The following is a 288358-nucleotide window of genomic DNA, read 5'->3' as shown; positions in this document are numbered from 1 at the left end:
AAAAATGCTTATAGGATTATTACTATGTTCTTTTCTTTCCTAGGTCAATTTTGATAGACTTTTTTTCTAGGGAATTATCCATTCTATCAAAATGTATCAATTTATTGTTATACGGGTATCCATAGTAACCAATTAACTATTGATCTCTGCAGCATCTGTAGTAATTTTTTATTCCTAATATCATTTGCATATTGTTTTTATTAATATTGACAATAATTTTCTGTTTATTAGTCTTTTTAAAGAACAACTCTTGAGCTTGTTGATCTTCACTGTTGTGTATTCATTTTCCATTTTATTAATTTTTGCTTTTATTTTTATTTTTGCTCTTTTTCTTATTTTCTAAGTTTTTTATCCTGATCTTTTCCTGCTTAAATCTGTCTGTTGAGTGCTAGTTCATTAAGTTGGAGACTTTCTTACTTTCTAATGGAGCATTAAAAATAAAATTCCCTGCAATACTATCTTGGATGCTTCCCACATGTATTTTCTGGTTTTCTTTATTTTTGACACATTAGTTGTTTGTTTTTTCTAATTTCCAAATATATATAGTTTTTAAAATTTATTCCACCCTCATACATTTTCTAATTTAAGTGAATGTTGGCCAGAGGATGGAGTGCAGATGACATCAAGTTTCTGAACTTCCAGAGGCCAGTTTTATGAGACAACATGTGCCCAGTTTTTGTGCTTGAAAGGAGTGTGTATTCTTCAACTGCTGGGCTCAATGTTCTATGTAACCTTTTAAATCAGGATTGTTCATTGTCTTTTTCAATTTTAATGATTTCTTGGTCTACTCATTCTGTCAATTATTGAGAGAGGTGTGTTAAAGACAATTTCTGTTATGTTGATGGATTTACCCAGTTCTTGCAGGTCTATTATTTTTTGTTTTTATATTTTTTAATCCAGCTCTGCCTGGCAGTATGTCTTTTGTCTGTAGACACTCACCCATTTATATTGACTTATATACATTTATTTTTCTATCTTGTTATGTACTTTTGGTTTATCTTACTTCTGATTCTTTCTTCTTCTCTTTTCCCTTCTTTTGGATTTTGTTTTCTTATTCCATTTTTCTCTGTTATTTTTTTGGTGGATATATGTTCCATGGTTATTCTTTTCATAGTTATACTAGCAGTTTTAATAAACATGTATAGCTTAACAAAATCTAAGTTTAATTAACATATTCCTATCTTTCTGAAAAATCCACAAAGTGTAAGATAATTTCACTCTCAGATTACCCTCCTTTTGATTATTATTACCCATTTTTTTTGTTTCAGCTGGAGTTCTTTTACTATAATAGGCCAGTATTTTTGTTTCAGCTATTATTTTTGCTTTGCCCCATTCAATTTGGTATATTGTTATTACTATTTTATACAATCATTGCGTCAGTTCACATATTTATTACTGCCATTACTTATCCTTTCTACTTACATCATATTTTCATATGGAATAATTTTCTTTTATCTAACACACTTTTTAGAATTTAAATTTTAAGGACAATTTATAGGTTACTATTTTGTAGATAAATACTCTATTTCTATTTTTCTTTATTTTATCATCATTATTAAAAGAGAGTTTCCCAGGATATGGATCTCTAGGCTAACAGTACTTTTCTCAGCCCACTGCAGGTTTTCCACTTTTCTGGGAACTCTTGTGGATGAAAAGTCAGCAGTGATCTAGTGGTTGTTTCTCTGTAGTCAATGTATGTTTAATCACTGTCTGCTTTTAATATTGTTTTATTTTCTTGGCTATTCCTGGCAATTTCACTGTGATACATCTATGGTAAATCCTAAGTCTGAAAGTTGGTAACATTACCTCTTTGATAGTACTTCTCCTCTATTTTGTCTTTTGAATTAGATTTGTGTTAAACCCTTTTCATCCCACTGATGCAGACACTGGCCCACAGTGTCCACGTCATTATGGATGAAATGAGACATTCACATGGACTATCGGGTCCTATGGAGGAAAAGGGACAGCATGGCTTTTCTCTCAAGGGGAGCAAAAGCCTTGGCCTCCACCATGAGAGGCCTTTATTTCTATCTCTCGGATCATTACATGATGGTCCTCATTTACTATGCACAGGTTCACTTTAGGTGATTACCTTTTACAGAAAACAAAGAAGCCAATCACATCACAGAAGAGGGATATTTGCAAATGAAAAGGCAAAAGTGGTTGAACCCGCTACACTCATCCTTGGAAGCTTTAGCATGGATTTTAGGAAGTTACTTTGCAGTAAATGACCTCAATTCAGGGTGAGGGAGTTTTTTAGCAAGAGCAAGACTCAAAGCAGCCTAGGCACATTGCAGGGCTGATTCCCCATGGGAGAACCTATCTGTGGGCGTGGGTCTTGTGCATCTCCGAGTGGGAGCTGGGCCCATGTCAAACGGAATGGTCTCCTACATCCCATCTTCTATGTCTCTTAATTTCATGTGCTTATCATTCACCTTTTTATCTTCGGGCTACATTTGGAATACTTTCCTGTCTTCCATTTTATTAATTCCCTCTTTGGCTCCAAGCTCTGGTTCAAATGCAGCCACATTTTGCCACCTTTAATTGTTGAGTAATGTGCCTCCATTGGTAGAAATCATAGGCTTTACTATAAAAAGCAAAGTCATTCTCTAGATGAAGATCAGGTCTGTCCAGTGTTAGATCTAGAGACAATAGGCTTACTGAGAGAAATACAGACTCTGCTTGGTAATACAATTAATTACCACCTCGATGGACCACATGCCACACCATTTTATGCTTATCCTACTTTCCCAATAGACACCCAAGTATTACTAGCCAACAACTCTTTGGTAGGTAAGGCCAACAGCCCAACTGAGTTACTACCAATATGTGTATCTGTAATTGGTCACATCAGAGGATGAAATCAATAATTACAGGCTTCATGCTTGCAACAAAGAATATAATTTTATCATAATATTGATAACAGTTCTATACTCCGCCCTATGACCACTAGAAAATGATTTTTCTCCCTGGGGAAAAGACAAGCCTGTCTGGCCCAGTAAGCATGTTAGTCTCTCTCCTGTCCATCTTTGTCCAGTGTTGGAGGACTTTTTCTTCAGGCTGCTCTCTTTGGCACAGTACTCTTTTGGTGTTAAAGGGCATTAATCTGAAACTACTCAAATGAGCAGTTTCTACTACCATGAAATTTGTAAACCAAGTAGATTATCTGAAGTGATTTGGTGGTTTGTTTTGTAACTTCCAGAAAGACATAAAACAGCAGTCCAGTTCTGTTGACCCTTGTCCCATTTTTGTTCTTTTGCTGTGTTTTGGTCTGTAATTGAAAAACTGTCTTGGAGTAGATGTTTGAAGCAATTGTTGAAGGCCTCCATAGGGGAACACATTCTGAGTTGCACAGAACTTTGGAGGTCTTTAGAGAGGACAGGTTCCCTGCCCAGGGTCACTCTACCAGTCAGAGCCAGGCTTATTTTATCACTCCCAGTGACAATTGCTGTTACATTTTTGATTCTTCAGGCTCAAGCCTTTGTTGAGTGAGCAACACTGATTTTACTCTTAAGAGGTCATTGTGGTTTTGGTTGGCATAATCCACCTTCCTTTGTTCATCACCCCCTCCAGCAGCAGTGATGAGCCCCTTGCCAGCATGTTTTCATACTCCTGTAGCCCAGTGATTAGAATGGCTTATGATTCATTCAGGAACACACTGAGACTTCTGTTGGGAATGTCAGAAAAGAGGCACATCTTCCTTCCCATTGAGCTAGAACCTACTGTGATGGCAGCAGAAGCTGTAGTGGCCATCTTGTTGCCATGGGGATAAAGTCTGTGTGACAGTGGAACCCCACAGAGGGAGTAGTGCAGATAAATTGAGAAATAACAGGTCCTAGTGATACTTTCTGAGCATTTGGAACCAGCCATGCCTGAACTCATCCCTCCTCTGGTCTTATCAATTTCTTAACTTAATCAAACCATGACTTAGAGAGTCCTGGTATATTTTAATCAAGCCATCCCTAGATTCTAATCAAGGGACCACATGAACCCAGTTATTAGGAATTTTGTTAAGGTTAATTATTGTGATGGTAAGTTTTATGTGTTGACCTGGCTGGGCTATGGGACAACCAGAGAGCTGGGAAAACATTATTTCTGGGGTGTCTGTGAGGGTGTTTCTGGAAGAGATTAGCATTGGAATGGGTAAATTAAATAAAGCTCACTCCTACCAAGATAGGTGGGCATCAAGAAATTCCCCGAGGGCTTGAATAGAACAAAAAGGTAGAGAAAAGGTAGGTTTGCTTTTTTAATTTGAGCCAAAACACCCATTTTCTCCTGCCCTTGGAGATCTGCGTTCCTTGTTTTCTGGCCTTCAGACTGAGACTGGGGCTTACACCATCAGCCCCTGGATTCTCAGGCCTTTGGTTTTGTACAGAATTATACCACTAGCTTTCCTGGGTCTCTAGCTGGCAGAAAGCAGAGCACTTAGCCTCCAGAATCACAATTCCTATAATAAATCTCCTCTTATCTATCTTTTCACTTGGGAGGGTGAAGTCAGCACCCTGACTTCTCAGTGGGAAGCCCTAAACAGCCACCTCTGGAAATAGGCTCCTGCAGGTGGCCCCACAACTTTGGCAAGGATTTGGGCTCTAGCCTCAAGGTGGACCTTGAACCTGTGGCAGTTGTGCCTCTCTGTTTCTGACTTTCCTCACAATAACTAATGACTGGTCCTTCTCTTCCAAATCCTTGAATTTATTTTATGTTTTCCTCAAAGTGTCTAGGGTAAGTGTGACACCAGCACATCAATCTTAAAGTCAGAGGGCCAGTGGGTGGACAGATCAGGGAGAAGGAAGCCCAGATACACACAGGAAAAGCTTCCCATTCGCATAAGCCCCTCTCTGGCGAGCCTACAAGGCTGTACCACCCCACCTCCTCCCCTCCTCGCCACCCCTCCCCACCATGGCCCCACCCCAGGTCCAGGACTTCCCTAGCCTGACAAAGGCAGCATCTCCAACTGCTGTTTTTTGCTTTTGTTTTTCTGTTTTTTGCTTTTAAAGAAAATTCCTGTCAGGTGTTGCTGAGACTCCTCATTTGTCAGAGTCCTTTAGCACTGACTCAGTTTCCTAGACATTTTAGTTTGAGGTGGACATGCATTTTCTCAGCAGAGAGATACACAGACAAACTGTGAGGTTGGCCTGTCTCCCACCAACACTACTCCTCGACTTCCTGCTGCCAAAATCTGACAGGCCTCCACTCTTCACCACACTAAACACTTTTAAAATAAACATAAAAATTAAAGAAATTTAGTTGAACTTGGTCTGTGTGTAGATATGGCCCCAAAGTATCCACAAATACTGAAGGTTGGAAGCAGAGGAACTAGTTCAAAAGTTCAAGAACTTGGGAACTCATTTTAATTAACTGGTCACAGGACCCCTAACGTTTGGCATGGGTCACTCCTTGCCTTCTTTGAATTAAGAGTTCAGTGTTCCATTGCCAGGTAGGCCCACCTTGACCACCCTGTGTATGATGGTAAAACTGAGCCCTTGATTGCCCTTAATCAGTTCTATTTTTTAATAAAAAAATAGTGAACACCTTCTAATGTTCCACATAATTTATTTTCATCAGGCTTATTTTTTATTGACTCTCTTCTCTTTTAGAGTATAAGCTCCATGAGTCAGGGGCTTTATCTGTTTTGTTCACACTGACACATGGAAACCATTGAAAAATATTTACTGACTGTACAAAGAAATGAATGAATGAACAAATAAGTGAGCCAACATTACTTGCTGAAGGGTGTGGATTAGAATATAGAGTTCAGGCTTAGCTCTCTGCTCTCTCCCAAAGGGTTTAGTACTGAAGAATTTTGAATAGTCAGAGGTAGCAGATTTGGAAATGACTTTTTTTGGAAGGTGGTAAGCATTCAGTGACTGGAGACATTCACATGGCAAGGAGGATGAAGAGAAAGTCCAGGCCCTTCAATGCTTAGGTGCTCCCTAGGTTCTTTAAAGCTCTATCAAATTCTGTGGTGCCAAGACTTTTGTTGCATTAGCTAGTGCGTTTCCCAGTTCTAGAGGACAAACTGCAGCCCTCAACCAGGTCAAGGTAATGTTGGCAAAGTGGCAAACCTGAAGAGTCTCTTCCCAAGATCCACTGCATTCAAGAGTTTGAGGAATGTGCCAGGATTTGTGTTGTATAAGTCATATTCTCTTGGTTGCTAGGAGCAGAACACTCAACTCCAGTTTAAACAAAAACAAAAAAGGAATTTTTACTGATAACCACTAAATCAAGGAGTATCTGACTTCAAGTACGCTTAGACCTAGGACCTTAAATGCTATTTTGGAGTTTTCTCCTTTCCATCTGTTTGCTCTGCCTACTGCAATACTGATTATGTTCTCGGTATCCTCATTGCTTGCTTCACTATTCTAAACTCCCATGATTACAACAAGTTGAAAGTGAGAGTCAGCTTTCCCACTAGCTCAACAATAATCCAGGAATCTTGGCCTGAGTGGCTTGACTTGTGCACCCCCTCAACCAGTCTCTGTGGTCAGGGAAATGGAGGGAGCCAACTGGTAATGTGCTCTACTCTGAATCTAGGTTTTGAGTCTGTCTCTGGCTGCCAATAAATTAGGAGTAGAAGAGAAGTAGGTCCTCAAATGAAAGTTAGAATGTTATAAGAAGGAAGAGTAGATGCTGGGGAGGAAAAAATAACAAATGACTATTACCATGATAGAAAAGGAAATCCATGTAGAGCAGAGAGACAGAATGGGTCTACCCTGAAGGCCAACTCAAGTTGATTCTCAGTGGCTCTCCAGAATACCATGTTGAGAAATAATCTGAGACAGCCATGGAGAAAAATAGGGGTTGATTGATTAGAAATATCTACTATGTGCTCAGAAAACAATTAGGTGTCAGATATTTGTTCTCCTTTATTTAGGCATTAGCCAGTGGAAATGGTTGCAAGTGAAAACATGCAGGGAGTGACAATTATTCTAGGCCATGGTCAATTTTGAGACTTATAGTGAGTTTACCTATTCAAGTCCATGTTGCTTTATTATTCACATATCCAGTCAGTACAAAGAGTAAGACCCTATTTAACAAGTTAAACTCATTGCCATCAATGTTAACCTGTGATGCTCAAGGAAGGCAACATTTAACCTTGCCCTTTTCACTGGTGGCATTGCCAAGTCTATCCATAATGTGTCCTTGACTGGACCTGCCAACTGTCATTCAGTCAGTAACTACTTGTATGTTCTTTTCCCCTCTCGCTCAACAAATCTCAATGCAGATCTATTTGTGATAGGCACACTTGTATTTCTGTAAGAACTTTGGTAAATATAACCAGACCAACAAAGTTCATTTTGCCATTTTCTGTTCTTTGCTTAAAGAATTCTCTGTGTATATGTGTGTGTATATATGCAAAAGCATGTCACTATATTTATGGTACACTTTTGGATTGAGCTAAGTAGTCTGCTAAACCTTGAGCTAAGTATTGAGCTAAATCAGAAAGTATTTTTTTTTCTAATTTCTTATGTAGGTGTCCTTCTGCAAGTACATCATTGTGGGTCTATGAAATTAAGGTGTGGTTATTTATTTACTGACTTTTATAATCCTTTCCCAGGGGTTCCAAGTACATCCAAGTACAACATCCATGGTTTTAACAGAGGCAGCAACTTTACCTGGAGGTGCCTAAGCTCTTAAGGATGGATCAGTGCTGCCCTTTAGGAATCAACCCAGTGTGTCTGCAGCACAGGCATTTAAGAATTTGGGGATGAAATTAAAATTTTGTAAGCATTACATTTCTGAACTGAAAGAATGTAAAAGCCCTGTAGGAAAGAAATTTGTAGGTTCCCTCCCTGACCAGGAATGTCTGGCAAAGTAGATTTTGTGATTTTGAAAGGGCCGCCTGTAAATGTTTTTTCATAGCAGAGTCATTATCCTGATACATAGTCATGAGTTCTGATACAGGGTAACCCTTTTCATCAGGATGAGTCCATATTTTTCATGCCTCTGAGGCCTTATTGTTATGAGACAAGAGACCATCTGATGGTGGAATTTCTTCGGAAGTGGGTCATCATGGGTCTAGATGCCAAGTGATCAATTTCCACCTGGCTTTGCAGAAAAGAAGAAGCAATGGCTGGGGAGGTGTCTAGGAAGGACTCTTTAGCAGGCTCCTGTTTCTGACACTCCTGCACCCCCACACACTGCATATAATGGAATAAAGTGATATGAGAGGTGATTTTAAGTGATAAAAATTCAATTCTAACTGAGCTAAACAAAATGGGTTTTACAACCTAGAGTTACAAAAGTAACTGAAAAGATCAAGTTTGAGGACAACATTGCCTTAAATAAACCTGGAATAACATGCTGAAACAAAGTAATTATTGATCTGTATCTCTCCACTACTCGGCTCTGCCCTTCTTTGTATTGTCTTTATCCCCAAGTAGAAGCTTCCCACATGAAAGTAAGATGGATATCAACCTTGCCGGGCCTCATTCTACCAATTCAGTAGCCCGAGTAATCCCCCCAAAATTTCAAGGCTCATTTTCTTTCACTTGACTTGGGTCTTTCTTTCTTTCTTTCTTTCTTTTAAAGATTATTTATTTTTAGAGAAAGGGGAAGGGAGAGAGTAAGAGAGGGAGAGAAACATCAATGTGTGGTTGCCCCTCATGTGGCTCCCACTGTGGACCTGGCCCTCAACACAGGCATGTGCCCTGACTAGAAATCGAACCAGTGACCCTTTGTTTTGCAGTCCATGCTCAATCTACTGGGCTACGCCAGCCAGGGCTTGGGTCTTCTTTTCAGTTGTGAAAGTGAGGGATAGAATCAGCCTTATTTAATCTACATGACCTGAGAAAATGAAAAGAACATTTCATAAATGGAAATTTAGGGTAAAGTGTTGAGAAGAAGAAACTGGTAGATTACATGTAATCAAATTACTGCCATCTTGGAGAAACAAGAAGCATGAAGATCTTTCAGATCCCCTCTGTTGTTTTAGTTATGTGCTTTCATGTATTGATTCATTCATAAACATTATTGAATGCCCACCATGTAGAAGCACTATGCTAAAAATACGATGGTGAGAAAGCAAAACATGGTCTTTGTCTTCTTGGATGTTCTAACCTGGCGGGGAAGACTGGAATACCATCCACTATGATCAGTGTGTAAAATATTAATGTAGACAGTACATGGTGCCGAGAAAGTACACGGGAAAGCATTCATCTCCATTTTAGAGGGAGCGATAATTTACTTAAGACCTGAAGGTTGAGCAGGAATTGTCAGATTTTATTTGGTCTGGGGTGTATGTGGGTCAGGAGGGAGAAGAGAATTTCTAACAGAGGGAAGAGAATGTGAAATGCCTGGACGCTAGAGAATGAGGAATATTGTATGTCTGGGGAACTGAAAGACAAAGTATGTTCTAATACTGAATATGTTCTGTTTTCTCAGGTGAGCATTGGGTCAGTGGTAGGTGAAAGAAGTAGGAAACAGGCTGAAGAAATTGGTTTAACTCCTTAATCCATCGGTCTGTCTTGCTACATTGTGAACTGAGATCTCTCCTTGGTATGGCAGAAACAAATAGTGTAGTTGTGAACTCAAATTCAGCACCATGTAACTAAATACATACAGATATACTATGGTATAGAAGAAGAATTTATTTTTGCTATATTTTATTGTGTAAAAATGTTCCTGATGAGAAAATTAAGGATATAAGATCGTACATGGAGTATAACCACAGCTATGTTAAAGTAATACAATAAAAGCAGTTTATGCCTTGAAAAAGACAGGAATGAAATACACTAATCTGCTAATAACTGTCAGTGGGTGATGGGATTCAGAGTTAATTTTTCATTTCATTTGTATTTACTATCTAAATTTTCCATGGGTAGACAAGTATCAAAGGGTGGAAAAAACAAGATAGAAACTCTACCAGTTAACCACCAAATATTTTTTTATCATGTTCCTTCTTGTATGTATCAAAACTCATACCAAACAATGAGGTCTGGGTTGCAAAAGAGGGTTTATTTTCTGCACCTGTATGTTGTCTTTGCCCACCAAATATTTTTATTCAGTCATGAGGGAAGAGCCTTAAAGAAGACAAGCACACAGCCCCTACTCCCAAGAACTTGTCATCTGGCCTCCCAGAGAGCACTTGTGATTTACAAATGCAGCATGAGGAAGGAGTGCTTATGCACTGATAGGAAGCCAGGCCAGTGACTGTCTTTTGAGTTTGTTATTATAGGGGATAAGGACATCCCCTCTGAGGCTGCAGGATAACAGGAATAAATAAGAGCATTCTCCAGAAGGAGACTTCTTGTTTTTATTCCCATGTATTTCTCCATGGGATTGTCTTTCTTACCAGGCAGGCATGATAAGCTTAGAGGTGATGGGACCAACCAGGAACAAAGGGTTCCAAATGCTCATCTTTTGTCTGGGAGACTTGACATACTGTCCTGAAAATGCACTGGGCAATGAACAAACACAAACTCAAAAAATAAAATGTAACACCTAAACAGAGGGACACAGAGAACAATCTATACATGCTTAAGTTACCTTTACCGAATGAAAAAAAAAGATCCACTGATTTATATGTACAAAATCTGAATGCTTTAAAATAGGATATCATGGTGAAAGTAGAATTTTAAGCAACCTCAATATTTGAAGATTAAAATTGGTAAAATATTATATTTGGGGTAACTGCATTACAGAGCAATAGAATTGCCTCTGACAGAACAATAAGTTGTCTGCTTAAAAATCAATAAACAAGGTTAAAGTTGATGAGGGTACAAAAAGTAAAGCTAAAACATTAGGAGATATTTAAATAACTCAAGTGTGAGAGAATAAAAGCTGTGCTTTAATAAACTAAGGTTAAGTTTACATGCATTTTAAAAAGTCCTCCCTTGAGACCTTAGCAATTTTTATAATTATAGTATGAAAACTAAATGTTTTAGTTGAGGGAAAAAATGAGTTGAGTCATTCAGCTGCATGTTTGCTCCTCTAGTGAGGGACAGTAGGAGAAGGGCTGATAAACGTACAAATTGGCAAAAGTGGTGTTACCTTTCAGGCCTGGGAAGCTACTGGTGTCTGGTTGGATGGTTACCTCTATGATGATCTATCTATAGTAGCAACAGAAAAGGGCAGATTGACAGCTTCCCTTCACCACTCCTTCCCTGGGACAGTATCATGTGAAAGGAACACCTCTCAAATCAGGCTCTGAACAACACTTGGGGATAAGATTGTTTCATTTCACTATCTTTGAAATTGTCACCAGAAATCCAAACATATGATACTGGAGATTTTTTTTTAAGCTGAAAGAATTAATTCCTGGATGTTGGCTAACTCTTCCTTCATGGGGCTGAGGTCACTAGCCAATGTAATGTAAGAGTGTGATTGATGGCAATGGTATCATATATTATAATAATAAAAGATGTTACTGATACCATAAGAGCTATTTTTATCTTGTTCTTCCCTTATTTTTCATCTGTATCAGTGTGGTTTATGTAAACCTGACACATTTGTGTATGTGAAACAGATGCAGAATAAAGTACAGTTGTGTCTATTCAAACCATCTTTTTTTAATCATAGACATGATTTATGAAAATGTTCTTTGTGTATGAATTTTTCCTTTCTCTCTCAAACAAAATAAAGTAATTATAAATCTAACATTCAATTTTTCTAGTACTTAGAGAGCTAGAAGAAGTAAAAAGAAAATTTTTAAGTTGCTTTGTCTAATCTGTCTTCATTAGGTATTATAAGAAAAACAGTATGTGGCTTTTCTGCAGATGAAAATTAGGTTTTTAGAAATGAACTTCTACTCAAACACATGATATGGAAATGGCCCTTTCAATCACACAGAGCTGCATCCTCTGAAACTCTCTCCTTCCGAGGTCCTGGCTGCTGCTTCCTCTGAAGTCTCATTGCGAATGGCACAAACAAATGTAGGGTCTTTATCAACCTCCATTCCCAGTGGAGAAACTATCAAAGTGAGTTTCTATCAGAGAGATTACTGAATCCAAGTGCTCTTACAACTGCAAATGGCCCATTGTTCATCAGATTTCTTAGACTGCCCACCTAGGAGTTTTCTCCATCACCCTCAAGTTCACTCTACAACCATGTACTGCATACAGTTTATCTCCTCAATATTTTCAAAATCTATCTACTTCTCTACACTGTACACCCTGGACCAAATCACCACACTCTCCCTCCTGGGCACAGAATAGTCCTCACCTAATCTGAAATCTACTCTCACTATCCTTAAGCCTTTTCTTCTTCAGCCAGTAGGATATGAAGGGGCAAGTAGAAGAATCAATTGCCAGACCCTGGCAAGACCAGTGGTTGTAGGAAAGAGCTACCTGCTAGGAATTGTGGCCTCCTGTAGGATAAATACATGAATAAAGAATGAATAACTCCATTTCTCCCTCTTCTGTTTCGCTAACCTGCTGATACTTCCCATTGACTGAACCCAACTCAAATGTAGACAGCAAGAGGGCCCATTGGATAAACTGTGTGGAGGTCACTTCCTGGGGTGCAGAGCATGGTGGAGAAGGGCAGAAGCTGCATCTGGAGAAACGCAGAGAATATCCCACACAGCTCCTCTGCTTATGACCCTTCCGGTGGCACCCCATTGCACTTCGGCTTGATGCCTCCTATCCTGTCTCACATAGTGAGAAGTCAAAGTGTTAGAATTAAAGAAAAAAAAACCCCAAAACTGTAGTTTTCTTACTTTTCCTAGCTATAGTCAGAAGTTGATGCTAAGACCTGCTGTTATGAGTTATCTGTGCCAGGCCCATTGTTCAAATGGATGCTGTGAAATTAACGTTAAAGAGCTTGCAGGTGGTCTCGGCAATCCTGTTTATGTAGATACTTTCAACTTCCCCACATCTCCTTCATTACAGCCTATGCAAAATACAAATGTCACGTGAATCCCGCCTGGATAGTCCTGATTTTGAGTTCCTTTCCATCAATAGAGCTGGCCTGTCACTGGATTTACGCAAAGGTGAATCAGTCTGTTCACCCAACCTTGGTTAATAGTTGATGTTTGCAGTACTAGTTCTAAATTAATTTACCATGCAAAAGTGGGCATTGCTTTAAAATCATACATTTAAAGAAAACAACAATCTCTGTCTCTGTTTTCTTTGTCCTTTCCCCCCTTCTATTTTCCTTTCCAGGTCTCTCTTCTTGCTCCTCTCCTCCCTTCTTTCTTCTTTGTTTTTCATATTTTCTCCCCTTTTCTGGAATTTTTCATCTTTTACTAATAATATCTTACATTCCTTTTTTAAAAGTGCAACAAAAGTTAAGCATAGTTCTAGCCCTTGCAATTAACTACTATTAATATATAGCATATCTGCTTCTAGTATTTTGCTCCTATCTAGTATTTTTCTACTGTCTACTTTTCTAGAAAAATGTCTAGCCTACAAAGTAGTCTTGTAAGAGTTTTTCTGGGCCAAACTAATGACAATTGCCAGGATGCAAAATCTCAATAGATTGAGAAAATGCTCTGGAGAATGGCAGTTTTGCAGCTTATTTTATACATCAGAATCAGAGGAGACTTTAGGAGTGGTTACATAAAATTCATTGGTGACAGAGTAGGGAGGTGTGAGAAAGAAAAGTGGGGAAATTTCTGGGGTTGGATAAAAAGTAAAATGAAGAGATATATCCTTCTATGTTGGTGAGTACTGGATAGTTAACGATGAACATTCAAAGCTCATGGAGATGGCATTTGGGGACAAGGTAATAGTGAGGGGTTCTGTGGTCTCATGCTCTGGTGGGAGGTTGTGCCCTGGAGGGTCTGGAAAAAAATTACTCTGATATTCCAAAGGTTTGTTATCTTAGATGCAAAAAAAGCAATAGACAGGCTCACTTAAGGTAAAGATTGGCCCTTGTCCAGGAAGTTACAGGCCTAGGATGAGTTACAGGCCATGGTGAGTACCGCCATGACTTGCTTTTAGTTAGGAGTTTTTATGTTCAGATGATCGCATGTGGTTACTTCATGTCTGAGTTTGTAAAGCTGCGATGCAGGCCTCCCCTGAGCTTGTCATGTTTGGTATGCAGCCCTTTTTCATCTATACTACCACAGGATATTATAAGAAAACCCTTTTTGTCTGGTGTAGCAAAGAACCCACTATTATTTAATGCCTGTTGTCTTGGGGTCAGTGCTTTTTTTACATCATATAACATTAAAAAATCTTACTAGGCCATCTATGTGGGACTAGGTAAGGGAGAATGGGATTTTCAACATTTGACTTCTTCATTGGAGGGTATAAAAGGGTTACAATAGAAAAACAGAGAGGTAGAAATAGGGAGGAAAGTCCTTTGGAGAGTTGTGAGCAGACTGTGATTGTCACCTTATCCTCAATTGCCATTCCCTGTAGGTGGGTGGTGCTTCTGCTGAATCCCATGGCACATGAGGGAATTTTCAAGCTCACCCCCCACAAGGGTTTGCATAGATCACCTGCAGACTTTTGGGACATGGGGGCCTGGGCGAAACATGGCTGTGGTAGACTCTGCTCTGAGCATAGCCTGAACTCCCAGAATTGGTTTCCTTTGGACCAGATGTAGGCCATAGAAAAAGGCTTCCAATCCACCAGAGTTGTTGGGGCTTCACCAAGGAAACAGGGAAAAGTGTGAGGACACCTTGGCCTTCATGAAAGAACTGGAGAGGAGAGATCTTCAGTGATGGAGGAAACACCAAACAAACTCACCCTCCCATCATGAAAGGGCTGGCTTTAAACATCCGCCATGGCCAGAGAAAACCGTTGTCAGGTTAAACTCATGTTGATCCAGAAGGACCTTTCCTGCCTTTTATCTTTTCTTACTGCCACCAAGGCTTGGGAGAGTCAGAAATCCAGTGACTGGGGGCAGCAAGATATGAACAAGACAGGAAATAAAGAACGATCAGCATGTGCCTTCCCCTCTCTGTCAGTGGTTCCAACCTGAGGTAGCCTGAGCTGGGGGAGCTAAAGTTCTGACTTTAAGTGGAATTTTGACAATTATATGGAACTATACATTACTTATCAAAATGACACACTTTTTGAAACTGTAAGTGACAAAGAATATTTTGTGGTCTCAGATAGACCAGAAAATATATGGAATTATCTCTAGAATTTTTCCAAGAGATGGGAAAGAATTGGTCCCACAAAGTGGATTTGAGTTAGCAAATGGGGAAATAATACACTTGGGTGTTGGCATCTAACTGAACTGCAACTTTTTATAAGTATACTGATTTGTATATCCAAGGGGAGACCCCCTAAAAATGGAATTATCTTCTGGAGGGTGGGCCTCTTGTAGTACAGACTTTCCCTGCTAGGTGAGTGTTCTAGGAATCCATCTATCTCAGTGTACCAGCTGGCATTGTGAGAGGCTGCATTCTGCTTCAGTGAATTTATTTGAAGACTCAATGAATTTGCCCATTTCATAATGGGTGATTTATGAATTTGCCTGCCCACAACATGCTAAGCGTTCAGCAGTTTTTGACCAAAAAACTGGCATGACCCCCATGCCCTGCCCTCCCTTTTCACTTGATTTTGCCCCAAGCCACTTTCTTTTTGTTTCTCCACATGAAAAACGTCCTCAAAGGGAAATATTTTGCTGATGTGAAAGAGGAGAAACAAACAAAAAAAATAGCAGAAGCACTAAAAGGCATCAAAATCAGTGAATTCAAACACTGTTTTGAATAGCGGAAAAAAGTCTCGATAGGTGGATTGTATCAAATAGTACTTTGAAGATGGCTGAAGTTTAAATATGTAAGATAAATACACAATTTTTTATAAATAAATTATGTTTCTTTTGGATATCCCCTATTATATGACATGTGTATGTCTTTAAAAATACAGAAATTATAATTCATTACCCTCAAACAACATTAAAGCATTGTACTTAAGCCAAATCCCCCTTTAATTCCTTCCCCCATCTTTAATCCCACCCCCCACCACACACACACCTGTGCTATGAAATTACATCTTAGATTCCTTTAGAGTATTTAACTATGTAAAGGCTTTTGTATTTGTTTTTGTTTTTGCCTTTTCTCCTGTCTCTTGTCATTTCATCCTTATGAAAATTCCTGGTAGTTACTAGGAGCAAAGTAGAGTGTGAACCCCACTTTATAGAGCGGAAGGCTGAGGCTCATGGATATTATAGATGTGTCCATGTGCTCACATCTGCTTAGTGGCATCAAGTGCTCTCACCTCAGACCACATTGCAATCTTGAGAATGGATTTTTTTAAGTAGACCATTTACCAAGGACATCAAGATTAGCCTTCTCCTCTTTCCTCCCCTCATCCTTATAGTCATCTTCTAGAGAGGAATCTTTGTTTGTGCCTGGTATGCTGACCCTCTCTGCTGCCCCCGCATGCCTTTCCTGTTAATGGAAGGGCTGGCATCCCTGCACCTTAGCCATGGCCAATTCATCTTAGTGAACCAGGTCAGCCAAGCCAACATTTACTCAGGCCCAAAGCCATTGAGCAGAGTCTTTTACAACATAAACAATAGCAGCCAATGAGGAAGCTAGTTTAGTTCAAGTTCATTGCCTTTTGGCATTGGTGCCCGAGGACTTTGGGATGGGTCCATGGCATTCCTTTTTAAGGTACAATGACCACCTCTTGGGCAGTTTGGGAGTCCTAGAATTCAAATGAGTCCACTTGATGTCATTTCATTTGGCACTTAAGCCTGGAAGCCACCTCTGGGTTTCTCTCAGGATTTGGAATCTTCACTTTGTAGCTCAGAGTGGGAAATTCCTCATTAAACAGCCAACTCCACATGGTTCTTTAAAGCAGAGAGGCTATAAAATGCACACTTGGGAGTATTCAGGGGAAATTTGTTTTACCTTCCTTCCTCGCCTTTTAAAATACAACTCAAAATTTTAACCAATTGATCAAAAATAGAATTTATAGTTAGGGTCACCACAAAACATGTCATCTAAACCAAATGTAACACCTGGGACTGTCTATGGGAAATCAGGACAGGGGTCACCCCTGCTCCAATGTACCAGCAGGCCACCCTTTGGATTCATTTGCTTCTTCCATATAGTCAATTTATTTAAAAATACCCCAAATGTGAATTTCTTCTTCACTGATAACCAAGCTATTTAATTGATGGATTTGTGATGGATTTGTGGTTAGGGTACCCTGGGAATGTCAGAATGCTGCTGTCTTTAATAGATAATTTTTAAAAAGATTGTATTTATTTATTTTTAGAGAGGGAAGGGAAGGAGAAAGAGAGAGAAACATCAATGTGCGGTTGCTGGGGGTCATGGCCTGCAACCTAGGCACGTATCCTGACTGAGAATCGAACCTGTGATACATTGGTTCGCAGCCTGCGCTCAAACCACTGAGTTATGCCAGCCAGGGCTAGAATGCTGCTGTCTTTACCAGCAAAGTTTTAGAGTCAGACCTGAGTCTGAATTCTGAATTCACCACATTCTACAAGTGATATTTTGGACAGATATTATTTTTTCAGGATAGGCAATTGAGAGTATGGTGAAAACAAGGGACTCCAGAAGCAGAACGACTGAATTATAACCTCAGTTTCCTCACTTACTAAATAAGTGATTTAGGCAAACTACTTAAATTCTCTGTGCTACAGTTTTCCTGTTTGTACAATGGGATAACATAGCACTTAACTTCAGCAAGTTGCAGTATACAAAAACCGACACCCAATAATCAGTTTCATTTTTATACATTAACAATAAACAATCTGAAAACTGAGAAAACAATCCATTTACAATATATATAGAAATACTCAAGAATAAACTTAATCAAAGAAGTCAAAGACTTATATACTAAAAACTATAAAACATTGCTGAAAGAAATTAAAGAAAACACAAATTACTAGAAAGACACACTCTATCATGGATTAGATAACTTAATATCTTTATATGTTAATTGTACCCAAAATGATCCAGAGATTCAATGCAATCCCTATCAAAATTCCAATGATAATTTTTTTTGCAAAAAATAGAAAAATCCATCCTAAAATTTATATGGTATCTCAAGAAATCCCCAAATAACCAAAATAGTCTTGAAGAACAAAGCCAAAGTTCTCACACTTCCTGATTCTAAAACTTATTACAAAGTTATAGTAATTAGCACAGTGTGTTACTAGTTAAATGCAGACATAGAGAGCAATTTAATAATAGAATAGAGATCCCCCCCAAAATCCTTGCATATATGGTCAAGTGATTTTCAACAAAGTTCCCAAGATCATTTAATGGGGAAAGGACAGTTTTTTCAAAAAGAAAATGTGGTGAAAACTGGATATTTACATGCAAGAGTGCGCAGTTAGACCCTTACATTACACAATGTACAAAAATTGATCAAAATGGATCAAAGACCCAAATGTGGAATATAAAACTATAAAACTCTGAGAAGGAAACATAGAAGAAACACCTCATGACATTGATTTGATAATAGCTTCTTGGATATGACACCAAAAACACAAGCAACAACCATAATAAAAATAGATAAACTCACAATAGCTAAAGGTGAAAATAACCCAACTGTTCATCAACAAATGAATAGATAAATTAAATGTGTACATACATATAAAATATTATTCATCTTAAAAGGGAATGAAATTACGATATATGCTACAAAATGAATGAACTCTGAAGACATTATACCAAGTAAAAAAAGCCAGACACGAAAGGAAAGTACTGTATGATTACAGCTATATGAAGTACCTAGAGTGCTCAGATTTACATGGACAGAGAGCAGAATGGTGCATGTACTGGGCTTGCAGGTCTGTAGGGCACTATTAATTAATGAGTGCGGAATTTCAATTTGGGAAGATGGAAATAGTTCTGGACATAGATGGTAGTGATCTTTGCTCATCAGGGCGAATGTACTTAACAACACTGAACTGTATACTTAAAAGGGTTAAAATGGTATATTTTGTGTATTTTCTACAATAAAAGAAATAGCACTTACATGTGGTACTATTATGAGGATTAAGTTAATAGATTCAAAGCAGATCTAAAGTAAACTTTTCCTATAAAGAGCCAGAGATCAAATATTGCAGATTTTGTGAGATATATGGTCTCTGTTACAACTATTCAATTCTACCATAAGCAAGGAAGCAGTCACAGACAATACTTAGAATATGTGCACAGCTGTGTTTTAGTAAAACTTTTTTTTACTAGTCCAGGTAATGGACTAGATTTGGTTTGTGGGCAGTAGTTTTCTTACCCCTGATTTAAAGGAATTAGAAGAGTTCCTGTCTGAGAACCTGTACTGTTTAAATATTACATATTACTACTACACAGTCTTGCTGTAATTGATAAAATAATGCATTAAAGTGACTGGCACAGAGTCTGTGCTATTTAATTTATGGCTTTTAAATCAAGACCTACTGGGGATATTTTATGCCAGGTTTGAAACCTAGATGCAAATTAGCACCCAGATATGGTCTAACAAAAGTAATTAGGCAGGGCACAAGTGTTCTGAACGAAGTGTGCACTTTCCTTAGATGGAGTAGATGTTCCACAGCTTTGATGGACTGGTTTTGAATCTGTGATGCTCTTTACATTGACTGCTGCTCACCTCCTCTATTAGTGATACATTGGACCCTTCACTGGCTGCTGATGGACCTTAATCTTTTATCTGTATAGTGGTTCTCATGTGATCCTTAGATCACCAGCTTCAATATCTCTGGGAAATTTGTTATAAATGTATATTTTCAGCACCTCCACTCCATAGCTACAATGAATTAAGAACTCCAGGTGTTCTTTTTTTTTAAAAGATTTTATTTATTCATTTTTAGAGAGGGAAGGGAGGGAGATATATATATGGAGAGAGGAACATCAATGTGCGGTTGCTGGGGGTTATGGCCTGCAACCCATGCATATACCCTGGCTGGGAATCGAACCTGGGACACTTTGGTTCCCAGCCCACGCTCAATCCACTGAGCTACGCCAGCCAGGGCTCAGGTGTTCTTAATTCACCTGGCCAGCATGTCAGAACATCCCTCCCACTCCCCAGGCAATCCTGATCCTGCCCAAGTTTAACACACATTGTTCTGTATAATAGAGTGGTGGTCTCTCCTCTAGCTTTGATTGGATTGATGTTCATGACTTGAGGGGATGAGCTGCTTATTACTACTCTGCCCTGGCACTTTGCCCCCATCCTGCCCAGCACAAGGCTCAATGCACAGGACATGTTAGAAAGCTGTCAAAGGGTGAATACATCAAAGTAAAGTGTGCTTTATCCACATCTTTAGTGTTATATCATTGGCATCTGTATGAGTGACAGAAATAGTTTCTCTGGTCCCACGGGAGTTCTTATGGCAAAAGGCAGCCATTGAAGGGTGCTCAGTGAACATGGAAAGGTGCTCAGCAAGATGGGGTCTCTCAAAGAAGGTACACAGGCAAGCACTGAAGCAAACCTTCAAATTTATATTCAAGTCCTAAAATAAACCTGACCATGTTGTGAATGAGGCTGAAGACTTCAGGACCCTCACACACTGCTCATCTTGCCAGCATCTGGGGAAAACATCTTGCTGTCTCTGAACTTGGTTTGGTGATGGTGTTGGCAGGGTCTTCCCTTTAGGAGAATGTTAGTATGGAGAATTCTCCAGTTGGCCACAATTCTCGATGTGTGTCAAACACACCAAGAGACATTTCCCTTCTCTGCCACCTAAGACCACTCCGGGCCATACGCACATAGTTTCTGCATGACTACAACCCTCCCCAACAGCAGATGACCCATCCAGTCGTCTGCAGCACAGGCTTTTTGGATCCTGTGCAGGGGCACATCTCTAGGAGGGCAGAGGAGCCTGGAAACATCTGCTAAAATTAATGACACCTCATCTTGATGGGGCTGGAGTCGGGACCCTCAGGCAGCCGTGGAGTCCACGGCCTCCCAGGTAAACTGTGAGAGCATGGAGGTACGAGCACATCAGGCCATGCTGACAGGACAGAATGTCAGTCTTCCCTGGATGTCTGCAACTCAACCCAGCCTTTGTGATTAGAGGCAGCTTCCTGGCTAGCCTGTGGTAAACATCAGATCTCTGCTCCACTCCAGGATCAAAAACAAGTCGTGAGGAGCAGTGCCTTTCCACTGGAGTCATCTTCTGCCTCGTCCAAAACACTTTGCATTCGGAAAAAGAAAACATACTTTGAAGACCTTCCCTTGACCCCCATCAAGATCCAAAAAGCAGAGCGAGGAAAGAAAGGGGAGCATTTGGACACTGACATTAGAATAGATTTCCCTTTAGGAGAGCTAAAAATTGCTGAGGGCGACAGCAGATACAAACACATTTACACACACATTACACAGTGATAAAATCAGGGGACATCACTTATTTCTCTTCATGTTGTTTCTTAAACTTCAGGCTCACATGGGTTCCTGACAAATCTTCCAGATATCTATGTATTGGGATTCAGTTGTGATTGGTTTGTTTTCATATATATATTATTGATAGTTTTTATTTTTCTCCATTATTATCAATATTTTGGAGGAGTTAATAATGATGTTTCCCTTTAAAAGAAAATTCGCAAAGGAGGTATTGATTTTTTAGGACCCAACTGATGCAATCTCTATTTCACTTTGCAGAACCTGGAAGGCAGCAGCAGGAGTTAGAGAGAGATAGGTCAAGTTAAAAGAAAATTGGATCCAAACAGAATGAGCCCCGCATTTCTCACATATGGGCAAGAAGGGGGTGCTCAGCACTCCATGTTGCTCAGTGCCAGCCACTTGTTCCACTGTGGTGAACGCAAAGAAGGTGATGGCAGTGGTGGTGGGAGGCAACATGTTAGCTCAAAATGAAGTTCACTAATGGAGCTAATGCTAGCCTGAAAGGAATAAAGGGTCCTCTGTGTTGCATGCAAGGAACTCCCCATTGCCCAAATCTCCCTGTCTCTTGCTGGTTTGTGCTCGCAAGGGGGGGCATGGTGTCTTTCATTTTTCTGTTGGAAAGTAATAAATAGGACAAAGTTTAACTACAAATGGGACAACATGACTAAGAGCAATTAATGCATATTTGACTAATAGAGTATCTTCCCCACAGTGACTCTGACTAATGAAGAACAAACACAGACCTGAAGGCAAAAGGAAGGGCATCCAAGTGTTCAGGATTTTATCATCACATCTCAGACATTACTGATTTATCACAATCTCTGGTACTGGTATTAAATGCTCATCTCTGTGCTGAGTGTTCTGAAAAATTCTGACTCAGATACACTGTGATCACTGTTCTCTGTTGGTCATCTTGGAAGAAGACTTTCACAATTAACTCGCATAAAGTCTGGACTCTTGGAAGCATGGTGGGTGTGCACACAAAGCACAGGAAGATGTGTAGGACTTGGGCCTCAGGATGGGAGGAAAAGGCCCTCCAGGTAGAGGGCTCAGCTCAAGCAAAGGTTTGGAGGTGGGAGTGGACAGGAGGTGCTTGGCATGTGGAGATGAGTCTGGTGCGGTTGGAGTGAAGGATGTTAGGAGGTATGCAGTGGGGCAAACATGACAAGTTGGGGAGGTGGGATTTTATAGCCTTTGAAATGGGGAGCCTTAGAAGATTCCTGAACATTAGAATAATAAGATTAGATCTGCATTTTGGGAGAAAATGTGAAGGATGAACCAAGAGAGGGAGGGGCTGTCAGTGTGCTGGCATTTGTAGTGCCTGGATTATTTTAAGCAAAAGTTTACAGACAGCATTGGAGGCAATAGTGGGTTGCACAGCTGATGTGGGGGTCATTGAGGGGCAGGAGTTTTGGGTGGTGGATTGGGGACCAGGGACTGAGGGCCTTGCCACAGTTGAAACCCTCTCATTGTCCATATCAGCCTGTGACTGGGGGTAATAGCTCCTGAGGGCATCTGGAGCCCTACCAGGCCTTCCCCAATCCTCCCCCTGGAGGATGTGGGTGGATGAAACATCTGAGGAATGAGGCAGGATTGCACAACTGGATTTTTCACTTGGTACCTTCTGTGGGAGCGTGGTGCTGAAAACTTCAGAGGTCTAGCTCCTAACTCCATCAAGGAGGAGATTTCTGAGCTGTTCTGGCTCATCCTTGGAGTCCTGGCTCTTCCTCAAGGAGAACAGATGGCTTTGGGAGCTATGTCCAAACCAAGGGGGTTTTGATCAGTAATTGGAGAAGCTCCCCTTTTGTTGCATTACTGAACACTTCCTATATTGCATGCACCTTCATAAACATAATTAGCTTTCATCTAAACTGTTAACATTTTACAACAATTTATTGATACTGAACCTGGGGCTTAGAGAGTCTCTGAAACTTCTTTTTCCTGATTTTACTTGCTAGTTTTAGTAAAAAATAATCCTATTAGTATTCTACCCTATTAGCATTTGTCATTGTTTGCTTCTCTTTGTAAATGAGCTATTTTTTTTTCTCTTGCTTTGACAGCTTTTAAGGCATTCTCTTTATCTTAGTGTGAACCTTTTTCTTCAGTCATTGTTTTGGGTATTTGGTGGACCCTTTCAGTTTGGAAACTCATGTCATTCAATTCCATTGACCTCTTGTTTACCTTAGTCAAGTACCTTATCCTCATGGCCCTGCAGGTTTATGGCTCCTTCTAGCCTTGATTGCCATTTTGGGAGGGTTTAATTTGGAGGGAGGATGTGGACATAAAGGTATGTGGGCTCAGACCCTCATGTTTAACAGGAATTCCTTTTAGTTATTTTCAGTATTTTTGCAAAACTCCAGCAGAAACTGTTGGTTGTCTAAACTAATGTCAAATAGGATCATAAGAAAAATAGACTAACTAGAAAATATCATCCAGTGCCTCAAATAACACCTGGAAACTAGTAAGTGATGAATTAACATTTGGGAATATATATTATACAAACTCAATGCTGCTGTTTCATTGCTCTAATGATGTGTGTGTGTGTGTGTGTGTGTCAGTGAATATGGTGAGAAAGCATGGGTCTAAAATACAAAAAGATCTGGGTTCCAATCTTGTCCCTACCATAAATAAAACAGGTCCTGTGACCTCCCTAAGGCTCAACATTCTCTTCTGAAAGTGAGAATAATAACACCACCTACCTGCACAATTGCTGTGAAGATTAGTCCTGATAATAATTAGAATTTTAATACTAATTAACACCTACTAGTTCTCCCATAGTGTCAAGTGCTTCACATGTATTTTGTTAATTATTTCATACAGCAGCCTTTTTACAGGTCAGGAGAAGAAGCTTAGAGAGGTGAGGTTACTTGCCCGAAGTCACCCACAACAGAGGCAGGCAAGTTTCACATCTAAGTCTACAGTATTTAGCACAGAGGTAAATGACGTCATTGTGTTAAACAAAACTGGAAAATGATTACCTTATTTATTAACAATATAGGGTTTTTTAAGGTAGTCATAACCTACAAAAGCAAAGAACACATAGAGAAGGATTAATTAAAAAGATCCATTGGTAGTAAAAAGTGAACTGGCCTCTTGAAGAGGTTATGCATACAATGTCTACTAGCAAATAACATTCTGTGATTCAGAGATCCTTGCAGCCCCTAGCAGTTTCCAAACTGTGTAGAAACCCAACTCATACTGGTTCAGGCCAAAAAGGAGAATTTATTGGTCCATATAACTTAAAAGTACAGGATTCTCTAACATCAGGATTTCAGTCATAGCTGTATCCAGGTGCTCAAAAGTTGTCTTTAGGACTTGGACTTCCTCTCAGCTCCATTTTGTTTCATATTGATTTTATTCTCAGGCAAGAAGTGTGCCCACAGCTTTGGGCTTACATCACCTCTTCTCGCAACTCTTGTAGAAATAATGCCTCCTCTCAACAATTCTCACAAAATGTTGGAGTTGAACCTCTTATTGACTCTGATGATCTCTCACTCCTAGACCCCCCAGTTGGAAGTCTATCCACATTAAACCCCATAAAATTGAAAGAGAAAACAAGGTGTTTTCCCTAAAAACAGTCAAAGTGCTAAATCTGGCAGGTGGGAAAATGGATCCTAAATAGTCAAAAACAAAAGATGTTCCTATGTATAAGTCTGGGGAATCCCTCAGAGGGCTCTGAGAGGTGGAGAGGGGGGTGGAGGGTGGATTGAAGCAGGATGGATAGGATTCATTGAGACCCAGGCCCCCTAGTTAAGAACAAATGGCTCACACAACTCCAGGAGGACACTATTCATTTTGTAGAGTGTGTGTGAATTTGTCCAAGCCCCATTTCAACTAAAGCAAGTCAGTCCTTACTAGTTTTATGTGGGCCACCATGGGAGGTTTTAGTTAACTAAAGGCTGTAAAACACTGTATTAACCTAAAGGGATTTAATAGTGGGGAGGCAGGAATCCTGGGAAGTTGGCAGTGTGAGATCTGTGAGTAATAGAAGAGAACATTCACTTTACATTCTAAGTAGCAGACAGAGGGCTTATAAAAGAAAAAAATAGAGGAGCAGGGAAGGGAGAGGACTGGTGGTAGAAACTGAGATAAGGTGGAGAGCTAGGTGTGGACTGTCCTGGGGTACTAATTCTGGGTGTCACCAGCTGGCTTAGGTGGGAGTCCCTGCCCAGGTGTGAATTTCTTGGATAGCTATGCCAACAATCCAGGGTCAATAATGTCAACATCAAATTAGGAGAGCCCTGTTTGAGAACCAGAGAGGAGTTATGTGTCTCTTCATCATCCCAGGAAAAATAAAGATGAATAAAAGGATCTTGCAAGAGAAACATCAAGCATGGTTTGAAGCCACCAGAAAGAATCTAAAATGTATTGTGTCCTGTCTTACCTTTTTCCTGCCCCTTAGTTCTGGAGCATCTGCTGTGTTCCTATCTCTGTGCTTGGCACTAACTAAAGGTGAAGATATGAAATCTACATGTATGTTTCAACAGCTGTGACAAAGACATCCTCCCCAGAACTTGCTCTTGGTCCAGTAGTGTGCCAGTAAATGTTTAACAACCAACTCTCTGGAGGGGTGTGTGTGGGAGGTGAGGGAAGAGTCCTGATTTGTAGCATTTGATAATTTCTGCAGTGTAAATACTCCCACCATGACTGGTTTTTCAGGCTACCAACATGAAGTCATTGAACACGGAATTGGGAAGAGATGCTCAGTTGCATATCATTAAATGTATTTTCACTGTACAGATTCTAAAGGTGTAAATAACCTCAAGGGTATAGATAGCAGCAAGAGGTAATAATTAGGAAGGGATGGATCTTGAGTAGATATTATCTTTGTTTTTAATGTAAGTTAAGTATAAGTGTATATAATTTAATTTTTAATAACAATTGAATATAACAATTGGTTCATAGGATTCCAGAAACATTAACATTTGGTTCTTGGTGAGTCATTTTGTCCCAGTTCAAGCACACGCCTGATTTGTCCTAGTCATTCTCATAGGGTCAGGCTATTTCTCTCTCTTTTTTGAGAAGCTTCTTCACTCCAGGGCAAATACATTGCCTGGACTTATTATTGGTCAGTTTCTTGGATGTGTTTTCTGTAACTGAGACAGGAGGCCTGACTGCTCATCTGTATTTATGTAGGGTAGTCCAGAAAGGCAGAGGAAACACTTGATGAGTATGTGTGGGTGTGAGTGAATGACTGAATAGGTATGGGACAGAAGGTGGTTGTGGAGACTATAGAGGTGAATCCTAGGTTCCCTGCTCCACATTTTCATTGATTATGATGCCTCTTGTTTTTGGCACCATCACACATGTGATCATCTGTTTAGTGGTTGTTTATATGGCTGGGCCATCCCTCCAGTAGAACAGGACTACATCTGGCTTTTCACTGTTGCAATCATAATACCTGGCACATAGTAAGTCTTCAATCATTACTTGCTGATCTTGGCTGACTTTACAAAATTGATAATATTTTATAAAATTATACAAAAATACATAAATGCTTATCAGTGAGAAAAACATTTTAACATTACAGATAAGGCTAAATGCCTTCTGACCAACCCTTTCTCCCAAATACTCCCCTTCTGGCAAAGTGACCATAGCAACCACTATGGTATATATCTTTTTAGCTTTTGTTTGTTTTCATTTACTTACAAATATGTCTATGGAAATACATGGTACTGTTTTGAGACTTGTAACTTTCACCTAGTTTCCTCCAGCAGTTACATCTTATATAACTCTTCTATAACATCAACTTCAGGAAATGACAGTGGTAGAAAGCAGGCGTGTAGCTCTGTGCCATTTTACCACCTGTAGGTTCATATAACCACTATTGCAATCAAGACAGAAAATTATTCCATATATAAATTAATCATTCTATCTCCCACCCCTTTTTTTGTCACACCTCTGTCCCTCCACTGTCCCCTCACCCCTGGCAACCACTAGTCTTTTCTCTATCTCTATAATTCTGCTATTTGGGGAATGTTATATAAATAAAATCATATAGTATTTAACTCTTTGAGGCTGTATTTTTCATTCAGTATAGTGCCTTTAAAATTGAGGAATATTTTTTAACATAAATGACATAGTGTTGCAATATGCTTCTTAACTGGGTTATATGTCCTAGACCTTTCTTTTTCAAGATCTTCAGATGTATCTGATTCATTCTGTCATATAATATTCTGTAGAATAGTTTCATCATACTTTCATAATTTTCCTATTGATTGTTGACTGTGAGTTTCTTTCCCTACTCTCAGGAGGCCAAAATCTGGAAAGTAGAAGTAATGATATTGGAGAGAGGGTACCCCCAAATGTCACTCTATAGGGGAGTCTCAAATCTTTAAGAAAGGCACATGAACAAGTTCTCATGGTTCTTGAATCTCTTTTGCTTAATTCTTTTGCTAGAAGGTAACTTATCTTCCTACCACGCAGACACATGAAAGACCAGAGGCTGGGGGAAAGGGGAGAAAAATGAATGTCTTTCCAATTGCTCATTGTTGTCAGTGGGCAAATCCCATGGCAGTGATTTCTACCCCCAGTGCTTCTAAAAGATCCCTAAACACATAAACACATCAAGAGACATAGAAATGGGTGACAGAATGTTATTCAGCCTTCTTTCCCCCTCTTTGTAGGGAATAAGCCCATTTCCTGTGTGCTGAATGGGAAGGTGCCCACAAACACATCATGTGATGCTAACTCTGCGGGGCTTGGGGTGTAAGGGAACAGGGTGGGGGTGAGACTCAGAACCCTGCTATGATCCTCATGGAGCCAATGTGAGTTACTCTCTCAACTCTGTCCTGAGGGAACCCTATCATGGTTTCCATGCCAGAAGCCTTTGGCAAGCCCCAAACCCCAAACTCCAGTACCCAGGCAAGCCTGATCCATGAACACTGCAGGCCTGGGCCTCCCACAAATTCCTTCTCTGCCTCCCCACCCTTTTCTTGCCACGCTTTGAGGCTTTTGCAAAAATTCTGGGCCTGTTACCCATGTCTGGGAGGCTCAGAACATTATTTAGAGTTTTCTTATTCTTTGGGAGAATAAAACAGGACTCATTTTAATAGACTAAACCAGGAATCTAAACTGAAAGCAGAGGCCATGTAAACAAAACCCTTTTATGTGGTGCCTCCAAATGAGTTTACTTTAACAAAAACAGGACAAGTAAATAAGTGAGGTTTACAAATATAAACTGCAAAGTTGCTGAAGTGTGAGATAAATTGTCTAAGGACCTTCTGTTTAAATTCTATGGCCTGGCATTTCTCCTTTTGAGTTTCTATCAGAGGGAATCTGTGGAGTAGAGAATGTTCTGTACAAGAGAAAAGAATGTCCCATAGTGGGGCCAACCAATGATCTGATTAGGGGACCTCCTGCGGAAGCCTGCCAGAGTTGGCTCTTCCTTCCTCCCAGGGCACAAGGAGATACCTGGCTGGTGACATCACCTGAATGTCCCCACCCCCTGGAAAGAGCCCTTAGAAATAGCCTGTTCTGCCATCATGACCCATGAGAACAATGCAGTGATGGAGGGAGTAGGGAGTGGACCTTTATGGGGATAATGAGAAAAATTCCAGTACATGTCATTGCTACTTGAGGGCAAATCTCCCTCCTTTATCCACTCAGAAGCATGGGGTGTGCCCAACAGGTGGAATTCATTATGAAGATGACCATCCTTGCCAGTGGTATTGGTGACCTGGCATTCAACCATTCTCCCTGGGGAAAAAAGTCTAAACATGACATGAGATTTCATCTGGGTGTTTCTGAGACAGTCAGTTGGATCTGGAAGTGGGGGTAGGGGTCAAACCAGTACAAGTACTGTGGGAAGAAGGCAAAGAACAGAGCAAGGGCAGTGAGAGGAGCTGTGTGCCATGGTGGGCTAGTAATGTGTAACAACCAGCTCTTGGAGTTGGGGGAGAACCCTGATTTGTGGAGTTTCTGGATTTCCATGATGTAAACACTACTAGCAAGGGAAATTTCAAGTTATCGACTGGAAGTCACTGGGCTCACAAAACTCTTGAATATTTAACAATGAGCTCTTTCTGACTGGTATGGGTTGGTTCTAGCATGCCACAGTCTACATAGTCCAGGAAGTGTCTTTAAAGGTTGGGGCAGGAAGTGATGGGTGGAGAGTAATGTCTAAACCGTTTTCCCAATGATTTAGAGTGACTTATGCTTATTTTTTTAAATAATCATTAGAATATTTGTTCAATGCTTATTTGCCCTTCTAGACTTGATGGAAGGTATCTTTCTGGATTATTGATGTGTTTTAAGAGTTAACACAGTGCTTAGCACATAAGAGGGACCAAAACGTTTTTTGAATGGCCCCAAGATCTGTTCTAACTAATATAGAATGCTAAAACTAATAGTAAGAGCCCTTACTATGTGCCAGGTACTAGACTAAGCTCTTGACAGGATGTAACTAATTTTATCTTCATAGTAGGCTTATTGAATTATGATGGGCACATCACATGGAGGGTTGATTACAAATAAAGTTATTTATGCTCTATCCTAGATCTTGTCCTAACTTTTCATTTAAACAAGCTTTCTAGACAGATGTTATACAAACTTAAATTTTAGAATGACTTCCTGAGGGAGAGATCTTGTTATTCCTATTTTATAGGTGAGGAAACTGAGGCTGATGAGTTTCAGTAACTTCCCCAAAGTTGTACATTGCATAACAGATGGGTTCAGGACACCAAGCTAGGTCTGCCATATACCAAAACTCACCACTAGGCTAGAGGGGCTCCCATAGAACAAAACTGAGTGAGGAAAGAAGAAAAGAAGGAAGGGCAGATGTCCCCATTGGGTGTTCACTGTGGGAATCAAGAGGTGAGAGTAGAGATGGGGAAGCCAATAGGAGTCAATTACACCAGTTTTGGGATAAAGTATGAATCAGGCTTAGAGTAGAGATAGTGAACATACAAAGTAAGAAAATGTGATAATGATTCAGTGTTTTGCTACATACTATGTGAATTTTGCTTCATAACCTCATTTAATATGTATACCAATTCAACAGGAGGAAAACTGTCAATCGTGTTTTACATAGTTCAGAAAGAATAACTCATTAAGTTCACCATTGGGAAGCAGAACAGCTGAGGTTGTAACTTTAGTGTCTATGACTCTATGCTTCTTGGCCCCTGATAAATAGGGTTTCAAGGGGATGGTAAAAGCCAACCTGGGGGAGGGTGAAGGCCAGGCATGGACAGTGAACTAGTTCCAGTGAGTAGAGCTTTGGCAATGGCTGGAAAAACACAGTGGAGCATAAACCATTGCCACAACCACTGGAAAACACGAGTCTGTGTCTGTCTGGTTCCTGGAAAATGTCACTGTGGCTGGGCATCCTCAGTACTTGTGTGGACACATGCTATCTGCTGGTGAAATGATTTTCTTATGGCTCTTCAGTAGCCTAGATCCTGCATTTTGTCTTATCTCATGGCCATATGCAGGCCAGTTGAAGCTGTGAGCATCTCTTCTCAGAATTGAGGTAGTTTCCTTGGAGATAAAAGAAATCAGTGGTGATGAAAACTGCAAAATAAAAAGTAACTTTTGAAGAATGTTCTCTGCATCATCTTTTCCTCCCTCTTCTTCTTCATCTTCCCTACTCATAGTTTTTCCCAGAGCTAATGACAAAGCTATGAAAATAAAAATATTGTTGGTTAGAAGAGGCGCATTTTTGTGTGGCAGGGAGTATGGTGTTGGAGAGTCTGCATTCTTCCAGGAAGTCAGCCTTCTTTGGAATCCTTGAATCCAAGGGTTTGGAAAAAACATGACACAATATAATCAACAAGCAGATCCATGTCTGTACAGAGGCTTTCTATAAAGAATGTCTGGGATTCTTCGGAGGAAAGAAGATAGGACAAGAAGCTGAGGGTAAAAGAGAAGGGCCATCACCCTAAGGACTCTGTCAAGGCCATACTTTTTATTGACCTGCTCTTGTGCTGTTCTTTCCTAAAATGTAGGGATGTGGGGGAAATGGCCAGTTTTGCTATATTACCACTGGGATTATAAATTAGTATAATCTCTCTGGAGAACAAGTTGGTCAATGTCCCAATCTTTGGTGGTTGCCTACTATTGACTATTATATACCACTAGGGTCTTGGAGTTCATTGTTACTGCAGCATAATTTAGCCCCATCCTGGCTAGATAATGATATTACATTTTGGCAAAATGTATTTTCATCCTACAATAGAACCCTATGAAGCTCTAAAATAAGAAGATAGCTTCACATTTATAGATATGTAAGACCCTCCAAAATATATTTTCAAGTGTAAAAGGCATGACGCCAAATAGCAGATGTGGCATGACACACTTTGGTAAAGCTAGTCATGTAAACCATGGGTGGCCATCAGCATCAAAACGCTGGATAGGCATTGTCTCCTTTTGTTCCCAGGTACCTGATTCTTAGGTGGACTACTTCATGATTTCAGTTTCCCAGCAGCTCTCATTTGTACAACACCATAATCACTCAGAAAGCCAAAGCCTATAAAAGTTCAGTCTTTACTTTTGCCTTATGTCATGCATCATATGTGGAGTTCCCAGTGTCATAAGAATCTTACCAGGTGCTGAGAGGTATGGAAAGTGCTTTATGTTCTTGATGTATTTGGGAAAACAACTTCCTTCAGCTTCCCTGTGTGACTTCTTTTTATTCTGCTATTCATCACCAAGTGTGGTTACCCAGGATTTGTGAAAAGAAATATTCCATGTTTTAGCACTTCACACAATTCTCTCCATGTCACATTGTACCATTTGGATCATAAATTAGTTTAATACCACTACTGCCAATTACAAAGTAGAAACTCAACTTAGTCTTTGGCACCCCTGCTCCTTCCTAATGATATTGTTTGCTGAAGTGACTGGCATGTGGCTTTCCAGTGGCTTTTCCAGCTCCTTTGGCATCATGTAGACAGTGTGTAGTGGTTGACATTAGCATTTGCTTATGAAGCCAAGCATCGATTTATTACTAAACGTGGGTCTTTCTAATATTGGGAAGACTAATTTAGTACTAAAACTGCTACTACTAAAACAGTAATCACTGTAGTTATTTATCACTTGTTGAGTGTTGACTGTACTGGGTCCCACACTAAGCTCTTCATGTGCATTATCGAATTCAACCCTCACCATGTATATTTCCTTCAAGGAATATAATGCTCATTTGAATTTCACAGATGTGTATGCTGGCCATTAGAATGTGCAGTAGATGAGCCAAAGTCACTTAGATTAGAAGGGGTAATGCTGAGATTGCAATCCAGATACCTTGGGACCCAGATTTTGAGCTAGAATTTCTCATTCTTGATCCATGCCTTATTAATGATGGGGCACATGTTTGAGGCAGCCTTCATTCCCTACCATGATCTCTTACTCAGTGAATAAGGCCTGCATATGAATCCAAAGAAGGAATGCTGAGGAGGGATGAAGAAATCTACCATCAAAGCATACACATATCTCAGCATTGATCCCTCTTGGTACTTCACAAAGTGAGATTGAACAGAACCTGTCTGACTGCTCGTGAGCCACCAATCCAATCCAATCAGTCAAAAAATCAATCAATCAAACAAATATCTCCAACCCATGCCTACCAGGTATTATACATTACTGTATAAGACAGCTTTCAAATGGAATGCCCGGGGGCCCATTCTTCTCCTCCAGCATAAGTCCTTTTATTCTCTCACTTGCTATTGAAAGCGAAATGGGGGAACTGTGCCAGTAACCTTATAACCTTGCAGGTAGTTGATCTGTTTCTCTTTAGCCTGAAGTTTCTATCAAGAGTCAGTATGGAAAGAGTAAAGGAGACCATGATTTAGATAATTTCACCTTCCTGCTAGTTTTGCAGCCTCCTCTAGAAGGCCACTCATGCAGCCCAGTTGGAACACCCCCAGTCTCTGTCCTACCACTGCAAAGTAGGATACCAGAAAAGTAGTTTCCTTCTCTTAGGACCAGGTCCAAACACCTTAGGATGGTTGTCAGACCTTTATCACCTGGCCCGTGTTCAGCTCTCACCATTGCCACTAATTCATAACTATTCTCCTCTCTGTTGAATGTCTTTCAATTCTGTTAACAAACCATATTCTTCCTAAACTTTGAGCCTTTGGCTGTATAATTTCCTCTCCACCTAGGACAGTTTCTTTGCATGGCAAAACTGTATCCCTCACCCTTTTACTAAGTAAAACACCCTCTCAAACACCCTTGCTTGGAACAAATGCACCTTCATCCCTCCCATCTTCCTGATTCCTCTACACTTTTTAACTAAAATTATAGGGCTTATCATACTTCTTGACTTTTCAACTCTTTTTTGATGTCCTTTGGTCTTTTATTCTGACAAATATATTTATATATACTTGTTTGTTAAAAAAGTCTCTACCAGGGAGAAATTCATTCTTATAATACCACTGACTAGTTAATTACCTGGACTTTCCTATAAGGTCCCTGGATTGAGGACAAACTGGTGGATTCTATGAGTAGGTGTGAATCCATTGGAGAAATATTTTAAAGTAAAGGTTTATTTAATGAAGATTGATAATGCTATGAAAGGCATAACTTGGGATCCTGGGCTATAAATTCTTTTTTTTTTGTCCACTCCCTGAAATATATGTGTGTTTCAATAGAGTTTTTTCAGTCAGAAAGAAGGAAAGAGAGAAAGAGAGGAAGGAAGGAAGGAAGGAAGGAAGGAAGGAAGGAAGGAAGGAAGGAAGGAAGGAAGGAAGGAAGAGAAAGTTACAGATTCCTGGTCTACCTTATTCAGAGTGTATCCCAGCACCTTCAGTCACTAGTTGGTGATAGACAGTGTGTGCAGAAGGGATGAGGTAACTTAGCCATCTTCAACATCATAGATAGGCATTTCATTCTGTGGTCTTATTCTGACACTTCCCTCCTCTTCAGGGTATATTTCTACCCCTACCAGCCATGGCAGAAACTCACAAGAGTGTTATCTCTAGGCTTGTATGTTTCAATGCTAGGTTTTCCCCTTCATTCCTGCTGGTGGAAACTTTTGCTTTTCTCCTGTCTCTCTACTTCTACACCAACTCTACCCAGCGCACACCCACACCCCGCACAGCCTCCCTCCTGGCTGCCTTTCCTGTTTCTATTTAAGTGCATCACTTTTGGCAAAAGTAATGCTCCTTCTGGCCCTCCTCACATTTCCATCACTCTGAAGCTTGCCTTGCATATGTTACAGACACAATGTCATCAAACACACCCTGTCCCTTGCCCCAGACTTTCACACACACAGTCCACTGATGAACTGGTGGACCACCCCAGAACCCTCTTGGATGATCTTGTTGTCGCTGTTCCTTTGGGAAGGATGACACAAAGAAGGCATTATGCCAATCTTTGTCTGAGTAGGTCCCTCCCACCATATTGCTGCTGTTGCCATAAGGAACAGCTAAGAAATGTTTATATTAATTCAAATACTCATTGGGGGTGGGGGTGCAAAACCAAACAACACAGGCTGTGGAAAAGTTGCAGGTGTGCTGAAGAGGAGGATTAACTTTGCTGTGTACAGCCTTGTTTCCATGGCAACCATATGTGCTGTTCTCCTTGGAAACGCCTGGATTTGGTTTGATTTGCTGTACTGAGTTTGTCAGAGTAAGGGCCACTTCTGGAAAAGGTCAATGTGGTCAGTGACCACCCTCTTCTGTCTTTAGCCTCTGTTTCTCTCTCTCCTCTCTCTCTCTCCCCTTTCCTCTACTCTCCCTCTCCCTCTCTCTCTCACACACACAGATACTCAAAACACTCTTATTTTTAAGGACAGTTCCTGCCTCTTAAGGGAGACACAAAGCACCCAGTAAACCAACAAGGCTGCATCAGAGAATTAATTGAGTCTCAGTGGACAAATATTTGAGCTCAATTATGGGCTGAGACATTTTGGCAGAGTACTTTGGAGAGCTCACAGGATTCTCCTCAGTTGGTGCCTGACAACTGGAGTGCGGTCGTCCAGGAATGGGGACCATCTTTGGGAAAATCTGCTCAGTCCCAGGTTGTTCCACTGAGTGCCCACACCAAGAGCTGGTCCCTGCTGAGTGAACCTGCATTCACTTCATTGCCCACATCAGCATCAAGCTCATTTATGAAACCTTGTTTATCCTGTTTGCTTGCCTGGGGCAGAGGTGGTCTGGGTCAGGCAGTCGGCCCCTTGCGAGCACAGTGTGGAGTGTGTCTGCTGTGTGCATGTCCACATGTCAGTGTGTAACTGAGGTGCTCTGGCTCAAACAGCTCTGTGGTGTGGCAAGTTTTAATGGAGACAAGTGTGAACAATTATCCCGGGCCATGCCTGAAAAAAGTTTCTTCTTTAAACGGGGATGTTCCCTCCCAACTTGGGAAGAATTGAAGAGCCCCAATGTTCCAAGATCAGGGGTGAGGGTCTGCAGGACCTGCTTCCTTATTCTCCAGAAAGGGACCTTGCTCTGCCATCTTCAACCCTTCACTTCTTGTTGGGGGGGGACTTCAAAGTGTTACCACTTGGGTGGCCTCTTCATTGGTCTTGAAGTGTCCATGTGCTGAAACTTAACAGTCTTGGCCTCTGGGGGCTGGGTGGTGGTGGATGCTCCCCCACAATGGCCCACTATTCCACGGCAAGCCCCCAGAAAGATAAGTGGGAGCAGAGCTCTGTAGGAAGATGAAAGTCCACTCCCTGTCACCCCGACTGCAACTCCCGTCTTCCCACAACTGTTGAATGGTGGAGGCTCAGTGCTTTGATGAAGCCAGTGGCACAAAAGACATTTTACAGGGCTTGCAGAGGCAGGTTTAGGGCCAAGACCCCTCTAACATGAGAGCCTGGGAATAAGAAAGTGCCAGAAACCAGGAAGGCCTTTTCAGTGGCTCCCCTTTCTAAGAATGCATCCTGAGGACCACAGAAAATATCTGGGCCCCCCTCCCAAGAAAGAAAGCTGTGTTATTTCATCCACACCACGATGGATTGAGCCCTCAGTGGTCATAAAGGAATATAAGGTGAGCAGGGTTAACTTTCAGAATGACTCTGCTGGGTCCCTGGCCTGGTCTCAATTCCTCTATCTCCAGCTCCCAGAAGCTAAACTCTGTTGTTTGAGATTTTAGTTCTGAGAAGTCTGAGTCGCTGCCTTCATCTGTACACACCTTCTTTCTAAACTCCCTCCTGACTTCCACTATGGAAGCCAGGTCTCTGGAGAGGCAGGAGGAGACAGCCTTTGTTTACCCTAGTCACCTCCAGATGAACAGCCATGAGCGTTGTATAAAAAGGGTCTTTTCAGCACTCTCCAAAGGCAGTGCTCCTCCCTCATCATTTTTGGAAGGGCTGATTTTTTAAAATGATCTTGTTGACCTCAATCTCCTGGATTTTTAGGAGCCACTCACCTCCCTCTGTTCCATCCAACCCAATCTACTCACTGCTGATTCTTGGTCCAGAGTGCATTTAAAAATCACCCAAGGAGCTTTTTAAATGCATATCTCCAGGTTCCACACATAGATTTGGATTCCACATGTCTTGGGTGGCTTGGGAATCTGCATTCTATTAGGCCCTTCAGTGATTCCTGTGTTCGTGGTCACCAGATCCCACTGTGAGGGGCACTGCTCTGCTGTAACTCCAGAGCCAGGTGGTCAGGGTCTGGATATGTCTGTGCTGCTTAGTAGCTGTGTAATCTTGGAAATGTTAAAATTATCTGGAAGTCAGTTTCAGTTCCAGAAGAATAATGAAAATCATACTACCTCTCTCTTTAATGACACGAGCATTAAATGATTTAATGTGTACCTAGTATCTCGTACCTAGTAAATGCTAAACAAATGTTACAGGTTGCCATTATTAATATTACTACAACTATATCGATGAGTACATACTTTGATTATGGCCTCCCAGCCCTAGATCACCCTCATTTGAAAACCCTTTCCCTCCTGTTTTTAGCATTGGTCATTTTTTTCTTTTTTTCTGTGTCTATGAGGTTTTGTTTTTTGTGTTTGCTTAATCCCTTTACCTTTTCCACTCAGCCTCACAACCCCCTTCCCTCTGACAGCTGTCAGTCTATTCTGTCTATTTATGAGTCTATTTCTATTTTTTTAGTTTATTTTGTTCATTAGGATAGGTACCTCAATGCCTGCCCCTTACTAAAATAGCCCATTACTTGTCATTTTCAGTAGGTTCCTTGTAAATCTTTCGGCTGCATGTCTAAAATGTTGATCACAGCTGTATCTTCATTGAACCTTTTTTTAAAATGCAGGCTGCCTTTTGGGACAAAATTTTCATTAGGAGGAAAGACTTGTGCAATACACACAGTGGTATAAGCCTAACAACCTTTCAGCCTCCATCATCGAGGCCAGACCAATGTTCTTGACTCAAGCCAGAAATTCCTTTTCATATTTCCCAGGCATCCCCTGCCAAGTATGACTGTCTTTAGTCACCTTAATTAAGATGCAAATTGGAACAGCTTAGAAGCTTGATAACAGCCCCAAATTCCAAAGCTTACCATATAAAAGCACCCTCTTGTGGGTTCTGCCTATCTGTTGGCTTCTAAGGGGAGCTAGCAGTCTCTCCCTCTTAGCAAGGTGCCAGGCAGCTGCTGTGGGTGGTCCACCACTCAGACCTGCAGCTCCTTGGGAAGGGCACTCTCATTCCTTTCTGCAGCTTCCACGTGTGGGAGACCAGTTGATGCAGGCATTTATACCCCAACTCACTTAGTTCCTCTCTCCTTTGTTACTGGCACTTAGGTTCTCTCTATCCTCACACTGAAATGCCGACATCAATATCTGGCGTCAGTTTTCCTAGCAGAATGTCATTTGCCCATTCTGACTGGTCCTTTTTAGGGAAAGTGGTTTTCCTCAGAGCTAAGACTTACTCTCCAGGAATCTGTACTGGGTTTGGAGACTAGAGATGCCAAAGAGTAGGGTTGATTGTCCTTGCTCTGCTCTCTGTGATTATAAGTAAACCTCATCTATTGATGGACACTTGGGCTGCTTCCAGATGCTGGCTATTGTAAATAAAGCTGCAATGAAAATAGGGGCACATATATTTTTTGAATTAGTGTTTTATGTTTCTTCATATATATTCCCAGAAATAGAATTGCTAGGTCATTAGGCATTTCCGTTTTTAATTCTTTGAGGAAATGCCATACTGTTTTCCACAGTGGCAGCCCCAATCTGCATTCTTACCAACAGTGCACAAGGGTTCCCTTTTCTTCACATCCTTGCCATAATGGAATATTACTCAGTCATTAACAAAGAAGGAACTCATACCCTTTGCAATAGAATGGATGGACCTGGAGAGCATTATGTTAAGTGAAATAAGACAGTCCAAGACAGAAACTTACCACATGATTTCACTCATATGTGGAACCTAATGAACAAAATAAACAAAACAGAAATAAACTTATAGATAGAGAATAGACTGACAGCTGTCAAAAGGGAGGGGGTTTGCAGTGCTGGGTAAAAAAGGTGAAGGGATTAAGCAAAAACAAAAACAAAAACTCATAGACACAGACAATTGTATGTAGTTACCAAAAGGAAAGGGGGTTGAGGGGAAGTTGAAGAGAGTATAGGGGGGATAAATAGTGATGAAAGGAGACAACTTGTGCTGGTGAACAGACAATACAATATACAGATGATGTATTATAGAATTGTACACCTGAATCCTATATAATTTTTTAACCAATGTCACTCTAATACATTCAATAAAAAGAAAAAAGTAAACCTCATCCACTTATCCTCTATCTCTGCTTTTCACTCTGGATTCCACTATTGTCTTCATTATCTTCTATATTAATGATCATGTTAACTCATTTGTGTATTTGTTTACTGTAGTTTATTTTTACTTTTCCCCTCACTATGTTGGAACTCCATTAGAATGTTACCACATCTGTCTTTTTATTTTTGCTGTTCTTTTATTATACAGAACTGGGCATGGCACATGGCAGGCATTCATTAATGTTGAATGAATAAATGAATGAAACAAGAAAGCAAGCAGAATTAGAAATCTATGAATTCCTGGCCAAATGCTATGTATAATAACTTCACTGATATCCATTTCCTACAGAGATTTTGTTCAAACAACATCCCAGAATAAGCTGCAAGTACACCAGAGTCTTTTTCAATAGACAAACCAACTTCACCCTAACATAAGAAAATACAGTGTGTTCAGGGACAGGACAAGTGTGATTGATATACCTGACCCTCAGAAAAACTTCCCGACCTTTATGAAAAGGGGGAAACCTTTCAACTCAGAGTGAGAGAAAACCTTATCAGGAGGAAACATCAACTTGAATTTCCACTGAGGGACAAGAAATGGAGAGCAGGGTTCAGAGTGGGATGTTTTGGAGAGCCAGATTTTCAGAGCTCCCAAAAGGAAGAAGAGAAGGCCATACATTATAAGGCAGAAGCTGAAAAGGTGCCTCCAGTGAGGATGTCTCCCAGCACTTGCTGTGCAGTCTATACAATAGAAATACATCTTGCATTAGTTTGCTGACTAAAGTCTGAATTCACATTCCAGGCAAGCAAGAGGCCCAGAATCAGGCCCTGGCTTGAGTCCAGAAGCTAGTTGGGCACAGACTCTGAGTATGGGAAATGGGGCAAAGGGGAATCTCGGCCATTGGCCTGGAGACCCCGAGGGATGCGGCTGGCATAAGTTCCAAGGATGGGTGAGGGCACAGGAACCAGGAACCACCTAGACACAGAAGGGTCAGCTGTGGAGGTGTGGGCTCCATCTGTCAAGCGTGGGGAGGCAGGGAGAGGGTGTTCTCTGGGGCCTTGGATGGAGGGGTCAGTTTATGGGGCGCCTGTGGCTTTGCTTGTGGGCAGAGAGGGAGCTGTTAAAGGCACTGGCCTGATTTAGACAAAGATTTCTTTCTGAGGCTCCTTGTGTGTTCTTCATCCCCAGCAAGACCACCTCCCTGGTGTACCTCCTCCTCCCCCATGGTGACCAGAGCATAGTTCTGGGTACACAAAGAACTTGGTGTAGAGGTGGATACTCCACAGACTCTGGGGTTCTTTCCAAATTTCTCCTCGGCCCCAGGGTCTACCCTGGGTCACTTTTCCAGGTGTGAGATAAGTCACCTGAAAGAATTTAGCTGAGCACAATGATCGTGAGGAACTCAGAGGCAGTTTGAGCATTCAGAGGGAGATAGGTTTTCCAGTGTGTGCAGCCCCGAATTCCATGTTTTAACAAGACAGTTGGGCAGTGCTGAGAGGGGCCTTCGTGTTTTTCACATTTTGCCTCTCCCACACTCTCGGCCTGGTGGGCGGCTCTCACTTTAAAGTTAGAAAACATTCCAGCCCTTGCCCATTAGTGTGACTCCTGATACGCCTCATAAACTATTCATAAAACAAAATGATTCCATCCCAAGCTGCTTCCCCGTCTTCCTCCTCCTCAAGGTTTATTTTCCCCAGTTGCTTCTGCCCCCTCCACCTTCCTGGTTAACCCTTATGGCCTCATTTAATGAGGCATTACAGCCTGGACATAGCTCTACACACCCTCCTGCGAAAGCCCAGACCTCCTCTCCATCTCAGCCCCCTCTTCCTGTGTGACATTTGTCCTTCCGTACAACCTCTAGCTGTTCCCTTCCCTTCTGTCCTTCATCATCAAGGGCTTTTCAGCCAGGTTTCTCCTCTGCTGTGTCCATTGTCCCAAAGGTGTAGAGCCTGAAAAGACAGTTGGTTATGTTACCACAGGGTGTTCTAAGTCCTCCCTCTGGCACAGACATAAGGTGTAACTTAGAGGAAGAACAGTGGTAGTGACTTGTGGGACTAGAAATGAAGATTGAAGTTGGTGTTCCCTTTACCCAACCGTAAGTCCCCTGAATGGGAGGTTTTGCTGCAGACCTTGGGTTCAAAACCTGGCTTGACCCCTTCCTTGCTGGATGGGCTTCCTAAGCCTTCACTTTTCATCCATTCAGTCAGCCAATAATTAATGAGTAGCTACTATGTGCCAGGCCCTGTTTCAGGCACTAAGGACTTAGAGGTGATTAAGTTGATGCATTTCTGTCCTCATGGAGCTGACATCCTAAATGAACTAGGAATAACAGGATAACCTGTTTCACAGACAGTAAGTTTAAAGTATCCACTAGGTAGAGCTTTATGAAACTGCCACTTTTGTCAGTCAAAGCTGTTTGGGTAGCATTCATTTCATGTGAATTGAGCCAACCATAAAGTGCCCAGCACACAGTGGGTCGGTCCTCAATGAAGACGCAGGAAATGAACATCTTATGCCATAAGGGTTTATGTACTACTCAACAAGAAACTGTCTTCTAAATGTTTAGTTCCTTTAATTAAAACTGCAGTTGAAATCAAGTATTATTTGCAGTTCATGTTTTTTTATTAAGTGTTATAAGCCTATGGAGTCTTGAGAAGCAGCTGACAGGAAGTAGCTTGTTGAGTTTTACCCCGCATTTCAATGTTCCCGTCTGCCAGACTGTATGACCAATATTTCAAAATACGCTGATCCTTTTCTTGAGTAAATCAGAAGGGCTTAAGACAGACTTTGCATTAGTCAAAGCATCCATAGGGGAAGGGTGGGTGAGGAGGAAGACCCTGTGTTAAACATTTACGTCTCACTGCCGAGTCACAAACGTAAGCCACCTTTACTAAAATCTCTCCAAATGGTTGAAATAAATTTCATACAATGAGTCTATTTTTCTCCTCCAGAAAATATACAAAAGCAGGTGTCTAGACTTCCTGGTGTGTGAAAAAAAAAGTGCAACTTAGTTTTTAGTGTTTACTTGTTTTCAGGTGCAGTTAGGGTTGTTAAGAAAACATTGACTCAGCTTCCCAGGGATTGTCATTGCAGAAGTATTTGGCTTTCCAGGACTTGAAGACACACACCAACTGCTAACCTATGACTTAAGAGTTTGAGAGCACAGGCCCTACACCCAGAGGACATGGCTTTGAAACTCTGAATCTTGACTTTCATATTTTCTAGGAGTGCAATTGTGGTCAAGCTCTTTTTATCTGAACCCCACTCTCTTCATTTGTAAATTGTGCATAATGTGGGTATCTACTCCTGGAGAAGATTTGAAGAATAAGAGGTAAAGAGGTTGTAAAGTAGTTATTAAAGGGCGGGCATACATTGATCAATCAATTACTGTTATTGCTAATAATAATAACACGATCAGTGATACCAATGTTGTTATTCGGGGGACATTTTCAGCATCCATACTTGTCACCAAGACTCAAAAGTGGTATGATTCCTTTGTGATGGTTATTTTTCTTCTGTTTTGCCAAGGTTCATTTTATGCCCCTCTCTGTTCAGCTGAACCTCATCAGACTGTGTTACCCAAAGTTCCCTCCCTTCTGGACTCCAAATAACTTAAGTCAATAAGTTACACCATGGTATGAAACGCAAGTCCATAGGACTGGGCTTCTGTTACATTGCTAAAAAGACTTTTGATGTAAACATGGAAAGACTTTCTTTCAGTCTTTCCTTGTATATAGAAGACAAAATGAAGGAAAATCACTTAATATAAAAAAGTTAAACCTTCTTCTTGCTTTATTGAGAGATGGAGACTGCTTACTAAGGGTCTTGCAAACAACAGTAATTATTTTGAAAGCAATTATTTAAATATATATTGGGCACCTATTTCAGGTTAGCCATTTTTTTTTTTTAAACCAACACTTTGGACTCATATCTTAGGAACAAGAGAAATGGAAAGGTTTTTCTAAAAAAACAGTAACATTTTTTTTGTCAGGAAAAATGTGTTCTACATATGTCAGAACACTTCAGAATCTCCTTTTTTTGGTTGGCACAAACTAGGAGTTGGGTTGCTTATGTGGCCCTTTGGCCACCTGTGACATTGAGATATCCATCCTAGAAATTTGACTCTCTTCTCTCCTTTCACTCTCCTCCACTACACCCTTGAACTTGATTGCTGCTGTACTCCCCAGAGGCATGTGCTTTAGCATTCTCGTCACTGAACAGGATCAGGCAGGTGCCTTTATGACAGTCTAAGTTTCTGTAGGTATCTGATATGCACTTAAGAACTTGCTGTGCTGGTTCCCTGTCTTGCCTGGACCTCCCAAGTCCAACTAACAGTAGGAAGCATTTAGGGCTTCTTTGTCAATGAAGAGAAACTCAATGTGGTGGAATGACTGGATTTCTGTGTCTGTCTGGGATGTTTCCACAAGGTTCTTTTGTTACAGGGTGCAGCCTAGAGGGGGGGACCCCAAATGGGCATTTGAAATGGGGTCCAGAACTCAAGGTGTCCAGGAGATTTTAAGGTGTCTTTACCCCTTCCCCCACAGGTGTGAGTTGGGGGAAGGGGCACACAGAGCAAGAACACGCAGGGTAGCTTTGCAGCTAATCCATGGCGTGGTCATTTAACATACCTATAGCCTTTGGCTGGTCACTTAGATATGCTAAATAGCTATGGTCATGCTCAAGGCCAGGGGGATGGAAAGGGACCTCCCCCGCCAAGATGTGACTGGGGGCAGGTCCCCTGAGTTACAGCACCTGTGTGGGAGCTCGGAGAAGATTGGCTCCATGACATGTGGTCACACCTGCCCAGTCCCACGATGGCAACCAGAAAAGCTGGAGAAGACAGCAGATTGAGGGCAAGTGTGCCCGAGTGTAGGAGGAGTGGGAAATGGGGCTGCAGAGGAAGATTGGAGTGGGGATTTAAACCCAGACATGGCAGCCCTGAGAGGGAGAGAACCACGCGGCCTTGACAGAGTGGAGACTCTCCCTTCCCACAGCATTGAAGAGAGAACCATGCGGTTTTGGCTGAGTGGGGACTCCTGTGGCCCTGGGAGAGAGGACCACATGCCTTTGCCAGAGTGGGGACCCCTGCAGCTTTAGAAGGGAGAACCACCACCTGGTTTTAGCAGAGATCCCGGCAACTCAGCTGAGGGTGCTGGGAACCCAGGGAGGTCTCCCAGTCAAGATGGAGTACTAACTGGGAATAACCAGAGGACTGTCTGAGCTATGGACTTCTATTTCCTTTCCTGAGATACAGTACTCTGGACTGGGCAAAGGGGGAAGGAAGGAAGGACTGTGTCTGTTTGTGGGTATTTTAAGGAACTTTGGGATTTTGGTGAAGACATTAGGTCACTACTTTAAGTTTGTATAGCATTAAATAAACATTTCCTTTCCTTTTCACGAATCTCTGGCATTGAGAGAGGTCTTTCCTCTGGCGGCGGACATGACGGACCTGGGGGCTTTTTTTCAATAATAGTATATCATCCCAGGCCCCCCTTGTTTGTTCTGTAACACTTTTTGCTCATTGGCCAGTAGAATTACTGACTCTTGGGGAGCTCAGGGTATTGTGACCAGAAAAATTTTGTTCTCCAGACAGGATGCTTCTGGGTTATGGTGTATGGTGTTTGTGAAAATTGGTGATATCTGAGATCATTCACCCATTAGATGTAATGAGTATGCTTATCAAGCAGTGAGAAATTCCTAAAGGAGTCAAAAGAATTTATTCCTTTATTATAAAAATATATTAATCACCTTCTCTTGCATTGACTTACATGATAATGAGCAAAATGAACTCAAGTTTTACTTCTAAAACATTAGAGCTATACTATCCAATATAGTAGCCACCAACCATAGGTAAACTATTTAAATTCAAACTAATACAAATTAAATAAAATTTAAAATTCTGTTCATTAGTCACACTAACCCCACTTCAAGAACTCAATAACTACATGTATTAGTGGCTACCACATGGACAGTGCAGAGATAGAACATTTTCATCATTGTGAAAGTTCTGTTGAACAGTGCTGGTGTAAATGAATATATAGCTCAGTAAAAATCAATTACTAAAAAGCATGTTAAATGATACAATGAGAAAAATTCAGGCAGCTATGGGAGCCCATGAGGACAGTATTATTTTTAGACTCCTTGGTTATAAATGATGGAAAACTAATGATCAGTGATTTATTGACACAATAATGTTGTATAACAAACTACCCCAAAATTCAATGAATTAAAACAATAGCACTTCTTTAGCTCACAAGTCTTATGAGTCAAAAATTTATCCTGGGCTTAACTAGGTAGTTCTTGTGGTCTTAACTGACTCACTTGTGTTGTGATCAGGCGGCTATTGGTTAGGGCCACATTGATGACTGGGACATGGGTACCTCACCCTGCAGCAGGCTAGCTCAGGGCCATTCTCATAGCAATAACAGAAGTGCAAGAGTGAGCAAGTTTTATTATGTGAGCACATTTTAAACCTCCATTTGTGCCTGCTAATATCCCAATGGCTAAGTCAAGTCACAAATTCTGCCCAGATTCATGGGGTAGAAAACTGGACCCTGCCCCTTTAGTTAGAGAAATTGCAAATTCACCTGGCAAAGTCATACATATAGGAAGAATTAAATTAGAGGTAGTGATGGATTAATGTACTATGTCACTTTAACCTGGATTAATTTTAGAAGGTCATTTATCGGTTTATAAAATTCAGATGACTAAGAGTAGTATAACTTCAGTCATGATTGGATGCAGGTGCTCAAAGTGGTTAATAATCTATCATAATGCCTCAGTTCTGATTACCACTGTGTTGATTTCTTTCTCAAGTGACCTGCTCCTCAGTGATAGCAAAGATGATCCCAAACAGGTCTAGACTTGTCCACCAGCTTTACAACCAGCATAAAAAATTATGTCATTGATCTCATTGGCTTGGCTTGGGTCATGTGCCCATCTATGAACCAATCACTGTATCCTGGGGAAATAAATGCTCTTACTAGCCAGATATGTGCAGATCTGTGGAGACTGAGAAGGGAAGAGATAGATAAAGACCAGAGGAAAGAGGGTTTCCTCAAGCAAAACTAGCATGCTCTTCCCAGAGAGGGGATAATAAATGTCAGGAATGGAAATGATGATTTTCTACTACAGGCAGACATTGGGAGGAAGTAATGTGTGTGTTCCATGCCAAGATGCAAGTGAGGAAATGCAGAACTGAGAGCTAGCACAGAACTCTGGAAGATATGAAAAAAATTTCAGTCTATAGTATAGTCGCTGATTCATGGCAAACTAGAGTGAAGAACTAGTAGAATGAAGAAAAAGGGAGAAAAAGATAAATAGCAAGTGAGATGAGAGAATGGGGTGAAGAGAAAAATGGTAAAGAGAGAAAGCAGGGGAGAGAAAACAGAGACATGGAGAGAGAGAGTGAGAGAGAGAGAACAAGCTGTAAGTTGCTTGTAATGATATTTTGGTTCTGATGTCCTGGTTTCTGTAATTCAGGACTGTTCCTAGGCTTTCTGTCCCAAAATTTCCCAGAAAGTCTTTCTGTCAGTTTCCTCAACTACGAAGTGAACACTAAAACACATGTACAGGCTGTCACAAAGGACTGCCATTTCAAATGATCTAACAGATACAAATGCCCTGTAAAACATACAAGGGTGAGATGCCTGATTGTTAGTGAGAGAAAGAAGGATTTCAAATAAGACCCTACAGACAACACTGAACCACCAACCCATGAGAGTTTATCCCTGCTTATAAAGAGGTTGGCTCAGGGAAGACATTTAAAATAGGCTTTAAAATATCATTACTCCTAATTTTTCCCCAGTCATGGGGCTCCAGTCACGTGCCTGGAGGATAGCTCCATGGATCTTTACTTATGTGTACATATGAATTGTTTATACCCACAGGTTACCATTGAGATCAAGAGACAGAACATTTCCAGCACCCATTCCCAGTCAATATTCTTCCTAGTAACCAGTCTTCTAGCTTCTATTACCTTTGATTAGCTTTGCTTGATCTTGAACTTCATACAGAATCATACAGTATGTACTCTTTTGTGTCTGGTTTTTACTCAACATAATGTGTTTGAGATTTACCCATGTTGTGTATATCAGCAATTTAAATTTTTTAATTGCTGTGTAGTGTCCTATTCTATAAATACATGACAATTTATCAATCCTTTGCTGTTTATGGTCATTTAAGCTGTTACCAGTTTGAGCAATTTTAAACGAAGCAGCTATGAACATCTTGTACAGGTCCTTTAGTGGACATATGTTTTTATTTCTCTGGATAAATACTAGGAGTAGAATTATTGAGTCCTAGCTTAGATTTAGATTTAGTAGGAATTACTAAATATTTTTTTCATAGATAGTTGTATCAATTTACACTTTCATCAATATTGTGTGAATTTTGTTTCATACCATCATTAACACTTAATATTGTCAGAGTTTTATTTTTAGCCATTCTGGTAGACTTGTAACAATCTCACATGGGTTTTATTTTGCATTTTACTGAAGAGTAATAATGTTGAACTCCTTTTCATATGCTTATTGACCATTTAAACATCCTTTTTTTTTTTTGGAAATTCCTGTTCAACTCTTGTCCATCTTTTTGTATTGTGTTTTCTGACTTATTTCTCATTGATTTGAAGGAGTTATTTTTATATTCTGGATATAAGTCTTTTGCTAGATTTCTACATTTTTTACATATTTTTTCCATTTTCATCAACTTAATGGTGTCTTTGGTAAATAAATGTTCTTAATTTCAATGAAATCCAGTTTATCGAAGTTTTTATTTTATGGTTAGTGATTTTTGTGACTAGCTTAATAAATCTTCGTTTATTGCAACAATTTAATTTTTCACAAGTTTCTGTCTTGTTGTCTTCCAATTTTAATAGATTTATTTTATTTATGTATTTATTTTAATTGTTGTTCAAGTATAGTTTTCTGACTTTTCCCCCCAGCCCTTCCACCTCCCTTCCATTTCTACCCCCCGTTATTGTCCATGTGTCCTTTATGCTTGTTCCTGTAAGCCCTTCACCCTTTTCTGCTGAAATTCCTTCCCCTCTCCCCTCTGGTCACTGTCAGCCTGTTCTCAATTTCAGTGTCTTTGGTTATATTTTGCTTGTTTGTTTGTTTTGTTCATTAGGTTCCTGTTAAAGGTGAGATCATATGGTATTTGTCTTTCACCACCTGGCCTATTTTGCTTAGCATAATGCTTTCCAGTTCCCTCCATGTTGTTGAAAATGGTAGGAGCTCCTTCTTTCTTTCTGCTGCATCGAATTCCATTGTGTAAATGTACCATAATTTCTTGATCAATCATTCATTTACTGATGGGTACCTAGGTTGCTTCATGGATCAGAAGAATTAACATCATCAAAATGTCCATACTACCCAAAGAAATTTACACATTCAATGCAATACCTATTAAAGTACCAATGGTATATTTCACAGACACAGAAGAAACACTTCAAAAATTTATATGGAACTGTAAACAACCCTGAGTAACTGTTGCACTTTTGAGAAACAAGAGTAAAGTAGGAGGAATCACAATACCTGGTACGAAACTGTATTACAAGGCCACTGTAATCAAAACAGCCTGGTACTGGCGTAAAAACAGGCACATAGACCAATGGAATAGAACAGAGAGCCCAGAAATAAGCCCAAGTCTCTATGGTCAATTAATATTTGACAAAGGGGGCAGCAGCATACATTGGAGTAAAAATAGCCTCTTCAACAAATGGTGTTGGGAGACCTGGACCTACATGCAAAAAAAAAAGAAAAGAAAAAAAAAGAAAAAGAAACTTGAGCTCCAACTTACACCATACACAAAAATAAATTCAAGGTGGATAAAAGATTTAAATATAAACTGTGACACCATTAAAGTCATAGAGGAGCACATAGGCAGGAAAATCTCAGATATTTCACGCAACAGTATTTTCACTGATATGTCCCCTTAGAGCAAGGGACATAAAGGAAAGAATAAACAAATGGGATCCCATCAAAATAAAAAGCTTCTGCATGGCTAAAGAAAACAGTATTAAAATAAAAAGAGAACCAATTGTATGGGAAAACATATTTGCCAATGATACCACAGACAAGGGTTTAATCTTCAAAATATATAAAGAACTCACACAACTCCACTCTAAGAAGACAAGCAACCCAATTAAAAAATGGGCAAAGGACTTAAACAGACACTTCTCCAAGGAGAACATGCAGGGGATCCATAGACATATGAAAAGATGCTCAGTATTGCTAGCTATCAGTGAGATGCAAATTAAAACCACAATGAGATACCACTTCACACCAGTCAGAATGGCCATCATAAAGAAAGCAACAAACAAGTGTTGGAGAGGTTGTGGGGAAAAGGGCACCTTAGTGCACTGTTGGTGGGACTGCAGACTAGTGCAACCACTGTTGGAAACAATATGCAATTTCCTCAGAAAACTAAAATCGCTCTGCCTTTTGACCCAGCAATTCCACTGCTAGGATTATATCCTAAGAACACTGAAACACCAATCCAAAAGAACCTATGCACCCCAATGTCTTCCACTTTTATCATGACTAGATTAAAAGAAACTTTAAAAAAAACTATGGATTTTAATATAGGCCCAGACCTTTTGGAGGCCCCCATGGCTAATGATTAGAAAGAATTACACTGAAAAAAGCTGAGAGATAGGAATGCCCACAGGCAGAATGAAATGAAAGTATTAGCCCAGATTCTGTTAGTTGTATGTGGTGAAATTTACATACAACTTTTTAAACAAAGATGGAATTGGCTCAGGTGACCATACTGTACTAGGGGCAAGAGTGGAGTTCTTGAGCCTAAGAGACTGCTGAAGCCTAGGATTCAGATGACCTAGAATTGTGTAATCTTTTTTCTTCACTCTGCATGTTGACCTCCTTCAGGCAATTTGTAAGAAGGAGGGATGGAAAGATATGGTGTTTATTTTCCTGTATTAACATGCTATGAGCTCTATAAACAGGGAGAAAGTCCTGGGTAATAACTGTAGACTGTCTTGGGTTATATGGTCATTGAAAAGCAATCATTGTGGTTGGAGTGATGGTGAAATATGATTGGCTCAGCTTGAGTCATGACCTTACCTCTTTAGCCAAGGAGCTACATTCTGTTCCCAGAGGCACAGGCACTGGTCAGACTAAAGGAATAGCCATTGGTGGAGCTTCCAAGAAAGTGAAGCCTAGTTTAGCCACTGAAATGCTGAGCTATCCCACTTTATTTTTAATTGACCAATGACTTAGGATTCTGAGTACACTCTTAGATTTCACTTAGATGACTCATTCTGTAGCTCCGTTTATCCATCTATACATTCAGTTATACCCTATTTGGTTTTTAAATAATGTATGGCTTACAACACAAACATACACAAGGTAATAAAAAAAGGAAGCACTGTTGGTGGGAATGCAGATTGGGGTAACCACTATGGAAAGCAGTATGGAGATACCTAAAGAAATTAAAAATGAATCTGTTTTATGACCCAGCAATTCCACTTCTGGGAATTTATCCAAAGAAACTCAAAACACTAATTACAAAGAACATAAGCACCCCGTGTTGATTGCAGCATTATTTACAATGACCAAGATCTGGAAGCAGCCCAAGTGTCCATCAGTAGATGAGTTGATAAAACCACTTTGGAACATTTACATAATGTAATACTACTTGGCCGTAAAAAAGAAAATTTGACCCTTTTTGACAGCATGGATGGACCTGGAGAACACTATGCTAAGTGAAATAAGCCAATCAGAGAAAGACAAATACCATATGATTTCACTCATATGTGGAATTTAATGAACAAACTGAACTAACAAGCGAAGTAGACAGACTCATAGATAGAGAGCAGGCTGACAGCCCTTGGGGGTGGTTTAAGAGGTCAAGGGATATGCAGAAAGGAAAATGACTCACGGACAATAGTGTGGTTGTGGGGGCAGGGAGGAGGTATAAAAGAGATATATGGTAATGGAAAAATACAATATAAAACATAGAAGCAAAAATAGGGAATAGGGCAGAAGAGTAATATGAGGAGACATATAGTGGTGATGGTTAGTTGTATAGGACACTGTGAACTCCTCAAGGACAGGGAGATAGTGTTTATCTTAATTCCTAGGCAGAGCTTGGTGATATGTGGGAATTGAGAATTTATTTCTAAATAAAATTTTAAAATAACTACAGTCTTTCAAATGATTCCTTTATCCTAAGCATTTTACAAATATTATCTTTCTTAATATTGTTTCCAATATTTTATTAAGGGAAATTTTCAAATGTGCAGGAATATTGAAAACATAATATAGTGATCATTATATACTCATGCCTAGAATAAATAACTGGTGAGAGTGGCCATGTTTAACTTTGTGTTGTATATGTCAATTTAAATCATTGCAACAATTCCTTGTGAAGTAGAGACTATTATTTCCATTTTACATATGAGGATATAGAAACTCAGTGAGAAATTCATGCTGCTGTAAATTGCATAAGGGAGAATTGAACCCAGGTTTCTTCAATGCCTACCCTATATATTCTCCATATGCAATATTTCCTCTCACTGAATGGGAAAACATGGATTCCAACACTGGCCAATGGTCCTTTTGCACATCTGTCATCTGCTTTTAAGCCTGACATCCTTTTCCCTCTCAGAAGGGAGATCTGGGTCTTGGCATGTTCTGGAATATGCAAAAGTCCACTGTGCCAACTCTTTATCAGCAGCATCATAATGCAAAAGGACCACAAGCTGGTTTGAACCTAAACACAATTTCTCTCTCCCCTAGTACCTATCACACAGCAGGTTCTTTTAAATGACTGTATGGTGAAACAAACAAATCTGGCCAAAGACTGGATTGCTGGTGTATCTCTGCTAAGTGTCTGTTGACTTTCTATAGGGTCTCAGGCACCACAGTATGTGCCCTATCCCCTGCATCTTCATTCAGAACTTACCTTAAATGTTATGTCCTTGAATAGCCCTCACTCACCCTAATTACTGTTATTTCACCTCCCCTTATTTTATGTCACAACTTGAAGTATTATATATACATAATACATATAATATATATATAAATGCTTGCTTATTTTATGATCCTCCCCACATACACTACAAAGTAATTACTAGGTCAGAAATTTCATTGGTCTATTCCAAACGCTTGGAATATCATCCTGAATAATAGATGCTCAATATATATTTGTTGAATGATCAATTGGATTGTTTAGATGTTTTGTAAACCTGTACAGTCTGGAACCCAGAGTCTTTTACTCAGCATTTATTATACACTAGGTACGATGCATTTGCTATATACCATGTACTAAGCCAATTAAGATAAATTTGGTTATCTGATTTGTATCTCATAATAGGTGTATAAAGGTAAGAATTATCATTAATTACATTTTATAGTTGAGTAAAATGAGGCACAAGGAGAATAAGTAATGTGGTCAGGGTCACAAAGTTAGTAAGTCTCAGGGGTGGAACTTAAATCTGGGCCTGTTCACCCACATCCATATGGACTTTGGTCTCTTGCAAGCTCTTGGCCTCTCCAGCCACATATGGCCAGTTGGATACCAAGGGAGGTTCCCATTGTCTGGTTTGTGGGCCTCTACCTTTCCTGATATGTGGGGAGTATGGTGTTAAAGAGGGGTTTCCATTTGTGATCATTCTAAGATTCCCCTGTGAGAGGTCAAAACCACAGGAACAGAATGTGAAAAATAGCAAAGGCAAGGAAAGGACACTGAGTAAGCTGAATGAAGGACTTGGGGGATCTTTCCGAGTAGCACTTAAAGAAACAACCCAGGGAGGAGCTGAATAGCTTGGGCTGGACTTTGCCATTTTTTCCTGTGTCCTTGGGCCAGATCGCCCACACATCTACACTTCACTTTGCTCATTTTTATAAAGTGGTGCAATAATCCCTAGTACATAATAATCACTCTGTAGTGGTCCTTTTTTCTATGTTAATACCTTATTTTACTTATTAGTACTAATATTATAGCTACCAATACTAATAAGGTAGTTTGGATAAGAGACACATTTAAATTCTCATCTTGACTCTAGGAGTCTCTACCAAAGCTTAACTTCCCCAAGCCTTAGTGGCTTCATCTGAAATCTGGGTTAATTGGTACCTGCTGTGTGTGGCAACCTTCATGGAATCAGTGTTAGAAGGAGTTGAAGGTGTTGAGATAAGGGTACTATACATGGAAAAGTTTGTCATTGTAATTATAGTTGATGTGTGAGGAGGGACAAAGCAAGGGAAGGCAGGGCTTGGAAGCTCTTTGCCACAGCAGATATGCACCTGCTGCTTTGAGACCTCATGAGATCTGTCGTGATTGGAAGGGTGTGAGTAGTGGTTCTGTGTGTCAGGGACTACGATGTGAGAGGAGTGGCTTTAACTTTGTGATGCCAGTAGAACCAACTGGTTCTGCTGACCTTAGATTATTTTTATTCTGGCAGGCCCAGACTGGTTTGATAAGGTAATGGCAGATGTGCCTTTGGGCAAATTCCCAAAGAGCTTCTTTTTGGGAAGATGCCTTGGAGAACAGCCGGCACTGACAGTGCAGAAAGAAATTTTCTTTAATGTCCAGTGTACCTCATGTTCAAAATAATAATTGAAATGCATGCTGTTTATTACACTTGCATATGTTTGTAATCAAGGTACAACTCTAGTGGATGAGAAGCGAAAAGCTATAATTTGCTGCTCAGCATCATAGCTGTTGTACATTCATTTCAATAGCTTTATTTATCTTCTTCTTCATAAAGAACCATCCATATTGCAAATTTATTGAATGGTTAATGGCCTAAAAGTATGGGGTTCATTATAGAGTGATGTATTTATTGCAGTGTTGATTAAATAAAAGCATTGTAATCTTTCCAAATTGAACAATTATGTTCATTTAAAAATTTTAAACAGAAAAATCTTTTATACACTAATTGAGTTGCATAATGAAAAGCATGTGTAATGGAAATTTAAACAAAACAAATACTGAAATAATTTGAACAATTTTTTTAACAATATAAAATGTCTACCTCGATCTTTATTAGAGATACTCTAACGGCCAGTGTACTTTCAGAACTGGTGACCTGGGAGCAGAGTGTATGGTTGCAGAGCCCATTGGCCACCCTCACACACCATCTGGCCAACCCTTCAACATCAAAGTTCTGGTTGGCTACCAGCCGCAGCCCTGACACTCTGGCCATTAGCCTGGATCCTGACAGGCTGGCTGGAGGCCTGGAGGCCAAGCTGACAGCCTTTTCTGCAGAGTCTGATGAATGGTTTCTGGCACCAGGCGGCTGTGTTCTGACTGCCTGTGAGAGCAGTACCCCATCTAGAACATGTGCACTGTCTCCCAGCTTGCCTGGGGTCGGGCCTTCAGAAGTACCTTCTGTTGCTGACTTTTTACACCCAACAGGGGTCTTTATTTGCTCTTGGAATTCCCACTCCCTCCCCATCTCTGTCAGGCTGTGAGGGGTTGGTGATAAAAATGGTGCCATTGTCAGCATTAAAGGGATCAGTTTTATTGGTGCACTCCAGTCAAGATTTTTCGCTGCCTGTATTTTGTGGCTCTATCCCATGCTTCAATTATTTAGGGCTAAATCTTAATGTTACATTGAGATGGTAGGAAAGGGTGTGGAGAGAGAAAAACAGGCACATTTTTCAACTAGATGCTCATTTCCTGGTTCCAAAGAGGATTTATGTGGGATCCTTGGTTTGCCCACGTCTCATTCTCCAGTTTTGAAATGGTTTTTAGTTTTCAGCTGGACTCCATGAACACTATATCTTGGGCACATGGCAGAATATAGGACGGCTGTTTTCCAGTTTCTGACACCTAGAGTTTTCTGGGATTATCAAGAGGCTTAAAGGATAAATTGCTGTACTAAAACCTTCAATTATTTAAAGGTAGCAACAGTAATTTGCTTTGGAAGCAAATTTCTGCTGGTCTTATCCTTAGGATGAAGTTTTAGAAACACGAATATCTAATGATAATCCTCATAGTGACTAAATAAATTAATAAAAAAGGCTTGTGGCAGCATAAATGAAAAAAATATATGCTCTGATTAGACATGTGATTCAGGCCATTTTCCTCTGACCCATTCATGAAAACTTGCCCAAAGAGACACTTTACCTGAAGGGATTTAAGTGGATCCCAAAAGAATGGAGAGAAATTCATAATGTCAATTCACAATAACCAAGGTTATAGTAGTGAGGTTGATTGAGGACAGGTGAATACTTAACATGGATCATATGTCTCTGGCTCAATGAAAATGTGGATAAGAGAGTCTTAAGGCTAGATTCCATTCTTTAAGAGGATCTAGTCATTGGCTTTGACTTTACAGGTGAAAGGACAGAGGCCATCAAAGAAGAGCTATGTTTGCATCCTTCCTCATGTTCCCTTCCCAAGAAAGGCTCAGCCAGGTCCCAACTTCTAGTAAAATCTTAGGAGATGGAGTGGGGTCTGTGCCATTGATCGGTGAGGACATGGGCACTTTAATAATAGGTGCTACCCCTTGTCTACTCTCTCTATGCCTTTCAAAGACCAATTGCTAAGGCTTCAAACTCATTTTACACTTAGCTTCTTTTCATATATTTTAGTCATAGTTCTAACAATTATTGAAAAGTGCCATTTTGCAGAAAGTGATAGAGAATCAGCTCCAGGTTGGTATGGTTTAGGGAGAAGGTCCTGAGATATTGACTTGGGGTCTGACCCATAGTTTATTCCCAATAGCATCCCCATTTCAGCTATGAGGTTATGTATGAAATTTGCAGAGGATTTTCTCAGGGTCCTCAGAAATTTTTGAGGAGTAAAACTATTAATGATAATAACAACTTACCTAAGATCAGATAGCTTGTAAATGGCAGTACTGGGGTTTACACTTTAGTTTAGCTCCAGAATTTACACTTGTAAATGTAAATTCTTCTAGTACAGAAGGATGTATACTCCTCTATACTAGTTTTATATCATACTAGTTCTTTGAACCCTAACTATGTTCTGAAGTTATTATTATTAATACTGCTGATGATGATATGAACAGTTCCTTATGGACCTACACAGTGTACCATACTCGACCAATTCTGACACACATTATCTCCAAACAATTCAAGAAAGGTTGATATTTGTGTAACTATTTAATGAATGGACATACTGAGGCTTGGGGGAGTTACTGAATTTATTCCCAGGCCATATAGCCAATAAATAGCAGATTCAAGACTCGGCCTGAGAGTTATAATATTTGTAACTCTTTCCCCTACCATGCCTACTTCCTCTTCTTACCATTAACAGGGGAAAATTGATTTAGTAAAAATGAAATCCCCACTGGGAAAGTTTATTGGACATAGCTACACAAGGGGAAGTCTTTTTTATTCAAGCAGAATGAGTGCCTGGACCATTTGTATTCAGGATTTTCAGAGCCAGTGTACTCCTCTACTGACATAAAAAACTGGAATGTGACAATATATTTTTGAGAAACACTATGTAGGCTGGTTCCTTGTGATTGTAGTCATGTTCAGTGTGCAGCATACTGTTCATCCAGCTCTGAAGCAGAGTCAGAAATACCACCCTCTAAGGCTAACAATACCTATTTACTTATTTCCTCAAGTGACTCAGTATGTTTACTGAGCACTTATTAAGTGCCAGGCCCTATTTGAGGTGCTGCTGATACCATGGTAAACAAGACAAGGAAAGATGGCAGCTGGCCTCTTGGAGCTCACATTCCAGTTGGAGGGACAGATTCTAAACTAACCAATATAGATACGGGCTATAAAGAAAACTAAAGCAAGAGGAATAATAGCCCTAGTCCAAAGAAGCCGCTCCAACCCAAATACATTTCCTCTTATTCACACTCAACATTTCCATCTTAAAAACATGAACAGTAATTCCCTGTTTAGTTTTAGCATTGTGTGCAGACTTTGTGTCAGGCAATGTGCTGGATATCGGGGATAAAATAGAAAGGATTCTACATACCTAGACATACAGCTTTGATTGGAAATAATTATAAATGGGTAGAGAGAAAATTATAATAGAAGGTGTTTAATATATGGAATAGGGGTCAGCAAACTTCTTCTGTAATGAGCCAGGTAGTAAGTATTTTTGGCTTTGCAGGCCATACGGTATCTGTCACAATTACTCAGCTCTACTATTATAGCACAAAAGCAGCCACAGAAAAAGTGTAAATGAACAGCCATGGCTGTGTTCCAACAAAACCTTATTTACAAAAGCTGGTGGTCTGCCAGGTTTGACCTGTAGGCCATATTTTGATGACTTTGTTCCAGAAGATAACAAGATGGAAACTACTCAAGAGTTTCCAGGGAAGTGTTCCTTGTGGGGGTTGACTTTTTTAAATCTTTTTTTAAGTTATTTTTTAAAAGATTTTATTTATTTATTTTTAGAGAGGGAAGGGAGGGAGAAAGAGAGAGAGAAACATCAATGTGCGGTTGTTGGGGGTCATGGCCTGCAACCCAGGCACGTGCCCTGACTGGGAATTGAACCTGCGATGCTTTGGTTTGCAGCCCGTGCTCAATCCACTGAGCTACGCCAGGGTGGGGGTTGACTTTTAAATGTAGAGCTAAGAGTCATTGGTTATGGGAGAGTGCATTCCAGACAGAGAAACAGCAAACACAAGACAAGGAGGGTAAAGAGAGTAAGGTCTTGGAAGTGGGTGAAGGCTGAGTGACAGGCACACCAAAGGTGAGAGAAGGATAGGTGTTAAGTAGGTTGAAGACACACTCAAGGAACCAAGCACAAGGAAACTTTCAGGTCCTCCATCAAAGACAGATGTCTCCCATCAGTTTACTTAGATTGGGAGATAAGATATGAGCCTCTCCTTTGTGAATACGGACCCAACTTGACCCAAAGAAGTCAATCTGTTTGCTGGTAGTTGGAGGGAACATCCTTTGTCTCTGTCTCTCTATCTCTCTGTCTCTCTATCTCTTTCTCTCTCGATGGCAATCATGGGGGAGAATGTGCCCAGGGTCAACTGCATAGAGCTGATTTCACACACAAATCCTTGCAAACCCCCAGTCAGTATTTTGGCACAGGTTACTTTCAATAGTGGTTGATATTTAGAGTTGACAATTGTGCACAGTTATTATTACCTAGGATGGGGAACCTCAGCAATTCACAAGTACCTCAGATAATCACTTTAATATTTGGTCACTTAACCTTCCTCACGAGCCAGCATGATACTTCTACCTTCCCATCTTCATTAGAGGTCAAGTCCCAAGCTGCAGATCCTCCAGCCTTTAGACCTTTGACCTTTCTGTGGCCAGTTTAGTTCCACTGCATAACTGCAGGTGTTTTCCAAGGCATTGCTCACCTTAAGTGTTTCTCTAAGACCCACATGGTTTGGTCCTCCCCCTGCCACCTTCACACACCCCTCCCTCTGAGTTTACTCTTCTGCAGATTGCTTCCTACCATGGGGAATTCTTTCTAATTGTTGGATACCTGGGATGGAAGTTGTCAGAGCCACACAAAATGTTTCAGAGCCTCTGATAACTCTACCTCCCCCTGGGCACCACCAAGATCCTGCTTTTTTGCCCTGAAGGGGATTTCAGGGGATACTGAAGATGTACTCGGCAAACATTTTTCAACTTCACATGTCCCATGTTCATGACATCTGTCTTCTGTTGCCTGGGTATATTTTTTCTGGATTGAGTGAAATTTTGAATAAAGATTCCTACTTTTGTTTCCAGAAATTTTGTGCATGATTGTAAATCATATACAATTATGTGTATAAGAACCAAAAAAAGAAATATTTGGGTTGGAACCTTGAAGCTTTGATTTGGCTACTTTAACCAGTTAGATCCAATTGAATGGAGTAATTTTTAATATTCCCTTAAAGGTAGTTAGGTCATAGTACTGAGGGTCTACCAAGGGCATTGAGTGAGAAAGTTAGGTTCATTAAGGAAACAAACTAGTTATCTTGAGTGAATAAATTGGTTGATGACAACATGGTACAAAAAATCCTCATCTTTGATAAAACAGCAGAAGTAGCTTCTGCTGTTGCTGGTGTGTGTGTGTAGGATATTTTCATTTGATTCAGCTTTTAAACTATTTCCAAGGAGATACCCCACAGTATAGGCAGGTGACATTGAAGGACAGCTAAATTCAAGCTGGTAGGAGGAGATGTTTCCCCAGAAGGCACAACCTCTCACCTGCAAAAGTTGTTCTTTTATGACTGACAAATCTAGTTATTAGTTCAGTGCTCTTGGCTGTAGTGTTTGCAGCTATCTTAGTGGATATGCAGTCAGAGTATGTAAAGAAACATTGCTTTCTGAAGCACTTTTTGGACAACAGTATTCAGTTGCTAGTTACATGAAATGATTTTGCTAATGGAAGCCTTACAGAATGTATTAGAAGCTGTTAGGGAGCTCACAGAGAGGAAGGAGAAGGGGGAAATGTGGGCAGGTACTGTTGGGAATGCCGGGAAGATGGGAGCAGGTAGGGAAGCAAAGGTACGCAGGTTAGTCTGATCAAACAGGGTTGCTGCCCTGGGACTGATCTCTTGCCATTGAGCTCTGAAATCAAGGTTCACAGTCCCAGGTGAGAACTTGGCCTGTCTATGCTGAATCTGGGAAAGGTGGGTCTTGCTCTGGCCCTTTGACTCCCATGGAGAAGGTACTGGAATTACACTCTCTCCAAGGACCACATTAGGGCCATGGGGAGAAGTTACTTCTGTTTAGGATATTAGGGTAATTAGGTATTAAAAAATCAGGGGAAGAAAATAGATGGTGAACAAGTGGCAGGGGTGGGGGAAGACATTTTGTATAGTCTTTTAAGAGGAAAAACTCATTGGTAGATGCTGTCTTGACTCAACACCTCCCATCTTTACCAGGATAGATTCTAAATCCCAAGTTTCATAATTCCTTTGCCATTTAGTGGTTTTCTATCTTACTGTTTTGATAGTGGTAGTTTGGATTAGAAATTTAGGGGAGACTGAGGGACACAGACAAGAATGATTTGGTCACATTGAACCATCAGAAGGCAAAGCATTTCATGCTAATATGTTTTCACACTTAATTCATTATTTTTTCTTATGGGTCTCTCTGTTTCACAAACAAAAATGAAATTGCTTACTCATCCATCCACTTGCTATTTTATTTTCTATAAAAAATTATTGAACATTGACTTTATAAAAGGTAACCCTTTAGTATTCTTGAAAAGGGGTCACTTAGGATCCATGAGCTCCCTTCCTATGCAAGACATCAGATCTCCAATCACCTATGATAACAGGCAGAGTGGAACAGACAGCAAGGACAGAAGAAAAAGGAGGAGATATCATGCCCAGAGAAGAAAGGAAGGTTGTCTGGAGGTAGCAGCATTTGAGCCAGGCTATGAGTATAAAAAATGCACCCTTAAGATAGGGGGCCCCAGACATAATGCCTGTGTTGCAGTGTTGGAGATATAAGCATCTATGTGTGCATGCAGGTCTGCATGTACAGAATCACATGTACATTAGAAAGGATGACTGTCAAAACTTTAAACTGGTAGAGCAAGGTACTTTGGCACTGACCAATTAATTAGAACTTTCACTGGCCAGTCCAGCACACCAATGTGTAATTAAACACCAGCCTTGCCTACGTGGGAATCAGTGGAATCCCTCTTGTACATGCTTAACTCAGTCAAATGAAACTATGCCCACTCAATTTTGTGTATCAGTCCCTTCAGTTAGATCATTCCCAGGGTGGGTGTGAGTTTGGAGATAGGAATCTGATGTTTCCTTTTTCTATCTTGGTTCCTAGTGTACCTCCTAGTGTAGGCATCTGCCTATGTTGAGGGCAATTATGCTATTTAAAAACCTACATTGTTTGAACATGACCCTTAAAATTAAGCCAACTACATTCTGGGGTACACCACTGAAGGAACAAAGTCTCTTTCCATACTGGTGGACAGACTGGCCTCATTGTATTCTACTTCACCCAGAGCTCCAGGGACATACAGGGAAAGGTTAACTCTTGTGAAGTCTTACCTTGCTGTCTTTAGAACCAAGCTCTCTATTGTAAGTTTTACTGTACACAGTCTGATACAGACATGCAGGTAGCATAACAACAGGTCATGAGATTTGATACAGTAACAGTCCCCAACTTATGCCCCCCAGTGGACAATGGCCATTGGTTGTGAGCCATTCCAGACTTCTGGCTGTATGTGGTATTTTTGTTTTTTCTCTAAACTGCTTACCCTCTGGGATCATCTGTTCACCTCTACTTAGGATCTCCTCCTAAGAGCCTCCACAGTCCCTTGCTGTTGGTGGTGAACAAAGAGAAGTTGACCTTCTGCAACTTTTCTTCATGGCTAAGTCCACAGCAGCCTCTTGCTTTCCTCACCTCTACTTTTTATAGCTTTCTTCTCAAACTCTGTGCCCCATCAACTGAACAGGGTATTCCCAATATGCTTGATTGCATATTCACATTGGTAAAAGAAATAAAAATGTTGGTCAAGTATGTCTGTTTATTCATAAGTGTGTGTATTTTCTTTTGTCATTGCTAAGTGGAGTCAAGTGGTCAGATTTTTGACTCAGAGCTGGGATTTGAGTCCTGATCTATCCTTTACTGGCTGTGATCATGAGTAAAAAGAAAGAAAAGGAAAGAAAAGGAAAGAAAAGAAAAGAAAAGAAAAGAAAAGAAAAGAAAAGAAAAGAAAAGAAAAGAAAAGGAAAGAGAAAAGAAGGGAAGGGAAGGGAAGAAGAGAAGAGAAGAGAAAAAGAAGAGAAACAAGAAAAAGAAGAGAAAAGAAAAGAAAAGAAAAGAAAAGAAAAGAGCCCTGGCTGGTTTGGCTCAGAGGACTGAGTGCCAGCCTGTGAATCAAAAGGTCATTGGTTCAGTTCCTGGTCAGGGCTCATGTCTGGGTTGTGGGCCAGGTCCCCAGATGGACGCAGGCAAGAGGCAACTGATTGATGTTTCTGATACATTGATGACTTTCTTTCTCTCTCTCTCTTTTTCCCTCTCTTCCCTTCTCTTTAAAAATAAATTTTAAAAAATAATAAAACCTTTAAAAAAAAGAAAAGAGAAAAAAAAACACACCCTTGTGTCCCAGGTTCCTCAATAGTGGAAAGTATGAAATAATACCACCTATTTAGAAAGATTGTTGTGAGGATTAAATACATCAATACACATAAAGTGCCTATTATAAAGCCAGTGCTAATCATTAGCTCTTGTTTTTATTAAGTCATGATGGGGTTCATTGCCAATGATAGGGAGAGGTTTGGGGCAGCTTGTTGGTGGTATTACCATGGCAAGGACATATTTACCCCCAAGAAGCCACAGTAAATTTTCTCATGGAGACCTTGTGATTGAGGAGGGAAGTGCTAGCACTATTTCCACCAGGCATTGTGGAAATATAGACTGGGAACCTAAGTAAATTTGGTCTTATCCTCCTGGAAAAACTTACATTATGTTACATTCTGAACATTCAGCCTACCAAGCAAGATATAGTATAACCTTAAATACGATCTTACCTGGGAAGGTGATGCTAGGCTCCCAGAGTCAGGCTGGTTGGAGTAGAGAAATTAAGATCATCTGGACTAGCTGGCAGTGGTCATCTCTTTGTTCTCAGGCCCAGCCTGAGAGGTGAGCATGGTCTTAACCTGGGGAAGAAGGTTGTCAGAGGACTGTTATTTGGATCAAGTCAGAAAGTGTAGATGAAAGTGCAAAGTGCAGAGCTGGAGGTGGTAACCTGACTCTATAACACTGCATGCTAGTAATGGGCATTACTGCAGCCTGTGTATCCACTGTAGTGCAAGCAGTTATAAAGGGCAGAACTGAGGATGGTAACCTGACTCCATAAGCTTGTAAGTCACCTGAGAATGGGCATTAGATGATCCATGGATTCACTGACATTATAAGCAGTTATTTGTATGTTTGGGTTGTATATCTCAAAAATAGTTAAGATCCACTGTTATAAAGAGCTATGCAAATTTAAGGAAGGGCTCTCTTTCAAGGCATGCTTTTTAAACCATGAAGAATAGATGTTCTATTTTTAAATTATAAAATAACCTTGGTCAATTCTCATTAGTGTAATTTTAATTAACACTTGAGCTAAAGAGTAATACATGCAAGAAATATACACATTCCAGAAATTAAATAGACATCATCCCGGTATTGTTCATATACCACTCTCCAATCTGGAGGCAAGATTGTGTGTTTTTCTGGTGTACAAAAAAAATATGTTGTGTCAGCTCCTGTGTTGCAATTCCTTCTGGATACTATTTTAAGAGACAAGCATTTATCTTCTTGAACTATTAACACCATTTATCTTCGATTTATAAAATGTCTTCCTTTATCTACCACCCTTCAACAGCCATAGTTATCACTCCCACAAACACATACATATCACAAGCTGAACTGTTAAATAAACTTATACAAAAATGTCTAGGAGTTGTAAGGTATTTATCTTAAAGCTTTTCCCATTGCTTGTTGAGCGTTTCTTACTATCTGGTTATTATATTTAGTGGTCATTTTAAAAGACAGACAGATCACTAGAATTGTAGTAATTGCCTACACAAGAAACAAATCAGAAGTCATTAGGAGATTTCAAAATTCATTTGTATCCAGGTATTTGAGTGAAGTTGTACGAAAGTAGGGACTAATGGTCTATCCTTGGCCTCTCAGTGTGAACATAGCTCTGGTTTCCATATAGGAAATTCTTGGTTCAGAAATAAGTCAATGGTTTGATAAATATTTGGTTCAGAAGCTCAATTTGAACCTCAAGGGATCAAATGTACAGAATAATTTTGACTTATCCCATCTGCTTCCAGGTCATTCCAGGGACAAGAGGTATGTCACTCCCAGGGGAGGCTGACCACCAGCTTTTGCAAGTGCAACTCTCATTTCTCTTTGTGAAAAATCTGGCTTGACTGTGTTTTCCAAATAGTATTCCCTTTCTGAAATGCAAATTCACACTCTTATTTCAAATCCAGGTGAAGACTCAGCACATCAAATTGCTTGTTTCAAGACCAGGCATAGAGTAGCGACCTATCAAGTGATGACATTTTTTAGATGTATTGGGTCCTGAAAAGGTGTTTGAAACAAGAATCAAATTAAAAAATGAGTGGTTACATATGTGTAACCGACTCTGTTGCAAGCCATTAAAATGGAATGTGTCGAGGCCGCCATTTGCTTCATTTCCAGAGACCCTTTCTCTGCAAGCTTGAATGGAGGCCCGGCTCTTTTCTTGGCTCTTTGGATGTGGTACTGCCTGTTCTGTTTGAACTGGGGGCAGGACTCACCTTGGGCTCCCAGTTCAGGGTTCCCACTTGTGAGAAACATGATTGCAGACGTAATTGTTTGACTGCTGAAATATTGCTTTTCAAACACGAACTCTCCTTCTCTCTCACTCTCTCTCTTAAACAAGGTCTGTATCTATTTTATCTGAACCAATAGTAGTCATAACAGCCATCTCTCTTTTAAGGGAAAAATGAGCTATCAGTTTTTCTCAGGCTTGAGCATTCTCCCACCTGTCCTCAATTTAATGCACAAATGAAAGCACATAAATCTTTGTGACATTTTGGCATAAAGCACCTACTTCAGATGACTCCTTTAGGAAACTCTGAACCCAGGTGTTTGGTTTTTGCATAAACTTCGCAAAATGAGAATTGTAACGCGACTGTGTACACACACATACATACACATGCACCTCCCCCCAAAGGTGGTTGCATATGAAATGTGGAGAGCTGAAGGGATGTGGGTGGGTGTAGGGGAATAACATGTGTGCAAACTTAATATATCTTTTCCTCACCTGAAGTTGGACCCAGACAGTTAAATTATAATTACAGCCCCATCTGGAGGGGGAGAAAGTACAGTACTCCGGTGCTCTGAGCTTTCAGCATGGGTACTTTGTCAGGTAAAATAAACATATCCCATTTTCAGTCTGTGGTCAAACTCAACAAAAGCCATGAAAGATGGGACACTCATCAAGAACCACATTGTGACATGGTGAGAATGACAGCAACAACAGGAAGAAAGAATGAAATGGTTAGTGACTTCTCTCAAGCCAGATGGTTCAGGAAGGCTGCCTAAGGCTTACCTCAAAGTGGCATAAATCCTTAGCAAAACTCATGGCTGATTGGTGCTGCTGTGAAGTTTGGTGTGTAGAATGTGAAGAAGTCCTTTCCTGGCCAGAGAAATTGGTACTGAGAAGTGCAGTGACCCAGGCTGGTCCATGGCCATCCTTGGAGTATTTTAATCAGATTATCTTTTCTGGTCACAAAACGTTGAGGCTGTAAAACCAGGAATGCTTGGTGACCATATTCCCAGCCCTGTGAAAGAAGCCAGTCTTTTGCTCTAAGAGAATGAAGGTGATGCAGAGAGAAGCAGAGAGGAGAGGGCCCTGGGTGTACCTGAGAGGGTCCCGGAAGTTCTCTCAGGGCCTGTGAGTTCTCTCTCTCACAGCCCAGGAATGATGCGTGGGTCACCAGCCAGCAGTGATCACGGAACGCTGCAGATGGCTCCTCGAAATGCTAGAAAAAACATGCACAGAGACAGACTAGTTTCTGTGGAGAAGTAGTGACGGAATAGCCACCCCCTCTAGTGGGAAGTGCGCCAATCTACCTTCCAAATCTGCTTTTATTGGGCTCATTTTGCATAATAATTCAGGTAAAGTGCATTACTCATTATGAGGAAGTAAGGAACAATAGATAACAAGGAACTCTGCGGGTCTATTTTGAGTCAGGGTCAAAGAGCTGTAAGACTTTGAGGAACAAACTAACTTCCTCCTTGGACCCTTCTCATTCAACTGAGAGCATTCTAAACAAAGAAGGTTTCACAGTAATTTACATGTTCTTTCTTAGGCCTGATCACCGGGGGAATCCGCCCTTTTCAGCACAGAGCTGCACCACCCTGTGATTGTTTCAGGCTTAGGTGGAGCAAGGGAACTAAGGCAACCAAGAGATAAGAAGATTTTCTCCCAGACGGTGAGAACTCAGGCTATGTCAAAGCAGAGGAGCGAGGGTCCATCACCCCCTTTTGCTGTAGCCCCCAAAGTCCTTCTTTTGGGGGCCTCCCATGTGATTGTGCCTGTCTTAGGTTGCCCCCCCTTGGGGAATCTTACCCTTCTTTGGCTAACTGACCAAGCTTTGGGGTTCAGTTATGAATGAAGCAGCAGAAGCAGCGCTCCTGCCAGGAAGATAAGCTTTTGTCTCCTTGCTGGCTTACAGTTCCAAGGGCGTTCCCTTAGCCTTAGCCTAGGTGGGGGTTACAGCTTCTGATACCAGGCAGGGCGGTTCCCAACACAGGAAGCTCTCTCTTTTTGTTTAATCTATCTTTCAGTTTCTGTCACTTGTTATCAACAGGGCTCAGTCTGATATATTGATCATAAAGTAAAACTTATGAAAAGATTACATTTGTTCAATCTAATAGTATCAATGTTAGTAATAATAATTGCTAACATTTTTTGAGGACTATGTACCAACTCTTCTCCAAGAATGTTATATATTTATTTTCTTTCACTTAATTCACAACCCTATAAGACAGGAGCAATTATTGTTCCTGTTTAACAAGTAAGGAAATTGAGGCACACAAAGGTTAAGAGACTTGCCCAAGGTCTCACTGCTTATCAGAGGAGGAGGTGAACTTCAAACCCAGGCCTCGGAGCCCAGTCTTCTAACCATCCGCTATTCACCTGTAGGTAAGTCGAGATGGTGGACAGCACCATCACTCCCCCAACTTGCAATTCTAAATGTTCCTGAGTAGGTAAAGAATGGGGTTAAAGCCAGTGTGTCCAAAGACCACACCCAAGCCTTAAACAATTTTATCTATGCCACAGCCACAACGGAGTGACAAATACTGATCTCCTATCAATAGTTAGAGAGACTTCAAATTATTGTAGCCTTGTATTTCCCCATCATTTTTCTCTTTTGTTTCCCCTGAGAACTGTGTTTTAGGGGAAGATGTATATGTGAGCATCAAATGGCATATGTGTTGTATGAAGAGAATAAATGGATGAATTTGATAACCTTGGGATACTCAGTGGTTCTCTCAGTGGTCCTCAGACTTGAAGGGGGCTCAGAACCACCTGAAGAGGCTTGCAGAAACCCAAGTTGCTATGTTTCTGATTGGGTTTCTGATGTAATGGCTCTGAGTTAGAGAATTTACATTTCTAACAAATTTCCTAGGCATGCTCAAGTTGCTGGTTTGGGGACCACACTTGAGAACCATTGCCCTATGGCAACTACAGCTGACTGTTCCTAAGCATGTATGAAACATTAGGCCAATTCAGTAAAATAAGTCAGCCAGTTTGATTATTTAGGTGCATTGCTGTTTGTTTAGCCTAGCTGGTCCCTCTTCCCAAATGGCCAAATCAAAGTGAACATATTTCAGGGTTCCAAGATTAATAAAATGGCACACAAAGATATTTGAACATTTTATAAGCAAGAAAATATTATACTACTATCTTTTTATTACAGTAGTAATTACAGATTATTATATAAAAATAACTTGAGGCAGTGTATTGCTATTTGTTGTTGAACAAAATCACATTTTTGTATCACTATGATTGGTGCCGAGTAGCTACTAGTCTTTTATAGTATTTGAGTATTTCCCAGTATAGTTGTGTGCCTGCTTTCACCTGCAACTCATCACAAGAATACAGTGGGGAATGATCTCAGTTACCATAGTTTCTTTTAGCAGATATTTGTTATGCAAATAAGTTTGAGTGAGCTTAGCTGATGTCATTTTACCCTCTTAATTTAAATTGTTTTCTTTACATGGACCAAAAATTAGTTTGATTCAGAGAGAGGAATGATTAATTTTGTCCTTGGGACACAATTATATTCTTTGGGGATATCAGGCAAACTGCAGACACCTACTTTTTAATGCAAGATTCCAGTTAAAAATGTCCACTCCTGAAATCTTTGAGCCTCAAAGGTGTCTCAACTGTACTTACAAGTTAGTCAGACTGAATAAAATAGGCATGATACAAAGAAATATCTTCAGGGAAAATTGTTTTTCAAGAAATAATTTTTTATTCAGGTTTCTTATTTCTTTTTGTGTTAGTTTTAACAAGTTGTGTTTTACAAGAGGTTTATCCATTTCATCAAAATTAGTTCATTAGCATAAAGTTATTCAACATAACCCATTATTGTTACAGAACAAACAAGGGGGGTCTGGGATGATATACTATTATTGAAAAAAGCCCCTGGGTCCGTCATGTCTGCCACCAGAGGAAAGACATCTCTCAATGCCAGAGATTCATGAAAAGGAAAGGAAATGTTTATTTAATGCTATACAAACTTAAAGTAGTAACCTAGTGTCTTTATCAAAAATCCCAAAGTCCCTTAAAACACCCACAAACAGACACAGTCCTTCCTTCCTTCCCCCTTTGCCCAGTCCAGAGTACCGTATCTCAGGAAAGGAAATAGAAGTCCATGGCTCAGGCAGTCCTCTGGTTATTCCCAGTTAGTACTCCATCTTGACTGGGAGACCTCCCTGGGTTCCCAGCACCCTCAGCTGAGTTGCCAGGACCTCTGCTAAAACCAGGTGGTGGTTCTCCCTTCTAAAGCTGCGGGGGTCCCCACTCTGGCAAAGGCATGTGGTCCTCTCTCCCAGGGCCACAGGATTCCCCATTCAGCCAAAACCACGTGCTTCTCCCCCTGTGCAATGGTTGCAAGGCAGGGGGGTCAGCACTCTGCCAAAGCCGAGTGGCAGTTCCCTGCTAAAGCTGCATGGTGATTCTCTCTTGCAGGGCTGCGGGAGTCTCCACTCTGTCAAGGCCATGTGGTTCTCTCCCTCAGGGCTGCGGGAGTTTTCACTCTGCTAAAGCAGTGTGGTTCTCTCTCCATTGGCCGCTGCATCTGGGTTTAAATCCTCGCACCAATCTTCCTCTGCAGCCCCATTTCCGACTCCTCCCACACTTGACTTCACATGCCAGAACTCATACCCTTCCAGCTTTACTGGACTGCCATCATGAGTCTGGGCAGGTGTGGCCCCAAGTCCTGGAACCAATCATCTCCAAGCTCCCACACAGGCACTGTAACTCGGAGGACCTGCCCCCCCAGTTACGTCTTGGTGGGGAAGTTACTTCCATTCCCTTGTCTCTGAGCACGGACACAGCTATTTAACATATCTAAGCGACCAGCCAAAGGCTATAGATATGTTAAATAACCACGCCAGAGGTTAGCTGCAAGGCTATTGCTTTGAGAAACAGCTTTCAAAGGCCCTGCTCCATGTATCCCTTCCCCCAGCCCACACCTGGGGGAGTGGGAGTGAGGACATCCAAAAATCCCCTGGACACCTTGAGTTCTGGACTCCATTTTAAATGCCCATTTGGGGTCCCCCCTCTTGGCTGCACCCTGTAACATTATGATCCTTGTAATGCCTATGATGTGACCTTCTAAATTTTGACATTAGTAATTTGTGTTCTCTCTTTTTTCTAGAGTAGTTTTGCTCTGGGTTTATTTATCAGTTTATTTACCTTTTCAAAGAATCAGCTTTTGGCTTTGTTAGGTTTCCTCATTGTACATTGGTTGTCTATTTATTTGCTTTTTGTTCTAATATGTATAATTTTAAAAAAATTTGGGTTTAATTTGCTAATATGTTTATTGGATGGTAGCTTATATAATTTGTTTTCACTCCTTCTTTTTCTAATATGAGCATTTAAAGCTAAAACATTGCCTCTAAGCACTCCTTGAACTATATCCCACAAATTTTGATATACCATATTTTATTATTGTTTAGTTCAAAATAATTTTAAATTTCCATTTTAAATAGTTTTATTTTAATTTATAGATTATGTAGAGTGGGTTGCTTAATTTCCAAGCATTTGAAGCTTTTCTAGTTATCTTCCTATTACTGATTTCTAGTTTAATTATACTGAGATGAAAAACATACTCCTTTGAAATTTGTTTAGATTTGATTCTTGCTTCAGGATATGGTCTATTTTAGTAAAAGTTCCATAAATACTTAAAAAAGAATTTATGTTAGGTAATTATGAGGTATAGATTTCTAGATAAATTCAATTAATCGAGTTGGTAAAAAGTTACTTCCTGGCAGAAAAAAAATGAAGTATTTCCCAAAGTTTAAGGGGTAACAGAACACAATGACTGAATGCTTGGTCTCAGAACATTAAGGGTCCTTGCCTCACTTCCGTCTGCCTGCTCAGCATCTCTATCTGGATGTGTAAGGAGCATTTCAAATTAATACCCAAAGGCACTCCTGATTTCCCCTTTTCCTGTCTCATATCTCAGTTAATGCACCCAGTGCTCAGGCAGAGAATATTAGTTGTCCCTGATTTCTCCCTTTTCCTCACACCCACATCTCCACTGGCCGGTTAAGTTCCCTCTACTTTAAAATCTGATTGTTTCTCACTATGTACCTGCAACTTCCCTGGTTGAAGTCCCTGACAGTTCTTTCAAGGGTACTATTATAGTGACTTCCTAATGTGTCTCTCTGCTTTTTAAGAAAATGTTCTCATTGTCCTTCTCCATCTCTAGACCCTGCCACATCTTGCAAGAGGGCATGCAGATTTTTTTTTCTCCCATAACAATCAGAGGTTTTTTTAGGCTTAAATTAATTGATTTTTATTACTAGACTTATCATCTCATCCAAGTTCTTTTTTAAAAGGAAATCAGATCAAATCACTTCCTTACTAGAAAACAAACAAATATAAAGAATGCCAAGTCTTTCCTTCACACTTAGAATAAATTATAAGGGCCTATGAGGCCCTCACCAATCTGGCCCTGACTCCTTCTCCTCTTTGTCCACATCTCCAGCCACAGTGGCCCTCTGGCTCTGCTTGGAAAAGCCCAGATCATTTTCTCCTCAGAGCCCTGGCACTTGCTTTCCCCTCTGCCTGATTGTTCTTCCCCAGGTCTTCACACACTCACTCTTCCATTTCATCTAGGTCTTGACTTGCCTGTCACCACCTGTTTAAAACCTCATCCTACCTCCACTGTGCTAGCATTAGTCTCTATTTCTTCTGGATAAAATTTCTTCATACAACTTGTCCAGAGTGGTTCAGTTGGTTTGAGCATTATCTTATAAAAGAAAAGGCTGAGGGCTTGCTTCCAAGTCAGGACACATGCCTAGGTTTCAGGCTCAGTCCTGGATGGAGCACCTACGGGAGGTGACCCATTGACATTTCTCTCTCTCTCTCTCCCCCTCCCCCTTCTTTCTTTGGAATAAAAAAATGTCTTCATAGTACTTATCAATACCTCATATTATTCACAAAGTCATTTTTAATAGTGTGTATTTGTCTTCTGCACTGGAAGATACATTCCATGAGATCAGCAACAAATTGGTATGGTTTATCACTGAAACCTTACCCAGTCAACCAGTGCCTGGCATATAGTGAACACTCAGTAGATATCTCTTGGTTGAATGAATGTATAGCTGGATGCCTGAAGGGTGAATGTTTAACTGAAAAAATGATTGCTTTATGTTCATTTATATGTAACAATTAGGTTCATCTTCCTTTAGGTAACACTGTCAGGTTGATTTATACACTATAAAAGGTTAAACTTCTTAAAATAACCTGTGGCTTTTAATGTTATTAATTCAGGTTAGAGTTGACACCAATTAGTTTGAGTTGGTTTCTTTGAGATTGAACAAACTCCACAGTTTCAAAAGATTGTATACGCATTCATTTCTGAAACAGAAGTATACTGTGTGTGCATGTGTGTGAGTATAGTTTTGTGTGTGTGTGTCTAAAGGCTATATACCTAACCCACCAGTGGACTGGACTGTGGGCATTGTTGCTGATGGATTAGAATTTAAAGATAGGGAGAGGGTGGAGGAAATTTTTCCTTAGGTGATATTTTTGGCTTTTAGGGGAAGTACTTTTTCTTTCTGATTTTCTTTATAATGTGGTAAACATTGCTATCTGACCACCACCATCAGCAGGATAGGCTAATCCTTTAAAAACATTACCATTAACAATTCTCCTACAACCCTACAAACCAGGCATGGTTATTTCCATTTTCCAAATGTGGAAACTGACTCACAGAGACAACATATTTAAGATGACATGGCTGAAAAGTTATAAAACCAAGACTCTGCCTATTCAACTCTCTGTCTCCAAAGTTGGTGTTCTTTCTGATAAAATACATATTGCCTCATTTTTTATGTTGTGTATGGATAATAATTTAAAAATAACATTTAAGGGTTAAGAGTAAAGACTTTTTGCAAATATATATGTACCTGGGTCTCCTGTAGTGACTTATCTATAGCTTTTTATTGTGACTAGGCAAACATAGATGTTTTAGTATATTCCTTACTTATATGTCCTTATATCATCTCTTTTTTCTGTGTACCTCACTAAATTTCTGCCAGCCTAGTGGAAGAAACAAGATGTTCCCAATGATTTTCAGCATTCAGATATGGCTGTGCCATGAACTGTTCTCACCTGATTGTTTTTATGTTGTTGTGTGATGTTGCTTCAGACCAAAAAGCCCTTTGGGGTCTTCTCAGATGCCAGTGGCCTGTATATTCATATAGTGTGTGCTTTTACCTAATTCAAGTGCTTGTTCCCTCCCCAGAGAAGCCTTCCCAAATGTACTATCATCAGCACCTTCTCCTCCATTTACTTTTCTTCATAGCTCCCATCACTAACTGACCTTCAGGTTGCCATTATTCAGTCAACCTGAGTATCAGGTGTCCTAGTCTGAGCTGATTTCAAACATAGGTTCTCAGCAATGACAGGATAGGTTAGCCTATTGATTCTCAAACTTTGCTTCTATAGTTATTAGTGTCCAGTAGAGGTGGGCCTAAGAAATGCCTAAGAAGTTACCACCACTAAAATGTTATAATGGTGATTTCCCAGTGCAGAGAATGAAACAATATTGCTGAATAGACTTTTTTTCAACTGCTGAGCATTCTCCTCTTCCATAATTTCCTTTTAAAATCTATGGTGCTTTCTCTCTCTAGCCAGTGTAGCTCACTTGGTTGGAGTATTTTCTTGTGAACCAAAAGGCTGGGGTTTGATTCCCAGTTAGGGCACATACCTAGGTTTCTGGTTCGATCCCCAGTAGGGGCACATATAGTGGAATTTGTCACACATTTAGTGGGAGGCAACCAACTGATCTTTCTCTCACACATTGATGTTTCTCTCTCATTCTTCCCCTTTCTCTCTCTCTGAAAAAATCAGTAAATATATATTTTTTAAAATTATTTAAAATATTTGGTGCTACTTATCTCTTTAATAGATTCAACAGTAACAAATGAATTTTCTAGGAGAATTCTGGGACCAGGCACATACATTTTGACCATACATTGCTTCTGAGGGTGCTTTTTCAGGCTCTGAGAAGGCAGCAGTGGAGGAAATTAAGTCCCTGCCATCACAGAGATTGTTTCAATCCTGTTGGAGAAAAGGATGATTAAATTAAAAGTACAACATTTAAGGCTGAATTGTTAAATTGCATATCAATAACATAGCCATAGTTTTAGCTAGAGAAATTGTTCCTATGTCATGTACTGGAAAAAATGGTATCAGTGTTTCCTGGGGTTCTTCAGAGAGAACGTAACTTCCAGATGTTCTTTCCCTGAGTGTGTTAGGGAATGCTCATGTTGGTAAAGGGGTCCCTCAGCCCTGGGCTCTGGGCTGAGTCTGGTTGTTGGCATCCATGATATTGAGCCTGGGATGTGTATTTTAGTGACAAATTCCACCAACCCCTGGTGCTGATATTGTTTACTTAGCTCATAATAAATAGCTTCAGATATAGTGATTCCATGTGAATACAAACAATCTCAGCCTTTAGAAAACTCTCTAGCAAAGCTCTGGGAGTACATGTGTGTTTAGGGGTAATCATCTCCAGGAAACACTGTCATCCTACAAATTGTCATTGCTGTCACCTTCCTGTGAAATTTCTCATCCTTTTGAATGCTCATAAATGAGCATTTTCATGCAGAATACATCATTTTGAATTGAATTTCAATAACTCCTCTGGTGGCCGCCTGCCAGCCTGACAATGTCTGTCCTTGTGAAATGAGCCTTGGTGAGTCTGTTTGGAAGCATGCTGGCTTTGGTTTTAGCAACAGACTAGGCTGAGTCCAGAAAATATTTTGCGATATTTATTTTCATAGCATGAATAAGCAAAACACTCAAGAAAGTGCTGATGGGTCTCTAATTCTCAAACTCCAGCTTAGAAAATAGAAATTCAGATTTTCTGTTCTACCTCCCAGCCTCACCTTGTTCTTCCTCTTTTCCAATGGGGGCTGATATTGCTGGCTTTGGCAGAAGCGGGATGTGTTGAAATGCTGTAAATTACAGTTAATGTGATATGGTTCTGTTTATCCTAGTCCAACGCTGTTGAACCTACCAATTTTTCCCTTCTTGGCTTCCCATGAATTAAGGCAAACAGAGGATAGCCAGTTGGAAGCTGAACCATTTTCCTTTTCAGTTAGAGTAAAAGACAGACATAACTGATGAATGCTGGCCCTAAAGAAAAAGGTTTTTTGCCTTGAAAAGATATTCAGGAAAATCCCAAGACATAGCCCTATTTACTTCAGAAGAAAGGGATTATGTTCAGAGATATACAGAATCGAAAGCATGATTCAATTTTCTAGGGGAGATTCACACTAGTAAAGTTAAAGTGGAAAATGTCGATGACTTCATAACTATGAACTGAGTTCTAAAGAGACAGCTGCCATCTTTGAGTTTCTCATTCACAACTGAAAAGATCACCACAAGCAGATGGTCACTAATAGGGCCTCATTGCCTCACACACCTGACTCATTCAAGAATGGTGTACCTTCACGTGCAAGACTCTTAGATGCAAGTGACCCAGGCACTCTGGCTGTCATTGTGCAAAATGACCACTGTGAATAAATTGTTCAACTGCCAGTCACTAGGTTTGTTGGGAAGATATGCATTCATCAGATTTTTATTAGAAGTCAGAGAAATGACAGAGCTTTGCTTTTATAAAAATTGAGGTTTTGAGAAGGGGCTACGTTAGGACCATGGGGTTCTTTGGAGGGAAAGTAAGAGCAATTCACATATGTGGTCAAAACTAATAATCATAAATAATTGGGGAAAAAGCATCAAATTGGGCATTTACAGATCTGGTGTGCCTTGAATATTGTACAATCCAATTTCTGTTTGCTTAAATAAACAAGGCTGAATAGCAGTGACTTTAAAGAACAGTGGAGAGAAATATAAGAAAAAATTCATTCTATCCCACTGTTAATAATTGGTTTTAAAAACGTGTGAAGGGTGGTTAGAAAAATATGTTGTAAGCTTTGGAGGTTGATAATAAACACTTCAGAGTTTTCTTAAACAGAGGCAAATGATGTCTTGTGTGCATGAAGAGAGAAATCAGCCCTCTACAAACTCCCCTCTACCCTCCATGCAACTTTTCTGTGATGGGCTTGCCAACTCAAATTCATTACATTCGCTACATTGTTGCATATATATATATATTCATTTAACAAACAGAAGACTTATGATTTGCCAGATACTGTTTTAAGAATTTGCAAAAGCATCTAAAACCTCATGACTAGTCCATGAGTTAGGTGCTTATATTTTCTTCTTTTCACTTGGGAAAACAGAAGTATCAGGAGGTCAATAACTTCATTCATTAACTCACTAGGCATTTACAGAGCTCTTTCTAAGCACAGACATTAGGTCCCACGCTACAGCAGGACTCTAATTTGGTCTCCACCATCAGGTATTTTTGGAATGGTAGAGACATCAAAGTGAGAACTCATGATAGAAAATGGCACATAGGGTGATAAAAAAACTATGTATAAAAATCCCTCCCTTACACTGCAACACCTTAATGAGCCACTAGCATTGAGTACTGATTGTATGTGTCTTACTTGTATGTGCTTGGATATACCATGAGTTATCTCACTTCACTCTGACACCAACCCTGTGGCATAGTCATTCTTTCAACTAGTACCCACTAAGTATTAGACCCAGGAGAGGCACAGTGCCCACTGTCATGAGATTAAAGTTTAGTCAGGGAGACTGACATTCATCAAAAATATCACAAAATATAAATGAGATAATACAGCTATGGTACGTGCTACCAAAAAAGTGACAAAGAACTAAAGGAGTACACAGTGGGAGGATTTGAGCTCACTGGGGAAGTCTGAAGAGGTCTCTCTAAGGATGCAGTCATGTGAAGGATAAAGAGAAATTCAGCAGGTGAGATGGGAAAAGTATTCCAGCAAAAGGGAACAGAACCATGTACAGAGAACTGGATGAACTCATTAAAAGCAAGTCAGGAGAACTCAGTGTGGTATGAGCAAGGAGAGGTCAGATCCAGAAGGTCTTTGCAAACCATGAGGGAAGGAAGCCAATCACCACAGCGCTGGGAAGCCACCAGAATGTGTAGCACTTGGAGAATAATGATGCTGATTGGCATTTCTAAAGACAACTTTGGCCATGTTGTAGAGAATGCATTAGACTGGGCCCAAAGCTAGAATTTGAGAGGTTCAGTCTCCAGGAGAAAAACACTAGAGTGGTGGCTGTGGAGATATATAGAAGCACCAAAGTTTGAGAGATTCTTTGGGAGTTAAATTGCATGTGGTGAATATGCAAATGGTTCAAGGGTGAACCATTTTACAGATGATAAAAACAATGGATGCACAGAGAAGTTGATTAACTGTCCTGTGGGCACACAGCTAGGAAGAGAGTCCATCTTCACTAGAGTGCTTTGTCTGCTAAGTAAGCACTGTTACTCTGTTCTATGAGAACAAAGAAAAGGAAACCAGGAACCATGGTCGAGGAGGCTGAACAAAATTCTAACAAAATAATATTTGGTCTTAGTTTTGCAGAATGAGTAGGAGACAGAAAATAAGGGCATTCTGGACAGAGGGAATTGTATAAAAGCAAGCAAGATAAGGGAACTTTGAAGGGTGAAGAAAACTATGCCTTGATTATGGTGGCAATTGCAAAAATCCATAGATTTGTCAGAACTCACCAAACTCACTTAAATGGTCCATTTTAATAAGCACACTTGGTGCCCAGGTCTTGGTCTCTAATACCTTTGTGCTCTAAAAGGGACCAGTGGTTCTCAAAGAAATGGCTGATTCTGGGGCTGGAGCAGGTTTTTACAAGATGAACCTAGAACATTTTGTGCCAGAAAGTAGTGATTTTTTTAATGACAGGCATATAACAAGGAAGTAATAGCCAACTTGAAAGGGTTCCACTGGCAAAATCTGGGAAAATTTGGTCACCAAAATAATTAAGAATAGCAATAAATTATAAAATATGAGAAAAACAGGAAACTGTGAGTTTGTACTACTAATAAATACATATGTGAGTAGGAGGGGAGATATTATCTATGAAAGACAACTGAATGTGGACTGGTAAGTGTGGAGGCAGTGCTGGAGTTGGGAAATAATCTTCTTGCACCCACTGAAATATGTTTTGTTCATGCAAGAATCATCAAAGGACACAAAATCCATGGGAATATTTTATTTAATTTTATTCATGTATTTATTTTAATTTTTTACTTTATTCTTATTGTTGACACTATTGCCGATGTGTCCCCTTTTCCTTGCCTTTGCCCCTCTCCACCTGCCCTCTCCCCCCTTCCTCTGGCTATTACCACACTGTTGTTTGTGTTTATGAGTTTTACATATATGTTTTTGGCTAATCCCTTCACTTTCTTTTATCATGGGGATATTTTAATGAGGAGCAGGATGTTTAAGTATTGCAAGGAATCTTCCCATAAATTGCTTATTAGTTGCAAGGGACAAAGTAGTAACCACACAGTGGAGAAACTGGATAACACTTTGGGTGATTAACATCAGCATCACCACTGGGGCAGATAGCCAATCTGTGCCTCCAGATGCAATATTCATATCCATAGCTCCAGCTGTTGAATTGAAATAGGACTAGAGTAAAGGATATCAAGAGGTAAGTCTCAGACCAAGAAGAAGAAAATAATGGTCAATGGCTTTATAAAAAAGATACTCACCCTGACTAGTAATCAGTAAAATGCAATCAAAGCAATCCAGTACTGATTTTCTAAGACTGATTCCTGGCAAGGGCACAAGGGAGATAGGAATGTTCATATTATTTGCATAAGTGTAACTTGCTAATATTTTTAGAGGTTAATTTACTAGTATTTAACAATATTAAATGTCCTTACCCTTAGACTGAGCATCTCAGGTCTAGGACTTGTTCCTAGAATCTACCACTAATTATATGCAGAAGAACATTTGGTCCAGGGCTGTTTGTGGTAGAAAGCAATTAGCAACTGTACCAGTTATCTATTGCTGCATATCAAATTACCGCAAATTTAGCAGCTTAAAACAACACACATTTAGTGTCTCAGTTTCTGTGGATCTGGAATCCAGGCACAGCCCAGCTAGGCCCTCTGCTTTAGTCTCTCACAGGCTGCAATTAAGGTGCTGGCCAGAACTGGAGACTCATCTGGGACTCCAATGGGAAAGGATTGGCTTCCAAACTGACATGGTTGTTGGCAGGATTCTGTTCCTTGTGGGCTGTTGGCCAGAGGCTGCCCTTGGTTCCCTGCTATGTGGGCCCTTCTGTAAGCCAGAGAGAGTGTCTGCTAGCAAGAGGCAAGTTACAATCTCTTGTCTTCTAATCACAAAAGTGTTATCTCCTTCACTTTATTCTGTTGATTCACTAGCCAGCACACACTCAAGGGGAGGCAGTTACACAGGGGCACAAATATCAAGAGGTAGTGATAACTGGGGACCATCTTAGACTCTACCCACCAGATGACCTGAGTGACCATCAAGAACGTCAAGGTTTTATAATGTATGGTAGCACCACACCTTGGGAAACATTTCAGTAGTTAATAAAGGATAATGTTAATATGTGTATGCACAGACTTGGAGAGATTTCCCAAACCTGTTGTTAAATGAATAAAGCAAACAGTTATTTTTGAAAATAAGTGTGATACCATTTGTTTAGAAACAAAATATTTTTTCCAAAATAAAACATGTTTATGTTCTCAAATATATACATGCATGCATTCAAATACAAAGGAAGAAGCTTGGGAGGAGACACATCCATCCACTGATGGTGGTTACCACATACCCAAGAGATGTGGGTTCAGGGTGGAGAGGGGAATAATGAGAAACTTTCTCATTGTATTCATCATATTTATTGTTTGGGTCTTTTTTTTACAGTGGGAATCTATTTGTGTATTATATATTTGTTTCCAAAAAAATACTTAAACTAGGAAACTGGGGCTTATGTCCAAGAGTGTTAACTTTTGAAAACGTAGCATGCTATACATAAATGTGTCCCAACAGTGCCTTTCTTTTCATTGTGCACATTTTAAAGGTTTGCTTGGTTTTTCATTCCAACTTTTTCTCAGATGTTTGTGACTATGCTTGGAACAAGGAGGCTAATAAGGGCTCTGTTGTCCCAGACTCAGGAGCAGCTTTGGAAATAACATGAGTAGGGCTGCAGTGAGCTGGCAGCTGGATCCTATCGAACACTCTTCTTTCTCAGACACAAAGGAAGACCACAGTAGCCACCCAGAGTGGAGCCTGGTGCTGCGGGGCACTTCTGGGAGGCCACAGGAAGGGAAGTGAAACAAATAGTCCCTTTTGTGGTATGTCTTTTTGTCAGTTCCATGACCCACTTTATCATCAAAAGATGAGCCCAGGCTCTCATGGGGAAGATGCAGTTCAAGAGCCACAGCTCACTGGTGAACTTGGGCCTGCTGCCTCATACCTCTGTACCCAGTGGCTTCATCTGTAAAATGACGATGATGATCTTATTGCTATCATAGGTTTTCCATGGGGAGTAAATGAGCTGATACATCTGAGGCACTTGGCTTAGTGCCCAGGCATATTAAGCATTCCAGGAAGGCTAGCATCTGTGACTGTTGTTGATGTTATTTATTGTTATCAACAAAAGTTGGCACTTACTAAACCCTTTCCAGATTCCTGATCCCAGTTCCATGATAAGGTTCCCACATGTTTTATCTCATTAAATTTCCCAGGCTTCCAGAGTGGAAGCTACTCTGAGGCTCAGAGAAGGAAGTTGTAACATTTCATTTTAATGAGTAATGGATAGACCACCTTCATTTTACCTGAGAGCCACAGAATGATTGGGGAACAATCTAGCTGGGGTGCACCATTTACAAACCCTGGTGCTAAGGAGGTGGCTACAAGGGGTTCCTTCCAGGCACAGCAGCTTCTCTCTCCCAACAAGCTTTGCCTGCTCAAGGGTCAGAGGATTAGTGTGAGCTTTGTGGCAAAGCATTTCTTGAGTTGAGTTTTCTGGATACCCTTCTTTTTCTAAAACTTGTTTTCTGCCCTGGCTGGTGTGGCTTAGTGGACTGAGCGCTGGCCTGCGAACCAAAGGGCTGCTGGTTCAGTTCCCAGTCAGGGCACATGCCTGGGTTGCAGGCCAGATTCCCAGTAGGGCACACATGAGATGCAACCACGCATTGATGTTTCTCTCCCTCTCTTTCTCCCTCCCTTCCTTTCCCTCTGTCTAAAAATAAATAAATAAACAAATAAAATCTTTTTTAAAAGCCTTGTTTTCTGAAATAGACCTTCAGACTAAAGCTATAAGACTGACAATCAAACAACAGAAAATGACAAGTGTTGGTGAGAATATGCAGAAATTGAAGCCCTTTTATATTGCTGATGGGCATGTAAAATGGTTCAACTACTTTGAAAAACAGTTGGCGGTTCCTGAAATTTTAAACATAAAGTTTAGAATATGACCCCAAAATTTCACCCGTTGGTATCTACCCAAGAGAAATGAACATATATTCACACAAAATCTTGTACACCAATGTTCATAGCAGTGTTATTCTTAATAGCCAAAAAGTGGAAACAAGCCAGGTGTTTTTCAACTGATAGATGGATAAACAAAAGGAGGTATATCCATGTGGTGGATAAAAAGGGATGTTACAAAATGGATGGACTTGAAAATGCAATACTAAGTAAAAGAAGCCAGTAATAAAAGGCCACCTACTATACAATTATATTTATATGAAATGTCCAGAATAAGCAAATCTACAGAGATTGAAAGTAAATTTGTGGTCATCTAGGGCTTGTGTATGGGAGGGACGGGCATGACTGCTTATGTGTACTGTACATGGGTTTTCTTTGCAGGGGAATGGGAATCTTCTAAAATTAGATTATGATGATGGTTAGAAAGCTGTGACTGCACTAAAAACTACTGAATTGTTCATTTTAAAAGAGCTGATTTTATGGTATGTGAATTACATCTCAATAGAACCAGTTTAAAAAATCAACCTGACTTGCCAGGATGCCAAGCTTTCGAAAACTGAATGAATCGACACATGCAGTGTGCTGTTTCTTATTTGAAAATGTGCAGAACTGGGGAGATGACTTCCTGTAGATAGGTCAGGATAAACCAGAAAGACATTTGAATCCTAAAGCTTGTGAACCTTTAAATGTGCTGGAGAAAATGAAGTAGGTTTGGGCATATGTAGGAAGGATATTCTAAATGAAAGGGACAGTATGAGTCACAGTCCTGAAGTGAAAAGGCAGGGATGAAAAAACTGACCAACACTGTTGGAATTAAACAAAGAAGACATACTGCATTTCAAACCATACTTACAAATACTCACATCTATGAACAGATTTTGGATAACTTTTATATTGGAAATCAAAGAGAAAAATATAAAAGACCTAATTGAAGTTCACCTTGTAAGAAGTATCTGTAGGCCACGTTTATTCTTCCAAGCAAATACATCAATAATGGCTTTGTTGAGAAATTAAATATTGATCTGAAGTTGCTAGGGACACTTTTTAAAACATTAACTGTGAAAAACAATTTAATCTTAGTAAATCCACTTTCAGTTATCATCAGGTCTTGCTCTGTGGTTGGATACCTGATTTGGGGTGGTCTCATGCAAGCCGAACTCTTACTGATAAAATGGCATGTGGCATTACTCACAGCAGACATTTGTCCTCTCAGAGAAGAACCTTCCCAGAGCAGACAGCCAGGGTGATGACTGTCTCAGAGCCTCCAGTGGGGCTGATTCATGACAAACTCAGGGCAGACCAGATGGCCTCTATTTATAAGAAGTGTATTAAACAGCTTTCTACATCCTCTCCCCTCCATAGACATGTTACAGCAAGCTTATGATCCATTACATTTTCTGCTTTTGGTTCTCTGCTCAAAAGTCCTATGATTCTCCACATTCACCCACTACAGGCAGCAATGAGGAATGAAGTATCTCAAGTTCTCATTAAATTCCCATGTCCAGAAAGAACTGGAATAAAGCTCATTGAGAAGGATGAGTCCTGCTCTTGCAGAAACTGAATCCAGAGGGAGAACACAGATACAGCCCCCAGTTAAAAAGAAATTAGTAGGGGACTAAGGGATTATGGGTGATGATAAAGCTATAACTTGCTCCAGGTGTATAGGCAAAAGTGGGGGGAGGGTGGTAGGCTAAGGAGACTGAGGCTGAGAACAAAAAATATGGTCTCATGATGTCTTTGTGGGAGCCAAGTTCAGTTTCTCTTACCAGCAGAGAGAGAAGTGATCTTTGCTGATTTGAAGGCAGGAAGTAGGAAGGTGTTTCAGGAAGATGGCCTGGTGCAGAATTTGAGAATAGGGAGTAAGATGTGCTATCTGGTAGGACAAGATGATCCACTAGGCAGCTCAAGCTTTGCTTCGGGCACCAGCCAAGGAGGGACCAGCCCCCTGTTCTCTTTCCTCCAAAAAAGAGAAAGATGGACAGACAGAGAAAAAGAGAAAGATGGACAGACAGAGAAAAAGAGAAAGATGGACAGACAGAGATGAGGTCAGTTTTTATATATTTATCCAGAATTTTGAAATCAGAAAATGGTGTTTACATTTTAGCATAACATAGATTTGGGGACTATAAATCTGCTTTGTGTGATGAACATGTATACTCATGTGTATGTGGATGTCTGTGACCACGGGTGGGAGGACAGTATAGGTGTGTTACACATGTGGACTGTGTGTGCACATGTATGGGTGGATGGGTGTGGTTGCCCTGGTATATGTGAGATTTGTATGTACTTGTATGTGTGGCTTCTCTGCATACAAGGGTGGGCAAGAGTAGGTTTATAGTTGTAAGTACCTGAAATACAGTTTATTCTTACATTCTACTTATTGTAAGCCTACTTTTTCCCACCCCTTATATGCATCTGTGTGTGCCTCTGTGTAGGTGACAACAAAGCACCATAGACTTTTTATCGCCAAGGTTTTGAAGGTCAGGATCTGGCCTGAGATTCTGCCACTGATACTGTATCTGTGACCAACATTACAACTGTGCCACTAACAGATAAATTCCATCATAGGGACCTACCTTAGCCAGGTGCTTTCCACACAAGAGGCGACATTTGCTGTAAAAATCCAATTCAAAGCAAAGGAACATGAGAATCCATGGTCCCCCAAAGCCGTGGGCTGGAATTCACACCCAGTGTTTCCAGACACCAAGCCCTGCTCCAGCCAAGGCCCCAAAACACAATGACAAGTGGGTTTGCTGAGTTCTTTGATGGGGGAGAAGTGAAGAGGACCTTCAGTGGGGGAATGGTTGAAGGGGGAATACTGAATTGGGAGACCGGTGATAAAGCAATTTCATCTGATTAATTGGTGCTTGAGTTCCATAGTTGGGCCAGGCAGTTTGAGAGTTTCTTCCATAACAGTAGCTGAACTGCCCGGAGTGCAGGGTAGGAAACGTGAAAAGGGGGAGGCAAGCACTCTTCAACATCTCAAAAGAGAGAAATATGGTTTTCCGGACTTACACAGGCAGGTTCCCGGGGCTATCTAAGGATGAGGCCTCCAGGCAGGCTGATTTGAAATGCTTCCAAACGGATATCATGCATCAAAGAGTAAGTCCCTGTGGGCCAGAAGCTGAACCTGAGTGTGAGAAGGGGACAAGAGAGCTGGAATTCAGGCTGCCTCCCCTCCGCCAGGCCCTGGAGGGTTTGTTTAACCCCTCAGGGGTGTTGTGTGCCTTCCTTGTTGAGGTGGTTTGTGGCTTAGTGAAGCAATATTTATAGAGTGCTCTGTGATTCTTGGGTGAACATTCGTTTTATAAATGAATGATCAAATTTATTAGCAATGAGTAACTAACCCGTCTACATTTATTGTGTTGATAATACAAATTTACAAGGTTTTAATTGCCAGTTTTAAAACCCCAAAAACCCACACATAAATACATGGGTAATAAAATATCTTCTCACTGTGCCCTTGACTTCTGTAGTTACATTAGGGCTTATGAGGAGGGTCTGAAGGAGGTTTCAGATGTAATCACAAAACCTGCCTAAAAGGATTAGGGCCAGAAACAGTCTAATTCAAACCTGGCTAGCAGTAATTTCATGTGTTTCAACCAAAATGTTCCTACTGATAAGTATTAATAATTTGCTTTATAATGCTTATTAATGTTAATAATAGTTTATTTCTATTATTATCTCATATAATGCCTTATGACCTGGCTACCCTGTGTGTGGTCCCTGGACAGCAGCATTGGTATCACTTGGCAGCTTGTTAGAAATGCAGGATCTCAGGCCTCCTCCCAGACTTACTCAGTCCCCCAGCAATTTCTACGCATATCAACATTTGCAATCTGCTGCATTCTGAGGTGGTAATAATCTCTCCTGTCTCACTGTAAAAGACAAACAAAACAAAACAAAAACCCCCTGAGCTTTAAAGAAGTTTAATACACTGCCTGCAGTCCCAAGGTCAAGCTGGATTTGAATCCCGTCAGTTATAGTCAAAGCTCTCAGCCACAAGGCAGATGCCGCAGGTGTGCGGAGTCCATAAGCATGGAGTTGCAAGGACAGTGATGACAGTCCTGGGCCCTCAAAGTAGTGACTTCACTGGGCTCTGGTCCATGCGTTGTATACTCAGCTGTTTATACCTTCCTCCTTTAGACTAATGTGGGGGATGCTTGTGATGTCCAATCTCTGCACACGATCCATCTCAAAGACAACAAGGGACATCTTGACATTATGACCAAGGATGGCCTCATGTAAAATTTCTTCAATGTTAGAAATGACAGTTAGTTAACTTATTGCTCAAGAAAAAATAGCCTATTTTAGAACAGTGATATTAATCTCAGGAAGACAGAGAATGCCTGAGGCTCAAGTGAAGTGGTAAAATGATCATATTCATTAATAGCAATTTAAAAATATTTAATGAACCTTAAGGCAATATTCTGAATGTTGAGAATAGAGAAGGGGATATAAAACTAAGTCCCTGGCCACAAAGAGGGAGGAAGTTTAACAAGTAAGATGATCAGAGTCATTTCTGTATCTCTTCACCAGACTTAAAAGGAAGTCAAATAATTTCTCTACCTTAAATATTGAAGTGAATTGATTGATGCATATGTCAAAACAAGATTCATGGAAATTACCCATAGTACTTGAGCTCCTCATGTCCCTCTATTATGGTGGCTTTAACTTAATCTGCTCTCATCCTGAATGCATCTACTTTATGTACCACAAGAAGTCCCTATTTGTTGCACTGAGCACTTTTGATGTCAGGGTCAGATTCTAATCATGAGGAGAAAGAAGGGATATTGGGAGTTACATGGAGCCCACCCTACTGGGCATCTCCTGTCCAAGGTATTCTTTAAGATTATACTCAGCAAACCTCAGGCTCAGTTTGCCTACTTGTCAAGTTGGTAAGTAAATATCCCCTTTACTGATGCAAAAAAAAAAAAGCTGTGTAACTTCAGTGACCAGAAAATACACAGATGTTCTAAGAAGAATGTTGGCCTGTATTCCTGTACAGAACTCTCCTTTCTCAATCCTCTGGTAAAATGGTTTTGAAATAATGCTCTCCTCTGCACTGTATTGAAATAATTCAGAGTGTCTCCTGAGACAAGGACCTTCTAAATTTATGACCTGTCCTCTGGAACTCTTCCCTGAGGGCAAAGTTCCTCTATAAGAAACACCTTCCACTGAGTGACACTTTCAAAGAATTCTTGGGGCTAGGGAAAGAAACACTCTTCCAACAGAACCATAAACAAAGGGACCTACGTGGGCCAAACCTCATCTAACCGTCTGAAAACTACCCCAGAGGCTATCTGAGGAGAGGGACAGACAAAGATCCTTTACAATTGCACTTTGTTTCTAATTTTATTATAAATTATTTTAAGATTATTGAATGAATAGGCATTTAGGGATCTAGTTTCATCTTTCTGGGTGTCCCCTTATTAGATTCCTGTAGCCTAAACAAAGCACAGTCCACTCAAAACCCAAAACTCAGACGCCTGGATCACTAGCACAATAGGTGAGAGAAGTGGCATAAAAAAACAAAACAAAACTAGATAGCTATAGCTATAGCTATAGATATAGATAGATATGGATATATAGATAGATATAGATAGATTTGGAGATAAAACATTGTGAAATGTAGTGATTTAGTGATCACTAGGAAAAGACCATTGTACTGTTTTCATAGAGGTTTCCTTTTTTATTGAAAGTTGTAACTTCTATGTATATTAAACTCACAATAAGTCCAAGTCTTCAGAGAAAGTGTAAGGTCGGAGAATAGGGGCATCTGTTTGACAGAGAAGGTGGCTAAAGAAGACCTGTCTGAGCAGGCAGGAGTTTGGCTATGACCTGAAGAGTCAGATCTTAGTCATGAGGATCATGCACAGCAGATTTACAGGTAAACAACGAAGCATTTCATCATGTGGAGGCCTTAAGTGGGGCCAAGAGCTGGCAGTTTTCTAAGAACTGAAAGAAGGTCAATCAGGCTGCAATTGCATTACAGTGATGGAGGGAAATGTGAACTGAGCTGATGTTAGAAAGGATGGGAAGAGCCAGATCACACAGGTTATGTGATCCATCAGTGAGCCATTGACATGATCTGTTTTTAGTATGAGTAGCAGCTCTCTAGCAGCTGTTTGGGTAACAGAGCTTAGATTGTTGGCATGGAAGTATGGGAGCACTTAAAAAACTGTTAAAATAGTTGAGACCAAAGATGACAAGGGTCCATTGTGATGGAGCTGAAGAGAAGCAGTTCAGAATTTATTTTGGGCATCAGTGCTCATAGGATTTGTTGAGGGATTAGATATTGATGGATTTTTTAAGGATGCTACCAGGGTTTTAATTTGAGCACTTGGGAAGATATGTGGATCAGTTTACTAAGATTGCAGGAGGACCTGGAATCTTAGGAGATTCCAGGGAGAGAGGCAAAGTGCTAACAGAGGGAGAATCATCCTGAAGGTGCAGAAATTCAGAAAAGCTGCCCTGACCAAGGTGTTACTGGTGTTCTGTTATGGTTCATCAATAAAAAGCAATTGTGGGTAGTCATTGATGCTGGATGTGAGTTATGGCACAGTTGTTGGATATTTATTATTTCTGCCTCATCAGATAGAGGACAATGCCCAGCTCATAGGGCTTGACCTCTTGGCAAATCTGTGTTGAGCCTTTGTCTGTCCAGACACTGTTCTAGACACAGTTAGGACGTGTTGAAGGAAGTGGACAATAACCAATTACAATGTTTTTCTTCAAGTTTTAATGCAGGCATCATTGATGAAGCTTAAAGCATTTTGTTTCTTTTAAAGTGGTAAATGTGCACTATTCTTAGATGGTACACAAATGTCCAGGATGGGAAAACCCAGGCTTACTCTGGAGTCTAGAGCTTTATACTCAAGGCTACCTCCAGTTGAATGGACAACCATGAAAATTTGTAATAATGTGATAAATATTCTAGCCACCAATCTTTTTTTGCTACTTTAATACTTGACTAAAAGGAGGATTTCTTTGTTTGGAGGGGGTTTCTTTTTTTGACACTTTGAAGGTCTTAGCTGTGGACTGCTAAGGGTAATACTCTTTTAATGGGAATATGACCTTAACTCCAGAGCTCATTCCAAACAACATTGGTTCTAAGGCCAAGTGCCTGTGTCATTGGCCGGTCAAACCATGCCGAGAATGCCCATTACAAAAAGATCTTTATTGCATTTTATCTCTATAAAGCAGCAACCCTTTTTGGCAGCTGGATCTGCCTTCTCTGGATTCAGTTAGTGGCTGTAAAGGAGGCTCAGGTTTCTGGCAGTCAATCAGAACACAGGTGGAGCTGGCCTATGGACCCAGCAGCCTCCTGGTCTAGGCTAAATGGGGCTTTAGTGGACCTCCTTGGGATTTGTCAAGGGGGAAAAAAATCACATTTCAAGTGGGAAGAGAGTAAATCTAGAATTCAGGAAGGGAGAGGCAGCTTATAATAACAGTCTTTTACCTCTGTACTGAGCTTTACATTTCACAAAATATATACATTATTCTATTTGGTTCCCCCTCCAAAAAAATTCTATGAGTTATATATCCTTATTCTCATTTTACACAAGACTCACAAAGAGATTTGGAGATCAAGGCTCACAAAGAGAAAGTGACCTAACCAAAGCCACAGACTAAGAAATGGGACTTTAATTCAGGTCTGAAATTCAATTCTAAACTTTAAGGGCAAACTTTAAGGAAGGAGAAAATAACTAAAATTTATTGCATTTTACCTTGTGCCAGGCACAATGCAGTACTGGGGAGAGAAGAATTAAATATTGTTTATAGCTTCATTTATCATAGCTGATACCACTCAAGGCATGATGTTTCAAACAAACAAACAAACAAACAAATAAATAAATATAAGCCAAAGTATCAGGGATCAGAACTGATACTGTAATTTACATGTGGCCTCCATCATATTTAGTGAAAATGTGAGAATGATTTAGAGCAGGGTCAGCAAACTGCAGCCCAGGGGCCAGATCTGGCTGTTGTTGTAAATCTCGGCTAGTTGGAATGCAGCCATGCCCATTCATTTGTGTGTGGTCCATGGCTGCTTCTGTGCAGCAATGACAGGACTGAGGAGTTGGGACAGAGATCCACGCAGCCTAAAATGTTTACTCTCTGGCCCTTTACAGGAGAAAAAATTGCTGACTCCTGATTTAGAAAACTTTTCTCATCTTGACTTGAATCATGGGCTCATACACAAAGGCCTTTTAAAATAGGAATTTTATTAAAGGGTAGATTACAAACTGGCTAAAAATGTAAATTTAGTATTTAAGTATTTGGATAGGAGCTCTAGAGTGTCCTCTGAATGTGAAGTTAGTGATGCCTGAGACAAGGCTTAAGTGTTTGAGAATGGTATAAAAGAGAATTTATCCACAAGGTATCCTTATGTAACCTGCTATGGGCGAAACAATGGTGCAAAGGGGTTGTTACAAACTCTTTGTGTCCTCCTCAAATTTGTATGTTGAGCCCTTATTCCCAATGTTATGGTATTTGGAGGTGGGGTCTTTGGGGTCACAAAAACAGAATCCCCATAACTGTGATCAGTGCCCTTACAAAAAGACCCAGATATCTCCCTCACCTCCTTCACCATGCAAGGACACAGATAGAAGACAGCTACTGATGAACCAGTCAGTAAGTGGGCTCTCACCACACACCAAATCTGCCAGCACCTTGATCTTGGACTTCCTAGACTCCAGAACTGTGAGAAATAAATATTTGTTGTTTGAGCCACCTAGTCTATGGTGTCTTCTTACAGCAGCCCCAAAGGATTAAGATAGGGGTATTGTTTAGGGCTAATTAACTGCATAGAACAACCTGCATATCTTGGTGTCTTACCTTTCTTTTGTGTGTCACAGTTCAATGGGGGAGGGTGGGCATTTTGCTCCAGGCAGTCACTCAGGGACCCAGGTGCCTTCACTGTGTGGCTCTACCATCTTCTAAGGTCTCAGGAACCTCCATCAGACCCTTTGCATGTAGCCAGCAGGAGAGAGAGGAGCAAAAGAACAGAGCAGAAGATTTTAGAGACCATTCCTGGAAGTGACACATATCCTTCCTGCCCACATTTTGTGGGGACTTTTTCACATTATACCTGCACAAACTGAAAACTACAGTTCAGAAACATGCTAAAGATGAAGGAAGCAGGGATATTGGTGAAGAAGTAATAAGATTTTGTCTCAATTACATTTACATTGCCCTTTGACTAAAATGTCTCCCCTCCCTCCCTCCACCCCTCCGTTCCTCCTTTCCTTCCTTCCTCCCTTCTTCCCTCCCCATCCCTTCCTTATTGGTCTATAGTCTGACTTGTTTTACCTGTCATGATAACTACAAAAGAAATGTTAAGAACTGGACCCTGTCCTATAATCTAAGTATCTAATTTCACCTGAATTGACAGAGGAAAAATATAGAAGAAAATAAAGGCAAGAATCCTGTCTCCATCACAGCAACAGTGGTGGAAGCGGGAACTTGGACACCAGGCTCTCTGGCTTATGCATGTATGAGTTTAAAGTGGCATTTAATTAAAAAGTTGCAAACTTGTGAAACAAAAGGTTTTGTTTGGTTCTCCCTTGTGGAATCCCAGTTTCTAGGAAACAATAACTTATGATTTATGGGTTCTCTTTTCACAAAAGTATGGAAGTTATACGTAGCTCATGTTCAAATGGGAAAAACGTCCTGGTGGTAACTCATTATCTGTCTGGCTAACAAAGGACAAAGGGCAAACCTTGGAACATCTTTCTTTGTCATTTCATATTTATGACACATCCTGTTGGTAAAATTTATTCTCAAGGCAAGCTCTGGAGTTTATTATTTTTTTGTCTTCTCAATCTTTATGACTGCATCACTTATTTATTTATATTTTAAATGCCAGGCCAGATGGAAGTCTTCTTCTTTTTGAGTCAGAAGTGAAAAAGAGACTGTATGAAACCATGGGTGATAAATCCTATAGCATGTGACCTGCTCTTAAGAGAAAGATGGTCATGTCTCTTCACAATTCATGGGCTTTGATTGTCTTATTGGGGTTTATTCTAAGGAATCTTCTGGTCCAGGTATAAATTGTTGTAGAGGTACTCTGAGCTCATCTTAGGGTCACTTTTTACATTTCCTGGAAATTTTACTGGCTCAAATTACTTTTAGTGATGTTCATCAGTGTGTATTATCTGTCTGTCTCCTTCAGAGAACCTGTGGACTCTGAGAGGGTAGGAGCCTTTTAAGGCTTATCCAGTGCTGTCTCCCCAGTACCTAGAATAGCATGTATGCTCTCTATAATATTGAGAAACAGAAGGAATGAATGAGTGAGTGAGTGAATGCATAGTGGTAGGGAGTAGATGATAGGCTCTCTTATCTCCTCACCTGCTGTGTGTTGAAGATAGGAGATGTGCACCCTGAGACTTTGTGTCTCCCTTGCTTGAGACCAATCACCTCCCATTGGTTGGGGTCCATGGATTTGTCTTCATTAATCACTCTTAATAATTCCCATCAGAATGTTAGTGACAAAATTGTGCTCCATTGACTGAAGTACCAATGAGGGGAAATGTCAACAAATCCTAATTTATCCCTTAGGGAGAAAGTGCAGTGATTGTTGAGTAGCCTTAGTTACTACAATTCAATTCTAGTCTAAGGAAATTGTGTCTCTTTCTTGGAGTGCTGTGGGAAGGAAATATTTCAAGAAAAATAATTGCCCAGTCAGGGCACATGCCTGGGTTGCAGGCCATGACCCCCAGCAACCGCACATTGATGTCCCTCTCTCTCTCTCTCTCTCTCCCTCCCTTCCATCTCTAAAAATAAATAAATAAAATCTTTAAAAAAAAGGAAAAAGGAAAAAAATGGAATTTTCAGGCTTATTAGATTCTCTTCTTAATAGGAATCAAACCAATAAGATGCCTGAGAATGACTATTTCACTACCCTCCCAGATGCTTCTAAAAATATTAATCCACACCGGCACTGATTGGGTCCCCAGGAAAGACTCAGGCACAGAATGAATATTTTTTCCTAGTCCCATGAATTATTGAGTTTCTGCTTGGCCTCCCTGAGCTCATTCCTAGAGGTAGTGAGATGTGGGTTACCAGCACAGGTCATGGCTGGAGGCTTCCTGGAGGGAATCACAGCTTCAACAATCAGCAGTAGGACCTTGGGCAGTATTATTAACCCATGATATCAACTTTCTCATCTAGATAATGAAGATGATGGTAGCATGAACCTTGTAGGTTGCTAAGAGAATTAGAGAAGGTGGCACTCTCTGAAGGGTTCAGTATAACATGCAGCATGAGTAGCCCATGTTATTTAATGCTGCCTTACTTATTATGATTTCATCTCCATGAGGAATCCCAAGGGTGGCTGGTATTTGTATAGAATGTTATACAAGTTGAAGAATCACAGTATAGGTTGAACTAGGTAAACTAAGATATCTTCATAGGGGCTATGTCTCTTTGATTTTCTGTTCCACATTAAAAAAGATTTTACTAAAAACATGTAACATTAAAATGTCTTTTCTTAGCCAGTCAGAACAGTCATGGCCTATGACATCTATTATGTCTAATAGCTTTGCCGTAAATCTCAGCAATTCGTGTCATAAGGGTCTAAGAAGGACAACATATCTGCATGACACCTGACACCCAAGACCAAAGCACAGAGCAGACATTGCTAATCAATCAGGGTACTCTTTCTGCCAAGTGCAGCCTCAGCCGTGCATTTGAGCACGTCATTATCTGATATGTGTCATCAGGTAATGTCACATATTTCCTTCCTAAATGAAGGGGGTCATGCATGACACACATGAGCTCTGGTTCTGGTTGAAACACTAACTAGCTGAGTGGCATTTAACTTTGTTTTTCTGCATTATGAGGCTTATGTTTTGTTAAAGTTCAAATAAACATTTCTTCATTCTCTTCACACATATGTTGGGAGATTGATATAAAAGTCCAAGTTTTATAGCAGCTTAACCCAAATGGAAGTGCCTTGTATGTTCTAGAAGAAATTAGCTCAAAATTCCACTTTATAACACATTGTATGCGTGCTCCTCAGAGCCCTTCCAAGTGGGTTTCTTGATTTCTTAGTCACATTTGCCTAACGCTTCCTCTTCTTAATGCTGCTGCTACTTAATATCATCTCATGTACATTATCCTGTGTGGGATATACTGATCTGGTTAAGGTTCTTCCTAGTCTTTTTGCTAGAGTGAACACTCCTCCCACAACACACACTCTCTACAGGGGTTTCATGAATGCAGTTAAGTCTGGGCAAATGGAGGTGGGTTTGCATATTGGCCATCCCTTACCCTTTTTTCTTCTTTTTCTTTTTAAGAACTCATTTCACCACCTGTCAGAGTTCTCTGTCCCCTTCACGTACTCTTGGTGCCTTATCTTCTCTCCACTTCTCTCCACTTCTTTTTTGGACACACAACAAATGTCAGAATCTTTGCATTTGAAATGCAGCCGTACTTAACAGCTGCCCCCTTTCTGCAGCTCATAACTTAGACCTTATCTTCTCATCCCCATGTGGTACCTTATGGTGCCTTCATAGTGACAGTCCCTTTCCTAAGAAGAGTTTTGGTAACAGTTATTAAAATTATGTATGTGAGTGTTAGCGTGTACTTACATTTTTGCATCCTAATAAACAATCCATTCTCCCATTCTACTTCATTAATAAGAATGCTGATTTTTAGGTGGCTCATTGCTAGCTGCTTAAAACAAAAAACTGCTTCCTCTAGCTTACCTTGTATCTAAGGCAGCCAAGTAACTAAACTAGGACCTAGAAGGAAGTATTGTGTGGGATTTGTGGGAAGTCTCTGAAAAAAGGAAGAGAAGGTTTCCTGTCTGCAATCTGCTGTCTGGAATGCTAGAATGATGCCCCAGATGCCAGCAGCCATCTTGTACCAAGAGGATAAGGGCCCACCCTAAGGGTGAAGGAACATAGTGTCCAAAGGCTTTGCCAAACTGCCTAGATTCTAACTTCCAATTTGTTCTCTTTGAAAATAAAACTTCTATATTGCTTAAGCTCCTTTTATTCAGGTTTAACTATTACATCAGAACATATTTCATTATTTTCAAGCTTCATAATCATGCCTCTGTCAATAGGTGCTTTTTACTCCAAAGCACCTATGAGGCACACACCCTGCTCCCAACAACACACACTCTTTTTAATTTCTAAGGTAGAATGAGGAAGCTCTATGTTAAACAGACAGATGGATTGAATGTGAGCCCTTTGCTAGCAAAGGGTAGAACAGAGGTGCTCTGATGCAATGTGTGGACATGGGTGCTGTTGAGAATCTTATGCCCTGAGCTAAACCTCTGACCTAGGCCAAGAAGAGTCAGATGACTTCCAGAAGACAGTAGTAGGCAGGGCATTCCAACAATAATGTTAGCCTTATAAAGAAGACAAATGAATGTGGTAATGAGGAAGGCAATGAACCCCGTTATTCCTGTGATGGGTTCCTAGGGAAGCCACAGACAATTTTGCGGTTCAAACAACAGACGTCACCCAGAAGTTGAGGAGTTTGTGTCAACTGAAGTGCACATTTAAGAATAGTCAAAACATAAAACAGATGTCATTATCAAAATACTCAGTGTGTAGTCCCAAAATTAGGGTCAAACATGAAATATAAGTTGAACCAAAACATGCATTTTTTGCTTTTTCAAATATTTTATTGCGTTTCCAAATAGGAAGAGGTTAGGAAAATCTAAGAAATTGCCAGTATTGTGGTGGACTTACCACCACCTGGGGCTACACAGGAGTTTGCTGCCTGCCCTTTCATTCCAACTGGGGAGACTGACCATTTAATGCCTCACCAGAGCTGTAGTTTAATGAATGTTTTATTCATCTTCAGATAATGGAAATTCACAAGACTTCGGATTTGCTAAATCTAGACATGAACTTTTGTGTCAGAGTCATTACATGTTTTTATGGAAAGGCATGCTGTTCTCATTTTAAATTTGATAAACAATAATAATATATGGATCATACTAAGAAATACCCACTGCAATCTGAATAGATTGTACCCTTATTTTGTGTTATGGCTCAAGTGCCAATCACCATGCCCTTAACCATAAAAGATTTGTACACCTCTCAGAAAATAATGTTTCCTGATTAAAATAATCATATATATGGAACAGTCTGACAGTGACCAGAGGGGTAGGAGGAGGGAATTAATGGTGGGAAGAAGGGGAAGGTATTAGTCAAAAAACATGCATGAATGACCCATGGACATGGACAACAGGGTGGGGACTGACTGTGGAAGTAAGGGGTAGAGGAGGGCAAAGGGGGAAAAATTGGAACAACTGTACTAGAACAACAATAAAATATTTTTAAAAATAAAAACTTTCAAACAGTACCAAAAGGAGTGAAGAAGAAAGTAGAACTTGCCCCAAATCCTATTAAATACCAATAACTATTGTTCATATGTGACAATCATTTTCCTCAGACATGTTACTTTTTAGTGTTGGCTCATGTTTTTGTTCTAATCTCTGTGAGGGCAAGAACTTCTATCTTGTTCACTGTACTTCCCAACAATGCCTAGATGTGAGTCTGGCACATAGTAGGTGTTCAAAATATTTTTAATTTATAATGGCACATTTACATGCTTATATTTTTTGCTTAATGTATTAGATGTGTGTATCATTATCATTTAGAATGTAGAGATTTTGTCAAGCCAATAAATGTAAACCTACAACATAACTTTTTAAAAAGTATATTTTATTGATTATGTTATTACAGTTGTCTCATTATCTTCCCTTTATTCCCCTCTGCCCTGTACCTCCCCACCCGCTCCCCCCACCTTAGTTCATGTCCATGGGTCATACATGTAAGTTCTTGGCTTCTACATTTCCTATACTATTCTTAGCCTCCCCCTGTCTATTTTGTACCTACCATTTATGCTTCTTATTCCCTGTACCTTTTCCTCCATTTTCCCCCCTCATCTCCCTGCTGAAAACCCTCCATGTGATGTCCATTTGTCTGATTCTGTTCCTTTTCTAGTTGTTTGCTTAGTTTGTTTTGTTTTTCTTTTTTTTAGGTTTGGTTGTTGATAGTTCTGAGTTTGTTCTTATTTTACTATTCATAGTTTTTATCATATTCTTTTTTCTTAGATAAGTCCCTTTAACATTTTGTATAATAAGGGCTTGATGATGATGAACTCCTTTAACTTGACCTGACTTGGGAAGCTGTATTTGCCCTTCCATTCTAAATGATAGCTTTGCTGGATAGAGTAATCTTGGATGTAGGTCCCTGATTTTCATGACTTCAAATATTTCTCTCCAGCCCCATCTTGCCTGCAAGGTTTCTTTTGAGAAATCAGCTGATAATCTGATGGGCACTCCTTTGTAGGTAACTATCTCCTTTCCTCTTGTTGCTTTTAAGATTCTCTCCTTATCTTTAATCTTGGGTAATTTAACTATGATGTGCCTTGGTGTGTGCTTCCTTGGGTCCAACTTCTTTGAGACTCTCTCAGCTTCCTGGACTTCCTGGAAGTTTATTTCCTTTGCCAGATTGGGGAAGTTCTCCTTCATTATGTTTTCAAATAAATTTTCAATTTCTTGCTCTTGCTCTGCTTCTTCTGGCACCCCTATGATTTGTATGTTGGAACATTTGAAGTTGTCCTGAAGGTTCCTGAGTCTCTCTTCTTTTTTTTTTAGATTTTATTTTTATTTATTTTTAAAGAGGGAAGGTGGGGAAAGAGAGAGAGAGAGAGGGAGGGAGAGAGAGAGAGAGAAACATCAATGTGCGGTTGCTGGGGGCCATGGCCTGCAACCTAGGCATGTGCCCTGACTGGGAATCGAACCTGGGATGCCTGGTTCGCAGCCTGTGCTCAATCCACTGAGCTACGCCAACCAGGGCATCTTTTTTTTTTTTGAATTCTTGTTTCTTCATTCTGTTTTGGTTGAATGTTTATTTCTTCCTTCTGCTCCAAACCATTGATTTGAGTCCCGGTTTCCTTTTCATCACTGTTTGTTCCCTGTGCATTTTCCTTTAATTCACTTTTCAAGTCCTTCAATTTTTCCTCTATTTTGCAACCATACTCAACCATTTCTGTGAGTATCCTGATCACCAGTGTTTTGAAATGTGCATCTGATATGTTGGCTATCTCTTCATCACTTAGTTGTATTTTTTCTGGATCTTTGATCTGTTCTTTTGTTTGGGCCATTTTTTTTCTCAGCTCATCTGTTATGTAGTAATAGTGGAGCCTTCAGTATTTGCCAGGGTGGGGCAACCCACATTGTGTAAGTTCTATGTGCATTGTGGCAATTTATGTGGGGGAAGGGTCTGAGAGGGAACAGTGCTGCTTGCTCAGCTTTCTGCTGGCTTTCAGTCACTTCCTCTGCTACCCACAATCAAATTGGGCCCTTCTGGTGCTGATTCCCAGGTGAATGGGTTTGTGTAAGTTCTAAAACTCTGTGGGTCTCTCCAACAAACTCTCCTATGAGGCTGGAAGTTTCTTCGGCCGGCCACTTCAATCTCCACAGGATTTTTCAGTCAGAGGTTTTGAGGCTTTATTTCCGTGAGCTGGCACCCTGGGTTGCAGGGTCTATCTTGCCCCCCAGCTGTTCCTTTCAGTTTATCTACATGCAAATGGGAGATTGCCTGCTCTGCCAGCCACCACCCATCTGGGTCTTTCAGCCACCACCTTGCCAGGAGTCCTCTCCACCCCGGCTGCTCGTCTCCACCCCTCCTACCAGTCTGGATGAATGTTTCTCCTTTAACTCCTTTGTTGTCAGACTTCCATACAGTTTGATTTTTCTGGCAGTTCTGGTTGTTTTTTGTTCTTAAATTTATTGTCGTCCTTCATTTGGTTGTGTAAGGAGGCAGAGTGTATCTACCTACTCCTCCATCTTGGCTAGAAGTCCTCTACATCATATCTTTTAAATGGAATGTATTTTATTGGATGTATTTAGTATTTGCTGCTTGTGACACACATGTGCATATGTGTGTATCATTATTGTTTAGAATATATCCCTGTGAGTGAAGTTGTTTGTTCAAAGGCTATACACATTCAAAAGCCTAGCAACTATTACCAACATGCTCCACAGGAAGTATATATGAATTTTCATTCCCATCAAATTGAAAAGAATGTACATTTCACTCCCGACCCCATCCTCTAACCTGAATAGTGACATATCTTTACCAATCTCATGATTAAAATGTATCCAATGATGGCTTGATTTATATTAATGTAATTATTTATAAGCATACACATATTATTATATACATATTGGTTCTTAATAGTCTAAATTTGTGTTTAGTTTATCTATTCATCATAATATTGGGTAGTGAGCTATTTCTCTTTTGGTCATTGATTAGACTAGCAACTGGTTTATCTGTTTTACTGGGTTTTCCAGTAATTACTTCTTGGATTTAGCACATTCCTCATTTTTTTCTGTTTTCTACTATATCTATTTCTATTTTACCATTATAAATTCCTCTCTTCTATTCTCTCATTTATTTTTAGTTTTCTCTACATTTTTGATGAAATGCTTATGTTACTATTTCTACACTTTAATTTTAATAACAAATATGTGTGAGTATGAATCTTTATCTTATTAGTTTTTGCTATAATCTAAATAATTTTGGGTGAAATATTCTTGTTTTTTTCCCCATATGTTCTGCACTTGTCAATTCACTGTTCTTTTAAACATAGAGATACAGATTAAAAAATTTTTTTTCATTTGTTGGTCAGGAAGCTTATTGGTATTTTGTGTTGTTGTATGTGATTAAAGAATGCAATTTGTACTATTTTTACTTTTTGTAATTTTTTCAGAAGTAATTTAGAACATTTTTGATAACACTTCAATCTGACTGATTATACAATTTAAAGCCACTTTTGCCTATCATTTTTTTTTTCTGCTGGACCTGACAAAGACTAGAGATGTGCATAAAGTCACCCTCCCAATTAAGTTCCTCAATGTTTCTCCTAGTATCACCAGCAGTTTTTATTTTGTATGTTTTGATGTGTTGGTGGTGGTTTCTTTGGCTTCTATATTTTGATAGATGATCATCTTGTTCCTCTCCATGACCTCTCTAAAGTAAGGAAAGTATGCAGTGGCTAATTTTATGACAGGGTTATCCTTTTATGTAAATAAGGGAACTGAGAGAACCAGAAGTTCAAGAAACTTGTACTAGTGCAATGTCACCAAGCAAGTGAGTGGACAAAAGCCCAAGGCCCTATCCTATGGCTATCATTATTTTCTGGTATCTAATTCTATGAGGAATCTACCTGGTCTCTTTCCTTTCATTAACTGAATTGCCTGCTCCACATAGATGCTTGTAAAATTCTCTCTTGATACTTTTGGTAAATAATTTGACTGATTTTTTCCCTCAGCATGGTTGATGTTTATCAGTTTTTCCAGGATCTGTGAGTCCTTTCAGGGTGTAGCTCCAGGTCTTTCCCATCTGCATATTGTTTTATTATTATAAAAATCTTAATTTTCTTTATGATTACCAATTATTCACTATCAGATATAAAAGCATATATTAAAATTATCATATATGCTTAATGTACAGAATATATTTTCATATTTACATAATCTTTCCCTCCAATCTACAATTCTTCTATTTAATATTTTGAATTTGTCATTGTATGCTACATTTTTAAAGTATATTTTATTGATTATGCTATTACAGTTTTTCTCATTTTTCCCCCTTTATCCACCCTCTGCCCTGTACCCTCCAACCCTCCAGCATTCCCCCTCTTAGTTCATGTCCAGGGGTTGTACACATAAATTCTTTAAATTTTCTGTTTCCTATACCATTCCTAACTTCTCCCCATCCACTTTATGCCTATCAATTATGCTTCTTATTCACTGTATCTTTTCCCCTTCTCTTCCTTTCCCCCTCCCCACTGAAAATCTTCTATGTGATGTCCATTTCCCTGATTCTGTTCCTGTTCTAGTTGTTCGCTTAGTTTTTGCTTTCATTGTTTTTCTTTTCTTTTAGGTTCTGTTGTTGATAGTTGTGAGTTTGTTGTCATTTTACCGTTCATAGTTTTTTATCTTCAATTTCTTAGATAAGTTCCTCTCACATTTCATATAATAAAGGCTTGGTAATGCTGAACTCCTTTAACTTGACCTTATCTGGGAAGCACTTTATCTGTCCTTCCATTCTAACTGATAGCTTTGCTGGGTAGAGTAATCTTGGATGTAGGTCCTTGACTTTCATGACTTCAAACACTTCTTTCCAGCCCCTTCTTGCCTGCAAGTTTTCTTTTGAGAAATCAGCTGATGGTCTTATGGGCACTCCCTTGTAAATAACTCTCTCCTTTCCTCTCGCTGCTTTTAAGATTCTGTCTGTATCTTTAATCTTGGATAACTTAATGATGATGTGCCTTGGTGTGTTCCTCTTTGGATCCATCTTCTTTGGGACTCTCTGAGCTTCCTGGACATCCTAGAAGTCTATTTCTTTTGCCAGACTGGGGAAGGTTTCCTTCATTATTTGTTCAAACAAGCTGTGTATTTCTTGCTGTTGTTCTTCTCCTTCTGGCACCCCTGTAATTCAGATATTGGAACACTTAAAGTTGTCCCAAAGGTTCCTAAGCCTCTCTTCATTTGAAGAGAGTCAAGGCAATGGACTGCACCCTCTTTTTTTGAATTTTTGTTTCTACATTCTGTTCCCTTTGGATGTTTATTTCTTTTTTTGTTCCAAATTGTTGATTTGAATCTTGGTTTCCTTCCTGTCACTGTTGATTCCCTGAATATTTTGCTTTATTTCACTTTGGGTAGGCTTCATTTGTTCTTTCATTTTGTGACCAAGCTCAATCAGTTCTGTGAGCATGTTGATTACCAGGGTTTTGAACTCTCCATCAGATAGGTTGGCTATCTCCTTCTTGCTTAGCTCTTTCTCTGGTGCTTTGATCTATTCTTTCATTTGGGCCATATTTCTTTGTCTTGGCACATGTATTAAGTTGTAAGGTGGTGGGGCCTTAGATATTCACCAGAGCAGGGCAACCCAGTTTGCTGCATTGTGACATTGTCTGTGGGGGTGGGGTCAGAGAGGGAACAATGCAGCTCGCTTGCTGGGCTCTAGCCCTACTTTCCAACAAACTGTAGTGTGAGACTGGGACTTTCTTCCACAGTGGCAACCCCCACTGTAGTTTTCAGTCAGCTCTAAGTCTCAGTTTCCAATTTAGCCAGGCCTTCCCTCATGGTCCACTGCCTCACCATGGGCTCCCTCAGTCAGCCCCCGCCTCACAATGTGGTCTCGTCCACTGGCTCACCCTGGGTCCTTTGAGTCAGCTCCACCCGCGCAGTCCATTACCTTGCCTTGGGTTCTCTCTGTCACCCATCTGTACCCCATCTCGCTCTTTACCAGTCTGGTTGTTCTGGTTGACTGTTTCTTTAATTCCTTGGTTGTCTGAGTTTTATGCAGTTTGATTTTTCTGGCACTTCTGGTTGTTTACTGATTTTAGATTGGTTGTTATCCTCCTATTGGTTCTTCGAGGAAGTGAAGGGTTTCTACCTATGCCTCCATCTTGACCAGAACTCATGTATACTACATTTCATGTATTTTCCAAAAGCTGTTTCCTGTGACTATGATTCTGCTTCTTGTTTGATGTATGCACTTTTATTTTCTATAAAAACATTCATTTTCTCCTCAGTTTCTTTCCTAAACTCTGCTAGACCCTTATTCATCATGTCATTATATTTTCTTACCATATTTTGACCATTTATTTCATCCATGTGCTTCCAAATTTATTTGAGAATTCAGTATAGTTGTCATTTCTTTTTTTTCTCAGTTAAATTTTTTCTAAAGTGAACACTTCCCTCTCCTTCTTTCCCCTCTCTGCCTACCCCTGTCTCTTCATTCTAGATCCTATTCCCCTGGGGGGAAGGAGTGATTGGGGAACCAAATTGTCATATAGAGACATGCCTTTTTTTCCTTTTTCTTTCTCATGTTGTCCTTTCTTTCTTTTTCTTGTTTATTTTGTAAAAACTGGGTAGTTTGTCTTCCTGTTTGCCAGAACAATAATGTTTACCTCAAATATGTGATTTTTTTTCTTTATAACATGAGATTTTGGGTAAGATATTGATAATCCTCAATTTGATGTATGTAATGTTGCCTCTGATTAATATTTGGGGTTTTGTTAAAACTCCTACACCAGAAATCAGCTCACTGAAGAGGGAGGAGATTCCATCTCAAAGGGAGCATTTCTTTCAGGTTTCAAGGTTTCCATCTTTGGTGTGAGCAGACTCCTTTACAGAGTGAGAGTTTCAGAGAAGCCCTGTAGCTAGCAAGTATTTGAATATTTTGCTGTGACTACAGACATTTCCCTCCTGTCAATTGACCTCTTTTGCTACCAGGCTTTGGTTGCAACAATTTCTGCTAGGATATAATTACTTACTTGGCTCTGCCATCTGCTAGGCTAGAGAAACTAATACCAAGTTTTTCTACTCCTCCAACTCCAGCTGTGTGGCCTCAGAATGTTACATATGGGGTAGAGAGAGGTGGTTCTCAAAGGTCCATTGAGGGACATACTCTGGGATCTTCCCGTCCTTCCCTAATTTGAGACATTGGTGGGTATTTTTTGATAATTTCCTTGCTTATTTCTAACCACTCTGTTTATTATTCTAGAAAAAAAGTCTGTTTTGATTTCCAGAATCTTCTTTATATTTGGCTCAAAAGTTTCATATCTTAATAATATTTTTGGATATTTAAACTGCCACCTTGGGACCATGTCTACTATTAGTGTTGATAATTTTTACTTCTTTTGACTGATTTTTACTGTGAATTCTTTGTTTTATTTTATTTATTAAATTTTATTTTAATTGTTGTTCAAGTATAGTTTTCTGTCCTTTACTCCCATCCCAGCCCACCCACCTATCCGTCCCCACCTCCCTCCCATTTCTAACCCCCTAGTTTTTGTCCATGTGACCTTTATATATGTTCCTGTAAACCTTTCCCATTTTCCCTTGAAATTCCCCTGAAATTCCCTCCCTTCTCTCTGGTCACTGTCAGGCTGTTCTCTATTTCAGTGTCTTTGGCTATATTTTGCTCACTTATTTGTTTTGTTGATTAGGTTCCTGTTAAAGGTGAGATCATATGGCATTTGTCTTTCAATGCCTGGCTTGTTTCGCTAGCATAATGGTTTCCGGCTCCATCCATGCTGTTGCAAAGGGTAGGAGCTCCTTCTTTCTTTCTTCTGCATAGAATTCCATTGTGTAAATGTACCATAGTTTTTTGATCCATTCATTTACTGATGGGCACCTAGGTTGCTTCCAGCACTTGGCTATTATAAATTGTGCTGCTATGAACATTGGAGTGCATAGGTTCTTTTGGATTGGTGTTTCAGTGTTCTTAGGATATAGTCCCAGCAGTGGAATTGCAGGGTCAAAAGGCAGATCCATTTTTAGTTTTCTGAGGGAGTTCCATACTGCTTTCCATAGTGCTTGTACCAGTCCACAGTCCCACCAACAGTGCACCAGGGTCCCCTTTTCTCCACAACCTCTCCAACACTTGTTGTGTGTTGCTTTGTTTATGATGGCCATTCTGACTGGTGTGAAGTGGTATCTCACTGTGGTTTTAATTTGCATCTCTCTGATAGCTAATGATATTGAGCATCTTTTCATGTGTCTCTGGATCCTCTGTATGTCCACCTTGGAGAAGTGTCTGTTTAAGTCCCTTGCCCATTTTTTAATTAGGTTGCTTGTCTTCTTAGAGTGCAATCATGTAAATTCTTTATATATTTTGGAGATTGAACCCTTGTCTGAGGTATCATTGACAAATACGTTTTCCCATACAGTTGGTTCTCTTTTTATTTTAATACTGTTTCCTTTAGCCATGCAGAAGCTTTTTATTTTGATGAGATCCCATTTGTTTATTCTTTCCTTTATGTCCCTTGCTCTAGGGGACATGTCAGTAAAAATGTTTCTGCATAAAATATCTGGGATTTTCCTACCCACGTTCTCCTCTAGGACTTTAATGGTGTCACAGTTTATATTTAAGTCTTTTATCCACCTTGAATTTATTTTTGTGTAAGGTGTAAGTTGGTGCTCGAGTTTCATTTTTTTGCACGTAACTGTCCAGTTCTCCCAACACCATTTGTTGAAGAGGCTATTTTTACTCCATTTTATGTTGCTGCCCCCTTTGTCAAATAATAATTGACCATAGACACTTGGGTTTATTTCTGGGCTCTCCGTTCTATTCCATTGGTTTTCCATGTGCCTGTTTTTATGCCAGTACCAGGATGTTTTGATTACAGTAGCCTTGTAATACAGTTTGGTATCAGGCATTATGCTTCTCCCTACTTTACTCTTCTTTCTCAAAATTGCAGTAGCTATTCAGGGTTGTTTATGGTTCCATATAAATTTTTGAAGTGTTTCTTCTATGTCTGTGAAATGTGCCTTTGGTTCTTTAATAGGTATTGCATTGAGTGTGCAAATTGCTTTGGGTAGTATGGATATTTTGATGATGTTAATTCTTCCAACCCATGAATATGGTATATGTTTCCATTCATTTGTGTCTTCTTTGATTTCTTTCCTCAGTGTTATGTAGTTTTCTGAATACAGGTCTTTTACTTCTTTGGTTAGGTTTATTCCTAGGCATTTTATTTTTCTTTTTGCTATACCAAATGGGATATTTTCTTGATTTCTGCTTATGCTGTTTCATTGTTGGTGTACAGAAATGCCTTTGATTTCTGGATATTGACTTTGTATCCCGCTGTTTTGCCAAATTCATTTATTAGGTCAAGCAGTTTTTTGGTGGAGTCTATAGGATTTTCTATGTACACTATCATGTCATCTGCAAACAGTGACAGTTTTGTTTCCTCCTTTCTGATTTGGATGCTTTTTATTTCCTTTTCTTGTCTGATCGCTGTGGCTAATACTTCCAATACTGTACAGAATAGAAATGGTGAAAGTGGACAGCCTTGTCTTTTCCTGATCTTAGTGGAATAGATTTTAGTTGTTGCCCATTGAGTATGATGTTGGCTGTAGGTCTCTCATATATGGCCTTTATTATGTTGAGGAATGCTCCCTCTACTTCCACTTTGCTGAGTGTTTTTATCACAAATGGGTGCTGTGCCTTATCAAATGCTTTTTCTGCACCTATTGATATGATCATGTGATTTTTGTCTTTGCTTTTGTTTATGTGATGTATTACACTTATTGATTTGCAAATATTGTACCATCCTTGCATCCCTGGGATGAATCCCACTTGGTCATGGTGTATGATCTTTTTAATGCATTGCTGGATGTGGTTTGCCAATATTTTGTTGAGGATTTTAGCATCTATGTTCATCAGCGATACTGGCCTGAAGTTTTCTTTCTTTGTTGTGTCTGTATGTGGTCTGGGGACTAGGATGATCCTGGCCTCATGAAAAGAGCTTGTGAGTCCTCCATAATTTTTGATTTTTTCAATAGTCTGTGAAGGATAGAGATTAGCTCTTCCTTAAATGCTTTGTAGAATTCTCCTGTGAAACCATCTGGTCCAGGGCTTTTGTGTGTCAGGATTTTTTTGATGACTGCTTCTATTTCATCTGCTGTTATTGATCTGTTCAGGCTTTCTGCTTCTTCTTCACTGAGATTTAGAATATTGTATTTTTCTAGAAATTTGTCCATTTCACCTAGGTTTTCACATTTTTTGGCATACAGTTCTTTTTAGTAATTTCTTATAATCCTTTGTATTTCTGTGGCATCAGTTGTAATCTCTCACCTTTCATTTCTGATTGTATTTATTTGGGTCCTCTCTCTTTTTTTCTTGATGAGCCTGCTTAAAGGCTTGTCAATGTTGTTTATGTTTTCAAAGAACCAGCTCCTGGATTCATTGATCCTTAGAATTATGCTTTTAGTCTCTACGTCATTTCCTTCTGCTCTGATCTTGGTTATTTCTTTCCTTCTACTTGCTCTGCACTGTCTTTGTTGCTGTTCCTTGAGTTCTTGTAGATGTAGGGTTAGGTTGTTTGTTTGAAATGTTTCTATCTTCTTTAGGTAGGCCTGTATCGCTATGAATTTTCCTCTCAGGACTGCCTTCACTGTGTCCCATAAGTTTTGGATTGTTGTGAATTTGTTTTCATTTGTTTCCAGAAACTTTTTGATTTCTTTCCTAATTTCATTCTTGACCCATTCATTGTTTAATAGCATGCTATTTAATCTCCACGATTTTGAGTGTTTTAGGTTTTTTTCCTTGAGGTTGGGTTCTAGTTTCAGTCCCTTGTGATATGAGAAAATGCTTCGTATGGTTTCAATTTTCTTGAATTTGTTGAGGCTTGTTTTGTGTCCTCTCATATGGTCTATTTTTGAATATGTTCCATGTACATTTGAAAAGAACATGTATTTTGCTTCTTAGGGATGAAGGGCTCTCTATATATCAGTTAAGTCCATTTCATCTAGGGTATTGTTCAATGCCACCATATCTTTGTTGATATTTTGTTTGGAAGGTCTGTCCATTTTTGACAGTGGGGTGTTAAAATCCCCCACTATAATTGTGTTACTGTCAATATATTTCTTAAAGTCCTATAATATTTTCTTTATGTATTTGGGTGCTTCTATGTTGGGTGCATATATATTTACAATGTTTCTGTCGTCTTGGTGGATTCTTCCCTTGAGTATTATGAAGTGACCTTCTGGGTCTCTCTTTATGGCCCTTTTTTGGAAGTCTATTTTGTCTGATATGAGTATTGCTACCCCTACTTTTTTTTTCCTGTCCATTTGCTTGGAAAGCTTGCTTCCAGCCCTTCACTTTCAGCCTGCATAGGTCTTTTATCCTGAGGTGGGTGTCTTGTGGGCAATATATGCATGGGTCATGTTTTCTTATACATTCAGCTATTCTATGTCTTTTGATTAGAGCATTTAATCCATTTATGTTTGAGGTTATTATTGATAGGTATTTATTAATTGCCAGTTATGTACCTATTTTCCTCTCTCTCTCTTTTCCTTTCTTTCCTTAAAGCAGTCCCTTTAGCATCTCTTGCAGAGCTGGTTTGGTGGAGTTGTATTTTTTTAGACTTCTTTTGTCTGGGAAGCTTCTTATTTGGCCTTCTATCTTGATTGAGAGCCTTGCTGGGTAAAGTAGCCTTGGTTGCAGACCTCTGGCTCTCATCACTTGGAATATTTCTTGCCATTCTCTTCTGGCTTGGAGCATTTCCATTGAGAAGTTGGCTGCTAGCCTTATGGGGGCTCCTTTGTATGTTACTTCCTGTTTCTCCCTTGCTGCCTTTATGATTCTCTCTTTGTCTTGAAATTTTGCTATTTTAATTATGATGTGTCTTGAGGTGGGCCTCTTTGGGTTCCTCTTGATTGGGACTCTCTGTGTTTCCTGAATTTGTGTGACTTTTTCTCTCATCATATTAGGGAAGTTTTCCATCATTACTTTTTCAAATAGGTTTTCTATCCCTTGTTCTTCTTTTTCTCCTTCTGGTATCCCTATTACATGGATATTATTACGTTTCATAATGTCTTGCATTTCTCTTAATCCTTCTACATTGTTTCTGAGCCTCTTTTCCTTTTCTTGCTCTTTCTGGGTGTTTTTTTCCCTACTTTGTTCTACAGTTTGCTGATCCAATCTTCTGCTTCATCAATCCTGCTTTTGATTCCTTCTACTGTCTTTAGTTCATAAATTGTATTCATTCCCTCTTGGCCCTTGTTGATAGCTTCTGTTTCCTTTTTCATGTTGATATAGTTTGCAGTGAGTTCGTTTTGGTTTCCCTATAGTTTCTGGTAGCTCATTGAGCTTCCTGATAGTCATTTCTTTCAACTCAATATCTGATAGTTGAGTTGCCTCTATTTCATTTAGCATTCTTTCTTAGGTTTCCTCTTTTCCTTTCATTTGGGGGTTGTTTCTATGTCTTCCCATTGTTTGTGAGATTCTTCTTGTTAGCCTCTGCTTCTTAAATTGATCTGTTCTGGCTCCCTGGATTTATGGTGTTAACTTTTGTGGTAGAATACCTGTGAGATTCAGTGGTGCAGTCTCCTTTGGGTATCCTGGTGTTCACAGCTTCCCCCTACTTTTTTTTGTGGTCAGTTGGAGGGGTAAGGCAAAATGGTTTAAGGCAGCAAGAGAGTATTCTATGATATTTACAGTAGCAGCCAGTAGAGAAGAGATCCTTTGGCTATGTATAGTGTTAACCGTGATCTTCCACCCAACTAGCCTCTTTTTAGAAAGGATGGAAAGAAGATAAGACTCTTGTTGGGGAGGGAAGGGTTATGAGTTGGATCTAGGAAGCAGTGAGGTTGTGGGAGGTCAGATTCTGAGGTAAGGTGAGAGTAAAGTATAGTAAGTAGGTGTACTGTGTTAGAAAATAGAATAAACCACTACAGTAATAGAGTTCAGGAAACCATGAAGTGGGCTAAGATTTGGGAGGGGTGTTGTGTAGTATTTACAAGTGTGTTGAATAGCTATTATTTACAGTAATATTACAGCAACAATCATATGACAGAATCTATGAGATCTAGATAACAAGAATAGGGAGTATAGAACCTTGAGTGGTGTACTAATGGAACACAAATGAAGGAAGTAAATTAGCAATACACTATGAATGAGATAACAGGGGAAACCTGTCAAACAATACAATATAACCAGCCAAACAAAGAAGGAAGAGGAATACTAAAATACTGTTGAAATAAAAAATGTAAGAATAATGAAAAAATGATTATACAAATATTCAAGAAATTTCAGGTTCAAAAAAAAAGATGGAAAAAGCGAAGATGGAAGGATGAAGAGATAAAATTAGATAGAAAGGAAGAAGCAATAACACTAGAAAGAAGGAAAGAGAAGCAAAAGGAATTGAGAGGTAAATAAATAATAAGAATTTAAAAATAAAAATTACTTTAAAAAATTAAACAATGAAACAAAAAAACCTCATGTTGGTTTCAAACTGGCCAAATCAGTTTTTCTGGTCTTGCTGGCTTCAGCAGGTTGAGGGGTGATTTATATCACTTTTCTTCCTTCTGGCTCAACACTCAGCCTCATGTGTACTCTCCCCAGAGCCAGTCTGGTGCCTCTCCGCAGGGCTCTTGGTGTGGGATCTGGGTCCTCTTAAGCACGCTCTCCCGAGTTCATGGCTGTGGGCTCCCGGGATCCCGCAGAGCACCAGAGCCTTCCCCAGTTCACAGCTGTGGGCTCCAGGTCTTCCACAAAACCCATTCTTCCCAGGTTGCAGGCATGGATGCGTGGTCAGGCTGCTCTTGGTTGCACAGGCTCAGGTGCACACTATTCCCAGGGCTATACATGGGTGCTCACAGGCCCTGTATGATTGCCACTCCCCTCTCTGTGCTTTCAAGCAACCAGGCCACCCCCGGTGTTGCTCAATTCTTGTTTGGCCGGGGAGGGAGCAGTTGACCTAGTCCTCTCCTGAGTGCCCTGAGGCAGACCTGGGAGTGCTGGGCCTGGGGCTGCAACCTCCCTGGTCCCCGAGCTGATCCCTGGGCCCTTATTATCCTGAAGCACTTTCCTTACCATCTGGTTTTCCAATGTCCCCTACAATTTTTGATCTCTTATTTTCATATATACTGTGATACTGTTGGTTGTTTGCTCTGTTCCTCCCTAGATTGGCTAGGAAGCCCGTGTGTAGGAAGAAGTGGAATCTGCTCCCTCCTTCCACACTGCCATCTTCCCTCTCTTTTGATTGATTTTTGTTCAGCTTGGAAAGAGGAAGTTTTACAATTTCCCAGGCTTCCTGTGCCTTTGCACCCATGTTTTCTGGAATGTTCCTCCCCTTCTGTAACACTGAGCTATTTTAGCTTTTTAAGACATTTATTCTTATCCGCCTTGTATTTGAGTCATGTATGTATGTGAACAGTGCTGCTCAAATTGTCAATAGTTAAGGACCGTTTTTTAAGCTTCCAATCCATTATAGACCCTTAACCTTTATAAAATATAATAAGCATTTAATTTGTAGAAAAAATGAAAAATAAGACAAAAAATGCAAATTTGAGTTTTTCTTACTAGCTTCAACACACATGACATTACTTGCTGTCTAAGTTTCTAAATGCTTACTTTCAATTTTTCCACTTATTCATTGTGATAGGTCACAAACAATCCACAGGTGAGGCACAGTCCATGAGTCCCCTTCAAGTCATCGCTGGAAGCACCTCAAGGGCAGGGCAAAATGTCCTGTTAACCTGTGTCTCCTCTTCAGTGCCTACCTAGCACTATGCCTCAAAAATAGCATCTAAAAATAACTGTTGAATATATGAGTAACACAATGATACTACAAGTAGCAAGTGCCTCTTGAAGTCAAAACTCAAGGCTTATTCATGACCTTTATTACTTCCTTTTGCATTGAAAAGATGCAGGTGCTATTATTTGAATTTACAGCCACAGCCCAGAGAAGAATGGGTCTACACACAGGAGGCCTTTTTATCCATGCTGTTTTATTTGACCCAAGATAGTTTCCCTCATATGCTATTTCATGTCTCTATAGGGAGTACAAAGCATGGTGTGAAAGACAAGGCAGGATATTAACCGGACCAGGGCCTAGGCCAGGTGTGAGCATTCTGTCTTCTGTCTGTCACTTTATTTATCATCCTTCTCTTGAGGACTTTGTGAGGACCCTCCAATTCCCAGTGACACAAACAGACTCTATGATTATAATGATGAAATGCTTATTGGTGATAATACTGTCCCTGAACTAGGAAATAATGATCAAACCCATATATTTTGCTGTATTTTTCTGCAGGGCACTGGTTTACCAATTTGGTAGCTGAGCTGAGAGTCAAACATCATCAGTAGGGAAGTGACACTGAATAGAACAGGTCAAAATGGCCTCACTAACTGGTCAAATGGAGCCCAGCTCTAGAACCTAGTATCAGTGTTGTGAAGAGAACTGAATTGCCCCTGGGGACATGCAGAGATGGGTAAGCAAGGGCCTGCTTTTTACTGACAGTGAAGAAAACACAAAGAAAGCTCCTGAGAAGGTAAGGCAGCATGTGTAAAGGCCTGGCAAACCCATACCTAAAGTGCTAGGGTGACACAGAAGAAGGAAAGTAATTTTTAGGGACAAAGAGTAACTTCTCAGATTGTTGAAATACACTATCACCCTAAACTGTAGGTGTGTACTTTTAATATTTTATTTATTGACCTCCCTTGGCTATTGAGTATTCTTGCTTTGCCATTGCTGGTGGCAATCTCATTTTGCTTGTACTTTTCTTATATTTCACATGTTTACACTTACAGTTTCTTCCTGTATAAAGTTGTCTAATGCCAACTTTTGATCAGAATAGTTGCTAGTGTGTGCAGTCAATAATTTATCTTATTTCTGGCCCTCTGGACTCTGCTTTCTGGGGAAACATTGTCAATTATGACAACTGCAAAGCATTGTGTTGAGCTCCTGTAATACAGAGTTGAAAAGTAAAGCCTTAAACAGCAGAAGGATGATTGAGTCCAAAGATAAAAAGTGACCAAATTGTCCAGAAGTAGAATAGAAGAGCTGATTTATTGACAGTTTCAAAATATTGTTATGGTTTTCTTCCCTTTGAGACAGGGAAGGGACTTTATTTCATGAGAAGCTTCAGAGGGATCTTTCTAAAACTCTATAACCTGTGATATTGCTTAATAAATATTTGTTGATTTAATGGATGAAACTGAAGAAGCCATTCTCATGTATGTCAGCATTGTCCCCAGGGGACATTGGGTCTTTTGGACTCAATGAATTTGCATAGTTTAGAATGATTTGGTGAGCGGGCACTAGGCTTACAGAAAACTGTAATCAACTGGGAGTCTTCTGAAAGCGCAAATGAATTGAGAGTCATCAGGGTAGCTTGCATTGTATTTTGGGTGTTGTTTCAACACTAGGTTTCATTTCATAGCTGAACAAGAGTTATCACTGTCTAGACCAGTGGTTCTCATCCAGGGAGAATTTTGTTCCTCAGGGAACATGTGGCCATATGTGGAGACATTTGTGTCATCACCACTGGGAGGGGAAGGTGATGCTACTGGTATCTAGTGCATAAAAGCCAGGGTGCTGCCAAACATCCTGCAAGACACAGAACAGCCCAGTGACAAACCATTATCTGGCAGTTTGAGAAACCCTGCTCTATACAGGTTTGCTAGCTTAAAAGGCAACTTTAGGGTAGTCATTCCTAAAGGATTTCCTCTGAAAGAAGACAACTATCATTTCAAAGGCCCTATGGACTCAGTTCTCTAGGCAGTCTGATGATCCCTGGTTCAGTAAGTTTTCAAAATACTTTTTAGTTGCCATGCTTGCAGATTTGCCAGCCCAGGCCATAGGTTCCTCCTTCACATATAAAACAGGCTCAGGCCCAGTCCTTCATGTCCCCTGCCCTAAGGGTGTTAACTGCTTAGATGGTGCCAAGCCCCAGGAATTGTCACAATGTAAAGTACTTGAGATCAGCCCAATGATGAGGGCTGTGATGTGATTGGAGGTAAGGCAGACAGAGTATGAGGAGCATGTTAGCTTCACCAACACACAATGCTTGACTCCTCTCCCTACTCTCTTTGCTGCTTATTGACATGTGATTCCTGCAAAGGGATTCTATTGCACTACTGCTGTGGTTTCTCTCTTGCCAACTTGCAGAGAGAGTTCTGGGCCCAGGAAACCAATTGGACAAGGACCCTTGGAGCTAGAAGATAATTTTCATAAGGTGCCTGGATGCTCTCTACAACTATTTCTGGTGTGTGCTTCAATTCTGCTCTGACTAAACCAATTCACAACACAGCTGGCAAAAGAAGGCTTTTAACACTCACTTGTAGCTACTCTGAGCAACAACAAAGATGCCACAAAGACAAGTTTGCTTGTGTGTCAGTAGCATAGCACTTGGATGATGCGAGGTCATCCCAGGAGGGAAACGCTCTTCAGTTTACAACCTGGATCTGTGAGAGGTACAGAGCCTTTTTGCAGTCCAGTTTAGTAAGTACTGATGGACTTGGCAGGAATTCACACATTCAGGCCAGCTGGCAGAACAAAACATGGCAGAATGCAGAGCACAGGAAGGGAACTCGGCTCAGCCTGAGGCAGCAGGAGCAGGTGGGAGGAGAATTACCTGCAAAGAGCCTAGGAAAGTTCAAGGGATGAAAGGGAGTGGGGAAGCCTCCAATGGTAATAAAGCCCAGGAACCACTAGATGAGAAGGCATTTTGCCATTGACAGTGAATAGTGAAAATCCCCCATTCACTCTCTCCTTTCTTTTGCCCCTTTTGTCCCTTTCCTATTTCCTTTCCTCTTTCCCCTTAGTTTTACCTTCTCATCTTTCTTCTTGTTGGCTATTGTTTCTCAGATTTATAAGAGATATCTGCCATTAGCAAGCTCCATGCCTCCTCTTTTCAAATTCCTAGTAATGAAAATGCTGTGGATTTAAATTATAGGTCACTAAGCTTAAAGTATCTGTAAAATAAAAACTCAATCCAGTGAAATAATTATCCACTAAACAAAACAGCTTCTGCTTCTCCATTGGGGACTTTAGAACTGAGTAGAGGAGAAAGACACTTACATTAATACTATTATAAAAATTAAGAGTTCCAGCTAAGATGGAGGTGTAGGTAGGAACAACCAAAAGAAGGACGACAACCAATCTAAAAATAATAAACAACCAGAAGTGCCAGAAAATCAGACTACATGGAACTTCTACAACCAAGGAATTAAAAAACATTCATGCAGACCCATAGGAGAAGGGCAGCCAAGCACAGAGGACAGGTGGCAAGGTGACAAACCACACGGGTAAGGTGGGACTGGCTGAGAGGACCTGCACAAAGGCAGTGGACTATGTGGACAAGGCATGGCTGGCTGAATGGGAAACTTAAGACTCAAAGCTAGCTGTAAATGATTGTGAGGATTTCCATCACAGGAGAAACTCCCAGATTCACATGAGAAAGTTCACTGGAAGTGGGGCTAGAGATGAGCAAGTGAGTCTCATTGTTCTTTCTCTGACCCTTCCCCCACAGACAGTTACAATGAAACAAACAGGGTTGCATCCACCAAGTGAATACCTAAGGCCCCTCCCCCTTACAACTTAACAGGTGTGCTGAGACAAAGAGATATGGCCCAAATGAGAGAACAGATCAAAATTCCAGAAAAAGAGCTAAGCAACAAAGAGATAGCCAACCTATCTGATACAGAGGTCAAAACACTGGCAATGAGGATGCTCACAGAACTGATTGAGCTTGGTTGCAAAATGAAGGAACAAATGAAGGCTACCCAAAGTGAAATAAAGCAAAATATACAGGGAACCAACAGTGAATGGAAGGAAACCGTAACTCAGATCAATGGTTTGGAGCAGAAGAAAGAAATAAACATTCAACCAGAACAGAATGAAGAAACAAGAATTCAAAAAAATGAAGAGCCCTGGCTGGCGTAGCTCAGTGGATTGAGCGCAGGCTGGGAACTAAAGTGTCCCAGGTTCGATTCCCAGCCAGGGTACATTCCTGGGTTGCAGGCCATAGCCCCCAGCAACCGCACATTGATGTTTCTCTCTCTCTCTCTCTCTCTCTCTCTCCCCCCCTCCCTTCCCTCCCTAAAAATGGATGAATAAAATCTTTAAAAAAAAAAATGAAGAGAGGTTTAGGAACCTCCAGGATAACTTTAAATGTTCCAACATCTGAATTATATGAGTGCCAGAAGGAGATGAAGAAGAGCAAGAAATTGAAAACTTATTTAAAAACATAATGAAGGTGAACTCTCCCAATTTGGTGAAGGAAATAGACTTCCAAGAAGCCTAGAGAGTACCAAAGAAATTGGACCCAAGGAAGCAAACACCAAGGCACATCACTGTTAAGTTACCCAAAATTAAAGATAAAGAGAGAATCTTAAAAACAACAAGAGGAAAGGAGAGAGTTATTTACAAAGGAGTGCCCCGAAGACCATCAGCTGATTTCTCAAAAGAAACCTTGCAGGCAGGAAGGGGATGGAAAGAAGTATTTGAAGTCATGGAAGTCAAGGACCTACATCCAAGATTACTCTATCCAGCAAAGCTATCAGTTAGAATGGAAGGGCAGATAAAGTGCTTCCCAGATAAGGTCAAGTTAAAGGAGTTCATCATTACCAAGACCTTATTATATGAAATGTGAAAGGGACTTATCTAAGAAATTGAAGAAGATCAAAAATATGAACAGTAAAGTGACAACAAACTCAAAACTATCAACAACTGAACCTAAAAAAATGAAAACAAAAACTAAGCAAACAACTAGAACAGGAACAGAATCAGAGAAATGGACATCATATGGAGGGTTTTCAGTGGGGAGAGGAAAGGGAACAATGGGGGGAAGGTACAAAGAATAAGAAGCACAATTGGTAGGCATAAAATAGGGAGAGGTTAAGAATGGTATAGGAACAGAGAGATTAAAGAACTTATAGGTACAACCTATGGACATGAGCTAAGGGGGAGGAATGCTGAAGGGCTGGAGGGTACAGGGTGAAGAGGAGATAAAGGGGAAAAACTGGGAAAACTGTAATAGTATAATTGATAAAATATACTTAAAATACTATTATTAACATTATGACATGAATGAAGTGCTTATCATGGACTAGGCCCTAAAGGAGATGTTTTATAGGCATTACCTTTAATTTTCACACCACTCTTTAAGAAGAGCTTTATTATTTCTGTTTTAATAATGAGTTACTGAGGCTAAGAGATTAAGGGTAAGAAAGAACAAAAGAAACATTAGCCCTAAAATGGAATGGAATGGAATATTTGATTGGTAATAGAAATCGTTTTTAAGATAAACATTTTAATACACTTATTTAAAACTTTAAGAGTGATTGTCATGAAGAGAAAAACTTGATAATAATTAAGATATACTTACAACCCCATAAATCAGATATTTTGCATGTAAAAGCTTGGTATATCTTATCCATCTCATTTCTTTAAAAACTACATTATAGTCTATAAGAGGAAAGGAGACAGGAGATAAGACTTGTAAAACAAAAGTTCCAAAGATTACACCAGCCATGGTGGATGAATTTCTTCCTGTGGAATTTTCCAATATAACCAAGTGATCTTGATTCCCATAGCCAGTGTTTGCCCTTGAAATCAGAATTGGAGGAGTCGGAAACTTCCTATATAGTCTCCATCAGCTATTCCTATTGTTATTAATTTCTATTATTGTTATTTACTGTATGATCTGAGGAATATTACTTAATTCTGAGTCTTGTTTCCCTTTCTAACATATAGATTTTTAAATATGATTTTATGAAATTCTCCCCAGTTTGTGAGAACAGAATTCATCCCTTTTGTGTGTTTGTTCATTTTTGCCTCCCTCATATTTTTCTATATCCTTCAAATTCCCATCTTGCCTGGGGCAGTGTCTTGCACAGAATAGATAGGGGAAATGCTCACTGAATCAAAATTCTGTGTTGATCAAGTCTTGGGTCAGCTGCCTGCATTTTTCCCTTGGCATTGTTACATTAGCACTCCTTGCAAAGTCAAACCAGGGAAGGACCGTTTCCAAAGAAAAGACCAATCTTTTCATTTCTAATTTCCTTCCCTTTGGGTGTCAAATGAAAATTGAGTAAGATATAATCATTCAATTTACTTCAGCAACAGCCTTATTTTTCATCTTCATCCTTCAGCTGTAGCCTGTAAAATTTCTTCTTTGAGTGAAATAATTTTCATTTTGGTTCTCAGTGATTATAATGAACTATTGACTATCTGTTTTTTCCTTGAAAGTCAAGCTAGCTGGTTTTGGGTAACCCTTATCTAATCATGATCCAGAAGATTTGTTTAAACATGGTATTTCCCATGGAAATACTTTATTTTGGCTATTTCAGCACCTCTTGTCTGAGTGATTGCAGAACTGTCCTGATCAAGGGCAGTGCTCACAGAAACTATTTTAGTGGGAAAATTATATCTATAAACACTTACTGAGGAATATATTGAATAAAATGTGTAGTATTAAGACAAATACAAAGATAAATACCACATTCTAATGAGGGAGACATAACCCTTGTCTTCAAGTAGCTAATCTAGTACAAAGCAAGAAATGCTGGCATTTGACTAACTAGAAACATTCTTTTGTTGTTTATATACAGCTTTGGGTTAAGAATTTATGGCATCTTACAAAGAAACATACAATACTGGGAGTGAGGGAGAAAACATGAGTAAAAAATCAGGGAAATGGAAAACAAGGTCAACCAGAGCCAACACTGAGGCCAGTTCATAAAATATACCCCTCCCTGGAAACTATAGGAAAGCAAGATCCATCTCTGATGTGTGCACAAAGATACTCTCAGTGAATAGCACAGAACCTGGCACAAATACAAATACCATATGATCGCACCTATAAGTGGAACCTAATCAACAAAACAAACAAGCAAGCAAAATATAACCAGAACCATTGAAATAAGGAACAAACTTATAGTAAACAGAGAGGAGGGGGGAGAAGGATAATGGGGGGGAAATAAGGGAAGGTCCATCAAGGAATATGTATAAAGGACACATAGACAAAGCCAAAGGGGATAGGTTTGAGGGTAGGAGGCAGGGATGGGTGGGGTGGCAGACCACAGTGGGGTAAAAATGTAGACAACTGTTCTTGAACAACAATAAGAAAAAGAAATACCAATATCAAATGATGCAATGGGCACACCTTCCATTGTAGGCTTTTGTAGCACCTCTACTAACTAGGAGAATCTAAGTCTTGAGGCCACCTTTTCTAGACCAGGCTGGCTGTGGTTGAAAAGCTGGGAAGCTGGAAACCTTGCTGCCATATCTTTCCATCTGGAATGATTGTGTTCTCTTTGAAGAAAGAGGATGAGGGGATATATATTACAGTTTTATTTCTCTAGTCTGGAGGCTAAGACTTTTCTAAAGCATTTCTCTTGAATTGCATCATTGTTACATTTATTTTGATAGGTAGGGGTTTTCTTCCCATGTTTATGGTTTTCATCTTTCTAGCTGAAGTCACGTAGAGAACAGGAAATAGATATTCTTCATCTTCACAAATTTTCCTGTTTATTGAGCACAATAACACAATAACTTGAATGTAGCACAATAACTTGAATGTAGTCGGCACATACTAATTATTCCAATAATTTTTAAATTTTTATTTTATTAGACATTAGTAAATGCTACTCAGTTTGAGATGGGGCTCTGTCATGCAAGCACTGAAGACATGCTACAAAGCCTTATTTCTGTATTGACAGCTAATAAGGTTCAGAAAACCGGAGTGAAGAAAAGATATGTCAATATGCTTATGTGTGTCTGATCATTTCATTAACCAGAGTTCATTCTTTGGCGAAATGATTCTAGGCATGTGTGATACCAAATTTGGAGTGTGGTTGGAGGAAATTAAGACAGAGGTTCAGAAGGAAAGGGAGTGTGATGTAAATGCAAGGATTAAGAGCTATGGAATTTTGGATGTAGTTTTTGATGGAGAATGTGAATAGAAAGAGAGAAGATTTCAAGCAGCCATTGAATAAAAATGATTAGAAGAAGAAAGGTAATTTTAAAACTAATAGCATATATATTAAAGTAGATCTTTAAAAATGTTCTTTAAGAGAGACACGGAAAGTTAGACATATGTTTTAAAAATTGTTATTAATTTTGGTGTCTGTAGTAGGTTTGATCGAACAAGACATCACACTAAAACTGGACTACATGTTACTGGGAATGGTCTTTGTTATGGTCTTTGTTACACCAATCATAGTTACTTACTTAGTGAGTTAAGAAATTATGTAACCAGGAAGGAGTAGAACAGAGTAAAACTCTTCACACATTAGTTCAATTTTTTTTAAAGTAACTTAAAAGCCTAAAAAGTAATAAATTTTATTAGTCAATTCAAGGAGCTATAAGGTAGTATTTTTGTATTTTTAGTATTTTGCTAAGGTTAGCAAATATCAAAACATATGAAGTGAAGTTTAAGTTTTTAACAGCCAACCCCTGCAAAATTTAAAAATTCATACATTACTGATAGGATTGCAAGTTGAACCCAAGTACCTGGAAAAGCATATGGCTATGCCTATCAAGAGACTTAAAACCATTTCTACCCTTTGGTGAAATAATTACCCTAAGGCAGTAATCAAAATGAAGTCAGAATAAGGAATATTATATATCCATTAAAATAAAGTTTTAATGGATATGCAAAAAAGTAAGTATATATATACATGTGTGTGTGTGTGTGTGTGTGTGTGTGTGTATAATGACTTCAATTTTGTAAAAATACAGGAGGATGGGCAAAAGTAGGTTTATAGCAGTGAATACACAAAACAGATTCTTCTTGCATTATTTACTTATTCATTATTGTAGTATTTATTTGTACTTTTCTTCTTATTATTGCTATTATTTCATATCCACACTTATGATTTATCTTTTAGGTAATGACAGCTGGTAATTACTTACTTTTGCCCACCCCTGAATACACAATTGACCCTGAACAACAGAGGTTTGAACTGTGTGGGTTAACTTATATGTGGGGCTTTTTCAGTCAGTGCCTGTACTGTTTTTGATCTGCAGTTGGGAATCTCAGGATGCAGAGGGTCACCTGTATGCATTGATCTATGCCATTTTACATAAGAGATCTGACCATCTGTGATTTTGGTATTCATAGCATGCTGGTCCTGAAACCAACCCCCTGCAGATACTGAGGGACAACTAACTTTGGGGCAATCAAAAGTTAAACATGGACTTTCAAGTGTGTGAGGTGTGAGTACCTAACCCCCACATTATTCAATGGTCAACTGTATACTCATATACTCACTTAGACAAAAGGCTGGATGAAAATGCTTCAAATGTCAGGTTTTATTGAACTGTTAGAATTATGGGGGAGAATTTTCCCTGCTTTTGAAGATAAAATTTATATGGGTGGGTATGGCTTTAATAATAACAAAAATAAACATTTTAGGGAGAGAAATCTAGTTCATAACCTAAGCCAGTCTCATTCACTTTGCTTAACAAAGGATTCTGCTGAATTATCTACCAAAAACACTTCACATGAAGACCAATCAAATAGATTTGTCACTAATTATTCAAAGAAGAAAATTCTGTTTCAAATTCATCCTTAGAACAAAGCACCTAATTTGATTTTTATCAGTCATCATTAAAGCCCTTACATTAAACAATTTATGCATTTTTTAGCTCCATCCCTATAGGGCAAGAATCGGTACTTAATGGAAACCATCACACCATAGACTGCTAGAGAGCTCATCTAACATGTTAGCTTTGAGACACCTCAAGCTTGAAGTATTAAATGGTCACCTAGGGCATGTTCACCTGATCTGACAGTACTGGAGAGGAACACAGAGGTGACACCAAGACAAGAAATCATGATGTGACTGGGAGATAAGGCCCAAAGAAAAAAGGCAAGGACTTGAGTGGCAAATGCAGGTACAAAAATGATTCTTCAATGGATGTCCATGGATGGAATATTTCAAAAAATATTAACTAATTGTCAGCACCAAAGTACCTTTCATTGCTGCAAGACATTCTCAGATCAGCCTCCTTCTCCCTGGCATCTGTTGTCTGGAAAAACCCTAGCAGATCTGTTTCTCATTACCAGTCAAACTGAGCTCCCTCCTTATCTAAAATCATACCTATGCTTACTCTTCTGCACCTCTTCACTCTTTCTTTCTGTTGCTGGCACTCAAACTGAATTGAATTTGTTAAAGACCTTTTCATCACTAGATTTCTCAGGAGGTTCTGATGCTTGGTGTTTATTCCCCTGACAAGTAGGTTGTGAGGATGAATCGGATGTGGCTTGTCAGGCGCTTTGAAACAAATCTCCTGACAATGAGGAAGTTGCTGTGAATGGTGTTCCCAGCTTTGCTTCAGAACCCAGTGTGATTCTGAGACAGGTAGTGAAACGAGGACCCATGTTCTTTTTCAGGTCTACTGGCAGAGTAATAACAGTAAACATACTGCGGGAATGCCTTTAGAAATACAGGACTTCAGGGAGTTAAGCAATGGTCTGTATTAAGAGAGATTTGTGAGATGCTGAGATAAAATACAGATGCTGGAATAAAGCCTTTTTACAGAAATGGTAGAGGAAAAGGTTTGTTAGATTCCTTTATGAGTTGTTTCTTAGGTTCTTTGACAGTTGGTTTTTCATCCTTTTACCAGGAAGTGTGAAATGATGGGTGAGGATACAAATGTCCAGTTAGAAGAATAAGTTCTGAGGACATAATGAACAGCATCCTGATTATAGTTAACAATAATGTATTATATATCCTTGAAAGTTGTTGAAAGAGTAAACCTGAAATGTTTTTTTTAATTAAATTTTTTTTATTTTTTCAATTACAGTTTACAGTCATTATTTTGTACTGGTTTCACGTACACAGTATAGTGGTTAAACAATCATATACTTTATAAAATATTCCCCCTGATATTTCTAGTACCCACCTGGTACTGTACATAGTTATTAGAGTATTATTGACATATTTCTAATGCTGTACTTTACATCCCCATTACTATTTTGTTACTGTCAATATGTACTTCTTTTTTTTCAGTTTTTTTAAATTTAGTCATTGTTCAAGTACAGTTTTCTGCCTTTAATTCCCATTCCAGCCCCCCACCCATCCCTCCCCACCTGCCTCCCATTTCCACCCCCCTCACCTCCCAGTTTTTGTCCATGTGTCCTTTATATTTGTTCCTGTAAGCCCTTCCCATTCTCCTTGAAAATCCCTCTTCTCTCCCCTCTGGTCACTGTCAGTCTGTCCTCTATTTCAGTGTCTTTGACTATATTTGCTTGTTTGTTTGTTGGTTTGTTTGTTTGTTTTGTTGTTTAGGTTCCTGTTAAAGGTGAGATCATATGGTATTTGTCTTTCACTGCCTGGCTTATTTCACTCAGCATAATGCTTTCCAGCTCCATCCATGCTGTTGCAAACGGTAGGAGCTCCTTCTTTCTTTCTGTTGCATAGAATTCCATTGTGTAAATGTACCATAGTTTTTTGATCCATTCATTTACTGATGAGCACCTAGGTTGCTTCCAGCACTTGGCTATTGTAAATTGTGCTGCTATGAACATTGGAGTGCATAGGTTCTTTTGGATTGGTGTTTCAGTGTTCTTAGGATATAGTCCCAGCAGTGGAATTGCAGGGTCAAAAGGCAGATCCATTTTTAGTTTTCTGAGGGAGTTCCATACTGCTTTCCATAGTGCTTATACCAGTCCACAGTCCCACTAACAGTGCACCAGGGTCCCCTTTTCTCCACAACCTCTCCAACACTTGTTGTGTGTTGCTTTGTTTATGATGGCCATTCTGACTGGTGTGAAGTGGTATCTCACTGTGGTTTTAATTTGCATCTCTCTGATAGCTAATGATATTGAGCATCTTTTCATGTGTCTCTGGATCCTCTGTATGTCCACCTTGGAGAAGTGTCTGTTTAAGTCCCTTGCCCATTTTTTAATTAGGTTGCTTGTCTTCTTAGAGTGCAATCATGTAAATTCTTTATATATTTTGGAGATTGAACCCTTGTCTGAGGTATCATTGACAAATACATTTTCCCATACAGTTGGTTCTCTTTTTATTTTAATACTGTTTCCTTTAGCCATGCAGAAGCTTTTTATTTTGATGAGATCCCATTTGTTTATTCTTTCCTTTATGTCCCTTGCTCTAGGGGACATGTCAGTAAAAATGTTTCTGCATAAAATATCTGGGATTTTCCTACCCACGTTCTCCTCTAGGACTTTAATGGTGTCACGGTTTATATTTAAGTCTTTTATCCACCTTGAATTTATTTTTGTGTAAGGTGTAAGTTGGTGCTCGAGTTTCATTTTTTTGCACGTAACTGTCCAGTTCTCCCAACACCATTTGTTGAAGAGGCTATTTTTACTCCATTTTATGTTGCTGCCCCCTTTGTCAAATAATAATTGACCATAGACACTTGGGTTTATTTCTGGGCTCTCCGTTCTATTCCATTGGTTTTCCATGTGCCTGTTTTTATGCCAGTACCAGGATGTTTTGATTACAGTAGCCTTGTAATACAGTTTGGTATCAGGCATTATGCTTCTCCCTACTTTACTCTTCTTTCTCAAAATTGCAGTAGCTATTCAGGGTTGTTTATGGTTCCATATAAATTTTTGAAGTGTTTCTTCTATGTCTGTGAAATGTGCCTTTGGTTCTTTAATAGGTATTGCATTGAGTGTGCAAATTGCTTTGGGTAGTATGGATATTTTGATGATGTTAATTCTTCCAACCCATGAATATGGTATATGTTTCCATTCATTTGTGTCTTCTTTGATTTCTTTCCTCAGTGTTATGTAGTTTTCTGAACACAGGTCTTTTACTTCTTTGGTTAGGTTTATTCCTAGGCATTTTATTTTTCTTTTTGCTATACCAAATGGGATATTTTCTTGATTTCTGCTTATGCTGTTTCATTGTTGGTGTACAGAAATGCCTTTGATTTCTGGATATTGACTTTGTATCCCGCTGTTTTGCCAAATTCATTTATTAGGTCAAGCAGTTTTTTGGTGGAGTCTATAGGATTTTCTATGTACACTATCATGTCATCTGCAAACAGTGACAGTTTTGTTTCCTCCTTTCTGATTTGGATGCTTTTTATTTCCTTTTCTTGTCTGATCGCTGTGGCTAACACTTCCAATACTGTACAGAATAGAAATGGTGAAAGTGGACAGCCTTGTCTTTTCCTGATCTTAGTGGAATAGATTTTAGTTGTTGCCCATTGAGTATGATGTTGGCTGTAGGTCTCTCATATATGGCCTTTATTATGTTGAGGAATGCTCCCTCTACTTCCACTTTGCTGAGTGTTTTTATCACAAATGGGTGCTGTGCCTTATCAAATGCTTTTTCTGCACCTATTGATATGATCATGTGATTTTTGTCTTTGCTTTTGTTTATGTGATGTATTACACTTATTGATTTGCAAATATTGTACCATCCTTGCATCCCTGGGATGAATCCCACTTGGTCATGGTGTATGATCTTTTTAATGCATTGCTGGATGTGGTTTGCCAATATTTTGTTGAGGATTTTAGCATCTATGTTCATCAGTGATACTGGCCTGAAGTTTTCTTTCTTTGTTGTGTCTTTATCTGTAAACCTGAAATGTTCTTACCATGGAAAAGAAATGGTAATTATGTGACATGATGACTGTGTTAGCTAACATTGTGGTGGTAATCATTTTAAGATATATATACCACAATGTTATATATTATATTATATATCATGTTATATTATATATTATATATATAATAAAGGGCCATCAAATTAGCATGTTCTAGGTATTAAACTTACTCAATATTATAGGTCAATTATATCTCAACAAAGCTGGAAACAAATTTAAAAGTGAAGAAATGAAATCCAGTGTTCTACGGCCTTTAGCTAGCTTAGAGAGACAGAGAGGGCAGGCCACAACCTCATGAACAGCCCACTCCATCTCTGATACCTGTTTTAAGAGTCATGCTATATGCAAAATAATATGAATAAAAACATGCCCAATATAGAATGATAAAAAATATTGGATCTTTTTTATAATGGAAATTCTAAAATTTTTCTGGTGTTTCTCAAATTGACAGTCCCTCCTGGTTCCTTTCATCTTGGCCACCGGTGAACATGGGCCAGTGCCTGTATTTGTGGTCCAGGAACATTGGTCTGTGCTCAGTCCACTCACTACAGCTTCATCCAGGGAGGCAGCCCAAGGCACACATTGTCAGCAAACCATGTCTTATTCATTCATTCATCATTCATCCATTTGCTTGTTTGTTTGGGTAGGAGTCACAGGATGAGAGGTATCACCTTATTCATCACTATTTTTAAAACTTTGGCCATGCCATGGATTTGGGCCAGGTACATATGTGGCTTGGGTTCTCTGGTGAGTTAACCTTCTTGTCTGTGTTACTCCGCTGTAGTTCTGGGGCCACTACCATGAATGAGTGCTTTCCCTGACTTACATACCATTGCAGACCCTTTCTCTAGCTTTAGAGTACATCTCAGTCGGTGGTGGCTTTCTGAACACAGTCTATAGTGGGGCCCAGGGATCTAGACGTTACATTTGCAGGTGATTCTGCTTCAGGCAGTCTCTTTAATTAACTTTAACATTGGCATGATGGTTAGGAAAGTGGTTTTAAAGTCAAAGAACAGGGGATTCAAGTTTTCCACTAACCTTACCATTCTATTCTGAGAGCATTTCTCACACTTGTGTCTTTGGTGCCATTGCCCTACTCATTCCTCAGGGGCATTTTTCTGCAATCACCATGTTCCTCAGCCCCTAGGAATAACTCACAGTCATTCTTCTCATCTGCACATGAGCATTTCTTAACACAGACTGTGCCCCACTCTCCCTTTCTATGATCAGTGTAGCACTTGAGGTTTCTTACATTAAATGTGAGGTATGGGATCACAAAAACCTGAATTCAAAACCAAGCTCTTCCACTTTCTAGCATGAGATGCAGGCAAGTTTCATAATCTCTTTCAGCCTCCTTATCAGCAAAATGAAGATTACAGCATCATTTATTTCATAAAGTTGTGATAAAATATAAAAAAGTGCATGCTAATATTTGTTGAATGAATAAAAGTTTGGCACAATGAAGACTCAATATGCTAACTAACCGCTGTCAACATTCTAGTTTAATTCAATAGGTGCATATTCAACTTTTACTATGCTTATTATTGCTTCTGAATCCCCCATTAGGGGAATTTTTCATTTTCTTCCCAGACAGAAGTGTTTTTAGCCTACATTAACATTTCCTTTTTGCCTTAATGTCTCCCTTTTGGATCATTGTAAGTTGTTTCCATCTTCTCTTACAGCTTTTCCTTTAAACTATTTTGCTAGTATTTTTTTTTGTTCCAATTCAGCATATTCCAATTCTTGCCACAGGTGCTGGAAAGAGAACAGCACCATTTAGTGAGCAAACAACTGTGACACGTACAAGGTCCATACTTTGCTTTCAATTAAAAGGCACTCAGCTAGGGCCCCTTTCCAATCGGGAGGTAAATCAGCCACGTTTCTGGGTGAGAAACAATTAGCTCCACTTACATTTTAGTTGAATTTTTACTCCCTCAGTTTCCTGTGTTGTCTGCCACTTTCTTTTTTGTTATCTGTGCTTATGTCATTTTTTCCCCTTTACCTTCTCTATTGATTTAAATTAAGCTTGGTTGGTATTTCTTTGAAAAGAAAACACAAGCTTGCAGGGTTGGGAGGTTTTTCCAAGGCCTCGCTGCTCTAGTAAAATCCTATATATGTAGGTCCTGCAAACCAACATTATTTGTGCTGTACAAACACCATGTGCATGTTCTAAGACATGAGCCCTCTGTATAAGATCCATTCACACATGCAAAACCAGCTGACATGTCAGCACTTCCATAGAGTGAAAACAAAAAGATCCTGGTTCAGAAAGGTCAGGGCTGTTGGACTGGGGCTGGTGCATCACTTACCCTGAACTTCATCCCCAGCATGAGCAATATGATGGTGGGTATTCCAATTTTATACTCTGTTATATATAGTCTACTCCCAGGGATGTGCTTCCGGTTTTGAATTCCCTCAGTGGAACAAGTGTTAGTTTTCTACTGTTATGGGATGATATTACCACACATTTAACAGCCTAATAAAATAATATATTTATTATCTTACAGTTTCTGTATGCCAGGAGTTTGGGTATGGTTTAGTTAGATCCTTTACTTGGAGTCTAACAAGACCTCAAAGTTTTGGCTGGGTGGTAGTCTCATCTGGGACTTGACTCAGTACAGACTTAGCTTAGGCTCACTTAAGTTGTTGGCAGAATTCAGATCTGTGCAATTGTAGGTCTGAGGGCTTCTTACTGGCTGTCAGCCAAGAATATCATAAGCTTCTAGAGGCTACCCATAGTTCCTTACCACACGGGGTTCCTCAACATGGCCTCTTAACTCTTCACAAATGGCCAGAGAGAGAGAGAGAGAGAGAGAGAAGGAGAGAAAGAGAGAAGGAATGAGCTGTGTGGTAACAGAGCAGGGAAAGTGTCTTAGGGAAGGAAGGCAGGGTCATTTTCTCCAATATCAGACTGTGAGCCAGGAGGACCTTTGAAGATTTAACCCACACTGCCCAGTGTGTATTTGCTTTACAGATAAAAAAGATAACAATGCCTGGCATACAAGGCTTTTTTAATAACTAAATCAATAAGGGGGATGTAAAGTATGTAATATGTCTTAAGAATATGATGTAAGTTATTTCCCAAGGGAACAAAATTTATCTGAGTTTTAAGACTTCTATGTGAAAAAAGAAATATTTTGTTTCATAAGAATATAGTAATTCAACTCCCTTTTTTTTTTTGTAATAGAATCAGGTATCTAGAGAAAGTTACAGTTCTCTTGACCATCTCCAATCCTAGCCCTTCTGCAGAAGTGAACATTGTGGTCAGTAAGTTATGTGTTTTTTTTTAACCTTTTAACATTTTGTACCTTTATTTACAGATTACTATAAATGTACTTAAAAAATATTTATAAACCAAGTTTGGAAAAGTAAACTAGATCAATATCTAGATATGTTTTCCCATGCTTTGAAGTCTGAGTTAATTAATTTAACTAATTAACCTTTAAATTGACCTTAGGTTTCTTGTGCTAAAATAGCATATTTTGTCCACTAATAAAATATTAATTTAAGAATCATTATGAATTTTGGGTGGGGTCCATCCTAAGGAAATGGGTGAAGGATATCAAAATGTATAAATTTATATTCATAAAACAAGTCACAGGGATATAATAACGCATGGTGAGTATAATACTGTTATTAATACTGGTTAATAATACTGTATTGCATTTTTGAAAGTTGCTAAGGACTTTTAAAAATCCCTATAAGAAAAAATATTTTTTTGTATCATGGGGTTGGATGCTAACCAGATTTATTATGGTGATCATTTTACAATGTATACAAATATCAAATTATTTTGTTTTACATCCAAAATTAGTATTTGTCAATTATACCTCAAAAAAAAAAGAAATAGATTTTTATAAATTGAAAAAAAGTACTAATTTAAGAATCCCTGTGGATTTCTAGGGGTCTATCACTAAGGGTAGCATTTTCATAAACACACAAGAGTTACCTATGTTAAAACTATGAGAAGTGGTGGATATGTTCACTATCTTAATCTTGGTAATTATTCTGCAGTGTACATGTATATTAAATCATCATTTGATATACTTTCACATTTGTCCAATTGAAAAGTGTACATTTTCATTATATAAACTTATATTTGTCAATTATTTCTCAATAAGGTTAAAATAATCATATAATTCTGTTCCTTTATTTTTTCCAGTTTTAGACATTATTGATTGAGTTTGTAGAATAGATGAAGATTTAGTTCTCCATCCCTATTTACCCCATACTATGCATGTGTGTCTCTTCTTTACAACTTCTCAATACACTAATATATGTATATTTAAATATATTTTATTGTCGTTGTAAAGTGCTGTCCATTGATAAGATATACAATGTACTATATAATGCTTTCTTCTATAGAATTCTTTGTTTTCCTTGGAAGTCATCACTGCCTCACTTTTTCCTATCATTTGTTTTCTATCTACCTAGTAATCATTCATCTACAAACTCTCCAAGAAAACTATTTACCTTCTCTTACCATTGTCATGCACATCAATAATGATAAATTGATATTTGACCCTCCAGAGCTGCTTTGAGAAAACCAATGCTATTCTGACCCCTGATCCTTTATACAAGACTCATTTTTCTGACCACAGGATTTAAGATTTTTTATTGTGGTGTTCTCAAAATTCACGATAAAGTTCCCAGTTGTGAATCATTTTTGTAGTCATTTTTCTGGACACTACATCCCTCTCAATCTGAACACTTATGAGACAAATCTAAGAAATTTGTCTTCTTGCTTTGAAAAATTTCTCCTTTATTTCTCTCATCAACCTCAACATCTGTTCAGGGTTTTTTATTTAGGTGGTTGTTTTGATTTAGCTTTGTTTTTACTCTTATAAAAATGCTACAAAAAACATTCTTTGAGATACGTTCTTGTGCTCATTTGTAAATTCTTCTGTAAGGTAAATACTATACAATAAATACTAAAATGCAAAGTTTAATTTCTACATATAGGATATACATGCTTCCAATATTGAAAAGTCTGTAACCTCCTTGGATAATTTTGTTCAGTGCTTACTCACAATACTTCCATATCCCAGTGTGTCACATTTGCTTTTTATAATGCCCACAACTTCATGATTGACACCCTCTCTAAGTCAGTTTCTGGCTATCTCCTAGGGAGGAAGGAGTAGGCAGAGCCAGGTCATAATCCCAGCTCCACCTCTCCCTAGTTACAAGTCTCTCAGTGAGATCCTCTCTGAACCTCAGTTTTACCATGTGTTAATGGGAATAATAGCTAAGACCAAACCATTGATTTAACAAGAGATTACTTCCCAGTACTATTAAAGGACCTAATGAGATACATTTAACACAGTGCCTAGCACACACAAGATATTAAGAAATATTAACTTCTTTTCCTTTATTATCAATTTTGTGCATTTAATGAAATTAGTATATGGGTCAGAGATGCAATTTAAATCCACACCATAACTATAACTGGGATGTTCCATGATCCTGACCAGATGCAAGTCTACATGTCAAAATCCAGCTTTCCTTGAAGGTCATCTAGGACCCACTCCAAGCCCCATTCCAACAAATAGAGCCTGGACCAGACCCTTTAGAATGAATATCCCACTTTGTATGTCCTAGCACTTTCCTATCTCTTGATTGGGTCTGGGATTACTCCTCTTCTAGCCTGATGGAGCTCTGTATATTTTGGACCCATAACAGGGGCCCATGGTAAGGGAGAAAATTTCTATCTCATAAATTCCTTTTTCTGTTTCCTTATCCAATCCATTTTTATTAAGATTCATGGTAGAAAGGGTCAGTAAGCTAAATGATGATTGTTTATTTGATTATGTCAAAACTCAGATACAATTATTTCTTGAGAACATGTTATTTTGAGCCTGGCTTTGTAAAGGTAAGTGCCCCTTGCTTCCCCTTCCCATTCCTTTCTTTCTTCATTTCCCTCATTATCATAGTGAAGGGAGGGCATGCAGTCCTTGCTTTGCCTCTAGCTTTGTGTGACACACCACTGGCAAGGGACAAAGTGAAGCAAGTATGGTGGCATCTTGCCTGTTTACTACTCACATCTCTATATCTTTCCCTTGACCTTGCCACTCAGGAATGTTCACCTGGAGTCTGGCAAAGGAACCAGAGCCCCATGTTACAACTGCAGTTAGTGGCCACTAGTTGGCCTCATGCTGAGGGGGTCCTCTTTGATGTAGACAAGTCAAACAAGAGCAATTCTTGTAGGAGTTCTAGGCGAAGTCACCAGTCAGGGTACATGGTGAAGATGATGCAGAGGACAACCTAGAATTGACTCAATCATATTCTGTATTCCAAAATGTGTTTATCTCTGTTTCTTTGCCTAACAATCCCAGTGGGGTAACATTATTTCTGCTGGGTACTTCAGAAAACAGTTGATAAACAACTTTTTAAGTGAAGCTGACTCTCAGTCTAATGTGCTGAAAGATGTGGAATGCATGATTCATTATTTGGAAAAAAACTTATTGAGTATCTACTGTGTGTCAGGCATTGCATGTGAGGTTGGGAACAGCTTGTCCATGGTACATGCTCTTCCCTGACAGTCTTTGTCAAACCCCACAGTCATGCCTACTGTTACTGCAATGATAAAGACTTAAATTCTAGTTTATAAAAGTTATTATTTGTTGTGCATTTATAATATTCTAGACACTATGCAATTACTTAACATACATTACTTCATTTAATCCTCATTTAAACTCCTTGAGATAGGTATTTTCATTATCTTCACTTTAACAGATGCAGACACTGAGGTGTAGAGAGATTAAATAACTTGCCCACAAACAGGTAGGAGGTGATGATACCAGGTTGATCTCTATGAAATCTGCCTTCATTTTATGCCTGTAGTGACTATATGACTCTCCAGCCTCATAAACACCCAGCATTAAGAATCTCATTTCTCTTCAATACTGAAATTATAAGAATCCTAGTTAATCTTAAGCATTCTAATCTTTTTTCAGCTTCACTCAGAATCCCTATTTACCTCTTTTACATAGGAGCCAGCTTTGCCCACATGGCCTTTCCTCCCATCTTGCCTACTGCCTGCACCCAAATGTGAATTCAGTCTTACCGCACATTTCCCTGACATGCAGCTCAGACCAGACCATTGATTTAGTAAGGGATTACTAAAGCCTTTGGAAAACAGAAGGGGATTAACGTGCATACAACAGAACCCCTCCACAGACTTCCCACAGCACCTCCCTTTCTGACCTCCTACAAGCCACCCTGTTGAAGGGGCCAGCTTGACTCAACTGTTTGGAGACCCTTAGCAGGCACCTCTGTCCTGGGACCCCATTCTGCTAAAACCTATAGAAAACAAACCAACCACAAAATCTTCCCCTAAAAGGAAGCATAATCTGCATCTATGTCTCCATTCCCAAAGGTTTTACACTATTATGCAGAACCCTGTGGTCTGCAAACATCCCACATCACAAAAGAGTCTCAGTTTCTTTTTGCAGAACCCAAGTGCCCTTTCAACAATTGTTCATGCCCCCCTTCACCTCAGCAGCTGCCCACAAACTTAAATAAATTTAAGCCTGCTATGTCCAGATTAACAAGGATCCAGCAGGAAGCTTTAAAAAGCCCATTTTCCCATTTCTAGCCATAATGTGCAAAAAAAATCAGGGCTGTTTTAGTCAGGATGGCCAATTTTACATTCATGAAGTGTTTCTCAGTTGTAAAAATAATTTCCTATCTGTTACCTCCTTGTACCTGAGGTATTAGTTCCCACTTGGGGACAGCATTCTGAATCTTCTATGTCCATATACCACAAAGATACTAAGTTCAGAGTAAGACCCGGGCCTGACTGTGAGCTTGTTTTCCTAGTTTTTTTTTTCCCCTCTGGATCCTTCTCCCATCCTTGAGTTATTTCTCACCCCAACCTTCTCTTCACTGAGGCAGGATATTTTACTGAATTTTACTGAGTAACTCAAAGGGAATCTTATTCTTAAAAACCACGATGCCTTTCTATAGGATTTCTAGGAACTGGTGAACATTCTTTTGCTAATAAGCTTTTTGACTACAACTAGTTCCATGCAGGTGTGCAGTTTCAAACAATGAACAAACTGGCGGTTCAAGATGGGCTTAAACCAAATATCACACAAGCAAGCATAGTTTTATTCTATTGTTTGTCCTTTCTGCTTTGAGTAGAGCAAAAAGACACTCAGAACCTCAAGCCTGAGGCTGCTCCATATATCAACCTCACCCAATAAGATAAGATAGGATTGGACCTAAAAATCTCTCTGATTTCTCTTCAACCTTTACCTTGCTTTCAAAGAAGAAGAGGGGAGATAAATCATTATTGATTCATTGATTTGTTTCAAGGCATGTAGTCAGAAAGTCCAGGCTCATCTCATTGCCATGCATGAGACAGAATTTAATCTGAAGCGTAATATTATATCTGATAAAAGGGCACTTGTGTACTGTATTTAATATCATCATTATGAATGCAGCCTTAATGCACCTGTCCGTTACCATGGAGCCTGTCATTTTGTCTAACAGCCTTTGATAATCCCAGGTCATAGGGCACCTTATTTCCAATTTTTACATTATTCTCCCATGTCATAGGAAAGATATCTATAGTCTTTAGTAATTAGCAGCCTAATAGAAAGAGTCTCCAAAGTATGTGTGTATGTGTGTGTGTGAATGAAAATGGTTTTCTCCATCCAACAGCATAACATCTTGGTGTAATGTTACTCATGTAGGGGAAACAGGAAAGAAATTAATGGATGAATTTATTATCACAGTTATTATCAAGTAACCACAGGCCCAGGTCTGGTTTCACAAGCAGCACTAAATCTATACTTGGCAGGGTTTCATCACCAATGGGAAATCTGACAAACAGGCAGAGAAACCAATAGGATTTTAAAATGTTTTTTGAATTACCCTTTCAACATTCAAAAACCAGTTTACCCTAAAACATGGCAAATCTTCTGTGAAAACTAGTACTCATGACTTATTCCCCATACACATGGTCACTTAACAAAGTATGCTCTAAATTTGCTGACTTTTAATAAAGATAACTCTTTAGAGGGATAGGAATGAGCTTCCCTTCATAAATCCATTCCTGGGTTTCTGCTGGCCTGGAATCAACTGGGTGGTTCTCACATTTACATGTGATTGTATGTGAGGGCCTCTAATCAAGGAAACAAATCAAAGAAGGAAGTCTTATATGTATATAGAGAGACTTGAATTAGCATAAAGCAATATTGGTTATAAAAGAAAAGTGCATTTTTCCTAATTTTCTTTTTCTGTATATATATGTATATTTCCCCCAGTGAAGTTTGTCTGAAAGATCTCCTTATACATTAAGTGAATCCGGTGGGGATTTAGTCTGGCTGGAATGCTTGATGGAGTTTTGATAATGCAACCATTGCTTATGGTTGCATTTTGTGAGCTTCATGTTGAGTCTTCAAACTTACAGCAAGTTAAGGCACCTGAAGAGATAACTGCTATGCTGGTAAAATTCAATGACCAATAGGTCTCTCAAAGGACTCAAGGCTTGAAGTTTGCAGGATGCATTTGCATTAGTTATTTATTTGTGTTTCATGTGAATTCTCTGGTGTAGATGCCACAGAATTGTTCTCTGTGTGTTACAAGGGCAGAAACTAGCTGACAGGGTGAGTGGCTTGCTCCAGACAACTCTACTGCTGGTGACAGAATCACAGTTGGAACCATGGTCTCTCATCACAGATATTTCAAACACACAGCAGAAGCCTTTGCAATCCAGCAAGAAGGAACAACCATCTGTCCAATTCACCTTGTCATCCTCAGCTTTTATTATGGGATAGGTGCTCAGAAAACAGTTGCTAAATAAATGAAAGCCCCAGCAAACTGCAGAGGACAGTAAGGCGATTAGGGTCATGGCGTGCCACATCCTCGGGCCTCTCCTTCATCTACTTCAGTCTCAGCCATCACCACTCTCATGGCTGGTTTAAGGCAAGCACAAGCAGCCTGATATTTTGCGGGTTTTGTTGTGAGACACAGGCCTGCTTTTTCTAAACATTTTCTAGAGTCCAATCCTCAGGCTCCAGGTATCTGCTTACTCTGTACTATATGTGAACCAACAGTAACTGGACCAAGCGAGAAGCTGTAATACTCATTAACAGTTACTTCCAAAGCATTTGCATTCAGCCAAACAGAAGTGCTAAAACACATTTGCACCCAAGTGACTGTAGGTCCATCAGTTAAATGTCAACAGGAAGTATCAGACAGGGATTAAACATATTACAAACTCTAAGCAAAAAAACACTCAGATTCCATGAGACCTCAAGATGGGAGAGACAATAGCTATGTCCTATTCTTATTTATTTTTCAACAAAATGTAACATGTAATCCCATTTCTTGAAAGGGCCATAGGTCAAATACTCTAGAAACTGAACTGTGTGCAGTGGATACTGCATTTGGCTGGAATTTTCATTAATGATGTATTTTATGTGGCAGAATGGATGTTACCTTAGCTGGTTCAATTTTCATTAGTATATTGCTAACCCCATTACCTCAGGGTAACATTATTAGGTAATGAACTGTAAGATAAAATTGGGCTTTACAAATAAAAGTATTCTGGGATGAACCATTTCTACATTTAAACATGGACTGAAATAATCCATACCTTTTTAAACATGTAGACTGTAGTCAAATGTTTCTTTTTAAAAAGTGACTTGCAGATTATTTTAAATAAGCTTGTCCTTGTTCAATAGTCTAAAGCTTTGGCTGTACCACCCATGTATGTTCATGCCCCAAATTCTGGCATGAGCTAAGAATATTATATTATAACTCACATAAACCTCTCCCTCGCCTACCATTAGAATTTTAAGTCCCAGGCTAAGACTAGTTCTCTAGTCAAGTACAAATTTCAGTGGGATTTGGAAAAATCCTTTAAATAGATTTTTATTAGTTTTTAAGAACAGGGTTATTTTGTGCTAATAATGGGCATACATTAGGCTTTAGATAATTGCTTTATGTAACTTAGAGTTTTGGCTTTCAGCTAAATAAACACGCTGTGTGTTCACAGGTGTATTGTCCTCAAGGGCACCCGCTTTTAAGGGTGGCAGCTGTTGCCAAGGTGTTGCTGATACAGTTCTGCATATAATTTATTGGAAACAGGTGCTGGCTCATGATGAAGATAGACAGGAAACTAAAGCAGACAACATGTTTAACCACCATTAAAAAAGTTCAGGTTCAGAGAGACAATGTGTCTGAGATGTTTGGGGGATGTTGCCAGCATCCCTGTGCAAGTTTAAAAGCTCCTGCAGATCAGCATAAGGAAGAAATTGTACATGAATTTCAAGCAGCCCAGCCTAATGAGTGCCTGATGCTATGCTGCCAGATTTAATTGATTGCATAAAAAAATTTAGTTTGTATAGGGCTAGCAAAAAGTTATAAAATACTTTCCTAAGCTAATTGTTAAAAATTACTTTCAAATGAGGTAATAACTGTTAGTTTTTGATTATCTGGACAGTGGATTAGGCTTATAATGTGTTTTCTCTATGCTCAGAGTATTTTCTTTGGACCTGTCTGTGGATCCTTCAGTGTCAGGAAGAGCCCAGGATGAGGGTCCTGATGCAGTACAGGGTTCTGGTGCAGGTTTGAGCAGGGAGGCAGGAGACAGGATCTGGAGACAGGAGGACTGGATGCTCACCTTCTCCCTTTGAATACTGCTCTGCTGTGGAGCTGGTCATCAGGCTCCTGAGAAACTATCATGTACAATGCCTTTTAGCTCCATGGATGAGTGGACATGGCCTAGAGACTTGGCACTCCAGGAGTGAGCCCTCAGGACCAGGGTTTGCCCCAGTAAGACTGAGGAGACAGCAACTCATGACAGCAAGACATTCCCTCCAACCCCTGTGAAGAGGCGTTTGTATATTTTCCCAACCAATATCCAGTCTAATCAGTGTGCCACATAATACACATGTGCAATAAATATGCATAATAAATATGGCCGAAAAAGGAGTTGTTAAGGGTGTGTGCACAGATTTTCAACCCCCAAAACCTAAATATCTTGGCCACTTACATGTTTAAAAAATACCCACAGGCACTAGACCACATTACGGACTAATGGCCTGCCAAATTTCATTTTTGGGAAAAAGAATCTGTGTTTGAGTTACAACACATGAGGGTAAAAAAAAGCAACTGAAACAAGAAAATTTGGTTAAAAACGATTTTGACCCCCAGGATCAGACTGTGTAAGCCAGAAATGTTGACAAAACAACATACCAACACCAGCAGGCATGCACAGTTTAATATCTGCTTTAAATGAAAAATCATTGACAATTTAATGCTTGCATTAATTTGAAAGAATTTTATGCAGTAGGTAGAAACTTTTACATTACCATTCCTAATCTCTACCAGCCGTCCTGTTCCCTTCTCAGAGGGAAAGTGACTGACAGGCTGAAAAAAACGAATCTGCTGAAGGGTCCTCGCAGCTGCTTTATCGCCCTTCCAGCAGCCCCATCCCAGCCCCAAACACAGGAATTTGCTTTGCACGCTGCTCAGAGCCTTCATCGGAGGTTTAGCATAGGAAAGCAAATAGCTGATGTAAAAATAAACCTTTTATTTAAAAAAAAATTTATAAGGCCCCTTTATTTAGAAGGAGAGTCACTCAAATACACCGTTAACAAACTTATATAATGAATAATAATATATACTATAGCAAGTGATGAAATGGAATCCCACAAAACAAGTGCTGAAATCCGATGATGGATTATCAAACCTATAGGATAAATAAATCTTCTCCAATTAATAGCTAGTCTTGGGGATGAATTTCTCTAGAAATGCCCCACAAGGAAAAGCACCGGGCGCAGAGGTCCAGAACGAGTCAAATTCTCAAGTTAGCAGGACTGGGCTTAAACACGGCACCTTTCCCAGTGTAGTTATGAGCTCGGAGGTCGTACTGGGATGAGTTCAACCCACTGATGGAGAAATACACTTTCTCCATCTGAGCTGATGAATTATCCAGGCCATTTGGGACCCACGTGTCTGAGTATCAGAAAAAGCTATTTTTAATTTATTAAAAAAGGGAATTGAGAACCAACCTGGTTTCCTTGAATGTGCTTCTTGCCAACAAATGAATGAAAGCACCCATTCAGAGGTTTTTATTCTCTAGCTTTGGTTTTTTAACTTTGCATCCTTATTCTCTCTGAATCATTTCGGATAGCCGGTCAAAAAATCTTCTTACTGATTTTGGAAGGGAGCTGACTTCATGTTTGTAATCAACCATGTTCTGATGTGTCAGCTGCAGAGTTATGGGGAATAACAATTAATGTGAAATCCCAGATGTCCAGCTGCACGCCTCCAGTGCTCCTCCACATCATTTAGCAGGATCTTCATTCTGAAGCAATAGAAGAGATGTGTCTCCAAGGGTCCCATAAATGCCACTTTGTGATTGTGATTTGTTTATCCCTGATCTTGAAATAGAGAAGTTTCCATTGAAATAGCCATACATGTTAGACTAGTTCTATGGACATCAAGGAGAATAAACCTTATACATCTGTTGATCCTTCTGACTACCTAACTATCCACCCATCCTTCCATCAATCATAGTTGTGTCCTGCCTTCTCAGTTTCTTCTTATAAGGATTCCCCTAAGTCTATTCTCTTCCAGGGTGGTGTATTAAGTATGTCTTTTTATTTTGGTGCTTTGACATTTGGGGCCTTGTTGACACTGGAAGGGACTGCCATCCCAGGGTTAGCTAATTCTTAGTTACAACAAATAACTCACCAGGAAGCATGCCTTAATGCTCCAGAGCCCTCCAACATTGTTTAAACTAGCCAATCTGAAGCTTGTTTAGCTTGTTTACTCTGCACTTCCTTATGTGGTCCTGCAAGATGTGGCATGAACTCTCCTTGAAAATTGTAAGTAATAAGCTATATTTTCAAGGAGAGTTGTCTCCTGATCTGTTGATCTCATCATACCTGAATATTGATAAAACCTACATTTTCAAACAGTTGGGATAAATAAATATATCTTCCTTTAGAGCTTCAAAGCAGTTCTGATAGAGTGGAAGTAGCCTTGGGATTGGAGTTCAAGGAACCTAGTCCTGGCTGTACCACCTGTGTAACTGAGTAGTTTTGGCTAAGTTGCTTGACCTTGTTAAGGTTCAGTTTCCACATCCATCAGCATGAACAATTTCCATTTTGCTTGATTATTATAGAGATCACATAGGTTTGCGTAAATGAAAGCCTAAGCATGTAATAGGACAGCACTGAAACTGATATTCCTTTAAACATCTTGTCCTTCCTTGCTCAAGAGTTTTAAACCCCACCTTAGGATATTCTTCCTATGCAAGATGCTCATTTTGAAGGTGCGGACCATAGGGAAGCCCATTTCTGTGCTCTGTAGGAGTAAAAGAGTGAAGGGTAGCAGTTGAGAGCAAGAAAATGGGGTCAGATTTCTTGGGGTAGCTGACACATTCAGTTTATGACTGGGTGGTTGTAGGAAAGTTACTAGTCTTCTCTGTGCCTTGGATTACTGATCCATCAAAAGGGATAATTTCCTACTTCATAGGATTGTTTTGAAAAAGTGAGTAACACACTTAAAAATAGTGGGTGTTCTGTGACTGCAAGCAAGGAGAAATAGGACTAAGTAAGGGGTAGTAACAGAATTATAGGTTCAAGTACTGGCAGACTGCTCACGACTATAAATATTGAAGCACCATCATAATACCCTCCTCCTCTTCCCAAGATGCCATTTCTCTATTCAATTGCCTTCTAAAGAGTGAAATGGCTGGTTCAACCCAGGTACTTTTAACCCAGACATGACATGCCTCTTAGGTAAACTTCAAACAAGAACTTGCATATTATATGTCAATAGAACTGCAAACCTAAACAATTTCACTGCTATGAGTGAGATTTTTTAAAGCACTACCAAGTCCTGCAGGTTTATAAAATGACTACACTGGTACATCTGGATGGGATGTAAACAACATGATATGCCAGCTGATTTCAATCGAGGCCACTTTGGGCCACCAGACTTATGTCCTTCCATTCAGTCACAGACATGCAATTATGAGAGCTGGGTTTCTTCTGGTTTGCTCACTGCTTAATTTTTCCCTCTCTCAAGGAACTTTTTCCTGGTGGACATTTTTAAAGTATGTGGGCAGCAATGATAAATAATTCTCATAAATTTTGAGCTAATAACTAACAGATAAATGATTGAAACGTGTAAATGCTGATGTAGCAGAAGTACGTGGAATTCAGAGTCATTCTGACCTGCATTTGAATTTAAACTCTAGTACTTGAGCATGACATTTGCCTTCTCTGAGCCTTGTTTACTCATCAAGAATGAAAATTACAAATTGAGCCTGGTTATGTGACAGTTAATACTTAGGGAGCACTTATCACTAGCCAAACACTATACTAATTCATTTGACTGCAAGCAACAACCTTACAAGGTGGTTATTACTATTATCACAGTTTATAGATGAAGGCACTGAGGCACAGAGAGAAAAGGTGATAGTTGGAACCAGGGTTTGAACCCAGGAGGCCTGGTCTGGAGCCTGCATCCTTAACTTTTCAGATATGGGGTCTCCCAGGAATATCTATCTCCTCAGAGTGGTCAATGCATGTTTTCTCGATTTCAGGTTGTTCTGGGGCATCTGGGACAAGGAGTCATCAAGACCTCTCCCATCTCATTTCATCACTTTTTTCTCACAGCTCCACTGCCCACCCACTCTCACTGCCAAGCCCCTTCTGTCACCAGCTCATATCTTTGAAAAAGCAACACTCTCTGTACTTCCAAATTCAGGCTTCAGGAGCTGGTAGAAATGGGGAGTTCGAAAGGCTGGGCTGCCTAGAAAAGGGGCCCAGGGAAACTTGGAAGCAAGGCCGGAATGAGTCAATCAGTCAGCAAGTATTTATTTAGTGCTAGGCAGCTTGAGGGATACAGGGAAATTATAAGACGCCATCCGGTCCATGGCTGGATTTCTGGCTGGGTTCCCCATGTAAGAACCAGGCTCAGAACTGGGGCCTGCCCAGCCTGTGGAAGGCTGCCATGGCTTGGGGGATCTGCTGTCATGTGGAACAGCAGTAGGGTATGGATAAGAACAGGACCTGGGAATCGACAGGCTGAGTCCCTGCCCCAGCAATGCTGTACCACGAGCAAGTCATGTCTCTACTTTGAACCTCAGTTTCTACACATGTCAAATGGGATAATACCAGTCTTTGCCCAGTCAGGTTGTGGCAAAGTATTGGTAAGCTGGTGCCTGGAAAGTGTTTAGCCCAGGGCCAGGCATATAGTATGCTCAACAAATATGGGTTCTTATTAGCAGGCACTAATTGCACTGTGCAGTATAAGGGGGTGTTTTCTGGGAGATCTCTGTGCCCTGCTTCTGATCCTTGCAACCACCCTATATTCCAGTCATTGCTGTGGCAGCCACTCAGCCCAGTGTCCCTGAGAGTGCTCCTCTCAGGTTCTTTCCTGGGGCTCCTCTGACAAGGTTTGGCTAGGAGGAAAGCTCCTGAAATCACCCTTTGTGTCTCTAGGAGTGGGAAAGAGTTAACACCTTTGGGGGCCTTGAACAGTATAGGACAGAGATGGTGGAGAAATACACCCCCTTCTGTCCTTCAGGTGGACAATTCTGAGCTGATTCTACACATCTCCTCCAAAGGTCTGGCTGGAGGAGATGGAGCCCCATTGTAGGGACCAGCCTGAACGTGCCCTCAAAACTGCATTCCCTCCATCCTTGTTGCATTCACCCCACTCCTCCTACCTGTCTCCAGGGACCACTCTCTGGAATAAACCACCTTGTCTCAGATTCCGCTTTCATTGGGGAAAAGAGGAGGGGTGGGGTACACAGACATAATGGAGCGTAATGGCCAGGAGTTGAGTCAGACTGGGGGTAGAACCCTGGCTCTTTCTGGCACTGACTGTGTGAAGGAAAACAGTGCTTAGCCTGTGCCTAATGCAGAAATCTGGGTTCTCCAGAAGCAGAACCTGAGTCCAGGATTTGTGGGAAAGGATTTATTGGGAGGCGATACCTGGAAAAACCAGATCAAAGAAGGAGTGGCAGGAGAAGGAAGCTAAGCAAGGTTATCAAGCCAAGTTAACACCAAGGGCAATTTTGGCTGAATCCCTTGGGAGGCCTCTGGAGACAATGGGGCTACCCCTCAGAGGGAAGTGGCATCTTAGTGTGATCAGGCACACAGACTCCAGGAAGCTGAGGGCAGCCGCTGGCAAAGACACTCGGGCGCAGGCTGTTGGGCATGAACACATATGAAGAGCTGTGTGCAAGACAATGATAAAGGGAGGAAATGCTAATGGGATGCAAGAACATACAGCAGGCACTGACCATGTTAGCCACAGTAAATTAATGGTGTTATTGTAATTATCATACTAAAAATATATCTCTGAAATAATAGAAAAGCCAGGATTTTGAGCACAAAAAGTACCAGTTTCCCCAGCATTCTAGAGCCTTTCTTTCCTGGACCTCATCTTCACTGAAGTTCACACAGTGATAGCCACTCCTCTGAAGTACCAGCTACCTGACATGGGCCTCCTGCCATTTGTCAGCAGTGGCTCAAGGATTTCTCAGTTTCCCAGGGTCATCAGGAAGACATCCTTGACATTTCCTGAGGGTGATAACTGTTATGGTTTCTCTCTCTCTGAAGCACCACACACTCAAGATTTTCTCCTCATTTCTGGTGGACACGGGATCAGGGTGAGGGTGGGGAGTGGCAAGAGGTGCAGTGGGGAAACTAAGTTGAAGTTGGAGGTGGATGTAGTCTTCCCAGTAAGAGGTGACAGTGGTTTCAACACAGCAGAGATGTGAGGAAGAGAGTCAAGTGGACGGATTTAAAAGTTTTTCATCACTGAGTTGGATATGGGGAGTTGAAACAGATAGGAGGCATTGGCCATGTTTTCACTTGAGCAAATTAATGGACAGTGGTGACCTTCACTCGGATGGGAACCAGAGGAGAAGCAGGGTTAGTGATGAAAGACAAGACCAGTTTGGGGTCCTTTTTATTTCAAATGTGTGGAGGGCACATTAATAAAACTGCAGTTCGAGAAAGGCAAGTTGGGAAGCTATAGATTGGAGTTTTATTAAAAACTCTTAACGGTAAAATGACAACAAACTCACAACTATCAACAACTGAACCTAAAACAAAACAAAAGCAAACTGAGCAAACAACTAGAACAGGAACAAAAGAATCACAGAAATGGAGATCACATGGGGGGTTATCAGCAGGGAGGGTGTGGGAGATGGGGGAGAATGGAGAAAAAGTTACAGGGAATAAGGAGCATAAATGGTCAGTACAAAATAGGGGAAGGCTAAGAATAGTTTAGGAAATAGAGAAGCCAAAGAACTTATATGTACAACCCATGAATACGAACTGAGGGGAGGGGGTATGTGGGAGGGGGAGTGCAGGGAGGAGGGAAATAAAGGGGGGTGAATGGGGCAACTGTAATAGCATAATCAATAAAATATATTTTTTGAAGAAGGAGCCTGAGCTAGGACCTAGCAGCATGGAGGAGCAAGCCTGGGTGTGGCCTACCCACTGTGGGACTTGGGGGCTGAGCACATCTACAAGACACCATTGACTGGCCTCCCTGATGTGGAGAGCATGGGCTTACTCTCACTTACTCTCTCCCATGTCCTTCCCCCATCTTAATGTTCCTGGCAATGGAATATTTAAAATATATTGTTCACAAGGCATCCCTCTGAGAGTATATGCTCCGGGCAGGAGGAGCTATTGCTCTCCCTGCTCCCCAACTTTTCCCACCCCAGCTTTTCCCAGACACTGCTGGGGAGAATGGACCTTCTTGTGTTTCTCTGGCAGAGAACTTAGGTCCTGCTTCTTTCCAAGAGCTTCACATAATACTGAGCTCTTTCAGATTCCTTAGTTCTCCCTCACTTTCAACACCTGGTTGACTACTTTTGGTACTCTCATAGAGTTCTATTTTCTTAAAAAAAAATCCTCACCAGAGGACATTTTTAAAATTGCTTTTAGAAAGAGAGAGGAGTGAAGAGAGAGGGAAAAAGAGAGAAATATTGATGTGAGAGAGAAACATTGATCGGTTGCTTCTTGCATACACCCCTACCAGGGATTGAATCTGCAACCTGTGTGTGTCCTGACCAGAAATCAAACATGCAACCTTAAAATCTATGGATGGTGCTCCAACCAACTTATTCACACCAGCCAGAGCTCTATTACTTTTCTTAATATCACTGATATCAGCTCATAATTATAATCTTCATTTCATTATTTGGTTATCTTATCCACAATATTTGAATCTTCATTTTTGCTCACCATCGTATTCCCCAGGGCCTTTCATGGTGCTTTCTGACATAGTAGAAATTTAATTAATGTTTATTGAATAAATGAGTCCCCTTCTGGTTTCTTCCTTACTCTTGATAATGTGAGTCCTGAACTGAGAATAAGGATTCTTAACAATATAAACCATTTTACTTCCTTGTTTTTCTAATTTAAATTACACCGAAACAACTACAGCTTCTCTCCCCAGTTTCTCTATTCAGTTGTATGTGCTACAGCCTTCTTGGTTTCCAGTGGGTTCTGAGTTTACTGTTGAGTAGGTCTACCTCTCTCAGGTAGCCTGAAGAAGTCTATAGGCTTTCTCAGTAGCTTTGGGCATGGATTACTAAAGCCAATCCACTCCTCAGCTGTCAGAACCTCAGGAAACTTTAATCACAGAAAACATGGACATCACAAAGATGTTTCTAAGCCTTTCAAACTATATGTCCCATGTGGGAAATTTCAAAAAAGGTTGGCCATGTGCTGTATTCTGCATTACATAACTCATGCCCAACACTCCTGATCATGTTCCCAGGCACTCTACAAAACATTTTTGAAAAAATGTCCAGGGCATTTTTACTCCTAAGTATCCAGAGTCCTTATGGAAAACCTCAAAATGTTCATGTTTATGTCCAAATTCAACATGCAAATCTTTTTGTTTGCTTTCCTCTTTGAACACTTGTGTGGGAATAAGATCTTATGCTGCCTGAAGATTCCTTTAGTCCTTAGCTTGCCCCATGTCAAGTGGTAATCACCACTTTAAAACACTGAGATTAGTGCAGTAAAAAAGATTTATTAATATTAATTCATTTTATTGCAGGTTCTAATGTGAGCTGGGTATGGTTTAAATGGGTATGGTTTCATTCCAATGCTTTACTGCAGACAAGAATGGGGTTGTGTGTTGTGGAAAAAATTAGTTAGAGATGCTGGTTTGAAAACCATTTTGTTTAGAAAGCTTTGGCCATAACTTGCCAGACACACTAAATTTGTGGAGAGTCTGTTCTGGAGAGTAAGGATCATGAGTTTTATCACTGTCATGTTTTTCATAATTGGCAGCATTATCTAAAGAATTTTTTAAAATATATTCTTAAAATGCAAACCACAAAACACTAAAGTAGCTGGTATTAAGAAGGATGAGTCATTCTCAGACTTTCCTGAGCTAGCTGTGACTTAAAGGTTGAATTGTCTTGCTGGCTGGTCACTTCTTTACAAGCCCAATGTGGTCTCCATGTTCACCCCTTCCCTGAAACAGCACTTTTGGAAGTCACTGATGTGTCAGATTCAATAGCTGAATGGCTGTGTAACCATAATTAAGGGGAAAGACTCTGGATTTTGGCCAGGTTATCAGGGTTCAAATCCCAGTGCTACCCTTTCCAAGCTGTGTGACTTTAGACAAATTACTTAACCTCAGTGTTTTCATCTGTGAAATGGAGGTAACAATACTACTCAAGAAGAGTGAATGATTCAATATATATATACTTGGAATATTGCTTGAAAAATAGTAACTGCTTAATTAACATACTCATTGTTTAATTAATAACATTATGACATTAACCCATTTGATAACTTTTCAATAGTGTTTTTTTAAGGGAAAATCTTTCATTTTGATACCCGAGCCATCAATTTATTTCTTAGGGTTTATGTTATGGAGTCTTGCTTAATAAATCTTCTCTTATACCAAGGTCATAAAGATATTAGACACATTTTCTTCATTAATTGTAAAGCTTTAATTTTCACATTTAGTTCTCATTCCATGTAAGGGTTATTTTTTATTTCATGTGAGGTAGCAATTTAATTTTAATTTTCCCATAGAGTGAGTCTATTTACCAAATAATCAGTACTTTCTTCCACTGACTTTTTATAAAGTATAGTTGACATACAATATATTAGTTTCAGGTGTACACATAGTGACTCAACATTTATATCCCTTATGATGTGATCACCACAATAAGTCTGGTAACCATCTGTCACCATACAAAGAAAGTTATTACAATAATAATGACTATTTTTCTTATGCTGTACATTATATCATTGTGGAAAATATATACATATATATAAATATGGAGTTTTGTACCTCTTATTTCCCTTTACCTTTGTCACCAATCCTCCCATGCTCTTCCCCTCTTCAACCATCCATTTGTTTTTTATATCTATGAGCTTGTTTTAGTTTTGTTTTATTTATTCATTTGTTTTTAATTTTTAGATTCCACATATAAATGAAATCATATGGTATTGTCTTTTTCTTTCTGACTTATTTCACTTGGCATAATATCTCCTAGGTTCACCCATGTAATGAATTCAAGAAGATATATACAGCTTCCTGTGTTCATTGTAACATTATTTACAATAGCCAAGGTATGGAAGCAACCTAAGTGCTTGCCGATAGATAAATAAAGAAGAAGTGGTATATCTATATGATGGAATATTACTCAGCCATAAAAAAGAATGAAATCTCTCCAGATGATTTGTGATGCCATCTCTACAACGTGCCAAGTTCCCAGAGGCACCAAAAGTAGATGAAGCTGCTTTAACCTGTTACTTTGGTCTTCTGGCTTGCTACTATCCTATTGTCATATTCTTTTTTCTTTTTGATGTTTTATATTTTTTAATTCAGACTTCAATAAGAAAACTTTTACTAACATTGAAACATTTTAAATGTTAACACTTTTATTAACTGTAGCAAAATACATATTGGATATGAGAAATTTGTATTCCTTTAATATACTTTGGGTATAAGTAATTCTGGGACCCAACTCTTTGGTCATTTAGTCTTTTTTTTCTCCCCTGATGAGAATACACTTTTTTATTAATTATTTTAACTATAAAAGAAATACAGATTTCTTTTGTTTTTGTTTCTGTTTTTTATTATTATTCTCAATATGTCTTAGTACCTGGCAAAAAGAATCTCCCTACTCTTTCTTTTAAAATATTCTTTCCATCCATGAACCTTCATGCATTCACATGTAGTTTAGAATATATTTCAAAAAATGCTTAAATGTTTTTATTGGAATTTTATTAATTTTCAACTTGATTCAAGGTGTTTTGATTGGTGTAACTTCAATGTGTAATTACCCGAAACTTAGGTGGAATATTTGTGCAGGTCTTCTCTCATGTCCTATAATAAAATTTAAAAATTTTTCCTGTAAAGATCCTGTGCAGTCATTATTAAACTAGCTAATAGATAATTCACAGTTTTAGTCACCATTGCAATTTTTCTTTCTAATCATACTTTGTAATAAAATTTGTTTTAGTAAGAGCACAATGTTGGTTTTTTATAACTTAAATCTTGTTTCTGGCAAACTTGCTGAACTCCCTTACAAATCCTAATGTGTCTTTCCTGATTTTCATGGATTTCTGTGTAATGGAAATTTTGTCTTTCTGTTCCAATCCAATATTTTCCTATTTATTTTTTATCATCTTACTCCTTTTCCAAATATAAGGAACAGCAATTGATATATTGGTGAGTTTTGTCTTGCTGCTGAAATGATTATAAAATGTCTTTATGAAAATGATTTTCAATGGATTTTGGTAGAAAAAACATTATCAGTTTATTCTCAGTTTTCTAAGAGTTTTTTATAAGTGAAAAATATTCTTATGTCTAGTTTTCTAAGAAATTTTTTCAGAATGAATGTTTAAATGATAAATGAACATTATCATCTGTCTTCTTTATTTCTATTGTGACCCTGTAGTCTTTTAGTCTATCTTAAAGGTAAATTTTATTGTTAATCTTTCTTATATGGAATTATTCTTGAATTATTTCAATATAAATTTAAGAATAATAGGTAATATTTTATTTAAGTTTTTAAAATATAAGTTTAGAAGTTAAACTGACTTATAACATTATTTTTTGTCTCAGACTATTTTTATTTCATTTAGCCTCAAACTTCCCTCATTTTCAAGTTTACAGGACAATATATAAGATAGAAATTGGGTATTCCTTAACTCTTCTATAAAATCTTTTGTGTCTGTCATTTATCTTTACATTGCTATCTTTCTTGTTGCTTTGGATTTGCTGCAAATCCAAATCCAAATTCGCTCTACATTTTTTCCATCTTTAGATGACCACTTAGATCATTTATTTTTCAATCTTTATTTTCAGAATGTATTCATAGCTATAAATTGTATTCTAGAAACTGTGTACCTACATCCAGCAAATGCTGACATGTAGTACTTTTATTGTTGTTAAGCTATAAATTTTCCTTCTTGTTTTCTCTTTTACCAAAGTTTTTCTGATAGACTTTTTGTTTATTTTTTCTTAGTTTATGGACACATGGATTTTTATTTTTAACTAACTCAATTTATTAATTTTAAATTTTATTACACTGAAATTAGAGAGCATTGTCTTATATTGAACCTTAGATATATATTATATGTATTTTTGTCTCTAGTGTATGGTTTATTTTTATTACTGATCCATTTGTTCTAGGAAAAATGTGTGTATACTATGTCTGGATGAACATTTTTATATAAATTAGTATGCATAAGTTATTATTTATTTTATTAATGTTGTCTATATTCTAGTTTATTTTTATAGTATTTAGTATATCAGTTTCTGAAAGCAGTGACTTTAAATACTGAATGGTTTCTACTTTTCTCTCTCATGTGATCTGTTGCTTCATTTATTTGGTGTTATAATTGCTTCTGGATTTTTATATATAGTTTTAAATCCAAATGCAACATTTCTCTTTAACCAAAAAAAAGCTTACATATATTAAATTTTCCTTTGATTCTTATTGTGTGGCATTTTTTGTACCATTTATTGTATTTGATTCTTTGCCCTTTTATCTGAAGTGCATTTTTTTCAAACATTGTATAGCTAGTTCTTATTTTCATTTTATTTTTGTTTTAATTCAATTTGAGAGACTCTGCCTTTTGATCAGTGTGTTAAACTTACTCATTTATATTTATTGTATGTTAAATACATTAAGACATTTTTTGCCATTTAACATAATTTTTATTGAACATTTTTATTTTTACTTTTAAGGTATATTCTTAGTTTTCATTAGATAGTTTTTTAAGTTACTATTTTCATTTTTATTTTTCTACTAGTTAATTTGAATCTTCTTAGGACACATACTTTATTTTTTAAACAATGTTTGAAGCTTATAAATATTTACATATTCTCCTTTTACAAATAGCTGGTTGCCATCACCTGTGATGGTCTTTCTCAATCTCCATTTTTATATCACTCTTGTAGAAAACTGCAACCAAAGAATTTTATTAATTTTGAACTTATAGGGCACAATGCTTTCTTTTAAATTCATCTAAGTCCACAGAAGAGAATATCTTCTCTTTACTCTTCCTTTACAGTTTAATAACAAATTATAAATTGTGAATAAAATTTGTTATGAGAATAAGAAAATTTATATAAATTCTTTTTAACTACTCCTGGATTCCAGTAAGTGTTCTCATAACTGTTTATTAGTATCAAGCACTTTGTGTGGTATTTAAAATAATATAATGACAGTATTCAAAGGTCCCTTAGACAACAAATAGTAAATATGTTTCTAACCTGATGCTCTTCTCTGATCCTACAAAATTATATGTAAAATTGAGTGTGTGAGTATATGTTGTGCTCTTGGGTATACATGTACATTTTCTAAGGAGCATGGCTTTCATAATATTCTTTATGGGTTTCATAACACAGAGAAAGATTTTAGTTTAACCTACCCATTCTCATCTTAAAAATCTCAAACTGAGAACAAAAGAGAGAAAGTGATTTGTCTAAGATGTCACAGTGAGTTGAAAGACCTTGGAAGTGCTCATTGCTAGATGTTTGGTTCAGAAGAACAGTCATTGTCTGACCATTTCAAAGTTAGATCTAAAGAATCTAGCATATGGTTGGCACAAAATAGATGCTCAGTGTATACTGGTTGAAGGAAAGAAGATTGAAAGAAAGAATAGACCAGAATGAGGATTTGGCTGAGTTACTTATATCCCAACATGCAATTTACATTTGAGCACTGAAAACTACCTCTTTCAATTTGATATCAATAGTTGCCAATAAGAAGATTACAAAGATGCTAACATTACCTGACAAAGATTTTTAAGCAGCCATGTTAAAATCCTTCAAAGAACAATTATAAACATTTTGAAACAAATTATTTTTAAGATTTTGTTTATTTTTAGAAAGAGGGGAAGGTAGAGAGAAATAGAAGTAGAGAAACATCAATATGAAAGTAAAACATTGATCAGTTAGTTGCCTCTTGCATGTGCTCCAACCAGGGACCAAATTTGCAACCCAGGCATGTGCCCTGACCAAGAATCAAACAGACAAACTTTTACTTTGTGGGACAACATCCAACCAACTGAGCCACCAGTTAGGGCTCTTGAAACAAATTTTAAGAACAAAGTCTCAGAAAAGAAGTGAAAGATATAAAGAAGAAATGAAAAGATACAATACTGAAATGGAAAAAAAAGACCCCCCCCCCAAAACAACCCACCCCTAAATGGATGGTTTCAATAGGGGAATGAAAGGAACAGAGGAAAGAAACAGCAAACTTGAGGATAAAAAATAGAAAATATCCAATTTGGGCAATGGAGGAAAAATAGACTTGAAACAAATAAACAGGTCCTTGGGAACCTGAAGGATAAGATTATCCAACATTTGTGACATCAGAGTCCTACATAGAGAGAAGAGAATGGACTAAAAAGTACTCAAAGAAATAATGATTGATAAATTCCTAGATTTGAAAGAAGACATAAACCTACAGATTAAAGAAATCAAGAGAATACAAACAGAATAAATCAAGAAAATCCACCGCAAAACACATCAAACTTCTGAAAGCTAAGATACAGAAAAAGCTGTGAATGCAGCAAGAAAGAAACAACATGTTACCTATAGGATGAAAATGATACAAACAAGAGTAAATTTCTCAGCAGAAACAATGGAGGATATAAGGAAGTGGCAAAACATTTTTCAAGTGCTAAAAGAAAAAAATGTCAACCTTGAGTTCTATATCCAGCAAAATACTTTTCCAGGGATGAAAGGGAAACTATGCTCTCTTCATATAAAGAACAAGAAAGAATTTGTGACTAGAAGTTCTACTCTAAAGAATGATGAAAGGAAATTTTGTAAACACAAAGGAAATGATAAAAGAAGGAATCTTGGAAGAACAAGAGAGAAGAAAAAACTACAGAATAAGTAAAAATGTGGATGAATACAATTCATTTTTCTTCTCCTCTTTGATTTATGGATTATGCTTGACAGTAAAAGCAAAAATTGTAACACTATTTAACGTGGCTCTAAATGTATATAAGAAGTACGTAAAAACTGTATTATATTAAGCCAATTATATTGCCAACAGGGGAGGTAAAAATAAATAATGTTTGTACATTTCACTAGAACTAGAAATGTAAGCACTAGCAGATTATTTTATGTACATATAGTTTAAAATTTCGAGGAACCACTCAAATGCTATACCAAAAATACACTCGAAACACTATAGATAAACCAAAATGTGATACTAAATAAAGTTCAAGTAACTGATAAGAAGGCATAAAAAGAAAAACAGAGAAATGAAAGGCAAAGGGAGTAAACAGAAAAAAATAAAATAGAAGATTTAAGCTCTGAAATAGCAATAATCACATTAATTGTAAGTGCCACTTGCACAGTGATTAAACAACAGAAATAGGCAGAGTGGATTAAAAATCATGACCAACTATATGCTGGCTACAAGAAACTCACTTTAAAGATAATAATATAGGTAGACTGAAATTAAAAAGATGAAAATAAGAATATTAATATTGTTATTAATATATTGGATAAAATATTGGATAATGACATATTAATATTGGATAAAGGAACATAGCATAATGATAAAAGGATTGATCCACCAAGAATACATAGGAATCCTGAATGTTCATGCACCAAAACACAGAGCTTTAATCTGTGAGTAAAACATGATAAAACTGAAAGGAGAAATAGAGAAGTCAATAATTACAATTGGAAAGTTCAGCATCCATCCCTCAGCATGTAATAGGACACTAGTCCAAAAATTAGCAAGGGTATAAAAGGATTTAGCAACACCATGAACTTATAAATAATTACATAGTTCTATATTTGTCCCAGAGAAGTCAAAATTTATGTTGATACAAAAACCTGCGTATAGACGTTCATAGTGCCTTTACTCATAATAGCCGAAACCCAGAAATGACCCAGACATCCCCATGGATTAAACAAATTGTGGTGTATTCAACTGGGGAATACAACTCAGCAATAAGATAACTGTTCTAATGGCACACTTTACAACTTGAATGAACCTCTAGAGAAATATGCCATGCAAAAAAAAGCCAACCAATCTCAAAAATGGGTGTGGCTAGAAAAGGGCAATATGAATGAGCCTTGTAGTATGTAAGTGTTCTACATCTTGACTATCATTGTCCATAACCTAGTTGTAATATTGCATTATAATGTTTGCAAGATGTTATCATTGGGGGAAACTGGACAAAGGATATGAGGAATCTCTTTGTATTATTTTTCATAACTACATGTGAATCTACAATTGTTTCAAAATTGAAACTTAAAAACAAATGTAACAATAGCTATTTCTCATCAAATAGAATTTAACTAAATTTTCTTTGGCTTTGTCTTACTAGATAATTTACCTGAACTGAATTGGTTAGTTAAGACCTCTAGTTCCATCCAGACTTGCTATAGTTCCCTCCCCAGGCACCTTGACCCTCCCCTGCCCAGTAGGCCTGGTTAGACTTCCTGACTCAGTTTTCAGAGTCTTATTCCATTAGTCATCTAACTCTAGGGGGCATTCTGGATGACAGCACCTCCATGTAAGGTTCAGTTTTCCCCACTTAAATTAAGAGAATTAAAGAAACAGACACAATTCATCAATTTGAAATGATGAAGCAACCATACCAACCTCAATAGAGATGAAATACAAGAAATAGAGAAGAAATAGTAGTTTAAGTAGGGAAATGAAAGACCAGTAAAATTAAGAAAAGTTCAAAAATAGTAATGATTCACTAAAAAGTGTTGTTTGGTGAAGTACTGCTCTCTGAGGCTCACCATTTGAGGGAAGAACCTTCAGGAACATTTATGTAGAACAGCTATTTGTGAGTATAAGTAGTAGGCTGCATAAAACACACTGCATCTTCCTTATGTCCATACCTCCTGAAGTTAACCTTGTCATAGAGCCATAGACTTCATATCACTTCTTGGTTGTTTTAAACTCATTTTGTTATAAGACTCATTTCATACAGTTTTTTTTAGTTGAAATTGTTCTCCTAGGCAACTGGCCATTTATGGGTCACTGGCATCCTTGAGTTTCCTGCCTTTACACATATGATCATGTAGCTCCTCTGGCATGAAAACAATGGGCTCTGAGGTCTGGTGGGCAGATTTTCCTCAGCCACAGCATGACACTTTGGGTACATGCAAGTAAATGTTAGCTTGAAGGGTTAGGAAGATCAATACAGGAGTTTCAATATACTCATATATTGTTATTTATAATCAACATTTTGTTTATAAAAACTAAATAGTTTTTCTAAAGCACCTATCTTTGACCCCAATCCATTAATAAATATTTTATTATTTAAATTTGTCTAAAATTTGACATTTAATTACAAAATATATATACTACATACATTGGCCCAATACCTATATGTTCTCATAAAGCCAAACTGAGATACAACATAATAAATGCTGTACCTTGACCTTGTTATCAGCATAATTAGTCTTTATTGTTAGTAAAACCTATATGTCACATGGCATATGTAAGAAAGGGAGGGGGAGAAGAAGTTGATTTATATGCTCTTGAACAAATCATACCCACATCTTTTCTTGAATGGATCTTGGAGGTCCTTTGACATCTGCAAACCCATATGTTATGTGTCCCCTGGCTTTGAAGCATGTGGTCACTAGCTGTGTGCAGGGTCTATACTTGGGGTGGGTGTTGATTAATGAAGAATTGACTCCAATTCCATATGTGACCTGGCAGAGGCTGAACCCTTGGTCTCTGAAACTGTGGAGTTGCAATGGGGGCATTGGTGGGTGTGGAGATAAGTGGTCATCAGTTCCAAGAAGTTTTCTGTCTCTGTCGTTGGAGTTATCAATTCACATTTGACAGATGGTGTTTATGAAGGGTATAAATTCATGGAGATGGGATTATTGCTAAATGCTGCTGATTCTTTGGAGTTTGATTAATTGTTTTAGGAAATAAGGAATGAATCTGAGGCCCAGATAGCTGCGGAGAGTCTGTTCTCCATGCTTCCTCCAGAAATCAGCACTACTGGGCATCCCAGGGAGTGATGGAAGAGTGAATATTCAAGGTGGCCCCTCTGGCTTGGAGCCTGGTGACCTAGTAATAAAGGCACACTTGGCAGTGACAATAAAGGACAGGAGCCCCGGCTGATGTGGCTCAGTGGATTGGGTGCTGGCCTGCAAACCAAAGGGTCGCTGATTTGATTCCCAGTCAGGGCAGGGGCCTGGGTTGTGGGCCAGGTTAGATCCCCAGTGTGGGGCACGTGAGAGGCAACCACACACTGGTGTCTCTCTCCCTCTCTTTCTCCCTCCCTTCCCCCCTCTAAATATAAATAAATAAAATCTTTTTTAAAATGCAACATTAAAAGGAAAAGAGACAGGAAAACATGATAGACACTGCCTGACAGAGGATGCCTCCTGGAGACAATCTCACTTAGATAGTTTTGTGAACACATGGAAGATAGCAATTGGGAAAACTTAAGGTAACAAATGGGGGAAGCTTAAGGTATTTTAGAGGGGCAGAACTGACACCCAGAGATCATACCATTTGGAATAAGGATCACAGTCATTGAGACTCAAACACAAATATGAGGTCATTTTATCATTGTTGGCTGAAGACTTATAATTTGATATATGACTACATGCATTTTTATTATTTTTAGTAGCTATGATATTCCAGAACTTTGGAAATAATAACTCCAGCCCTTACAAAAGCCTTGCAGGGTAGATATTGTCCCATTTTTGCATATCACTGTTGAGGCTCAGAGTGTTTCAATGGTTTGCATGAGGTCAGTCAGTTGGTTCAATAGTAAGTCTGTCTGTTTTCAAAGGCTGGGCTGCATTTCTTCACTAGCTCTATACCAGAATTTATTTTTGGGCTTATTTCCAAAGAACACAGGAATCTTGCAAATTGATGAGTATGCCACATCTTGAATCCCACTGAGTTCACCTGAGGAATGGCTCTTGACCCAGGCTGCCAGTCTTTATACGTCATCCTGTAGGGATAAGGGAGGAGCATGAGTATGGAGTAGATAGGAGGAGTTTCCTAAGGGTGGTGATGTTCTTGTTGAACAAACCCATACCGGTCCACTATATCTTCTGATGTGAGGAGAAGTGGTACGTAATTTGGGAGTGGGGTTCATATGGATGAAGATTGTATTGTGCCCAATCAAAAGCTTCTGGAGGTTTGCCTTGCAAATGATTCATCACAATTGTCTCCAGAGTGAGCCCCTGAGATGGAAGTCATCATGTCCTTGACAGGAACAGATAACAAACTTGTTTCTCCCCAGACCTGACACCTGAGGCCAATCTCAACTGACCACCCCTCCTTCCCCTGACCTGGAAAACAGTCCTCATTCAGGGATAATGGAATTGCCAATTCCAAGGGCAGAGATTCTAATTTGTCTTGTCAGGTCAACCCAAATCGACTTCTTTGTAAAAGAGCTGCTCAGAAAATTAATTTCTTCAAACAATTATACAGCAAGCACTGGTCATTCCCTTCGAAGAATGACGCAATAACAGAAAGGAAGTTAGAAGATGGGAATCTATGTAAGTTTTACTCCCCTACTGCAGGCAGTAAGAGATAGACATTAAGCTGGGGTGATATGCAATGTGTATCACCAACATAGAAGTGGCAAAATTCATTTAGCTTGAAATAAATGGTTACCATTTATAATTAAACTTTCAAAGGGTTGTCCGTTGATTGAAAAACATTATCCCCTGCTCTTGTTTCCAGCTGTATTTAGAGCTGATTGACTAATTTAGGGGCAATAATGCCTTTGATATTTGAGTCCATGGTTCACTTTAACTTGAAACAGACATGCTGGGAAGAGGAAGTTGGGCTGGTGATGTGCTAATTCTTGTTTGCGATTTACCCCTGAGGAACTCTAAGAAACCTGCAACTTATTGTACATTAAGAGCTGAAACTGGAGACAGCCACATCTGGTTTGTTGGCTGGCCCCCTCCCCTTTTGAAAATAAAGCAACCAATAATGTTTAGGCTAAATAGTTTGATTATAATGGTTAATTTTCAGGGATAAAAGGCTGGATGCCAAAGTGACCCAGAGAGAGGCTGAGATTTGCAAGAGGGGCTACAAGCAATAATAAGTAAATGGAAATTGATATATTCACTGATATATATATATATGAATACATATATATACATATATACATACGTATACACACACATATATATCTATACGTATCTATATGTATACATATATATGTATACATATACATATATATATATACACACACACACATATAATCACCCAGGGAAACTATGCACTGAGATAAAGCTTTTCAGGTGCATTCATGTTTTGCAGTTGAAGGGACAAGTGACTCTGAGCTGTTGTCAGACATATACTGTGGTACAATTTTGGTCTCTCTTGGGGCCCCAGGGTCCTGTGGGAGATGCAGAGTTGGTGGGTAGGAAGTAATGAGCTTTATAAGAGCCATGTTATAATATTTGTGGGCCCCTTTCTCCATTTAATATTAAACATTATATTTTTACTATGTTGGTATAAAGACAAATATATTAGTATTATATACGAAAATGTTTTAATAAACTCAGTAATCACAATATATATTTTAATGAAACATTTTCTTTTTTATAAAGATTTTATTTATTTGTTTTTAGAAAGAGGCGAAGGGTGGGAGAAAGAGAAGGAAAGAAATATTAATGTGTGGTTGTCTTCTCACACTCCCTCTATTGCGGACCTGGCCCACAACCCAGGTATGTACCCTGACAGGGAATTGAACTGGCAACCGTTTGGTTCACAGGCCAGTACTCAATCAACTGAGCCACTGCAGCCAGGGCAAATGCAATATTTTCAAAGAATCAAGATGAATACAAAAACATTTATGATGAACAAAATATCAACATTTTAAATAAAGATAGGATCAAGCTGTATGTTGAAGGTTTTTGAAACTCAGCTGCATACTTGGGATTCTTGGGAACACAGATGAGGCAGAGAAGCTGGTGGTGCAGAAGGAAAAGTCTAGAATGAGAGCCCTGAGCTCTAGATCCTGGTCCTGATTCTTTCTTCCCCACTCAGAAGTGCTGGGTATGATCCAACCTTTCCCTACCTCATTAATGGGGGTATTTCTGAGTGTTGACAGAAGAAAATATTCTTACCACTGGCAGAGTGTAAAACTTGGTTGTAGGTGGTCTCCCTATTAATATTTCTACTTTTGATTTTATTTTATCATTTTTCATTTATTTTAATGAGTTTAGTTTCATGTATATTGGAAAATCTGAAACTGGCACATTAAAACTGTGGTTTCACAGATATTTTTGTTGAGGGCAAAAGTGTAAAGAGAAAACAAAGGGTGGATTAAAATAATTTACAAGTCAATATCTGTTAAGAAATCACTGTCAAAACCCCTCAAAGTGTTCTTCTAATGACCTCTGGGTAGAACCTCCTGAGATGGAGCAATGACTGAGGCTCGTTTGGGCTTCCTCTCCACAGTTGGCCTCCTCTCCAGGCTCTTCCCTCTCAAACTGAGACTGGCACATGTTACTTAGCCCGGGTGAGCCTCAGTGTCCTACTGCATAAAAAAAAGGTCCCAAATGATTATACATACTCCATGGAGCTGTAAAGATGAAATGAGATAACTCCCTAAGGCCTGTGGCCTGGCACAAAGTAAGAACACAATCCACGTGAGCTCAATTACTACTATTGCACCAATGTATGTATTATTTTTGCTCCAGGGAAAGTGCCTTGTCCTTAAAGGGGGAAATAGCAATAAAGCTATTTTTAACTCCTTCTTAACCACTAAACATTGAAATATGTAAATAATAAGCCAAGGTGGAGGATTGATTAGAAAGAACATGGGCTTTGGAATCACAAATTGTTTGGTCTTGGTTCTGCCATTTGTCAGTGTGTGTCCTTAGATAAGAACACTAACCTAGTTTCTATGACCCCTGTGGAAATTTAGAACAGTACCAGTGCCTGAAGGAGAGCTGTGAGTATTGCTCATGGAAAACAAGTTCACTTCATCTGGTTTGGGTAGGCAAATCCAATTCTGTCCCCATTCTCTGCCCTTCCTCCCCCACCTAACACTGCTGCCTCCCCATCCCTGTCCTTCCTGCCTTCCTCTTCCTCTCCCCTCCCATCTTCTTTTCTTTTTTTGCTTTTGGTTTTGTCTTTCCATCACATTCTACATGGTTTCTTTTCCTAGCCATCTCAATGTTTTTCCTGCTTTTCTTTTTCACTTGCTTTTGAGATATTTCTTTGACTTTAATTAAACTCAAGAGCCTGGAAAATGTATTCAGTACTCTCTTAAAAAATAAAAATAGACAAGTGTAATTTCTAGGCCATTTTTTCAGCTCCTACAATCTTTTTAAGCTTTCACTGACTATTACCTCTTATTTCATATACTTTTTCCCCCTGTAGTCAACCAACTTGGCCTCAAGTCAGTTAAGCTTTTTTTTTTTTTAATGCTAGAGATAGGCTGAGCAGAATGAAAAGGATACAGTGGCAATCAAGATAAATGGCCCTACAATTTTAACCTGTTCAGAAATGATTTCTCATTTAAGAGATGCTTTTGACTCTAGTCCAGATGAAAACAAAGCAAGGTCAATTTTTTTTTTTAGGATCACAGTGTAGCAAAGCCTGGGATTTATCAGGAAAATCTTTGATGATGAGATTTCCAGTTCATATTTCCAGGTGTGGAAAGTGTTTTCCCAGAAGTTTAATGACAGAGCCAACAGGGTAGGTGCTTTCTTGATTCAAACAGGTAAATAGATTTGTGGTCTCCCATCACACGTGGGTTTTATTGATTCTACTGTGGTTAGTGACGTGGGATTAAGAAGATGTTGAAATGAACTCACCATGCTCGGGTCCTAGAGAGAAAAAATCCATGACTCACATAGATGAGTCAATGAGTGAGCTTGGTTACAGGATTGTGTATCTCCTGGGAACATTAAAATTTGGAAAAGAAGCTATTCCTAAAGAAGGGGAGCAAAACCATATATGAAAAACTCCAGCCATGATTTAGGAGCATAGGAAAAGATTGTGAGGAAATAATGAGAAATTAAATGGAATTGCAAAGGAAAGAAGTTAACATTTTTTGAGTTCCCACTGTGTGCTGAGAACATCACAAACAGCCTCTCATTTCATCGTCTCAAGAGGTTTACCAGGAAGGCATTCTCTCTGAACAACCCCTACAATGACTAGTACTTACTTCACAAAGAGGAAACTAAGATGGAAAGCCTAAGCAACTTGCCCAAGCTATGCACAGTTGGTAGGTAGCAATGGTTGGGTTTGAGATCAGGGTCTGAAACTTAATAACATGTGCCTTTCTATGACCTCTTCCTATAAATATTGAAGAAAATATTTTTTTAATTATTGGAGATGTTTTAATGGCCATGAGAAATAAAAACAAAAATAGGAACTTATAGTTTCATAAAACACTTTAAATGTTATTTGGGTAGAAGTATGTCATAACAGTCAAAAAAGGATGCTGTAGTCTAACACAGACCTTGGTTCAATTCCTGGTTGTGCTACTTAGGAACTCTGTGACATTGGGTAGGACAGTTGACCCTCATGAAGCTCAGTTTCCTCATATGTGAAAGCAAGTGCTAATGATACCAACCTCATAGGTATTTACAATACCTCATGGTGGTCAAGAGCACAGGCTTTGGGGTGAAACACTACATCTGAATTTCAGATTCCCCACTTACTCACTGTGTATTCCTGGGCAAGTCATTTAACTTCTCTAATCCTAAATTTTCCTGGTAAATAAAATGCAGGTAATAATAGAATATCTTTAGGACTGATGTGAAGATTAAATTAAATATGTGAAATGATGAGCCCTGTTTCTGGCATATAATAAGTGCTCAGTAAATGGGCACTAACACTATTCTAATTTTACATAAAGGTAGTTTGCATCATATAAGAAACCAAAATCTTATGACACAGCTATCATATACTGGTGTTTAGCTGAATTTTCTATGACTCTGGGCAATAAGGCAAAAGGTACAGTAGAAATTCACATTTTCTGAGAGAGATTGTGTGTGTGTGTGATCCTTTTGATCTCAAACAAGATATCCTTCTAATTCTTGTACTTGCAGTCTTAGGAGTAGGACCCACTTATATTAGATCTCCCAGAAAATTGATATAATTATTTAAAAGAAAATATTAACATTTTGTTGGAACTCTAAGGCTCCTATGAAATGACAAGAAAACCGGTGGGGCAAGTTGGGTGTGGAGGATGGGGGTACAGGGGTGGGTCAAGGGCATGTCCATGGTGGGGAACCTGAGATCAGCAGTCTGCTCTGGGCACTGCATGTGTCCCTCTACCCTTCTGGACTCAACTGTTACAGCAAATCCTTTAAGGAGTCTTAACACCATAAAGATGACATTCCCTCATGTCACTCTTTAAATGAAAATAAACCTGGGGGAATTATTAACTATTGCGATATCACATATGTTGTGTCTAATTTAGAATTCACCATAAACTATAATCACTATTCACAAAAATACTGTCTAGGTGCCAAGTACTTTCAACCAGATTCCCTATGTGCAGGAAAAACACAATAAGCATGTCTTCTGCTTGAATGCCAAACTTGAAGTGAATACCTTATTAAAAATCCAAGTTTCCTTGTTTATATAAATGCCAGCTGTTTATAAATTATTGTAGTCCATATATATTGTTTCCTGTCAGACCATCTCCTATTTGGCCTATGTCTGCAACAAGGTACCAGGAAAAATGTCAGAACTTGCAAAAACACTTTAAATATTAGAATAAAGTGTGGATATTTTTTTAAATCAAAGTATGAACTCCTGAGAACAATGAAGAAAAGCCAAAGAAATGGACTTGTTTTATGAGCTTCCAGGGAGGAGAAAAATCTTTTAGAGGGGCTCCAAACCGGGTGAAAAATGGTTGAAAATGGAACCAAAATTTAATTGCTTCTCCAGGAGCCGAGCCAGGCCTGGAGGATAAATGAGAAATGGTCTTTGAGTCAGAAGACCCTGAAGATGTGTGGGCTAGTATGATTCTCCCACCCCAGGAATGTGTTTTCACTTCCTGTGTCTCCTCTCCCCTCAATCCTCACTCTAATGAACTGGTGGGGTGGGAGAAGGAGCTCCATTTCAGAGTTTGGGCCCCAAGAAGGAAATTGCATAAGAATATGGTCATTCTGGGCTTGTCTCATTAACAACCTATGTATGAAGCCTGATCCTGTCTGCCAGAATAGAGAAGAAATTGAGGTACTCAGAACACCAACCTAGTTCAGTGCTTCTCAAAGTGAGGTCCCTGGACATCACCTGGGAACCTGTTAGAAATGCAAAATCTCATGCCCTACCTCAGACCTTGTGAATCAGAGACTCTTAGGTAGGGCCCTGCAATCTGTGTTGCAACAAGCCCTCCAGGTAATGCTGACACAGATGCCCACTGAAATTTGAGAACTGGTCTGGTACATTGGGTGATAGTAACCCCCAGCACTGTTGCTGACTGATCACATACTTCTTCTTTTTAAAAATTTATGTATTTGAGAGAGAGAGAGAGAGAGAAACATTGATTTGTTGTTCCACTTATTTATGCATTCATTGGTTGATTCTTGTGTGTGCCCTAGAGGATCAAACCCACAACCTTGGCATATCAGGATGACACTCTAACCAACTGAGCTACCCAGCCAGGACTTCATAACACTATTTACATGCATTGGGATCCTCAATGCTGGAACTCCTGTCTCATCAGAAATGTCTGCTATACAAAAGGGAACTGTGAGAAGAAAGCAAGGTCTAATGCAGAATGATAGATTACAGACTTGGAAGAAACTGTAGAATTCACCCTTGAACTTACCTATAAATTTTCTGTAGCAGTGTTTCCCAAAATGTGATTATGGACCACTAATTTAACAGAATATTAAGCAGTTACACAGAAATAGAGTTCCAGGGCCAGATAAGTTTGGGACACAGTGGTTTTAATTCAGCAAAATCAGTTTCTTAGCAGCAGGACTTCTCTGTGCTATTAATGAGTATGATCAGGTATGAGGTAACTCACTGAGGGTTCAGTACATATGGCATGTCTTGTTTTGTTAACTACAAAACTTTTCTCACAGAGAATTTTCTTGGATCTAAAAGTCACAGAACAAGATTTTGGAAGACCTGATCTACAATATTCTTTGGAAAGCATCATCTAGGCTATTGCCTTCTTGGAACTTCTCTATGTTGAGTAGAAACCTCCTCCTCAGTAGCTCTCTGCCATTGCTACTTGGGGGCATATATCCTCATCTCCATGTTCTGGACCTTTCTGAGCTAAGTGGATATTTTTCCTCTCCCACATAGTCACTTTTTAAAATTTGAAATGCTCTCTACATTCTTCTTCAGTATTTACCATAGGGATTGAATTAAGCAGAAGAGGATGAATATAATGTGATAGTTAATGATTAATGATTAAAATAGTGGTTTTTAAATCCAGACAAAATTAGTTTAAAATTCTGGCTTCATCAATCACAAGATATGACCTCAGGGGCTATTTAAACTTTTACCAACCTCAGCATCCCCACACACACAATGGAAAGTTTAAAACTGCCTTTTATACTTGGAGCAAGGATCTCACTGGCATGGTTCTTGGCAGGATAAAAGGAGACTGGAGATGTTTGGTCTCTGTTATGTCTCTTTTCCAAAGAGAGGAGTCAATAAACATTTTTGGTAGAGGTCTAGATAGTAAATATTTCATGTCGTATAGGCCATGTAGTCTCTGTTGAAACTAGTCAAGTCTGCCATTGTAGCATGAAGACATCTGAAGATAACATATAAGTAAATGGGCATGCCTATGTTTAAATAAAACTTTATTTACAAAAGCAGGTTTTTGCCAGCAGGTTGTACTTTGCCAACCCTTGTCCCAGGACTTCACTTTTAGCTGCCTATTTGATTGCTTTTGGAAATTCAACCCCAGGCTTCTATGTCACTTGACTTTTGCCCTGAAGGGAAGGCAGTAATCCTTGTCATTGTAATTAAGTAAATTTTAGTGTTACTTGATGAATCCCTGTGCTTTTTGTGGTAAATTCTGCAGATAATCCAGACAGAATGACCCTGTTTAGCCAAGAATATATCCCTTCTTTAAGAAATGTCACAGAGACGACAAAACCAGTTTCTGGAAGGAGGATGGGAAACTTGTTCAATCAGTTAAAGTAATAAAAATGTCTTGTAGCAAATGCCAAAATTAAAGAGATTGTTACAAGTAACAGTTTGTGAAGAGGAAAGAATCAAATGTAGTGTGTTGGGTTTCTTGGCTGGCTCCAAATTTGCTCCATTTACTAGGATTACATTTGACTGCTTGTAGCTGAAATCTAGCTATAATGACTGAATCAAACGGAGATTCAAATGTTGATAACCTAATGGAAAATCTGGATGCAGCAGCTCAGGGGGCATGAAGCTGGTCAAAGTTTCAAAGACCTTGGCTCCTCTAGCTTCCTGCCCTGTGATCCTTAGAATGTGGCTCTTAATTTCATAGTCACAAGATGGCTGCTGTGCCTCCAGACATCAAGTGCAAAGTTCAGGCTAGAAAAAAGAAGAGGCAAGGAGAAAAGGCCCTACCAGAGTTGTCTGTCCCAGGAACCTTATGTAGGTGCCTGCCCTTAGCTGTAAGAGGGTCTAAAGAAGTTGGTGTTTTTAACCTAGTACAATATCTCAAATTTTGGGTTCTCTTGGTGAGGGAAAAAGAAGAGCAGATTTGGGAAGGTAACGGTAATGTCTGCCACATTCTCCAAAATGGAAAGTCTGTGCTGCATGATGAGAGGAGAGTTCTCATCTCCTCTCCGGCTAAGAGGAGAGTTCTAAAATCAGGTAGATTCAGCCAAGTTTCCTCATTATCTCACAGAATTGTTCTTAGGATTATGGAAGATAATCCATGTAAAGTGCTTAACATTATTATCTTTAATCTCTTGCCCCCCCCACTGCCACCTTCTTGGAAATTGCATTTCTCTTTAAAGTAAATTGCCTGAATCTGTAGTAGCTCACCTGCGAGCTTACCTAAGAAAAAGACCTACTGGCAGCACCTAAACTTTTAGCTGTTATTACTTTCAATATAAAACAATATAGAATACTTGGAAGCAGTGAACAGTTCTGTTCACAAGGGTCCCAAGGGAACACCTGAAGTAGGTTCTGAAAAATAGTAAGAATTTGCCAGGCAGAAAAAAGGGAACCAGCAAGGGCATTCTATAGAAAGGGAACAAGTGCAAAAGCATGGCATCAACAAAGAACATACTGCCTCGAGACATCACCTAGTGGCAACCACTTCCAACTGCAGAGTATCAGTAGAATTTCTCCAAGGGTCCCAAAGGCTTGCCTAGATGGTTATGAAGCAATTACAGTGGTGCTACTATCAAACATGGCCTCTTCGTAAAGGCTGATATTTGTCAAATGGAGATAACTAGAAATTTGAGGCCACCCGTCTAGAAGCTTTTAGACTACAGGTTTTTCTGCACTTGCTCTTCCTGTCCTGGAGTCAATATGCTATATTCACCATCATGTTCTACCATTCTGATAACTTTATGAAGTAAGTGTTATAACCTCATTTCATGTGTGAGCACACTGGAGTTCAGGCAGGTTAAACCATTGTTCAAGTTCACTGAAGCAAGAGCATTTGAACTTATGCCAATTCTCTCAACCATGAAACTGTCATCTCTCCAGGCAAGCCACCAACCCGCTTTGTCATCGTGCTTATATCATCTTTATGTAGGAGATGGCAGCGAGGTTTTTCAAAGCTTGGAATGTTAGAGCTGTGCTATATCCTAGGGTGGCTAACTAGGCACATTAAGTATTGAGCACTTAAATGCAGCTATCTTGTTAGTGCAACTGATGAATTGAATTTTAACCTTAGTTAATTTTATTTTAAAAACTAATCATCCATTCAGATACTGCATAAGTTTCAATTATATTTGGAATAACTTGGTATGGGAATCTACTTTTCACCAATAAATAGTATGAAATCAAACTATGGATCAAGTATGAATGATGAAAATTTAGTAACTGAATTAAAATGTGCCATAAGGATAAGCTAAACCCTGCACTTTGAAAATATAATACAAAATAAATAATGTATAATTTTTCATTAAAAGATTTTTATGTTGATTCCATGTTGAGATAATATTTTGGATATATTGGGTTAAATAGAATATTTAACCCAATAACTTTAATAACTTTTATTAAAGTTATTTTCATCTATTTACTTTTTAAAGACTGACTGTTAGAAAACTTAAAATTACTTATATAACTCACATTATATTTCTGCTGGCAGTGCTCTTGTTGAGAACACATCTCGCTTCCCCAGTGAGGAAAGCTTGCTTCTCTCTGTCTCAAAAACAAGTCGACCACTGGACCAGAACAGATCCCATCCACACCTTTGTCTCCAATGGCAAAACCTTGGGCAAGTCACCACGCTTCCATGGATCTGCTTCTAAAAAATATGGGTGGATTTTTTTCACACTCCCAATGTCTATGACCCCTTAAAGTCTTTACAGTTTCAAAGGTATTAATCATCATAAGCCTATATCAAGAGAAAAATCAGGGATAAAGATGTAATGTAGAAAATGGTCTGGTAATGGTCTGGTAATAAAGTATAAGTATACCATATATAGACATAGACAGATATGTGTACATATATGTTCCATATATGGTACTGTTCTTATTTCCATATTTTAGGTAGGAAAACTAAATAACTTACCTTTAGTCATTTAGCTACTAAGAGTTAGACTGGGACTTGGATTCTACATGTTTGATTCTAAAATCTATACTCCTACCCATTACCCTGTAATGTCTTGCCCAGAGACCCTATATGGCAAGCCCCTTTAAGATGCCTTTTCCCTTTAGTAGTCAGCTATACACGCATAGACTATAACTGGGTCTGTGCTGAAACAGGAAAGAATTCAGAGTCTGAATGGCCTGAAAGCTGCACAGCAATGTTCAGGGATCTTGGAGGTGGGAGGTTTGAATTAGCCTCCCAGACCAAAGGGAGTGCCGCCCATTTGTTAATTTGATTTTGTTTAGGTTACTGAGCCATGATTCATCCTTAATTGCATTGTTTCGAATGACTAAATAGTCTAAGTATTAACCATCTGCTAAGTGGTTGCTTAGCCTCGTTTTAACTAGAACTCCTTAGGAATCGTTAAAATCAAATACTGTTGGCCTTCTGCTGGGTATTGGGCCCTCCACTGATAATGATCCCATGACCTGGAGTGGAAGAGCTCCAGCAAATGTCATGGTGGTGTGGGTGGGATTTGAGCCTCCCTCTTCATTTGAGGTTGCAAATTCCCATGGATGGAATGCCAGAAGGCAGACTAATCTGATTCAGCACATAGATCTTCCTTCTGACTGTGGGCTTTTGCAACATGCTCCACCGGAAAGTCTTAAAAACATGATAAAACACAGTTGGGCTTCCAGATTAAGAGTGATCTCAGAACATATTCTACTGGGCCTCAGATTCCTTTTCAAATGGAAATAAAATGTTGGCTTTATCCTTTATTTGAATAAAGAAAATGAGATGATCTTTGAAAATGTTTTTCAAATAGCTTATCAAAATTAAAAAGATGATTGGTTGAATACTGGTCTTTTCAGCACATTTGTGAATGTTGTAACTCTTTGAACATGAAGTGTATCTATGCTTAATTCCATGTCACATGTCCAGCCCTATATTTAATACAAAGAATTTCAAAATATCCCAGAAACTTGTGAAAGACTATCAGGAGCTGGGAAAGGATGTGAGCTTGGGCTTTGTTTATGGTTGTTTCCAGAGCACCAGGGTTGGAGGTGAAAGGGTTATCATGGGAATTACAGTCCCAGACCAAGTGGGTTTTAACAATAGTTTGAGTATACAGCACAATCACATCCTAGATTAATGCTTCTCACACTTCAGCATACATAAAACCTACCTATAGAGTTTGTTACAACAAGATGCCTGGGCCCAAGGCCCAGGAGTTAGTTCAGTGGGTCTGGAGTGGAGCTGGAGAAAGTTCCTCTCTAACCCAGTCCTTGTGAATGCTGATTGAGCCAGTCTAAAGACAGTACTTTGGACAGGACTGACCTAGGTGATTCTTGCACAGGACCATAGTTACTAGGACCATTCTAACTGGGATAGCTGGTTAGTGCCCCCAATGAACTCCCTTATTCCAGAAATAGCCAAGCCCAAACTCTGCTTTCCCATTCACCCTTGAATAACCTCCCTGTCTCAGAATGTGCTCACAACCACACAAAAATTTACTTAAAAATAAGCACAGGTGTGAACATGCAACAATCTATGTAACATGAAGACGTACAAATTTTAGAATAATGTCCTTGTCCTCACAAATACCCTCACCTCAGGATGGATTGAGGAGGGCTTAGAAAGGAAACCTGGTTAGATATTACACCTGTGAAGGGGGAAAGGGAGGAAACCTCAGTCTCTCTATCCCCCCTAACAATTCTTTGCCGGCTTATTGTGACAGCAGATCTGTGAAAGAAGCCCTTTTGAGTCCTTCCACATACTGAGCTCCTGAATCAGGCTGGTGTGCTGCAGACACAGGAACATTCTTTAAGGCAAAACATCTGGGTGGGGCAAGAAAAGGATTGACCACACGTATGGGTGGCCTGCTCCAGCTGTAATCAGAGCTTGCTGCAAAATGTTTTATTTTGCATTTGAATATAGGTAAGATGTTCTTAATTTAAGTCAACAACATGAAGATCTGCCACCAAGGAACTAACTATGCCAATAAAAGTTGATGTAGAGGACAGAGACTAGCAGAAGACATTTGCCATAAATGACAATGATGTTAGAAACATCAGGTTCATGGCTGGGAAAGCATTTGGCTATGGATCGTTTTAATCCAACTAAATACTAATATTCATATCTAAGTTCATTGACTCTCCGGATTAGCACAGTATTGCATTATTCTAACACAGCATTAGCCTAATTTAATATGAAAATATTAACTCAGGGGATTCTTTTTATGACAAGGTATTATTTCTATAACAATTTAGTATTTTATCAGTCTGAGACAATGCAGTGCCAGTTTGCTTCATTCCCAAAATACACCCTAATAAATGTGGGCTTATTTGTTCTAGCTGTGATTTCAGGGAAGCTGTTGAACAGACATAGGATAAAGTCCTGGTCTCCAACAAATCAAGCATCTGTTGCCACATCACCTCACAGGCTCCTTGGCATGGTTGATGGTCTGTTTGCATACCTTTCTCTCTTGCCCAGGGGGAGTCAGATGGGATGGTTAAGGTCCTTCCCAAGTTCCAGATTCTAGGATTGAAAACAGAGCTATAACATGTCTGGTGTATCACAAGACGGGAGGTGATGTCACTCTTTCAGGCTTCCTGGAATCCCCGTGGAACCAGGCTTGTGTCTCACTTAAGTGGAAAAGTACAGGCATGACTGAGAAGGAAGATGTTCATCAGGGTCACATCAATGTTAAGGCTGTAGAAATATGCTGGAGGTCAGCACAGTTTTCCCAGAGCAGAAGTTTGCCGACCCTTTCCCCCAGTGCAAGGCCCCTGCTCTCCTGTCCCTACCTAAATATAGAGTGGGTTTGAGACAGAGAGAGACCATGCTAGCCTTGAACTTGAGACATGGCTGCCACTGCAGCCCTTGCCTTCTGTCAGCTTCATCTCTCACAGGGACTCACTCCTGCATACCTCCTCCTTCCAGGCCTCTGATTATACTCTTGGTTAAACCCTCCTTAACTTTTACTTGGGCTTCTGAAGTAGTCTTTCTTTCTTTTTAAGATTTTATTTATTTATTTTTAGAGAGGGAAGGGAGGGAGAAAGAGAGAGAGAGAAACATCAATGTGCGGTTGCTGGGGGATGTGGCCTGCAACCTAGGCATGTGCCCTGACTGGGAATCGAACCTGCGATGCCTCGTTCGCAGCCCGCGCTCAATCCACTGAGCTATGCCAGCCAGGTGAAGTAGTCTTTCAACTGGGTGTCTTTGCCTCCAGTATTTTTTCTCCCAGTTCAGCAGCACAATAATCATTTAATAATAGTCTGAATAAGACACTCCCCTGCTCCAAAGCTTTCCATTGCTCCCCATTGCCTATAAAACAAAATCCAAATCCTTATGGTTTTTTAAGACCCTGGCTGCATAGCACATACCCTTCCTCTGTACAAGTCTTATATATTTTCTTCTTCTGCTTGAGCAAGTGCAGAGGTCTCCAATTGTACAATGACCTTCCCCATCTCTGGGCCTTTGCTCATCTTTGTTACTGCTGCCATGAATGCTGTCCCTTGTGCCTTTTGGACCACCAATAAAACTTCAAAGTCAAGTTCAGATTCTCTCCTCTCCAGAATATTTCCTCCATATTCCCCATTTAGAATTAGTCACTTTCGGATACTTGTATTTGGCCTCTTATCCTATCCTTCTATTTACGTGCCTGTATGGCCTCCTCCCCAACAGACTTTGCAAGTAGAAAAAGGCCCTGTCTGGGTCATTTCCCAGAGAATTGGGCACATAAAATGCTCATAGTAAATCTATGGAGGCATAAAGCCTGGTACCAGCTCCATAGAAGTTATGTGTATTTGCCTGTCTATTCTCTGCTTGTACTTCCCATGTTCTTCTGGATATCATCTGTATTGAATATTAAGATCATTCATGCAGTCCCTGATAGCTGTTCCTAGGTGTTCAACCATTGTTAGGCAGAACCTCTGAGAAAAGAGGAAATTACTATATAGAGAGTACCTCTGGATAACTTCTGTTTATCTTTGTGGCTATGCTGTATTATTATTTATCATCACTGTGTTGACCTTTGACCGTACATGAGCTATGAGGGCATGGTGAATACTGAAGCCTGGTTAATATCCAATGAGACCACATCAATTCGAATCACAACTCTGCCAATACTTTCTACCTGTGTGACCTTAGCCAATTTCCCTTAACTTTATGAGCTTGTTTCATCTTGTTTAAAATGGAACTGTAATAGCACCTCCTCCCGAGGCTTTTCTAGGGAATAAACAACATAGAATACACATAAACACAGAAAGAGGATTTGATACCTAATTGATACTCTGTATAGGCTAGTTGTTATTACTGTCATCCTTACTTATTATGCTCATTCTTATAACTAATATTTTCCCTCACTCTAAACTGCTGCTCCAAATAGTATAATTACCTTAGAATGGTTATAATACTCAGTTATAAAGTGTTCAAATAAGTGATCCCTTAATGTCTTTATACTGGCCATTTGCTAAATATCATGTCGCCTTATTTATTTATAGTCTCTCTATGGTCTGTATCCTTTTGTATCTTTACATCTTTGAAAATTATAAATTGTTTCCAAATACAGATTTTGCTTACAGAGACTCAGTGAAAGCTTGAGGTAGATGGCTATAAGCATCTCTCAGTGAGGGGAAATTATTGTATCTGGACCGACATCCGTCTCTTTACCTAAGGCAGACACTGAGAATCAATCACCGTGCCCTTCTCAATGACCACAGATGTAACTTTCTGATCTTTCCAATGTGGTGCTCCAGCAGCAGCCACTAATCAATCAGGGCTGACATCCATTTGCCATCCCCTATGTAGTCCTCATCCCTCATTTTCTAGTTTACTCCCGCACCCACTTCTCTATGGATGGAATTGCCCAGAACATCTACTGCAAGTACTGGGGAAGGGCTATGCTATAATAGTTGAAGGTTTGAAGACTTCAGTGACTATATTAGGTTTTGTTTTGGATAGAAGGCTGACGTTTTTCTATTGGAATGACCCACCTGCCTCTTCTTTAACAAAGAAAACTCAGCCAGCTCAAAGTCTAGTTCAGCTAATTATTTGCATGAATAAGGCTAAAAGCTGATGGTCTGGGCTCATTTTTAACATTGCAAGTTTGACTTCAGCCCATAAATGCCATGCGAACTCTTAAAACACTAGAGAATAAGCAGCAGAGAAGTCTTTTCTCTCTGAGTATGGAACTATGAAGTTTCTAATAAAGAAGGAAGCCACATTTAGAAGAAGTTTACAAAAATGTTCTTTGTCTTTTTTGAAAACTCATGTCTGAAAAAACAAGTGCTATGATAGAGCGACTGATACCTCCAGTATGTGCTCCCTCTTACAAGTCAGGGCTGCTGGCAGAGCTGGGCACACTCACTGGCCTGTGGCTGCTGAAAGTCTCATGAACCCAAGCTCTTTAGGTAACATAAAATGATCAAGGCCAAAAAGAGATATTGCTCCAAATACAGATTACTAAGCAATTCTTGTGGTATTGGGAATAGAGGACTCCAGACAATTGTCTTCCTTTGTTTTGGCAAATTTAACAACAATAAATCATATTCTGACTGCACTCTTGGATAAACATCAACCTTCAAATTTATCGATCTGCCCAGAGTGAGATGAGGTGGAGTTATGGCCCTGTAGAAATCCCTGTCCTTTGAGAGCCTACATCTACTCCATGAATGCACATACAAGTGACATCCACATTCAGGATTTCCAGGAAAGGACAAAGAAACATAACCCTGCTGCAATATTACCTCCCATTGTGATGAACGTCAGACTTCCTCTACCTAAGCCTTACTTGGCTCCTCCCTTTCCCTTTCCTTTTCTCATCTCTAAGACTCAGTACACTTCTTATCATCTCCAAGTCACCTCCTCTGTTACCTCCTGCTTCAGAAACCTGGTGAGTGAGTTCTCTCCACTGTTATACTCCGTTGTTTCCAAACTCCCTTACAATACTCAGCTCTACTTAAAACACACCTGTCCTATTGAATGTTGTCACTCCATCACCAATACATTGCCAGGAACCTTGTAATTGCTCAATGAATACTTGTTGGATGAATGACTTCAATGAAGTTATGTAGAGAAAATTTTAAATTTGGGGGTCAGGAAGAATACTGGCTAAACTGCAGATCACTGAATTATCACCAAATTATCACCTAATTCTATCTCCCTGCAAAAGAAAGACAATGAGTGCAACACAGCAAAAAACAAAATAAAACCAGCAACATGGAAGTCCTTCTTGACATGTAGTTCCTTTGGATTTTATAATGTCAATTTTATTTTATTACTCTTGGTCAGAATTATCCTTTAATCTTACATAGTTGGTCTAGTCTTCTGTACCAGGTTGTGTATTTCTCAAAGTCAGGGACAAAAGTAAGTTTGCAATTGTTTCTATGGAAAATAATACAGTGATTAATAAGTAATAATACAAGAATAAACTCTGTTTTTGAACTGTAAACCACTTTTGCCTCCTCCAGTGCATTTTATTTCATCCACAGCCCCTTCTGAAAAATCACCACATGTCTTCTTTCTATAAAGTTCCTGCCTGTCTCCTCTCCCTTTCTGCACAAGGATCTCAGTTAAAATGCAAATAAAATGTAAGCTTTGACTGGAAACATTGTCGACATGGTGCCAGGCAAATGGCTGGATGGTTCTTCAGTTTTGTTCTGCCTTTTGTTCTCTGAATTTAGCATCATGTAAAGACAAAGCATAGCTTAAAGGTGCACTTAAAATGTCCTTCAATTCCTGAGCTTTCTCAGACAGGTGATAGAAAATGGCATCCTTGGACTTAATGCCCTTAAAGAAACTCAGCACAAGCTCACAACCATAAACAGCAAGTTATTAGTCAGGAAACATGCTTGCAACGTGAGCATGGAAATTCCCAGGCATCTTCAGAGGTCAGGAAAGGAGAGATGCAAGACACTCAGTGAAATTTCATTATCATCTTTGCTCGATCATTTTATATATAAGCTGACCTCATCATCCATCATCGCAACCTCTTCTTCGAGGTGAATTTCTCCTAATTCATTTATAAAACAAAATTAAAGTGTTGACTGTAACCTTTAAAATAAGTCCTCCACATCTTTGTTTAATTATAGATTCTATATAAACTATTTTAGGATTACTGAAGTTATATAAAAAAGAATAAAGAGAAGAGGATTATCCTGTTAAAATGCCGATTGAAAGCAAACAACATTTTTTTTTAAATGTACATTTGTCTCATGGAAGGGACTGGGTTCAAAATGCTCCATAACACAAACTTACACACTGGTGCCAGTACACTGCAGAAAGTAAAAGGCAAAACCGGTTGAACGTCAGATAAGAGAGGTTGAAACATGGTTTAGTTTTTTTCTTCTCTGTTTTCCCTCTTTTGGAAACTGATAAAAGATTCTGTATTTTTTTTCAGGAGCTGACCTCAGTTTTAGTTTATTTTCCAAAATAGAGATGTCTTTCTGTGTGTTTGAAAGTATGTCTGTCAAACCTTGGAGGACATTTTAGAGGGAAGAAAACTGCAATGCGTATTTTACCAAATTGCTTGGGGATTTTCCATTTTTATGTGTTTGGGCATTTTTCCCTCTCAAACATCAAAACCTAATAATCGTGGCAGAAGGTTAAATATTTTCCATACTTTGTTTCTGAAATTTGTTCCTTACAAAGAGCTTATGGGGGAAGAAAATTTGTATATGCAATCTATTACCAATGGTTACCTCTGGGGTTAGGGAGTAGGATCTGGGATTGGGGGCAGTGAAGGGGATGCCTCATTCTTTTTTCCATTTTATTTACAATAAAAATGTATTTATGTGCCATGTATAATTTTTACAGTTAGTTAATAAGGAAGAAAACATCAAAAAGTTATATGCTATCCCTAGTTTGAACATTGTACATAGGATTCCAGCACAGAAAAGGAAGAGACATATTACTATCTGCTCTGCTAGTGCCATTCACCCATTAGAGCATTTCCGTACAGAAAGATTGAATAACAGAGTGGGTGGGGGCAGCAGAACGAAGTGTCTGATATCCAGAATAGAAGGTTTCTATTGGAGAAAATTTTAGGAATTAATACTTTGATAAGTCACATCAAGATCATATTGAATTCATTTTTCCTAATGCCAGTTTGCATTAACTCAATATCCTTAAAAAACAAAAGAAAACAAAACAAAACAAATGTTTTCATGACATCATCATCCATTTCTCTGGGCTTTAAAATAGAAACTTAAAGTTTACATGTAACAATTAAATCTAAGACAGCACCTTATTTAAATTCTCGAGTCTCTTAGGGGTTAGGAATGAAATGTAATGCTAATTTAATATAATAATTTCTTCCCTTTCCACCAAAACACAAAACCATTGCTTGTGAAAGCTTCATTCTTTCCCCTTACTTTTTTTGAATCAGGATGTGATGAACTTAAAAGCTGATTTGAAGAGCAAAGTCCAGCTGCATCCCAGACCCTGGTCTCCCAACATCCAGTGTCATAAGACATTTCATGACCATGACACACCCATCATCTCATTTCCCCAAACATGGGTGGTGGTGTTGAATGGGGCTAGAGCACTTTATTCTTCTAGGATTTAAAACTATGCATACATAAAGCAAGCAGCTGACACTAGTTCTTTGAGTGTGATCATGCATGGGTATGCATATGTGTGTTTTAGAGAAAGAGTTGGATCAAATAAGCGGTTTCCTGTTCAGAGCAGGACATAAGTTTCAATTCTTTCATGAAAATATTGTGGATCCCATTTCTGTCAGCACATCAAGAGGATGGCTGGTAACTTACTTCCTTCCGACCTGGGCTAGTGGGGATGACATGGCCTAGAGGAAGTGACTTGGGATGGGCCCTGGCTGCCCCGGGGAAAGCACAGACCTGAATAGTCCCTTGCCTCTCGTGGTGCTCATAGAGTCTGTCAGCGTTTGAGTTCTGTCCTTTTTCCACTCTTTGGAGGACACATGATGTCCGTTCAGGTCCTACAGTCTGGGTTTGATTAAATAATTATAAACACAGCAGCAGATCTATCATTTCTGTTCCGAAACATGCCAGCATGTGTCTTTTGTGGCCATGCCAGCCAATCATCAAGCCACTCTCGTTATTGTCACTGAGAACACAGTGGTTCAATGTTTGTGCAAGTTCCTGGATTCTGGCGATAGAACGTAGCCCAGTGGTGTGCTGTTGGTGCCAACATCATTACAGAACTTCATAATAAATCCTTTCTATATTTATTCAGTCTACCACTCTGACACTGAAATTGCCTTTTATGAGCTTATGATAGGAGGCTCCCTTTTTCCACTTCTAACTGTGGGTGATCGTGTATTCTAACAGCAAAGACATCAAGGCCTGTTGTCTATACATGTAGCATGGCATGGTGGTTGTCGGCTGGTTGGGGGAGCAAGGGGGACTGGAGCTGACCATTCACCCCACACAAAGGAAGTACAAAGAAGCCACCTCTTTAATTCATTCAGTTAACATGTTTAAAATTTTCCACTTCCTCCACAGCTAAAGTCCAAAATAAAGCTGTAAAAATAAAGCAGTAGTATTTCATAGTAATAAGTTATCTCTTACAAAAGTACAAAGGGAGGTGGAGGACACCAGCTAAGTGAGTTCAAGAAACATTTAAAGAGGTATTTTTTAGTTCTTGCCTTAATTGAGCCACAAATGATTGCTAAATTTTCCCCTTTAAAGTGTATAATATCCTCCATAACTTGGAAAATGACTAAAATATTTGAATGGGAAGTCTCCACTTTTGTGTACATGAATAATCTTGCTAATAATAATTTACATGGCCAGAATTACCTTCCTATTCCACTAATGATAGCATAAGAAGAAGCTGCTAGAAATTACTATGTATAAAAATTTAGCAACGAAACACAAGCTTTGTCTTGGAAAGAGAAAGACATGCCTCCTTTTATTTTGCATAGGTCTGTACAAAAGACAGAAAAATATGAGTATACATGGCTGACGTGTGTTTTCGGTTTTGAAAAATGATCAAAGTCATTCATCTATTGAAAAGAGTACAATGAAATGAGATAATAAAGATTAGTGAAAAGAAACTATATGAACTGATGTAAGAGTACCAGACTCAGAAAATAAAATTCATCAGTCACTTCTTTTTCATCACTGTCTTTTATTTGCATTTACATGTACTGAAATGCCATGAACTTGGATTAGTATGGGGATGAAATGCAAATCTTGAAAGAAGAATTACTTTATACAAAGGTAAAGTCGACTGAGTTGTGTGTGTGTGCTTTTTTACTACATCCTTTAATAGGATGATCCAAATGTTTCCATTTAATGCAAAAACTGTAATATTCTGTCATCACAGGAAAGGCTTCAGATATTACATTTCATTTTTAAGACAATGGGCCCTAGAATAATAAATATTAATTAAATATATTTAAATGCATACAATTTAACATCATTTTCAAGATGAAAAAGACCCATTTTAAAATATATAGAATTATTTTCTAAGTTTTGAGATATAACTTCTGTCATTGATATAATTCCTGGTGATATTACATTCACCCCAACACTATTCAAATAATGTTTTTGAAAATAAAGTCAGTTATTCTTTTAAATAAACTTATACTTCAAAAATAAATTATTTTCAAATATGTCAACTTGAAATTGTACTACTATTCTACTGAGGCAAATTCAAGTTGGAGAAAATTGGTAATAAAGACATTCCAGTGTGAAATGTGCAGTAATATATAAAGACAGGTTCTTTGGGTGAATATTTCTGGGGAAAAATGTTCAGGAAAAAGCAAAACCTTCAAGTAGACTAGTAGTCAAGAGATAGAAATACAGTTTTATTCTCCCTTAGCTTTTTGTATTCTCTTTTTCAAAGAGAACAAATATTTCAATTAGAATTTTTAGCCCTCTGTGAAAAAAGCTTATTTTTTTTCAAGGTTCTGACTATCATGCTTAAACAGAAACGCAGCCGATGGCAGGACTGTTTTTAGTTGAGGAATTTGATGTGCTGATCAAGTAGAGAAGTAATCGGTAACTGGCCACTAGGGGGCCTTCCTATTGGTTCTTTTTATAAAACAGGGAAAGTAATTAATAATAAACTGCAAAGATGCATCCCAATATTTTCTATACTACATAGATATAGGTAGCTGGTAAGTGATTAAAAATGCCATTATCTCATTATTGAGATAATAAAATTATTGGCTGAATTTTCCTCTTTACTGAACAGAACTTTTTTTTTAATCAATGGCTGTTAAGTTTTGGTTTTGATTTTTCTTTTTAGTTCAAATAATAGTTGCTGTATCTGCTTTTTATGAAATATTATTTTCTTTTGCTGATTTTCCTCAAAGTTCAAAGTTAGAAATGTAATATAATCCAACAAGTGCATTGATCCAGTTTAGAGGAGGAACCTGGGTCTGTTTACTCAGATTAACCTAAGCAGATGTGCATACTTGTCTGAACCCTGTGTTCATCTCTTTCCACATCTCCCCACACTGTGCTTGCTCAGGCGAGGGTGGCTGCGGTGTGATGTGCACTCCGCAAGCCTTGGTTGAGCACTTATTATGTACTGGCTGCTGTGCTTGGTCCTGAGCTATAACTGGAAACCAGCTTGATGTGGCTGCTCTGGAAAAGACAAGAAACACAAGCCTTTAAAAACAGGAAATACTGAGAGGCCGAAAAATGTGGTTTGAGAAACAATAAAATAAGGTATGAAGTGCAAAGGGCTAGGGGTGTGGGGTGCTGAGCAGTTTAAGGAGATTCCATTTGGTACAAGGGAGGAGGCAGTGGGAGCCTGGAATACAGCAGGTGGGGCAGGGGATTCATAATCAGAAGTCCTGGGGTCAGATTCTGCCTCCCTGACTCACCAGCTGTGCGTGAGTTTGGGGAGGCCACGGACATGCTTGGACTTTTCTGTCTCACCTATAAAACCTGGATGTTAACAGGGTTGGCTTTCCTCCCACACCAGATTTTGGGAGGATCAAATGAAATGATTTACTTGAGAATGTTTTATAAAGAGACATTCAAAAGTTATGTGATTGCTCAAAACAATAAATGGTTGCTATTGAGTACATTCTTGATGAGAGCACTTTAATGGACAGGAGCCATTCTTATCTCCAAGTTTAAAAATATTTAACTCTGTATAGTGCTAAGTGGGTACTTGAAATAAAGTATATGATTGTTTTACCACTATGCTGTACACCTGAAACTAATACAAAGTAATATTGAATGTAAACTCTAATTGAAAAATAAAATTTAATTGAAAAAAATAAAGTGGATTTGACTCAAAACTGAAAAAAAAATTTTAAAAAGAAAAGAATATTTAATGATTTATTAGCATGAAAAATGTTCCAATACTTTAAGTTTAAAAGGTTGAAGAAATATATTTTTTAAAATATGGATATACGTATGCATAATAGAGTCAGCAAAGAAATAATCCAAGGTTAATATTCCTAGTTAAATTATGAGTGTTCTAATACTTTTCTTTTCTGCTTTCTGTACCTTCTGATTTTCTACAGTGACCCTGAAATGTTTTACAATAAAATATTATATTAATTAAACAAAATAATACAATAAAAGGGATAATGTTAACTTGGTTGAAAAATTCCATTTCAACCAAGATGAAAATTTTCCTTTAAATATTTTGTTAAACATTCAAGTGAGGAGACTTTCATCAAATATTTAGATGATTTTCAAATCTCTACAAAAACCATTAGTATAAATATTTTTAATTTTTTTAAATTAAATATATATCTATTTATTGACTTCCATGTTAAGACATTTCTTTTTTAAGATTTGTTTTTAAAATGGATAACTCTTCCAAATGGCTCTGCCACCACACTGGTGCACATCAGGGTGGCTTCTGCTCATCTGTATCACCTTCCAGAATACATTTGAATGGCATACAGTGTTTAAAAACCACCCCTAATGTTACCCTTTCCACGTTGCTCTGATTTCATTTTAAGAGGCATTTTGTGTGTTTTTATAACCATGTAACTTTATTTTCACTGCCTGAATTCCCCTGGTGAATTGAAATTTGTTTGACCTACTACTGTTTTGTTTGTTTTCAAGAACACAAATACTGAATTAATAAAGTTTGGCTGTTAAAACTACAAACATGTCTGATAGTGTCAAATCCCTTCTCTCCATTTTACCCCCTTTCTAAGGGTCACTGCTGTTGTTAACTGTTGTTTTTTTATGCATTTGCATTCCCACATACACATCTAAGGAAGCAAGTAGTTTAGGGGTTGCTTTCTCTTTTATCATATCATAAGTGTTCCACATTGTTGTTCTTCTCAAGATTATATCTTACAGATCTATGTCAGGATACGTAGATCTACATCATTTTTATATATTCTTCTGTTTTAAAGACCAAATCCTTAGCCCTCATTGGGTATCTCATGTTTGTAAGGAACTTAACTATTAAATGATAAAAAAATGTGATTTCGGATCAGTTCAGAATATGCTGGGCCCCTGATTTGTGCAGATCCTGAAAGGAAGGAGGTATCACCCCTGCTCTCCAAGGGAATGTAAGTTATTTCTTAAAGGGGCAAAGAAGTAATAAATCCCAGAACTATGAACTCTTCTGCCTTATCCTACATTTAATAAGAAATAAGCAACTCCACTCTAGGACAAAATAATTTAAACTCCGGGCTTTAAGCTCCAAAGCTGAAAGGAACATCAAGAGGTCACCTGCATCTAAAAGTCTCTACTTTTAGACACTTCTCAGGATGGGGGATGGGGAAGGGATGGGGGGAATGAACACCCAAGTGAAATTGTGTACATACCCCCAAAGAGACTAATATGTTTCCCCAGACTCTGTTATTCTGTTGTTACTATTTCTTTATTTCTGTACTTGTTTGGTATCTTGAATTTTCTCTGTAGCTTGCTTAAGGAAGTGTCATAAGTTTTCAAATAAAAGGCTCAGACAGTTTATCAACACATAATAGGGAGGTGGACTACAACTTTGTAGAAATACCTGTTAAGAGGTAGAAACTTTCTTGCTGAGAGGTGGGGCAGGGTGAATTTTCGCACGGTTGGTTCTGAGACCTCCCTAGCTAGTGAAGGAATAAAAGCTGCTGCAGTTTTAGAGATCTGGACGGGAAGCTCCCATTCACCCCTTCATCTGAGCCTTCCCTTCCTTCAGGTGCTCACATTTTTCATAATATTGAGCTTGGGTTTCTAAGAAATGTCAAAATGATCAAACCTTGGGGTTGGGTTCAATGTTCTTCTAAATCGACTTGGTAAAATAGAAAATGCTGGGCTTCGGGCAGAAAATTAAGAGCAGAACTAAACTTCCAAGGCAGCGGCAATTAGCAGTGTTCTGCTCTGGGCTCTGGCATCCCTGGACCCCAACAGACAGACACTGGTGCCTAGGCCATAGGAACCAGCCAGGTGGAGCTTTCAAAAATTCTCATCCTTTCTTCAACAAACCCTGAGTTTTAACAGAATGATCATTGGAATTAAGAAGAAAGTTTTCCTTGACACAATGAAAGTAATGTTTTAATAGATCATACTATCAAAGATGTAAAAAGAAAAAAGTATTTCATAATATAATGGATCCAAAATGCCTGAAGTATACAGCTTAAAAAGGGCATATATTTTTTAAATTAAGCTTATATTAGGTACAGGAAGATTAGTTTAAAAAAGACAGATATATCAGGAACTGATTATCGACATCACAGAAAGATTTTCTGTACCGTGTTGTAAATACAATATCCCACTAATGCTTTTATATTTTTTATTTAACTTTTTAAAAGTCTGTACTTTTTTGGTTGTTTTTAGAAAAAACATATTTAGGATTCTTGAATCATAAAATATTAGAGCCTCATATCCTTGAAAGCTATGTCACAGGGATGTAACAGGATATCTGAATAGTGCTGGTCATTTAAGACACATTGTTAAATACACCAACAAATTAAAGTAGGGTAGAATCTACCTCTGGCTGAGAAAATTATCTGTTAATTAATTTTTGTTTTGCTTTAATTTAGACTTTTCTTAAAGCAAACAACATTTTAAGTCAATGCAATATAATTTGTATGCGTAGTTATATTTCTTTCCCAAAACAGAGACATAGGCAATACTAATAAAAACCATGCTTCGGAGCTCACTGGGGCTCTCTTGTTTTATATAGCCCTTACTTCTGAGTGCAAAAGTTATATAGATCTATTCCAGCCCCAAGACTATTCATATATAATATGTCTTATCAAAATCAGTTACTCTGATTTACTAACATAGTATTTTTTCATTTTAATTTATTAGCACAAGGAATTTATAAATTAGTTACATGAAATTAGGGTATCACTAAAATTTTACTCAAGGGGAACACAATTCTCTGAATCAGAAGACTCTTTACCGAAATGATATCTTCCAAATTTGTTGAAAAATATAGCCATTCTTTTGACATCAGCCCTAGCATAGGTGAAAAATACAAAGATTCTAGTTTGATTTTTAGCACCTCTTGCTTTCCATGTTACTAAGAATTTGTTATTTAGAAAATATATTTTTGAAACAATTTAAAGTTTAATTTGAAACAATCGAGGGTTTAATCTGTATCACATTTAGAAGGAAGGAGGTAAGAGTTAGATGAATTTACAACACCCAAATACAAAACAGGTCTTTCTTTAATTTGGACTCAGCTTACATCCCTTGAGTAGTGATCCAGTACTGAGGGACATACCTTTGCTCACACCAGCCACCCAATTCATGAACCGCACACACTCCACAGAGCCTTAGTTTTCCACACTTGAGTTTCAACCCTTTGGGGATTCACATGTTACAGAGAATGCCTGAGGGACCCTGTCTAGCAAAGGTGGGCTGGAGACCACATGTGTTGAACTGTAGCCCATGTCCTTAAGGGAGAGGGGCTAATGCAGGACTTTGAAGGTTGGGGAGAATAAAGAGTCTGGAAAATGCTTTGGAAAACAGCAAATCAGTCTACAAAGATTTTTGTTTTATGTGTCTTTGGGGAAGGCCAGATATCAGACAGGATGTAGTCTGACATTTAGAGCTAATTCTGTTGATAATCTGCAGATTTGGGAACATGCATCCTGGAGTGTCCAGTGTTATTGGGAGCTGGCGTCACACAAGGTGGTACTTGCTTAGAAGAAATAAACTGTCAAAACAATTTGCTGCACTTTGGTACTCTGGATTTCAATGAATGTGTAGTGGCAAGGTTTGCTAGATAAAAGGATTACAGAACAACCTAGGTTTACACCTTATATCTACCACTGCTGAGTTCTGTGACCTTGGGTAAGTGAGCTAACCTCTCTGGTTCTGTTTTCTTGCCTGCAATATGGTGCAAATATTAAAAATAATGGTTCTGTTTGTGAGGGGTGGGATACATGCCAGGCTTGTCCCAGAAAGATATATCAACTCAGTCCTCACAGAAAGTTTTGAATTTAAAATTGTTACTATCTGCTTTGTCCAATTCAGAAAACTGAGGTTTGGATGAAGTAAGTGACTCCAGCTCATGCAGCTAGAAAGTACAGGGTCAACCTCTAGGTCAAGCTGCCCAGATCCTGAGAATATGCTCTGATTCACAAGGCCATGACAGGAGGTTACCTTCAGCTAAGGACAGGACTGGGTCCCCATCAGGCCCCCATCACTTACAGGTGTGGAGCCTCTCTGTGTTTTACACTTTTAACATGTAGGATGTATTTAACATGGAGGATAGTAACAGGATCTGCCTTGTGGCATTGTTGAGAAAATTAAATGAGTTAATGTTTGCTAAAAGCTTAGAACAGTACTTGTTAAGGGCCAGAAAAGTACTTAAGTGCTACTATTATTATATTAGAACATATTTGTCCATACTGCGGATCGTAGCAAGGATTGATTTAAATTTATATACATAAATTACTTTCTTGTACATAATAATTACCCAAGAAGTAATTCCTCCTGGAAGGTTTTGACCCACCTGTAACACATGATATAGGTTCTGGAGAGAGGCAGCCCACAGGGCATGGGACCCCTGCCATAGAGCTCACAGCCTAGTGGGGCAAAAAGGAACAGTGTTAGTTTTTTCACTTCAAGGGTGTTGGAAAGTTCTGTCTATTCACAGCTGACTATACATGACTTCTCACCTGCCTGTAATAATAACTCATGTAATGTGACAGATGGACTGACTAGCATTCACAGACTCATCTTCTGCTCTCCCACCCCCGCCAGGGGAGAGAATCCTATGGCAGACCCTCTGTTTCTGCCCCTTAGATACCGTTTGTAAGAGGACACACTGACTTAGAGGCTGGGAGAGGCCGGGTCAGTCTCCATAATGAAACACTTAGGGGTGGTGGGGGAGAAGGAGAAAGGAAGGTGCCATCCTCAGAACACAGCAGGGGTTTGTGCTGGATGTGTATGTTATGTCCAACTTCATGGGTGTGTTTTGTGAGCATGTTGTTCTGTGTGTGTGCATGTCTCAGGAGCTGGGGTGGTTCCAGTCTAGCTGCAGGGCCTGGGAAGGTAAAATCTAAGAAATGGGATTGCACTAAGTACTGCAAGGACCAATATCTTCTTTCTTGTTTTTGAAAGACAGGAGTAAAGAAACTCAATTTTTTTATATTATTTTTGACCCAATAATTATATTTATTTAAGCCATGCATGCTTCTTGGAGACAGAACAACTATGTGGTTTTATGGGATCTGGAGCACCTTTTGCCCAACACAGTGCTAGGCCCATTTGTTCAATAGGGGCTGTCAATTCTTGCCTGTCCTTGACCATGACCTTGTAGCAAATGATGTTTCAGGGCTGGCTTGTTCTTAGGAGGCCACAGTCAGCAGCCAGCAAGACTGGCCAGAGATGGAGGGGCAGAGCCAGGTAGAGGTGAGCTCAGAAGCCAGAGCTTTCTCAAAAGTCAAGCATACTCCCCACTGTCCCATAAGATCACAGCAGGCTCACTCTCTGGTCAAGGTTCTTCTACATGTACACTAAGGAGAGGTGAGGCTGCTTCTGTCAGCCGTCTCCAATGGAGGTGATGCTTGGAACTGAAACAAGCTTCCTCTATGTGAATAGAGGGTCTTGTTAAAGATAGCATTTTGAAGGGGAGGAGTAGAGGACTGACCATAAAGAACAAAAGACTAATGCCAGCCTGGGTGGGCTGAGTGGTCCAGAGGAAACAAAGAAAAACAGGGGAGAAAGTGTGAGGGGCTTTGGCTGATGTTCCCCATACCATAAATGGTAGGTACATTGCCCATGAGCACCAATTTTGCTGCATGTTTTCAATTTCTCAGAGAATCTTAATGGAAGACCAGCTCCTTCAGGGTTCCTCAGCATGTGGGTAGGCAGTGCAGAGGATGACACTAGATTCCTGACCCTGTCCATTTGAGAAGTGCATCAACAGACCCTTTGCAGTGAGAATTCTCTGAGCCTCCCATGAAGTACTTGGGAGGGACTATTGTGTGGGCCTATCTTGGACTACAGTGTCCTCTCCAACATATGGTCAGAACTATTGACATCATATGGGACAAACTCCCTGAACACCTATCTATAGAGGTTTCCCATCGTGCCCTGATGATACAAGTCACATGAGGGCCTATTGAAAGCATGATTCCTAGGTTCAAAATAGACCTGCTGAACTAGGAATTTTAGGGGAGAGGTCTGGAAATGTGAATTTTTAAACAAACATCTCAGGCAATTTTTCTCAGTAAAGTCCAGGACAATTGTGTGGAAATTTATAGCATTACAGTCATTCCTTTCTCTATGTTGAAGAAGTGAGCTGTCTTTCCTGATCAGTGCACTAGCCACCTATGATCACTAAAGTTGGAGGAAAGAGTTGAACTAGCTATGTACAACATCTAAAACCCCCCACTCCCAACTTAGCAGCATCAGAAATCGGTATCTTTGAGACCACACATAGTTCAGGCAAAGTCAACCTACACTGCACACACAGCTCAAGAACAGGAGCTTCCAGGAAGCCCACCTCACTCTTCTTCAGAGCTCTTCTCACAGTCCTCCCTGAGCTACCTGCCTGCTGCCTCTGGGCCACCTGCCATTTTGAACTCCTAAAACTGACATGTTAAATATGGTGTCTCAAAGCCTCCTCATCACTGGATCTCCTGAGAGCAAGTTTATGAGAACATACCTACATCCTTGAAGAGGCTGAGAATCAAAGTTAAACCTCTTCCATTATACAAATGGGGGTGTCGTGCCTAAGGTTAAGAACATCCCTTCAACTGACTGTCAGGAGTGGCTACTGTGCCATTCTTTGACCACCTAAAACAGTATGGCCATAATTCAGAGCCTACCTTACAGGTTTATAGTAAGAATCTGTGAACCACCTTTGGGATTTTTAATTGAAAAATATTTTTTGGTTTATTAGTTTTCTATGGCTACATAACAGTATCACCAGAAACTTAGCAGCTCAAAACAGCATACAGTTATCACCTCACAATTACTGTAGGTCAGGATTTCAGGCAGGGCTGCCCACTCAAGATCTTCCAAGATTGCAGTTAAAGTGTTGGCGGGAGCTGTGACCTCATTTAGGCTTGACTGCATTTGAATCTGTTTATTAGATCAGTCAGATTGTGGGCAGAATTTAGTACCTTATGGCCATAGGATGGAGGAGCTAAGTTTTTTGATGGCTGCTTACCAGAGGCCATCCTCAGTTTCTTGGCATGTAGTTCTCCCAACCTGACCACCTGCCACCTCAGAGCAATTAAAGGTCAGGCTGCAGCCAGGTGGATACTACAATCTTATAGTACGTAATCATCTACATGTAATCACATCTCATCACCTTTGTCATATTCTATTGGTTAAAAGCATGTCACACATCCTGGCCACACTCAAGATCATGAACACCAGGTGATAGGATCATGAGGGTCACCTAAGATATCTGTCTGCCATTGTAGTGGTCACCAATTGGAGTGTCTGCTCCACCTGAAATCAATACTTTTCCTCTAAGAACTGTGTCAACCTTGGCAGTCATATATGTTCCGTGAGGTGCCATTGCCTGAGCAGAGTTGTTTCATGTGCAGGTAGAGATCAGGCCCAAAGGGAGGCAATCAGATTCATCCTTCCAGGATTTCAGCTTTAGGACTTACGAATAGCTAGTTAGTCTGGTTTATTTCCTGTTAAGGAAAAGAGATAACAAGCTGTTGGGTTGCCTTTTCAAACACATGCATGTGAGACAGAGAGAATGAGGCTGGAGCACAGAAAAGAATGAAGATCCACAGGAAAAAGAAATAGAAATTAGACATGGGGGAAAAATGTGTTTGGGTTTGCAAAAGCTATCCAGTTTGCTAGTTCTTGTTTCTCGTGTAACCCAATGATTTTTGAGTTTCAGAGCACTTCCAATATCTTGTCAGTAAAGTCTCTATTTTGTTTAATCTTGTTCAAGTTGGCTCCTGTTACTTGTCAAGGTAAAGAACTGTGACTAAGTTAAGAAGTCAGAGTGGGCCTTATTTATTCTTCACTTATAACCTCTCCATCATCCATCCACCTGCCATCCACTAAAAAAAAATTTCTATTCCATATCATGCACTGTCATCCTTATTATGAACTTATCATCCAGGCACTGTCCTGGGTGCTGGGGTACAAGAGCAAACAAGACTCAGAGACAGCAAACAAGACATCCTCACCAACTCATAATCCATCAAGTACCAAGCATGTAAGCAGAATCACAGGTGTAATGTGCTGAACTGTACCCAAAGGGAAGAGAGCCTGGGGAAGAGAGCTTCCAGGAATGTTTCCTGGAGGAGGGGACTAAGCTGAGATTTAAAAGTGAAAAGAAGCTAACCAATTTTCAGGGGAGAGAAGACTGCTCCAAACAGTGAGAACAGCATGTTCAGAGCGGTTAGAAACATGAAAAATTTGAGAATCAGAATGCTGAACATATGTGCAGAGACCTTTTATAGAAAAGGTGAGGAAGCTAACTTTTTACAGGTCTGTTTTCCAAAACTATTTATTATCTTCTTGAAGCTAGGGACTATATTTTTAAAATTATTATTATGAACTCCTAGTTTGATACTTAGGAGTTTACTAATTAAAAATTGTATCTTCGCATTGTATTTATTTTTTATTTATATAAAATAAAAATCACTCTTTTCAGCATATTGGGTTATGTCTTTTGACAAACGCACACAGCTCTGAAACCATCACATCTCTGAAGATACAGTTTCACTATTCTAAAAAATTCCCTCATACTGCCATTTTATAGTCAACCCCTTTCCCAACTCCTTGTTCTTACTGGAATTTTAAATACATTGTATCTTGTTTAATCTTCATATCCACCTACATGATATAGGCAGTATTATCTCTATTTAAAAGATGTGGTGGGCATTGTTTAAACATACAAGTTAAGTGCAAGGTTCTTGCCAAGAGAATTAATGTATGCATTGAGCATATTAAGCACTCAAAGAGCCAAAATCACTTTCTGAAACATGTGAAGGAAAATCATCAGAAAGAAGAGGAAGCCAAAGAGAAAGTTACCTGGACTCAACTGAAGAGCCAGTCTGCTCCACCCAGAGAAGTATACTGTGCAAAACAATGAAGAGAAACTGAACAGCAGAACCTTTCCCTTTGAATTCAGGCATTACAAGCCTGTTTGTTCATGCAAACAAACCAATAAACAGATAAAAGACCTCTGTACTGTTAAAAAGAAAAAAAATGTGGAAACCAAGACTTAATGGGTTTTCCTTCCTTCTTTCCCTGGCTTCATTCTGGAAAATTGAGTGGTGTGTGTGTGTGTGTGTGTGTGTGTGTGTCTAATAAGGGATCTCATTCCCTCAAAACACCAGGTAAGACATTCAGATTTCTCAGGTCATGTTCAGAAGATCAAGTCAGTTCAAAGTACCATGCTGTGATTCCCCAGACTTGAGTTCTGCACTGAAAAGATAGAAGAGCAGAAAACCAGCATTATCTCTGGGTCAGACCTACCCTTCCTGGCCTTTTGCTATAGGGCTGAAGACACACATTTCACAGACCCAATAAAATGCACCTTCTCAAGAAATGTTACGACAGCTGGCTTCCAGATCTTCTGATTGTTATGTCTTTTTCAAGAAGTACATTAATTATTTTTAATTATCTCTTGATTTTACCAAAAAATGTCATTGTTTTTACAGGCAGTTCACTGACAAATTGGGGAGTGTTTTCATGTTGTTTTTCACCTGTGGCATGGTGTAACTTTCTTTGCCATCATTACCTTCATCAAGTCAGGCTAACCAGAGTATTTCCCCAGCCATAGCATATGGTTAGGTCATGCAAACAACCATCGTAAATCCTCCTTGACAATGGCCCAAAATGATATCATGACCTGGTCCCCTTGGAATCCAGATTTATGAAGATCTGAATGTGAGAACTGAGTGTTAGGAGCATGGGTTTTTTAAAATGTGCCACATGAGTACATCTGTCTCTTTATGTGGCTACTTGCCCCTATATGTGGCAAGTGAATGAAAAATATGTGCAGAGGTATTTGAAAAATTCTTGAGGTGCCCCAGTAAGCTTGCCTTGAGCTCAGTGCAGAGTAAGCACCCAATAAATATTCATTGAGTTAATGGACAAATGGATGGATAAATGAAGTGGAACTCAAGTGAGTTACAAAGTCATCTCATTTTTCCAGAAAGCAGCTCATACTAGGAAGGCATTCTTGGTTGCCTTTCCAGCACCATTCTCCCTTTTCTACTTGTGAATGCACCCCAAATTTTGTTCAGAAAGATTCTCTAACTCAGGGATGGAATCTTATTCTAAGCCAATCAGAGCATGGCAGTTTTCATAGGGATTGTGATTGGTCAGGGGACAGTTGTGTGATCTTTTTGGCCCAATCAGGCTGACGTGGATGAGGTTAAGTTTGTGACATAGGGATAAGTTTTTTTCATTTTTTCTGATGGAGATTGGCAAGGGAGCATGTTACTAGCATTTCCTGCTCTAGTGTTTTCCACTTCTATGCCAACAAGATCCTGCCTGGGCTGCCCTGCTTGTCTTGTAACTTTGAAAGGAAGCAGCTTTGGTTTGAGGTTGGTGCTATACAAAACACAGTGGGAAAGAATCTCACCCCAGAGGACAAAGGTGAGCTCCTGGCCATTCCTAGAACACCCAGATTCTGGACCACCTGCTTCTGAGAGCAATTTTCCTCTGCTTTAAATCACTTTGAGTTGGGATTGCTTTTCCCTGACAAAACACTGAAGTGTATGCTTGAGGTTGAAAAGGAAATGACAAGGAAGAATGTGCTTGGTTATCTAGCATTGTTACATAAAGTAACAACATCAGCCTCTGCATGCAGAGCACACATGAAGATCACTTAGATTCTGCCTTTCATTGCAAGTACCCTGGGGGAATAAGTACCATTGTGGTGGTTTTACTCACTTCCTCCAGGTAAGATTTTTCCATCTGAAAAAAAAGGCCCTTCTCCTTGTCCAGTGGAGTAATTGAGTATTTTTCCCCTTACTGATTTTGCATGGTTTCTCTGCAACACAAAGAAAAAGACTTCTATCATCACATATTCCACAGCCCTTTCATGTTTCCAGCCATTCATACCACTGTCCCTCTCACTAGTATGTGAAATTTGGAAAACACCTTAGCAAACTTTCTTTTTGCAGTTACTACAAGCTGGATGTCATACAACTTACACAATAAATATAAATGTAGACTCTTGCCTGCAAAGATTTTTATCCTCTGATTGGGATGAAGGGCATAGTATTTTAGGCACTGATAGTAGACTTCAATGAAAAGGAATACAAAACTGTGTTAACCATCAAATAACTCAGTACATTGTTAATTTTTGAATGAGAGAAAAATAGGAATAGCTCTTGAACCCAAACAATTTTTTATCTCTTTTCCACCACCATCTTTTGTCTGGATGTCTACAATAGTTTCCAGATCTGTTTTGATCCTGTGAACCCTCTGATCAATTCTCCATGCTGATGACAGAGAGATCTTTGAGAAGGCAAAAGAGACCATGTCATCCTTCTGCTCCTATTTTTCTGCCTGCAAGACCCTGCCCAGGCTGATCCTCTGATCCTTGCAGCCCTGCCTTATACCCATACCATACATTTTTCTATTCTTTCGGTTTCTTTCCCTCTAGGGGGCTTTCAATCCCACCCTTTGCTAGGCCTTTGCATATGCTATTCCCCATGCCTGGAACACCCTTCCCTCTCTTCTTCAACTAGTCAGTGCCTGCTCATCCTCCATCCTCCAATAGCAGCTCAAGCATCCACAAGGTTTTTCTGACCTCCCTGAGTAGGACAAAACCTGCCACAGACTCTAATAACACCAGGAATCTAACCTTTGGACCTGTCTTCATTGAAGTTCTAAGTTTGTCATCATTTGAATCATCACTTCTATCCCCCACACACCTTTAGGTAGGCATGAATTTTATTTGTGTTTATTCACCATTGACTCTCCAGAGCTCAGCAAAATATCTGGCACATGATAGATGCTAAATAAACATTTATTGAAGGAAGAATGAGTGTACAAACATGCAATTCACACTTATTTTGAGCTAGGCACACTCACTTTAAGCTGGGCATGCTCACTTTGAGCTCCAAACTTAACACATTGTCATTTACTCCTTAAAACCACTGTATGAAAGAAGTACAGTCAGGTACTCTGAGGCTTAAAGAAGTAAAATAATATGCCCAAGATCACATTTAGGAGACAGAATAGGAATTCCAACTTGGCACATGACTTCAGAAACTGAATTAACCACTGGCCTCCACCATGTTTCAAAGATGAAAGAAAGTTCTGGAAGTTCAGAGGAGCAAGAAGATTAGTGAGTGAATAGGAGTTTCAGGTAGTATCATAAGACAAGATGACTTTGGTCAGAGAGGTAATAAGTAGCAGAGTAGATGTACAGGGACACTGCTAACATGAATGTACCTTGGAGTAAGGCTTCCCTGCTGCACAGGTGATTAGAAAGGAAAAAACAGCCCATGGTCCTGCAGATACAGCCCCACACAAGACATGCAGGTTGATTAGCCAAGTGCTGGCTCAGTGTTGGGCCTTATTTCCCTCCTCACTGGGGATTTTTTGTTGTGCACAAACCACACAGCTGTACCCAGCACCCTGCAGGAATGAAGGTTTAAAGGCAAATAAGCAAGAAGTGAAAAGATCCACTTGGCTGGAGTGGATGCCTTTTTAAGAAAATGCAGAACTCTGACACTTGCTCTGTCTAATATAGTAGCCACTAACCACATGTGACTCTAAATTTAAATAAATTAAAATTAAATAAAATTTAAAATTCTGTTTCTTAACACAGAACCACTATTCAAGTGTTCAATGGCTCCGTGTAGCCAGTGACTACCATATTGGGCAGCACAGATAGAGAACATTACTGCAGAAATTTCTGTTGCACAGTGCTGGTCTAGAAAGCAAACTGGAGACATAGGCAAAAGGCTTTATGCTACAGACCGTGGGAGTAATGAAAGGGCTATAAATGGGTAAGTGATGGTACTAGAAAAACTAACAGTTACTTATTGAGAGATTCTAATGTGTCAGGTAGTGTACCTCTCAAGCACACTCTCATTTCATCTTTATAAGAGCCCTACAAGGCACACATTATTATTATCCCTATTTTATGGGTGAGAAAATTAAGGCCCAGTGAAGTAAATATCTTTTATAGCTCTAGGTCTGTGTGATTCCAAAGGGCTCTACTTTACATCATGTTCCTACTTTGCATCCAATTTAGCCTGATGTTGGGGGTAGATAATTCACCAAACAGAGACCAAGGTCAGGGAGGCCTGTTCAGCAGCCCTGTAGAAGTATTCCAGGCACGAGATGATAATAGTCTTAATGGGGGGGTCATGAGCTGCCTTTGTGGAAAGCATCAGATGTTCCTTGTTTTTTGTTTACAGTCTATAGTTGGCTATGGTCTCCTCTCTTTCTTCCTAGCTTCCAATCACAATGGGCTAAATTTTCTTTAGAATCTTCTTTGCTTATCCTTTTACTCCTTATTGGTGTTTCCAGGGAAAATTGTGTTTGCATTAGGTTTTAACCAAAAAATTTTTATCCCTGGGAGGGCATTTCCTGTCTCTCCCTAGAGATCTCAAGACACAGCTGGAGAGCTTGTGTGGGTCCCCCAAAAGCCAAGTCCAGAAATCCCATCTGGAAATGTATGTGGCAGAAGACTTTCCTGTCCTTTGAGTTCCCTGGTAGATGGGAATGCTCCGATGGACCCCACTTCCTGCTGGGATGTGGGGTCTTTTTGTTTCTTTGGCCTGCTAGTATTAATGGCAAGCTTCCACACAGAATACCTCTATGGAGATGGATTAGCCCTCCCTCAGTCTTGCGGAGAGAATGGGTTTCCAGTATTTGGTTTCATGGATTATGGACAAGTCAATCCCCATTGACCCCCACTAGGAAAATATGTGAAGGAAACCATGTAATACTGATCTACATGTGATGGCTGGGGAAACTGAGGAGGAAGGACAGAATTTCATGCGTATCAGAATTAAAGAGCTAGAAAGAAAGCCATGGCGTCCAGGTTGCCTGGTCATGCTTTAACTGCAACCCGCACTTGCCTATTCAGTTACAACAAACACAAAAGAGATAAACATAGATGTAAGTTAGTCTAAACACCAAATTTTAGAAGTTTTTCCTCTGATGTCTAGTCAGCCATCCTGACCTTTATTGGAGGATAAACCAACTCATAACAGCTGTAGACAATTATTTACTGTAAGTCAGAGACTAAAGAGTTTGGATGATAAATGGGTGCAGCATTAAAAGGAGAGCAATGTGCTTGGTACCAGAAAGTTATCTATTAAGTTGATTCTTAAATTGCAAGGATTGATGTACCAAGTTCACAAGAGAAGAGATGCCAGAAAAGCTCAGGATGTACAGGGCAGTGTGGTTTGCTCCTATGTGAGGGGTGTTACAAAAATGCACAGCCACACCTGGATCTTCCTCAGCCTGGAATCATCCAGGAAGGTGCTCCATGCAGTTGCTACCAAGATGACATGTCTCTTGCCATCCATAAAAGTGATCTACAGCTGGCTGTGGAGGTACCCAACCGTCATGGCTACTCAATAAAAAACAGATTTGGATTCCCTCACTCAGGCTGTCAGATTTTACAGCCACCCGATGGTCTCAGGCAGTGTGGCCTCTCAGCAAGAAGCTGCTGAAGGGGCCCCCAGAAACATTTGGAAGTCAAGAGAGGGACCAAAGCTTTGCATAATTCAGGGCTGAGTTCAAAGTCAATAACATTTACACTGTACGCCAAGAAAGCATTTTAAAGCCAGTGAGGTGCCTCTACACCAATAAGGTGTTATTACCTTTCATCATATCCCTTTTGCCCTTTGAAAATAAGCACTGTTTAAAGTATTTGAAATTTCCATCCACAATTTAAAACAGGATACAAGGTCTGTCCGGAAAAAGTCCAACCTTGTTACTATAATGAGAATTGTTTGCACAACACTGATGTAGCCTGACAGCCAAGGGGAGTGGTCTGGCATGTGCATGCATGAATAATAACAACTTCACTTACTAGTCAGTGGGGGGTGGTAGACGCTGTTGAGTGAGCATGTGTACTGTGCAGCTATTGCATTCAAAATGACTGAGTGAGTTGAGCACTGAATTTGCATCAGATTTTGCAGTAATCTTGAACATTCCTCCATGGAAACTATGTGGATGATTCAGAAGGCTACATCTATGGGCAACTGGTAGTTGGCAGCTTCATCACCACAATGCACCTGGTCATGCATCCTATCTCATGTAGACGTTTTTGGTGAAACCTCAAATCACCCAGGTGACTCAGCCTGACTACAGCCCAGATTTGGTGCTCTGTGACTTCTGGCTTTTCCCAAAACTAAAACCACCTTTGAGAGGTAAGAGATTTCAGACCATAGATAAGATTCAGGAAAATATGTCGGAGAAGCTGATGGAGATTAGAGGGACTGTGTGAGGTCCCAAGGTGCCTGCTTTGAAAGAGACTGAGGTGTCATTGACCTATGTACAGTGCTTTTTTATCCTGTATCATCTTCAATAAATGTGTCTATTTTTCATAGTACATGGCTGGATACTATCTGGACAGACTTCATATGTCACCTCTGCATTTTCAGCTTCCAAGAGAAAAAGAAGTTCTGCTTGAAGTTGATGCACATCAATACAGGCAGATAATAACACACATGCAGGCACATGCGTATGTGTACACATACTCATCCTCACCTGTGCTGTAACAGTGGAACCTAGCCAACCTGAGTATGGCAAGAGGTCCAAAGAGACTAATGAATTTCTTCTCCACAGCCTCCTGCCTAGAGGTCAGACCACAGTCCAGGGGAAAATTTGCTGTAAACACTCCCATATTTTGAATGGGGTTCAGCCTCATGATGCCTTTCAGAACAAGCCTGCAGTCTGAAGGAAAAGAAGCTGAGGACTCTGTGTCCTAGAATTTTAATTAAACAGACCACAAAACCCACTTGCTCCAAAACTGAATTCTAAGTCTGAATTTGAGAACAGTTGCAGTCCTTAAATTGCAAATGACAACAAGCAAAGAATGTCATCCTTGTCCTGGGCAAAGTAGTTGAACATAATAGCACAGAGTCAGTATGGGGGAGAGGGGGACTAAGAGCAAAGTCTAGAACTAGATGGGTCTGCAATTCACTGTGACTTTGGGTCCATTACATAATTCAGGTGGTAAGTGAACCCTTTTAACTTGGAATAATGACTTAAAACTGGGAAGTAACCTTGGAAATTATCTTGCTCAACCATTATCCCATCAGACTTACCCATAATGGGTCAAGGAGACTCCAGAATTCCCAATTCTCAGCCCTTTATTAATTTCACCAGAGATGGCCATGATAGGAAGGCTATGGAATCTTTCACCGAATGCAATGGCTTAAGTTAGACAATATCTGAGAGTCACTGATTTTTTGAGGTGAACAGTAAAGCTTAAGCTTCAGAGCTTAGGAAGCTAAGAAACTAAGGAAGCTAAGAAGCTAATTGAAAGCTAAGAAACTTCTTCCCACCACTCTTCCTCCTTCCAGGTTCAGCCCCCTTATTTCCGAATTCAGGGTAGTGTCATGATGCATTCCACCCACCATTCACTGTATAAAGCATGAAGTCTCCCATGGAATACAATGTCCTTTTCCAACCACCCTATCCTATTTTTCCAGTCACAACTCTCATCAAACATATACTCTCTGTTTGACCACCCTGACCAACTCCTGTCTCCTAATGTGCCAAATACATTTGTGACCCCACAGCATTTCCTCTACTTGAAATGTTCTTTCCTCTTCCTACCTGGCAAATCAATACCTGCTCTTTATTCAAAGTCAAGGCAAATGTTAACCCCTCTCCCAGACATTATTGAGAATTCTAATAAAAGGTCAGTACCTACTAAGTGTTGAACACTATGTTGAATGCTCTTCAAGATTATCTCATTTCATTCACAAATCCTTGCTACAAGTCTGTGAAGTATTATTCTCCATTTTGAGACAAAGAAAACAAGTCTCACCAGAGTTAATAACTTGCCCAAGGTCACAGAGCTGGTTAGTGGTAGACAGGGCTTCAAGTCCAGATCTGCCTGACTCTGTAAGCAAGTTTTCCCCCATCTGTTCATACAGACTCTCCCAATGACTTTATTCATGCTTTGGTTACATCATTTTCCCAGTTTAACTTTACATATTTTCTTCCCTTCTAGATCAAAAGTTAGGTTGTATGTTATTCTGTTTTATATCTCTAATACTTGGCTCACTGTTTGGCCCACAATAGATGCTTAACATAAATGTGTATAAATGTGTTGAGTGAAGAAATGAATAGATGTTTGGATGAATGGGTGGAAGGAAGGAAAGAATCAAGGAAAAAATATTCGGCTTCCTCAAGGTGCTTTTTCTAAACAAGCTAACCACTTCCAAATATACCAAACCTTGTGTTCCATAAAGGAGAAGGCTAACATTCCTGGAAAATATTCTTGCATTTTTTATATTGACCCTGAGCATTATAAATGGCAGGAAACTCAAAGGAAAATCAAATCTACATTGTGCACACCTATGGCCATAGAAGAGGGCCTTAAAAATGTTGAACAAAGTAGAAAACATCTGGACCAGGCCATAATCTTGAAGAATAAAGATACATACTCCTCAGTTCAGTCTTTTTACTTAAAAAATTCTTTATGTATTTTTCATGACTTGAGTACCTTGCCTTTTGATATATCCTCCAAGGAAGAATCTTCATCCACAGACTTCAAATAGGTAAGCTTACAGCTGCTACAAATTCAGTGTTTAGACTACACCAACTTGCTTTTCTTAGGGATGCATAAAAAGATCTAGAGAAAAATGATAGCAGATCTTGGCCTTAGGCAAAAATATATAAGGCACCAAACAGACACATTAGAGGAGGTCCAGAAGTTGGTACTTGTGGCTCAGTGTTCAAATTGGCCTGGCCATAGTGCAAGCCACCCCTCAAAGCATAGGAGCCAGCATGTTATCATTCAGTGTTTTCAAAGAATGTAGGGTGCAATATGAGAGGCAAGTGTGGATTTCCTGATAGAGATAGAGATAGAAGCAGAATTCTGAGCAACATGTTAAAATACAATCTAATGTTCTGAAAGGTCTAAATGCTTTGAAGCAGCATCACATTTGGAACCTCTGTGGGGTGGCCACATCCAGGTATGAAGTCACTGCAGGTGGGTCTGTGAGAGAAAAGCACTCCATGACCCTGCCTTGCTGTGCTTTTAATGTGGGGATGCTGAATGCTCACCTGATTGGAGGCAGATGGGAGGTTTGGAAGCTGAATTAAGTAGAAGCTTTCTGCCATCTGTCTCTGACCCCAAAGGGATAAGTTCAGACCAAATTTTACAAAGAATTTGATTTTTTAAGCTTGGTAAACTTTATAGATATCTCAGCAGACTTTGCTTTAGTATCAAGCATATGCCCTTGCTTTGGGTGGACATCTGAAATTGCTTTCTACCTTGATTTGGTCCAGTTTCATTTTGGAAGAAGGGGCTCTTATAAATTAGTCTAATGTCTTGTGCATGCTTCCATATACTAAATACATGAAGTACAATAATAATTGCTTCCAGTTATGGGGTACTAAGTGTGAGACATTCTGCAAAGTGCTTGATATAACATTGTCTCATTTAATCTTCACAACCAGCCCTGAGAGAGAGGTGTAAGTTCAACTATTTTATGGATGAGGATAATGGGACTTGTCTAATAATTCCACAGCAGAAACAAGAGTCACATGCTAACTTACTTCAATACCAAATGCCACACTTGTTTCTACCATAGCCCAATACTACCTAATTTTCACATGTTTATTCAAGTCTCACCCCAGTTCTTCATGACTAGAACTGTGTTTCACCTTCTGTGGGCATCGTACAGCACTGCGTATTATATAGACAGCTAAATAAGTTGATGAAACAGTTTTTTAATGAAAAAGACAGAAACTGAGTGTTTCAGAAGAGGAATGTGACCTGAGTACTGAGTCTGAGAGTAATGAATTGAGAGGAGTTATGTCAACATGCGGGTGGAAGACTTCTGGGTGGGGCTGAGGTTGAAGGCACCATGTCATATCAAGATACGTGAACCTGTCAGACAAACAAAGCATATTTGTTGCTGGAGTATAAATGTTGTTTTCAGTCAGGAGCCAAGACCACTTCAAAGGCCATTTGTTGGCTTGATGAGAAGCTCTTGCCAAGGTGAAGAGTCCCTATGTCCCAACTGCTCATAAACATGTCTTCGAACAGCAGGAAGAAGCTGTACAGAGTGGCTGTAGCAGCCCAAGCAGGGACAGAGACTCAGGAAGTAGATGCATCTCCCTGAGCAGTACAGACTGAGCCAGGAAAGTTTCTATGCACTGATGGCCAAGACAAACACTGGCCAACACTGACAGGGAGGCAGCCATTGGGGAACAGCTCAACCACTACAGTCATACAGCCTCTTGAAAAATTGTCACCGCAAAAGCAAGACCAGGGCTTGTGGTTTCCTGTCGTCCTCTCTGGTATACAGCTCAAGCTTGCAATGACTCATGGCCAATGGTGTGCCAAGATTTCACGTCCCATCTCCTGTTTTGCCCAACCTGAACAGAGCCAAGCCTGTTTCCACTGTTTCCTCCTCCTGAGGAGCTCAATGAGGGGATTAATGATGACCAGGATGTGAGTGGACATCTTCACACGAGCAGCTGGTTGTAAACTGGCTGTGCACAGGCACGCAAGGACAAAGCAGGGGGTCAGTAAATATCAGCTATGCTAAGCCAAGGCTGCTATGACTGAGCTCTGCTGGCTGTGTGGGGAGGAGGAAAAGAAACTAACATTTATTAAGTCAGGCCTCTAGAGAGATGGTGTGGTTCCGTGGTTAAGTGTGTGGGCGTCAGATTGCATCTGGCTTGCAACTTGTTAGCTGAGTGATCCTGGGAAGTTGCTTAGCCCTCTGAACCTCAGTGGTCTCATCCAGAAAAAAAGGAATCATAGTAGTATCTACTCCATCAGATGGTTCTGGAGATCAAATGGAGATTATAGCTGTAAAGTTTGATAAATGTTAGCTTTTGTTGTTATTACTGCCACTGATAATTAAGTTTGGTAGTAGAGCTGAGAACAGAAGGAATTACTTCAGAGGGAAATAGCATATATTATTGAATAAAATGCCTTATGAAAGTTGAACACTGGACTTCAGTTACAAGTTGGAAGGGAGCCTTGATCCCATCAGTTCAGGGTGAATTCTGTGAACAATTAGCCTAAAGACCCTTTGGGAACTGTATGTACCTTAAGAGTAGATTGACCAGGGTTACCATCTCACTCACCTAGCACCATCATTAATAACCCAAGTCCCAATCACACGCAAACCTGCTGCTATTCACTTCTAACAAAACATATTGGCTTGTCATATGCCACACACTGCACTAGGCACTGATTTGCAGGATCAGGTATATAACAGAGGAGTACAACATGGACCTTGTTTTTGAAACACTAATGGAAGAGATGGACATATGTATTGTACACTCAACTAATATTAGCAGGAAAATCAATGCTCTAGTGCTGAGACTAACTACATGCAAAACACATGGGGGAGAGATTCAAATCTTCTTGGAAGGTGTTTGTTTTGAGACGAGTCTCAAAGGTTGATACGAGAAGGAGGAAAGCAGTGTAGATAAGTGGATCATCTTTGGCAAAGCAGTAGCCTGGAGTGGAAGGAAGGAATAAACAGGAAAATAAATTGAAAGGGTGGGAAAGGACAACATTTTGTAGAGTTTTAAACTATCAGGCTGAAAGACTTTGATTCTGTTTTGTATGCTAGGAATCAATATGCATTGGGAATAAAAGCTCAGGCAGTGATACTTAAATGAATTTGAGTCATGACTCTCCCTCATGTGCATGGGATGACCATGGGAAAATGGTTAACTTCTGGATTTCAGTCTACTCACTATAACACAGGAGTCACAGTGACTAACTCATAGGGTTAAAGACATACGTAGGATGCTCAGCACAGTGTCTCAACACACTAGATCCTATCAAAAAATATTAGCTGTTGGCTATCACTGTTAGCAATCAAGAAACTATCATGACATCATTTATTGGAGAGACTCTCTTTACCCCACTGTATATTCTTGACTCCTTTTTCATAGGTTAATTGACCATATAGGAGTAGGTTTATTTATGGACTCTCTATTCTGTTCCATTGATCTATGCATCTGTTTTTATGCCAGTACCATAATATTCTGGTTACTGGAGCTGAGTAGTATAGTTTGATATCAATACATTACCTCTAACTTTGTTCTTTCTCAAGATTTTTTTAGATACTCAGAGTCCATATGCATTTTAGGATTATTTACCCTAATTCTGTGAAAAATGTCATTGGTATTTTGATAAGGATTGCATTGAATCTATAAATTGCTTTGAAATTAATATAATATTAAATGTCAATTGCAATTTAAAAATAAAAATAATTTTTAAAGAAGCTATTGCAAAAGCTTAAGAAGTACATTGGACAACAAAAGGAATGTATGTACCTTTCAGAGTCAGAACGGAAAAACTTAACAGCTTGGGTGTGAGGAATGAGCAAGGAAGAGTTAATAATGTCTCAAGGATTCAAGTCCAAGAGACAAGGAATTTGAAATGGTATTACCAAGGTGAGGTCATGGAAAAGAATCAAAAGTGGCTGGCAAATCCTTTAAGGTGGTCTTTTCCATAGGAATTTCAAATACAAAGGTCTGAATTTCAGTAGAACTTTTAGCACAAAATGCTTAGATTAGGGGATCATGCATCTAGAAGTAAAAGTCAAGCCTTTGGAATGACAAGATAACCCTGCAGCAATCTTTAGTAATCTTGCTGGGAAATAGACATTCTGAAGTGTTTTCATAAAAAAGGATAAAATAATGGAACTAGAAGAACTAAGTAGGCAGTTACTGTGTTCCAGAAACCAAATAATGGGGGTTTCTAAAAGGCTATGGAGGTTATCTCTGCAGATGGAGATGAGGTTATTAGTTTGATGAGATACTTTCCATGAACATCTCAGGAGAAAATAGGGAAAAAGCTAGTCTGTAAGCACTAAGGAGAAAATAAAAAGGGGGCATGTGGTATTCAATTTGTAAAAAAGTTCTCAAGTTAAAGAAATGTGAGGGGCAGGAATGAGTTTTGGGTGGTAGCTACTTGAACAGGTTTGTAGGTAAAGGAAAAACTAATTGGAGAAAACCTGAAGATGCACAAGAGGAAAGATGTTATTGATGATGTAAGGCAAGGCAGGAAAGTGTGAATTAAGGACTTGTGAGGGATGCTTGTTTTGGAGCAAACCAGAACTACATCTTATATAGATTCAAGAGCAAGGAGGAAAAACTGTGTTTTAAGGCAAAAAAAAATTTTTTTTAATTTGGGTGGTTGGTTGATGTCAGTTTGATGTACCTTTATCTTTTACTAAATGTTAGATTTTCCTCTAATAATTTAATGATCTTTCTGAAGTTATACAAATATAGCATGTGAAGTGGGATTTTGTTCTCTTAATTCTCTTGAGAGGCAGAGTAGGGGATCAGCCAGAGTGGACTTGAAGTCAGAAGTCCAGACCAGTCAACCCCATTACATCTCAACCTGGCCTACAAAAGGAGAATGCCCACCCAGAGGACAGACTGGGCTTTGAATGAGGTAATACATGTGTCTGACTTTATAAAATTGATCTGTCATTAACTAGAGTTAGGTGTTTTCTCTTTTTTAAAAAATTTTATTTTAATCAACCCTGGCTGGCGTAGCTCAGTGGATTGAGCGCTGGCTGCGAATCAAAGTGTCACAGGTTTGATTCCCAGCCAGGGTACTTGCCTGAGTTGCAGGCCATAACCCCCAGCAACCGCACATTGATGTTTCTCTCGCTCTCTCTCTGTTTCTCTCGCTCTATCTCCCTCCCTTCCCTCTCTAAAAATAAATAAATAAATAAATAAATTTTAATCATTGTTCAAGTACAGTTTTCTCCCTTAGGTGTTTTCTTTATCGTATTTATCACATTGTGCTCCTGAAGCTGGTTTTGGCACTTTGTCCATGACTTGGAGAGAAAGGGACATCTGGGACATAAACAAAATGGAAGGTTTGTCCTGTGCTTTATTTATAGTGTGTGAGCCCAAAGAACACAAGGCATATCTGGAAGTCTGCCCCTGTCAATTACTCTGTAAAATGTACCACTAACTTTAGGGGGACTTCATGGACTTCCCACCAAGGAAGGTCACTTCTCCTCCAACATTTTTCCAGCAACATCTCCAACATGGTTTAGAGTGACTCAGGCTTTGGGACTCCTACCACTTCCCTTGCTGTGCACGTTTGCCATTTCCCAGATTTCATCATTAGGGCATTTCCTGAAATTCAGCTGAATGTGTTCCTTTTTTTCTGATTTCAAAAAGGATTCTGTTTCAAGCCTCAGCTGTCAAATGGGGACCCCCAACTGTGAACAGTAGTGAATTTAACATTGACATCAGAGTTTCCAATGGGAACCCGACTTTCCACCCCGCTATCCATTTCCTGACCCCTGCCTTTGATTCAGAATTTAAAAATAATGTCCAGGCTGCCCAGCCTTCGCAAGGTACCACAGCTGAAGCCAATAGCAGCAGGACCCCAAGTTGCCTTTGAGTTTGGCAGCCTACAAGGACTGTCTGCCAAGAACCCCCCTTAGAACCTCATCACCTTTCCAAGACCCTGTTTTTAAGAAGATTAAAGTACTTTCTTCACACTGGTGAAAGCCAGAGGTCCAGGTCAAGGTGAATGAGTGTGGGATTCTGAAGGAAGCTGGCAGAACATTAAAGAAGGATTGGGTGGGACCTGAGTCATTTTTTTGAAAATTCTTTTCCATTGTTTCCCAGGGTTTTTGAGACAGAAAAATCATTGAACTTGCCTCTTTATTCCCACACTACTCTCTACAACCTCTGTTCAGCTGTGTTTTAATGCAGTCATCTGATGCTTAGATACCTTAGGTATTTACATGTTCCCAAAGCCAATGAACATACATATGTACTGATCTATACATATGAATAAATGCCCATGCTCACCCACACTTACCAACGACCTTTATTAAGCCATGCACACATAATTAATCTTTCTTTCCCTTTATATTGAAAATACTTTGTTGCATCCCCCCATAACATTTAATGTGCAATTCTGGGCCTCCGCCACCAGATTATACACCCTGAAGAGCAGTTGCGTTCTTCTATCCACACTTGTATCCTTCCTTGGGCCTAGCACAGAACCTGCTGCACTCCAAATATGATCCAATGGTAGTGGTCACTACAGGCAGTGACCACTACCTAATTCTAACAAGTATCCATTTATACCACAACAGGCCAGGAAAAAATATATTTGAATTCATTGCTTTGTAACTTAGATCAATACAAAAACAATCAGGCACAATGGATCCAATAAATATAATAAAAATTATAGCCATCATGGGTAACATTCATTGAACTTTTACTATGTGTCACACGTGTATAACGTGCTCTGCCATGCGTTATCTCATTTGGCTCTTAATGTTGAATTGCCCTGGGCTCAGCCCTTGGTCTTCACCTCTTCTCTGTTTATACTCCTCTTGGTGATACCACATGTCAGCTATATGCCACCAACTCCCAACTTCTCCAGATCTGACTTCCCTCCCAAACTCCAAACTCATATACCCACTGCCTCCACTTGAATGTCTAACAGATACCACAAATTCAACATGTCCCAGACTCACTCTTGATCTCTCTGCAAAAACTGTCCTACCTTCTTCCTTCCCCTATTGATGGCAACTGCAACCTTCCAGTTGCTCAGGCCAAAATTCTTGGAATCATCTAAATGCTCCTCTTTCTCATATATCCCACATCCAATACATTACAAAGGACATCCTGTTGTCTCTGTCTTCAAGGTACATCCAGAATTCAGCCATTTCCCATCACTTTCCTTCTATTATTCCAGTCCAAACCATGATCGTCTCTTTCTTCATTAGACCTCTAGCCACCTAAGGGTGTTTTGTGCCTCTACCCTTTGTCCTATGGTGTAGCACCAGCAAAATAAGCAGAGTACACATTTGTAAGTTCTTGACCTTCAAATTTTCTCAGTTTCATGCAAAGAAAATGCCAGAGTCTTCCCAAGGTCAGGGATGATTTGGGATTCATTTGCTCTTTGACTTCATGTCCTAACACTCCCATTGCTCTTCTGGGTGCCACATTGTGTTCCTTGTTCTTCTGCCTGGCAGCTCCCTTGGCCTGTGGTACTCTCCCTTCAGGTACAGCTAGGCTAATTCTCCACCCCCTTCAAGTCTCAGTGAGTTTTCCAAGACCATCTTCTTAAGTCCATTATCTACTCACCCCCTCAACACTTCCATTTCCCCTCATCATGCTCCATTTTTCCCCCACAGTGTTTCTCACCTTTAACATAGCATATGAAATTGTGTATATATTATTTATTTGGTTATCTTTCTTTTCCTATATATTGCAAGTTATGTGAGGGTGCAATGTTAGTCTCTTTTGTTTGCCAAGTGTCTGACTCACATAGTAGGTGCTCAGTGTGGAATGAGTGTATGAGAAATAATAGATGCCCTTGGAGTCAATATACTTAGGCTTTTAGCCTCGCAGCTCCATGTGGCCTCAATACCTCACGTTAAACACATTATTACACATCTTGTGCTTCATCTCAGACTCAAGAGCCCTCCCCTTTACCCCAGTCCTCTAAATCCCTTTTCTACAGGCTGAATCTCTGCCTTGAGAAACTGCTTCTGTCTGTAGAGAGTAGCAAGACACTATTTCATGTGCTTGCAACCAAATACAATTAAAGATGGTAGGCTTCTTTGTCACAAATTGCTGCTTGGTGAGTGGAAGCTAATAAGATGTGACCAGCACAGGCAGCTCTCTGGGCAAACTCTTTCTTGAAGAGAGAATTACAGCCTGTCACAATTTCTGGCATGTGGTTATCCTCTCCTGCTTCTGATGCCCACTGAGGAGGATGCTGGGAATGCATTTTCCAATAGCCAAGGATAGTGATGGGGAAAAGATGCTTATTTGGGGGAAACAAAAAGGAGTGCTTTCCATTTGTGAGGAAAGGAATTATCTCCTATTTTAGCAACTACAGTTCTATTATTGACTATAGTCTTTTATAGAGATCTAGATTAAGTAATACCAACTCAACTCAACTCAAAGACTTTAAATTCATTCAAGATGAAAGCCCTTTGGTAAGCTCCTCCTTAGCATCAGCAGATACTTAACAGACAAATGTCAAGATGGGGAAGTGCCAAACCACAGGTGGAAAGCTTCCATGGTACTTTTTTTGTCCTCGTCTTCCTCCTCTTCCCTCTCTACTTCCTCTTCTTTCTTTTTCTGCTTCTTTAACACATCTAAGTATTGGGTGTTATCATCCCAATATCTTTTCTGGGCTTTGATCAAAGAGACTTGCTTAGGCTCTGTTAAGCATTCTTAGGGAAAAATAACATAGGATCTCAAGAAGATTAGCCCTGTTTTATAACATTTCTATCAGAAACAGAGGAAGTAATCAAAAGTGAGTTTATGGATCAGTGGGCCTTAAGCTGAGCCCCCTTTCTCATAGAAACATACCATGATGTCATGCTTTCTAGTTCATCATATCCACTCATTATGTGCCCTACCCAGCAGACCCACTCTACAAAGTATAGGCTCAGCATTGATTCCATGAAATCATTTCTACCTATAGTTCATTTTTCATTGAAGTCCTGTTATTATTTTATATAAAGGTTATACAATAACCTTTTTTGGCATCACAGAGTACTGGCAATATATTCAGATTTCTTTTGCAGAGAATTTTGTCTCTTCCTTGACCTTCTCTTTATTATCATCTCATTTCTACTATTTTTGGAGGATGGAAAGTGTTTGAGAGAACAGCAGCATGAGTCTGTTCCATGTTCTCTATCTACTGCTTTCTCTCTGCCTCTGTGGAGCCCTTGAATTTCAAGTGCTTGTCATCTCCATGTATCCACTCTGGCCTCCCTTACATTTGTTATCCACACAATAACCACAGTGATGTTATAAAAGCTCAGGTATGCCAGAGATTCCCACTACTCTGACCCTTAAGATCTATATCTCTAAAGTGGTCTCTGTGGTTCTAGGCATTCTGGTTCCTGGCCTCATCTTAGACTTTTCTGATATATATTCTCACTACTCCAACCACCTTTATCTTTCAATTCATAGGTAATCTAGACTCTGTGCTCCCCAAAGGTTTTTAGCAGGGTTTTTATCTCCCTGGCTAGGATGTTCTTCTATGTCTCCACCTTCCATACTTGCCTCTCTAACTAGTTAACTCATCTTAAGATTTCAGCTGAAACATCATTTTCTCAGGGAACTCCTTTACTCACTGAAATCCTCTCTTCTCAGCCCTGGCCACATAAATGCCCTGCCTTGATATCATCATGCCCCCATGTGTTACCCCTTCACAGCATTGCTCTCCTTATCTTTTTGGCATCTACTCCTCACTGTAGACACTGAACTCCAACAAAAGTACTCTTCCTACTATTGTATCCTCTGCACCCAATATTTTTCTAAGAATTGTGTGTGCTTAACAAACAGCTATTGAACAAATGAATTAGTAAATAAATACACGAATGAAATAAATATCTCATTAAGGCACCTCTTATTACATAATTGAGATTAAATGTGATTAGGTGTTTATCTTGCAAATGAGAAAATAATCTACTAATATGCTAATCAGCGTAGGTAATGCTACAGTAACAAATAACCCCCAAATTTCATTGTTCAAATAATACAGGCTTTGTTAGGAATATAAAATGGTATGGCAATGCAGTTTCTTGCAACACTGAACATTTGCTTCTTATGAGACCCAGTAATTGCACTCTTGAGCATTTTCCCAGAGAAATAAAAACTAATTCACATAAAAACTTATACACAAATCTTTGTGGCAGTTTTATTCCAAAGGCCATAAATTGGAAACAACTCTAATATGTCTCATTGGGTGAATAGGTGAACAAACAGTGGTATATCTATACCATCAAATATAAAGGAATAAACTATTGATGCAACAACAGTTTGAATAGAATCTCAGGAGAATCATGGTGAATGATAAAAAAAAAGCCAGTCTCAAAAGGTTACATATCTGGTTGCACAGTATTTTGACTGTTATTACTCTCCCTGATTTATATACTTAAAAATGGTTAAAGTGGCAAATTTTATATTGTATATATTTTACCATAATACAAAATTATAAAGGTAACATATTGAATGATTCCATTTACATGTTCTTGAAAAGTCAAATCTGTATATATGAAGACAGGTAGTGGTTGCCAGGGCTCAGGAAGTGGGAAAAAGTGAGGGAGGTGGCTATGGCCATAACAGGGTAGCACTAGGGGGGCTTTGTGATGGAACTGTCCTGTGTCTCGGCTGTGGTGGTACTCACACAAATCATACATGTGATGAAGTTTCATAGAACTAAATACACACAAGCATACACACATTAATGCATGTGAAATCAAATCATTGGAGTTTATCAATGTCTATTTTCTTGTTGTGTTCTTGCATTATAGTTATGCAAGATTTTACCATTGGAGGAAATTGGATGGAAGATATATGCAATCTCTTTGTATTATTTCTTACAACTTCATATGAATATACAATTATTTTATAATAAAAAGTTAAATGACAACAACAAAGAGTTATTTCTCACTCGTGCCACATGTCTTACTTGGCATGGCTGGGGATTCCAAGCCATGTGGTTGGCACAGGCTATTGGAGCCTCCACCGTCTGGAATATCAGTAGTCATGTCCTCCAAGGAAGGAAACAGAGCATGTTATTCCCTGGGTTTTGAAGGCTTCTACCTGGAAGCGACAGGCTTATGTTTCCTTGGCCAAGCAAGTTCCTTTGAATTTTGTAACTTCTTGGAATTAAGGAAATTTCATTTTGCCATGTGTCCGGAAAAAGGAAAATCAAAGTGATGGTAATGACAGTAATGATCAAATCTGTTGTTTAAGATTATAAAAATAGTTAAAATATTTATAAAGCATTTGGCGTTTACTTAATCATAAGGGCACTAATGGAATAAGTGACTTTCAAACTTAATGACAAATCAAATATAGGGAAACAGATATGAATATTACTACATTGGTCACTCTGGACAAAGTTTTGTGTTGGGCCTGAGTTTCACCTTTTAAAAAGAGTGAAAACTTTCTGAAAAAAATAATGACAATGCTAAAATATTATTTTAAATGTAGCCACATAACAAAGAGCATTTCCCCTTGGCTTCTGCTTTTACTTTAAATGTATATGGGGAAAAAAACCTGCCCTCTAAATTTTTATGAAATTAGTGCTTGCAAATGACCTTCACCTTTTCAATCTGAGGGCACACAGAGCCAATTTAAAATGTAATTCAGGGGACCTCTGACCAAGATGGTGGCATAGGTAGACACACTTTGCCTCCTTGCACAACTAAAAGAAGGACAACAAATTAAAAACAAAAACAAAAACAAAAACAAAAAACAGAACTGCCAGAAAATCGAACTGTATGGAAGTTCAACAACCAAGGAGTTAAAGAAGAAACATATATCCACACTGGTAGGAGGGGCAGAGATGGGTAGCCAAGTGGAGGAGACTCACTGCAAGGTGGAGGCTGGAGGACCAAGGCGGGCAAGGCCATGGCTGACGGAGCAGGCAGTCACACATTTGCGTGCAGATAAACTGGGAGGAACAACTGGGGAGCAAAACAGACCACTCGACCTGGGTTCCAGTGTAGGGAAATAAATCCTGAACCTCAGACAGAAAAAACTTGTGGCAGTTGAGGTGGCAGGAGAAACTTCCAGCCACAAAAGAGAGTTCGTTGGAGAGACCCACAGGGTCCTAGAACATACACAAAACCACCCACCCCAGAATCAGTACCAGAAGAGCACAGTTTGCTTGTGAGTAGCAGAGGGAGTGACTGAAAGTCTGCCGTGAGCTGAGCAAGTGACATTGTTCCCTGTCAGATCCCTCTCCCATATACAGTGCCACAATGGAGTGATGTGGGTTGCCTTACCCTGGTGAATAACTATGGTTCCAACCCTTACTAAAAACGGGTACTCAAAGACAAAAAACTGTGGCCCAAATGAAAGAACAGATCAAAGGTCCAAAAATAGAACTAAGTGATGAAGAGATAGCCAACCTATTAGATGGAGAGTTCAAAACATTGGTAATCAGAATGCTCACAGAAATGGTTGAATATGGTTGCAAAATAGAGGAAAAAGGGAAGGCTATGAAAAGTGAAATAAAGAAAAATATACAGGGAACCAACAGTGAAGGGAAGGAAACTGGAACTCAAATCAATGGTTTGGACCAGAAGGAAGAAGTAAGCATTCAACCAGAACAGAATGAAGAAAAAAGAATTAAAAAAAAATGAGGAGAGGCTTAGGAAACTCTGGGACAACTTTAAACATTCTAATATCCAAATCATAGGGGTGCCAGAAGGAGAAGAGGAAGAACAAGATATGGAAAACTTATTTGAAAACTTAATGAAGGACAATTTCCCCAATCTGGAAAGGAAATAGACTTCTAGGAAGTCCAGGAAGCTCAGAGTCACAAAGAATTTGGACCCAAGGAAGCACATACCAAGGCACATCATAATTACCTCACCTGAGATTAGAGATAAGGCGAAATCTTAAAAGCATCAAGAGAAAAGGAGACGGTTACCTACAAAGGACTTGCCATAAGACTATCAGCTGATTTCTCAAAAGAAACCTTGCAGGCAAGAAGGAGCTGAAAAGAAACATTCAAAGTCATGAAAAGCAAGGACCTGTATTCAAGATTGCTCTATCCAGCAAAACTATCATTTAGTATGGAAGGACAGATAAAGTGCTACTCCGATAAGGTCAAGTTAAAGGAGTTCATCATCACCAAGCCCTTATTATATGAAGTGTTAAAGGGACTTCTCTAAGAAAAAGAAGATAAAAAATATGAACAGTAAAATGACAACAAACTCACAACTATCAACAACCAAACCTAAAAAACAAAAACAACAAAGAACTAAGCAAACAACTAGAACAGGAACAGAATCACAGAAATGGAGATCACATGGAGGGTTATCAGTGGGGAGGAGGAGGGTGGAGAATGGGGGAAAAGGTACAGGTAATAAGAAGCATAAATGGTAGGTACAAAATAGACAGGGGGAGGTTAAGAATAGTATAGGGAATGGAGAAGCCAAAGAACTTATATGTATGACCCATGGACATGACTAAGGTGGGGGAATGATGGTGGGAGGGGCAGTACAGAGTGGAGGGGAATAAAGGGAAGAAAACAATGGGACAACTGTAATAGCAAAATCAATAAAATATATTTTAAAATAATATAAAATGTAATTGAGGTGCACGTTAGAGTTTCTCATGTTAAGGACATTGGGGATGGTGGGCATGTGTGGATCAGACTGATATGTTCCAAAGGCCATAAGGTGTAGGACAAATACCAGAAAGGCCAAGAATTTTCCAAGAAAAGAAACATAATACCTCTCATTGACAAATACCCAGATTGCTCCAGAAATGATCAACTGAGTGTTATGACTGTTAAAAATTAAGTCAGATATTTTGCTCTTTGGAAATATATCTAAGATATGGTCTTTAACTTGTACTTTGTCAAAAGACAACTATATTGATAAGCATTGCCCAGGAATTGGAAAAACTACCTCCTTTGAGCATCCATTACATACCAGTCATTGTCTATGCCAGCCATGTATAACCTGCACAATATCACCCTATTATACAAATTCATGAAGAGTTAGGAAAGTGAAGTTATGTGTCCAAAGCTGCCATTTTCACCCAATGCTGCCTGACTGCCAAGGCTCATGCTTTCTCGTGGACTATACTGCACCCCTCAGTCATCTTTAGCTCTCTTGGGACAGGTCTATGAACAAGAGCCTCATGACTGTGCTGAGGCTCCTTGTATACATTCTGTTCAACTGCCACTTTCCATGACCCCTAAGGTCCAGCCTGAGGACACCTCTCTCACCTCCTCAAACTCAACCTTCAAAGTCCAACCTCTGTGCCTTTGCTAATGCTATTCTTCTTGACCTTCCTTTCTCTGCAGCCCAAATCTTAACCTAATTCTGCAGGCCCCAGCTCATGTGCTGCATCCTTCAAGTCTTCCTACATCATTCTCATGAGATCCTTTAGATATAAGGGAAGAAAGGACTGAGTGAATGAATGGACAAATGATACCTTCTCCTAAAGGTAATGCTTCATTTCTTCTTTCTTTCCATAGCATTTGTTGTTGTTGTTGTATTCTACTGGATGTTAGTATCTTTTCAGTTTATTTCAGAAAACATTGACTTCTCTTCCTGTTGCAAAGCTCAGTGCTGAGTAGGGTGGGGACTACAACAGTTAAGACCAAGCCCAGGCCCTGCCTTTAGGTGTTCAGTCACAGAAGTAACAGGAACATTTTGTAAAATGAACTTGGATGCACTTGAGTGCCTCTGCCAGACACTTAGCTCCTTGAAGGAGGAAGTATATTTTCAGGGAGACACGACTTCATGCTTTTTTTAAGAGAAGCCTGACTCACATCAACATCCTTCATCAAGAGTAAAGTGCAATTCAGAATGAGCCCATCCTTAGCCAAGTCAAGACCCACCAGGCTCCGGGATAGATGGCCTCATCGCCCAGGACTGCAAATAGCCCATTGTGGCTTCAGCTGGTCTGAAATGATAAGGTTAGAAAACCAAACAATATCATCCTGAGTGTTCATAAAAATAAGCAGAAATTAGAGTAGCCTTAGCATTCTTAAGAGTTATCATTTATTATTATAACCTTGCTCATTTCAAAAGTAATCCCAGAACATTTTTTTTAAATTGTAATAAAATAAGATGGCAACATAATACTACTATTTAAAGTAAAATCACAGATTAAACCAGAAAACTCCAGACTATTCCATTTAACCTCATGTAGGGGAGTCTTTGAAACTAGGCTAAGTGACTCCAGCCTTTTTATTTATAGAAACTACTTGGATGTTGGTATGAGAAGTGAGATATCTAAGTTTTCAAATAAACTCGAGTCACATGTAAATAATGAAGAATCATAAGAATGAAAATAATTATTTTAAATACCCTGTCTAATCAATAGTAAAATCATTCCATATTAGATAAAACCCAATAAAATGAGTTAAAGACAAGATGTAAAAATTATAAATATACACGAAAATCACAAAACCTGTACTACCATTCTGTATCCTGAGGGGCAGAGAAAGAAAATGGGGAGAAAAAGTTGCATTGCTATAATTTAAAAAAGTAAATCCCCACAGTGCCCAGCCCCTCTCCAAGAGGAACTGTGGAAAAGAAGCAGAGGGTACAGCCTGGCTGAGTGCCCAGTGAGCCAGTAGCATTCCTTTGTTTGAATTAGCAAAAGGTGCCCCCTCCAGGTGGGTTCAACACTTTGAATGCACAGCTTGGCATCTGAAGAGCCTTTAAGCTATTGAAGGTGCCTTGGCCTTCCAGGAAGGAAGTCTAACCCAGCTACTGAACCTTAGCCTCTTGCCCCCTTGTAGAACACCAGTTTCACAACTGACCCAACCTGCTGGGCAGCATTCTACATAAGAAGTCACAGGAGAAGGCACTGGGTTATAGTCCCTATTCCAGTTTTGGCTCAGTTTCTCCCGCTGGTGAGAAGGCAAAGCCAACTCAGACCGATGGTGCCATAATCAAGTGAGCTTACTGGTGGGGCAAGTCTGGGCGAGCTCCCAGTTAGCACACAGGAGCAACATGAACCTTATTAACCAAGCTGCGTCCCAGTGACCTTTCAGGAAATAAATTATTGATCTTTTTCACCTCCTGTATTCTTATTTGTATTCTTAAATGTATTCTTATTTGACATTTTAAAGTGTATTCATTTTTATATTTGCCTTTATATTTGTTTCTGGCTTCAAGTAAAAAAAAAAACACGATAAAAGCAAACCAAAACATAAGGATTGCTGTCAACTGACCTTTCCCAGGTGCCTGGCATTGTTCCAAGCACTCCGTATGTCTTTCTGTCTCATTTAATTCTCACAAGTGGGGTGTCATTTCCTCCATTGTACAGATGCAAATACTGAGACCCAAAGGTTTGTGACAAAAATGAGCACAGCCAGGGTTTAAATCCACATATTTGTGATCCAGAACTTCTGCTCCCAACAAAACAACTATAGATCTGTTCACTGTATACAATTTGAAAGGATATAAATAAGGAAATAGTAATGACCCTTACTCTGTCACCTCACTGTTAATATAATTGCTGTTCATCCTCGAGGTGCTGCTCTAACATTGTAGGATGATCCCTTTTAAGTAAACAGTCAGTTGAATAGACAGGAAATTGTTTAAACAGATAAGGATATAGCTATTAATAGCTAGCCTCCACACCAGTTTAGGAAGGAGAAAGGCTAATACTGTCTGCATTAAAATTGCCTTCTTTTCGCCTTTGCAAGTACCATCATTATAATTCCTAATATCATTCCTAGAATCATTTATTCTTGTTAATAATTGCAGTAATAACCACTTGGAATCTTTGCAGCTTTGGCAAAGGCAGTCAAGGAAATATACATTGTATTTAATCAAGTCTCTAATGAGAGTAAGTGGAAGGTGCTTAATCACATTCATGAGCCTGTAACTACTCTCTCTTATCAGAGCCTACACTCAGGAGACCCTGTAGCTTCTTAAAACTGATAGCCTACAAATCATGCCTGGGACTGCACTGCTTCTGCCTTTGAGAAACAGCACCAGCAACTTATGCACACCTCCAAATGCTGAACTCTATTTATGGAACTCCATCAGGTACAGTTCCTCCTGATTCCAGAAAATCTTCCCAGTATTAGAACATGAGCATTCCTCTAGGGTTCAAAATATCTGATTCACATAGGTGTGAACAATGCAAAAAAAATTGCTCATTCAAAAGTCCACTTGCTTCTTTAGTATTTTTGTCTAGTAATGACCAAGATAATTTTTTAGAAATTTCTGTGTAGAAGATAGTGGATTGGGTATTTAAGAATTATCTTTCTTAACACTCAGAATAATTATATGAGATAGTTAATATCCTAATTTTAAAAATGAAAGACAATCTTAGAGTGATTAAGTATTTGTCCAAGGTTCTATTTCTCCTAAGCACACAAGCATTCTAGTTGGCTTGACTCTAGCAAGTTTTTAACTGTTAATATACTACCTCCCAGATTAAGCATCAGCCACAAAGAGAATAGAATGGCAGGGGTTCCTCCTCTATTACACTTCTCCCTCTGGTGAGCTCTTTGTCTCCAGTAAGTCAAAAAAGAGCACTTTCCAGTAAAATTTTTCATAAATAAAGTCTGTGTGGAACCACAAAAGAACGTGAAAAGCTAAAGCAATCTGGAAAAAAACAAAAAATAAGAAAACAAAGTTGGAGGCATCTCACTTCCTGTTTTCAAACTATTCTACAAAACTACAGTAATCAAAGATTATGGTACTGGCATAAAAACAGACATATAGATCAAAGGAATGGAATAAAAAGCCCCCAAGTAAACCCACACATTTATGGTTAATTAATTTATGACAGAGGAGCTGAGCATATACAGTAGGGAGAGGATAGTATCTTCAATAAATGGCACTGGGAACACTGAGCAACCACCTGGGAAAGAATGAAAATGGACCCCTGTCTTAATCAATACACTAAGCTCCTGGACAGTTGTATTGGCAGTGCTTTTTTGGACTTGACACCAAAAGCAAAGGCAACAAAAGCAAAAATAAACAAGTGAAACTACATCAAACTAAAAAGCCTCTGTACAGAAAAGGAAACCATCAACAAAATGAAAAGGCAACATACTAAATGAAAAAAAAAGGAAAATCTGATTGATAAGGGATCAATATTCAAAATATAGAAAGAACTTAAACAATTCAATAGTAAAATTTTATTTTTTGCTTAAAAAATGGGCAGAGGAGCTAAATAGACATTTCCCCAGAAAAGACATACAAATGACCAACAGGTACATGAAAAGGTGCTCCACATCACCAGTCATCATGGAACTGCAAACAAAAACCACAACAGGATATCACCTCACACCTGTTAGAATGACTATAATTAAAAAGACAAGAATAACAGGTATTGGTGAGGATGTGGAGAAAAGGGAACCCTTGTGCACAATTGGTGGGAATGTAAATTCCTGCCATCACTGTGGAAAATAGTATGGAGGTTCCTCAAAAAATTAAAAATAGAACTACCACATGATCCAGCAATTCCCATGTTAATTGCATCATTATTTACAATAGTCAAGACATGGAAACAAGTTAAGTTTTCATGGATAGATGAATGAATAAAGAAAATGTGGTTTATATACAATGGCATAGTACTCAGCCATAAAAAAAAGAAATGCTGTCATTTGTGACAACATGGATGGAATTTGATGGCCTTATGCTAGGTGAAATGAGTCAAACAGAAAAATACAAATACTATATGAGTTCACCTATATATGGATTCTAAAATAAAACAAAACAAAAATGCATAGCAAGAGAACAGATTGGTGGATTTGAGGCTGAGTATCACGGGTAGGCACAATGGATAAAGGTGATCAAAAGGCACAAACTTCCAGTTATAAGATAAATAAGTCCTGGTGTTATAATGTACACAGCATGGTGACTACAGCAACATTACTGTAGTGTCATATATTTAAAAGTTGCTGAGAGAGTAGATCTCAAAAGTTTCTCATCAGGCAAAAAATTGTACATATCTGAAATGATGGATGTTAACATTGTGATAATCATTTTGCCATGTATACATATATCAAATCATTATATTGTATACTTAAAACTAATTCAGTGTTATATGTCAGTTATACCTGAACTTTAAAAAATCACTCTCTTTAGTAGAACTAGGATTAATCTCTTGGTTGAGTCCATTGTCTTGATATTTTACCATTCCATATCTGAGTCATACTCCACTCCTCTGGGCCACTCTGGGGCATTTCAGGAAATAATAGAGGATTCACAGAGCAGTTACAATCAACTGAACATGGTTTGTTGAACAATTAAAGGACCTGGAAATTATAGTTTATTTGCTTCCCCTCTTCTACAGTTATGTGCTACTTAAGAACAACACCAAGGATGAAGTACAACTCTGCTAGCGGGGAGTGGCCCCTGGCACCATTTTCACTCAGACCCATCAGGGTAAACTCTATTACATCCTCACTTGAGGTAATCTCAGGGAAGGGGCAGTAATCATGCTTTCCTAGTGTCACAGCTCTCCCAGAGGCAAGCAACACTTGGGTCCTTGTGGGAAATTCAAGAGCTTGCAATTCCAGCTGTGCAATGGATGTCATTCTCACTTTGTCTTTCACTGGTATGGGATAGCTGAGAAAATGCTACACTTGTCATCCTTACTTTCAAGAGGAAAAATGTCTCTGTTACAAGACTATAGTCTTTTTTTCAATGTTTTATCAAGGAAGGAAAGAGAGGACGTGTTGAAAGACATGGCTGCCCATGGACATTGCTGAATAAATTTTGGCCAGTTTAGCACAGTCATAAAGCTCCAAAAATATATTTTTTCCTGGTTCAAGGGGGAAGGAAACAGTTCTACCACTCCAGTAAAGATGTGCTGAACTTGACAGACAAAAAAGAAAACTGCTCTTGCTGGTGTGCTCTAAAGTGTTTCCATAAGCCCAAACTTCTGGGTGGTTACAAGTAATTTGCTTCAACTTAATTTATTTCATTCAAATTTATGGAAATGATGTCTGTCTTAAGCAATGGAAAATAATTAAGACATTAGCCTCGTGTTGGATGTTCAGACAGCAAAGACCCATTAGCTTACATGTCAATGTTGAGTTACAGTATTATTGAACTTACAGGAGTGATAGAAATTCTAAGAATGAGATGACCAAATGAGCCCCTGTCATATTTCACTTTTTAAGCTCCTTGCCTTTCTGCTCTGGCCTTCATCTTCTCTCTGCTGCTATCTCTTCAATGAATTGATTCCGCTAACTTCAAGGATCCTCCTTAGTAATCTGTTCAATATGTGCTTTCCCTTTGGAAGAAATACAGTAGTCCTATCTGCTCCTAATTTCCTATTCTGTGAATTATGTCATCTAGTTTTTGTGCTTCTGCCAGTGAGAAAAGACTGCCTAGATCAATTTGGTCAGATCGCCTCATACCCCTAGAAATACCAATTAGATTACCACAAAGTTGACTCACACCCAGGAAGGCTGACCCCAATTTCCTGTACAGTTTCTTGTTGCTTAAACATTTAGCCTTAGAAAGGCTCTTGGATAAGTCATTTGACCCGCAATTCTTCTTCCAAGATCTAATAACATGGTGAGTCAGATTTGTACACATCTTGCAAACTCAACAGTACTAAATCTAGAAAGAGACCTATTCTGGTTATAGAGGGTGGATTTTGATCCAGAATGTAAAGTTTTTGGTTCTCACAATTCTGAACTTCATCAGAGCAATCTCAGATAAAGTGGAAAATTCTTGTAATGTATAGACTTATTAGGTTAGAAAGTAAGGGTCATTATAATGTGCACATCCTCATAAGCAATGAAGAATAAAAAGACCTTTATATCAAATTACCTGGATAATTGTTTCTATTATTGAGATAAATATCCACAATTTGAAGAATTTGAGAAGTATTTTAATTCAATTTTATCCTCTTGGAAAAATCCAGTTCAGAGGACAGAAGATTAATCTCCAAGTCTCCCTCTGAACCTAAAATCTTAAGAAGTCATATCTATAATCTGGTCACACCATCTAGAAAAAATCCTTTGTAGATGAAAGCATTTTCTTCTCTTTGGCTACCCTACCCTCTTCATCTACTTTGTGTTAATCATTTGATTAATGGATACAGGTCCAGTAAAAACTAGACATGTATTTAGAAGCTGTTGAAAGGGAAGGAGGAGAAATGTCTTTGGCTGTCCAGGATGACTTCATGGAAGCTCGTACCTGTCACTTAAGCCTGTCACTTAAGCCTGGGTAGAGGAGGCAGGAATGCGGCCTCTTTGTGCAGAACATGAATTTCCTGCTTTCCCTAAACCTCTGACTCCCAGTACCCCAGGGATGAAAACCCTACAATTTTTGTGCCTGAACACTAATTACAGAAGCTCTTGTCAGGGTTCTGGCCTCTGACACTAAATCTAACTAGTACTGAGCAAGTATGGTTCCATTAATTCAAGGCTAGAATCTGCTTTCATCTGGACCAATCAGAGACTATTTTAGCTGCACCTGTGAGAAGAATTTTAGCTGCACCTATATTCCTGGGCTATGAGGAATGAGACCAAAGGGTTGTGTAATTCTGCCTAATTGTCCCAAATACCTAACTCTATACACCCCTGCTCTGACTTTCATAGTCTCTTTGCTACCATCAGGACTAAAAACACTCATTGGTTAAAAGAGAATTAATTCCAGACCAGTCAGAGACAAATATCTTCATACTCTGGATGCCCCAGTGCACCTGGGATGGGAGGTATCCTCATTCAGAAATATCATTGTCAAGGCTTTGTTTGTCTAGTTTACATCAATGAACAGCTGATTTTTCAGTTCCCTCTATCAAAGTCAATACCCACATGGAAACATTTTTAGAGCTCACAGAAGGAATAATTGTTTAGAAGTCCCTAAGTTGGTATAACATTCCTTTGACAGTAAGACATGATATTATATTATTTTATCATAAAGGCACTACAGTACATTATTGTTTCAAGTGGTGTAGGTGTATAAAAATGTAATAGAAAAAATTACTTCTCCTCATATATATATAAATGTGTATTCCCCTCTCTTCTCATGAAGTGATGGCTGTTAACAGTTTTGGACATATGCTTTCAGAATGTTTTCAGGTATACTGAATGTATTTGCTTTTATTTCTCTGTTTTGTTTAGTTTTAGCTTACATATTTCAGGTTAGCTTTTTAAAAACTAAGTTTTGGAGCCTTTTCCCCATCAGCACATACACATTTTACTTCCTTCATTTTAATCAAAGATCTATCTCCATCTCCCTCTGTCCTAATATCAGGGGAAATGTTTTTAAATCCTCTCTATTTATGATAATGCTTACCATAAGTTTGTGTAGATTTTTTTATCCAATTAAAAAAGTTTTTTCTATTGTTAGTTTGCAAAAAGTTTTTAGCATGACAGGCATTAAACTTTAACAAATGTTTTTCATGCTCCTAATGAGATGCTTAAATTAGTTCTTTCCTTTCTTTATATATGTGAATTACACTGATTTATTTTTCAAATGTAAAATGCTCAGATATGTGGAAAACCTCTTCTTGGAAATGCTATGTTATTCTTTATCCTTTTAACACACTGTTGGATTTTATTTACTAATATTTTGTAACACTTTTACCTTTTTTGAAAATTATTTCTTCTAAATTCTTAGGTTTTGGAATCAGCTTTTGAATCTGTTTATGCTAGCCTAATAAACAGAATTAAACAGGATTCCTTTTTCTATTTTCTAGAATCATCTGTATAAATTTGGTTTACCCTTTGCTGAAATTTTTGGAAAAATTTTCTAATGAAGTAGAATTCCGTTTTTAATAAATATCAAAGAATTCAGATTATGTTCCTTATTTTATCAGCTTCCATATTTTATGGTATTTGTTCATTGTATCCAAATTTCCAGTTCTGTTGGCCTAATGCTGTTTCTTCTGTTATACTCTTTGATTTTCAATGTCTGTAGAATTTGTTGTGATTACCCCCTTTCCGACCAGTTTCTCTTTCTTTTTTCTTTCCTTTCTTTTTTAAAATTTATTCTTAGTATAGGTATATCAACTTTATTAATTTTCTCTAGGAACTATTATAGGGGTTATTTATTTCTTCTGTTGGACCTATGTTTTATATTTCATGGATTTATCATTAGTTTGTAAGATAGAATTTTTTAAAAAAATTATTTATTTATTTTTAGAGAGGGAAGGGAGGGAGATAGAGAGAGAGAGAAACATCAATGTGCGGTTGCTGGGGGTCATGGCCTGCAACCCAGGCATTTACCCTGACTGGGAATCGAACCGGAGACACTTTGGTTTGCAGCCCACGCTCAATCTACTGAGCTATGCCAGCCAGGGCCTGTAAGATAGAATTTTTACTAGTTTTATTGAAAACACAGAGGAATAAAAATTATACAATCTCATAAAAGAATATATAAACTCTCTGTATTGAGATGGACTTTGTCAAATTTTAAGATGAAATGATATACACATATCTTTTCCAAGCAGTGCAGAAAGGTACAAACTGGAAAGTGAGAGCCTCTTTCCCATACCCACCCAAATGCGACTACTCAGATATAATCATATTTTTTTCAGTTTCTTGTAATTACATTTGGAAATGTAACAATATTCTGCATGTATTTGTTTAATCATATATACACATATTTTGTATCTATTTTTAACTAACATGGGTGTACTCAACACAGCATTTTACTTTCTTTACTTGCTTAATAACACATCATATATATTCATTGATCTTTTTAGAAGTTATATAACATTCCTTCTGTGACTCTCTTAATTTTCTTTTCTTTCTTTTTCAATTACAGTTATCTGCTTTTCCCCCCACCACTCACCCCCACCCCAGCCAAACCCACCTCCCTCCCTTGTTTCCACCCGATCCCTTGGTTTTGTCCATGTGCCCTTTATAGTAGTTCCTGAAAACCCTTCTCCACCATTGTCCCCTCCCCCTTCCCCTCTGGCTATTGTTAGATTGTTCTTAATTTCAATGTCTCTGGTTATATTTTTTTTGCTTTTTTCTTTTGTCGATTATGTTTCAGTTAAGGGAGAGATCATATGGTATTTGTCCCTCACCACCGGGTTTATTTCACTTAGCATAATGCTCTCCAGTTCTATCCACGCTGTCGCAAAAGGTAGGAGCTCCTTCTTTATCTCTGCTGCATAGTATTCCATTGTATACATGTACCACAGGTTTTTGATCCACTCATTTACTGATGGGCACTTCTTAGGTTGCTTCCAGCACTTCACTATTATAAATTGTGCTGCTATGAACATTAGGATGCATAGATTCTTTTGGATTAGTGTTTCAGGGCTCTTAGGATATAATCCTAGCAGTGGAATTGCTGGGTCAAAAGGCAGATCCAGTTTTAGCTTTCTGAGGAAATTCCATACTGTTTTCCACAGTGGCTGCACCAGTCTGCATTCCCACCAACAGTGCACTAGGGTTCACTTTTCTTCACATCCTCTCCAGCACTTGTTTGTTGCTTTGTTTATGATGGCCATTCTGACTGATATGAAGTGGTATCTCATTGTGGTTTTAATCTGCATCTCTCTGGTGGCTAGTGATGCTGAGCATCTTTTCATATGTCTCTGGGCCCTCTGTATGTCCTCCTTGGAGAATCATCTGTTCAAGTATTTTGCCCATTTTTTAATTGGGGTTTTTTTTCTTCCTGGTGTGGAGTCTTGTGAGTTCTTTATATATTTTGGAGATCAAACCCTTGTCCCAGGTATCATTGGCAAATATGTTTCCCATGTAGTTAGTTCTCTTTTCACTTTAATGGTGTTTTCTTTAGCCATGCAGAAGCTAAATACACCAATTTGTTAAATGTAATATTTAAAGAATACAATTTTGCTACCCCTTTGAAGAATTTCTTCCTGCTCTGATATTTTCCAGGTCTCAAAATAAGTGGTCTGTGTCTCTCTCCTGATTTCTTGGTGTCTGCAGAAAGTTTGCCTTCTACCTATGCCAAAGTGAATGGAGATGAGACATGAAAAAAAGCAGGTTGAGCAGAGCTGGGTGGCGGTGAGATATTGCACTCCACAAGGAAGAAATGACATGTGCAAAGGCCAGTGGTAAAGATAGAAGTTCTGGGCACAGAGGACCCTGGAGGAGACCACAGCATCTGGGCTAGTGAAGTGATACTAGCAAAGCAGGTAGGGTCTATTGGTTTAGGTCCCTGAGGGCTGTGCTAGGAGCTTAGATTTCACCCTACAGGCAGTGGGAAGCCATGGAAGGTTTAGGCAATGAAGGAAGGGTGGGGGAGAGTCGTATCACAGGAACCACACACTTAATTGTTTCCTCTTTGACATTACTCCCTGGTTGTAATATGGATATTCCTATTAGCTACACTCTCTACACCCTGACTCTCTTTTAGAAGTACTGTTACATTTCTTTTTCTCACTTTTTTTACTTTTTATTTTAAAATTTTCCAAACAGAAAAGCAGAGCATGATATAATTAATATCCATAAGCCCATATCTTTCCTATATTTAGCATTATTAACATTTTGCCACAGAGTCATCTATTTTTTTCTGATTTTGAAGTAAATCATAGACATCAAGTCTGTAATTTTATCCTAAAATAATTCAGTATGAATCCCTAAGCAAGACATAATACTACAAACCTCATATCAGTATCATTCCTAACAGAATTAACAATTATCTAATATCATCTAAACCCAGTCTCTGTTCCCATTTCTCTCATTGTCCCCAAATATTTTTACAGTTGTTTTATTCAGTCTAGGAGACAATCAAAGCCACATCATTTTATTTGATTATTCATTCTCTTGAGTTTCTTTTAATCAGAACAGCTCCTCACCATCACCCTTTGTTTATTTTCTCAATCCATTTAACCTTGTTGAAAAGATTAAGCTACTTGTCCTGTGGAATGTCCCACCTTCTGGATTTGTTTAATTTGTTTCATGACATTAATAAATTTGTTTCTCTATCCCCTCTTTCCTGTTTCTTGCAACCCGATTTTAGATTCCTTGAGCACTTTTGGCATGAATGCTTTGTAAGGGATGCTAGTTACTTCCTTCTGCCTTCTATTAGGGGCACCTCATGTCTGATGCCCTCACCACAACATAAGTCAAGATCAGTCTTTACTTAAGGCAATGATTGTGATAGGTTTTACACGTATGGGCTGCAAGTATCTGTAAGATAATACATTGGCACTATGTGTATGTCTAGTTCTCCACTAATGGTTTGCCTAATGATTTTTCTATTCATTTTTAATTTTTATTTGAATTGGGTTATTTCATAAAGGTTGCAAAGCAAAGCAAAAAGCAAAAGGTCATATGCTTTTTGGTCCAGAGATGGGCTAAAACATGAAAGTGATCAAATTCTTTTGTTTGGAGAATCAACAAAATTGTAAAAGCTCTAGTGTCCCTCATTTTTTTTTTTTCTGACAGTTCTGACTCTCTGGTTGTTTTCTGTAAGACATGTTGAGGGTTGTTAGGCCTGATGTATCTCCTTCCCACCCATGCATACATCATACATACCTAGCCAGCAACTGAGGTTGTTTTTCAATTATTGACAGACTTACAGGCAGATGGCCAACATCCAAGAGCAGAAGGTGTCCGAGGCAGCAGGAAGCATGGGGCCCTCACGGGGCCTCCTGTTACAGGCATGGCCCTGTCATGAGGGCAGTCAATTGCTCATCTCCTGTTTGTTTTATGGGGTTACCCAGCCGAGGAGGAATAGAGGATAGGAGATTCATTCAGCCCTAAGGTTATAGCAAGATTCTAATTTGTGATTCTGGAGATTTCTCATGACAACTAGAAATATTTCTAATGAAAGGCAAAGAAAGCTAAACTGACAGATAGTTTGTCTTCTTAACGGACTACTCATCCAGTCGATGTCCCTGTTCTCTCCTCCATGACACAGGCACTTGGCAGAGCCGCCTAGTACTTTTCTTGTGAATGGAGACTCTGTTAATTAAATACTACTGGTTTTCCAGGAGACATTTTCTGGGCAATTATTGATTCCAATTCAACCTGGTGGAAATGTTCCCCACATTCTTGGGAGACCTCCCCGAGACAGCGACCTTTTCCTGCAATCTTTTTTCTTTTACTATTTTTAACCTCCCTTGTACACTTGGAAATCATACAATCCTCTAATAAAACTGAAATGCAAATAATTAGTTTCCTGAACAGATTCAAGTATTTGTTCATTTCCAAAAGTGGAGGCATTTTATCTTCGGGTCGCTTTTATCTCTTTGTGAATTTAGATTGTATACCTATTGGCTGTTATTTTCTCCAGTCTATCAACCACTAAACAGTTACAAATACAGGGATGCAGCCCAGGGGGCTTTCATGTGGCTCCTTTCTCTGGAAAACCACTGGCTTGGAAGCCATTGGCTCAGTGGGTTGGTCTAATATTCTGTCTGCTAAGGTAATATTGTGGTTTAGCAAAGAGAAGGAAAAAAATACAGGGGAAGTGGAATGCCGCACTATGTTGTAAAGGACTTATTTTGAAAATCATTAAAGAAATGTCAAGGTTCAGGAGGTCTTTGATTTCAGAATGGAGGTCAGATGGCTCAAAGACTCTTGGACATCATCAGTACCATTTTGTGGGTCTTTGCACTTGTACATTTTCCTCAGGAGTAGGGTCATGACTTTCAACAGATCTTTAGAGTAGTCCATGATCCAACAAACTAATGTGATTTTTCAGTGCTCAAGAAGACAGAGCAAAACACCCAACATGGAAAGGAACCAGAGAGCAAAATAAACCCCACCATACAACTTCCTCAGACAACAGCCCTGCTGGTTTAGCTCGCTGTTTTGATGTAATGAATAATACCTTGTTTTACTTTCAAGAGTCCTCCCTTAGATGATCTCCCTGTTTATAACTCTGGTCCCCAGTCTGTGGGCCTAAGACTTCCCTCTGCAAATTGCTGACACCATTCTTTTCCCAGAACATCTGTTTAATGGAACTTTCAACAAAACCCAGATTATAGATTTTTGGCTAAAACTACAGTAGAAATGGTGATAGTGCTCCAGACTATCAGATCATCAAATCCTGCAGGCTAAGTTGGGATCAGGACCTGAGGCACAGACAAGGCTGTGGGAAGATTGCTCAATAATGTTATCCACCACCAGAAACCCCCTTGGGTGGGTGCAAGTCAGGCCTGTCATGGGACAGGTAAGGTACAGGGGGAAAACAGAGGGAAATGAGGACTCAGGTAAGGCCTCCTATTCACAAAGGGTAGCACATTTAGGCCTTTTCTCCCATAACCAAACGCAGACTTGGGGGAAGGTGGGGAGGATGCAGGAGACTAGAGAGGAAGTCCTTAGGTACCATGACATATTTTTCCCACATTTTCAATATATACAAAATCTAAAGAAATTAAAATATCCCTGGTTACTCTCATCCTCTGGAAAACTCTGGACCCAAGGTATCTATTCACTCAATTAATCTACAAATATTATTGCCCACCTATGTTGTACCAGACACTGGGAATATACTATGAGCACAGCAGATATGGTTCTGTCCTCCCAGAATTCCAGCTTGTACTTGTGTGAGGTATAAAGGGTTGTTTTTGAGATGCTTCCAAATGCCAGGCTCCCAGCACATTGTGGGCATCCAACAAATCATCATTATTAATATTATTTATTTCCTGATTTAGCACAGGCTGGCTCTTTACTTTGACTAAAAAGGATAATATGGTTTCTATTTTATGACAAATAAATAATTTGACTTTTAACTGCTGATGTCCTACTTATAAAATGAGAATCACCAGAGAATTACAAATAATTATTTTTGTTGTTGCTATAATAATACATTTAACAGGTTAATTTCAAATGCTATGAATATTTAGACAGAAAAATTAGGAATGAAGAAATATTTTAGTTGAAATACATATATGTGTGTGTGTGTATATATATATATATATATATATATATATATATATATATATAATTTATCTCCAAAATGTCACCTACAAGTGTGCAGGCACATACACACACACATGCACACACAGTAGAAAAGGAAAGACAGACACCTACACACTTTTTCCAAAATATTGACAACAGAGGTTGGTTTCTCTCAGAGAACATTATTACAATTACTGAAGAAACTTGACAATTACTATCATCCAATAAAATAATTCAAGGATTTTTATTTGATTGTGTTAGTAGTAACTGAAGCTGCTTAATTAACCCTTACCTTTAAAACCAGAAGTGTCATTCTGAAAAATGGATGGTAAAGGTTTTTGAGAGGGCTAGTCTCTGTAATTTATCTTTCTCTTTGGAAACAGTCACTTCAATAATAAACCTGACCTGAAATGCGTTGTCTGCACTTGGTGAAAGCACTTTGGGAGGTCACAGATTTCACAACTCTCTAATCTCTGCAAACTGCAAGATCTTTCCCAGCCCTGTGTGATAAATCAAATTAATGTCTCTAATTACAGCTCAGGAAAACGAGAGACAATTGGTCCAGAATGAGCTGGCCCCTTTGCAAATTACGACCTTTTTATTTATTGTATTTATCATGCTTGCCTTTTAGGCGTTTTATTTGAGGTGTCTGTAATTAATGATATGGTTCATTAGCTGGAGAACAGCTCATGCCGCTCAGCAGCACAGTAGTTCACAACACTGTGGGACTTAACTCATTCCACATGGTCCCAAATGGTTCCCTAACAGGACCTTAGTGGGAATATTTTGATGTGTACATAGCAAATGACTTATTTCCAATCAAGAGAACACATTGGAGGTGTGGTATGCTAGACTGTGTTATTTTTGGCTGATACGTAATTATTATCATTAGCTCCTTCTATTACTTGCGCTTTGCCCCCTTGATGTCCATCAGGTGATAGCATTTTAGGCTTTTGATCAGAATGTTTTTGTGTTTGACTTGCTGACAGTAAACTGAACACCTGCATCAGTGTGAGAGGTTTAAGCTCATTGATTTCCTTTGTATTAAATGCAGCCTAACCAGGAGGGAGAAAAATCTAACCAGGCCCATGCTGTGAAAGCTCCACTTTTCTCAATGGACCCCAGCTCTGGCTGCACATGACAATAACCTGCAGTGCACTCAAAAAACATTGACCCTATCATAGAGATTGATTTAGTTGGTAGGGCCCAGACATCAGTATTTTTAAAAATCTCCCCAGGATTGAGTTTCTGATATATTTTGACCCCTGAGCCATCTTTTTAAAACATTAGTTGAATTAAACCTTGGTGGCTTCCCATTGTATTCACATGTCATGTAAGCCTCTTGTAACCTCGAGACCCTGAATGACCCACCCCTGAACTCATCTTCCACCACACCCTTCCCCCATTTCCCTGGCTGTACTTTGAATGCTGTTGCTTCAACTCAGGCCTCTGCTCATGCTATTCCTTCTGCCTCATGTGGTCTTCCACCCTCCTTTTGTCAGACTCAGCCTTGCTTACTGTTCAGGTCCCAGACTAACTATCACCTCGCAAGGACAATCTCTCCTCTCAGTTTAAAGTACTTCCCTGTGATTCTGGCAGCCTAGGGCTTTCCTCCCTGGCATTTAGCATCACTTGTGCTCAGGCATCTGTGTAGCTCTTTGTAATAACATCCTCTCTGTTTCAGGAATGCAGGATCTCCAGGGCAGAGACTGGGCCTGTCTGGCTCACTGCTGGACACTCACTAATTAGTACTTCATGTGACAAAGAGGAAATACTAAGTATTGACACATTGACTGAATGGAAGAATGCCTAGCTGAATGGCTATGAAATATCATAAAATGAATTGGATTCAGAAAAATTAAACCCACATGGAAAAAACCTACAAACTTACCATAAATAGTGATCATACGGATTAAATGGGGACTCATTTATAAGCAATTTGCTTTCTGCTTTTCTAGAATGAAACTTACCCTCAGAAAGCTGAATGGAATAAAAGTGCTATCAGTTTAGAAAATCTGATAAACTTTTAACATCTTTGAATTGTAAGAAATTTTAATATATTTATCAGTGCCTCTCAGCATTTCAAATATAAGAAGTAGAAAAGTTTTGTGAAAATTTGTTTTCACTGTATTATCTCTCAGAAACCTCACAAGTCATAAAACATGTAATATTAATTTTAAACATCTATTTGAGTACTGATTTGTCCCTCTCAATGTAATTTCTGAGCATTTTAATTCCCTCCTAATGGTCCTCCATCCTCCAATGGCAGTATAATGAGAAAACACCAACACAAAGAATGGACTAATTTAATACAAAAATATCCCTAGCTCTGAGGATTTAGCTCTTCCCTGGTAATATTTTTGTCTGTTTGTTTTTACAAAATAAGGGATGCTTGTACATGATACAGTAAGATATGATAGCTATACCCTTCATCTGAATTCTGGAGAAGATTGTTTAATTATGCAGATGTGCCATTGACCCAGCCTGGTGGGGGGTGCTCTATTCTAATCTTAAATCTGCCCAAACAGCTATGTGACCTTGGACCTGTGCTGTTTGTCCCACAGCAGAGGGTAGGTAGTGGGCATACTGACTGTCGAATCCACACCTACATCTTATTGTTTGTGTTAATCTTTAAGATAATTGGTCTCATCAGGAAAAAAGACAAAATATCAGCAATTCTGTTTCTACTAAACATCAAGGAAGGATTAGGAATAGGTTGAGGAGGGGGAAGCAAGTGCCCCAGAACATGGAACCTTCAATGTATTAGGTTTTACCCTTGGTTGGGATGAACTGAAACTCCCATCTGCTGAGACCAACTAGGGACACGCCTTCAAGAAAAAGTCCTATGTCACTTGGGGACAAGCCTTCAAGAAAAAGTCCTATGTCACTTGGTGGCAAAATTATTTCAAGAGCTAGTCCTAGCTTTTTTTCTGTCCCAAAGAGTCCAAATGAAATTCTGGAATTATTTTGTTGAAATACAAACTGAACATTTACCACAGCATGGGTAGTCCATTTGTATGTCATGCTTTATCCACATTTTGGCCAGACCAAATGTAATATATCTTCTAAAATTTTGGAAAAATGAAATGATTGATATTAACTATTCCAGTGATTTCAAATTTGATTCCTTATTATTATAGCTATTGAGATAATTTCCTTGAATTTACACAAAGAAATGTAAAAAGCAACAGACGTAATTTCTCTTCTAATTTACATTTGGCGAAACTGAGAACTCAACACTCACTGGTTTATAGGAAGACTAGCTCCTCTCAAGTATTCCTCTTCATGCTTAGCAATGATTCTCCTTTTCAGACCTTTATTTTTCTTTAGTGGCATAAATCACTATGTTTAATTATTGTATGTATTAGTTTCCTTATTTTTTTTGTCCTATTCCATCTAGACTCATATCATCCAATGTAGGAACCATCAGACACATACAGTTATTGAGCACTTGAAATGTGGCTGGTCTAAACAGGGATATGCTATGAATGTGAAAGGCACACTGGATTTCAGAGTTGGTGGCAAAATACACCTAACTGAATTTTTCTTATATTGATTACATATTGAAATAATTTTTCAGGTATATCAGATAAATAAAAGATACTATTACAATTAATTTCATCCACTTCTTTTTAACTTCTTAATGTGACTATTAGAAAACTTTAAGTTGCATATGTGGCTAGCAATTGTGGCCAGCTAGACAGTGCTGGTCTAGAAGGCATGCTCTTTGGGCCAGGGACAAGTTCTATCCTATTCACTCCAGTTCTTGCACACTTGTTATGCACCAGTTCTAAGCACAGGGCCTGATAAACACTTATATGTCCCTATAGTCCCAAACTGAAGCACTGTTGATTAAATGAATGAAGCAGCAACCGTATCAAAAACTTTGTAAGAATTCCCATATGAACCCAAATCTAAAAGATGCAAGCTATTTATAAAAACTGTCATTTTTAGAGTTTGCTTGGGACTGCATCTGTCAGATCACCACTTGTTTGAGGCCTCCTCCATGGCATCCATGGTGGTGTTCAAGGAACACAGCCAGAAAAACAATGGCTCCCAAGCTTCCTTTGTACTTCTCTCTGTGTTTCTAAGATTGCCAAAGCAGAATGAGACAGTTAAAGCTCTTCCTGTAGACTTACTATAATCTTGGAATCTTGATAGGTCATTACTGCTAGGTCAGTATTGTAAGCTGCTATCCAGGAGACCTAATTCTTCTACCAGTTGTTGATCCTTCTTGCTTGAGACCTTGGCAAATTATTGACACTTGAAGTGCCTCCATTTCCTCCTCCCTAAATGACACATAACAGTATTTAAGATGGATCTTTTCCTGGGTTGTTGTGAAGCTCTACTGAGATGATAACCAGTATAAGGGTGCTTGGGATAAACAACATCTGGTGTATAGCAATGGAAAAACAAAGAAAATAAAAGAATCTCATTTTGTTAATAGTAACATGAAACTTTTTGCATACACTTAGATGATATTTAGAAACTCCTTTTCAGGGGTAACAAAAATTGTTACCTTAAGGAAATCATACTTGCTGTCATTTCTTTCCCTATAGTTTCAAGAAAATTTCTTTGAAGTTAATAAGGAAAATGTTAAAAATACTCATCAAGAAATAGATGGACACTAGCTGGGAAAGGAGTTAGCTGGTGTTGATGTAGATGAGGTTGTAGAAGAACCACCATTTCAGCTCCTTTATCCACTGACTACCCCACTTGGAAAGCCAGCTCAGTGAGCTGGACTGTGAATTATTATATATATTTATCCCATTTTATATATATATATATATATATATATATATATATATATATACACACACACACAGAGAAAGAGAGAGAGAGAGAAATCTAGTAACCCAGCAATTTTTAACAAAGCAAGACTGTTCATTGCCTTGAAGTTTGTTCTTTACATCATTTTAGACACATCGACAATATAAATTTGTGAGAGGATATTGAGTATAAGTTTAAGTAGTGAATTTTTCTAACAAAATTGCAAACAAAGATTGATGTGCTTTTGCCATCTGACCATAGATGCTGTTTCCAGGATTTTCAAGTCCCAAAATCTTTAAGTCCCAGAGTCAAACAAAAAACCAGGGGGAGGGAATAGATGAATATATATAAATTATTTTCATTGTGTACATGATTTTGGTGCAAATTATTGTTTGTTAATGAAGATATAATTTGCCTAGATCTTCTATGAGAGACAATACTTCATTGATATCTCTATAGCTTTGAAGAATTTTTTCCCCCACCCCCAGGTTGACCTGAAGAGTTTATTAAGAGTAAAAATTACTTTTCCTAAGAATCTATGGTTCTACTAGAAAGGTAATTGAGATATTTGTCCCTTGGAGATTTCAGTTTTTTGGTTGATTTGTTTGCTCTGGGATAATTTCACCTAAAGTCCTTGAGTAACTAGCAAAGTTATTTCTGTCAACTGATAATGTGGAAATAACCATGATATTATGGCCATGTACCTCAGTCTTTTTCTGAGACAACTAAAACATCTACCAGTAACTGTTAAAAGAAATTAAGATTCAACCTGGAACCTTTTCTTCAGCAAAGGCCTTTAAGAGAATCTAATTGATTCTAAAATAATTGAGATGTCTCAGATTCCCTTTCAAATCAGATGAGCAGCAATCTGCATTAAATTTGGGATTCTCCAAATCTCAGTGGAAAAGACATGGTGAAAGAATGTTTTATAATCCAAACATGATTGCCTACCAAATGGTACATCAATAATGTGCACTTGGCAAAAATAATCAGAGTGAATAATAGATGATTAAAGCTCAAATAAAACTAACTTGACATTTTTGGTCTTTTGTTTCTACAATTGACTCATTCTTTATATAAGTGCAAGATATAGCTTAGTAAATATTTATTTCATGGATGAATATAAATGTGTTATCCTTCCTCAGAGCTGGTCCCCAGACCCTAGCACAACACTGACCTTACACTGGATATTCACTGTTTTCTAGTCATATCTTGAATAAGTGACGAGTAAACTCTGGTTCAACCATTAGCTCTCATGTAATATTTACTTTCCAAATGGATTTTAAATTTAAGTTGCCTCTGACTCTTGTCATTAGCACAGTAAATAAGGTTATTATCTCACATCCCCAGTTTTTGTGATGTTCCCAGACCTGGAGCTGAGTAGTGTTCTCTGTTTCAGGTTTACTCTCAGCTTGTTTCCTGATAATTCCAGGGCTGCTGCTTCAGGCATTGTTAATGACTATTAACTGCCACATCTCCTGTGTCATTTTTGACCCATTGGCTCAAGCTAAGTGTCTCATTAATTCTGGGCCTTCTATTTTCAGAGGACAGTGTTGTCTCCATTGTCCCTCTGGGCATGGCCTTATTAACCTGTGAGAAAGCTGGTTTTCTCCCAACCTTTATTTTGGAGGCTTTTTCTTTGGGTGATAGTAATCCTATGATGAATATCTTCTTTTTGCTGAAAGAAGCTGGCTTCTGGGCATGTAACATTTGTCTCTCTTTCTAGGTTTCACACCCCTTTGCAGCAGTCTTTTCCAACTGAATTATACTGAATAAGAACATTCCATGGTAATGTTCTTATCGTCAATGAAAACAATCAAGATTAATCATTGGTCCCTTCATGGTCTTTGGTAGATCATTAATCAACTGAGCTTCTGCATTGTGTAGCATTATTGGACTCAACCTGACTATTTCCATGGGACAGATCAATCATTACTGCTTGGTGAGAGTACACTCACTCTTCCCCACAACGTGACTCACATGCAGCATCTGCCCTGGGCCTGCCTCCGATCTGAACGGTTTCTTTCATGTGAACTTTTACTCGCTACCTGCTACAGAAAGAACATGCTTTAGGAGTGAGTTCATGAGACACCATCAGCAGTATCTGGCACATGCTGATTTAACCTGCATCTGATTAGGGTGTGTGTCATCTATACTTTAAACCTTCTTCACTTTTAGGACATTTTAATTATTTCCAATAATCAGAGTAAAAAGAGCTCCTACTAAATGAGGGCTTGTGCCTTGCCCTTCCTACATGCATACATTTCATCTTCCTATTCATGCTTTACAACAGTCCTGTGAGTTGTGTGTACTACTGTGGTGCTTATTTTGCACATTTGGAAGTGAAAGCAATGAAGAAGTAAAGTGATTTTATCAAGATCACAGAATAAGTCGTGTTGTTTTTAGGCGTTATTGAAACAATAGCAATTCACAAGGCATTACAAGTGAACCCAGTCCTTCCAGGGGTTAACCCATATGAAAAAGGCAGTCATGCTGCTCTCATACATTCCTGACCTTCCTGCCCTTCTCCCTTTCTAAAAATCATAAAATGGCTCCTATTTTTCCCATTAGTCTTGCTGGCATCACTCTTCTCAGCTAAAGATACTAAGCCCACTGACTCTGAGCTATTGGCTCACAAAATTTTGTCTGTTGCATTGGGCAGAGAGCTTTCACACAACTGTTTCTCAGGACTGAATTTCATAGACTGTAATGAGCTTTGAGGCCCTTTTAGAGCAGCTTTGATACAATCATTCACATGCAGTTAACTTTTGAAATGAAAAGCAGACTGCCAGTGCTAAAGAAAAGTAACAAAGGTATTTATGTGGGTTTCTTTAACACTTTTCCACTAATAAAAGTTTTCACCTGTGATTAGTTTAACCAACCTCCCTTCCTTCCTTCCTTCCTTCCTTCCTTCCTTCCTTCCTTCCTTCCTTCCTTCCTTCCTTCCTTCCTTCCTTCCTTCCTTCCTTCCTTCCTTCTTTCTCTCTCTCTCTCTCTCTTTCTTTCTTTCTTCCTTTCTTTCTTTCTTTCTTTCTTTCTTTCTTTCTTTCTTCTTTCTTTCTTTCTTTCTTTCTTTCTTTCTTTCTTTCTTTCTTTCTTTCTTTCTTTTTCTCTTTTTCAAAGTAACACTGCTAATTAAAAGCTGAAATGTCATCCGGACAATAAAGCCTTTGGCCAGTCTTCACATTCACAATCACCCAATAAGTTAAGGAAACAGTTAATGTATTAAACAGAGTGTACAAAGTGGACATAGATTAACTAAGCTCCTGTATATTGTTTTAACTTTAAACAATATCATGAAGGCTGCAAGCACCCAGGAAAGAAAACAGCAGGGTGAAGTCCCTTCCCCTTCACCAGCTCTCAGATACCTCGCATCCCAGGAGAACTTAATTAAAGTCTCTTGTGTTATTCTCACCCTCACTGCCTCCCTGCTAACTCTGTTGAAAGAAGTTCTGCCCCAATGATGGGTCAAGGCATGAGCAGGCATACATTTATTGGTAAGTCAGCAGCTCTTGGTCAGAATGGGGGACCTGAGCCCAGGCATGCCTTTCACCCCTGTGCCTCTCCTCCTCTTGTCCAGGAATGAAAGCCCAGCTGTGAAGGAAAGAAGAGCATGACAAGTGATGTACAAAGTTGGGAGTCTGTGGCTCAGATGATCAGTCACAGTAGCTGACTTAGGGGATGCATGTTGGAGAAGAGAAACATCCTTTCTGATGAAATCCTCTGAAAGTTAGGGACAGTACCTGGTGGAAGGACAGAATCATCCTCCTTTGTGTAAGGGTCTCAGACATGCTGAAGCTCCCGTAAAAATACTAGCTAGAAGCTACTACTAAAGCTGTTTTTTTCCAGTCATTATTTACCTTATTTCACAAATAGTATATGTTCCTTGTTAAAACACTAGAAAATTCAAATGAGCAAAGATTAAGCACATAAACATTACCTGAAGTGCTGTCTACCCTCCCATTCTACCGAGATAAGCCCTGTCAGCATTGTGCTGTATGTCTTTCATGTCTTCCTGTTTTAACTGGGGAAGAAATACATATGTATACTCGCACACACCTCCTCACACACAAATGGAATAAAATGTTTTAGACCCTTTCCTCTTAGTATAGCCTAAAACATCTTTCCATGTCAATTAGTATGATTTTCTTCTAGTTTCTGTCAAAGTGAGATTGAAATGGCAGGCCTCCCCTTAACATTTGTGGATCTGTAGCCTGGTCCATCCAAGAGAATAAATGAAGCCTGACATAGTGTGTGCCTAAATATATTTTAAAGTCGTGAAGTTAGCCCACAAGCTGTTCAATGAAAAAATGTTTTATCCTCCAATCTTGATAAATATGACTTTATATGAACCTGGAGGGTGAGATTCAAATTTAGATTCCTTGAATCTTTTGGGTTCCATGCTGGAATACAGTAACACAAGGTGAGCTGGCCCCTGACCCCTCCCAACTCCATCTAATCTTGTACAAAAAGAGGCCTCCTATACCCACATGTTCAAATTCTATCTACACTGCCTGCAAAGAGCCACTCCTTACACCTAGAGGGTGAGCACACTGGTGGCCCAGTCTACCCCTGGGAGATAAACTTGGGAGCATTGGGTCTTTCCCAGGTCCTGAACACCTGGAGTGTGGTCTAGAGGGAGGGGTATAGGGTAGGGATAACCCCTTGGTTCAAAACTTTGTTCTGAAAGGAAGGGCCAGGCTGCCTGGAGGTGGGCCAGAGGAGGTCCCTAAAGTATAGGGTTCACAGTAGGCTAGAACTTGGTGATCAATATCCTTGAGCACTGATATTTGTATACTTCTCCAATTATTTCCACAGGTTAGAAGAGCATTAGTTGAATCAAAAAAGTATGACCATTTAAAGGCATTGGTAATGACATTTCTGAAAGCTGGTCCACTTTCCAATCCCACCAACAGTACAAGGCAGTGCCGGTAAGCACATGCCATGAGCACAGCTACCTTGAGTAGCATGATTCTTTTCCATTGTTACAGATTTGGTAGATCAACATGGCATATTACTGACTTAATTCACATTTCATTACTTAATATGTGATGAATCCTTTTTTCATATCAGCACTTCATTTTCTGTGAATTAATCAATCATATTTTTTATCTTTGCATCAAGTGGTTTAATTTGTTCTATTTGGGCTCTTGATACATTAAAGATATTAATCATTTGGCATATCCATGAACAAAATTTATTCTTGAACTAGGTTCATTATGTTTGTTTCTTCTATCTTTTCTAGATCTATTACCTCTCAAGAATGAGTTCTAAAAATGAACCATTTTCAAATATTGATAATGGAAGACTCAATGACCTGTGATGAAAAGGTCAGTTCAATAGGTCAATTCAATTTAAATAATTATTCATCACCTGTGTGTACTTGGCAGAGTGACAGATAGAATTCTACAGTTGCATTAAAAATTATTGAGGCTCAGTATTGAAATAGAAAGGAGTTAATGTTACAGGACCATGACAACATTTTGGAATTCTTCGCCATCCTCTATTTACCTATTAAGAGGTGGTATTCTCTTGGAGGCACAGGGTTGACTACCAGATATACAGACATATGAATTGCAAAATAATTCCAGTTTCTGTTTGACACCTGAATTCATATGTGCTGTACATTCTTTGGAATCTATAAAAATTTTAAGGATTATTTCAATTACTACAATTTTTACCTTAAGTAATGAGGTTAGCTATGTAATGATGTGACACCACTGTACACAAATTATTTTGAGAAAAATTAATAATTGCAAAGTCATCATATGAAAGGACATGGAAGAGGAGCATATTGAATCTTATTAATAAGAAAACATAAAGCCCCCATGAGAAACTCTGTTTTAAGAGAAAGCTATTTGGCAAGTTAGAAAATAAAAAATGTTTATTAAGTATAGGTGGCATGGCATTCACTGTGCTAAGTGAATTACATTATCTCATTTAATCATTGAGAAACGCTTTTTATGAGATGAGTATCTTTAAATGATTTTTGTATTCCCCATTCTACAGATGAGGAAAAGGACAATGAGAGATTAAGTAACCTGTAAGAGGTGACACAGGTAGCAATAGGCCAACAGTGGGTTTGTTCTGCTGGGATTTAGAACCTGTACTGTATTCTTATTTCTTACTCTGAGATCTCTACTGTCTGTCATGAAGGTTCATGACATTCAGGGCAAATTCTGGAGGAAAGCTGGGAGGCAAAATACAAAATATGTTTGTGAAATGGGCCTGTAAACCTAGAAGATGAAGGCAAATACCTGGCATTGGGCTGCCATGACCTCCTCCAGGGCAGATGGTTCTCCTTTCTTCTGAAAGGGCATCAACTTTAGATTCCCTCTTAAAACTTCCCTCCAGGTAGTCAGTGACTATCAGGACAAATTATGCTGTTCTAGGAGTACAACCAAAGTTCTTTATCTGAGCACTCAAGGATTTTATGGGTCCATGTTTAAAGAATGTAGTATGAGTGCATACTTGCACCAATGCATTCATTCTCTGGACAAATGGCCCATAGATTTCAGCAGATCTTCAATAGGACCCCTGACCCAAGAAAGATTAAAAACAATTAGTGAGGACTGAAGTAAATTCTGTGGTATATCAAGAGCCATCTGCAACCAAACGAATATTTCATTCAACGAATATTTATTGAGCTTTTGCCATGTGATGATCTTTGCTCAGGGAGCTGGTGGTACAAAGATTTGGAAGCCACTTAAGAAGATCAGAAACTAGTGGGTGCTAAGAATTTGGGGCTTCACTCATAGTCAAAGAAAAAGAATGGTTTGGTTATATGGTGTTGTTATGTTACATGATGTAATTTTATGTCATATGGTCTTTATCTGTTTTTGCCCCACAGAATGGAGCTAGCATCCCTGCAAAGATATTACCCAAAAGTTTAGGATGTAGTTTTGATTCATATTTGGGAAATAGCAGTGGTTTCTTTAAAGAGAATAAGGAACCATACCACAATGAACCAGTCAGGATTATGGAGGCAGAGAACTTTCTACCTTCTGAGCCAGAATTATCTTGCATTCCTATTTGCGTTGAAGCATTTGAACACATATTCATTCAGACTTGTAAAAGAGAATAAAGGCAAATCTATATGAAAATAAACCAACTGTTACCTGACTACCTCATTATGCACATTCAGAAACTGGAAGCAAAAAAGAGGAAGAGAAGGGCCATACAGTAAGTCAACATCAGAGCTGGTCAACAATCCAGCTCTAATCCAAACATTGTGATTCCCATCCTAGTGTCCAAGTAATAAGAATCATCTTTATAAGAATTAGACTACAATCTAAACACTGTGATTCCCAACCCAGTGTCTAAATAATAAGAATCATCTTATAATTTATGAAGTGTGCTTGCATTATTAGTATCCATCAACAAGATGCCATTGTCTTACAAAGGTTTAATGATCAGTCTCTCCAAAGTACAAAAAATGGAATTGCCACCTCCTCTAAAGGTGTGGATCTCTGTGGCTTCAAACTGGCCTCTGAATATCCTTGAGGTACATGAGTGTGTCCCAAGGGATATGTATGCACAGGGAGTTTTAGAAGAACATGTTCCCATAGCCTGTGCTATACTCTTTGCTAAAACTGATTTAGTTGAGGATACACTGACAGATGAGCAAGTCTTTGTTTGAGTTCCCCTAGCAGCAGACACAGAAAAAGTAGTTAATTTGGAAGACAATCCCAGGAAACACCTATAGGAGAATGGGGACTGGAGATGAGGAAGGAGAAGCAGCCTATGAAGGGTGCCTTATCCTGCTGGGGGAACTGTGGGAGCCAGTGTAGGACATGCACTGGGAAGGAGATTGAGATGGGGGCTGTGTGGACTGAGTAGGCCCCACATTCCAGGTAAAGACATGGAGGACTTGGCATGAATGGAGCATCAGTAGTTCTCAGAAAAGGCATCATACCAATTCATTTTCCCACCTGCCCTTTTTTTACCCTAAGATTTATTTATTTTATTTTTAGAGAGGGGAAGGGAGGGAGAAAGAGAGGAAGAAAAACATCAATGTGTGGTTGCCTCTTGCACACCCCCTAGTGGGAACCTGGCCTGCAACCCAGGCATGTGCCCTAGACTGGGAATCAAACTGGAGACCCTTTGGTTCACAGGCCAGCACTCAATGCACTGAGCCACACCAGGCAGGGCCCCACCTACCCTTTTACAATCACCTTTTTGCTCCATTACAAAAGATGGGCCTGCCTCTCACAAACCCTGTTCTTACTGCAGCGCACTGCCCAAAGTGTACAATGTCCCAGGGTGCCAAACAAAATGACAACTTAAAGTGCTCAAACTCTGTGTCCACAAAGCCTTCTTTCATGAATGCAACATAAACCTACTCCTATTCATTTTATTAAGAGATGCATTACTAATAAAATTATATATTTTATGTCTCATAATATTTTATAAAATGCATAATGTACTTATATTTAAACAATTATGTATTAGTACTACATAATAAAAATTCAACTGAAAAGAATTTTTTATTTATAAATTTAAGGTCACAGAAAATAAAAGAAACTCTAAATTCTAGTTTATATAAGTATTTGTGTCACAGAGGACTATGATAGGTAATCAATAAGAGACTTGTAAACATAGAAACCATATTGCATTAGTATAAAATTCCATAGGAAAGAGAATGGAACTATTTCAAGGAAAAATACAAAATTTCTCAGTCAAAGACCTTGTTCATTTATATTTTAAATGGTGGGTTTCAAATCACTAATGTATTTATATTCCATTGGATATATTTTAGAATGGTAAAACCATTCTATTATAAAATTTTAATAGTTTTAATATTCTGTAACTATTTAAACATGTTCAGAAATGTTAGTTGTTGGATTTAAAAGGTGACAGATCACATATAAGTTTTTTAAGTTCTTTTAGGGAGGGGTTTCAGAGCAAGAAAGTTTAGAAATCTCCTCATATCAAATATTTTTTGCTTTCTTTGTCTTCATTTAGTTTAGATAGTGGTTCTCACCCATCCTGTATTGGTGGCATATTTGTAACATTTGTATTGTACAATGTAATACACACAGAACAGTATATACAGTAAAAATACACAGATCAGTGATTTGTCACTAAGTGAAACCCCAAGTAACCATCACCCCATCAACAGAACCCCATTCCAAGCCCCCAGAGGCCTGGCTTATGACTGATCCCTTCTGCCCATCCTGGGAGAGAACCTGATCTGATCTTTGTGGAAATTATTTTCTTGCCTTCCTTTATAGTTCTATTAGTTAAGCATGCATTCCTAACCATTATATTTTGCCTGTTTTTCCCCCCTGTGCTTTATATAAGCAGATCCATATAGCATATACCCTGGAGGATCCAGCTTCTTTCATTCAACAATTTGGATTATTCATCTATGTTAATTCATTGTCCTTGTTATATTTAATTCATTATTGTGGTTCTAAGACAGGCATTCCATTTTATAAATATACCACCATTTACTTAACTGTCTTAATGCCGATAGACTTTTTGGATTGTTTCTATCTTTGGGCTTATATGAGTAACACTTATATGAGCATTCCTATGTGTGTCTCTGGTGTACACTTGATCACACTGCTGTTGAGGATATGCCTAGGGCTGAAATTATTGGGTCATATGGCAAATGTACAAGTTCAAGTTCAGTAATCAATGCCAAGAAGTTTTTCAAAATTGCTGCATAAATTTTTACTCCCATTGGCAGTGCCTGAGTGTTCTCATTAGCTCTTACTCATTCTCACACTTGCTATTGTACAACTTCTTAATTTAATCCATTCTGATGTATATGGCACAGTATCTTATTGTGATTTTAATTTATAGCTTTTCAATTTATGGAAAAAGGTTTAGCACCTCTTTGTATGTTTATTGACTTCCTGGATGTCCTCTTTGATGCAGCAGATCTTCATGACCATTTTTTCTGTTGGGTAATTTTATTTATTTTTAAATTTAGTTATATATTAATTTATATATATTAATTTATATAATTTGTCAATTATATGCTTTCAATATCTTCTCTTATTATTCATGCTACATTTTCATTCTTGTAAGGGTGTCTTTTGATGGAGGGTAGTTTAGCTCTATGTTTTTAGGGTTAGTGCTTTTCATGCCCCGTTTGAATATCCTTTTCCTACTCCAAGGTTATGAAGATACTCTCCTATATTTGTCCTAGAAGTTTCATCATTTTACTTATCACTTTTACTTCTCCAGTCTACCTAAAATTAATTTTAATGTATGCTGTGATATAGGGGTAAAGTCTTTTTAATATGGAAAGCAAATTGATTTCAGCACATCTTTTTGAAACTGTTCTTTCCTCTCTGATTTGTGGTACAGGTTTGTCCCAGATCAAGTGTCCACGTATGTGGAGATCTGTTCCTGGTCTCTTTTTTTCCTGCTCCATTGTTCTATTTGACAATTCTTATGTCATTACCATCCTACTTTATGAATTACACTTTTAATGTTGTTGAACTAGTCTCCTCACTTTTTTCTTTATCAAGATTGTTTTAGTTTAATTTTGCTCTTAGTATTTCCATAGAAATTTTATAATCACTTTGTCAATTGCTACAAAATGGCTGGAATTTTGAGTTATATTGACTATATAGATTAGAATTAACCTCTGTAAAGATTGAGAATTCTGACCTATAAACATGTGTATTCTTTAAGTTACTTAGAGTTTCTCTAACTTCAATAACATTTTATGATTTTCCATGTAGATGTCTTGCACATTGTTTGTCATTTCCCCTCTGGGTATTGGATGTTTCTCAATGCAATCATAAAAGGTAAAGTTTTAAATTCTTTTTGTAATTTCTTTCTCAAGACTGCTATTTGGGGTCTTTTTTTGGTTCCATATAGATTTCTAAAATATTTCTTCTAGATCTGTGAAATTTGCCATTGGTATTTTAATAGGAATTGCATTGAATATATAGATTGCTTAGGGTAGTATGGACATTTAAATGATGTTAATTCTTCCAGCCCATGAACATGGTATATGCTCCCATTTATTTGTATTTTCCTCAATTTCTTTCTTCAGTGTTCTATAGTTTTCCAAGTACTGACTTTTTACCCCTTGGTTAAGTTTATTCCTAGGTACTTTATTTTTTTGTTTCGATAGTAAATGGGGTTTTTTCCCTAGCTTTTCTTTATGATAGTTCAGTCTTGGTATGCAAAATGCCATTGATTTCTGAATATTGACTTTGTATCCCACTATTTTGCCAAATTCACTTGTTAGGTTGAGTAGTTTTTTGGTGACAACTACAGGATATTCTATACACACTATCATCTCATCTACAAATAATGACAATTTTACTTCCTCCTTTCCAATTTGGATACCTTTTATTTCTTTTACTTGTCTGATCACTGTGTCTAGAGCTTCCAGAACTATGCTGAATAAGAGTGGTAGAAGCAGACACCCCTGTCTTGTTCCTGATTAAAGGAAAAGCTTTTAGTTTTTGCCTATTTGGTGTTAGGTTGGCAGTAGGTTTCTCATATAAGCTTTTATTATGTTAAGGTGTGCTCCCTCTATTACCACTTTGCTGAGTGTTCCTATCATAAATGAGTGCTGGATTTTAATAAATGCTTTTTCAGCATCTACTGGTATGATCATGTGATTTTTGTCCTTCATTATGTGGTATATTACATTTATTCAGTAGATGAGTGGATTAAAAACTGTGATACATTTACACAATGGAATACTACACAGCAGAAAGAAAGAAGGCATCCCTACCTTTTGCAACAGCATTGTTGGAACTGGAGACTATTATGCTAAGTAAATAAGCCAGTCGGTGAAAGACAAATACCATATGATCTTACCTGTAAGAGGGATCTAATGAATGAAATAAACTAACAAGCAAAATAGAACCAGAGTCATGGAAAAATAGAACAGACTGACAGCTGCCAGAGGGGTGGAGGGAGAAGGATAATGGTGGAAAGAACGGGAAGGGATCAGTAAAGAACATGCATGAATGACCCATGCACATGGACAATAGTGTGGGGATTCACTGTGGGAGTGGGGGGATGGGCTAGGAGGAGGAGGGCAAAGGGGGAAAAACTAAGACAACTGTAATAGGATAACAATAATAATAATAAATATTTAAAAGTAAATTATTTGTGTAATTCTGTAATTTTAAGAATTATTTTTGTAGCTTTGACCAATGTGGCTGAGTTGTTTGGGCATCATTCCACAAAGTGAAAAGTCACCAGTTTGATTCCTGGTCAGGACACATGCCTAGGTTGCAGGTTCAGTCTCTAGTAGGGGCATGTACAAGGGGCAGCCAATCAGTGTTTCTCTCTCACATTGATGTTTCTCTCCCCCTTTTTCTCTCTCTTCCCCTCTCTCTGAAAAGAAATAAATAAAATCTTTAAAAATGACTTTTATAAAATTTTAAATTATTTTTGTATGTTTTTTATTTTTATTTTTCATATTTCAATAATTTTAGAAAAATAATGTATTTCTTTCCTATTATACTTATACCTAGCAATCTTGATAAATTCATTTCAATAGTATGTAGATTCTTTTGGATTCTATAAATGTATACTTATTTTAGCTGAAAATAATGATATCTTTATTCTTTTATTCATTATACATAATAATTATTTGTCTTGCCTCTTTGCACTGACCAGCACTTGCAGGACAATGTGGAACAGAGTGGTATTAATGGGCATCATTGCTACTTTCTCCAGCCCAGGAAAAAAGTTTTTAATATTTCACTACTGATGAAAATATATGACATTTCATCCTATTTAAAGTTTTCTATGAGTTCTTAATCATAAATGGGTGTTAAATTGTATTAAACACATTTCTACATGTATTGAGACACTCATTCCCCCCTCCATTTATTCTATTAATATAATGACTTACATTGCCTGATTTTCAAATGTTAAAGCAACCTTGAATTCCTGGAACAGAACCAAGTTAGCAGTGATGTATTATCCTTTCCACAGTAGTTGATCAGGCTTGTTAATATTTCACTTAGGACTTTTGCTTCTATGTTCATGAGAGAGAGCAGCCTGTAATTTTCCTGTCTGTAATGTCCTTGTTAGGTGTTGATATCAGGTTACTCTGGCCTCATAAAATGGGTTAGGAACCATTTCCTCTTTCTGTTCTCCCAAAGAGTTTGCATTCCACTTTTCTGTCTCTCCTGACGTCATTCCAGTTTTCTCAGTGGTCCTGTTTCCCACCTCACTTTTCAATTGTGTTTAATATGCTGTTAAACTGTTCATTTCAGTGACTCTATGGTTTGATTTCAGTTTCTATTCCTGTTGCCTGCTAACATTTTCAGTATTATCGTTTTGAACAGAGTTTATCTTTGAGACTCTCATTACCTAATACTCTCTGTATTTATTTCTATTATCTGTTATTTCTCTTGGTTTTTTATTCCATTGTCCTGTTCCCTTGCCTGGGAAGGAGAATCAGACCAAGTCACAAGACCAACCCAGATTCATGATGTGGAAAAACAGACTCTACTATTTGATGAACAGAGCAGCAGTCACATTGCAAAGGAAAAGTGTCAGGAAAGGTACATCTATCTGCATTTTGATAGATTACGTCCCAATTCCTGAAATGAGTGGAAATGAATCTTGCTTGGTTAGTTTCTACTCATCTTGGAACTGGGTCACATTTCCTTATTATCCATTTTCATTTCACTACTCATCCCTTGTTCATACCACATCACTATAATAAATTTTAGATTTACTGGGGAGTTTCATTGATGCATATGGATTTTCAGGTATATATTTATGCATTAATAGAATTTTAAATAAGCCACAGTGCATAAAAAGGCAGCAGCTAGACTATGTTCCTTGCTCCATATCCCCTTCTAAATCAGTGCATGACATGTGTTAGATGAATGATAAATATCAATGGAGTGAAAAAATATGGATATACAGGCAACCATGTAAGAAAAGTACCACTACATATTCCCATTTTTCAGATGACAAATTTAAGCCCAGGAAATTTACAGAGCTGGTCAATAATACCTCTGTGACCTGACTGCAAAGTCTGTGCTGTTTGCCACTGTACCCTGAGACTATGGGGGCACATCATAGGTTTTGTACTAGACAACAAGGAGGTCCCACAGTCCAGAGCAGCATTTTCATATCAGGCTCATTTGCATATTGGAACTGGACCTTTAGGAACGATAAGAGGTTTGAGCTGCTGCTAGCCTAACAACCAGTATGTATTGAAATGTGTAATTAAAATGCTTAGTTGATCATGCTTAGGCAATATCAACTAAGAGATAAACCAGATTTATTACCCTGGTGGCACAAGGTCCAGAAAATGGCCAATTTGTCATCTTTTTTCTTTTGACTCATGAATGATTGCATGTGGCAGAAGGCAGTTTACATTCAGAAATTTTCCTTTCATACCTGTCAGGTCAGTTTCTCAGGGTCATTAATCCCTCCTGACCCATGGCAGACACAGAGCTGGCTGCTCATTCAGTCTATTCTCAGGATAAAGCCAGTAGGGGACAAAGTGAAGATGGCCATATGTGGCCTTGTCAGCCAGTGAAAAGTCAACACAACAGCAGTCTGGCCCAGGTTTGATCCTAAAAAGTCCTGTTACAGAAAGAAGACTTGACTGAAATATCCTTTCACTGAGGTTTGGCTTTGGAGTCAAAAGACCAAGTGTGAGCTTTAGTCATGCCTTTTACTAGCTGGGAGACCTTGTGGAAAATTACTTAATCCTTCTGAACTTCTGTAATACAGGATGGATGATACCTAATCCATCAACCTCTGATGGTTAATCTACAGAATCACAAAATAGTCTTGGTCCAAAGGAGTGTTGTTTTAGCCTCAATTCCCTCTTCTCAAGGGAACAGTGCATCACACTTCCTCTGGGAAAACAGTGCTCCTTGACAGTTGGGCTATGGGTTTCAAATTGGCTTCCATTCATGGCTGCAAGGATAGAACATATAATTCAGGCCTGGCCAGTCAGGAAATTCTATCACCCTGACCACACTCCAAAGTAATTGCTTCATAGACATGCATGTGACCACATATAATCAGAGTGAATCCTGAACTTGAACCCAAAAAGATATGGGTGAGGAGCTGCTGTCTGTCATCTTGCCATCACATGGACCCTGGACATGAAATTAGCAGAGATGACATAGAACCTGAAGATGGATAGCACCAAGTCCTATGGACACCATTTAAGTTCCTGGATTAAGCCACAGTTGAAGGTTGTAAACCTATACTTTTCTATTATTTAAGCCAATAAATGACCATTTGCAATTTGAAGTTCTAGTTGAACTTTTTGAAAGTAAACTCTTCATATTGTCCCCCATTTCACAGATGAGAAAACTGAGGTTCAGAGATGAGTAGTAATGTGTATCCAAGTGTGTGGTAAAATGTGAGTCGCCTGTATAGAAATGGACCTTGTCATTTCCAGACCTGCTTCTCTTCTCTTCACCTCTCTTCACTCTCTTCCCTGCCTTTCTTTCTCTCTCCCTTTGTTCCACCTAATTAAGTTCACCCAATCTTCCAAGCTCAGCTCAAGTGTTATTCTCTAAGGATGGCCTCACTACTTGCCTCAGGATGTGTCCCATGCACATTAGCATATTCCACAAATGCACAGCTTTCTCTCTGACCTGCTCCTCTTTTGAAGTCTTGGTGTCTTGAGAAGATTGCTTAAGTTGCTCAGATGTACGAAAGGATGTAAACACTGTAATTCTCAGCTCTTCATGTTCACATTGGACAGCTTTTTTGCTAATAGATTAAAATGTATCAGTCACCAATGTTAAAGTATTTTTTAACAAGAAGCATTGATTAAAAGTTAATTTGTGGAGAGCACAAAATTTTAGTACAGGAGGAAGTCATAGTCAGTCTGGTCTTCTTCCCATTATCATCATGCTATTTTCTCTATCTGCTGCCAGAGAAAGAGGTGGTTGGACTTTGTCTTGCCATTTTAACCAATAATTCTATGGAATTTCAAAGTATGTTGCCATTTTTGCACTTCAAAAATATGAATTAAACTATAAAAAGAAACCATAAAAATGGAAGCAATAAAATGACCCTCTGACTTAAGGATAAAAGAGTCTTTCCTCAGCATAGGGACAAATACAAAGACTATGAAGAAATATAGAGTTATAAAAAGGCATGTATATCTACCTGGTACATAAAAAATCCACTATAAGCAGAAGTAAATGACAATGACAAACATATGTGATAGATAAAGATTATAACTTGCCAACAAATTTTTTAACCAATAGAAAATTAATTAGGCACTTGAAAAGAAAATTTACAATAGACAGGGACTTCTGGTCAAGATGGAGGCATAGGTAAATACACTGTGCCTCTTTGCACAACCAAAAGAAGGACAACAACAAATTTAAAAACAAAAAGCAATCCATACTGCCAGAAAATCTAAATGTATGGAAGTCTGACAACCAAGGAGTTAAGGAAGAAATATTCATCCATACTGGTAGGATGGGCAGAGATGGGCAACCAGGGTGGAGAGGACTCATGGCAAGGCAGCACCTGGAGGGCTAGGTCGGTGAGACAGATGCTGGTGAAGAGGGTGGTTCCACATTTTTGTGTGGATAAACCACTAGGAACAACTGGGAAGTGAGACAGACCACGCAACCCAGGGCTGCAGCACAGGGAAATAAAGCCTCAAGACCTCTGACTGAAAAAAAAAACCCTGTAGGGGTTGCAGCAGCAGGAGAAACTCCCAGCCTCACAGGAGAGTTCATTGGAGAGACCCACAGCATCCTGGAACATACCCAAACCCACCCACGCACCTGGGAATCAGCACCAGAAGGGCCCAATTTGCTGTGGGTAGTGGGGAAAATGACTGAAAGCTGGCAGAGAGCCAAGAAAGCAGCATTGTTCCCTCTTAGGTCCCTCCACCTCAGAGTGCTACAATGCAGTGACATGGGTTGCTCTGCCATGGCAAATACTTAATGCTCCACCATTTACTGCAAACAGGCACACTGAAACAAAAAAAAAAAATGTCCAAGTGAAAGAACAGATCAAAGCTCCAGAAAAAATACAACTAAGCAATGAAAAGATAGCCAACCTATCAGATGCACAGTTCAAAACACTGGTAATCAGGGTGCTCACAGAAATGGTTGAGTATGGGTGCAAAATAGAGGAAAAAATGAAGGGTATGAAAAGTGAAATAAAGAAAAGTGTACAGGGAACCCACAATGAGGTGAAGGAAAGTGGGATTCAAATCAGTTTCCATCACTTGGAATAGAAGGAAGAAATAAACATTCAATGGAACAGAATGAAGAAACAAGAATTCAAAAAATGAGAAGAGGTTTAGGAAACTCTGGGGCAACTTTAAGTGTTCCAACATCCAAACCATAGGTACCAGAAGGAGAAGAGGAAGAACAAAAAATGGAAAACTTATTTGAAAAAATAATGAAGGAGAAATTCCCCAATCTGGCAAAGGAAAAAGACTTCCAGGAAGCCCTGAAAGCTCTGAGAGTCCCAAAGAAGCTGGACCCAAGGAAGCACACACCAAGGCACATCATAATTACATTACCCAAGATGAAAGATAGAGAATCTTAAAAGCAGCCAGAGAAAAGGAAACAGTTACCTACAAAGGAGTTCCCATAAGGCTATCAGCTGATTTCTCAAAAGAAAACTTGTAGGCAAGAAAGGGCTGGAAAGAAGTATTCCAAGTCATGAAAGGCAAGGACCTACATCCAAGATTACTCTTTCTAGCAAAGCTTTCATTTAGAATCGAAGGGCAGATAAAGTGCTTCCCAGATGAGGTCAAGTTAAAGGAGTTCATCACCAACAAACCTTTATCATATGAAATCTTAAAGGGACTTGTCTAAGAAAAAGAAGATAAAAAATATAACAGTAAAATGACAACAAACTCACAACTATCAACAACCAAACTTAAAAAAACAAAAACAAAAGCAAAAAAACTAAGCAAATAACTAGAATAGGAACAGAATCACAGAAATGGAGATCACGTGGAGGGTTATCGGTGGGGAGGAGGAGGGGAGGAATGGGGGGAAAAGTAGAGGGGATAAGTAGCATAAATGGTAAGTACAAAAAGAGACGGTCTGGTTAAGAATAGTAAAGGAAATGTAGAAGCCAAAGAACTTATATGTATGACCCATGGACATGAACTAAGGGTGGGGAGAATGCATGTGGGAGACAGGATGCAGGGCAGAGAAGAATAAAGCGGGGAAATGGGACAACTGTAATAGTATAATCAATAAAATGTATATAAAAAATTTAAAATAAAGAGGCTATTGATGGTAGAGACATGTTCATATTCAGAAAAGCCTATTAGAAAAACAAGATGCAGTAAAATTGCCTCTAAAATTGAGAAAATGTTAAAATGATATATTGCACGTATCAGAATACAAAGGATGAGCACCAAAATATGTTCCCAATATAAACCATTATGGGTGATTTACCAGTAAATGTCAAATCAGTAATGTGTACTGCCTTTGACCCCGTAATCCTGCAGAAATTTATCCTGAGAATATAATCAGAAAATATTATTACACAGAAATTTTAGTTTTTATTTCATCCCTTTATAATAGTGAAAAATGGAAAATAATTTAAAAGTCCACCACATATCGGTTAAGTTATGATAAATGATACATTTATGTAATAGGTATAAGTATCAAAGGTGGTGAAATAGATGTATATTCATTGATTTAGAAAGATATTCACAATATAATGAGTGAAAAAAGAAAGACATGGTATCTGCAGGATCTCAAAAATTTTTGAAAAATGCTTATATTAAATACTGGGAGAAAATGGAAATATATGCAAAAAGGTGATAGTAGTGTTGATTTCTAGATTATAAAATCATGGATGATTTTTCTTGTTCTTGCTTTCTTCTGTTTTCCAAATTTCTATAATAAGCATTACTTTTAGAAATTTAAAATACTTTAAATGTAAGTACCATGCCTTTATACTTATTTTTACAAATGCATCTGATCTCTGTATCTGATAGCATCTAAAAAGAAGTTATATACTATCAGGCTTGCATCATATGCCAGTGTATGGGCCACATGGGCCTCCTCTTTTTTACCATGACTGGTATTTTCAGTCACATAGAGAAATTTGCTTACTACCTACTCCATCCATCTACCAACCAGGCACAGGCCCCATAAACATTGTCATTTTCCAAATGGAAGAAGGTGTGGCTTTGAAGAGCGGAGCCTTTAATCAGACAAAACATCTCACTTTTCTCTAGTCATTAAACTGACTTCAGAGACAAAGGCCCAAGGCCCTCCATCTGTTTAGTTTGTATAAAGACAGTCAAACAATGCTGAACACTGGGGATACTGAGTGTTTATATTAGAAGTAATGAACTGAAAGCAGGGCATCTAATCCCTTCCCTAGCCAGGAGGTACTTCCAACATTTTAAAAGTCTTTTTTAAAGAGTAATAGAACTTTATAAGCATATTGGTCCTTTCATCTCCCAAAAAGTATACTCAAGGCATAATTCAGACCTTTGCATTAGATCATATTAAGCCTAATTTGATTCTTCAGCTCAACAAAGAGCCTGGGGGTCTTTAGGAAGTTGTAGGAGTCATAGAAGCTAAAGAACCTGACTTTTTAAACAAGCACGCATCTTTCCCTTATGATAATGAATGTGTTAAATATACTGCCTGGGGGGTCTTGCCAACATATTGAAGGGTAGGTAATTCCAAAAACAAAGGGATGTCTGGGGAAGAACACACCCTGCTGGTGTCTCCCGCTGGATTTCCAATTTACTAAGAGAGCTCTTCTTCCCCCTTTTTCAGTTTTCTAGGCAGTGCCCATGCTGAGCATGCTTTTGGTGAGCCAAGAGTACATGGCCCTAAAATTCCCAACTGGCTTGCTACAGAGACCTGACATTTGATTCTGAAACCACGATGACTTTCATCATTTCGTTTTTTAGCCATTTCTGAGATTTCAGATGATAATCATGATTTGATTCTTAATAGAAAAATTTGATGGCATAACCCTGCCAACAGGTATATCACTCATGGCATAGTAGAGAGAGCTCATGTCATAGATCTGGGTTCAAATCCTAGCACTTCTATTACCTAGCTGTGGTCCTGGGATAAGTTGTTCTGTCTCTCTGAGCCTCAACTTCCTAATCTTTAAAGGGAGAGGCAATGGTAATGCTTGCTCAGCCTACCTCAAATGAGGTAGCAAACGAGCAAATGAGATCATGAATGTGGAAACACTTTGTGAACTGTAAAAAAAAACTACATATTCTGACTATCTTGCCAAGTTTTGTTGTTTTGCCAGCTCCCTCTGCAGTCAAGTATCAAGTATCAGAGGCTGGAAGGGTAGCCATGTATTAGTCACAGAGATGTTCAGCTCTGAGACTGGGAGCTCACAAGAAGTACCTGTGAGTGTACTGTAAACCTAAGGCCCACCTGCTGTTTGGAGTCATCAGTCAGTCACTTTCTAAACAGCAACTGGTAGGATGATGTGCCTTGTTTGATAACCGAGAGTATTTTTGTAATGACTGTTGCTCAAGTTCACAAAAGCTGGCTGCTCTGGTGGGACAGGGAAATCTTTGCAGAGAGATTCCATTGGCTAATGGGATCTTCTGAAGGGGAATTGGCCAGCAGCCACCCTTATCCGCCTCCCCTCCCCAGGCTGACTCTGCATCTATTAGCATGAAAAATGGGGAATTGATTGGACTTATATCATCCATAAGTTAGCTTAGCTGAATAGAGATCATTTGTCTAGCATACACAGTTCTGAATCCAAGGCAGGCTTGCCATTTGCCTTCCCAGTGAGGTCATCCTCCCTGTCTGCAGCTCTGACATCCAGCTAACCAGGGCTCTCACCACAGACTCCATGCTAACAGATAAAATGGCCTTTCTTGCAGGAGTGACAGATCAGCTTTGGGGTTTCTTTCCCTTTCTCTGTTCTGTTCTCTTGTGCTATGATCTCTGCTTCGGCTGTGTCAATAAGCCTCTGAAGTTTCAACTGGAGACACCTCTCTTGGCCCTGAAAGGCTGTACTCCGTGCAGACCAGGGAACACCTTTTCCTTTGTAACTCATTTGGAAGCTTGGTTTTTCATGTGGCACAGTTCACAGAAAGCTTTTCTTTCATTGATGGGGTTCCTGGTGACTCTTCAAATGAAAACACAGGATTTGATCAAAAGGGATGGTCAGCCTTGGGACCTCTGGGACCGCTGTATTCAAAAACCCAAATGTGCCTGAACTAAGATAGGAAAGCTCATTATGTCAGGAATCTGACAAGCCCCATGCTGATCTCACTGTTCAGCATCCCTTGTTGGAGGAGAGGTTTATCATCTTTCTGCTATGTGCCAAACTATGTTGATGCTCAGTCTTACTTTTTCCCCCAACTAATATTTTTATTTATTTATTTTTACAGTTTTTTAAAGATTTGATTTATTTATTTTTAGAGAGAGGGGAAGGGAAGCAAAAGAGAGGGAGAGAAACATCAATGTGTGGTTGCCTTTCACGTGCCCCCTACTGGGGACCTGGCCCGCAACCCAGGCATATGCCCTAACTGGGAACTGAACCTGTGACCCTTTGGTTCACAGCCCAAGCTCAATGCACTGAGCTACAACAGCCAGGGCATATTTTTATAATTTTTTTATTGTTGTTCAAGTACAGTTGTCTCCATTTTCCCCCACCACACCCATCCCTGCCTCTCACACTCGAACCTACCCTCTGTTTTTGTCCATGTGTCCTTTATACATGTTCATAGCAGCATAATTTACATAGTCAAGTGCTGGAAGCAACCTAAGTGCCTATCAGTAAATGAATGGATCAAAGAACTATGGTACATTTACACAATGGAATTCTATGCAGCAGAAAGAAAGAAGGAGCTTCTACCCTTCACAACAGCGTGGATGAAACTGGAGAGCATCATGCTAAGTGAAATAAGCCAGTCAGTGAAAGACAAATACCATATGATCTCACCTATAAGTGAAACCTAATAAAAAAAATGAACAAGCAAGCAAAATATAACCAGATATATTGAAATAAAGAACAAACTGACAGTAACCCGAGGGGTGGGCGGAAGGGGATAATGGTGGAAAGACAGGGGAAGGGCCATCAGTCTTACTTTTGAGTGGAGGAACGTAAAGCCTGGAGAAGTTAAGCAAGTTGCCTGAGGACACACAGCCAGGAAATCAAAGCCAGCTAGGCAGTGCCTCACAGCCCACACTCCTTGCACTGCTCTTAAATGTTGTTGGGTTGTTTATTTATTCACAGAGTTCATGCCCGGTAAGCACACTTCCACATCCTGGGGGTATAGTGCTGAACAAAAGAGACCAGATTTCTGAAGAAATGAATAAGCAAATGGCACACAGAGACAATTTCAGATGTTGATAAGGATTTCAAAGTCTCTGCAATGAGGTGATCCCACAGTGGGGTGGATCGGCTCCCTCAGCCAGGTGGTCACAGTCGCCTCAAAGTGGGAACATAGATCTGAGAATGAAAAGTAAAAAGTCAGCTTTGTCACCTTCTGCAGTAAAACGCCATCAAGTACAGAGGCTCTGAGGAAGGGACAGGAACAGAAAGAAGACTGGCCATGAAGAGCAGGGCCAGGTGGGAAAAGTGGTACTTGGAAAGGCAAGCAGGTGCCTGTTCACGGTCTTGCAATCTACAATCAAGTGCTTGCATTTTATTCTGAGTGGAATGCACATCATCACCAGTGTTTTGGTAGGAAACTTTCTCTTGTTCTAAAGAAATCACCTAATCTCTTCCTGGATAATGGCTCTAGGAAGACAAGGGGGGACTAGGAAGACCAGTAAAGGATTTAGCAAATACCAGTGACTAGAGATTTTATACCTAATTTAATTAATGTCACATCTGTAAAATGTTTTCCTTCAAACGTATATATGTATACTCATATATTCTCTATTTTGGCTTAGTGTTTGAAATTGATGTCAACTATTTCACTAAACACACAAGGAAAATGTAGTCCCTTTCTGCAAACATTCTCCCTAGAGATGCAGAGTCAGTATCAGGGCTGAGCAGGGAGAAGGTGGTGTCCTTCTGTTGGGGCTGCCCACAGACAAATATTAGTACCAGCATGACAGTACAGAGAGGAGGCCATTCCCATGGAGGGTGGTGTGGTGTGAGAAGTCAAAGTCTGAGTAGAGTGAGAGGCATTCTCATGGGCCAGCCTGATGCAGGTGTCAGAGCCCAGGTCGGGTGAGGAGGGTATTTACACGAGGTAGGAGACAGTGGCTGTAATGAGAGATTGGTTATGTATGGAGAATAGATAAGTAAATATATTAGGGTAATCTCTGTCAAAGGGAACCTTTGTCAAAGGAAGGTACAATTTTAGAAGGGAAGAAATCTAGTTTTCTAATACCATGAATCCTGAGAAGATAGGTTGAAACTGCAGATATTGGAGGCGTGAACTCATAGATTTCAATATATATAGATATGGAAGTATATATAGATGTGTATATATGTGTATATGTATATGCATATTCATGCATATGTGTACATATTGTGCAAGTATAGATGTGTATCCATTTGTGTATATATTATACATGTATATGTATATATGTGCATGTTCATGCATTTGTGGGTGAACATGCACAAATATGCATGCATGCATATTAGTGTGTGTGCACACACATGTGTCTATACATAAATACATTCATGTACGTTTATATGCATACATTTATTCCCTAGCTCTGTCCTCTTGACCAGAGTTGATAACAACACCCCACTCACTGAGCATATCCTACATTTGGATCTTGGGTTCTGTAAACCATTTTCCTCTAAAAGGAATAAGGCTCCATGGAGAAATGACTGATTCCTGGGCTAGGGTCAAGAAAATGCAAAATGAATCTGGAACATCTCATGCCTAAAATTAAGTGCTTAAAGAATGATGGGCCCTGGCTGGTGTAGCTCAGTGGATTGAGTGTGGATTGCAAACCAAAGGGTCAAAGATTTGATTCCCAATCAGGGCACATGCCTGGGTTGTGGGGTAGGTTCCCAGTGGGGGCCACATGAGAGGCAACCACACATCGATGTTTCTCTCTCTCTCCCCCTCCCTTCCCCTCTCTAAAAATAAATAAATAAAAATTAAAAAAAAAAAAAGAATGATGGGAAAGGCCAGATGGACACTGATGATAACTAGAACTGGAACTGGCCAATTTGAGGGCAATTTGAGTATTAAAATAAATAACAATGACTTATTATAACTCCTTGTATTAAATAAGAGACTGTTAGTTCATACTGATGAAAATAAATAAATTGAAAGTTTAATGAGTATTAGCTTTATAGTTTCAGTGTACCTTCTTACAAAATTTTTATTAATTACAAAAGGGGAAATTATAATTCTTAGTGGGTAAGATACTGCCTAGTCAAGTAATGAAAATGAACTTGTCTTTTTAATATTGATTTGAGAGGGAGAGGGAAACACTGATGTGAGAGAGAGTAACATCAGTTGCCTTCTGTATGCACCCCAACTTGGGACTGAATGCACAATCTAGGTATGTGCCCTGACTGAGAACCAAACCTGCAAACTTTTGGTGTATAGGATGATGCTCCAACAAACTGAGCCACCCAGCCAGGGCTCAACATGTTTTTGTTTCTTTAAAGTAAGGAAAAACATAAATTTAAAAAATGTAGTTTTCATTTTCTTAGTTCTAGAATCAAGCTGAATCTTAAACTATGATAGATTAGTTTCAATTGCTTTTTTCCTTGCTTGTATGCTCTTGTGATTTTATTGATGGAAGAATTGTCACTGTAAGAGTAACTCCTTTCATCTTTAATTTTTCTATGATTTTTGCCTTTTCCCGTAAAATGAAATTCACCTCCAAAGTAAGCTAAAACTTAAAAAAAAATCAACATGAAGTCAAAATGAGGAGTACATGCCAGGGAAAAAGGCTGAGAAGATATAAAATCCTAACATCCAGACAATTATCTCATGAAAACAAAAAGAGATTTACAACTTTATAAACCAATCATAACTCACTCCTGGACAGGAAATGAAGTCCCTGGAGAAATAGATTCTGATTTTGTGGACATGTAGAGAATTTCCTCTAAGAAGAAAATAGTCAAATAAAAACCATTCATAAATGCATGTTTCTCTACCATACCATTTTTATCTTCAGGATCCTGATGACTGTTGTTAACTTTAAGCATTTTATAAATTATAATTTATAATTTACTATAATTATAAAAGTATAATTACTTTTATAATTATATTGATCATGTTAAATTATTTAAATTTATTGGATACATATTTTAATAAAATAAGAAACATTGAATGTATATAGTCAAATGTTTTCTTAAAAGATTATTTGGTATAGTAATTCCCAGATTTGGGGATTTCATAGGTGAGTAAGAATTAAACATTTAAATTGGAGACACTACTATTAAGAAGTTTATTGAATTAAAAAATGCTTTTATGCAAAAGGGTACAGACTCTATACATCTTATTAATACCTGTATCTCTAGCACCTAGAGTGGTACAGTACAGGGAAAAACTTAAAAAAAAATTAGAAGACTAGTAAAGTAAAAAAAAATAATATAAAAATGTGTTTATAATTCCCAAATCTGAAACTGGTCATTCTTAAAATGTTGGGACAATTCTTTCATTTTTTCTTCCTACATAAGAACTTTACCTTGTTTTTACTTTTCTACTTAATATTATATTATGTACATATCTGAAGTCATGAAAATCACTTCAAAACACAATTTTAACAACTGTGTAGCATTCAACCATAAGGGTTTAGTAGAATTTATTCAAATAATCCTTGATTAAGAGATATTTAGTTTCTAACTTTTCACTATTAGAAATGATGCTACAAAGAACATACACATACTAAATCTTTGTGTCTTTAAGAAATTATGAGTGACAGGTATAGTTCGTGTGTGTGAGAGAGAGCATTCACAGCCTTTACTCCCACCTTGAATTCTAAAAGTTTTACTGCTTGGTTCATTGTGCTAATGAGGATAATAGATAGAGAAAAGAATTGGAAGAAGAAAATGAGCTAAATTAATTTTTTAACTTAACTTTTTAAAAATTAACATTTAAAAAAAGATAAGTGATCACTCAAGAGAGAAAACAAGGGAAAGTTTGGAGGAGCTGGCTGAAGAGTGGAGTTGTTTTTGGAGAGGGAGACTTGGGTGTGAGCCCCTACAGTGATGCATGAAACTGGAGAAGGTAGATGCCCAAACAGTACACATTGTTTTGCTGTGTATTGCATAGTTCAGTTTCTCCTTTGCTATATCTCCAGGAGACTTCACAAAAGCACCATGTTATGGTTCAGTGTTTTTGGAGCTGGGCTTTTTTTTTCTTTTGGAAGTCTGAATTTGATAAAAGATGAGAAAAAAGATCAGAAAATCACCGTCTCTGGCTCCACTTTGTGTGTGTGTGTGTGTGTGTGTGTGTGTGTGTGTGTGATAGCCTTAGGAAAAGCTGTAGGAAGTAGAATTAATTGAATCAAAAGTATGCATTTTTAAAAGGTGAGTGCAAAATCCAGAATGGTTGTAGACACGTATGCTTCCAGTAGCAGAGAATGAAAGTGTGTCTGTGTGTATGTACCCTTCTGATAAACAGTCTCAACATTTTTGGGAAAGTAAATGTTCATGTGAATTTCTTTCCAGGCATTTTGGTGTAGAGGATGGCTTTTATTGACACATGGCAAATTCTAAAATGGGGCATCATATATTTCTTATAGGTTTTGCCCATCTTGGTTTGGCCCAAGATCCAGAAGGAATGTGGAGAACATTTTATGTTTTCCAGAGTTGAGCTGAGCCTAGACTATACTGCCTTATACACTCGGACTCAACTATTGTTATTTCCTGGGGAAATTTGGTATGGTTTTCCTGAGAAGAATCACATCAAAACAGCACTGGGGAGCTTTTTACCAAGAATACAGTACGTGTATGTTCTACCAACTGTCCCACAGTGATGGTGGAAGAGGGCTGTGGGGACAGTGCTTCTGAGAGCTCAGGTGGTCACCTTATCCTGAGTGTGCCAGTGCTTAGAAATACAGCACAGCCTCTGAAACAAAGGGAACCATAAAGGTACACTGAAAGAGTCCACCTTGACATGTTTTATTAATCATTTCCATTGCCTGATCATTGGGAAACCCTAACACATTCCACCAGGTCAGTGAGACCCATGTATCCTCCTGTTTTTGGAAAAGGCCAAACAAGACAATATGTTTCATTTTGCCACCTAGGACATCTGAGTCATTAAACCTTTTTTTAAAGGAAAACCCCAACTAAGAATGTATGCCCCCTTGTAATCTGAAACAGCTTTGCCTCAAGGCCTCCATCTTAAGAAAAAATGCTTTGGTGCTCCTGGAGCTCTTAGCCAGGACTATTCTTCTTAAGACTGCTTCTGAGTCGTACTCACCGCTAAGTGCTTCTTGTAAAATATGGTAAGTGTAGGGCCTCAGTAACGCTTTCCTTGGAGGAGAGAAGAAGAAAGAGTTGTGCAAGATAGACAGCTGAGCACACATAATGACTGCCATATGTCAAAGGATTTCAAGCCTTTAAAATGGACTTGGGCAATACTTTGCTAAGTGCTCCCATAAAACAACTGCTTTTATAGGTTTCTGAGGTCTTAGCAATGGAAAACGTGGATTCCTGATCTTTCTGTATCTTGTTTAGTTTCACCAGTCCTTTGTTCCAAGGACTTGGGGACTGTCTCCCTTTGGCAACAACCAGAATCTGATCTGAATCATCCAGTTATGGCCTATAAGTTAAAATGAAGCATTTTTCTCATGATAGTCCCAATTTTATTCAGCCTTTAAAAAGTTGGGAGAGTTGCCCTTTAAGTAAACCTGAGAGCCCTTAGAGAAGTTTATGAAAATCACCACCAAATGAACCGTTTACCTAGCTTCCCATGTTCCTCTTCCTCTTTCGCTGGAAAATGAGGTGATTAATTTGATAATGAGGCAAAATTCTTAGGTGGGAGAAGTGTATATAAATTAATAACTTCCTTTTTATATAATCCCTAACCCTGAAAAATTCCCTGTGAAGCCCTCCCCACAATCTAAAATGTTTCAGTTGGCTTCTAGTATCTTAGGAAAAAAAGCAAAGATTCTTTCAATGGCCCCAAAGGAGAGATTTGATTAAATTTTTCAAATCAGGGTAATTGAGTGATCTCACCTCAAGCTCTCCCCATGTACCAATTGCTAAGTGCAGTTTTCCACCTAACAAAGACTAAGACAGGCTTTGTGTTAAGGAGAATTCAACAAAGTCCTTGTTCTCCTGAAGCTTACATGCCAACTTCAGAGTCAGAAATAAAAAGGGAAACCAATAAGATTGCTATTTATTTTGTTAAGTGCTATGGAGAAGATAAACAATAGGGTTACAAAGGGGTGATTAAAGAGAAAGTTTTCTCTTGAGGTGGAGTGGCCAGTGGAGGTCTCTTCAAGAAGCTGCTGTTGAACTGATGCCTGAAAGACAAGTTAGCCATGGGATAGGCATTTGAGATAGAAGGAACAAAGGGTTTGGCAAGGAATGAAGAGTGCCAGTATGGCTAGAGCAGAGTGTGCAAGGGGGAAAGCATGAGATGAGGATAAAAATGTAGAATAGTGGGGCTGCTTGTGAGACTCTGGGCCTTGGGGGCCATGAAAATGAGTTTGCATTTCAGAAAACTCTAGGTAATATGAAATTCTTCAAGGTAACCTGAGTCCACAGTGAATCTTCATGACTGGGATTTGGAAAATCATATGCCAATAAAGGAAATCAGTATCATGAAAGGGGGAAAAATTATGAATTTGCATAAGGAAGCAAAGGCACAGCACAAAAATACTATTTAAAATAGTTCCCACTCCCACAACTCTGTCTGTTTAACATCAGCTTCTCTCCCAAACCAGTCAACATCTTTATTGGTCTGTCTCATGTTGATTATACAGTGTAAGTATGAGACAACACAAGGGAAATACAAGGCGATTGATTGGAACATGAAATTGCAAACTTTGCTAAGGATGCAAAATTTCTTGGAGTTCCTGAAGGTTGAAGAATCAAGTTAGCCACACTCAAAGCCACGGACCAAGGAGGATTGGGCAGACTTAAACCAAAAGAGAAAATCAACCTCATTGAGGATATTGTTGGAGCTTTAAAAGGGAATGATTTGAATATCAAAGATTAAAAAAGAAACTCAGGCTCTGGCTACATGACTCAATTGGTTGGAGTGGTGTTCAATGCACTGAAAGATTGCTGGTTTGATTCCTGGTCAGGGCACATATCTACGTTGTGGGTTCAGTCCCCTGTCAAGGTGCATATAGGAGGCAACCAATCATTGTTTCTCTATCACATCGATCTCTTTCTCTCTCTCTCTCTTTTTCTCTGCCTTCCCCCTCTTTAAAAATAAATTTAAATTTTTTTAAAAGAAGAACAACTGAAAAAAACACTCAATTCATACTGTATATTTTCTAAGAGAGAATTCTAAAGTATTTCTCTATTTTGTTAAATATTAAATAATATAAGCTTGTTTTTATAACTGATATCTTTGTTTTTAAGTTAAAGCCTCAAATAGCTGCTTCTTTACAGTTTATTTTAAAAATTTCATTCCTTTTTTGATAGATTCATTTTAAGTAGCATTTTTCCAGGACTAATTATCTTCAGATAATGAAGACCTCCTGTGCGTGCAATCAGGAATGTGCTGTGCTGCCTCTGCTCATTCGGATGGCAACCCTGAGTCACTTGCCAATGCTCGAGTACCTTGAGTTACCTCTCAAAGAGGAAGATGACTCTCCTGAGTAGTCATACTCTCCTCTGACCCTTCACCATGTGTGAGAAGTTGTCTGGGAAAAGAGAAAGCTGGATCAAAGACCCACTAGCTTCAACAAAATGAGTTAATTAGCGACAGTCCAGCCAGCAAAGGAAGACACTGACCCCCCAAGGAGAAATATTTGTTTAGCAAGAGTTTTCAGAAACTACATTCAAGTTTTCTCTGTCCCAGGAATTTTCAGATGTCTGGATAAGTGTATAGACTTCCCAGATGGAAAATGTACTCTATTACAAATATGAAATAAGTGCTTTAAATTCCTTCCCACATTGCCTTTGAGAATGTCTGTCCATGGCCATTCCTTCAGTAACTTTCTGAGGCAGAGCCAAGAGCTTAGGACATGGTATCCAAGAGATTTTGGACTATATCCAGGTTTTTCTACTTCCTAATTGTGTGATTTTGGACAATAGATTTACCCCTTCATTTGTCTCAGCTATGAAGTTGGGCATAGCAATACTAACCATCTTATAAAGCAGTTGTGAGAATTAAGGCAGACATGTATAGAGAGTGCTTAGCATTCTGCCAGGTAAAGAAAAAGCCCATTTTACATATTCTGTAGGAGCAATAAAGCAACAACACCTGAAAAGAAGTTTCACCTGAAAATTCTACACTCAGTAAGACATTTTGAAAAGTGAAGCTAGAAAACAATTGCAGGGGTTTTGTGGTCTCAATAGCTTTTTTCCTCAGCTTACACTGAGATCATGGAGTGCCTTGTGAACTAAAGCAACACATTTCAACTTTATTCCATACGTTAGCAAAGCCTTGGGAAAGTTTTAATTATTAATAAAAGGCAATAGTTTAAATAATATTAGCTAGCACTTAGTGAATGCTCATTATATACCAGGCACTTTTTATCATCCCTCATTTTACAGATGAGATATTTAGGAACAAGGTTAAGTGGAAGAACTAGAATTTGAACTAGGAGTGTTGGGTTTCAGAACCAACACTAGTAACCACTAGTCCCATAATAGTGCCATCATTCTGTTAGCATTTTGAAGGGTTGGACTGGAGGAAAGGGTGTGGATTAGCCTTTTGAAAGAATACAGAAGAGGCATGATGAAACCATAACCTAGGCTTCAATAGCAGATGTAGCAGTATTTCAAACACCTAGATGTAGGCAGAAACAAAACATTACTTGGTTTTTGACAGAACCTGAGGTGGGTAATGAGAAGAAAAATGATTTAAAGAGAGAATGTCTGCCTTAGTTGACCAGTTGGCTAAATGAAACAGATTTATAAGTATAAAGTGCATCTGAGATAGGGGAAAAGAGGATACAAGTCCATCTTTAGATATAAGAGGTTTAAAGTCCTTGGAGATTTGTTAAATGTTAGCTACAGAAGATCCAAGATGGAAGAGGTATAAGTGGAAGCTACACTAACCTTCTCCCAGGACCAGTCTGGAATTACAACTAAATTGTAGAGAAATGATCCAGAATAACCAACTGAACACTAGTTGGAGAGAACAATTATAACCACAGACAGAAGAAACCACTTTACCACAATGTGACTGGTAGGGAGTGGGGAGGAGATGTGAGAGGGCTGGACTGGCTTCCACAGGTGGCAGCTAAAGTGCTGGAGGAATATTTTAGCAGCTGGGGGTTCCCCCTGAGAAGTGTGGGGTCTAAATTCCAAGCTGGGCTCCCCAGCCTATAGCACCAGAGCTGGAAAAGAACCCAGATAACATCCAGCTGTGAAAAGCAACAGGGGTTCTGTCTGTCAGGGAGAGACCATTGGAAATGCAGAGAACCTCTTAAAAGGCCAATGCACAAACTTTCATTTGCAGTCACTTACCCTAGGCTTTGGCAAAGAGAGGGCAGAGTGAATTAGAGACACTTGAGGAAAGTCTTGGGTTGGTGGCTCTAGGGAAAGAACCAAAAAAAACAGCCTCCAGGATCCCTGTTCTGAGTCAGTCCCCATACTATTGGAGCCATCTCTCTCAGGCAGAGTATCCCTCTTTGAATGGCATCAGCCTTAGGGAAGCAATACCCCTGCCCACAGGAATTACTCTGTTCAACCCTGTGGTCCTTAAGCCCACCTGCTGATCACAGTTTGAGTAGATTAACAACCAATTAGATTTAACTGTTTATTAATTTAACAACTGAGGCTAAAAAGACAAAATAGCCAAAATGGGAAGATAAAGAAACAGACCCCAAAAGAAAGAACAAGTGAATTCTACAGAAGAACTAGGTGAAATGAAGGCAAGCAATTTGTCAGATAGAGAGTTTAGAGTAATAATTATAAGGATACTTAACAGCATGGAAAAAGACATAGAAGCCATAAAAAAGGACCAGGCAAAAATAAAGAATGCAATATCTGAAATAAATAATACATTGAAAGGAATAAATAGTAGGTTAGATGAAGCAGAGAACAGAATCAGTGTTTTGGAAGACAAGGCAGAAAATGACACTGAGGCAGAACAACAAAAGGAAATTTTTTTTTTAAATGAAGAGAACTTAGAAACATTCTGGACAATATGAAGCATAACAACATCTGTATCATGGGAATACCAGAAGGAGAAGAGAGCAAGCAAGGGATCAAGAACCTATTTGAAGAAATAATGACTGAAAACTTTTCTAATCTGGAGAAGGAAAAAGTCACACAAGTCCAAGAAGCTCAGAGAGTCCTAAACAAGTTGGACCCAAACCAGCGTACATGGAGACACATCATAATTAAAATGACAAGGCTTAAGGACAAGGGCAAAATCCTAAAAACTGCAAGAGAAAAACAGGTAGCACCAATTAGACTAGTGTCTGATTTCTCAACAGAAACATTTCAGGCCAGAAGGGAATGGCATGAAATATTTGAGGTGATGAAAAGCAAGGACCTACAACCAAGGCTACTTTACCCAGCAAGACTATCATTTAAAATTGAAGGGGAAATAAGAAGCTTCCCAGACAAGAAAAATCTAAAAGAGTTTGTTAATACCAAACCAGTATGGCAAGAAATGTTAAAGGGTTTGCTTTAAGAAACAGAAGAAAAAGAGAAAGAAAAAAATATAACAGAGGAACACAATCTAACAATAATATGGTACTACATAAGTATCTACCAATAATTGCCTTAATGTAAATGGCTTAAATGCTCCTACCAAAAGACAGAAGGTAGCTGAATGGATAAAATAAGGCCCATGTATATGCTGCCTCCAATACACCCATCTCAGATCAAAAGATACACACAGACTAAAAATTAGGGGTTGGAAAAAGATATTTCATGACAATGGAAAGGGAAAAAACCTGTGGTAGCAATAGTTATACCCAACAAAATAGACTTTAAAATCAAGACCATAGTAAGAGACAAAGAAGGACACTACTAATGATAAAGGGAACAATCCAACAAGGGGATATAACCCTAGTAAAAATTTATGTACCCAACACAGGAGCACCTAAATACATAAAGCAAATCTTGATGGACATAAAGAGAGAGATCAACAGAAATACAGTCATACTTTGAGATTTTAACATCCCACTGACTTCAATGGATAGATCTTCCAGGAAGAAAATCAACAAGATTTCCTGGGAGAGTGGCCTTAAATGACACACTAGATCAAATGGATTTAATCAATACCTTCAGAGCATTTCACCCCAAAGCAACAGAATACACATACATTTCAAGTGCACATGGAATGTTTTCTAGGATAGACCACATGTTAGGACACAAAACAAGCCTCAATGAATGTAAGGAGATTGAAATCATAGCAAGTATCTTCTCTGACCATAATACTATGACACTAGAAATCAATCACAAGAACGCTGAAAACATGCAAAGACATGGAAGCTAAATAACATCTATTAAACATGGAGGAGTTAACAATGAGATCAAGGAAGAAATCAAAAGATACCTTGAAAAGAATGAAAATGAGGACGCAACAATCCAAAATCTGTGGGACACTGGGAAAGCAATCCTAAGAAGGAAATTCATAGCATTACAGACCTATATAAGAAGCAAAACAAAACAAAACAAAACAAAAAGCTCAAATAAACTATCTAACTCCATACTTAAAGGAATTTGGAAAGGAACAATGAACAAAGACCAAAGTGAGTACAAGGAAGGAAATAATAAAGATTAGAATAGGAATAAATGAAATAAAGTCTTAAAAAATGATACAAAAGATCAATGAATCCAAGAGCTGGCTCTTTGAAAAGATAAATAAGACTGAAAAGGTTTTAACCAGATTCACTAAGAAAAAAAGAGAGAGGAAATAAATTTTAAAAATCAGAAATGAAAGAGAAGAAATAACAGCTGACACCAAAGAAATACACAGGATTGTAAGAAAATATTATGAACAACTATATGCTAACAAACTCAATTTATCCAATGGAATGGATAAATTCCTAGAAACATATAGTCTTCCAGAAATAAATAAGGAAGAATCAGAGAATCTGAATAGACAGATGGCATGTAATGAAATTAAAGCAGTACTCAAAAAACTCCAAATACACAAAAGCCCTCGATGGGAAGGCTTCACAAGTGAATTTTACCAAACATTCTGAAAAGAACTAACACTATGCCTTCTCAAACTATTTCATAAAATTCAAGAGGAAGGAGGGGTCCCAAACTCATTTGACAAGGTCGACATTATCCTAATTCCAAAACCAGATAAAGACACTACAAAGATAGATAATTATAGGCCAATATCTCTGATGATCATAGATGCTAAAATCTTCAACAAAATATTAGCCAACTGAATACAATAATGCATCAAAAAGATCATACACTATGATCAAGTGGGATTTATTCTGGGAATGCAAGGTTGACACAACATTCACAAATCAATAAATGTGATTCACCACATAAACAAAGTGAAGGATACAAATTACATGATCATATCAATAGATGCAGAAAAAGCATTTGATAAAATCCAGCAACTATTTATAATAAAAACTGTCAGCAAAATGGGAATAGAGGAAACATACCTAAATATAATAAAGGCCATATATGACAAACCCATGTCCAGCATCATACTCAATGTGCAAAAACTACAAGCGTTACCCTTAAGATCAGGAACAAGACAGGGATGTGTGCTTTCACCTCTCTTATTCAACTTAGTACTGGAAGTCCTAGCTATAGCAATCAGACAAGAAGAAGAAATAAAAGGCATCAAAATTGGAAAGGAAGAAGTAAAACGGTCTTTATTTGCTGATGATATGACCTGTACATAGAGAACCCCAAAGATTCCACCAAGAAACTACTAGAACTGATCAATTAATTCAGCAAAATAGTAGGATAGAAAATTAATAACCAGAAGTCAGCTGCATTTTTATATGCCAGTAATGATCTAACAGAAAGGGAAATTAAGAAAACAATCCAGTTCACAATTCCTTCAAAAAAAAAAAACAACCTATCAATAAACTTAACCAGGGATGTAAAAGACTTGCACTCAGAAAATTATAAGACACTATAGAAAGAAACTGAAAAAGATACAAATAAGTGGAAGCACATACCATGTTCATGGATAGGAAGAATTAACATTATTAAAATGTCCATATTACCCAAAGCAATCCATAGATTCAATGCAATTTTTATCATGACTCCAATTATGTATTTCACAGAGCTAGAACAAATATTTCAAAAATGTATATGGAACCATAAAAGGCCCCATACAGCAATAAAGATCCTAAGAAAGAAGAACAAAGTTGGAAGAATCATGCTACCTCATATCAAACTATACTACAAGGCCATAGTAATCAAAACAGCTTAAAATAGACACATAGATCAATGGAATAGAATAGAGAATCCAGAAATAAACCCACAACTTTATGGTCAATTAACATTTGAGAGGAAGCAAGCACATACAATGGGCAAAAGATAGTTTATTCAACAAATGGTGCTGGGAAAATTGGACAGGTGCATGCAGAAAAATGAAACTAGACCACTTCTTTATACCACATACAAGAATAAGTTCAAAACAGATAAAAAACTTGAATCTTAGACCTGAAACCATAAAAATCATGAAAAAAAAACAGCAGGAAAATCTCAGACATTGCCTGTATAAATTTTTACCAGATATATCTTGCCAGGCAAGGGAAACAGAAGAAAAAATAAATAAGTGGGACTATATTAAACTAATTTTTTTGCACAGCAAGGGGAATCATAAACAAAATAAAAAGATAATGCACAGAATGGGAGAACATATGCACTGATACATCTGATAAGGGATTAAATATCCAAAATTTATAAAGTCCTCACAAAACACAACACCAAAAAAACAAACTACCCAATTTAAAAATGGGCAAAGGATCTGAATAGACATATCTCCAAGCAGGACATACAGGTGGTCAATAGGCATATGAAAAGATGCTCAATGTCACTAATTATCAGAGAAATACAAATTAAAACCACAATGAAATACCATCTTACACCTGTCAGAATGGCTATCATCAATAAATCAACAAACAACAAGTGCTATTGAAGATGTGGAGAAAGAGGAACGAACCCTTTTGCACTGTTGGTGAGAATGCAGATTGTTGTAGCCACTGTGGTAGGAAGCAGTATGGGGATACCTCAAAAAATTTAAAATGGATCTGCCTTTTGATCCAGTGATCCCACTTTTGGGAATATATCCAAAGGAACCCAAAACACTAATTCAAAAGAATGTAAGTAACCCTATGTTCATTGCAGCATTATTTACAATCACCAAGATACGGAAGCCATCCAAGTGTCCATCAATAGATGAGCTGGTAAAACAACTATGGGACATTTACACAATGGAATTCTGCTTGGCCATAAAAAAAGAAGAAAAATTTACCCTTTGCAGAATGGATGTACCTGGAGAATTCTGCTTGGCCATAAAAAAGAAGAAAAACTTACCCTTTACAGAATGGATTTACCCAGAGAACATTATGCCAAATGAAATAAGCTAGTCAGAGAAAGACAAATACCATATGATTTCACTCATATATGGAATCTAATGAACAAACTGAACTAACAAGCAAAACAGAAAGACTCATAGATGGAGAGCAGAAGACAGCTAGTTGTGGGGGGAGGTTAAGGGATGGAGGGATCGAGCAAAAAGGAAAAAGGACTCATGGACATGGAAAACAGCATGATGATTGCTGGGGGTGGGGGGTATTATGGAACAAAATGGTAATGGAATAAAATACAATAAAGATGAATTTTTAAAAAAAATATCCTTGGAAACATCATAGAGAAATTTGAAATAATTTTGTAAGCCAGATAGATGCCAGAAATTCTTGGGAGAAAGCAATATAGTTTACCATTAAACAAACCAAAAGACAACCTACAGAATTTGAGAAAATATTTAAAAAATATGTATCTGAGAAGGAACTTCTATGCAAAATATATAAAATACTGCTACAATTCAACAATAAAACAAAAAATAGCCCAGTTTTTTAAAGTGGCAAAGGATTTGAATAGACATTTCTCCAAAGAAAATATAACAATGGCCAATAAGCACATGAAAAGATGTTGACATCATTAGCCATTAGTGAAATGCAAAACAAAAAAGCACAATGACATAATACTTCACAGCCACTAGGGTGGCTATAATAAAAAGAACTTGATAATGAATATTGACAAGGAATTGGAGAAATGAGAATACTCATAACAATAGAGACACCAAGTTCCACTCTATGTTTTTTTCACATGAATTTTTTAAAAGACTCATGAATAATATATAGGATTACAGAGAAAGCTCCAACTCTCACAAATTACTGCCAACCAGGAAGCAAATGAGTCAAATTAATTTTAAACTGGCAATTTTAAACATTTACAAAGTCTAATTCCCATCATGTTTGAAAGTGGTATTCTAAAGGACTTACTGAGTCATGATTGCATAATGGATTCAAGTGGAAGGTAATGGTAATTGGAAAGGACTCAATTCATATTAAACCCATAATCTTATGAGTTTATAAACAAAGGTTACATTATAATTCTGGTGGGTTTAAATTTTTATTCCAAAGCCCTATCCTTTTAAGAATAGTAGCACCTTCTTCACCTTCCCCACATCAGGCTGATTTCCTTTTTATCATCAGAGCTTAGAATAATTTCATTCTTTCTAAAACCAAAAAGCAGTCTTATTTCCAAACTTCATTCACTAGGAGAGGTTCTGTGGGGTTTGTCAGGCCTCCTGCCACATGCTCTCACTAAAATGGGTTTCATGTGCTTCCATGGGGCAATGGTCTGCATTCACTTAAGATGCCTACCATGTGGCCGGCAATTTTTATCTGAGTTTTGGAAAGGGATAAATGTGAAGTTCAGACAAGGACCTCTGTGCTTATGCTGTGTCTGTTGGCAGCATGGATGGAAAGAAAGTCCAAGAGCTGGTTCTGGTATGAATCCTGGAAAGATCCAGAAAGTCAGAGCATGATTACAAGCTAAGGTCTTTGAGCTTTATTTGGAGGACATGAGGGAGCCCCTTAAGATTTTTAAACAGAAAAATGTATAACCCAAGTTAGCTGTTATTTTGATTATATAAAATCGTTACCATGGATTTCAGTAATGGGTGATATTACTGAGTGCTTCCTCAGTGGCAGGCACCACCTTTACACTTAACCTACCTGACAATATTTACTCCCTATAATTGTCCTACAGGGATGCCTTTTATTATACCTGTTTACAGATGAGAAGACCACATTTCAGGTAGGTTACGAAATTGACCCAAAGCTACTGAGTTTACTCAGTAAACTGCAAAGCCAGGACTCAAGTTCTCATTTGTCTAATTCAAAGATGTACTCTGCACATCCTTCCTCCATGGATGGAGCTGAGGTATCTGAGCTGGGAGGCTGCCCCTTCAGTAAGGAGTGGCAAAGGCTTGAGCAGATGGGGATGAGGGTGAGGGTGGTAAGGGAGGGGCCAGATGTGGAAGACAGAAAAAAAAAGATGAGTGGGACTAGGTGATTAACTGAAGGGAACTTGAAATTTTTCACTCCATTCCCATCACTGTGTGAAAACTGAGATACGGAACCAAGGGTCTCTTCTCCCATCAGGGGACTTCCTCTTTAGTCCTAGCATGGGAGCCAAAGACTCAGACACCAGGGGTGGATTTGAAGCATGGTGGGCACAAACGCCTGGGAGAGCTGAAAAAGAGCTGGAAGGACAGGTCAGAGGTCCTCCTGTCAAGTGGGTGTTAGAAGTAGGTAAGGTGGAGGGTTTTGAAACTTGACCAACAGCTTCACACCCTAGGCTTGACACTACAGCAGCCATTGTGAACAAAATGCTTAGTGACACACTGGGTACATTTTAAGCACATAACAGATGTTGCTTCTTGTTTTCTTCTTATTGCTCCTCTCACTATTCTTGCTCCCAGGCCTGGGAAGGTTTGCTTCTCCTTGCTTTAGTCCAGAGCTGTCCTTCCAAACTTTTAGAAATCACTTAATACTGAAACTTTTTAAGAAATAGCTTTTATTTCAGACAAAACCCTGGAAAGTTGGGGATACCACATTTTCTTTACCCATTCATCTGTAGGCTGACATTTGGGTCATTTCCATGTGTTGTTTGTTGTAAACAAGGCTGCAGTTAAGATGAGGGTGCGAGTTATCTCTTTAAGGTAGTGATTTCAAAATAAACCATTTTGAATGCAAGCCCTGGAATTGCTCAATAATGACACAGGTGTTGACACTCCTGCTTTAGAAATAAGTATACTGAGGCTATGAGAGTTACGCTCTGTGTATAAAATGAGGATGTTTGTATCTACTTCACAGCAGTTGTTGTAACAATTACTCATTCACGAAGAGACATTTAATGAGTACTGGGTCATGAGAGTGAAGACATATCAGATTCCTATTTTTAGTAGAACATGTTTTCATCAGTGAAAGTATATAACAAAGAAGACAGAGCAATGCAGGTAATTATAAGGACTCCATTGAAAATAAAATAGGAACTTACTGAATGAATACTTTGTTTCAATGGTTAAGAAAGGTTTCCTTTAAAAGGTAACATATCCCAATTGAGGTCTGAATGTTAGAAAAGGTGTCAGCAACTGGAAGACTCCAGGGAAGAGAGGTCCAGGCAAAAGAGCAGGTGCCAAGGGCCTCTAAGGCAGAAACAAGGCTAGTGCATAAAAGGAACAAAGGAAGGAAGGAAAGAAGCATTTTGTAGGTTGAAGTGGGAAGCTGAGATATTGCATCAGCGTGCAAGTGAAAAGCTTATAGATTTTTGGAGCTTGGATTTGTTTCCCCTGAGTACAATGGGAAGATTTATTTCAAACTTTGTTTTCCTAGAATTTTATTATAAAAGTTTCAAATACACAAGAGTTCAAAGATTCTTACAGTAGAACTCCCATCTATTATCTACCATATAAATTCATAATAAACATTTTACTGTATTTTATGTATAACATCTAGACATCTAGCCATTGTTCTATTCACCCATCAGGCCATCTTATATTTTTCATGCATTTTGAAATGGCTTGGAGACATAGTATGTCTCCAATGAAAAGATGAGCAAAGCGGCACAACTTCACCTGTCTTCTTTAAGGAAAGCGGACCCAGAGGTAAGAGGTGAGAGAGTGAGGTGCAGCACAGAGACCGCTGAGTAAGCTACTTCGAGTGTTCTGTGACAAGGTCCTCATGGCTTGTACTAAAGGTTAGTGGTAGAGATGGAACATAGCAGGAAGTTTCAAATACTTTTTGCAGGGATAGTCAGGAGGACTTTCTGGGGGATTAGATGTGGGTGAGGAAGAGAAGAGGAAGGGTCACTCAAAGCATTTGGGCTATGCCCATGGTGGGTGTGCTGGGACTGGTGAAGCTGCTTACTGAGATAAGAAAACAGGAAGTAGCAGGATCAGAGGGGAAAACACAGATCTGTTTGGGGCGCATCAAAACTGAGATGCCTCTAATACATCCACATGGGTAAGTGAAGTGATAGCTGGATATGTGAGTCTGGAACTTAGCCAAGGAGTCATGGTTAGAGAGGTGAACCTGGGAGTCATGAGCACACTAGTGGCTTTTAGAACTAGGGGTCTTAATGAGATGACCTAGGGAGGGAAGGTAGGAGGAGAAGAGCAGGGGCCTCAGGACCAAGACCTAGGACATGCCAACATGAAAGGCAGAGAGAGGGCAATGATCATCTACAAAGAGAGAAGGCACACCTGATGAGGAAGGAGGAGAACCCAGAGAGGAGGGTGCCAGAGGTTTAGAGAAGAAAGTGTTTGTAGAACAGTGGCTGAGAGGACAACTAAGGTCAGGACAGGAAGATCAACATTGGTCTTGGCCCCACAGAGGCTTTTGGTGGCCTCAAGAAGAGCCTGCTCAGGGCAGGAGGAAAAATCTACCCAGACATGTGTTGAGGAAAGAATGAGAGGTCAGAGAGTGGAGCCAGGGAGCATGAGCAAGGAAGTTAGGAAGTTAAGAATTTGTGCAAGAAAGGAGCAAAAATGGGTGATGATTGGAGGGGTGTGGGCCAAACAGGGTCTTTGAAAGTGCAAGCATTAGGGCTGTGTTTGCAGAGGGGTGATCCTATAGAGAGGGAGGGATAAACCTGGGAGCAAAGCTGTAGAGGAGGCAAAAGAGGAAGGTAGGCAGGGCACAGATAGAGGGCAGCCTTAGACAGGATGGGGACAATTCACGATGGTAACAGAGGAGAGGACAGGGTTCTGATTAGGCAGCTCCATACGTTTTGTGGGAAGATGGCAGCATCTCAATCTGACACTTGTGTTCCTCCTGGAGAAACAGGCTCTTGAGCTGACAAGGTGGAGAGAGGAGAAGGTCTGATGCAGTGCCTCAGAAATCAGGAAGGCAAATATGCAATGGCATTGTATGTAGTGAGATTATTGGGTCATAGTCAGTGCCTGTTTGAGATGTGTTGTCATGAATTTAAAGTGTGATTGTGGTGTGTTTTGCTCCAACTATATTCTGTAACTTGGAGAGGGGCAGACAAAAGAGAGAGGTAAACAAAAAAATTGTGTTTAACTAGAAATGGAGGCTTTTTCAGGTGGTTGTTATTCCTAATGTGTCAGGCATGGTATTAGTGATGTAAAAATTAGGAATTTATGATGGGTCCATAGTCCTGCTTTTGAGGAGCAATGACACTTGGCTATTTCACTCTAAACTTGCAGTCACCATGGTGCTTTCCCAGACACAAAATAGACTTAGAAAGTGTAGGCCAGTGGGCTCCATATTGGCACTTTTGTTGTTGCTGATAAACTCTAGGCCATATTAGCATAGTAGCTATAAGATCCTAATAAGTAGAAAGTAGGACTATATACAAGGGACAGCAGCATTATTGTTAGAAAAAGCATGTATTGTAGAACGTAATTGTGCTATTGCTATTGAAATTGATGGTAAAGGATCACTGGTGTACCATATTTGCAATAGTAATATTGTCCATTTTTAAAATTAAAACAGCATATGAAATAATACAAGAGTAGTGCTGGTGCCAGCATTACAGACAATATGATGCAATATAGTTGACTGAAATTGTCCTTTATTGAGTCTTGATGGTAGCACATGACATCAAAAGAAAGTGACACGGTGAAACCTGACACAGCAGCAAAGCAACAGAACACACGTTCTGGGGTCCATTATGGTGGCTTCAAATTCTGGCTTCATCCATCACTGCCTGTGTGACTCAGTCAAGTACTGTCACCTCTCCGAAACCTAGAGCTGTCCTTGACTTTTAGATATGTGTGTTCTCACAGCTTGTGCCCACAATTAGCATAAGAAATTATGTGAAATAATTATTGTGAAGTGCTTTTTATAGTCAGCATTCAATAATTTCCCCCATCTGTACCCCAAGGTTATTACTACAGCTTGGAGGTTATGTGGTAGCATAAATGAATACACATTCGAGGGCAGTATAGAATTATTTATAAATATAAGGACAGTATGACTCCAATGTAGTCATATTGCTATGGTATGACTACACTGATGCTATGGTTGGTAGTGACATATCATGCCATATTGACAATATCTTATTAAAAAGATGTCACTCAGTATTTATGTCTCATCAATAGTTTACTGTTTAACATTTGGACCTAGGATGATTATAGTATGATGCCATTTGGCATAGAATTTGGTGGTAGGATTTTATGTTAACTCTATTTCTGGCAGCCAAACATAATGGGCTATAGTAGTAATGTGACACACAATATTACAGTTTAGGGCCACACAGCACAGGCTGAGGGAAGTAACTGCTTGAAGACACCAATGCTGGCAGCAGCAATGGGATTTTATGCTTTACTTTATTACATATAATTGCAGGAACAGAAATGATACTACACTATGCTGAGCTGCATTATGTCACCCTTCACCTTACCATTCAAGTAGAAGTAATGCTAGCACAGTAGAGTGAGTTGTGCTCTTTATATTTGTAATACAAATGGATAAGGACATTAGATTATACTAGGGTACTTACAGTGTTTGGAATAGTGCTCATTCATATGATGTTAAAGTAAAAATTGTGCAGTCACACTTGTGCTGTGGCAGCTCCAATATTGATAGCATGGGCTCACTTCTAATACACATGTGTTACAAGGATATTCCTCATTCACCACTGTATGAGAGCTTCAAAACTCGGTAGCAGCAATATTCTAAATGAGGGGGTTGACAAACTACCCTATGTGCCAAATCTGACCCACTGCCTGTTTGGTACAGTTTTCAGGCTAAGGTGATGCTTATGTTTTTAAATATTTGAAAAAAAACTACAGAATAATAATATTTTCTGAAATTCAAATTTCATTGTCCTTATAGAAAGTGTTATTGGAACACAGGTGCTTTCATGCCACAAGAGCAACAGGGACAATAAGGCCCACAAAGCCTAATTCTTACTCTGGCTCTTTACAGGAAAAAGGTGCTGACTGCTTGGTTTGAACAATCCTACATTGCTTTTCATGTGTGTATGAGTAGAAAGTATCATATTTTGAATGGAGTAAAAATGTAGCCATAGTATCACATTATGCTAAGCTGTTTCTAATCATAGTTAACAAAAATATCACTAAAATTTACTATTGTATATTGTCTGTAGTGTGTCCAAATGCTTCCAAGCTAGAAAGTATTGCCATGTTGATGCACCACCTATATGATGGGACTAGGGTCTGCTTCAGGGTAGGACCATGGCATATGGTATTGACTCATATTCATCCATAGCGCCTCATATTGTAATGGCCAAGGGTGAAGGGTGTGGAGTGAGTCCATGCCTCTTACTTTCTCTAGCATCTTTGGGAAATGTTCTTGCTGAGGCTGTTTCCTTATCAGGGAAATGGGAAAAATAGCAGGTGCACAAAATGATGATGTCAAGTTCTGTGCATAGAACCTTATAAACAGAAGGCTTGGATAAATGGTATTGCAGGTATCGTATATTTACTCATTCAACAAACACTTCCTGGGTGTTACTGAAGTTCAATGGGACACAGCAGTGGACCAGGCAGATGAGGCCCAACCCTCACAGGCTGTGGGAAGAAGACTCTCAGTAACCAGGAAAGTGTCAGAGCTTCCTGACAACCATGCTATGATGGCAATGGCCCATGCAGTGAGAAGGTATTCCTGCATGGTCAGTGGAAGACTGCTGAGGCCTAGATGATAAGAAGAAGCCAACTATCAGAATATGTTAGGCTATGATATGTTAGATTGCTACTAAATTGAATCTGTAGCTCAATATCTTACTCTATATAAGGATCCCTAGCATTGGAGGATGGAATATCCATAATATAGATGCCACATGGTGATCCATAAGATCCATGACATCTACTCATTTATAAAGACAAAACTTTAACGACTATTAAAGAATTAGAGTGGGGTTTCTCAACATTAGCACTATTGAAATATTTGGCTAAATAATTCTTTGCTGTGGGGTCCATCCCGGGCTTTGTAAAATGTTTAGCAGAATCCCTCACCTCTACCCACTAAATGCCGGCAGCACCTTTCCTTGCTCCAAATTGTGACAACCAAAAAAAATACCCCCCATCATGCCAAATGTCCTCTGGGGAGCAAAGTTGCCCAGGCTTTGTAATCACTAGGTTAGAGGAAATGGTGCCTGCAAAGCCTTCAGCAGAAAGTGTGGCTACTTCAAGATGGTTGTATGTGACAAAATGATGCCAACAGAAATGTCCCAACAAACTGCATGGAACTGCATGAAATTGGTCTTAGGAGAGAAACTAAACACATAAAGTATCATGTTGGCAAAAATTTTGTTTAGTTTTTTTCCATATGATAGATCAATCTAGTAGTGCTTATTTGTCTTTAACTGCATTTGAAAGAATTTTGTTAGATTGTATTGTAACAGCTGTCATATCAGTGTGCATTTAACAAAATTTATCAAAATTGGTGAATTTTTTGTATAGCCATTTTAATATTGAAGATGGAAGAATATATGTAGCATTTTCTGTATATTATGCTTTGTTATTTCAATAAAGGTAGAAATACATTTGAAATGCAAACAAAAGATTTGAGCAGTATATGGAGAAGGTGCTGTGACTGTAAAAAGTGGTTTATGAAGTTTATTGGTACATTTTGGCCAAATAATTCTTTGTTGTGGGGCTGTCTTATGCATTGGCAGATATGAAGGAGTAAGGTGCACAGATATCTGGGGGAAAGAGCACTCCAGGCAGAGAGAATGGCAAGAGCAAAGGCCCTGGGGCTGACACCCACCTAGCATATTTGAGGAGCTGGAAGAGGGAGAAAGAGCATATGATGAGAATTGAAGGGGAAGAGTGAGGGGGTAGACTATTAAGAAAGATTGAAATACTTTTGGGGGGTAGTGGGAAAGAAGGTGGCTCACAGAATATGGATTGGGCTGGTGGCCCAGATGAGACCAATGATTGAGATTTTTATTGGTCTCCCATTGTTCTACCCAGGTGGGCTCGGCAGTCCAGATGGCCACACTACTGCAGTTGTGAATTGCAGATTCTAAACTAGACTGAGGGAGAAATGAAAATGGGGCAGAATGAATGGACAGTGGAGATTAGCCTGGGGGTTGGGGCATAGGAATAGTAGCAAGAAGTTGAGCTGACAGGCATGTATTGGAGAGCAGGGAGTGGAGGCCCAGCAGTTTGGGGAAGTGACAATAATGTCAGTGGGTGGGACATCCTGAGATATGTCAGTACAAAGTATTGCTCATTCATTCATTCAGTATTTGATTGGCTGAGTATCCAGACTTTGGAGCCAAATTGCCTGGCTTCAAATTCCAGCTCTACCACTTTTCTGCTGTGTGGCCTTGGGAAAGTGACTTTCTCTACCTGTGCCCTTGTTTCTTCACCTGTAATCACATTTACTCTTTATGTTTGTTGTATGGATCACATAGGTTCATCAAACAAGTAAGTATTTTAAATAGTACTAGGTGGAGAGTCATATCTCAGTAAACATTCACTGCTAGGTTTATGACTGGTGGTAGTGGTTTGATTTTTATTATATCTGCCAGACACTGCTCTAGGAGCTAGAGACAAAGCCACAATGTCAGAGAATTGCTCACCTTCATGGAGCTACAATATGACAGGAGAAAATAGACATAAAATGATTACGGATACAGATGTAAAGAAGGATGAAAGCAGGGCAGTGTGGCTGTGGGAGAAGGGCTGCTCTACAAGGGTGTCTCTTAGGAAGGGGCATTGGAGCTCAGCCTGAAAGATAAGAAGGAATGACCACATAAAGATCAGAATCTGGAACCTTCTAGGTAGAGGGCACAGGAAGAGAAAAACCCTGGGTTTCCAAAGGCAGAAGCCATCCAGCAGAGTGCAGTGAGTGTAGGACAGAGTGATGGCATATGACAGAGCCAGAAATGGAGGCAGAACTCAGAGCCGAGATCCTGTATGGCCCGCAGACCAGCGGTTCTCAAATTTGGCCTCATATTAAGCAACATGGGGCATTTTTTAAGAATATGAAAGCTGGGTCCTGCCTCGGAGAACCAATATTTTTGAAAGCTCCCCAGGTGACTCAAATGCCCAGGAGAGTTTGAAAAACACTTCTGTAGATGATGATGGGGGATCTGTATATTTTCTAATTGTGGTGAGAAAAGGTATGATTAGTATTTGTTTTAGGAACATTGCTCTGGCTACCATGTGGAGCAAGGACCCTGGAGTAGGGAGTAGCTGGGAGTGAAGGACAATGAGGATTCAGTGCAAGGAGCAGCTGGTGATGGCTTGAAAGAGGATGGCAGCAGTGAGGGATGGCCAGAAGTGGAGACAGAGCTCATGAGACTCACTGAATGGTGGGCTGAGGGGAAAATGCAGGCAAGGGTGACATCAAGGTTTTGGTTTGAGGAGCTGAGTCAACTAGAAGAAAAGTGTATGGTAAGAGGGATTAAGATTTCTGCTTTTGACACAAGACATTGAAGAAAAAAGTATTAGCTATCTAAGTGGATTAATGGGGTGGCCAGTTGGTTGAAGTCATTAAGGGAACAGAGAATCTAAGGGACTGGCAGTTGGGTCATTCACACAAAGGTGATGCCTGATAATGGATCAACAGTGTGACTCAACTATTCTGTCTTTATTCACAAACAATATACAAAAACTGATGCCATTCCACTCTTCAGAATGTGATAAGGAGGGAAATTATAAATATTCATATTGCACATATTTTATATCATTAACATGAAATTATGGGCATTATAACATAATATACTTGACATTGTTGTCAGTTCTTTAGACTTTTAAGAGAATGATGGGGCACGTGATGTTATTTTTGTAAAAACATTACACTATAATTGGTTAGTGTGAATATCATGCATTTTGACATTTGTGTGAGCAAGAAATGAATTCATTTACTTAGTGCACAGAAGTAAACAATATAAACGACCACAATGGTCACAATAAGAGGGCCCACTGTGTTAGGCTGGCAAATTATAGTACTGTTATATTGTTAACAACATTGGGGGAATAGTGATTTAAAGAAGTATAACAATGTAGTATTGGTATTCCTATAAATGTTGGCATCATTTTAGTAAAATAACATTAATTTCTCTAAAATATCCAAAACATAACATGTTTTCTTAGGAAAAGGTCTAAGCGGTATTTTCCATATGGCTTTTAGATGACTGTCCTGTGGAGCAAGGCATTTTCAAGTCTACCTAGGCATGGAAATTATTTCACTTTATTTGGTAACCATGATATCATGGAATCTGTTTTCTTTGGTCCAGGATCCAGTGTTTTAGGAATGCTTACAGGTCTGGGTAGTTTCACATCTTGTAATATTGGAGATCTAATTTCATCTCTTGTTTATGGGAAAAGTCAGAAGCCAAATGCTCAAGCAATAAGGTTGAGAGTCATTTGTAGTCATTGTTCCTTTCCTTCTTCAAGTCTTCTCACAATGAATTCCTTGGATTTATGACTTCTTTATTTCCATTGCCAAATAGCTCAAAACTTGAATATTATGGGAGCATGTGTTCTCATCCATATTATGATTTCTATTGAAGTTTAGTTCAATAACATTCAGGATTCTATGTAATAAATTTTCCCATGCAGATGATATTTTTATTTCCTTCTGTAAATATTTTATAACTGAGACTGGAGCATCAAAACAATTGTTATATATTTGTCTAGAATCTTTAGAGCAAAGTCTCTGCCAGCAACCATCCTTTCCTAGTGTCTGGAATAGGTAACTTTTTCATGCACTTTTCAGTCTGTATCCTCAGCAATAAGGTGATGATAAAATCCAAACAAGGAAATGATGACTTTAATATACTTTATTTAAAAAGTACACAGTTTTAAATTGATTTCAATGGGTTTCAAGCAGAAGAGACACTGCCCACTTGCAGTCCCATTTCTGATGAAGGGTGGTTATCATGTAGCAAACTCACATTTACATGACTGGCAAAGTAAAAAGATAACATTTTTGTCAACATATCTTTAAGAGTTTATATCACGCACAGTTTAAAATCATGAGATGCTGATGGTTGGACTATATTTCATGTCTCCTATGTTGCACCATATTTTGGTTCACAGTTTATCCATAATTTAGCATGCCAAGAGAACAGCTCAGTCAGTGTCACCTTAAGAAGAGCAGCAAAAGCAGAGGGAACAGGATAAGAACCATCTTGGCCTGGAGACTCGGTGCACCCCCGCATTCCCTTGCATTCTCCTGCAGGGAAAGGCAGGGTTGGTTAGAGCAGAGATGGATTCCAAGATGCTTTATACCTTCCAAACTATATTGAGTCCCCAGAATTCTCCCCACTCTTCCACTGTATGAACAAAGTCTTTTGGGATCTAGATAATTCAGGGAAATGAACTTGACTACATGTCATCAGGTTAGCAATGAGAGCCTCTGATTTCAGTTGTAAATGTGTAATATATTCAAAAACTTTTCTTTGCATACTGTTATATAGAACATTCAAGAGGTAAAGGCCTATTTATTGGTAGATATGTCTGTTGAGAAGAATTATTAATGCAAAATATTTACTTTCTAATTTATTTCACTGTCAGAAGGTAAGTTAAAAAATCACATCTAAGGAGCCTGATCATTTTTGGCTATGAAAGGTTTTGTTTCTTTTTTTCATTTGAGGGAAGGAGGACTCTGTTTTACAAAATGAAATAATATTATTTATTACTTTATGTAGCATGCTTTTTATCCACTAAATGATACAAATCTCTCCAACTGCATTACTCTAGTTCTATTTCATTCAGTTATATTCTTATGATGGGCATTCACATTTTCATCTGTTCTTTACTGCTACAAAGAATGCTGAATGTAGGTCCTTACCAGACAATGATATTTGCTCCTGCTCCTGCTCCCACCCCTGCCTATGGGAAAGATGCCTTGTCTTTGGAGTGCAGACCTACAGGGTATTTTTGCCAATAATGGTAACAGCCAGATACTTTGTTGTTACCTGTATATTCATTCTGATCACCAAGTGACTTGTATATTTCAAATTCCTGGTTTATCTTTATATGTAGTTGTTTGACTTATCAATTTAAAAGCACTGTTTATAATTTGATTTATAAATAGGTTTTCAAGTTTTAGAAATTGGCTACTGAATTTGTATTTTTCATAGAAAAAATTATAATTTATACATAGTTAAAAATATCTATTTTTCTTCCATAGCTTTCTTATCTCAGATAGGAAGTACTCCCCAATCCCTAGGATTTCTTCTCAGACTGTTATTTTACTATTTAAATCTGATTTAGAGTCTCCCTTTTGAATTGAACCTTTGTCATATATAAGAGTTTCTATTCTGTTCTATTGACCTCATCTTACTATGTCCAGAAACTTACAGAAAAAAAAATACAGATTTTTAAAATTGTAATCACCATGTTTTATTTATTTATTTATTTATTTATTTAATTGTTCTTCAAGTACAGTTTTCTGTCTTTTACTCCCATCCCAGCCCACCCACCCATCCCTCTCCGCCTCCCTCCCATTTCCACCCCCCCCTAGTTCTTGTCCATGTGTCCTTTATATTTGTTCCTGTAAACCCTTCCCACTTTCCCCTGAAATTCCCCTGAAATTCCCTCCCCACTTCACACCAATCAGAATGGCCATCAAAAACAAAGCAACAAACAAAGAGTGTTGGAGAGGTTGTGGAGAAAAGGGAACCCTAGTGCACTGTTGGTAGGATTGCAGACTGGTACAACCACTATGGAAAACAGTATTGAATTTTCTCGGAAAACTAAAAATGGATCTGCCTTTTGACCCAGCGGTTCCACTGCTAGGATTATATCCTAAGAACCCTAAAACACCAATCTAAAAGAATCTATGCACCCCAATGTTCATAGCAGCACAATTTACAATAGCCAAGTGCTGGAAGCAACCTAGATGTCCATCAGTAAATGAATGGATCAAAAAACTATGGTACATTTACACAATGGAATTCTATGCAGCAGAAAGAAAGAAGGAGCTCCTACCCTTTGTGACAGCATGGGGGGGACTGGAAAGCATTATGCTAAGAGAAATAAGCCAGGTGGTGAAAAAATACTGATTTTTTAAATGTTTGTCTTATATTAAGTTACCAAAACAAATCATCTTACTAACTCTAAAAGATTTTACTCTTGTGGCTTTAGTTGTCTAAATATGCAGTTCTGGTTTTGAGTGAAGTGATTTTAGTGTTTGTGGTACTATTGGTTGTGTTTGCATTTTACATACATCTTTGATTAGGAATGATCATTGAATTTTATCAAAGGTGTTTTTGTCATATATATGTATAATTTGTTGCTATTCAACTTGAACTCCCATTTGAATATAGAAGCAAACATTCTCAATAAATTCCAAGTTCTAATTGGTGCTGTGCTATCTTTAAAATCTTTTTTAGGACTTAGTTTAAATAACATTAACATCATTTTATATTTAAAGTTGAGATTAACACTCAGTTCATTCTGGTTGAATTAAAAAAAAAAATAGATACCTTCCCAGTTTCCCTATAGTAATAGTGTTCTAGGTAAGCTTTCCTTTTTTTTTTTTTTCAGGGTGAGTGTGAACTTAATTATTTTTAATATTGTTTTTTGCTATACTTAAAAATTTTTGTTCTCAATATGTAGGAAGTATTCTCATAATTTACCTAAATCTATGGTAAACTCACTTTTCTCAGCACTAGGGTTAATTTTCCTCTGATCATGGTTTTCTGTGTAAGTGGAGGGCCTTCATAGTTATGAATTCACTGGTCAGGGGTTAAGAGGCTTAACATCCCACCTTCATACATTGTGACCCCTTATCTGGTATAAATATTGCCAGTTTTGCTTTATGTGAAGTTGTAAATAAATGGCTGTCTAAACATAAGCAGGGGAAATAACTTTAACTACAATTTGAAATGAGTAAAACAAAATGATCTAAACCACTTTGTGTGTAAGAGTGGAAAGTGATAAAATATAGCACATCCATAGCAGAAAAGATAGTAGAGAGGCTTTTAAAATATGGCATGAGTAAAATAAGAACAGACTACTGTAAGCCCTTTCCAAGAAGGCACAGAGGAGTTGAGAGCAGGAACCATCAGCCTTCCTGTATATTCTTTGTTATGGCTGAAGAGGATTGTTTTCTCATAAGTAAACCTTTCAGCTATAGTGAGATTCTCATGGCAAATCTGATGAGAAGAGAGAACAGGAAGGGATTTCAGACTGACCTCAGGATGGAAGCCATGACAAGATTCTGGGCGCCTCCTGATCTTCTGGGCCTTTAAACGCTCACACTTCAGAGATTCATTATGTTGACTGTAGTTAAGGCATATTTCCAAAATGTTGCTTTCCCTTACTCTGCATCAGCACTGAAGTCGGCACCAAACTCCCTTGGCAATTTATTTTCCTCTCCACCAGTGGAAAGGATATCATATTCCCCTCCCTAATATTTTTCCCCCAGGAATCTTGACTATTGATCACCTTGCAGGCTTCAGCAGCCATTGGTGAGCCTGTGCCCAAAAGGATATACCTGATCTCGATGGGTGCCATGGTGATGGGGGCCACGGACTCACAGACACAGCTGCTGTCCACCACCACCATGAACAGATTGCTGCTTGGGATTTGCTGGATGACAAAGGACCTGTTGGAACAAGAGGCACAGACACAGTGAGCGGTCATTTATCATTACTCAGGTGAAGAGCCAGGAAGAAAACATTTCCACTACATGGTAACTACTATATTTTGGAAAATGAGTTTCAAAGACTGCTTTACTGCCAATGTTGCCTTTTCCAAGAGGCTCTTCACTTTCAAATACGAAGTTGCACTAAGAAGACAACAGTTTATAACCTATAGCTCTAAACAAAACAGCTCATAAAACTCACCTTGGAAAGACTGTAACTTTGTATGTACAACACAGTAGAGTCACATTTGGCTAATACACTTCAATTTCCAAGGCCTAAGAGGTTAGGCTTTTCTAAGCTTCATTTCCTTCCTAAACATTATCAAAAGTTGCATTAGATGTTCTTCTAAGTGGATTTTTCTCTTCTCTTTTTCTCACAGATAGACTGAAGCTATGTCATATTGATGCCAAAGATAAAATGAACTTCCTAAACCTTTCTCTGCACTACTTTGCACGATGTTTGCCCATAATACAGGCAGTGTTTGGATTAAATTAATGCTAGCCCTTTAACAAATTCTGCCCATCTCAGAGTCCAAGTCATGTTGGTACTAAGGCTACATAGCAGCTCTGACATTCTGGGTCCATCAGCACGGCGTACTGACACCTGCTTTTTCCATTACCCAACCCAGTGAAATGGCAAAGTAACACTACCATAAAAGTACTCCTTTAACAAGAAATACTGCTGGCTCTTCAGAGGAACAAATTAGAAACCAAATCTTATTCTTTCAGACCCAACAGATTAACTAAATATTTAGCCCCAGATCTACAACCCCTGTCACATAACTTACCATGGATATTTCATTAAATTCAATTTAGTTGGATGAAATAGACTATAACCTAACAAAATATTCCATTTCTTCATACATTTTATCTTTATTTACCTTTCTCTCAACAAATTTGTTCTACTCTCTACATTGTATCATCATGATTTACCAAAATCATCCAATGAAGAAGAATCCTTCTGCTTAGTGGGAAATTAGAAAGAAGGAGGAAGGACCTTTTTTAATTTTTATCTGTTACCACCTGATACACTGAATTATCCAAAAACACTTCTGAGATTACAACACAACTGGCTTCCTTTCTGTAAATGCCCAGAATATGATACAATTATGTTTATCTTTTTCATTCATAAGAGGAAATAGGGCATGCCATTGCTTAACAATGTCCCCCTAATGCCAAAACCTTTGTCCACATTCTGGGATATTGCCCCCTGCTCTTTCAACCTTTCTCCACAACTACAGTTGGCCTGAGAAAGAAATTCAGCTGCTCTTTCTCAATAAAACTTTTAAAATCTCTGCTTTACCTCCTCCTTTTAGCACTAGGTATCTTCTCACCTATGCAGGGACACTGCTTTAGCAGTGTCCCTCTGTAATGGATTACGCCTATCAGAATTAAAATAACCTACCTGAAATGGCTCTCATCAAAGAAACAATGACTTCCATGTTGAGGAAAGTTAATAGAGCCTCAGAATAATGCAAAACCAAGATCACACAACTCTTTAAAGAACAAATGGTTGACTTGAAAATTAAGCCAAATGAATCTACCAGATGTACAATAAAGAAGAAAAAGATAAAAAGTATGAAATAGAAGTTCCAAAGGGAGAGAATGTTTTCCAATTGATGAAAAATTCTATTTTTTTTCATAATAAGGGCCCATTCAAGCATGAATGAAACTTCAAATCATTAAAGATATAGACCAATCCTAAAATCTTCTCTAGAAACGAATTACTTAAGGAGTGATGAGAGTGACGCCAACTTCTCAATGGGAATACTTAAGATGAAGAAAACAGAGCAATACAAAGGAAGTAAAATGCATGTCAGGTCCAGGGGAAAATTGATTCTAGGTAACTGTAGATAATGATAGAAAATTATGTTTTACAATTTAAGGATAATAGTTAAAAATAGCATGGTAAGTAATGTACACACACAGAAAAACTGACATTATAAGTCTAAAATGATTACCAATCACAATAAATGTGAGGTGATTAGATTCACATACAAAAGACAGAGACTCTTAAATGGCATTTACAAAATACCAGCATTATGATGTTTGCAACAGAAACTCCTGAAATAGAATGATGCAGAAAAGATATCAGATGAGAGATGTCAAATGACAGGAAAAGATTTACCAGAAAAATGCTAACAACAGAGGGGAGGAACAGGAACAGGTTAATATTACTATGCAAATATTCAAAGGCAAAATCATTAAAATGTAATAAATAAAATGGTTCATATATGCTGAATAATTTTTCATATTAAAAATAGTATAATAGAATAATGTACATAAACTTTTATGATCATAGTATATAAACTGATAGAAATACTGAAGCAATTTTTGAATACATTATCTATTAAAACATGGAGCAAAAACTCTTAAGATCTAAACAATGTAGAATGCAAGTTTTCTTTTTTAAAAAATTAAATTTATCAGGGTGACACTGGTTAATAAGATCATATAGCTTTCAAGTGTACATTTCTGTGATACGTGTCTGAATATTGCATTGTGTGCTCACCATCCAAAGTCAAATTATCTTCTGTCACCATTATTTGGCCCCTCAAGTTATTTTCAAACACAAAAACCATAACACATTCCAAAGAGCAGAATGATTATTTACATTTTCTTCTCTATGATAGGGTAAAATTAGAAATTAATAGCAAAAAGATAAAAGCAGTGGAAATTAAAGGTTAAAAGCATATTCCATTAATCACTAAGAATTTGAGAACAACCATTACTCAAACCTGTGCAGTATGACCTTAACTACTTTTACTGGGAAAAGAAGTTTGTGAATAAATGAATGAAATTTTTTAATGGAAAAGTAGGAAAAATAAAAACATAAGCTGCCCCTGTGCTGCTCTACTTGGCCTTTCTTCTGGCATCCTAGGCCAAGTATCAATGTCCATCTCCAAAGGCAGCTCTGAGGCTTCTGCAAGGATGTGACTGATGAGAGGAGAGGTGGTCATTGCACAAACAGTCCCCTTTGTCCACTAGTCATGCCCTTCAGTTTACAAACATACTGTCCTATCTCCCATCTCAAAAAAAAACAAAACTTTCCCATAAATTTACCTCTAGCTACTGCTATTTCTCTGTCCTCCTTTATAATAAAACTCCTATAAAAAGAATAATGTACTATCTCTCTCCTTTCTCATTCCTCTCCTTCTTTCACAAACCCGCTCTAATAAGGCAGGAGCCCTTACCTTGCCACTGAATCAGTTCTTTCAGGAGCATCACCTCTCTTCACAATCTCATTTATCTCCACTTGCTCCTTACTTGCTCATTGTCTGCCCTCTCACAACAGACTGGCAGAATGTTAGCCAGTATGACTGTGGTTTCTGGGCATCTGTCTTGTTACACCCACCCAGGACCTAGAATTCTGCTTGGGACACAGCAGATTCTCAGGAAACATTGACAGAATTGATGACAGAATTGATTTTAAAGATAAAACGAGATCAATGTAAATAAAAAATGTAAAGATAACTGAAAGAACCAAACTCTGGTTTAAAAGAACATTAACATAAATCAATTTTTGGCATTCCTGATCAAGAAAAAAAGTCATATTGGAAAAATAGGAACTACAGCCAAGATGGAGGCACAGGTAGAAACCCTTTATTTCCTTGCACAACCAAAGGAGGATAACAACCAATCTAAAATCAATGAACAACCAGAAGTGCCAGAAAATCAAACTTCTTAGAACTACGACAACCAAAGAATTAGAGAAAAAATCAACCAGAACAACCAGACTGGCAGTACCATAATAAAGCAAAGAGGGTTCCCTTGCCCAAGTAAATACCTAAGGCGCCACCCCCTTACAACTTACCAGGTGTGCTAAGATAAAGAAATATGGCCCAAATGAAAGAACAGATCAAAGCTCCAGAGAAAGAGCTAATCAGATAGGAGATAGCCAACCTATCTGATGCAGAAATTAAAGCCCTGCTAATCAAAATGCTCACAGATCTGATTGAGCTTGGTTCAAAAATGAAAAAAACAAGTGAAAGATACCCAGAATGAAATAAAGCAAAATATTCAGGGGACCAACACTGACAAGAAAGAAACCAGGACTCAAAGCAACAATTTGGAACAAAAGGAAAAAATAAACATCCAACCATAACAGAATGAAGAAACAAGAATTCAAAAAAGTGAAGAGAGCCTTACAAACCTCTGGGACAACATGAAACATTCCAACATCCGAATCGTAGGGGTGCCAGCAGGAGAAGAACAGCAGCAAGAAATTGAAAACTTACTTGAACAAATAATGAAGGAAAACTTCCCCAATCTGGCAAAGGAAATAGACTTTTGGGAAGTCCAGGAAGCCCAGAGAGTCCCAAAGAAGTTGGACCCAAACAGGAACACACCAAAGTACACCATCATTAAGTTACCCAAGATTAAAAGTAAAGAGAGAATCTTAAAAGAAGCAAGAGGAAAGGAGAAAGTTACCTACAAAAGAGTGCCCATTGGGCTATCAGCTGATTTCTCAAAGGAAACCTTACAGGAAAGAAGGAGCTGGAAAGAAGTATTTCATGTCATGAAAGGCAAGGACCTACATCCAAGATTACTCTTTCCAGCAAAGCTTTCATTTAGAATCTAAGGGCAGATAAAGTGCTTCCCAGATGAGGTCAAGTTAAAGGAGTTCATCATCACCAAGCCCTTATTATATGAAATGTTAAAGGGACTTATCTAAGAAAAAGAAGATAAAAAATATGAACAGTAAAATGACAACAAGCTCACAACTATCAACAACAGAACCTAAAAGAAAAGAAAAACAACGAAAACAAAAACTAAGCAAACAACTAGAACAGGAACAGAATCAGAGAAATGAACATCACATGGAGGGAGTTCAGTGGGGAGGGGAAAGGGAGGAATAGGTGAGGAAAGGTACAGGGAAGAAGAAGCATAATTAGTAGGCATAAAATACACTGGGAGAGATAAAAAATGGCATAGGAAACAGAGAACTCAAAGAACTTATATGTACAACCCATGGACATGAAGTAAGCAGCGGGGGAATGCTGAAGGGTTGAGGGGCAGAGTGGAGGGAGGATAAAGGAAAAAAACTGGGTAAACTGTAATAGCATAATCAATAAAAATACTTAAAAAAGAAAGAAGTCGTATTAAAAGTGGATAGATACAGAGACATTTACAACATTTTAAGTCACTATTATGTATATTATTATAAACAATCTGAAAACTTAGAGCAAGCACGCCTTTGGAAATAAAGTATAAATTATGAATATTTGGCCAAGCTATAGAAAACACAAGCAGACAAATAGCCATGAAAATAACTGAAATGCTCATTGAGAACCTACACACAAGTGAATGGCACAAAATCACCCAAAGATCAGATATTACTGTGTTCATAGAAAACACATGTGAACCCACTGACCAACTATTAGAACTAAAAGAGCTCACCAAGCTGACCAGTTACATAATCAGAGTGTAAAACCATAGCCTTTTCCTGACACTGGCAATAACCAATGGAAAAATATTATGAAATAAAGAACCTCTGATAGCATCAACAATCACTATGAAATGCCCAAGGTTAAATCTAGTAAATGACATTTCTTTATGAAGGGATTACCAAACTTTACTGAACATAAAAAGATAAGCTAATAATTGGAGGGAACTACAATGGTTGTGGAAACACACACACACACTACTTATATATATGTGTGTGTGTGTGTGTGTGTGTGTGTATGCACACACATATATATAGATATATACATATATACATATATAATCACTAAATATTAGAGAAATATAAATTAAAATGATAAAATGCACTTTTCACCAGCAGATGGACAAAACTTTAAACCTGTTCTACTATCACATTGTGGAGAGTCTGAAGGAGTGAATATTTTTCTACACTGCTGGTGGAAAAGTGAATTTTTACAGCCATTTATTATTATAATGGAAATCATTTAGATCCTATTTTTTCAGTAGTTTATTTTCTCAGTAAGAGAAACTCCTTTTCAGGACCCCAAAAAGTCATGTAGAAAGATGCTGTTGGAAACACTGTTCATTGAGAGGACAAAAACTATAAAACCCGCCTGAAAGCCCATCATCAACAGAGGGGGTTTGAATAAGCAACAGTCTGCGAGTCTTCGGTCTACTCAGCATCAGACAAAAAGGTAAAGGAGATCTCTGTTTACTGTCATGAAAGGACACCCAAAACACAGTAAGTGGAAAAATTATAAATAAAGTATGAATATTTAAGAATATTTAATTCTGTTATAGAGAATCAGAAAATAAATAGGGTGGATAAGACTTCTCAGATGTTTTGGGAATAAATAACAAATCAGTAAGCATTCCATGACTTATGTTAACCATAGAAAGATTAAATGGACTGAAAAATAGAATTCAAGTGAGTTGAACACAAATATAAAAAGAACATATGAAGTATCTTCCTAAAACTAAGAATCGAGGGACCAAGTGATATTAAATATCTGTAAGGCACAGACCATGTCATCTCCAGACTGATAGCTCTCACCTGTGTCATCCTTAAATCTACCCACTGACAACTCCTATTCTCTGCCTGAGACACACAGATGAATGTCATGGCTGCTCTGAGGGTTAGAGGCAAGCTGCAAATTTGCCTTAGCATCTTCCCCTGCAGCCAGCCTATACTGGCTCCAGGCACCTTCTCTCTGCTGAGCCTCCACCCCAACCCTCAGGTCTGATCCTTCTACATCACCATCAGTGGGAGAGCAAGGGAGGAGGGGAGGTAGGGGTTAGGACAGGAGAGGAGGACAGTGGAGGGGAGAGAAGACCAGTGGAATAATTATCAAGGGAGGCTTGAACTTAATTTGTGATGCTGAAGTTCTTTGCAAGGAGAATATGTTCATGTATCCTTAAAACATTTAGAAATGGAACATATGATAAAGGCAAAGAAAATCAATTTTCTCATGTTGCAATAGAGAACACTGGGACTCAGAGAGGATAAGTGAAATCTTAACAGAAGCTACATATAGACATAAGCTACAATAAGACATAATTGTGCCCATTTTAGAGATGGGGGAATGAGGCTAAGTGACTACCTAGCATAACAGGGCAGAGCTCAGGCCTCCAGCACCTGGGCCCATTGAGGGTCCACAATCACAGGCAGCAGACTTGCAGATTTGCTGTCTTGCATTGGAGTTATCAGTGCTCAAGCTCCTTGAGGGCAGACCCAGAATGATTACTCCATACAGATGCTTAGTGACAAGTACAAGACATTGTTTTTAACACACATACCCTCTCAGTGGAAGGCTCCCGAGTGTTGTCAATGAAGCCTCACAGCAAACTTCTCTTTTTTTCCCTAAATCCTAGGAGATGAAAAGCCTTGCCTGCAGCAATATTGGAGCAAAGGAAAACAACCCCCTACAAAGGATTTGCCAGCGGAAAGATTAACTGCTTTTCCATATTTTAAAGACTTACTGTCTGCTTATTAACATGGTGCTTTGGAGGGGTCTGGGCAATGTTAGCTGTACATTTATGTGCACAACGTGTATTTATGGCCCAGGGTGCAGGGTTGAACTTCATAAAACACACCTCCATCCAGCTGGGCCCAGCAGCCAGGCTGACGTCACTGTGCAGAGGAACCTTGGCCTGGTGGGTTTGCCTGGGGGCCAAAAACGGCAAGAGGGAAATGCCTCCACAGAGCACCGCAGAGGTCGTTTTTAAGCAGGGATAGGTCAAAATGCGTAAAATAAATTAGGTCCTCAAGGGAAAGAGAGTAGGGAAGAGGGAAGCAATTTTGATGTGTCCATTGCTGGGACTGAAATAACCCAGTCCTCCCTTCTCCATTCACTACAGGCTGAGAAAGACTAGAGGGAAAAATGATGGGATTTCAAGACAGCCTCCCCTGACAAGAGAGAATATTTGCCGCATGCTATCTATAGAGGGGCTTTGCTGACCAGACAAGGAAAGCGATCATCCTGCTTCCCTAACACTCCCCCTGAACAAACATGTGCAATGGGAGAGACCAAAGGATAAGATTCCCAGGGGACCCCTGGATGCACAGTTGGCTTGGAGAACTTAGTTGGCTTTTCATTGATTGGGTACAAATCTGTGGCTTGAAAAATTGTCACGCCAGGACAGAATCTTAAAACATTTTGAAGTCTTTCACCTTTTATATATTTTCACCACTAATAAAATTTCCAGATTTTATCCCAAGGTAAAATAAGAGACAATGTGTGAGTCACAAGAGGCTTATTTGAATTTATGGTTGATCCTGTTCTACATGGTACTGCCCTGGGGGGCGGGGGTATGTCACTCTCGGATCTTCTCTTTGAAGGTGGGGAGATACCTGTCCTCCCACAACATGTCCCAA

General features: G+C 38.9%; 1 protein-coding gene and 1 non-coding gene across 2 annotated transcripts in view; both read right to left on the bottom strand.

Annotated features, from left to right (window-relative positions):
• Positions 1-9891: 9891 nt before the first annotated feature.
• Positions 9892-10023, bottom strand: LOC114502201. Its single transcript, XR_003685048.1, has one exon. It is a non-coding gene; the product is annotated as a small nucleolar RNA SNORA40 (small nucleolar RNA).
• Positions 10024-276229: 266206 nt separating this feature from the next.
• CACNA2D3 (calcium voltage-gated channel auxiliary subunit alpha2delta 3) overlaps positions 276230-288358 on the bottom strand; it is an 867352-nt gene continuing 855223 nt past the window's right edge. The window contains 3 exon segments of the mRNA XM_028518873.2: positions 276230-276639; positions 279608-279690; positions 279908-280020. Of these exon segments, the coding sequence (XP_028374674.1) occupies positions 276547-276639; positions 279608-279690; positions 279908-280020 (289 nt within the window). The 3' untranslated portion in view covers positions 276230-276546.

This window comes from Phyllostomus discolor, chromosome 7 (genome assembly GCF_004126475.2).
Source record: "Phyllostomus discolor isolate MPI-MPIP mPhyDis1 chromosome 7, mPhyDis1.pri.v3, whole genome shotgun sequence".
Taxonomy (NCBI): Eukaryota; Metazoa; Chordata; class Mammalia; order Chiroptera; family Phyllostomidae; genus Phyllostomus; species Phyllostomus discolor.
The sequence above is the reverse complement of the archived record's forward strand: the minus strand, read 5'-3'. Positions and strand labels throughout refer to the sequence as shown.